Raw genomic sequence first — 288,358 nt, forward strand, 5'->3', positions numbered from 1 at the left:
AAAAGAAGGGTGAAAACCAGAGCACCCAAGAATACTAGAGAGTGCAAGATGGTAGAATAGGACGATCACAAACGGCTGAGGGGATGTGGTCATTGGAAAGCATGAGAGAGAAGGAACCAGTGAAATGACGCTGACAGTGTAAATACAGTGGGCCAGATTCACCAAGACATTTCACGAGGAAAGGGCTTGCTTCAACGTAAAATCTGAATTTGCACTTGTAATTGATTTATAAATATTAAACATTACCCCATGATGGTGTAATGTTACACCTGTGTAATTGCTACTCGTGGTGGTGGGGGCGGGGGCTAGGGTTGGCAGGAGGAAGGGTGTTCTAGGGTCGGAATGTGGGTGAGTTTCTGGATATTCACAACCTTGTTTCTGACCGATTCTCATCTTGGAAATAGTTCGAAGTTTAAAACGTCACCTGTTAAGGCCAGGAAAGTATTGTCACTTCTATACCCATGAGACTGACTATCCAGATTACACAGATGGCCAAATTATCTGATCGTAGGAAAATCTCAAGATATTTTAGTACTCCAGATTTCTTATCAACATAATTGGAGGATCATATAGCCATCTTCCTATATAAGGGATTATGGACCCACTGCACGTTTATAAATTTTATGTGTGATTTTAAGATATCGTTTACAGCTTGTTCCGTGGAGTGTTTCAATAACTAGACAGAAATTAAATTGACTAACATACATAGCTCTAGTGGTCCTTAGCTTCTATGAAAATTAAATTATCAATGCACTTGGATTGCTCAATGGCGTCAATAGTTTTTTAAGAATCAACAAGCAGAGAGGTTAGAGGAAACTCAGAGATACAGAAAGGTAAAGAAATATGGACTACCCAAGGTGGATCATGCCCCAAATAGGGGAGAATTTAAAATGAGCTAACAGAAGCATACTGAGAACAAGTTGTGGAAACGGGCAGATGCAAAAAAAAATCTTACAGAGGAATTGATTCTGATTCGGGAGTGAATAGACAATGCATCATTGATTGTAAAAACGTTTAGCTTATTAGAAGATTCCACAACCTAAGGATACTAATGCGTAGAGAAATTCACCATTGGATTTAGCACTTTGCAGCATGCTCTTCACCATACGGACAGCTGACTGTTTTCCAGACGTAAGTGCAACAATTGAAGCAGTGTACATTAGAAGAAATACTAAAACAAATAACAACTACAACTTTTTGCTCACCATCACAATACAAACTTATTAACTAATTATAGGTACAGTTCTGACTGGCATATAAAATTCTCCACAGTAATTAGTGCTTGGTACAAGATGTTAAAAGCGTAAGTCATATCAGTTTTTAATTTTGTTCTTTCAAACATTCAAATAAACAAAACAAACAGTCCAACTGAAAATGTTTTTTAAAAACAATTTTACTTCTTTGCATATTTTCACTGTATCCAGTAAAAGAAAAGAGTTGAAATCTATTTCCGTAGTTCTTATACAGGCTTCATTAAAAAGTGGTTTAAAAAAGGTTTTCTGTTTGTCCAATACAGTGGGTCAAATCAAGAGTGGATATATGAATTTATCTCGGCCTTTCATGTAAAAATCTCAATGAAGACGTACCAACTGCAATTTGGAAATGTGTATTGTAAATGAGGGGCCTGCTTGAATTAAACATTGATTTCTTCTTAATTCTAGACAATGCACATGTCAGATATTTTGGGGTCTTTGTGTGTGTTCTTATGTTTATATATACACTGCAAGAACGTTTTTGAGCCATGTAAGGAGATGTACCAATTAAGGAGCTCACAAAAGCTTGTGCCTTCAGGTATCTTTATCTATTTCTTTTTCTTAGTAATTCAATGTCTATGTCTTTATTGTTTTTAACTACATTAATAATGCTAAGCCTTTGACTTCTAACAATGAATTTCTCACTATTAAAAACACATTTATTCAGCTACACAGCTGCACCAGAAGGAACCCTATCAATCAAAGGTTTACTCTGGAAATTAATTTCATGAATATCAGCATCTACTTTTATATCCTCGTTTTTATTTTAGCAGCAGCTCTAACATAGCTGGGCAACCAGAAAGTTTTCCTTCATAGAGTTTTTCTTCAGGTTTCTTGTAGTCAGGTGCTTTTTCCAGCGCTAAGCCATCCACTTCATAAGCATAACTTGGTACAATCAGTTACTTACCTGCCTGCAACTTCGGCATACCCGACAAATCTCCATATTTGCCTTTAAACAGGTTAAGCCACTCATCACCCTCAGTGCATACGTATGTACTGAACTGTTATATACCCCATTGTTATACTCACCATAAGTCTGATTGTTGCCAACCACCACTCCGAAATACTTGCATTTTGCCCCAATTACTAACTCATGCATAGTTAGAATTATTTTTACTAAATAGAATCGTTTGGTTGTTTTAAGGAGGTTGATGATTACAAGATTTTGCTGCAGTAGTCACCCAAAGCTTCAAGTTGTCTCTGCAAGCCTATGTGTTTGGTGCACATACCGATAAGATCATGTGCATGAAGCAAAACATTGCTTTTTTGGTCAACTATTTTTCAGGATAGGTCATTGTCTTGTTCAAAGACACAGGCCAATTATGCAAAAAAGAGAAACCAAAATTGGTGCAAGGACACATTCTTGATTGAGACCAAATATTGATAGGTGTTTGTTTTTGTAAGATCTCCATTTATCCCAAAGTTTCTGTTCTCTCAATTATTAGTCCCAGAATAGCCCTGGGAAGTGAGCCTGAATTTAAGGTCATCTAGACAAACTATAATAGATCTCTGTGCACCAATTGGCTCAAAGAGGAGAGCGGAGTGGGACCTCAACCTCGTTCTAGCTCAGGTGAGAAACCACCAGACTAATTAGATGTTACTATTCTGCTCTGGATTGCACCATGAGCTCTTGGGGAAGAAGTTGAACTGTGATCCTCCTGGATCACGGCGAAACATGCACGGTGAAGCTGCCTTTGGAATCCTAGTTGTATTAATGAAGAACACCCATAAGAGGTTCATCGATCAGTTTTCAGAGTCTGTCTTCCAGTACAATCGGACAAGTGCTTGTACATCTTATAGTCCGGTAGCCACTAAACAAAAACAACATCTCTGTAAATGCTAGGTCCTGGGCGAGAATCTGCAAGAACTACCTACACCATGGAGAAAATGAAGGTGGGTTTCACTTTGGGGAAGTAGGATGCATGTATTCATATTTTCATAGCTACATTGGTGCACTTCAATGCTGATTACAAAGCGAACCTGTTACGCTACAGGTAAGTGAATGTAAAGTTTGCACATTCAGGCCATACAGACACAAATTTGTGGGGAAAAAAGGAAATCTACTCGTTCAAGTGTCCTTACTTGGTATTCCTTTTTTGGTTTGCACATTTCTGTAGTTACTTATCAGGCCATTTTAAAGTAAGAATATTCACAATGGCTCTTCTGTCGCTACCTTATTGGTGCCAGCCAATTTGTGCACCTTTAGGATGGTGGAAGAAGAGATACGAGGCAGAAGAGAAAGACGAGGCAGAAAAGAGAAGAGGCAGAAGAGAGAAACAAGACAGAAGAGAGAGACTAGGAGAGAGACGAGGCAGAAGAGAGAGATGAGCCAAAAGAGGGGGCTAGAGCAGCAGCAGCAGATGTCAGCAGAAGAGGAAAGAGAAAGCAGGGCCTGGACCTCCTATCACCTGTGAGCTGCCATTCCATATGGCTCACTTGGCAGCATGCCATCCTTCTGGAGATAGTGACAGCCTTAATACTTGCAGATTGCAGTGACCACATTTAGCCAGAAGACTGCAGCACCGAGACTTGTGCTGCAGGGCTTTCACAATTCAATGACAGGCATTTCTGAAGGCCTCTTTCTGATAGCACTAGCCACATGAGTGATTGGAAGGGAGGGGTAGGGATGGAGAGGAGAGAGAGAGGGTGTAGTGTCGTGGTCGTGAAGCACGACAGGAGTCGGTTGCTTTATTCAGGTATCTTTATTTCCTTCATGCGAATACCAGTATGCCTCCTGCCCCGTTCCTGGTCTTCCCTTGTCTGCCCGTCCCCCACCCCTTAGCCGGATGTGGTGTCCGGTTCCTTGTCCCCCTCCCCACACAGTCGGGTCCAGGGTCCTAGTGCCCTGTGCCCAGGTCACGACATCTCCCCCTTTGTTGCAGAAATGATAGAGATATAGTAGAGAGAGAGAGAGAGAGAGAGAGAGAGAGAGAGAGAGAGAGAGAGAGAGAGAGAGAGAGAGAGAGAGAGAGAGAGAGAAAGGAGAGCCCTCCTTATATTTCTTCAATCAGTCTCTTTGGTCTTTTGCCCTCTCTTCTTTGGCGTGTTTCTCCTTTGTCCATCTGCTCGTGCTCATCCTGTCTCGTGCCTGCGTCTCCTGTTGCAACATCTTTCCCGTCTTCGTCCATGATCTTTAGTTCCTTGAAGTGTGAGCTGTTTCGTGTGATATGGTAACGTCCTGCTGATGCTGTTACCATGGGCCCTTTTACCTCTGTCACCGTCAACGGCTCCTTTGAGAACGCGCTGTCCGATTTTCTTAACTGTCGCTGGCGCACCACCACGGTATCGCCCTGCTTGAGATGCGCAGGAGTGGCATGTCTCCTGGCGTCGGCCTATCTCTTCATTTTATACTTGGCCTCTTTGTCTTTGATGGCAATGCTGCTGTGCTCTGGCATTGTTGTTGCTTCCATCTGCGGTAGCCTCGTCCTGCTTGATCTGCCAAGAACTAGCTCGGCAGGACACCGTCATGTGGAGCTGTGAGGAGTGTTCCGATAGTCCCTTAGTACTTGACACAGAGCCTGTCCTATTGATATCTGCGTCAGCTTTGCTCTTTGGACAGCCTTCTTTATGTTCCCCATAAATCTTTCCACCATGCCATTTGCTTGTGGCCACAGCGGCGTTATTTTCCTGTGGTGGATCCCTAAATAGTCCATACATTTTCGAAATTCTTCCCCTGAGAACGGTGGACCATTGTCTGTCTTTAATGTTTGTGGTGATCCCCATGCCACAAATATGTCATCCAGAGTGGGCAGCGTTGCGCTTGCTGATGTTGACGATACTTGTCGCACGATGGGGAACCTGGAGAATTCATCAATTATCACGAGCAGGTAGTTTCCCGTTTCCAGAGGCCCATAGAAGTCTGCTGCCAGTTCGGTCCACACTGCCTGCGGGAGTTTTGACATTTGTAATGGTTCTGGTTTCGCTGGCTGCCCCGTCGTTTGGCAGATGTGGCAGTTTGTGATGGTGGCCTCCACCATATCGTCCAAACCCGGGAACCACACTTTCTCCCGTAGTAGTTTCTTTGTTGCTACCATGCCTCTGTGTGATTCGTGCGCCAAGTTTACAGTCTGTCTCCGCAGAGCTCTTGGCATCACTATTCTTGTTCCTCGCATTATTATGCCATTTTTCGTCTCTGATAGCTCTTCATTAATCTTTTTGAACACCAGCATTTCTTCTTTCATCACTCCGTTTTCCATGATGCTGTTGTTGTTGACATGCCTCCATCTCTGTTGTCTAGTTACCATTTTGACCGCCTGCATTGTGGTGTCTCTCCCTGTTTCGAGCTCCAGCTCTGCCATCATTATTGATGCTGGAGTGTTTTGTTTAAGTACAAAGTTCAGGTATTCTTCTGCTATTGATGTTGTTTCAGTTGTCTGTGGCACCGGGCGCCGCGACATGTAGTCTGCCGGGTTATGTTCTTTCCCTGGTTTGTGCACAATCTTGAAGTTGTAGTCTATTAGCCTTATGCCCCATCTTTCTATTCTGGGTGGTATTTTCGCGTTGGGATTTCCATAGATCGTTACTAGGGCCTGATGATCCATTATGATGGTGAATGGTTTCCCATATATGAACATGTGATAGTGTTCACATGCCCATACTACTGCGAGGCTTTCTTTTTCTGGCTGTGAAAATGCCTTCTCGATTTCGGACAGGCTTTTGCTTGCGTATGCCACTATGTTTCTTGGGGACTCTTTACCTGGCCTATGTTGTGCCAGGATCGCTCCTAGCCCCACCGGGCTGGCGTCCACCGTCAATTCTGTGCACAGCAGGGAGTCGAAGTATGCAAGATGGTCCACTGCTACCACTGCATGTCTGATGGCCTCAAATGCTTTGTTGCAGTCTTCGGTCCACATGAATGTCTGGCCTTGTTTCGTTAATTCTCTCAGCGGTGTGCTTACTGTGGCAAAGTCTTTTATGTACCTCGCACAGTAACTGGCAAGCCCCAGAAATGACCTCACTTCTGCAACATCGCTCGGACGTTTTGCTTTTTCCAGCGTCTCCACTTTGCTGCGATCTGGTCGCATCCCTTTTTTTGAGAATATGTGTCCGAAGAACACCAGTTCATTTCTCCCTATTTCGCACTTGTCTTCGTTCAGCGTTAGACCTGACTGTTGCAGTTGGCAGCATACCTCCCGCAATGCTTTGTCATGCTCGTCATCTGTTTGACCGAATACCAAAATGTCATCACTGTAGTTGAGGCTGTTTTTTACCGGCCTTATGACTTGCCGTATTGTTTCTTGAAAGATTTCCGCCGCCGATGAGATGCCGAAACTCAGCCGCTTGTACCGAAATAGACCCATGTGTGTGGAGAATGTCGTAATGTATCTTGACTGTGGGTCAAGCTCTAGCTGATGATACCCTTTGCACAGGTCCAGCTTTGAGAATCGGCATGTGCCAGTTAGGCAGCTGATCATGTCATTTAGGTGTGGTCCAGGGTGTCTTTCTCGTTCAATTGCTGTGTTTGGTATCCTCATGTCTACACAGATGTGAATTTTTGATGTGTTCTTTTTTTGGGACTGCCACTATCGGGGACACCCATGGCGTTGGTCCGTCTGCCGGCTCTATGATGTCCTGACTTAGCAATGCTTGTATTTCCTCCTCGACTTGCGGTTGCAAGTGTATCGGCACTCGCCTGTGATGTTGAGCTACTGGTTTTACTGCTTCAGTGATGTGCAGTGTTATTTGCCGTCCTTTCAACTTTCCTAGTCCCTGTAGGATACTTGGATAATCCCTCAGGATGTTTTTCTTCTCTGACATGTGGTATGTCATTGCGAGGAGGCCCATCATCTGTGCTGTGACGTTACTTAGTAAGCATGGTGCTGGTATGTCACCTTTCAGTACATGTATGTCTTCTTTTCTTGATCTGTCTTTGTATATGAGTGTCTCTGTAAATTTCCCCATGTTGATCACTGGTTTTTTTTATCCCCACGTGAATACGTCAACCGTGGATGGCACTAGCGCCGGCCTTATCTCCATCTTTTCATATTCTGATACACACATGATGTTGCATGTGGCGCCACTGTCTAACACGAAGCATGTTTTGTGTTGTCCCACATTTATGTTCACCGTTGCTGTCTTTTGTACTTGATGTTTCTCTATTAGGTGGATGCTTTCTCGCCCTTTGTCTTCTTCAGCATAGGCACCTTCGGACATCAAGTATAGTTGTCCTACGTTTTCTTGCACCACCTCTCCATCAGATTCAGTTGATGAGCTGCGGTTTGCCGTCTCCATGTGCCTGGCATATCTGTTCGTCGTCATCCGTTGTCTTCCAGGTCGTCCTCTCTCACTTCTGAACTCACTTCTGAATTGTGTACCCAGACACGCGCTGGCAAAATGATTGCTCCTGTTGCATTTTCTGCATGTCTGACCCATTGCTGGGCACACGCCGGTGTGTGGGAACTCAAGTCCGCATCTGTAGCATGTTTTTTCATGTTGTTTCCTTGGCGGTTGCTCATTGTTCTCTTTCTTCCAATTATTCGTGCGGCTGCTTCTGACCATGCGGTTTGCTCGCTCCATTCGCCTCTCTTTGCCCAGCTCCATCTGCTTTGCTTGCGCCGTCGCCCTTGCTTCCGCCCTGGCCATAATTAGAATTTTCTCCAGCGAAGTCGGCTCTTTCAGAATTCGTGTGCGGAATTCCATTGACCGACATCCCTCAATGATGCGCAACCGAATTGCTTGTTCGTTGTCGAACTTGTCGAATTCGCAGTGTGTGACCAATTTGCGCAGTCTTGTCGCGAAGTCATCAAGGGACTCGTCTGTGTGCTGAAATGCAATTGCGAAGGTGTATCTTTCGAAATCAATGTTTCTTTGTGGATCAAATCTGTCTGAGAGGCACTTTATTAGCCCTTTATATGTTGCCGTTTGGTCATCAGGGAATGTGACTAGTAGGTCATCTACTTCGTCCCCTACGAGGTTTAAGAATAGATCCAACTGCTTGGCGTCTGTTACGTCCGTGGCGCGCATGTATCGTTCGAACTTGCGAACCCATCGCTCCCATCTTATGCCTACTTATTGTTCTGAAAGGTTGAATGGAAGCGGTCTACGGTATTGAGCGCTAGGTTTGTCACTCGCTTGTTCAGTCATCGTTGTCTCTTTGTTTTTCACAGCTTCTCTTCTTCTTTATGCTTTCTTTCTGCGGTTGCCGCACTTTTACTTCTTTTCTGTATTTTGTTTTACTCTAAATTGCTTTATTTCCCTTTTTCTTTATCTATTTCTTTTGTTGATGCACTTTTTCTTCTTCTTTTCGTCCTTACGGTCTCTTTTCCCACTTTATTTTCTGTTTTTCATTTATTTCCTGACCTTAAAATGGCTGCCAGGCCTTTCTCGCTCCTTATTGGTTTATTTTGCCTGTTTTCAAGATGGCCACCAAGTCTCGCGAGATCACGGGGACCTTGTGAGTTCCCGCCTGACTCTAAGATGGCCGCCGGGCCTTCCGCGGCGCTGATTGGCCGCTTTCCCCTGACTCTACAATGGCCGCCTTCCTCTCGCGAGATCTCGCGCGAGATTTTCTTTTGTTTGCTCACGCGCGCGCGCGCTTCTTCTTCTTGTTGTCCTTACCAGCTTGCAGTCACGGCCGGGTCACTTTTTCCTTTCCTCTGTTCACGGTAGTTGTTACGGCCGGGGTGGGCTCAGCGCCGTTTCTCCGCTCCGTTGATTATGGCATTAGACCCAGGGTGGGCTCCTGGCGTCTTTCGTCGCTCCTGGGTGCAACGGACACACGCGTGGATGATCCCACCTTCGTCGCCAGTTGTAGTGTCGTGGTCGTGAAGCAGGACAGGAGTTGGTTGCTTTATTCAGGTATCTTTATTTCCTTCATGCGAATACCAGTATGCCTCCTGCCCCGTCCCTGGTCTTCCCTTGTCTGCCCGTCCCCCACCCCTTGACCCTTGTCTGCCCGTCCCCCACCCCTTGACCAGAAGTGGTGTCCGGTTCCTTGTCCCCTCCCCACACAGTCGGGTCCAGGGTCCTAGTGCCCTGTGCCCAGGTCACGACAGAGGGGTGGAGGAGCGGAATGAAAATACAGGCCAGTGAAAGCAGTTGATCAACAGATCTCATAATAAGAGCTCCTATCTGCAGTTCTCCTCGGAGACCAGAGCAAGTCCATAGGCAGGGCAGCTGCGAGGAGCAGACACAGCAGTGTCCCCTGCTCTGAGGCAGGCTGCAGCATTACCCCCCATCTCCATTCCCCTGGCTCCGCTGCTCTGCTGGAGCCCCATGACGGATTGGGAGGGGAGGGAGGAGCTTGGAAAACAAAGAAAGTGAAACCAGCCACGGCATCGCTGCTGGATGATGTTTGGGAGGTGGAAGGGGAGTTCTTTCCAGGCAAGCATTACGGGCACTCTAATGAATAAATAAAAACACTGTGATTGCTGCTCGATGGTGTTTGGGGGTGAGAGGGAAGCCACAGCAACTGCTGCTTGATGCAGTTTGGGAAGGGTGTTCTTTCCAGGCAAGCATTACGGGCGCTCTATTAAATAAATAAATAAAAAGTCACGGGGATTGCTGCTCGATGCTGTTTGGGAGGTAGGACGGGTGTTCTTTGCAGGCAAGAATTACAGGTGCTGTAATGGGGCGCTTATAAAAAAAAAATAGTCCCTAAACAAACAAAGAAAAACCTGCAGTTTAAGGAAACTGTAGTTGGCTGGTGCTCCTCGCTTACAAACGGAAGTGATGTATCAGGAACACCGGCTAATAAGGAGCCAGAAAACATGAACATTAGGATTTTTAACCAATGGCAAGCAGCATATGTAATTACACTCAGTAGAGTGATTACAGCAGGTCTTGCAGGCATCGCATGCGCGCTGATGCTCGACCTAAAAACAGAAATATAATCATCCAGAAACAAATTTCAATCCAACCATGATCAGAAACTCAATACATCATCAAAAGTATACTCTGGCACTCATCCTTGTACTCGTGTATTACTTAATTCACCCACTGACTCATTTTTCCATTAATTTAGTTACTCATGCACAATAAAACACACACAAGCTCATCACAGACATGGCTGGACTGCGAACAGAAACCAGCCCTGGCACAGAAACCAGCCCTGGCAATTCCGCTTGACCCACCAGGAGGCCCACCGGGTAAACGCCTGGGGCCTGCTAAGGCCAGTCCGGCCCTGAGCATAGGCAAGATAAATTAGAAGAATAAAAGTAGAAAAAATAATACATGCTGCTGCCTAAACAGAGAGACCATATTAGGGGATGGCCACTCCAGGTATTTGCATCCCCATATCCACATACCTACATTGCCTGCACACCCCACTTTAGAAAGGGAAAGCATGGGGAAAGGAAGCCACTGATGGAGGGGGGCCAAAAGGGGAAGGTATGGAGAGTAGGAATTACTGAAAGAAAGTGATACAGCAGGGTGAGCACGAACTGCTGAGAGGGAATAGCAAGCCAGCAAAAGAAGAGATAGGAGGGGAGGAAATCAAATATGCATACACTGCTAAAAAAAGAAGGGTGAAAACCAGAGCACCCAAGAATACTAGAGAGTGCAAGATGGTAGAATAGGACGATCACAAACGGCTGAGGGGATGTGGTCATTGGAAAGCATGAGAGAGAAGGAACCAGTGAAATGACGCTGACAGTGTAAATACAGGGGGCCAGATTCACCAAGACATTTCACGAGGAAAGGGCTTGCTTCAACGTAAAATCTGAATTTGCACTTGTAAGTGATTTATCAATATTAAACAATACCCCATGATGGTGTAATGTTACACCTGTGTAATTGCTACTCGTGGTGGTGGGGGGGGCTAGGGGAGGCAGGAGGAAGGGTGTTCTCGGGTTGGAATGTGGGTGAGTTTCTGGATATTCACAACCTTGTTTCTGACCGATTCTCATCTTGGAAATAGTTCGAAGTTTAAAACGTCACCTGTTAAGGCCAGGAAAGTATTGTCACTTCTATACCCATGAGACTGACTATCCAGATTACACAGATGGCCAAATTATCTGATCGTAGGAAAATCACAAGATATTTTAGTACTCCAGATTTCTTAGCAACATAATTGGAGGACCATATAGCCATCTTCCTATATAAGGGATTATGGACCCACTGCACATTTATACATTTTATGTGTGATTTTAAGATATCGTTTACAGCTTGTTCCGTGGAGTGTTTCAATAACTAGACAGAAATTAAATTGACTAACATACATAGCTCTAGTGGTCCAAAGTTTCTGTTCTCCCAATTATTTCTCTGCAGGGGATGACTATTGCAAGGAGGCTACACGGAATGCCAAGTGCATCTAGTTTTTTCCAAAGAGTATTCCCATCCACATTATCGAATGCAGACAAAATCTACATAATACACCAATAGTTTGCCATCTATAGTAGTCTTTCGTACAATAAAAGTTATACTAAATATTTGATGTTTTGTACTCATTCCTGGTCTGAAGCCTGCCTAATCAATGGAATTCAAGTATTTTCAGCTGCCAAATCTTTAATAAAATAACGAACTAGTTTGGTAAAAATACATTTGAAGATGCATCTAGGACTGATATTAATCTATAAGAAGAAGGATCTTCAAGGTTCTTTCCTTAAAATATAGGCCTAATAATTGAACACAAGCAAATATTATCACAACTCTCATTTTTTAAAAAGCTAATGTAAATACCAATGATAAATATGTGACACTAAATGTGGATTTTGTTTAAAGACCAGGTTTGGTAAATCATACAGTCCTGGGGCTCAGCTATTGCTTATACCCTTGATTATTCCAATAATTTCTGATGCAGATAATTTGCTTGATAACCACTGATACAGTTCACCATGAGCATTAATGCCTTAGTGTGTCTTTGTGGATCATATAATGTACCTAGGTGATTAATCAAATGCCCCCTCTTCTTCAAAAACAAAGTTAAAAATGTTCTAAACTCATTACATATCAGACAACATTAAATGGTCAAAACAAATATTACAGATGGTAATCCTATTCACCATGATTATGGTTAAAAGTCCCAAGGCAGTGAGGAAACTATTCGATGTCATTATGTGTATTATGTCCCAGACTTCACAAAATCCCTGCTGCTTGCTTTGTTTGCTTACACTGTCCCACCGTCTCTGCAGAGTATTGAATTGTACTACTTCAACTTACAATGTCTGGATCATTCTCATGTTCGTTTCTCAGGACCTTTATTTGTGTTATAATACAAAATGCAATTAATATAGATAGGTGATCACTCCCTAATCCTCACCCATCAGTCCTCGTATGCATAATAAATATGGTACAACAAATCCCCTTTTAAACAAGTATACCTAGCTGGTTGATCTTTCGCAATTGCCATTTATCATATTTAGCTCTTGTAAAGTTAAGAGGTGCTTTCAGACGGCTTCCATATGGTTGAATAACTGGGACACTGATCTCTGCTGTTAACTCACCATTATCGGAATTAATGAATTTGCGCCTTAAGAGTAACAATTTCTATAGGATCATCATTAGGAACAGTGTCATATCCTACAGATAATGATAATAAATTGTTAGTGGTTGTCAGAATACCATCACAAGAGCATGTCAATTTACAAATAACACAGTTTGCAAAACCTTAGTTAGGTCTACCTTTCATCCCCAGGGTAGAAGGTTTTTGGCATGTGAGGACACCATGTATTGCTGGGGAAGTTGGCAACCATGTCTCATGAACCAATAACATTGAAAAATTCCTCAGTTCCTTGTTTTCTGCCACCTCACTTAGCCATTGTTTAAATCAAAAAAGTATTCCAAGAGGTTGCCACTATTCCTTTTATTTGAGGCCTGAACCACCAGATATCCAAACTCTTGTGATACTTTCAATTTTCCAAAGCAGTCAGGCTTTCTTATATCTTGATTATGAATAATGAGAATAATGTTTGTTAACTGGGGAGAGGAGTTGGCCTAATGGCTAGTGTGGTCCTTTTTGAATCTGGGGAACTGGGTTCGAGTCTCCGCAATGACGCTGAACATTCTGTGATTCTGGACAAATCACTTAATCTCCCGTGCCTTGCAAAAAATTAATGTGTCCTGGTGTAAGCAACTGGTGCTATGTAAAGCACTCTGATACCCGATTCGGGTCAAGTTGGCACTGTATAAAACTCTGTAAAAAAAAGAAAAACTATAGATTTATTGTTTTTTTTTTTTACATTGATGTTATTCTCTCCAGAGTGACAGTTCTTACAGTGTTAGTTTTAAGCATTGCCACCCCTTCATGCATGAAGTCAGTGACCCTAAATACTTGTAATCTGCATTCTAAAGAACACAGCCGGAGACCAGAGTGTGCACTGTATGGCGGTGGCAATCCGTCTGCCATTCTCCACCGCCCGCCTAACATTTCTTTCCCGCCATATTACGATGGCGGTGGGGACCCAGGCGGACGGAAAGACCGTCCGCCGGTTTTCCGACGGTAGGCAATCCGCCCGATTGCCTACCGGGCGGAAAAGGCCAGCAATATGAGGATGATGGTGGTGAATTGTCTTTCCATGGCGGAGACTCCGCCATGGAAAGGCATGCGATCTTTTCTTTGGAGGCCCGTTGCGGGCCCCCAGGGGTTTGGGGGGGTGGGTGGGTGGCTGCACTTGGGGGGTACCCATGGTACCCCCCGACATTTGCATGCACAAGGTGGCAAGCACCGCACGGTGTCTGTCATGTTGTGCATGCAAATGCACCACATGCAGTTTTTACATTGCGGCGGGTGCTGCTTGCAGCACCACCCGCCGCAATGTATATATGCATGATGCGCCCGCCAGTGTGGCAGGCGCATAGTAATCAGCACAGCAGGACTGCCGCACTCCTGGTGGACGGCCCTGCAGCCCGTTACTGTGGGGGGCAGACAGTCCACCTGCCATCGTAATGGTGCCCTTAGTGTTTTAAAATTTTCAATTTTGTTTTTTATGTATATATACTTTATTAATCTGCTAATACTTAATTTTCTAAACAGTCACGCACCCACTGCTTAGGAGTTGTGGACCCCTGAGAATGACTGATCTAGAGGAAAATGGTTGAGCATCTACAGCACCATCTTCTTCTACACAAGTTTGATCCTAAAATGTATTCCATAAAGAGCCTTTTATGGTGTGTCTTGATATGATGAGCCAAAGTGGTCCTCCTGTAGCAGTACAGCTGGCCATTTTTCTTCATTAAAATCTATATATTGAATATTTGTCATTTTATGACTCCCTTGGTCGGGCTGACAAAGAACCTTCCTTATAGGAGATTTTTCGAACGACAGAGCTTATTCAACAATTTGGACATTACTGTCTTCGGAATTTAGCTTAGGATGTAGTTGTTACTGGTCCCATATAGATTGGGGGAAAGAAGTTGATTGAACCCTACTACCTAACACTTGAGAATCCATTGCTTTGTTGTTGTTTCTGAAAATATGAGCCAGCACCACAGAGTACATCCAAAGTAGGGGTGGGCGTAACTCTTGTAATTTGCTGTAGCTTAATTACACAAAATGACATGCAAATTATGCAGAATTACAAAAGGAACATAACCCTGCATTTAGGGCTCTTTTCTTAGCACAAAATGCGGCAGAATACAAACAGCATCAGCCAGCAGCTGCTCGCGCTTTGTTCCTGTCCTCTTGGGTAGGAATTTTGGCCCTAAATTACTCGGAATTACAAGAGTTGCGTACTTGCATAATTGTTGGCAAATGCGCATCACAAGAGTTATGCAAAATGACTCTGGTGTAAATAACATTTTGCCAGTGGCGGCTCGCCGCAGCACGCCCTATGTGAGCCGCCACTGCATTTTGCCCAGGTCCCATCTAATCCAAATAGCTGTTCATGCTACAAAAGACTGATGAATGACAAACTCTTCCCATGGCTTAATACACATACTTTGACAGTAAGTTACACTTTTTGTCTTATTTTCTTTTCCTATTGTTATTTGTGTTGACTATTATAACATTATTTTTAATTTTGGTTGCCCCAAAATGTTAAATCATTTTTATGTAATTTTTTATTGCACAGGGGCGTTCGTGAACTTTAATTGAAATATGCTTGCCTACTCGAGGATCACGTGGCATCTATGAAAATACACATTAGTTGGCAATACTTCTTGAACAGGCATCTGAATTTGAGAAACAGCCTTGAGAAACATGTCTCTGTCTCTACCTTCAATGATCAATTTGTTCTAGACGTTTCATGCATGCACATTAGTAAGTAACACAGATGAATTTAAGAACCAACGATTTGCATTCGTGCATGTGAATTCAAGACTGCATCCCACATTTGAAGCTGTACTTGTGCTTGGGCGACAAATCATTGTCCACCATGATTGTGCATTGATAACCGGGCTTTGCAGTTACACATGCATGTTTGACAATTATGTGTTGCTTTTGAGCATGTGAGTGTGTTTGGGAATGGCATGGCACAATCAAGGGCACGCATGTGCCTTGGTGACAAATGGTTCCCAAATGCAAGAACTGGGCGTTTGCAATCACGGATGCACTTTCAAGAATTATAGGTGTGTAATTCAGCATGCACATTTGAGGATACAATGCATGTTCAATGAGGCACATGTATCTTGATAAGCAATGGTTTTCAAAAACGACTGTGTTTGTTGAAAACTGAAGGTTTGCATACATCCATGTGTGTTCAGAAATAGTGGTGCACAGTTGGGAACTTGCATGCACATCGATGATACGTGCTTCTCTAATTTGCATGGGCATTCGAGAGCCAGTGTGTTGAAGTTTCCAGTGTTTGGTAACCACGAGAATACGTTGTTTCAATCTGAAAGCTCGTTTCACAATTTCTGTACCAAGATTTGCTGATCAGCATCTCTGAGCTCCAGCTTTTATTTCTGCGGTCTTGTGGCCAATGCGGGTGCCCGTACTAATTTGGCAAAGCTACCTTGGACAGCAAGGGCTGGTTTTGGCACCCATGACTCCATGTTCCAACCACAAGCTCCAGAGGAATTGTACTTCTCAGAAAATACTTTTTGCTGAATGAGGGGACCTTCCATCTACCACTCAGGAATTGACTGTGCTTAGCAGAGTCCGCTATTAAATGTAGCAAAGCATAGAGAAAGTCAGCTCGCCTGCCTACCAGCAGTTTTTACTTTGTGCCACAAGACAATCTCTGTTAGACGGTGCAAATTAACAATTTTCACATTTTATTGGGCTAGTATTTGTACACTTTCCAGGTTTGTATAATGTTTCAATTTTTTCGAATTATCCATGTTTAGCATACATTTGCATCTTGCGCGTGTGAATATGTTTTCCTTAATTTATCATAAAACAAACTCAAATTACTATTGTAAAGTTACTACTAGAAACTTTGCGAGTGTAGTTTAGGCCTAAATCGTCCAAATGCACATCTATACAGCTTAGCTGGAGATTCCAGCCTAAGGCAGGTAGAAAGAAGTACGACAAGAAAAATAGGGAAGCAGGCATCACCTGAAGGAAAATAAGGTAAATGTTGCAGTCACCCCAACTGAAAGCTCACACATGCAGCTGAACCCCTCGCCCCCTTGTACTTCAAAGTAGCCAGGCATGAAAGAGAGCGAGAGAGAGAGAGAGTTTTTTTTGGGGACATTCAAGGTGGCATAATGTCTCTTTGATAGTAGTGTTAGATGTGATACGTCATATATTATTTAATTCATTAACAAATTATTTTTTTCTAATTTTTTAAGTGTGTACTGCTTGTTTGCTTACATTTCTGAAGTGTAATTTGTAAAGGAGTCTACAGTGTCTAAAGTTATATGACAATCTTTGTAACCTTTAATTTATTGCAATTCTTTATGTGTACAGCACCAATTGAGGTTTATAGCACGGCGGCGTTCTGGTCCCCCTGCTGTTTAATCTATATACTGCCGATTTAGGGACATCCATGGAGTCAGGTTTCCTCCCAAGTTAGGGAGCACCAAGTTGTGCATCATTCAGTACGTGGACGACATTGTGATTATGGGTCACACCAAAACAGGTATCTAATGTGCATTGAATGCTCTGAATATATACAGCTCGACCAATCACCTCCAGGGATCTCAAGACCAAACAAATCCCTTATCTTTTGAAGATCCCTGAACAAAAAAAGAACTTAACCTGGCAGCTGGGTTGCACAACAATTTATTCAGCAAGGAAATACAACCATCTGGTGGTTTGGTACAGTGAAAACAGCAAACCAGAGGCACATATGAGGTCTCTCAAAAAGAAAGGAGCTGCCATCCCCTACAGCATTTGCCAACTGAACCTGCTACTAAGTAGCGCGTCTGCAGACCCCACACGCAGGGTAATGAATGCGACACTCCTCCCAGCCTCGCAGTGTGGCCACCACGCTCACCCAGGTGCACTAGAGTCAGTCTTAGAGCAATCTCATTGCATCTCCTATAGAAAAGTATTTCAACAGCCAAGAAATACACACTGCTCAAGATTAAGATTAGAGTTTAGATTTGTGAATCAATCATTAGATTGCAAAGCCTCATTGTTGAAACTTGACATCAGGACAACGAAGGCTGTGATCAGTTCTCTAAAGGCCCACCTGAAATGTGTCTTTCAGACTCCAGGCAATCCATGGTTCAATCAAGTAACGAGCCCCATTGCGTCCTCCCAGATAGAAGAAGCCGCCCTCCAGTAGGGGGCATTGCATAGTCATCATGAAAAAAGGATTAAATCAACAACCAAAGGAGCCTTCAAGGGAGCAGGATATACTACCACTAGGTTACTCGGCGTAAGTACAGCCCCCCCTGAATGACACTTACAGGTATGGAAAGCCGCAACCTTATCTTCTGGAAGACATAAAGGCGCAAACACACTGGCAGATCCTGTACATGAGACCATTAGTGCTTTCAATAAAATAATGTAATCCAGTCTGGGTGGGCCGAGGAGGCACAGGGGAATGCAGGCTATGCAAATATAGCCAAGAAGCATTGCTACACTTGTTATGCTGCTGCCCCACTCTAGACTTCCTACCGAGATTACTGCTCAAGCCGCTATACCTTGTTCTAGGGGTTCGCGCATGCCAGGAAGCATCTTCAACTTGCTTCACGAGTACCACACCATGGGCTCTGGCTGGATGCACCAAATATGTTAATGAACGTAGACAACAGCTCTCCCCGATAACAATGGCCACACCCAGCCATATCTATTAACAAATGATGTCATCTGTGCTGGGCAGGACAGCTGGCCTGGGGCTGAGAAAGGGAACTAAACGGAGATTCTTGATTCGGGGGGAGGTGGGAGTAAAAGGCAAGGGGCATTTTAAATATGTTCAAGTAGTCGGCCAGTGATTAAGGGCAGGACTTACCCACGCAAACTTGGTCACTGGCTGCTGGGCCGCTACTTTTAGCATTTCATTGTCTCAATAATGCACTGAATGTCTGTTGTAAGTTCACACTGGTATTCTGCACATTGCACTTTGAATATTTAACTGCGTTTTATTGGTTTTAAATCCAGTTGTTGTGGTTTTTATTAACTAAACAATCAAGTTTACTACTACTACTTACTCGCGGTCGAAGCCATTATCACCACCTTCACCTTTTGCAATGTGAGAGGAGCGTCGAGGTCCCCGTGTTTGATAGGGGCGAGTCTGCGGAGGTGTGCCGGTCCTGGGAAGGCAGTGGGGGGCTGAAGAGAGTTGTGTAGTAGGTGATAAAGGTGAGTGATCTAAGACACCCTCAGGGCTGCAGACCATAACAACAGGTGGTTGCTTAGTGTTCCTATTGGCCAGTAAATCCTGGAAATGGCCGGATTTATTCACCTCCAAGTGTGCTCAAGCAAAGCATGAAGCACAATCTAGGTAAGGAAATTGCTCCAGGAGTTGAGTCTCTGTGTTGCTGAATCAGGGAGGGGATGAGCTGGGGTTCTGTGACTGCTCAGTGATTTGCATCTATATACTCTTGCTCTGCAGTGTCTACGTTGGGGAGGATGGTGGATCTCACCTCGGACTCTGTATGAATGCATTCTCCATGGATTACAACTCTGAAGGCCTCTTATTTAACGGCAGATGCAGATGTTTAGCCTTCAGACAGCTCAAAATATTCAATTACTTTATCAAACTAGATTGCGTTAAAATGTAGATCTTCACGTGTGGAGGGTTGTAACCTCCAGCGGTTGGGATTTTTTTGATGTGGGGCGCTGCTCGGTGCCAGGACCAGGAGCAGTGGGCTGTGGCCGGATAACTCCCTGCTTAGATAGTCATGGGAGGAAATAGAAGGGACCTGAAGAATTAACAAAGTATCTGATGAAGGCATGGGTAGGCATCATGTACCGGGGAGTAAAAATTAGTACAGCTTAGTTCTAGGATTGTGACAGCATCATGTGTTGGTATTTGCCCATTGTTGCAGCCATACTGCAAGCTCTCAGCATTAGTTATGTTGGCGTATTAGGAAACGGAGTGTGTGAACGGTCCAGGGAAGGGATCAGGATGCAGTTAAAGTCCCCCCCCCCCCAACAACCATGGGATGTGCGAACATTTGGCAAGACTGTTGGGGAGTCAGTGTAAAAATGTGGGTTGATCTGTGTTGGGGGTATATATGCTGCCAATGAGAAGGGAAGTGTCATTCAGTTGAGCTTCAAGGAGGATGAATCTGCCTTCAGAATCGATCTCCTATGATAGGACCTGAAAGGGAGTTCCAGCTTTCACCTAAATGAGTGTACCCCTAGCGTACGCTGAGTAATTGCTGACATAGATCTGGCCCCTCATCCTCATTTGGAGTCTGATCCCTTCAGCCTGTGTGATGTGAGATTCTTTTGGCACTGTGAGTAGAGGCAGGAGAGCATCCCGCTTCAGATGTGTCTGAGCCTATAGATTTTTCATGTTTTTATTTGGGTGGATGAATGCTTGAGAGTGAGTATGTTCAGATATGCAGTGCTTTGGTATTGTAACTAATCATGTAAACTGCCACAGAGGGCAAATCCTGTGTTGTCAGAATAGAATGTTCAGGCTGTATCAAATTGATTCTCTCAGGAGAGTGGTGAGATAAGGTTGAGGAGGGAATTGAGCAGGGTGACAGGGAGAGCTGTCCTGTCACAAATTGATGAAAATACCTTCCCTCAAGAGACAAATTCTGGGTAGGTCTTGTATTCAGTGGCTGGCAGGGGACAAGAGTGGCAGGGCGGTGAGGAGGGTGGAGGAAGCGTTGTGATTGGTCTGAGCACTGGGACGCCCTGCATGTTCCTCACCAGGCTGTGCAATGCAGCCTAGTGGGGAAGATGCAATGTGTGCATGACTGTTTGGTCCCAACAGGGCTGGCCAAGCAGTCATGCCCACCTGGAGTGTGTCGTACTTTAATCTCTGGGACCGCGTAGGGAACAGGGCCCTACCCCTGTCTATCTTGGTATTAGCAAACCGCAAATGGTAAATGCGGCATGTACGAGTGCTTTATATATCGTTCTAGCTATGAATGCACTGTGTACACGTTATTCTGCTTCAACTACGCGGGTTCCATTTTGGAAGCAGTGGCCATCTTGTCATTGCCCTCACATAGGCTATAATGGAGTAAATACGGGCCTCACAGTACATGGGCTTCTCCTCTGACTTTTCTGTGACCTGGGCAGCTGGCTCTGCTGCCCCAGGTCAAACCGGTCTCACGAGCTCCCCTTCCTCCGTCCACCTGTGATTAGCATCAGGGCTTGACCCATCATAAAACCCTTTCATTCTACACAATCCTCCGGCTAATCTCTTTCACACCTGCTTGTTCCTGCTTTATGACTTGTTTCCCAAAACAGGAGATGCTCATGTTTATTGGGGGGTCTATTGACATCCGATGTGGGATCTGAACCTTACTGTGTAAATCATTGTGGGCTGGCCGAACTGGAATGTGGGATGGTCATCATGACTCTGCTTTTTCGTTTGTAATGTATACTTGTAATGGCCATATCATAAACCTAGGAATGTATGCTTGAGGCAAGAAAAAGGGTATTTAAGATGAAGTCCATTCCTATGATTTTCAGCAGTCTCCTGAGAACATACACGCTGTTGTACTTCTAGGATACCTGTAATTGGTCTGCAGCCAATAAACGAATCTTTGACTTCACCCAGAAGACTCTGTGTTTCTGTAGGTCTGGAACAGGGTGAACCCAGAAGTCATAGGGTGTGTGCCCCTGCACCGCTGGGTCTAAAATACCCAGTACTTCAGTTTGGCGCCCAACGTGGGGCGATTTCAGCGGTACCAGTCCAAGCCAGAGGTTCGTGAGGAGCTTCGTGTGGAAATTCCGGAGGAAGGCCGCCACTTCATCGACCCCTGCATGTCGACGTGGTCCGAAAGTCTTTTCTGCGAGGTTCTCCGCGTCCCGACGGCTACGAAGGACTGCTGCCCTGATTAATCGACCTGTTTTGGACCCTTGACGAATCTGAGAGAGCGAAACAATCGAGAGAGTCTTCTGGTGACGCCATCGATCAGCAATATTCAATTAAGTATAAGTGGAGCGTCTCCCATTTGTTTTGGTATCCTTCGGGATCATTTGAATAAGTAATTTGGAGTTTGCAAACGCCAAAGCCAGAGGATTCGTGTATTCACGAGACTATCGTAATCGATAATCCTTTGACGTTTGGATCTAGACTAGTGAGCAAAGATGCCTGGTTCTAGAATATTTGGTACATTATTCTGTTTGGGTTGTGGAAAAGATTTCCAGCTAGAGGAATCATGTCCGGTTCCTCCGGTTGGAACTCCAACTTATGAGCTCTATGTAAAACATGGCGTAGGCCCCATTGCATATAACGAAGTATGGATCCACTACACCAGGAAAGACGGTGTTTTAAAATGGCCCCAAAATGGTAGTTTTGATACCGATATTTTAGATAATTTGGAAATTAAATTGTTTAAGAAGAAAGCCCGGCCGGCGATGTTTGACTCTTTCCGCTTATGGCGAAAGGAAGCCAAACAGAAGGAAATTAAGCTAGCGAAAAAGAATAAAAGAGAGAGAGGTATGACAGTAATGCAAGCAGCTGTACAATTTAAAGACAATGAGGAGGAGCAGATGAGTGAGCAATTGCACAGGCAGCGCAAGTTAGGGATTGACAAATGTTACCCAGCTTTACCACATTCTAAGCAGAATGAGTTAGAAGAAAAGGAGAAAGATCCCCTGATGTCACATTTGTTGAGTTCGCCACCCCCGTATGCTCAAAATGCCACGGCACCTCCCCAGCTTGTGAATATGCCACCTCCAGTCAATATACTGCAAGCCTTGCCGCAACCGCCAGCTGCTTTGCAGCCGGCTCTTATCCATGTAGCGCAGCCCTCTCAAGGACCGCCAGTTGTGCTTCCAACTGCCCCCGCACTTCCTGCGACTTTGCCTAATATAGCAGCTGCCTCTTCTGACACTCTTCCTTGCACCACTCCAGTACCTGTTTCTACATCCTCTTTTCTCCCCTCTGTTTATCCCCCTGTTTTCGCCTCAGCTTCTCCTTCAGCGCGACAGCGCTTAGCTAATGTGGTTACTACATTAATGTCTCCTCTCTTTGAGTCATCTGGTGCGACTCCTGGTTTACAGCGTAAGCAACTGCGCAGTCAATTGCCTAACCCCGATGAGAAAAAGGTAATAGATAACATGGCGCGTAGATGGATTGTTTTCCCTTCACTGTATGATGTGGAATCAGTTGTCAACGTTTTCCATCAATGGGATGCCCCAAAACAGAGATATGTGTTCGAGAAAATGTGCGAAATTCTCTGTGAGGAATTGGAGGATAGTGGTAAAAATCCGAGCCCGCAGGAATTGTGTAGAGTGAGGTTTGATTTTGGAACTGGTATAATTGTGGACCGCGAAGTAGATAAAGCAGTTGCGGTTGTATTGTCCTTCAGGAATGATGATTGTCAACAGTCATTGTTTGAACAAGATGTCCTTGTGGGGAAAAAGGTAAAAGCGCGACAATACCCCATGAGAGAAGTTCCCCCGGTATGGAAGGAAGCAGTTGCAGCTGGTGCCGGTAATCCCGCTGTGCCAGCGCATTTCCAGCGTGTTTGGGTGCATGTTCCATGGAAGCGCTCAGAGGTGTTAGCACTTAAGCAGTCCTTACCTGATCCCCGTAAAAACCCAGCAGGTTATTATAAAGAGTTGTCACAGACGGCAGGGTCATGCGTTATGAATCTGGCCGACATAGACATGTTGTTTGGTAATGTTGTTCCACAGCCTCTATGGGGATCAATTCGTAATGCAGATCACGATGCAGAACTAGGGGATACATGGGCTAACATAGTTGCTGCTGATGCTAGACAAACTGGTGGCGCGAAACCAGAACCTTTAGTAGCTGAACTGCCTGGTAGAATCATCACGTATATGAAGACAATAATGCCTGCGATGCGCGTCAATTGGGACAAGTTATCTGCATGCAAGCAGAAGAAAGATGAGACAGTGTCAGACTTCTTTACTAGGTTTCAAGAAACGTTTATTGATCACAGTGGGCAGGATATGAGTACTGAGGGTGGCCAACGGTTATTTGTGGATAAGTTTGTGCAGAATCTACTTCCTGACCTGTGTAAAAAGTTAAAAGATTCAGAAAGTTCTTGGGCTGTTTCTTCTTCAGCGCAAATACTGGCTACTGCACAGTATTATGAAAATAGAGATAAAGACGAGAAAGATAGGACAGAAAAGAAAACGAAGGAATTAAAGACAAAGGTCCTTTTACAGCAGGCCTATCCGCCACGTGGAGGTCAGAATAATTATAGGCAACCCCAAGGTGTCTATCACCAACCCCAACAGTTTCAGAACAATCAGCAAATGAACGGGTATTATCAACCACGTGTCCCTGTAGGTCCCAACCAATGTTCATACTGCAAAGAGGAAGGTCATTATAAATATAGTTGCCCTAAATTAATGCAGCGGAACGGTAATGCGTATGGCGCAAGAGGTAGGGGTGGTCAGCAAGCTCCTAGAGGCCGAGGGCGTGGAAATGCTCCCCAGAACGCGCGTCCTCTGCCGCCTCAAAATACCATCAATAGCTTTGATCAGCAAGCTAACGCGACTAGTAATACGGCCCAGTATTATAATAATGATTATTATGCAGAGGATGGTGATGCAGAAAATAATGATTACTAGGACAGCCATAGACAGAGAGAGGGAGTTGTTTCAGTGCCAGTGGATCAGAGTGGACCGTATGTTGAGGTAACTACAGCAAATGTAACGGAGCCTTTTCTGCTAGACACTGGTGCTGCAAAGAGTTCAATCATGCATTCAAAACTCCCTGGCGCACCTTTGTCTGGCGATATAAATGTTTCAGTAGGTTTTTCTGGCGCCCCGGTTAGGAACCCGATTTCTAGTCCCATGTCACTTTCTGTTGGACCTTGCGAGCTGAAAGCACCCCTGATCCTAACAACAGGTTGTGGTGAGAATTTACTGGGATTAGATTTGTTGAAAAGATTGCACGCTACACTGTATTGTTCTCCTTCAGGAGTACAACTTACATTAGGCAAGAAAGTGATTTCCCCAATGTATTTGTCTAAAAATACAATGCCACCTGAATTATCATCCCTTCCGGATGCCCTTTGGGCTACTGGTCCCAATGATGTGGGCCTCTTGGAGATACCGCCATATGTGGTGACTTTAAAGGCGAATGTCAGACTGCCACGTATTCCCCAGTACAAGATCTCTAATGAAGGCCAGAAAGCATTGTTAGCCATTGTCAGCGACTTAATTAATAAGGGTGTGATTGAAGAGACAAGAGGCAACGTTTGCAATAGTCCGATTTTACCTGTCTTAAAACGAACGGATCCTTCACAGCCACCTGTTTACAGATTTGTGATTGATCTCAGAGAGGTTAATAAGATTGTTGTGCCACAGTTTCCGGTTGTCCCTGATATAACTGCCTTGTTAACGATGATTCCAGCCTCTGCTGCATGGTTTTCAGTGATCGATTTAAAGAATGCTTTCTTTAGTATCCCAATTGCAGAAGAGAGCAGAGACATTTTTGGTTTTAGTCTGGGAGGCCGAAGCTTCCGCTTCAAACGCGCTCCCCAGGGCTACTGTGAAAGTCCATCCATATACAGTCAAGCTTTGAAAGCGCAGCTTGATGCACTTGTTTTACCTAGTGGCGCTATCCTGATTCAGTACGTGGACGATTTACTAATTGCCGCGGATACTGAAAAGATCTGTAAAGAAGCCACATTGTCACTGTTGCGCCATTTATCCGCTTTCCATCACAAGGTGTCTCTCTCTAAGCTGCAATATTGTCGACAAGAAGTGACCTACTTAGGTCATCTCTTATCGAAGGAGGGAAGGAAACTGACCCCAGAAAGAATTCAAGCCATTGCACATTTGAGTGTGCCGAAAACACAGAGAGAAGTACGTGCTTTCTTGGGCATCACTTCATACTGTAGGCATTGGATCCCTAGTTTTTCTTTGTTGGCAAAACCTTTAGTAGTCTTAACATGCAAAGACACACCGAATCCTATCCCATGGTCTGAAGAGTGCCAGAAAAGTTTTGTGGAATTGCGTAATGCATTATGTTCAGCACCTGTGTTGGGTACCCCTGACTACAGTAAGCCATTTACATTGTATGTTCACGAGAAAGATGGTTGTGCGTTGTCAATGTTAACACAGCCTTTTGGCGACAGACCGCGCCCATGCGCATATTTTTCATCAACCTTGGACCCTGTAGCGAGGGCATTGCCAAGCTGTCTGAGAGCGACAGCTGCTGCAGCAATGTCTATCCGACAATCTGCTGGTTTGGTAATGGACAATACATTGATTGTTATGGTTCCACACGCTGTAGACACATTATTAAATAGAACCAAGAAACAACACTTGACTAGTGCGCGATTATCAGGTTATGAGCTTACACTGTTAGCAAATCACATACACATAAAAAGATGCAATACGCTTACCAATTCCAGCAGACTCAGACGAGATTGAGCAACATGACTGTCTGTTCAGAACAGAAGAAGAGACGAAAGGGAGAGTAGATCTAAAAGATACTCCCCTGACTGAGTGTGATGGCACTTTATGGGTGGATGGTTCATGTTTCAAACTCCCTAATGGTGACACGACTGCTGCATATGCTATCACGACTTTACACACGGTCGTGGAAACTGCACGAGTGCCACATAATTCGGCCCAAGCAGCGGAATTAATCGCCCTCACGAGAGCGTGCGTGTTATCTGAAGGAATGAGAGTGAATATATACACAGATAGCCAGTACGCCTTTGGCGTGGCTTATAAGTTTGGGCGTTTGTGGAAGGAGCGCGGGTTCCTGACGTCGCATGGAGCTAAAATTCAGAATGGCAAGTTGGTGAATGATCTCCTTGAGTCACTGACCCTACCGTTGCAAGTTGCGATCATGAAATGCAGTGCGCACAGGAAAGTCACAGATGATGTTGGACGTGGGAATGCGTTTGCTGATGAGACCGCGAAAGAAACAGCACAGAATGTGAAGACTAGAATGTATGTTGCAGGCCCCGCAAGATGGGTTAATGATGTGGGAATGTGTGAGAACACAATAGAGAGTGTGAAGTCGCTTCAAGCTGAAGCCACAGAGGAAGAGTTAAGCAAGTGGAGAGAAAGTATGGGTAAGTTGGATGAGAATGGTTGTTGGATTGATCTGACAGAACATAGGCGATGGTTGTTGCCTGACGCATATGTGCTTCCAGTGGTTACTATGGCACATGGAATGGCACATATCAGTACGAAAGGTATATGCAAGTTGTTGGCTCCAGTATGGCAGAATGCTGGGATTCCCAAGTGTGCAGAGAATGTGGTCAAGAATTGCATGGTATGCTTGAAGTACAACCCTGGTAGGGGAACCCCAACTCCAGCTGGTCACTTTGCACCCCCATCATGTCCATTTGAAGTTTTGCAGCTGGACTTTATTCACATGGAAAGATGCAACAACCTGAAATATGTACTGGTGGTTGTTTGTGCTTTCTCAAAATGGATAGAGGCTTATCCTCTGAAAGATAACACTGCCCTATCCACAGCCAAAGCCCTTGTGAAGGAATTTTTCCCTAGGTTTGGGATGCCAAGAATGGTGTGGTGTGATAATGGAAGTGAGTTTGTGGGTAAAGTGATGAAGAATGTATGTGAAGGGCTAGGGATAAAGCAGAAGTTCCATGCTGCAAATCACCCCCAATCAGCTGGATTAGTAGAACGCTACAATGGAGCCTTAAAGCTCAAGCTGGCCAAAATTCAGGCGAGCACCGGTCTTAAATGGCCTGACGCTCTGCCTTTAGCACTCCTGTCCACCAGAATGACCATACACTCACGAGTGGGACTAAGCCCTTACGAGGTCGTCTTTGGCCGCCCGGCCAACGTATGGGGTGTACCGAGGCCTACGAAGTTTAGTGAGATTGAGCATCCAGTACTACTCGATTACCTGTATGATTTGACTGTTAAACTGCGTGTTTTGCACCAACAGGTACATGATACTCTTCCCCAAGCTTCTGAACCTCCTGGACACCCTATCAACCCTGGCTCGTGGGTCCTGGTCCGAAATTTCCAGCGTAAGAGCAACGACGAGCCTCGCTGGATCGGCCCTCACCTTGTGCTCCTGTCGACAAGATCAGCGGTGCGAGTAAAAGGGAAGAAGCACTGGATCCATGGTACCCACTGCAAAGTAGTCCCCTTGCCTCTGCCATATGACCAGTGGGTCAAGGAGGGTATCGCCGACTCTGAGACAGACACTGTACCTCGTTTTGTACCATTCAGTGACGCACGCCTAAAAGACACAGTTTCAGACCAAGAGAGTGACAATATTCTGCAGGAAGCTGTGCCACCATCAAATCGACTGGACACCACTGAGCCTGAACTTTTGTTTCAAGACCAAACAGCACCTGGCCGTCTCCGCTATAATTTGAGACCAAGGCCCATGGACAAATAAAGATTTTCTCACTATTTCCTTTTTAACATTTTTGCTCTCCCATCTGAAGGACTTTCTTGATTTTTGTTTTTCGAACCACCATCCGGGTTCTGCCGCAGGGTCGCGGTGCCAAGACTTTGGGGTACAGGCCGAAGACGTTAGGTCAACGGTTCTGGTTTGTCTAGGGCATTTCCCTGGACTGACAGGCGTGCCCCTTAGCAGAAGACACTCATCCGCCGCGAGCGGCCCGAGTAGAGGATGGAGTTTTTTAAGATGGAGAGACCGATTGAGGAAATGAACTTTAACGCAAGGATGTGTAGAATTGTAAAAAGTAAATGTTTTGTATTTTTGTGCCTTTTTACACTGTGTAGTATCACAATGTTTATCGTAGGATTTGTGTTTTTCTCCGCTCAAAAGCCCATTGCACCCACTGAACAGCCTATACCTCTTTCTACTGCCTCCTCTCACTCTTTTCACCCTTTGCCTGAGCACGAACAGACCAGACGATCAGAGTTTGTAAATAACTCGTTTATCCAGCTCTTGCACCAGCACCAATTGGTAATGAATACGACCAATTGCTGGGTGTGTGGGTTAATGCCACATACCATTAACAAGGGTATTCCCTACCTGGTGCTTCCGTATAGTTACAATGGATCGTCATGGGCATTCCAAACCATGTTTCTCTATGCTCTAGATACATACTCCCCTCGCCAACCGCGTTCCATCAGACCTATCACCAATAATAAGGCTTTGATAAAAGGAGTTGCCGATATGAGTAGGGATATCGATGCATACTCATCCATTCCCAAAGAAGAGTTGAGACCTTATGTAGGATGGAACGCGACAGGGTATAGTATTAGTCTGGGTGAAAGGCAGCGAAAAATCTCATCTCCAATCTGGGTCGTACCCCACATGGGTCGGTTCTGCTTACAGGGTAATGGTCAGAATCCTAGAGCTCAACTGGGAAGAAGTGACTGTACTGAAACGTACACTTTCCCGTCACAGTTTTCCCCTGCGTTTTTGGCTGCCAAGGGCACATATTTCATCTGTAATGACCGAGCATATACATGGCTGCCCCCTGATTTCTCGGGCACATGTTATATTGCGAACTTGCTACCACCGACATTTACTGCTGCCTCTGACTATCACAAGACCAGAGTTGTGAGAGGCGTGATTAGTAAGGAAGACACTGCGGGTCAGGAAGCGGGAGACTTCTTCTTGGGTTTCCTGCCGTTTTGGGGACCTATGGTCAATAGTAGGAACCTAAGACAGCTGACTTGTGTGGTTGAATCCACTGTCAATGTAACGGCTGGTGCCCTTGGTAATCTGACGGCTGAGCTCCAAGCGGATCGCCTTATGACTTTGCAGAACCGCATGGTTCTAGACGTTATTCTTGCAGACCGCGGTGGGGTATGCAAGGTCATCCAATCCAGTTGCTGCATTTTCATACAAGATAATGCTCCAACAGTGTATCAAGACATCTCCAAACTCCATAAAATATCTGAATCCATACACGTGGATAAAGGAGATTGGTCACTGGTGGGGTGGTTCTGGGAATTAATATCTGCCTGGGGTTGGAAAGTTCTGATGGTCATTGGAATGATCTTAGCCATTCTTTTCCTGTTCTGTCTGTGCATACAGTGTGCTCCTGCGATATGTGGCCTCTGTGCTACCTTATGTGTAAGGAAACCTGTATCGAGGGACGAGCTAAGTAATAGGATGATGCTACAGCAACATCTCCATGACTTTGTGAACATTGACCTAGACTCGGATTAAGATGAGTATAGTGATTGCCTATGTAAGGGCAAAAGGAGGGTCTGTCGTACTTTAATCTCTGGGACCGCGTAGGGAACAGGGCCCTACCCCTGTCTATCTTGGTATTAGCAAACCGCAAATGGTAAATGCGGCATGTACGAGTGCTTTATATATCGTTCTAGCTATGAATGCACTGTGTACACGTTATTCTGCTTCAACTACGCGGGTTCCATTTTGGAAGCAGTGGCCATCTTGTCATTGCCCTCACATAGGCTATAATGGAGTAAATACGGGCCTCACAGTACATGGGCTTCTCCTCTGACTTTTCTGTGACCTGGGCAGCTGGCTCTGCTGCCCCAGGTCAAACCGGTCTCACGAGCTCCCCTTCCTCCGTCCACCTGTGATTAGCATCAGGGCTTGACCCATCATAAAACCCTTTCATTCTACACAATCCTCCGGCTAATCTCTTTCACACCTGCTTGTTCCTGCTTTATGACTTGTTTCCCAAAACAGGAGATGCTCATGTTTATTGGGGGGTCTATTGACATCCGATGTGGGATCTGAACCTTACTGTGTAAATCATTGTGGGCTGGCCGAACTGGAATGTGGGATGGTCATCATGACTCTGCTTTTTCGTTTGTAATGTATACTTGTAATGGCCATATCATAAACCTAGGAATGTATGCTTGAGGCAAGAAAAAGGGTATTTAAGATGAAGTCCATTCCTATGATTTTCAGCAGTCTCCTGAGAACATACACGCTGTTGTACTTCTAGGATACCTGTAATTGGTCTGCAGCCAATAAACGAATCTTTGACTTCACCCAGAAGACTCTGTGTTTCTGTAGGTCTGGAACAGGGTGAACCCAGAAGTCATAGGGTGTGTGCCCCTGCACCGCTGGGTCTAAAATACCCAGTACTTCAAGTGGTCAAACCACTCCTCCCCCGTAACTCCAGCCCCGCTCTAACTCAGCCCGTAGTGAAAGATAAATGATAATAACATATGTTATTAACATTTTATCTTCCCGCTACACTGCTCTTAACGCAGTGGGGCGACGCCACTGCCTGTATTAGAGCGCTATGAGGTGCTCCTTTCTTGATTATGATGGATGGCGTCCTAGGTTCCTGGGATCATGCTTGAACCAGCAGAGCTGCAGTGAATCAAAGAGATTCTCAAGTGAATCTCTGCTGATAAGAGGTGAAATGCAGTAACGTAGACGTATGGGTGGATCACAAGGATTGTAGCAGGTATCCCCATCTAAAGTGTCCCCCTATTCGTCACCTTTGACTTGCAGTAGACATGATGAATGGCTGAGAAAATGTTTCAGGTTGAATAGTGGAGTGGATGAATGGATTGATGACTGTCCGCTGGAAGATTTCAGGGTACCCGTGTACAAAATATAGTGTAGGTTAAAGACTGCAAACAGTCCCACTTGTGGAAAGGTCTCTCACAATTGTTATGTGCATTTTTTGTAAGAAATACACCAAAGCAGAGCTGCAGTGAATCAAAGAGATTCTCAAGTGAATCTCTGCTGATAAGAGGTGAAATTCAGTAACGTAGACTTTTGGGTGGATCACAAGGATTGTAGCAGGTATCCCCATCTAAAGTGTCCCCCTATTCTTCACCTTTGACTTGCAGTAGACATGATGAATGGCTGAGAAAACGTTTCAGGTTGAATAGTGGTGTGGATGAATGGATTGATGACTGTCCGCTGGAAGATTTCAGGGTACCCTTGTACAAAATATAGTGTAGGTTAAAGACTGCAAACAGTCCCACTTGTGGAAAGGTCTCTCACAATTGTTATGTGCATTTTTTGTAAGAAATACACCAAATAAATGTTATTTTTATTTGTGAAAATTAACATGAAAACAGATACAGAATAGCAAAAATTATTTCACAATAAATAGCAGTAAGACATAATTGGCATAAATAACAAATATATCCTTTAAAAATCAATTACAGATGGTACAACAATTCATCAACAGTCCATATACGTTTCATGGGTCAGCAACGATTAAGGAAAAGTTAAAGGATACTATATTTCATCAAGCTCCTTCACTCCCAAAGGACTTTTTATTTGCAAAATAGTAACTTTTAATTCAAAATAATGCCTCAGCTTGCCTCGCCACATTTCAGTAGAGGGGGCTTTCTGCTCAAGCCCTTGTTATTGATGATGGGCCATTGACCTTGCCTGGTCTAGAAAGCTGTAGTAGATTCAAACAGAAGACAGTTTGCTTATGTATCCTTGACTGTGGCACCTGGAACAAAAGATGTCCTGGGTAGGATGGTACATAATGATGGTTTGCTGAGCCTGTATGGCCATGTCTGTCTGTGGCATGGAAGAATATGACCAACCATCGTCACCCAAATGTAAAGAGTTCTGGAGACTGTATGAGATATATTGAGGGTCTCACTTGAGTTCTCAATAGGCAGATCTCTTCTTATATGAAACCACCATCACCATTCACAGCAGGATAAAATTGGCACTAATGTGGGCAAGAGAGGGGGACTGATTCTTGGTGGTGAAGAGTGTGGAAGTATGCACTGCTATACAGGTGTTTATTACAGGGTTGTATTTTCCACTATATAGAGATTAAAATCAATATACAAATTATTAGTGCGTAATAGGTCATTATAACCAGTGCTTCAACAAAGTCAAAAAAGTGTTACCATTTATTTGCATCATAAGAAGGGTTGCAACAGAAAAGGGCATATTACTTTACTTGTCCATGTTTCTACTATTCAAACTCAGCATGTCCACTCATGTCTTTGCATGGATCCTGGTGACACTGTCAAATGTGCTTGTGTCTTGAATTTTGATTTTCCTCAACCTAATGAGTGTGTGCGCGTGGGTGTGTGTATGTGTGTGTTGGCATGTGCATGCAGGCATGTTATGTTATGTTAAGTGAATTTATAAAGCGCATGGATGCCCCAACATCAGGGCATCCCAGCGCTAGCGGACCACGGAGAAGTGAACATGAAGAACTAAATGGAGGAGAAAAGCCAAGTTTTAGTTAATTTCCTGAAGGCCCAATGATCTTGTGTGCTCCGCACAGCAAGAGGGGCGGGATTCCACAAGGCAGGGGCCAATGCTTTATAAGAGCGTCCACCTGCCCTTTTTTTCTGTGCACTCTTGGAATACTGGCCAGATGCATATCGGCCGAGCGCAGAGCCCGCCCTGGGACATATAAAGAGCAACACCCTTGCAGAATTTGAGGGGCTTGGCCATGCAGGATCTTATGCATAATACAGAGAGTCTTAAACTGAACATTCTGTTCAATCGGCAGCAAGTGCAAGCGGCGGAGGAGGTGGGAGATATGGCAGTTCTTCGGAAGGGAAAAAGAATGCGAGCTGCCACATTCTAAACCCATTGGAGTTTTTTGGTGACAGTTCTATTGACTCCAAGTAGGAGCCCATTACAATAATCCGGCGAAACAGCACCAATTGCTTGATGTTAGAAGGTGGTTCTGACACTATGGGCCGCCCGGATTTTTTGATTTTTGAGCACCTAATTGTTGAGCTTTTACTGTGGGGGAGCCTCATAAGTTGGGACTCACCCACAGTGAACTCAGGATGTAAGAGACAGCATGGGGATTTTAATGGTGTTCCCCTGGCTTGACCAGGCCACTGCGCAGCAGCTGGAGTAAGGGACACCGGGCTGGTTACATGCAGACACATGTGTACATACGTGTGCACACGTGTACGGGCAGCTCAGGGGAGATTCCTAGCGTGTGCAGTCTAGGAGCAGCTACAAAGTGAATGGTGTGGCAGGACTTATGCAGTATTGGGTGGAATAGGCTTTATACACTGGAAACATGCCAGGGAAAGTCAGTGTGTTTTACTGTGTTTTCACCTCATTATTTCCCTAAGGGAATGTGGGGCCCATGGCTAAATTAACTTCCACAAGGCCTACAGTTTCCAGACATGCACGAAAGTCCATTGTATTGGAGGTGAAAAGAAGTATTCTGCAGAGTCCAAAGTCATATTTGTACTGCTTTTGGGTCATCCAGAACTGTCATATTTCTGTGAGCCAGCCAGGACCAGACCCAGGCTGAGGGCTGACCTCAGCTGGATGGATTGATAACCTTTCTTCCACAAGCGGGGCCTCCTCTCCACGAAGGGAAGATGGTAGGGTCTGCAGGCCAATCCATCAACTGCTGTCGCTGGGTGCCAGGCACGGGCTGCACCAAGGAGGGAAGGCAGCAGCCCAAGGAGGGAAGGCAGCGTGGAAGGAGTTGGGTTTCAGAGGCCATGTGGCCAGAGACACTGGACGAGGCCATTTTGCACAAACACAGAGGCTGGACAAGAAGGAGGGAGCAGGGGCAGGAAAAGTGATGTGTCGCTGTTTGATAGGACCAGCAGGCACTTCCTGTCAGCCCCCTACTCAACTTTTAAAAAGTGCTTGCACAGGAAGAGAAGCTCTCTCTGGGGTGTGGTCGGCAGAGGCAGAAGGTGCTGGAGCCTGGCGCAATGGGCAGTTGGAAGGAGAGACCCCCTGACTGCCCCCAGGACCCTACCAGCACCAGAAGGAAAGCCCAGGACCGGTGCGCAGGAGCAGTGGCCCCAGCGCAGGGAGAAGAGGGGCCCAGAGCCAGGCGAACGGCTGGCGAAGGGAGCCAGCGAAGACAGCACCCTGCTGAATCAGAGACCCTGAGGGAAGAGGAGAGTGTTCCCAGTGGCAGGGGCTGGTGAGTTCCAGAAGGAGAGCCTGGCGAGAGGCTGGCGCAGGGAGCCAGCGAAGACAGCACCCTGCTGAATCAGAGACCCTGAGGGAAGAGGAGAGTGTTCCCAGTGGCGGGGGCTGGTAAAGAGGAGCATGAAGTGCCCCATAATGCCTCGCCAGGAATTTGGAAATCTGCTGTTTTGGTGCTTTGTGGCCCCCAGAGGAGAGGGGCCGCCCTCACTTGTGAAAAGGTGCTGGGGGAGCGGCTGGGGGAGCACAGTCTTTCCCCCCCCCAGCACGAAGAAATCTGCCATTTTTGTGCCTGGTGGCCTCCAGAGGAGGGGGTCAACCTCATCTGTGAAAAGGGGTGCAGGGGGGCGGCAGGAGCACCGCAGTCTCCCCCAGCATAAAGAAGAACAGTCCACCCCTAAGTTTCACGGGGCATCTGGAAGAATAACCCCTCAAGGGCTCAGCAGAAGGGCTGAGTTGGGGATGTCTGGAGAAGGGCATCCCCGGGAGGTGAAGTGGTGTAATTGCACCGAAATGCATTTACTATTGGTTATTTCTTTTTAGGTGGACTGAAAGTCACATGTGTAAAGTGAAGTACCTGTGTAAGGTGATGTTAAGCTAAATGGAGTTATGTTGCTGGACCTTCCTGCTAGGGGGTCTGGCTGTATTTACGTAATCTCATGCTTTTACCTGGGATTCCTTTTAAAGTGAAGAGGCACACTGCAGGAGAAGTGTAGTTGCCAGGAGTACTTCTTTTGAAGGGACTGTAAGTCAAATGTGTAAGGAGATGTCATAAGCCAAGTGGGGTTATGTTGCCAGACAGTCCTGCTAGGGTGTCTGGCTGTTTATGCGCACTCCTGTGATTTCATCTGTGATGCCCTTAGGGGCTGTAATTGCAATGCATTCAAATGATCAACCAAGGTGATGAGTTCTGTCATTCTAAAGTGTGCGTAAACATGGATTCTTGCTGCTGCGCTTAGGTGAAGACCCCAGACTGCTAGCCCTTAAGATATAGAGGTGCATACTTTATGGTCAGTAGGAGATGCTCAGTCAGGGTCATGTGTCACCAAGGCAGGTTTACCCCTTTTTAATGCTTGTTGAGGTAATGGGGTGGGTCGCCACTGGGATGGTGCCAGTGCGCAGGGCCCTCGCTCCAGGGTATGTTCAACTAACTGCATTGGGGGCAAGTTGATGTGCATACATGGGAGTGGTGGTACTAGACCCCACCCCCCTGCGGGAGGGGTGGAGATGTTATGCAATGTCACAAAGTAATTCCAACAGCTTATGTATATTTGTAAATTGGTGCATAGTATTGAGTGGTGTGTGTGTTTAATAAATGTACTCTTACTTTTATAAAGCAAAGTACAGACTGGACAATCAATTATTGAGTGTTATTTTTGTGCACCTGCAAATGGCGATTACTAGCCCACACCACCTCCCTTGAGTAAGCCTCAGACTGCTCTGCAACGCTGCCCTCTGAGAGTCAGGCGCTACAATTGGGTGTTTGGTTCCCAGTGAAGGACAAATGTAGTCATGTTATTTGTGCAGGCCTCACAGATGCTGCCTCGTTTTCCAACATTGGTGTCTAGCGGCGGGAAACATAGTATCCCATTCTGGTGTGCATTTATAGCATTTGATAAGTCCAGTTTTGCCACACATTACCTATGCAGCAATGAGCAAATGGAAGAGCGCAAGGCTCGGAGAAAGGTTCAAAGTTTTGGTTATGTGAACTAAAGGTATGGGAAAGGAAAGCCCAGCGCCCATATGTGTCATGTGAAGTTATTATGGTTTAAATGTAAGCTGTATTGATATGACCGCGCTATGTTGATTATAATGTGCTAGCGGGATGGTGCTTTCCAGGAAGTGATTGCATACAAATGTTCTAAGCCATATTGTACATCTTTGAACCCTAACACTACATACACTACACCTGCATGAGGAGGGCGTCTCCTCAAGAGATAGGGACAGCAACTGATACCTACATCACAGGTGGGGGTGTAGGGGTGGATTGACCTTCAAGGGGGACAGGAGAAGTAGGGGTCCTGGGAGGTTCCCGCGCTTTTTAAGGGCAGGGAGGGTTTCCACAGGAGGGGCCCCAGATATCCTTCCCCCACTGGAAGTTTCTTGCTAATGGCGCAGGCCAAAACCACTGGAAGGGTGGGGCAGGAGGTTTCTTTACCCCAGGTAGTAGCGCCCCAGGGGTTCCCATGGTGGGGGACCCCAAGAACCTTTTCCCACAGTGGGAGGAGGGTGTGGTAGAGTTGAGTGTCCGGCAGGTCCCCCCAGGTTAACTGGTGGGGAGGTGAGCAACCCAGGGGTGGCCCCTGGTAGTGGGTGGCCCCCAAGGAGGGTAGTTCTGGAGTGATGGTGTGTAGTGGTAGCCCCTAGGTACCCTAGGTAACTGACCCAGTGGAGATCTGAGTGGGGGCGATGTGCACCCTAGTTTCCAGGGAAAGGGTTAGCAGTGGACCCTGAGGTGTCAGGGTCGGGTGGCCGGTGACCAGTCCGGTAGGTCCGGTGGGACTTGAACTCCAGGACCAGGAGCTGGTGGAGGGAACCTGAAGTGGCGGCTGGGGCGATGCCTAGCCGGTAACCAGTCAGGTAGGTCCTGTGGGACTTGGACCCAAGGACCAAGAGCATGGGGGTGTTCCCCCAGCTGGAGGCAGGAGGTGGACTTCTGTCAGGTAGTACCACCCTGGACACAGGTGGGGCCCAGCTTAAGTGATGGGACCCTGTGTTTCCCCAAAGGGATGGTGCAGGCCTAGCCGGGATCTTTAGGGTCCCTGGTTGATGAAGGTAGTACCGCCCTGAAGCCAGGTGGGGCCTATCTTAAGTGAAGGGACCCTGTGTTTCGTGAAGGGGTGGTGCAGGCCTAGCCGGGATCTTTAGGGTCCCTGGCTGAGAGTGGTAGTACTACCCTGAAGGCAGGTGGGGCCTATCTTAAGTGAAGGGACCCTGCTCTTCATAAGGGGTGGTGCAGGCCATCTAGGGACCATGTAGGTCCCTGGGCGGTCTCCCAAGGCGCTGCAGGGAGACCGGGGAGAGCCATGAGAGGTGGGCCTGGGTCTAGCTAACTCGGGGCCCACAGGCTCTCTAAGGGTACTCCGGGAGGAGAGCGCACCTCTCGGAGGGAAGGGTACATAGGCCCTGTTCTCGCAGCGGAGAACAAGGAAGGGGTCTAGGTTCCCGGGGTAGTTTCCGGGTGGAGCTACTGACGGGGGGAATGAGCTGTAGGATGTCTGATGAGGCACCCTCAGTGTTCCTCCCTGGCACTGCCAGTGTGGTGGTGAGGCCGGTCTGAGGTCCTAACAGGGAGCCAGGCCAGTGGCCAAAGGGTGCTTTTCTGTGTGGGGAAGCACAAGTGGCTGTGCTTTCTTTAGGGAAGACAGTCATCCCGAAAGGGTGGTGGCAGCAGAATGACCTCAGCGGCAGGCTGAGGGTGAGGGTCCAGAGAGATTGCATCTTTGGGGTGCAAGGACCAAAACGGAGAGAGGGTACTGGTTGGAACAAACTCTGGAAGGGAGACCAGCTAGTGACCCAGGGGATGGGATTTAGACCTATCCCAGAAGACCGCATCGGTGCTGAGGCACTGGACCCTTGTCCGGAGAAGTGGTAGGCATAGTGTTGCATGCCCAAGGGCAAAGGTGAGCATAGTTAGGCTGAGTCCATGTAGACCATGAGTGACCTAGAGGTATCTAACCTAGAGCCCGGAGGGTTCTTAGGGTAGTCTGGGATCCCTGTCATGGGTGGAGATTTCATGGATGGGAGGAGTAGGTGGTCTAAGCGGATGACTGGTCAGTAAGGGGGGTCTGGTCAGAACCCCTTATAACTAGTTATCGCTGACTACGGGAAGTGTACCCATGTAGAGTGGCTACTTCTTCCCTGTAGGAATCAGCTGGGCGCGGCGTGTGTTAGAAGGTGGTTCTGACACTATGGGCCGCCCGGATTTTTTGATTTTTGAGCACCTAATTGTTGAGCTTTTACTGTGGGGGAGCCTCATAAGTTGGGACTCACCCACAGTGAACTCAGGATGTAAGAGACAGCATGGGGATTTTAATGGTGTTCCCCTGGCTTGACCAGGCCACTGCGCAGCAGCTGGAGTAAGGGACACCGGGCTGGTTACATGCAGACACATGTGTACATACGTGTGCACACGTGTACGGGCAGCTCAGGGGAGATTCCTAGCGTGTGCAGTCTAGGAGCAGCTACAAAGTGAATGGTGTGGCAGGACTTATGCAGTATTGGGTGGAATAGGCTTTATACACTGGAAACATGCCAGGGAAAGTCAGTGTGTTTTACTGTGTTTTCACCTCATTATTTCCCTAAGGGAATGTGGGGCCCATGGCTAAATTAACTTCCACAAGGCCTACAGTTTCCAGACATGCACGAAAGTCCATTGTATTGGAGGTGAAAAGAAGTATTCTGCAGAGTCCAAAGTCATATTTGTACTGCTTTTGGGTCATCCAGAACTGTCATATTTCTGTGAGCCAGCCAGGACCAGACCCAGGCTGAGGGCTGACCTCAGCTGGATGGATTGATAACCTTTCTTCCACAAGCGGGGCCTCCTCTCCACGAAGGGAAGATGGTAGGGTCTGCAGGCCAATCCATCAACTGCTGTCGCTGGGTGCCAGGCACGGGCTGCACCAAGGAGGGAAGGCAGCAGCCCAAGGAGGGAAGGCAGCGTGGAAGGAGTTGGGTTTCAGAGGCCATGTGGCCAGAGACACTGGACGAGGCCATTTTGCACAAACACAGAGGCTGGACAAGAAGGAGGGAGCAGGGGCAGGAAAAGTGATGTGTCGCTGTTTGATAGGACCAGCAGGCACTTCCTGTCAGCCCCCTACTCAACTTTTAAAAAGTGCTTGCACAGGAAGAGAAGCTCTCTCTGGGGTGTGGTCGGCAGAGGCAGAAGGTGCTGGAGCCTGGCGCAATGGGCAGTTGGAAGGAGAGACCCCCTGACTGCCCCCAGGACCCTACCAGCACCAGAAGGAAAGCCCAGGACCGGTGCGCAGGAGCAGTGGCCCCAGCGCAGGGAGAAGAGGGGCCCAGAGCCAGGCGAACGGCTGGCGAAGGGAGCCAGCGAAGACAGCACCCTGCTGAATCAGAGACCCTGAGGGAAGAGGAGAGTGTTCCCAGTGGCAGGGGCTGGTGAGTCCCAGAAGGAGAGCCTGGCGAGAGGCTGGCGCAGGGAGCCAGCGAAGACAGCACCCTGCTGAATCAGAGACCCTGAGGGAAGAGGAGAGTGTTCCCAGTGGCGGGGGCTGGTAAAGAGGAGCATGAAGTGCCCCATAATGCCTCGCCAGGAATTTGGAAATCTGCTGTTTTGGTGCTTTGTGGCCCCCAGAGGAGAGGGGCCACCCTCACTTGTGAAAAGGTGCTGGGGGAGCGGCTGGGGGAGCACAGTCTTTCCCCCCCCCAGCACGAAGAAATCTGCCATTTTTGTGCCTGGTGGCCTCCAGAGGAGGGGGTCAACCTCATCTGTGAAAAGGGGTGCAGGGGGGCGGCAGGAGCACCGCAGTCTCCCCCAGCATAAAGAAGAACAGTCCACCCCTAAGTTTCACGGGGCATCTGGAAGAATAACCCCTCAAGGGCTCAGCAGAAGGGCTGAGTTGGGGATGTCTGGAGAAGGGCATCCCCGGGAGGTGAAGTGGTGTAATTGCACCGAAATGCATTTACTATTGGTTATTTCTTTTTAGGTGGACTGAAAGTCACATGTGTAAAGTGAAGTACCTGTGTAAGGTGATGTTAAGCTAAATGGAGTTATGTTGCTGGACCTTCCTGCTAGGGGGTCTGGCTGTATTTACGTAATCTCATGCTTTTACCTGGGATTCCTTTTAAAGTGAAGAGGCACACTGCAGGAGAAGTGTAGTTGCCAGGAGTACTTCTTTTGAAGGGACTGTAAGTCAAATGTGTAAGGAGATGTCATAAGCCAAGTGGGGTTATGTTGCCAGACAGTCCTGCTAGGGTGTCTGGCTGTTTATGCGCACTCCTGTGATTTCATCTGTGATGCCCTTAGGGGCTGTAATTGCAATGCATTCAAATGATCAACCAAGGTGATGAGTTCTGTCATTCTAAAGTGTGCGTAAACATGGATTCTTGCTGCTGCGCTTAGGTGAAGACCCCAGACTGCTAGCCCTTAAGATATAGAGGTGCATACTTTATGGTCAGTAGGAGATGCTCAGTCAGGGTCATGTGTCACCAAGGCAGGTTTACCCCTTTTTAATGCTTGTTGAGGTAATGGGGTGGGTCGCCACTGGGATGGTGCCAGTGCGCAGGGCCCTCGCTCCAGGGTATGTTCAACTAACTGCATTGGGGGCAAGTTGATGTGCATACATGGGAGTGGTGGTACTAGACCCCACCCCCCTGCGGGAGGGGTGGAGATGTTATGCAATGTCACAAAGTAATTCCAACAGCTTATGTATATTTGTAAATTGGTGCATAGTATTGAGTGGTGTGTGTGTTTAATAAATGTACTCTTACTTTTATAAAGCAAAGTACAGACTGGACAATCAATTATTGAGTGTTATTTTTGTGCACCTGCAAATGGCGATTACTAGCCCACACCACCTCCCTTGAGTAAGCCTCAGACTGCTCTGCAACGCTGCCCTCTGAGAGTCAGGCGCTACAATTGGGTGTTTGGTTCCCAGTGAAGGACAAATGTAGTCATGTTATTTGTGCAGGCCTCACAGATGCTGCCTCGTTTTCCAACACTTGAACAATCATTTGGCAAATAGGTGCATCTAAGAAGCCCAGAATGGGTTTCACACCGCGTAGGAGGCCGAAACAGGTTCCTGCCACTTTTTTGGCATGGTTCTTAAGTGAAAGGGCATTGTCCATCAAGACCCCTAGATTCTTAACTACCAATTTAGGTTGTGGAGAGGCGCCTAAGGCCTTCGGCCACCATTGGTTATCCCATTGGTGGGTATCCTGACCTACCAAGAGCACCTCAGACTTGGTGGAGTTCAATACAGACAGTTGTCTGCCATCCTGTCTGCAATGGCCAGAAGGTCCTCTTGGAATTGTGCTTGGTCCTGATTAATGTTGTTAAAAAAGGTGAATAGCAGCTGGGTATCATCAGCATATGATACCAACTTGATGTTCCGTGCTTTTGCTAAAAGGGCCAGTGGTCGGACATAAACGTTAAACAGCGTGGGGCTCAGGGCAGAGCCCTGCGGAACACCACAGCTGAGGGGACAGATGCTGGAACAATAGGGAGGGTCATGGATTTGAAAAGTGTGTTCGGCCAGAAAAGATGCAAACCAGGCTAGAGACTTGCCCTTGACACCAATCTCCCCCAGCCGTTGAAGTAATATTCTGTGGGAGACAGTGTCAAAGGCTGCACTGGGGTCAAGCAACATCAATGCCGCGGTATTACCTTCATCCAGCACCGTCCGCAACTGTTCTGTAACAGCCAGGAGGGCAGATTCCGTGCTATGTCTGGATCGGAACCCATTCTGTGATCCATCCAAAATCTCATTCACCTCCAGATATTGATTCAAGACAGTGTTTACATGGGACTCCATAATTTTAGCAAAGTATAGGAGTAAGGAGATTGGACGGAAGTTCTCCGGCATGGTCGTGTCTAGTGAAGGCTTCTTAAGCAGGGGAACCACCTTAGCGTGTTTCCATGATTTTGGAATCTCCGCAGTTTGAAGTGACCTATTAATCAATTCCCGTCCCTCCATCAGAAGGCAGTCATAGAATTTTTTTAAGAGGTCGTGTTTAAGTGGGTCATCCGGGGAACCAGATTTGATCTTGGCGGTAAGCAACTCCAAATATTTGAGGGACATAGGAGATAGATAGTGTAGGGAATAGGGTATGATTGTCATAGCAGGGTTCTCTAGAGGTTTGGGGGCTCTTACCCTCATTTCAAGGGCACTGCAGATACCTTCCACCTTATTAATGAAATATTTGGCCAGCGACTCACAATGTGTATTATCAGATATAATATTTTTGTCCTCCCCTGGGAGTTTCACCATCTCTTTCAAAAGGGACAAAAATGGTTTTGGGAGGGTTGAGGCTTGTTGAAATCAAATTAGAATAAAATGAAGCTTTGGTTTTTTGGACTAATTTGTGGTAGACTTTAATAGCTTTCCAATAAGTGATTTTTCCAATACCATTGTTGTCAGATCTCCAAGCCCTTTCTAAGACTTTACATTTTTTCTTTTCCTTGGTCAAGGTCTCGTTGTACCATGCACCGGTTTGGGTATGCTTGGCACTACTCATTTTCTTTGGGATGCATTGATCCTGCGAATTGTTGATCCAGCCCCTGAACGCACTATCTGCTGCCTCTAAATCACTGGGCCAGTCTGGGCGAGACTGATTTAATAAAGATAGAAAAGTAGAGGCGTCCAATTTGTGCCATGGGCGCTTCCAGGAAGAGTGGCATGGGGTGTGCAAAGGGGTGGCTGCAATACTCAGGCGTAGGGAAATAAGAGTGTGTTTGTGTATGTGTGTGTTTGTGTTTTTCAAAATCAGATGTAAGGTGATATGTGCATTATTGAGAGGAGCTTGAGAGCTTTGTGGCTGTGTTGGTATATGCTTGCTATAAAGGTCTGGTTCCCCAAATAAAAGGATAAGACATTTTTGGGGAATATTCTGGGAATTGAAATGGAGCGAGTCTTAGTTTAATGCCTCTTCCGAGAACTGTCGGAATTTTGTACTTGGATTGTGTTTATTTTTCATTTTACTTGGTGTTCCTTTAATGTAAGAAAATGTGCAGTGTTTGTGTGTTGTTGTAGATTGATAATCACAGGTAGATTTAATCGGAATACAGTGTGTGACTAATACTGTACAATATGAATAGTTTTTTAATTTATATTATGATTATGGGTCTGGCTTGACAGTGCATCTGTTACCAGACCTGAAAAATAGAAAATTAGATTTCAGAAATACTTCTTAAAGGGGCTTGGTCTCCTCCCAAATGTTAGCTACATAGCATACATCTCTGAAGGGGCAGTATGTGTGTGCTTCCACTGAAATTGAGTGTTTGAATTGCATGTTTGCCTAATGGCAAAGTGCATGCCCAATACAGTAGGCCTGAGTTGGATATGGTGGCTATACGCCTGATCTGTTGATTCTGTTTATTTATTTTGAAAAGGGTGTGATAGAGTCAAAAGACATATATGGTTGGATTGTTATTACTCTATACTAAAGGATTCAGAGAGGTGTTTTGGTACATGGAATCTCGCAGACAAGGGTTTTGATACTGGTTACCCCCTCTGGGAAACTGTGGGGATACCTTTGCACTGTGAGCATCTTTGTCAGGCCCTCTTAGGTAAAATCCTATTTTGCTTTGCTAACTGCAATTCTGTATACATCTGTATTTGTTTGACTGTATGCCTGATATTGCCTTATGGACAGTGGTTTAAATGGGAAAAAATAACTGCAGGTACTCATTAAAATGAGCTAGAGGGGTAGTGAGTGGGCGGGGCTAAGGGCAAGACATGATGATCTTTAACGACTTCTATAATAGTTGCAGCACCTACTAAAACACAAGAGAAATGTGTTTATATGAACACAGCAGATTAACTCATTACACAAAATGAAAGACAAACACGATAATATATTACCATTTCCTTTGTTTGCAATAGATTCACCTTCTGAATGCCATACTGTTCATTTCTGTTGTTTGGCACAATACTATATATTTTTGATAATGTGGGTAGGAGGAAACTGAAAATACCCCCACTTCGAACCAAAGGTCTTATGGCACCAAGCAAATGAAGCAGCTCATCATGACCCTCTCCAGAAGATATCTCGGGTCTCTTCCATCGATCTATACGTTCATCCTTTCATCCTACCATTTACCTGCTGTTGTCCGCCATTTAACCTTTACATTCTATCATTTATTCAGTCTTTCATCCATCATTCAGTTTTTCACCATTCTGTCTGTCCACCCTTCCATATCCAAACCCATCCATCCATCTCCAAACCTATCCATTCATCATGTCACTGATCCATCTCTTTATCCACCCTCTCACTCATCCATCAATCCTTTCACTCATCTATCCATCGACCTTTTCACTCCTTTATTCCATCCACCCTTTCATTCCATCCTCCCTTTCACTCCATCCCTCCTTTCACTTGCCCATCCATCCACCCTTTCACTCACTCACCCACCCACCAACACCAACCCTCCATTTTACATTAGTTAATAACCTTTGCCGAGCAAACATGTACACACAACGTGCCACGCATTTTGGTTAAAATACCTCCTGAGAGTGTCTTGATTCTCTCTCTGTCTCCCGCTTTTTTTCTTACAAAAACAGGCATACAATTGCAGGCAAACACACAAACATAGGCAGACACACAAAAGACTCAGGTATGATAAAATCCATTTTATACTCTTCACCTACCATGGATGGTTTTTTTATTTGTCCCTGCCAGGGGACTGTCATGATGACTGTGTTTGCACAAGTGCACACGATAGTGTGAATGTGATTGACAGCACAGGGCCTGAACGGATCCTACTCTGTCAAACACAGCGTGATGGTGAGCACCCGGACATTACTCAAACGAGCCCTGCTGAACAGCTCAGCCGGGGCTCAGATCGGGGCTACAGAAGCAGCGCCTTGGCTGCCAGAGAGTTCCACTCCTGCTCACCAGCACTCACAACCAATGAGCCTTCTCTTTCATGAGTATTAGTACCCTCCTCGGCAGTAGAGAAGTGCTGGTGCTCAGAGTGATAAATCTAAGAAGTGCTTGTACTCAGTACCGTTGAGTACCGTCCCATTTAAAGCACTGCTTATGGGTAAGCTTACCATTAATACAATAGGCCTGAATTGGACTTGGTGACATAACATAAGGTAACATAAGATAACCTTGCTTGTTTCTCTTGTCTCTTTTTGTTTATTATGTATCAAAAGTATGTCGACAATTTTACTGCATTTATCTTTGCAAAACATAAAAAATATATTTTACAAAAAGTGACAGGGATAACTAGCCATGCATGTGCCCTCACTCCAATAGTTAAACTCTTCTTTTTTGCTGTTGCAAGAAGAGAGCCCCCTGTCGGCTGCCCGAGGGTGGGTTGGGGCCTTGGTGGGTCGAGGCTTATGGTCATGCCTGTGACTGAGGGTACAGGGGTCCGCAGACAGACATCTCAGGCTGCCTTCAGCTCGACTTCACATGTTAACAGACGAACAGCTTCAACTATCTCTCTGTCGCTGCCCCCTCATCCCTCTGGCTCGGGTGGTCTGAGTATAGAGAAGCCTCAAATGCAATTGAAAATCACTCTCTTGACGGCCCAAGGGGTCACATTCCTCCCGGTCTCTGTTGCTTCGGTCGCCCTTCCATCGTCCAGTCTATACTTACCCCCTGAACGGAGTGCAGCCTGGCCCCAGCGCCTAACCACTGGGCCTTTTTTGTCTGCGGTGTAAAGGGGGGAAAACGCCGCAGCCCCTGCAGCCTTTTTCGTGAGAGGTTCTTCGGGGCTCAATCCTGTCAGTTCGTTCATCCTCAGAGGGCAAGGTCTCTGTTTACCTTCGGAGATCCCCAGCAAACGCTCTGAGTGGGGCCTACCCTAATGTCACTAATCCCAGAGCCCCGGAAACAAACTCTTGTCCAGGGATGCAACGCAGGCCCCTGCACACCCCGTGGCACAGAGGACCCCGAACCCTTCAGGCCCCTCCCGCCCCACAATACTTCAGATGCCCCCTACTGAGCCCAAGGCCAGTGAATGTCTGTGAGATATGGAAGAGTCGGGGGGCATCCATTCTGCAGGCGGGCCCCACCACTCATCGTTACACCGTTGCTCTTGTCAGCACACTGTGCCCGCACTTGGCTCTGCCATCACAGCGCACCGGGGAGCTATTAGTTACCACCCGATGTGCCAGGGGCATCGCGCGTCCATCGAAGCTCTGCTGCCCGTTCCTGGCTCCATCGTCCCTACCAGCCCTCCTCTTTCCCTTACTAGCCGCACGCGCAGCTGGTATCTGACGCTTGGCATTGCATCACTGCTATCATATGTTGGGGGCACCCAGCCTCCATTCGAGCCCTTTGCCTCTTCGCCCGGAGCGCAGCTGAGCTCGGCTTGTGAGTTCAGATACGCGCAGTGAGCCCTCGGGGTACCCTGCCAAGTTCCAGTTTATTGTTATAACTGTTTCGGCCCCCCCCCCCCCCCCCATCCCGCGTAAGCTCTCCCTGCCTCTCGTTTCCATAAATCTACTGGCAGCTCGACGTTTCCTCTTCCCTCCTGATTGGGACCAGAAAGCATCTCGTTTTAGGAAATGCCCTCCGCGGATCCCCACGGAGGCGGTCTGGCTGCTCGCGAGCTGCTTTTACTATTGGTATTAAATTGTCAGCCGAGAACAACGCGAGGAGGATGAAAAAAACGCGCTGGCGGCCGCCCAGCGGGCCTCTCTCTGGTCCCCACGCGGGCCCGGCGCTGCTCGGTTTCCAGGTCTCTGCTGCTGCCTTGTGTTCAAAAGAAAAGCTGAACGAGCGACCGTAGGAGCTCGGAGGACCGTCCGCGGCTCCCGCAGGCCTAGTGGCATTTCTCTGAGATGGACGGGTGCGCGGGTGTATGGCGCCCCTAAAATGTCACCCAACCAATCGAGGGCTTTATCTGTGTTTTTATTGAGATGAAGACAGCCCTAAACTATCGGTCAGCGACCAGCATCCTAAGTGACCATGCAACCCGTGTCATGGCAATTTTAATTATTTCAGGGTTTTTTTACTTCGATTTTTTCCCCTCTAACTTGGCACCCACGATGATGACTTATGAAGGGCCGCCCTTGGACACAAGATGCACTATAATAAGAGGGCAAGTAGTCAGTAATCCGAATAGCGTGACATGCTTGCAAAGATGCCTTAATGGGCGCCAAGTCACTGGCAGTCGGTGGCAGCACATGCAGGGTAAGCCTGTGGCTTCGAGGTCTGGGACAAGTCGGGATTGTCTCAGCACTGTCCTGTCCTGTTGTTTCCCCTGAGGCGCGCGCCCTGGACGTCCATCCGTCCTGCGGTGTTGAGCTCAGGTGAGAGCGAGGCCCCCCTATACCAGCCCCGGCCTCAGTGAGAATTTGGTATTTTTGAGATTCCAGGGTTCAGACGAAAGACCAGGTATAGTAGAGGAGAGGGTGGGGGGGGGGGGGGCACCCTTCTGTCTGTAACTAAGGCAAGTGACCAGGGCTGTAACCGCGGAGCAGCCATGATATCTAAACTACAGTCATCTTGGCCGGCTGTTAGCCGCATTTCAAGGTTGTGCTTTTTACCTGGGCAGTGTGGGGACTGCTCAAGCGGAACTAATTCCTCTCAATGATGCAGACCTTTGGGGGTTTTGTTTGCACGTATCCCGTGACAGTCTACACGTACATGTCGCCATTTTGCAGAAAGGCAGTCTGTTCCCATAGCAGCTGCCAGTCCCCGAGGCAGATAGGAAACGATGTAGAACTCGGCTCTTAAGTCATTGCTACACGGGCGAGGTAACGCTAGCCACTGAACAGTATGTATCTTTGCTTACATATTCATACATGAAGACCAGCGAGCGTCTGCCCTGCTGCTACCTGGGGTAGACGCATCAAACCATCAACACACGACAGCGGGGCAATCCTCGTCGCCAGTTGTTTTAACCTCTTTTTAATCTTTGGGCGTAATAAAAAGTCACACAAACCTAGCAGCTTTGTCTGTTCTTTCTTTTCTGAGAGGCCCTCTCTATTTCAAATCTACCAGGTGGTCGGCATTTCCATGTTTTTCGTGCGTACACACAATGGTGTCACACAAGAGTCAGTCAATGAGACGATGGCTCTCATCGACTTTCGTGCTAAGGAGATGTCTGTATCCAGCCTTCATATTGTTCCGAACAGGGCCTTAAGTGGGATGAAACAACTGGGAGCGGGACTCTCAAATGGGCGTGGACGATGAAATTGGGGCGTGGCTTAAAAAACGGAGCTAAAAGTGTGTGCTTTGAATAGTGTGCCTCCCGAGAGGTAATTTGCTGCTTCTGTCATTGAATCTAGATATATATTACAACAAGTAACATTACACCTACAACAAGCCAGAACTATTGACTTTGTTAATGGTTGTTAGTTCCATTACATAAATAAGCAACTACCACAGCTTCATAGTATTGCATATTAAAATTGTTTCAGTTCTGAAATGATGAGACTGTGAAAGAACTACAACGAGTTTCTTCGAAGTGACATCAAAGACTTTAGGCAGTGGTACTGCTGCAGAGTTGAGTTTGTATTTTTCATCCAGAGGGTGAGGGCAAAAATGGGGAGCCTCATAGAGACCCCTCTCAGCACCTGCTGTTTGAACTGCCGGTGAGCCCCTGCAGGAACCGGCCCACTCAAAGCCCTGGTTCCGAAGGTACTCAGCAGACGCAGAACACTTCCAAGAGTCGTTACGAGGCACACCACTTTTTGTTATAGGGCAGTATGTGATGTTTCTACTGCCTCTGGGTGTTTTGAGGTTCTTGGGCTCATGATTCACTGTAGGATGGCCCAATGGAGGTCGCTCCTACAACACAGTGCAGCCTTTTTTATTGTGCGCAGATTTATGTAGCGCGAACTCGACCCGAAGGTATTGGAGAGCTTTACATGAGCACAAGTTACGTCCCACAAGCACACATTCATTTTTTTGGTAGGCTCGGGGAGATTAAGTGATTTGACCAAAATCACTGGATGTGGAGGCGACCCGAGGCTCGAACCTTGGTTTCCCAGCTCCAAAGTTGGAAGTCTAGCCCTGAGACCAGATCCTCTCCCCAACCTCTAACATAAAATTCCCTCCCTCCATGTCAGTTTATTTCTCTTCACATTATGAGTGATTCTATGCATCTATTTTGCAATTTTATATTGCCCAGTCTGTGATCCCTTGGTGGTAAGCGCCTGCAATTGAGTGCACATTCTTTCTAAGTGGAGAGCTGCAGTGTGAGTTCAGAGGGGTACCTTGGGGTAGGAAATGTGTATACTGGCCCTCCCTGCCTGGGACTCCCCTTAGCCTTCCCACACCAAGCCTTGTTCATTATTGCAGCCCAATCACGGGTGATTCTACATGCAACACAAAATTAGACCACACTGTTGTTTGTTGGGAGAAACTTTGCACGTTTCTAAACCTTACTGTGCCATGTGACACATGCAGGAGGAAAAAGGGCGATCAGCAGCTGTAAGCCTTCCGAAATAGCTGCTATCCCAAATCTAGTGTAGGCACCCAGGTGTGACTTGTGCGCTGTTTCTCGGGGCAGAAAGATTACACATGGCAGGCTTTCTCTGTGGTGGCCAATGAAGACATACTTTACTTTCACCGGCTGATGGAAAACACTAGGGCCTAATTAACCCCTTGCATGCTCCTGACGGAACCACTCCGTCAAGAGCCACGGGCGCCGTGTGCTCATGACGGAGTGTTTCCGTCATGCTGCGGCCGTTGGCGGCCGCTCCGCCCACGCGGCGCTGTTTCCCCGCCTGTGCGGGCGATCAGCGCAAGTGGGTGGTCATGACGGAACCACGCCGTCATGAGCACAGCTCGCCCGTGACTCATGACGGCGTGGTTCCGTCATGAGCATGGCGGCGCTGCGCTCACCCCAAACCCCCCCAGCGCTGCGTCGGAATTCACGCCGCAGCGAAGGGGTTAAGGGTCTGGCAGTCAATGGACCGCCAGACTTGTGGGGGTGTAGTCTTCCTGTTACAATTAGGGTGGTCAGACCGCCATTGCACCCCCATAGCCACCAGGGAACCACCATTCCCTGCTAATTGTGGCGGTCAGGAGGCTGCAATACGCTTGGAAGGGACTGCTGTGGTCCCGCCACGCATATTATGAGTTTCCTCTCCACCACAGTTTTTATGGCGGTTCCTCCTCCACGAAAACCATGGCAGAAAGGAAACGGCTTCCTTGTGCCTGTGCACCGCCACCGGGAGCATGCAGGGAGGCACAATATGTGCCCCCCTGTGCGCGTACACCCCAGTTCTAGCACGGCGTGGACTTACCAGTCTATGTAATGCAGGAACTGTTTTTGGCATTCCCATTGCAGTGGCCATTTTCAGGGCAAGCGTGGGAACGTCAAAAAAGCCTGCCAGAAATACTTGTAATCTGGGAGGCGGCCCGACCATGGGTTTGCGTGGGAAGAACCTGGTGCCACACCACCAAACTAGTAATCAGGCCCTAAGAGGGTGTCCACTCCATTGTCACCCTGCTGGCGGCGGGGCCAGCCACCTTCACAGTGACCTGGGTTGATATAAGGTAGCCAGGACATGCAACCTCCTAATAACACAGGTGGCAGTGAACAGCGGATCCTGTGTTTCGTTTATGCTGCGTTAGAGTCAGTGTCACGTGGTCCAGTGAGTGGATGACGTTTTACGTGCCAGAGCATTCAGCACTGCTTGGTCATCGTCATCAAATTGTTGCTATTTATTCAGTGCTAAGACCAATACAGCAGCTCCTTCACAAACACGTAGTACACTCGGGCTAGTCTCAAGAGGATGGGCATAAGGTTGTTTTCACGTCTTTTTGCCAAGTCTCTGAAGAGGGGCCATACTCTCCCATGGCTTGGGTACTGGCCGAGCTGCTGAGAAGTCACTGGCCAGCACTCGTCATTTTCAGTAAGCACATCCCCTGGTGTCGCCCCTTCTGACGCAGTCTGCCTCTGGTTTTCCTGGGCAGGAACATGACTGCACGCCTTGCCTTGACACAGCCTTGAAAGCGCGCTCTGCGGTCCCCTCACATAGGGCTGCAAAATTCACTCTCTCTGATCAATGTCTCTTATGTCACGTGCTCACGGTGCAAGCCGCCCCGCGATTATCTAGCCAGGAAAAGAAAGAAGGCACGGGAATCTCAAAGACGGGCCTAACCCGGGCTAAAAACTGGATTTCCTGCAAGGAAACACATTAGAGCCACACAGTATGTTTGAACAGGGATTGCCGGGACTGTAAACTGCCAGAAGAGCTCCCCTGCCGCACACTCAGTCAGGGGCATTGGTGTGGCAGCTGGAAGCAATCTATACGTTGTCAGATAAACTAAGGCATGCGAGGCAATCTCGACCCTCCGCTGGGAGGCATGAATTGCAGTTTCCAGTCAGCTCCCGCCTCAGTTGAGCTGCGTCACAAGTGCGCTGTCGACCGTTCTTCCGTGGAGTTTTCCACCCGTTTGCCGTATCGCAGATACAGAAATAATACACGCAGAAGCCCTGTTCCAAGACTTTATTAAGGGAAGCCCCTCGCTAATCCCTGGGCGTGGGCCGTCTGCAGAGTGCGCTCTTGTAATGAGAGGGCGAGTGACGGAACGGCCTGGCTCGGTGTGTTTCTTCCATTACCGGCACTGTGAGAAGGTGACTTGGGTTGCGGCGCCTCTGCGCGTCACAGCGCACACCAGGGACTCTCCCTTTCCGGATGATTATGTAATTACAGTCGCAAACCACATGAAACTTTGAGCCCTGTGCGGCAGTCCTTGTAGACCTGTGCGCGGGGAATGGGTGGCACGCACGTGTGCCCCCTGCACGTGTATGTTTTTTTGCTGAGGGGAGGGGTGTGTGATTTGAGTGAGTTCCAAGTAGGTGAGGCAGTGTGCGTGCATGTGCCACTGTGTGTGTGCGTGTCTCAGTGCGGATCCTCGGTGTTTAATTGACAGTCACTATGTCATTCTGTGCGTGTGTGGCTAAATGTGCGTGTCTGGTGTAGGGTGGTTCGTGTGTGAGGGTATGTGTGTGTATCTGTAGTTCGTGTGCGTGTTTGAGTGAGTAACCGTGTAGGTTTACTCGGTTGGTTTACAGTAAACGACGTGCCATTGAGACAATGAAAGTGCATTGAAAAAAAACTCGTTGTCGCAATATATCTCCAGTTCCCCATTTTCCCAGACATGGTGATGTGTGTGGTTTTCTGTAACCAGCCGGCACTGAGGAAAAACGAAACTCTAGGACAGGGCGTGTTGCTATGTTGTGAAAACCGTTAACTTTCGCAAACCACCATCAATGACTAGATTTCAGGTGCCCCTGGAGTGCCCGAACTTGTGATGTTGGGCGTAATATCTTAAAGTGCGCCCATCACTCGCAGCCACTTTTCATATGACGTTTACACACCAGTGGTGCACTGCACACCACCCTCACACAAGTGCTAGTTTCAGGGTGCTGAAGCTGAGAGTGTGAGGTGCCCAGGGAAGTTTTCGTTCTGTGGGGTACACCCCCTCGGAGTGCATCTGCTGAAAGAAGCAGCTGGGAGAAGGCGGGAGCCAGGGGGAGGGCGCTAATCTCAGTGACTCACTTGGTGCTGGACCCCGGGCTCCTTCTTTTTTCGTTAACTTGGAGAAAAGGGGGTGTGCGAGGCTGAGCCCTCCTCTCCTCCGTGCCAGCGCCCCTCCCCCGCCAGCACCGTCGACAGATTGATATATCCACGAGGGCTGTCAGAGCTCGCATTTGAACTTGCAGCCAAAAGTGGCTGGGTGGCTCTCCCTTCACTGCCCGGGCTCGGACCAGACGCACAGTACCCACACTCACCCGGGAAGGAGGGCTGCTACCAGGCGCCCCTCTCCGACTGGAACCCTCTGAAGCCGAGGCACCCCACGCACTGGACTCGCAGCCACCGCAAGCACCGGGCACAGGATTACAAGACTGGCCACCCCGCGACAGAGCCCCGCAATTGATGCACCCCGTGGACTGACCGCTGCCTTCTTCAGGTAACGCTCGGCTCACTCCGCACACGTCCGTCTGGCATATGCGGTGAGACCGCACTTGCCGCATGCATGCAAGCCTGCCCCAAGGCAGGATCCCGCTTTTCAGACAAAGCGTGGCAGTAATTCGTTCTGTTTTTACTTTCCTCCATCTGCATTGGCGATGACTTCTCAGACAGGGGACATCGCCCTCTCTCCGGACATTCACATGTGGCACACAGTTCTTGTCTTCTTGTTTCGTCTGCGCACGGCAGCTAAACGATGGCTGCATTTGGGGGGTAAAGTTGCAGGTTTCGCCTTGAGGGGGCTGATAACCGGGAGCGGGGGCACACCAAAGTAAGCCGTAGTGAAGTGTTGGAGTGATGGGGGCGCACTGGGTTTCACGTCTCGCCGAGCAGCTCTCTGGTGGCTGTTGTACGGGCGGCAGGGTACAGTGGGGCGCGGGGAGTGCGCATGCTGGGTGAGTGGCACAACGATGCGTCTTGCTCCGGCGGGTTTTGTTCGAGGAGTGCAGTGTGCCTGGAAAGCTCTTGCCTTCTTTCTAAAGCCTCTCTGCATTCAGTGCAAAGCGCTATTGTCTCGGGCTGGGAACCTCACAGGCAGCTTCTCAAGTGGGCAGATAAAACTGAAAGCACCCAGCGGAAGGGGGGGGGGGGGGGTCTATTGGCATCGGAGGGGGCACGGGAATCATTCGTTCACTGGAGCACAACCCGCTTTTGCTATCCCTGGAGGCACCGAACTACCGCTGGGGCTTAGAAGAGAATGTCTTTTTAAACAAGAAATGTCCTGCTTGCGGGTTTGGAGTTTTTTGGTGCCTGCTAGCCACGGCAGCGGCTGGACATTTTAAGAACCACAGAAAACAAGCAGCAGAGGCGGGAAAGTGCCAGTTGCAGCTGCAAGTTGATCTGAAGGGTCCACTCCGCGAGAAACCGCCCACGTAAACCTCAGTGTCTACATGGAAAGGTTCAAGATGTCACAAGCCCTCACGATAGCGCCGCTGTCCATGTGTATTGCGACCCCCTTGGTGTCAGTGGGGTGGCTTCCTTGAAGTGCCCCTTACTGCCCCCATCCAGTCACGCCGGGCAGAGAGTGAGGCTGTGGACTGCCCTGTTAGCACTTAAGGGGGGGGTTCTCGTGGGACCTGCGCTGGGGTTTGTGGTCGCCAGTTAAATATTGACTTAGCGCTGGCAGTGTAAACGCCGCAGGTCTACCAGGCAGCCCAAGAGGTTAGCCATTAATCTGCCCCACAACCCCTGCATGAACCCAGCGCGGGTCGGGAGCTCCCTTTGAAGAGCATCGAAGGGGGTGCAAGTGTGAGGGGCCACGGTGTTTACTCTCCATCGTCCAGAAGGTGCTGCGAGAGGAGGTCTGTGGAAGTGGAGCGGGTGGAGAGGGCTAAACTGAGGAGGGCGCTGCGGTTGCTGCAGACGGGAGGCACGCTCTGTCTGTCTGACCGCACAAGGGTAACACACGGGTTACAGGCGGGCGGGAGAGAGAGCCGGAGCTGGAGGGCGGATGCTGAGATCAGGAGCGAGGGACGCAGAGTGTGAAATCAGGCGATAGTAGGGCAGAGCCAGGACGGGGGGTAGGAGGGATGACTCCGGACACAGGAGCTAGGACGGGAGAGCAAGAGATGGGGCCACAGGTGGGTTGGAATTGGGCAACCGCGGTCAGCAGCGGAGACTGCATGAGGTCGGGCCTAAACAAACGGGTAGAACTAGAGGGTACAAACGGAGAAGGACAGGACCGTGACGAAAAGGAGCTACGCGGCCCGGTGGTGGGGTGCAGGAGCTGGGAGGGCGGGGTCTGGGAGGACCAGAGACCAGGAGCTAAGAGGGCAGACGCTGGGAGGGCAGGAGCCGAGGGACACAACTTGGGGTAGGGGTTTGAGGGCTAGAACCTGGGCGGACAACCCTGAGCGAGCAGGGCCTGATGGGCAGAAGCTAGAGGTGACGTCCAGAGGGGCTGGGGGGTTGAGGGCAGATGTTGGGGAGGCAGGAGTGCGGATGGTAGCAGCTGGGAGGGTAGATGCTCGGGGTGGCATCTGGGTGGACAAGGCCTGGGATGATAGAACTGCGAGCGAAGGACCCGGGAAGTGAGGGTCTGGGGTCAGATCCCTGGAGAGCGCAGCTTGTGACTAGAAGCAGGGAGAGGGTCGGGAGGAAAGCCTGGCAAGCGAGGGGCCTGAAGAGATGAAGCTCCTGGTTTAGTGCAGGGGCGGGGCGGGGCGCTGGAGCGTCTGCGAAAACAATGCACTCTCTGCAACACGTTAAAATAGCACCCTTTCCATTTAACATAAATTACGTTGATGTTGGCGGATAGTGTGAAACATCGTTACAAATGTGTTTTATTGTCATGACTGAAAATGCAAGTATTGTCAGTGCGCCAGCTATAGGGGAAACAGCTGTCATTTCAGACATGGTAAAGTCCAACACGTTGCAAGGGGTTATGCTTTCCAGGCAACCGCCTCAGCTAGAATTGCGATGTCTAGGAATCAAGGACGCGCTGCGGTCTGCGCACTGAGAGGTGCGTGGGCGCCCCCTGCTGGAGGCGGCCGGGGATGGCAGGGACCCCGCGCGGGTGTGAGGGGCATGGAAGCTCGCGCAGGCCGGCCTGAGGTAAACGAACACCCATCCTCTGGCACGGTTCCGAGAAGGGGCTCCCGCCCACTGTCTTCGAGGTGGGAAGGAATGACACACACCAGTATCCCACATCAAAATGCTGCCTGCGCACAATGCCTGGGGCAGCAGTTAGCAGACATTAAAGGCTCAGCCTCAAAGTCTTCTGCTGAAGGCGGGTTTTGTTCTCCAGCGGAGCGGTGAGGAGAGACGCTCTGGGTGCCACTCGGAGAGAAGGGGGCCTGAGGGGGGCCACACAAGGGGAAGAACTGCACGGGAGATACATTGATTGCAAACGGTGCCATGCCCCCGTCAGCGCCCGCTAATACGTGAGGAGGGGGTACATCCATTCTGAATGGCACACAGTTGAGTCCTCAGTTCGATGTTCTCTTACCCTGGGCCCTCCTATGATCTTTAGCCCTCCCCACCCCCAGCGTGTGCTAAACTTTTCACATTAGCACGGCGTGGGGCAGCTGGCCACGACTGTGCTGCAAGCGCCTGACGAGGTGCAGCACTGTCTCCAGGAGCTTTTGGGGGGAGGGTGGGGGGAGGGAGGCGCACAGTCAGGGGAGGTGGGCAGGGGGGAGTGGAAACAAGACTTGCGAGGAACCCGAGGAAGTACTTTTTCGAGGAACAATAGCTTCTGGGGTAATGTAGCTTTGATGAGCGGTGAAGCTAAATTGTTAAGACTCTTGCCAGCTGTGTCCACGCCCTCCTTGTGTACAGCTCTTTGGACATCCTTTAGGTGAAGTTGGCGCTATATAAAACAGCACATAAGTACTGCAGACAAGCAGAAGGAGGAAGTCGTGTTCTGGGGAACAAGGGAGAAGGGTCAGCAAAAAGATAGGGGGGCATAATGGAGCGAGCAGTACTGAGAAGCGTAGTGGGCGGGGCTAGATCTGCACTAGTGGACAGAGAGAAGGGGCAGGGATGTGTTTGGAAACAATAAAAGGAAGCTCTTTTGGGAAACTGTTTTATTGGCCAAAACACACACATTCCCCACGCCTTAGTAAACCCGCGGCCTTGTTGTAAAGTCCGCGGAGTTCGTGGCAGACTGCTCCCACAGTTGCCCTCCTTGGATCGGTCCAAGTCTTATTCTACTTCAATCGGGGGGGGGGGGGGGGTGTTCTGATTGTCACTTCACAGTCTTCCAACCCCTTTCACAGTATTGCCAGTTATGGTCGTCCATGTCCGAAATCAAATGACAGGGGATACATCTTCCCAAAATGTAACGAAAATACAAAGTAAGAGGGCGTTTGAAGTACATCAGAGGCGGGGGCGACTCTCGAAGCTGCTGGCCGCTGCCAACCCCCCTAATGGAGAGCGACGGGGCATGTCTGTCTGTCAGGGAGGCCCATGGGAGAGGTCCGAGGCAGAGTCTAACATGGAGCCTACACGCAGCTCGGCTTCAGGAGAGCGGCGGGCCTGCGGGGATGAAGGGGGTGTCTCTGATAACAATAGACAGCTCTACTGGTGGCTGCTGCCCCTTAGGAGAGTGCGTGGGGTAACCACACACCTGTGACTAGCGCCGCAGACGGGACAGAGCGCGGAAGAAGGGGTATGCTTACCCGTCCCCCTCTAACAACAGGTTCGACAGGGGATCGAGAGATAAATGACGGAGAGCGGCGGAGGGGCGGTCAGAAGGACCCACAAGCTTCAGGAGGGACCACGGGCGTCAATAGGGACCGGCAGATGATCCACGGGGTAGAGGGACGGGTGGTTGCAGGAGGAAATAAGGGCTGCAGGGAGCATGGCTTGCAGAAGAGGCCGAATGTTGCAGAAGGGACAAGGGGCTCGCGAGAGAAAAGGTCGCTCGCACCCGAATAGGCAGAGGAGAGAAAGCGATGGAGCCAGTGATGGAGGAGGATATAAAGGCTACAGGAGAGACCGACATTTGAGTGGAGGAATCAGAGAGCTCGAGGTCTAGGGGATGGAGAGGGGAGGAGTTTCTGGAAGGAACGGGCCGTCCACAGTGACCGAGCGCTGTCTGAGGGACAGCGATGGAACGATGGGTTTCGGGGAGGGGCGAGGAGGGGGTGGTGGCGGATGTGAGAATGCATTGGGTATGCTTCTGTGGAGGGGGGCGAGTGAGGCGTACGTTTCTTGAGGGGTCTAGGCTGCCAACGGCGAGGTATGAAATCGAGCACTGTAGGAGGGGTAGAGAGCTACATGAGGCAGTAGGGTGGGCTGTGGCTATCTGAGGGAGATACGGGGTACTCGAGTGTGTGGCAGGGACTGAGGGTGGGCGAATGGGCCGATGGGTTTATGAGGGAGCACGAGTTACGTGAGGGATGGACTTATTTGTGGCTGCTTGAAGTAGGGGGAGGGGGTGCCCTCGGTCTACCAGAGTGACAGGCTCCAGAAAGTGCCCAGTGCTTCGTGGGGGAGCACGGGCTGTCGAGGGCTGTAATCCAAAGCAGGGCCAGCAGGAGGCGATAGGAGGGACTTGTGAGGGAGGGAGGTGTGACTTAGCGTGGCCGCGTGCTGCAGAAGCGCTCGAGGCCTGCATTTGAGGGAGGGGCGAAGGCTGCTCAAGGAGTCACCGCTGCATGCGGTACGAGTCCCCGTCTCCATCGAGAGGAGTGAACCAGAGCACGGGTTGGGGGTATTGTCGGCATAGGGGTTGAGAAGGGGCCATTAGCTGCAGAAGTGAAAGAGTGCTGAAGGGATAAGAGGGACCAAGAGCTGCAGGAACGACAGGGAATGTTTCAGGGAACACGAGTGAGGGAGGGGCACGGGAGAACAAAGAACTGCAGGAGAGGGTGTGGGTTATTTGCAGGGACGTCTAGAGCTCGAGGATGCTGCGGATAATGCAGGCTGGGACAAGAGGGACATTGGGGAGGGTCGAATGGTTGCGGAAGGGGGAGCGTGGGTGATGTTCCGAAAGCTGCAGGAAGGGTCTTGTATGGAGGAGAGACCACAGAGGGAGCCGAAGGGCACTGTAGGAGAGGCGCTGGGAAGAAAACTACACACAGACACCCGCTGCTTCCGGAGAGGTAGCTGGGGCCGCTAGAGGGCGAGGTAGAGCGCTGCTGGATGAACTGAGGGCAGCTAGAGGACGCTGAGGTGGGACGGGGAAGCCAGCAGGATGAGCGCTGCAGGGGGCCACGCTAGGACAAGGGATTCTTAGAAGACACAGGGAGAGAGTGAGGGGTGCAGCGGAAGGCTGCTGGAGCGGACCAGTGCGCCGTGCCCAGATCCCCGGCCGCCACGTGGCCTGGCTCGCACTCACGGGCACACCACAAACCTGACACGGCTCTGTCATGTTTCATCACTTCTCGGGCACGTGCCTCGAGAAAGGCCACGCGAGTGTCTGACATGGCAAAAGGCACAGAGCGCGTTGATCTCTCAGATGCATGTCGAAAACCACACAGTGCAAAGAGAGCCCAGCTATTTGCATGTCTTCGGCGGCTGATACTTGTGTTGAATATCTGATCTAAATTGGAATCAATTGAGTTTGCCTACCCCCTGTCTATTTAGTGCTAAGATGCCTGTGGCTCTTTAGCGCTATATAGATGATTATGAGGATGACAGTAGCTGAGCGTGGCCAATCACACCCATAGAGGAGGTACCCTCACACCTAGGCAGCACCCTACGAAGAAGGAGCTCTGCAGAGCCCCTCCCCCCAAACCAATAGGTTGAACCAACTGGCCGAACGGATTCTTTACTGCTTCAAAGGACAGCCGGCATCAAAGATAGCAAGGGTTGGGGTCAGCTGATTGATGGCTCATTGAAAAGCCATTTGGACGAGCTTGACTGACCAGAGTTTGCTGTTCAACACACGCAAGGAGGAAACCAACCGGATGTGCATGTCTTCAAGGCTGAGGAGCATTTAGAGACAAGCATTGACAATGGCAAAAGCTCTTGCATATGAATGAAAGGGCCTTTTGTATCATTGATGGTGTTATGCACTCAATAAATAATCATTCATACACTCTGTCACTCGTCTTTGCAGATATTCATCCATTCACCCATCCATTGACTCATTCTTTCATTGATCCTCTGACACAAGCACACAAAAACACACACAAACACAACATATGCAAGATCAATGAAAAGAATATATGTAGAAAAAAGCAAATATGAGGCAGTCCAAGCATGGCGGGCATGTAGTTAGAATAAGAAAGTGAACATGGTAGCGGGTATCAGTTTTGCAGAAGTATTGTAGATAGTCTATCTTTATTTTAAAGTTCCAGCATAGTTGCCACAGTTGGCCATCTTGGAATGGTAAAGTAATCATACACTATGGACAGCAGGATTCCATAATGGCCTCCTGATGTAGACGAAGTGTCATATGGGATGCAGCAAACTGCAAATCAAATTAGCCGTAAACAATCAACCTGTTATCACTGCCTTGAGAGCTGCTGTATCCTCTTAAGAAACATTTCAATATTAAGAGAAGAAGCAAAGAAATGAATGGGGAACTTTAAATGGGGAACATTGAAAACTAAAGGACTGGCCAACCAATCCTGACGCTGAAACACAAATTATCAGGTGCATGCATGCATGTGATCAGAAAATGCTCTCATTCGCAGGGTAGGAGAGCCAGTGGCTGATGTGGACTGTACCATCACCCCGTACAGTATTCTGTCTTGGATGGAAGCAAATGTAAATGATAAGCAGATAGACCAATAGCAGAAAAGAGCACAGCAGAGATGACCCAAAGACCCTCTATTCATCCAGATGGAAATCTATTTATACATTTGGATGAACACATTATTTAAATATTTGTTTATGATATGATCCTGGTAGACAGCTAAGAAGAGATTTTAGCAAGGATTATTACAGTGCAAATATTTTCACTCTAGGATTTGTCAGAGGCAGCGAAGAACACCAAAATCCTTCATTGCAAAGGTAATCTAGGGCAATTCATGCAACAAAATGCCTATTTGTAGACTTTAATACAGAGAAATATTAATCCACCCTAAAGGCCTATTGACTTTAAGATATGCTTTTCACAATTAATATCAATATGTCAGGCCTACTGCCTAAATCATAACTTTCAATAATAGACAGATCCGACCTATAAAATCACAAATATTTATTCCCAGTGAACCAATCAGGCCTCTTGCTGTTGTCAGTGGCTTGTCACCATAACCAACTGAGGTCTCAAGTACTGAGTTTAAGCTTTTCCACAAGGCAACCATCAGGCATAGGGCCATACAATTACATAATATACAAAATTACAGTTGCCAAGTGAAAATACTATCTCTCCTAAGACAGCTGAACGAGGATTATTGTGGTGGCTACCTTCTATCCCCAAAGTGTGTTAGTGTTAGGAAAAATAGAGCTGGTCTTCGTAGTGTGTGCTTCACCTCCTACAGTATGAGAATAAAGTGCAGGGCTTTCTTTATATAACCCCCCCCCCCACCAGGGCTGCCCCCTGGTGGCATGCTTCATCATAGGGTTCCTCCTGTTCCGTTATGGAACCGGGCATGCTGCTACCTGTGCAATACATGGGAGCACCTGAGTGGTATGCCCCAAATGGTGGTAGAATAGGAGTTGGAGGGGTTTTCTAAGTGAAATTAAAAATACCTGCCTGGTCGGAGATCTATGCTTTATTGTGTCCTCCAGACGGTATGGTTAAAAAAGGTGGAGGAAGAGCAGAAAGTGTGGGTTTGATGACCCTTCTTTCTACAGGTCTACATGTTTCAAGCCACCCTTTCCAGTGGCTATCCTCAGGACCATGGAACTCACTCCCTGGGCCCACTCCTGATCAGATAGTATAATTATCGCAGAGTGACTTCACACACTCTGCAGGCTCCAAAAACACTTTTCACCTACTTGGTGTTATTGTCTGTCATACCTGCACTATACAAGGAAAGAATAAGCCTGCCATGGTGCACTAGCTTGACAAGATTTCTGTTGTGGTAACTACAGTGCTTAATTTGAGCCAGTGGTTTCTGGTGCTCGACTTGGTACATAATTGTCAACTCCCGCTCTTGTGAGAGCCCACCATAAGTAGAGCTGTCTCGAGAATTTAGAGATGACCACAACATCAGTTAATTATAAATTCAACAAACATTAAAAATGACTGTTACTTGCTGCCAAGCCATTCTTATAGCTTGGGTGGCCTGAAATAGTCTGAATTGGCACACTTGGAGGAGTGTGATGGTTACTATTTGTGTTGGTACTGTCATTGGCAGCGCTGGCAAATGCAATGCATAATGCAAATTGCAGTGGCCTCCTGGCGAGACACTGGAACTTATGTGTTTATACAAATTTAGCACTCACTGGGGGGGGGGGGCAGATTTACAAGCCCCTTGCGTCATTTTTGCGCCGCCGTTGCATCACTTTCTGTAAGGCAGCGGCGGCGTAAAAATGCAGCCCATTTACAACATGACGCATCTAGGGAGATGCATCATGTTGTAAAGCCCTGCATCACATTCCAACTGCGTCAGGTATAATGTATGCAGGGTGGGCGTTCCCACGCAAAAAAGCCTAGTAGAAGTGACGCAGTGAAATCTACAAGGACGCCACTGCATCAAAACCATACACCTGCTTGCAGCAGGCATAAGGAGTGACGCAGCACAATGAGGATAGGCCTGCCCATGCATTGCTGGAGTTGCGTCGTGCTTGCGACACGACTCCACCAATGCGTGACTTTTGCACCAACAGATGCGTCAGAATTTCTGACTCATCTGTCAATCCTTGACCATGGTGCGCCGTATGGTAAATACGGAGCACCGATGGTGGCGCAAGGGTTTCTCAGGTTGGTGCAGGAAAAGTGACGCATCTCTACAGATGTGTCACTTTCTTGTAAATCTGCCCCTAGGTAACGAGGCACCGACTGCTCAAATCACTTTACTAAGACTTACTGGCCGGCTTTGTATAGTGGCAGAGGGCCTTCTCCTTTGCAGTAGAAAGAGAAGACATACTGCTGGCTGGTCTGGAATGTGAAGATAGAACCCCCTTTGCCCACTTGGCACAATCTACCATCTGCCCCAGGGCTCACTTTCAGACAGCTCTCACCCTGCCATGGCATGGCTTTGGCTCCCAGCCCCACGCACACAAGGTATCCTCGAACACTTGGAGCCTGGGGCTCGCAGCCCATTATTCCGCCACCCACTTAGAGGAAATGGCTTTGAAAGCGGACAAATGTTGCTTGTCCGAGGCTCTCCAGCGGCGGCCCTCGGGAGCGGAAGGGACGTGCCAAAAGTAGTGTAGGAGAAGGTGCAGCCCGCAGCCCCCTCCCCTGTCGCTGTCTGCGAGATTTAATGCAGGCCCAGGGCTGCTTGGTCAAACAAAATACAGCGGGCATTAGCAAGATCAAGAGGTGCTCGCAGGTATCACAAAAAAACCAGTAAAGCTAAGAAAAATGTAAAAACGGTAAAAGCATTGTATTTTGACTAGGTTACATGTGACAATATAATGGATTGCACCACTCGCTAGACGTTTATGGATATGCAAAATTGGGCCTGCATTTTGGAGCCATTGTTATGAAGTCCCACCGAGCGACATTAACATGAATCTGGGATCATTTTAGGGGAGGGGGAATATTAATTAGACCTACTCTGCCTGGCAGGGCATGTTTTATTCCCCAGATTCAAAAGATATACTTGAAGGGAATTGTGATTGGCACTTTCATTTAAAAGCGTGATTATTGTCAATTTCTCTGAATCACTTTAGACAAACATTACTTATTGATTATTCAGCGAAATGTAAACGCGAGGCCACCAGGTGATTAGGACCGTTCTCAGGTGCAACAGGGTAAACCATTGAAAGGCCAAAGCAGGTCGTCTCAGTGCCTTTCCCGAGCCTGCCATAACCACCATCCCACGCGTGAATTCACGATGACATGTCTGCAGTTCTCATGGCGACCACAAGAGGTCGTAACATTCCCCAGTTTACTATCCTAAAACAATATTTTGACATCAATGTTTAAATTGCTTGAGATTAACATGTAATCCCCTGCTTCTGTGCCAAAACTATTGATTAACTGGAATATGCAATCCGTGACAATTTTACAGCAATAGAGAAGTCTGGAAAGGTGCCTGCCACCAATGACCAACCAGTCGCACACTGTGGCCCCAATTGGTCGCCCCAGTCTTGGACATTGGTGTTAATGAGCGAATTGAACTATTGCATATCACAAATGTATGGTCTAAATATGGACTTGGAAACATATCGCATACACAATGTCGATCAATACTATTTTTAACTAGAAATTAATATGATGACTCAATGGTAGTCCATAATGTAGGTGTGATATTGTTTCTGGTAGTTATTTTGAAACGATGTAGAGACGACCACCACCAAACTGAATTTACTGGTATTTAAACCTATTAAAATGAATGGCGTCACCATAGCCACATTCACCCGTCTTAAAAAGTCTGGAAATGCTACAGCAAAATTGCAATTTGAAAAGTTTATATAGGACTTCAACTCTTAGCTACTTCCGAGCACCACATTACTGTGTTACATATTCAATAAGGTAAGCATCTTATGACTATCAAGCTCTTCTTATGTAAATTCTTCGCTTCCATTTGAGTGGGTTTTTGGATAACCAAAACACGACATATTTCAATGAAGGAATGACCAAAGATTCTCGATAGCCCTGCATAGAGAATGGGGTCTCCCCAGATACTGCTTTCAGACTGGGCATAGAGAGAGTTCAGAAATGCTAAGCGGAGGCTTACGTTTGAAGAAGATGGCTGACCTAAGTGTGGATGTGCAGGAAGTGCAGGGTGGTCCATTGTCACTATCGCATTGTTGTGACCTGCATACTGCGTTTACAGAAGCTGAGCCATAAAAGGAAAGGGCGAAAGAGAATGGATGAGTTCTCAGAATACTTTTAGATCGAGGACACAGTCTAACACCAAGGCCACAGGCCAAGGTTGTGATGTCCACTTGAATGTGAACTCTTTAGCAGAGTCAATCTGTGCCCGAGCTCCACGGTTACTTACACCTGGAACCAGTTTATACAATTGTATTCACCTTCAGTGTGGACTCACAAAGAATCCCTAACCCCACTCAATCCATCCATGTTACCTGTGGGAAGGGCACAAGAGGGGGCGCCATTGAAGCTCACAAGTGTCTGCATAGTGGTCTGATGGTTATTGGTCTTTTGAGTGCTGTATGTGAGGTTAGATGTGTCACCAGCATCAGCGTGTAACGTCTGCTACTGGGTGGTTGATATTGGGCAGAGGAAGACGACTGTGTGCGTTGATGAAACATAAAGCAACAACAAAAGCATCACACTTTCCTTAGGCAAGGAATGAATCACTGTTGTTTCTTTAGCAGTGTTGTAGAGTGTTGTGCATCTCCTTTGAGTCACTTCGAAACACTAGGTAATCCAGACGTCTGCATGCTGTGAAGAGGGGAGACTGGACTCTAATTGGTGATCGAAGGGCCCAATTCCATATTCTTCAATAGCTGCATTATGGTGGTGACATTTAATTGCAGCCAAGTCACAAAAATCTGGTCTTAAAGAGGCTCTCTGGTGTAGACTAAAACAGTTCTTTGCCCAGTCCTGCAGTCCTAACAGTGGCCAAAAATAGACACTCTAACATGTGTTTAACCTCTTCTGAGCCCATGACGAGATAGTCTCGTCATGGAGCACGGTCGCGCTGTGCCCATGATGAGACTATCTCGTCATGAAACCCGCCCACTAATGAAACGCCCGGCACAGGAGGGGGAAAGGGCGTGGCACAGAAGGGGTTAATGATGGCAGCGGGAGATTAAGGCCTCTGCTGAAGGAGAGGTGCACGGAATTTTCCCTCAAGCTTAGATTCACTTGATTCCACAACAAGGTGCCTGAACCACACAGCCCCTTCTTCAAGCTAGAGCTGTTGAAAGTGAGGATGGGTGATGAGGTGTTCCATTGCTGAGTGAAGGCTCCCGTTGGACGTGCAGGAGGGAGATTGTTGTGTCTAGTAGGGTTAGTGTTCTCCACAGAGGGATTTAACATGATCATCGTGTCCACTGGGAGACAATGGGTTTCTTTCAGAGCGGGGTTAAGGTGGTCACACATCCGCAGCTTCAGTACACTTCCGCCTGATTGTAAAGCCTTGGCATGGGTTCTTTGGTACCCTGAAGGAAATATTGCTGTTGTCTAATCATGACATCATGACATCATGCCATCACTGTACCCCACCCAGGTGGATTTTCTTAAGAAAGTGCATTTGTAAGTTGGTGCTCTTGGTCAGATCATTGCCTTGGGAAACGAAGAAGGTTTCCGAGTCAAACAGAAGTCCAAGGTTGCTTGTGTTCTGCGCAGTGGACACTGATGCTTCTAGGGTGGAATGCTGTTCCGAAGATGGTGAGCTGGATTAAGTTGCTCCCAATACTAGGATCTCAATCTTGAACTCATTCATGCAAATAATCTTTTCTTTCTGCCTGTGGTCCAGGCATGTGGTCATGCATGATTGGTTTATAATCCGAGTTAATTTCGAGGTACACTTGATTCTGCTCTAGGAGAAGTGACATCTGGCACATTCTACAGTCTACAGCAATAATGGAGTAATAATGAAAAACACATTATATGGCATGCTGTGCTTGGTTGTACATGTATGTTGGGTGTTTATATCAGTTGCATTTGTGGTGATCCGTTTGGTATTTGTGCAGATTAAGCAGAGTGAGTTCACGGTTGTAGAGCGCTTTTTTATGTCTTGCCTTCAGACAGCTTTCAGTCATCTCCTGTCAAAGATCTCTTGCGCAACATACCGATACTAAGCGTAGCCTATGAGTTTGCCCATTGCTTTCTATTGGTTGACTATCTTGTCAATCTTAGTTACTTGCTTATCATTCTGAGGCTTTCCTTCCTTTTCTTGTGTTTGTCCGTTCCTGGAGAGTAGCTACTTTACCATCGTTTTGATTGAATGAATTGTATTCTTTCGTACCTCCACATTAGGGAACAACTTTTTTTCTTTTTCTTTCAACACCCTTTTGGGGGGGGCATGTTTTCTTTCTTTCTCCTTTGAGTGGTGCTACCCACTTACATCCTACCCCTCTTCATGTACCTACGCACCCTTCAGGTTCATGCATTGCTTTCTCCACCCCTCGCTGTCCCTCTCAGCTTGTTTAAGAACCTCCCCACCCTTCACCTTTGTTGCTCCCCACCACTCCCTCCTTGAAGTTGCTCCATTGCTCCTCTGCCCCTCACCAATCCAAGTTGCCCCTGCCACTAGGCAGTGCTTAGTTGCTCTCCTCCACCCTTTAGCCTGCTCCTCCTTTGTTCCCCTCCCTCCATGTTGAGTTTTCTTTTTATTTTTTTTCCTTGGTAGGAGGGCCCATCAGCTGCAAGTTGCTGCTCGACTGCCCATTTATAAAGTATGCACTTTTGCACGTTTAATGTATTCTGCCATGTTTCAACTGAAAATTAAAAAGGAAAAAAAATCTGTGCAGCGTCATAATATGTGATTATGCATGCACATTTCCATTTCATTGCCGTGGTAGGGACATCTTATTGCCAATGCTGTTAAGCACCATTGTGTTTCTTAATTCTTTTTGGATCATGAACAATATTGGCAAAGCCAAACGGCGAGGCTCATTGACTTTGCCAATGTCTCCTAGTGCCAACCTCTCTGCACTCTTTTAAGGCAATTGATAATGGGTGATTTGATGTTATGGCTGTTGTAGGTTGTATGTAATTTTGGCAAAAGTGGCAGAATGAGGAAAGGTGTCAGAGTAGGCAAAAGCAGTGGTATTCTGTCCTTGCCTATACTCCCGTTTGGAATTCGAGTATTATTTTGCGTCAATGATGACTTTTAATGGTTGCCATTGGTGCTGGCGGTGCTAGAGTTTCCATCGATGAAAGGAATATGTTGGTCAATGGGGACGTTGTTGGTGTGCACAACTGTGCTTTAAAATGTTTCTTATTTACGGTAAATCCTGATTCAGTGGAACACAGGGAGGTGTCTATGACCTTGGATCGCTTTTGCTTCTTGGTAATGGGTAAGTATAATTTTATGTCATTAGTGGCATAGTGGTTCAGGAGGCTATGGTCAAAAATCACCTCAGTGAAGGGATGATCTTTGTTAGAACCGGCAGTTGCCGGCTGGCAGGGGCGCATCAAAGCCAGTCAAATCCACCCCTTGAGGTAGGATGAATACAATACACGTGTCTGATAACCTGTGCTCACCCTTGCATAGCTTGGCACAGAGCCGTCAGGCTTATCCTCAGGGTCAATGTGTAAAGTATTGACACAACCCCACCCTCACAACACACTCTAGTCGCCAAAAGACTCCACTCCGTGTGTATAAAACACTTGTCTTTGTATTACACACACACATATTGAAATCATCACCATATATACATTGAAATCAACACAATCTGCACATTGAGTATACACTTTACAGTTATATGCAATTGTCCAACTTTCCCATTAGCAGCAGAATGGACTAACTATATATGCCCTATTCAAAGGTAATCAACAAACAGGACATTGCCAATAGCACATACCCCAACATTTTCAGTGGTCAAGAAATCACAGGACTTTGACTACACCTTGTGACCCAGCCCCTCAATCACATAACAACACCAGTCAATGATAAATGTTTCCCCTGCTGGAGCCACACTAATTAGATTGACAGAATCACCTAAAACGGAAAGAAACAGTTTTGTCCATCTGGATTAGACCTCCAGGCACCCAGCGGCACCTGCACGAGTGCGGGATCCCTACCCCCTGCCGTAAATAAAAGACTGTGACCCAGGAAGCTGGCGTGCTTCCAAGTCTGCAGAAGAGTTTCCCCTCAGAGCTGCGGTAACTCCCGACAGCCAGCTGTAGGTGCCCACAAGGCACAATGAAACCCCTCTGGTCCCATCACAATTTTCTCCACAACAAAGTACCTTGCGGCATGGGTCCAGGGAGAGGGAGCCAGCAACCTCGGACAGAGGACGTGATATCATTCACTGTCGTCCTCCCGATCTGGAGGTCGAAGACAGTCTCAACTCCCGGCTCAGGTCCCCAAGAAACCTCTAACACTGCAAGCTCCGGCGTACAAGCTAGCATAGGTCCCCTTGGTTGCAAGCACGGGCCCCTCAAACTCTACAAGTTTCCCCTGTGCTCCTCGAACTCCTCACATCCTGGCACCTTAGGGGGGCTGCTGATCTTTACGAGCACACCCCCTCTGCACAGTGTTATGGCGGTGTCTGTCAGGACGATCCTTGTCTCAACTGAGATCACTTCCACCCATTTCCTCCGCACCCTGAGTGGTCCATACAGTCTTGTGGAAACGGGGAAATCCTTTGTGCCTCATGGAACTTGTAGACAGGAGGCCAGCCAACCGGCCTTTGGAGAGTACTTAGGGACCCAGGCCATGACAGTTGGCTCTTAGCTGCAGGCCAGCAATGTCCAGGCAAAATCCACCGAGTGATAGTCCCCTTCATGGAGCACAACAAGATTCAGGCCACCACAAGTCAGCGGATAATCCAGTTGCAGTCTCTCCTGTCCTAAGGATTCCTCTTGTCATTGTCCCAGCATCGAACCAGCATAGTATTGGTCTAAGTCCAAAAGTGTCTCTACTTTTGAAGGTCAAAGCCCCAGTAGTTTTACCCCCAATAACCTGTGAAGGTGCGATCAGTTCAAAAGACCACCTTTGAAATGCACAGGACCTACCTAATTTTGTCTTGTCTGCCATCCTACCCTAGGAGGTTTGATCACTATCCTTAGTGCAGCCAAGACAATGCCCCTTAGAATGTAGATGCCAATTCCACCCCATACACAATCGTCCCAGAGAGGCCCATCAGAGTCAGGGGTCCGCAGAGAGCCATGAACACCAAAATGCCCACTTTGCCAAAGTGACACTTCCAATCACATAATGTCGGATACACTCACACTACCGGAGAGGATTCACCATTACAAACTCATCGATACCAGACACTACACTCCTACTATTCTGCACATAGGAAATACTGCTTTTCCCTACATTCCCCCATGCTAATCCAATGCCAGAAGCAAGCCTAGTCATACCGAACACACCATCCGGTGCCATTCACGACCCTTGAATGTTGCACACCCACACACATGCCCTGCTTCTACCCAACACTGCACCCTGTCCCCGGGGAGAACTCCAATATATCAAGAGACATGCAGAACCTTAACCATAGTATTTTAAATGCCAAGCCGAGTAGCAGTAACCTGCGCACACAGCCGCCCCAGGGCAGATCTGTGGCACGATCATTGAGCTACCTCCATGGGTGGCACAATCAGTGCTGCAGGCCTCTGGCGGAGCATTCGAGGTACATGCCCTGGGTTTATGTCTTACCCGTAGACAAGCTACTTACAGCTAACTTGAATCAGCCAATGATGTATACACCAATCACCAGTATGTATATGACGAGCTCAGCACTTTGGCACTGAACGGCAGTGTCAAACGCGCTCAAAGTCCTAAGGCTAGCACCCAGATCAGCATCCTAGAAAGGGCCATTTCCAAAAATCACGATGCTGGAATCCAGGTATGAAATGCCCTAATGTGTCAATGTTTGGTCAGGAAGAGGCTGAACCAGATGAAGGAGGGGTAGTCCAGAAACATTAAAGATGTAGTGATGCTGGCTCACTATATTGGCCTAGTTTATATTGTGCTGGCCAGTATTCCACTTAGCCACAGATATGTGAGAAATGTATCGGAAAGGTACATTTTCAGAAAATACTTGTTTTATATTTTTGTAGCAGTTTTATATTTTACAGAAACTAAAATGTAAAAAGTAGTGACACCATGTAATGCCGGCCGTCGTTCCTCTGACCTAGCAGTCATCCTCAGTGACCATTCATGTATGACTGTGACCTCAGCTCAGCATGAGAGAGGCGTTAGAGCCAGGGCAGACTTTAGTGCTGGTGGCGCCCAGTACATCATTTTTGGAGCCACCATCCCCACATGACCTCCTTCTCGGATTCTCTCACTACCACCTGGCAAAAGGCCCATCATCGCTCCAATCTTAAGTTATTGCTAAACACAGTGCCCCTGCTTGAGGTCAGCAAACCCCTCCACAGGTCAGCGCCCAGTGCGGCCGCAACGGTCGCACTACCCTAAAGCAGGCCCTGGTTAGAGCTTTGAAGAAGGTCAGGCTTTGGTGACCACTACAAATCCTGATATGAAACTTAAGCCACAGCTAAATGTTGCATGCATGTATGTGGTACTTGTACAGCGTGCAGACCTAGGCAAAAGTCAGCAGAGTGCCCAGAAGTCAAAGGTGAGAATCCAGTGAAGCGGTGATTGGCCAGGCAGCTGGTGTGTGCATTGTTCCTGCATGATGAAGTAGTATTCTGTAAGGAGTTGCAAGCTTGTGATGGCCCTGATGGATTCATGGGTATGAGGAGGCTGTTCCAGGAGCTGTTTGCAAGGATGGAGAGCACCCGCTGCCTTGCTGTTTTCTGTTTCTGCCGCCTTGCTGTTTTCTGTCTCTGCTGCCTTGCTGTTTTCTGTCTCTGCTGCCTTGCTGTTTTCTGTCTCTGCTGCCTTGCTGTTTTCTGTCTCTGCTGCCTTGCTGTGCTGTTTTCTGTCTCTGCTGCCTTGCTGTTTTCTGTCTCTGCTGCCTTGCTGTTTTCTGTCTCTGCTGCCTTGCTGTGCTGTTTTCTGTCTCTGCTGCCTTGCTGTTTTCTGTTTCTGCTGCCTTGCTGTTTTCTGTTTCTGCTGCCTTGCTGTTTTCTGTCTCTGCTGCCTTGCTGTTTTCTGTTTCTGCTGCCTTGCTGTTTTCTGTTTCTGCTGCCTTGCTGTTTTCTGTTTCTGCTGCCTTGCTGTTTTCTGTTTTACACTTCTTAATTTCCAGTCGGAGGGTCCTGGTATGCCGAGAGTCACCAGAGATGATGTGTTTGTTAGCCAGATAGTAGCCGGGGGTTGGTGGGGGGCTCACCACACCTATGTAAATGATGCAGCTTTGTAAATATTTAAACATTGTTAAAGCTGCTATAGTAAAATGACAGCGACAGGAAGGCAAGCAATCAGCAGTTCATCGTCAGAATGTACTTTTGATGCCAGACTATGTAACCATGGCTAATATTTACCCACGTTATTTGCATTGTGTTTACATTTTTAATAGTATGAGATCATTTTCTCTGGCTATACCTTCTCGCTATTAGTACTACTTCTTGTCACAGTTGACTATTTTGTATTTTTTATCCTCCGCATACTTTGTAGTAACTACTCTTTTTTTTTCAATTGTAACATATTGCCAGCCATGTGCAAAGCACTCTGTTATCTGCTAGGTCTAATCTGTGCTATAGAAAAGTGGCAATAAATAAATAAAAATGCCAATACACATCATATTGCACACTGCTACCTTTTTGCCCGTCTGAGCTCAGCCACTAGATCACAGACCAGAGGTCATGGCGAGGACATCTAATAAGCTGTCAACAGTGATGCATGGCTGCCTGAAATGTGCAGTCCACACTCTTCTGAAGCTACATCACAAACACTGATAAATATATGGTGCACGCAGCTTGACTAGGATGTTTTTTCTTCAAATTTAGATCCTTTTTATGGCTTTGGAAAATACTTTTGCTATGGGTTCTTTTTTATATCCTATTTTCTGTTAAATTGCACAGATTCTCAAATGTTTGTTTTCAGGTGTCAATCTGCTCTGGCCATCATTACATGATGTCCCATGCTGTGTTCTGGTGCAAATGTGACAATGTGTAGCCAGCGTCAGTGGACTCCCCTCATGGCTGGCCTCCTTTCTGCCGGGCAGCGATACAATGATTGTAGGAGAACACAGCGAATAATGGATAGAGAATTATGAACTCACAACTCAGCTGTAATAAAGTATAACACATGAGCAGCCACATTGTATTATAATAATAATAAGGAAATTACATGCAGGTTTCACAAAGCTATAATAATAATTTTAAATCTGCGCTTGTTAAAAAACCTTTAAAAAATGTGCAAATACTATGAACAGTTAATAGAGCAATGAGTGCCTAACAGCTGTTGCCAAAGGATAAGTGCTAATAGCCCAGATCCGGTTGCCGGGATGTGCAGTCAATGCATTATGGAATAGTGGTATATCTGCTGGCGATCCAAGTTCTGAAAGCCGATGATGTCGGCTCAAGCACGTTGTCTCCGAATGTCAAGCAAGTGGCAATGCTCACGTTGTGAATTTTGTAATTAATTGTTGCTCTTCTGTACAGCCAATTGGATTTGAGTGACAAAACTGCTGCCTGAGTCTACTGACAAATTCGGCACAGCTTGCCAAAGCCCATGGGGCAATGCTCTTGAAACAGATGAATGATGCGACCTGGCAGGTTTGCGCCCCAAGAGCCAGGAAGACTGGTCTTGACTCTTGTTCTAATACAGGACACAGCCTAGCAGATGTATCCAAGATTCTTGTTGGTAGGAACATAACCTGCATTCCCTTTTGTCGCCCCCCCCCACCCCAGGCTGGATTGAAGTCTCTTATAAGTCAATACCAATAGTCTCATATATAATATCTGGAGGCAGGTAGCCACATTTATGGCTTCATGATAATAGATTTGTGGTTTCCCTGGGAGACAAGAGTTATTCAGGGGCTGGACCAACGGTGACTTGTCTACAGATAGTAAGTCTTGCTCCCCTGAGGACTCGACTAGTTGTTGGTAAATGTCCATCCTGCAGATATTGACTGGGACGCCCCCAGTTTGGGGGGCTGTTTCTTCAATCTTGAAGGTCTTTATTGCATCTCATATTTGGGAATATCAAGGTCTGCCTGGAGTTTCATAGATACATTTTAGGTGACCTTTTAATGATTAAGACTGTGCCCTCATGGTCCTGATGTAATAATTCAACATGGAAGTTTGACAATCCAATGGTCGGACCGCCAGCCCCAGTTCCAGCCTCAGCTTGGGCCGACAAGCATATCGCGGTTGTTTGAAGACTTTCCTGTATGCTCTACAGTGGATTTGTTCCAATATTGAATCGAGGGCACCCGGGCAGGCATGATGGCTGTATGGTAAGGCTGGCAAAAGGGTGCCTTCATTACCCTTAATATTGGCTCTGCTGAGACTCTGTTCAGCTTCCGGTACAATTGGCCGATCCAGTGATGATGACAGCCCCCTTTTCGATTAAAGCATTAGCCTGTGCCACTGAGGTGCTATTTTCACTGAACCAGACTCCCAGGTAATTGTACTTCCTGGCTGTGCTGACTGTGCTGCTGCCGTGTCCTAGGTCTCACCCAATCTCCTAATAAAATCATCGACAACTTAGGGTTCCGGAACGGCCTTTTGTTTGATGATTTCTGGTTAGGTTGTAAAATCTATTGTGACATCATTCACTGGCGGCCCCCTTTAACTAATGTGTGTAGTTATTAGGCACCAAGTGCATGAAGCTGGGAATGGGGTGGGTGAGAAGGCATGGGCCAATCGGTGGCCACTGATGCTCTGCCCTATTTGTAGGCTCCATTTAGAGTTTCCTAGATAGACTATTGTATAATGCATTTCACATGTCTCATCCTGATTCCCCTGGTGTAATATGGTACACCCTACATTGCTGATGATGCAGCGGGCACATCATTTTTTTTTAGTTTGGGGGGAGTATCACAAACTATTGGTGACATTACTCCTGCCTAGATGGAGGTGAGGATGAGGTGTAAACACTCTGCATTTGCAAAAGCAACAAAAGTGCACACAGAAATAACTTTTGTTATATTTTATTTTTTGTGCAAATATTAAGATACTTGGTAAGAACCGTTGTACGCTAGCAGTCGTGAAAAACTACACCAATGTACCTCAGTAACTAACAGTTACTGTACGCATGCATCGGTGGCATAACTCTGTGTAATGGGTTCTGTCAAGTAATGCATGAAACTTCCCGGAATCCATGTTAATGTAACAGCCCCTCACCAGGGGCCCCTGGGAACTTGCACTTCAGCGTTACTCATTCAAACGCCTGTTACTGGCTCCATTAAGTGACCGTAAAACTGCCCCAGATTAGCGGCGCGCGGGTGGAGGGGACCTGTCTGCACGGGCTTGATGGGGTGTGAAATTAAAAGGCCGGTGGCCAAAACACACAAGCGTTGCTTTCACAGACAAGTCACCTCACTGTCTGCACATGTGCACTAATGCCACGGAAAGCGTCGGTTACCAATCCAGTGCGTTCACGTTTGGCGCCAACTGCAAGATTCGAAGGGCACCTGCTTTTAATTTGTCATCTTCTGAGAATGATTTTTGCCTTGTCAGGAGTAGAAAGCACTATATTGATGCATTTCAATTCATAACTAAATATGTTCCTTGGGAGCCAACGTATTTATACATCAGTCTTATAATATAATCAGGAATTTTATACATCAGTCTTATACTATAAAAATGAATACGCAAAAACAGTAAGACTATTTTTTCAAAATTTAAATGTATCTTTCTTCAATGATTTATCAAATATAACACATATTTTCTGAATAAAATGTATACAAAACATTCATATAGGAAATTATCCAAAACAATGTCCTCCTTGATATACATTCGATTCACATTAGCATATGAGGTATTTCCATATCCTCCGAGATTGCTTTGACTAAGACAACTCACCCAATTGGGAACTGAGGCTTTTCACATCGGAATTGAATCATGCCGTGTTTTTAACCTGTGCACAAAGAGAGGGCGTTGAGCTTTCCCCTGTGCTGCTCCAATATTTGTCAGAAAAAGTCAATTAGGAATACAGTTGTTATCAAAAAATCATTGTGGAAAAAGGCTAACCCCTGCGTGAGTGATTGATTTTTAATGCATATGACTGCATGTCTCAAGAAATTGCTCCAGCCGGTTCACAACGTTCCATATAACCAACCAATGGTATAAAGTTCAGATCTCATCGCGTGTGGAGAGGACATTGGAAGAGATCCCTGAGGTCACCGTCTAGGTATCCTAAGAGGGACAATTGAGGGTTATTCCACAACCTCTCTGGTACCCTTGCACCTCACTTAAGTCCGCTGTTTCTAGATAAAATGGTGACTATACCTGGCCACATGTGGTTTCTCCTTGCTCTGACAATATGAAACTGTGCTTGGGCATTTCAGACACCACAGCTGGTATGAGGTCGCAGTTGCCCACATTGATACAGCTGATTGGCGTGTGATAGCTTTAATCGGGAACAGGGATGTGGTACCTAGCTTCTGATGACCGAGTCTCTGCATTTGATAATTGCACCCCTTATGTCTATTGCTTGTATCTCTGGCCCAATATTTTTGCAATACTAACATGTCAGTGTCACAGCTGCACTCCTGGATCTCACACGATAGTGTGGCCCTGGCCAAAGTCACCAAAAAACCAAATGCATTCCCCACCGTAACGGTCAGACATCATAGTGGCCACAAAGGGCACAGCCATCTTCCCCGAGCATCTGACACCTGAAGTCTGAAAGGTATGGGTCCTCTCCACAAGTTGGAGGTAAGGCACTCTAGTGGCAAAACCCATGGGAGTGTTAACACAGATCCTGGAATGTTTTTTTAGGACCTGCCATTGCTGGGACAATGGGAAAGGGTACCTGCAACAGCTTCAATCATACTTTGGGATGGCCCTAGGCAACCGAGGTGCAATTCACACTCAGGCAGGCATGACACAGGGAGGAAACTCTGGCATAGGATATCCGTACCTAGATATTATATGGGCAGCATTACATTTGCTTGGCTTGTCACCTCCTTTGTTAAAACTTTTTTAGGTATGTTATTAAATGTCTTTTCAATGTAGAGCTCCTCTTAAATTAACTTGAATTACTTAATTTAGTGCATTGTTATCTTGTCCAACATTAATTCGACATGGCTTCATGAAAAGTTATCAAGTTCAAATTTGTGATGTCATTTCTTATGGCGTCATCAGTGACTAAAGGCCACAAGAAGCAAATTCCATCACCGCTATGATTTTTATGAATTGATGCAACTGTGTCCACAGTCCAATTCCCTTAGAATATTAGTCAGAACAGAGCAAATTCAATCCTGCTGTATTCTATATTTTTCTATTCTGTTTTATACTTTTTTATTCTATTTATGGTTTTATAAATTGCCTGTTACAATTGCAGGCATCCTCGTGCACGCCGAGTTTCTCGTTGTAAACTAAGTTGTCAAATAGCCATGTCTAGAGCTTTTTCTGAAAAGGAAAATGCTCTTCAATAAGGTATATTGATTGCTACCATGTGTTCCAGTTATTTTTGATACTGCTATGCAGGGCCGGACTTGCCGTAGCAGGCACTGGGCATTTCCCCGGTGGGCCGGAGGGGTGGAGGCTGGATTTGTGCCCGAGGGGGCCGGTTTTGCAGCAGTGCTGCAATATCGGCCCCCTGTAACAAAAGCGGGAGCGGTGCTGCCTGCTAGCATCCCCCTCCCCCCGCTCCCAGGGCCGGTCGAGCAGCAATCTGCCAGGGCTGCTTGCTGTTCCCAGTTCGGCCCTGAGAAGGTCCTGCCCCACATCTAGTTTTGTTGATTTTAGGAATAGCCAGAAGCTCTGGGGCAGTGGATAATAACTTACACAAGGGCTTATATGAGGATGATCCTGTTGGAGAAATCATGACTACCACCATATATGACACTATGACAAATGCACAGACTTTGAACTAATTGTATTTTCTGTTGCTTGTATTTGGGTAAAATGTGATACAGAGCATTGTAATAGTCTTAACAACGTGAACAAGTTTTGGCACATTACTCAAAAATCTAGCTGTAGCCATGGAAGAATTGTCCTTTGTACAAATAAAGAAGACATCATTTATATCATAAGACTTTTGAAAATGGCAAGGGTGCAGGTCCCCAGTAGTGTAAATGGATTACTATAGTAGAGCTGAGGCGATCCCATTTGCATCCATTGGATTTAGGCAAATAGCACCATGCCCACAGCATTCTAAGTGATGCAACATGGGCATGCGCAGTGTCAGACACTGTGGTTCATGTTGAATGTAGCTCTAATACAGGTCCTTAAGACATAGGAACATCCAATTATCTCCCTATTGCAACCACTGTTCTGGTGAGTAGCACATTGTAGGGCAAAATGTTCTCATATAAAGAATAATTGCTTATGTTTGCTGCTGTTCTGTGTGACACAGCGTGGAAACTACATATGCTGCATTTATTTATCTTTACATGATCTACAGACTCTTCATCATCCCCATCTTTGAAAATATCGGGCCCTCCACCCTCCAACCTTTGCCACCCATGAGCTGCGATCTTATCACTGTCAGGCAAAGGCCTTGCCACCCCAGCATCAAAAACAGTCTCATCTGGAAACATTAATTTAATCTACCAGCATCACAATACATGCCCTTACCTAGCAATTTACTTGTGCCTGATGAGATGGGCAAGAGAAATGTCAAAAGAAACATCAAGCGAGACATTGGCGATCACCTAGCGAATTTATCAAGTAACACTGACGATAGTACTGTATGTTGCACAACAATAAGGAGCATGGCAGTAGGGGTTAGCAGCTAATCCTACAGCTTCAAAATCAGTGAAAACCTTAAAAATATTAAATAAAGAAATAGCTGGCAGTCCAAACAACTGTAACACACTACGAATTCTATCGGTTCTTCCCTTCATAGGTCTTTAGATTATAGGCTGACGCCAACGGAGCACATTGCATGATGCCATTTCAGAGAATAACACTTGAACACTATATTGCTTTACTATACAGAAGACATATATATGTAAGCCTAAATGAAGTTATTGCTATTACTTTTACCTTAACTAAACACATGTTGGCTGGTTGGACTTTGGTGACTTGAAGATTGGCTAGGTAAACTTCTTTGAACTGAACATCAATACATTTAAGAATTGATTGGATTCTAAGTGTGTCACTGTTGTTTGGAGTGCCGGCTGTCTCTTTTTCCTAATAAGATTATACATTTCTTCTATAAAACTAATTTTTGTAAATAACCAGTGCACATTAGTTGAAGACATCTTCCTAACACTGAGTTCCTTTACTTGAAAAAATGATCAACTTCCAGCCCCCTCTCTTTTAATCACTTCGAGGCCACATTCCAACACAATGATTTCTGTCCACTTACCATCTAAAAAATGTACCCTCCTCTTAGTTCTTCTTCACCTTACATAGATCAATTTGATATCTCCATCCATTACCTTCTGGCAACCTCTAAAATAATCGGAATAATTGAACACTCCAAGATCTTGTACAACACTCCACCATCCATTTGCAGAGGCATTCATATTTCTGATTAACAACCTCGGCTCCTCCAATCTAGTCTGCGCCCACACATTCTTGAATCTCGAAGTCCTTTAAACCAATATCTTCTAGAACAGTCATGCTATTTTGGCAAAATGGCCCTTCATTATCCATTTTATAACTGTGCACTGCCAGGATATTGATATATTGAACTTTTCTATCCCCTTCTCCACATCTCTGCTAAAAAGTATCCTCAAAGCCTTTTTCATCCAGGCAACTTCGTCTTCACTTTTAAAGCATCCTGTAACCAGCTCATTCATACAAAAGGCATACTACTATAATCCAATTCCACCACAGACCCATAGCGATCATTCTTGTTTAGCAAAGCTAACGAAGCTTTTAGTCTCCTGGAAAATAGAATTATTCATTGAAAACATGTCCACTTCCTAATGTGAGATGGGCCAGCTGATACTCTGTCACTTCACTCACATTTTAGCTGCCATTAATACAGTGGATCTCTATTTGCTGCTGAAAATGTTCAGGCTATGCTTGCATGTGTGTTGGCTTTAAATGTGTGATGCTGTTTCTCCAAAATTGCCTCAAGTAGGTTAAATTACATTATTTCCACCCTCCTTCTAAGAGTTGTAATGGCAGTAGCTGAGTATGCGTTCCATTCCGATTCATTTTTAGCAGTCGTTTTTGACTGGTATTGAACATAATCTCGGGTCACTAGTTGTTTTTCGAGCAATACTCCAGTGATACAGAACTTCATTTACATTTGGCTAGCCAAACATCCCACGTATTGAGTCTGTTTGAGACAACCACAGGACCTTACTTGCTTGTCCATTATGTGGTCTACCGTGCCCCCAAAATTAAAATTATCAAAATTCCATCCTTGCCTAACAGCTCTGCTTGTGGACTGGTCCTCATCTCTGCAACTGGCTCTCTGTGAATCTTGGATTTCCCTTTGAGGAAGAGTTTTCCTTCATTAGCAAAATCAACAAAGTTGCCAGTAAATCAACTTAAAAATCAAAATAACTGCAAGCTTTACTTCTGTCTTAATGCATAATAAAGGCATTTGCCCATCTTTCTGCCAGTGACAGCCTGACTCATTTATTTTAATTCAAACTAGATTAACATCTACAACATTGATTAAAAGTAAGACTGCCCATATTTGAGCAGTAGCCTAATCTTCATTCTTAAACACACAGATCATATGCAATATTTAATATTGACTATAAAATGTAAATACTCACTTCGGTCCATTTTGAACTCTACTGTTCTGCCCTACTAAGCTGGAAGATGTTATGTATTATGGTATGTTAAGGGTATTTCTATAGCGCACAAACAACAAAGCGTCTTAGCGTTAGTGAGAAACCCAGAAAAACAGCTGAGAAGATCAGTATAGTTTAAAAACTGTTTTAAAAAGTAGTGTTTATAATTAATGTTGCTGTAGCTCAATTAGTATCAAATGCCATGCCTTGGAAGCTGCATAAGATAATTAAATTTTGCCAAAGGAGGAAGTGTGGATTTTGTAAACATTTAAGAGGAATTTACCACCACAGTGAAGATTACGGGATGTGGAGAAAATAGAAAGTTTGTTAGACAGAAAGCAAGGAGCTTGATAGTTCAGAATCTAGTGTAAAATTAGCAAAGTTTTACATTCAATTCTTTGGGACATTGGAAGCCAATGAAGTTGAATCAAGGAAGGCGAAATGTTGTTCTTAATATAATTTTTAACAATAGTACAGACTGCTGCACTTTGGACTAATGGAAGCCTTCTAATCAGTTTATTATGGAGCACCAGATACGAGGAATAGTTGTAGCCCAGCCTTGACTGGATGAATGAGCGACTGTCTGCTTGCAATAGCAAATAGGAATAAATGGTAACATTTTCTTCTATTTCTTGATCTGCCAAAAGCAAGAACCAGTTTCCTTGGCAATTTGGGGTTCGGGGGCTAATCTGGCATAAAAATAATGCAGAGGTTTTTTATCATACCTGCACGTGCTGGCATGGCTCCTATTATGTTCAGCCAAAAGGAGGGTGGACAGATCACTAGACTGTTCTCAGTGATTATCAAAGAGTTGAATTTAAACATCACTTGTATGTCATCAGCGTACATATGAAAAAAGATGCATATATCTTAAGAAATTAGGCTATATAAAGAATAAATTGTAAGGAGTCCAAAATAGATCCTTATGGCCCTCCCATTTCACTGAGTTGGACAAGAATTGAGCAGAGTGGAAAATAACAGCTTGCTGATGACCGGTTAAGAAAGATTTAAGGAACCCGATGGAGTTATTGTGAAGACCAAAGAGTTTGACAATGTTTAGGGGTATGGAATGATCTAAGGTATTGAATGCTGAGTACAGAGCAAGCAGCACTAATGCCCTAACCTCTCAATAATCCACTCACAAGCATCCATAGATCATTGAGAACAAGAGATGACAAGGTAGGTGTTCTCACCAGGCCTAAAGCCCCTTAGAATAAGGCTCAGGAAATTGATTCTATATCTATAAAAGGTTGCTTTTGCTGAAAGAGACATCTGCCTATTTTGGCTAAAATAAGGAGAAGAGATATTGTAGAATCGTTTTTGACTTTGCCAGGAGATAAAGAGGGCTTTTTAATGGAGGTTTCACAATTGCTGATTTCCAGACGTCTGAGACTTTGCATTAAGTAAAGGACTGATTAAATACAACAACTAGGTCCAGAATTAGGAAGTTTGATAGCCTTTTCATGTTCTTTAAAGGGCAAATATCTTTCAGAAAGCCTGAAATGTCTGCCGAAAGGTTCTGTCATGGGACAGAAAGAAAAAAATATCTTCATCCTGCAAGGACATCATTGTAGAACTAGAAAGGGTCAATTAAAAATCGAGTTTGCAATCAGAGCCAGATCTAATGTTACTGATTTTGGCATGAAATTAGATGCGCTCTTCTGAAATAAGAAATAGTTAGTCATCCATGACCTGTATCAGGATCCCTTATTTAATTCAAGAAGCTCAAAAATGGCACAAATGTTTCACAGCAAAAGGCCCCATATTTTGGAATATCATGACTCCTCAGCCACTGACCTGAACAAGCAATTGCAATACAATAGATCTTGCATTACTGACAGTTTTAGCTATTGGCATTGCTAATAAGAATGCAACGTCAATAGCTCAAACTTTCAGTAATGTGAGTGCTACTGCATTATAAATCAGTTGTGGCACTCGCGCTTTAGCTTTAAACATCTTAAGCTAAAGCGCGGGTGTCACGATTGCTTCAAAAGTAAAGAAATATTTTTTAAATTGCGGCCCACCCTTTTTTCTATTTATTGTCTTTTGTTACAATCATGGGACTCGCGCTTTAGCTTTAAACATCTTAAGCTAAAACGCTGGTGCTGCGATTGCTTCATAAGTAAAGTAATAGACAAAAACATATTTTTCCTACTTCTTTTATTTTGAAGTAATGGCAGTACCCACACTTTAGCTTTAGATATTTAAAGCTAAAGCGTGGGTGCCGAGATTAAAACTAAAGTAAATAAACTGAAAAAAAGGCATGCAATCGCAACGAACAAAAGAAAGGCGCAGTCACCATTATTCCAGCTGAGGCGTGCCACGCTGCTTAAATTTTAAAAAGCGCTGTGGGAGAGTGTGTCCTGCCTGCTGAGTCAGCAGGCAGGAGAAAGCCATTTAAGAAAATAGTGCTCCGAGGCTGTAATTTAGATGTACCAAGTAACAACACATGTAATAAGGGGTGTCCTTGTTGGAGGTTACAAGAAAAGAAAAGGGGTACTAAGGAGGGACTACTAAGCCTATTGACCAATGAAAAGCCACCATTTTCAAATGAATGGGACAGAGCCAATTAAAAAGATGGGCGGAAAGTATCCGGAGCTTCATGCCTATATCCTGAATAAAGCATGTCTCGAAGAGACAGCGCAAGTGCTGCCTAGGCAAGACCTAAAAACTAACTTTTTTGACATCAGAAGCACAATGAAGGACACGCTCTCCTGAATTTAGCCTTTTTATCATCACTGTGTAAGCTCGCATGGTGTCTTGAGGCACAGTCAATTTTGTTTATCTTGGCAGAAGATGCCAAATTGTAATATCCTTTCTATATGTTGTTTTGTGGTTGAGAAGGAAGTGTGGTGCTATGTTGAGTAGAGACAGTCAGGTACACATTTTGAATGGACATTATTTACAATGTAGAGTGGCTTTGATTCTTGAACTACTGTTACATTATAGACCATCTTCTGCCGTTCCAGAAAATGTTGAACTGATTGCAGAGGCTATCCCATCAACGGTGTAGATTGCAAGGAACCTACTGTATCACTTGTGAAATATTACTAGAGTTTGCTTTTGTGGACGCAACCAACATCAATAATATGTCTCCTTTATCCCCAGGTCAAAATGTTAAGACACTTACACCACATCATCTGGGTCCTGTACTTCTTCGTGGTAACCAATGCACAACAAATAGGTAAGCATATGTTACATTCACACCTTCAACACTGTGCTTTAAGATTAATGTGTGTATGGGGATCATTTGTTTCTATGATAATTGTTTGTTTTATGATAATTTTGTGAAACTGATTATTGATAATTGTCGATAATGTGTCGTTCTGTGTTTAGTAGGTATGGGTAGTGTTTACTTTAAAAACAATCTGGATTCTATGTAGTTGTAGATGGAAATCTGTTAATAAAGCTGTTTTTTCCTCCGATGGTCTCCGTTATATCAGTTAACCAAAAAGAGCAAACACTGAATTGTCTATTATTTCACTTGGTGCCACTAGGTGAAAAATATTACTACACTAAAAACAGCTTTCCATCTTCAATTGTATGTTGTAGAATTATCTTCCCTGCCATATCCAGAGTGCAGAGGTTGACAAACCACTGGGGGAAGAGGGCACATGCACAACTTGGCCCCACCTCACCTATTCCTCCTAGTACCCCTTTGAAGTAGCTGGTGTGCTACCATTCACCACATCACCCTTTGGTAAACTCTCCCCTCCATTCCATGTGAAAGTATAAAAATAACAAGTGTGCTTCCAAGCTTTCCACCCAAGCTCAGCAGTACCAGCCCTCCCAGGCCCACATTCCATCAAAAATATGTCGCATCCTCCCACCCTCCCTAATGAACCTCAGCAATACCCTCACCTTACCCCCAACACATAAAATATATCGATGCTTCCACCCTTCTTATCCACCCTCTGCAGGACACTCCCTTTACCCCGATACAGAAATAGCTGCCATGTTTTTTCACCCTCTCTCCCTTCATTCCCGTCTGCCCCCCTCATTGTGAGTGTGGCTAGCCAGCACTGTGTGGACGGCGGCTCTGTGAATGCTGCTCATCGGAGAAGCATAAAATGTCCTGCCAGCCATGGGGGTCTGTACCCCTGAGGCTGACAAGGAAGACAGCCGTCATTGGCTCAAGTGTGCCATCCACATACCCAGCCTTCCCTGTACGCCAGCAGAGGAGAGAGATCAGTGTTCACAAGAGAAACTGACTTTGGAACCTGTTTTTTCATTGATCTGACGTCAATGTGGTGATTAAATGGGTTTAAAAACCTATCTTTTCTTACAGAACAATATTTGTTTGTAGCACATTTATAAGGTCACATTGAACTATATACAGATCACTGACACATCTGTCTAATATCTAGAGTAGTCACACCAACAGACCAACATTTTTACAGCAATGCTCTGTTGCCTCCCGCCCTCAATCCTTTCACCTTATTGTCCAGGTTAATGAAAGAAAGCTGGGAAGTGACCTAACCAATTTCCACCAGCTGCAGTCACGAATTCCACATATTCACATAAAATACATTTTTCATATTTCTACATATCAGAAATTCCACATGATAGTACCCATTGCGTGTTCCTCACTCCTGTATTTAATGAGTTCCAGACATCGCTGTTCATCATGGCTTTAAATAATTTGGAGTTCACGTCTCCCTTACCCCCACATTCGGCAACCATCTTACACCGCCATTATTGTGGTGGGGAAGAGTGACCATTATTTCCAAGAGCAGCTGTTTTCTCGTTGTCTCCATCTTTTACTAATCCTTCTATGCGTTGCTGCAGTGACCCCCTCAATGCATAGAACTGATCACGTGGTGCTAGAGGAAGAAAGACCACGTGGGGTTAACATGCCCTTTCTTAAAGTTTCTAAACTTCTTTTCTCTTAGTCTCCATCTCCACTGCGGGTCATTGTCTGATTCTCCAATGGGCACTTTTATACACCAATATAGATTCAAAATGTATGGGGAACCCAGTTGACACCCAAAGGGCGGACTCTCTATCTCTATAACGGAGACTTATATTCAATTATCATCTGTCAAGCATTCCAAATCCAAGATACACTATATGTTGCACAGGGCTTCAGTCCCTATGCCATCTTCTTGATTCTTTGAATGCTTCCACTCAAGACTGACGAATCCCTGGTGGCTTTGTGAAGTCACAGCCACCCAAAACCCGGTGGGTCACACACTGGCAGTATTTGTGAAATACATTATTGAGAGAGGGGATGAATAACACATAGCGTGACATGTCACAACTTCCTTTTCAATGAACCATGTCTTTTTCATTGAGCCAATGTTGCTTCTCAGCAACTCATTTTCAATCTCCAATATACCTATTTTGTAACCTCACCATAGAGTACAGCCATCACATATCCGCTACTATCTCAAAATAGACAGATACAACTTCACATCCATTTATCCTGTCTTGAAAGCCCTGGTACATTCTCATGTCCTCATGTATGTTCAGATTAAACAAAGAAACGCCTCTTGCGGCCTGCTGCCGCCCCTTATCTATGAGCAGCCAGCAACACCAGGAACAATCCCATATAATCAGATACACCCCTATATAGCTTGGTGCAGCTGCAAATGACCATGATCAGACTCGTGCACAGAGACCACTACTAAATGACAAGTACAGCCTCAGATGGCCAAGTACAGCCTGCTGTATTTTCTAACACCCTTATACATAAACGAATATACTTACATTTCTGGCTGTCCTGAATTGTGCAACTCACTCTGTGGCTCAGAAAGCTTGGAACTGACATAGACATTAGAAGCACAAAACAAATGACTCACATATTGCAACTTTTTAAATGCACATGGAATAGTTCATCTAATCTATTATGTTTTGCAGCCCTAAATCAGTAATGATTATAATTTGTGGCTCCTATATGACTAAATACAGAATAATATATTGTGATTTGTGTCCCTTGGTGGATTTAGCTGAACAGAAACTGAAACACATTTCCTGATATTTGATAGAGCAGATCATGCCAGGCCCCCACCTTCCAATTACGCCATTAGAATCAATTACATTAAATGTGGTGTTATTAGGGCAGGCTGGGATTGGAAGCAGATGGAAGACTAAATATTTAACAAACTTAAAGTAGTTGAAAAAAGGTGAATGATAGGTTTAGAGGTCAGGAAAGTGGATTGAATGCAGATTCAGACGATGGTATATTTCTACTGATGTATGCACTACAGACATCAACACGCTGCAGAATTACTGGTAATATTTTATGATTTATGGGTCCGGAATCTGTTGATGATACATTACCGACTTGTTTGCCATTATTTGCCAAGATGTGATGGACTGCGGGGGTTGGAACTTCTCTTAGAGAAGTGGTCCCACTGGCCTATTAAGACGGGAGTCATGTTTATTAATCTGCGTCCCACAGAAATCCATTCTTTAAAGACTCCTGCTTATGGAAACAGCAACATGACGTATTAACCCTTCTGAAGTCACCCGAGGAGTTGTCAAAACCATGGTGATGCCACTAGGATGAAAACATATTTTGTCTTTGTTGTGGAAAATAGAAATAACCCTTTCAGCCCAGCTTCCCGTGGACTAGCCAAACGGATGCTCAGGGTACAAACTGTATACCTGCTAAGACCATGCCTGCAAATAGAGAAAAGAACATAGAAAGTGTCCATACATTATTCGAAGGACAGCCTTAGGTTTCATGAAAAGGTACAGAGGTCTGGAAAACGGGCTGCTGTTTCTCTGGGCCGAGTATTTTAATATATTTCCCAGTACCTTCTTTAGCTCCAGACAATGGCTGCCCTGTACTCTTGCAATGACGTGCATATTCCAGCACAAGAGGTATAACTCATAAACATCCTGGAAAATATGTTCAGAAAAAAGCAATTAAAAATCTCCGAACATCCGTCAATGAATTATAACAACAAATATCCGACTGAGCAAAACCCACAGATACCAGTACTGACAGTATCGCTGCTAGAAGACTGGGGCCCTGCTAAAGAGACTTTTGAACCCATAATACTTTGGTATGCTGTTTCAGGCTTGGCCGGTTATTATTATTGTTACAAATCCCTTCAGGGTCGGTGAAGATTAGACTTCTCTTGGGACCACTAGTTTATACTCACTGGAAATGTCCCAAGATCATCTTCTGAACTTCGGACCAGATTATGACAATGTGCCATTGCACTACTTAAGAGTCTATCCGTCTGTGGGCTGCATAATTTAAAGTAAATGTGAAATATAGCCTCTTCAGAGGTGCTTTGTCTGCCTCAAAAGATGCCACAAGAACCACCTCTCTCTAACTCCGATACAGCGTCTGGTTCTTCTAATGACAATACATTATACTCAGGGCCACTGGAATTATGCGGCAGGGGAGGGCCAAATTATGTGGCAGGGTTAACTAAACTATCCGGTAAGAAAAGTGAAATTATGCAGTGGCATGTGGCACCTTTCGTGATAGTATTGCTTAATTATTTGGTCATTTTTACACTGACTGGGCATAGGTTGCACCTCATAAGTGCCAGGTTAATACTCAACTATAGCAATAAATAACAGTACGGTGACAAGTCACCTGTTTAAAGGTCCTTCAACTGTGCGGCAACAATTGCTGCTATGTTTATAACTTTTGAACCGTTACCGCCAGAATTTTTTTTTTGTTTAAATCTACAAATGATCGGCAGATGACCGATTAAGTAGCAAATGCTGCAAATCCATTATTATGCAGCGCCGTTAACACACAATCGCATAATTCCAGTTGCCGTGGTTATACGTGAAACATATTCAGTGAATGAATGATATTCTGACACTGCTGGTGATCACCTACCATGGACTCAGTGGATGAAGTTCCAAACAAGGGAAGCTTTCACCTTCAAAAGAAGAACCACTGTGGAATGGATCAGGCATATGATAATCGTATTAAAATAATATGAAGCTCTGGCGCACATTATTCGTGATTGGTGGAAGTTTGGGACATAGTATTGGGTCTGCCTGTAAACTGCGAAACTACTATGATTGCCTCTTTAGTTGATGCCACAGCGAGAAAACTGCAGGCAATTACCCAAACGACCAACTCGAATCTGGTGCTAATTGGACGCTGCTGGTCACTGCTTTCCGGAGATGGCTGTTGACATATGACACCCACTACTTGATGAAAGAATTAGGGGTTTTGCTCCACGAGCTGCCACTGAAAAGGCAGACTCGATGACGCGTTATCTTTCAGCAGTTTATAAACTGGAGTTTGCACCACAAAATGTGGGACTTGCGCTCGCGCGAATGCTTCGCACGTTAACAGCAGCGTGGAGCGATAGTTTGCTCTCGTTTCATTAGAATTTTTCTAGGATCACGAGTTTTGAAATCTTGTTTAGTGCCGAAGTGCTGAAGCTCACACATAATTCGCCACAGCGTCTGAAGACATGCTGCCTGCTCTCAAACAGCAGGCCTTTACACTTTAGAGTCACTCCATTATGTCAGCTCGGGATTGAGCCATGGGGAAACTATGAAAAATATGACACTAACTCTGTCAGGGCGCCCCAAGATGAGCTTAGAAAGGAAATTGGACCAGTAAGGAGCATACCGGGAGAATATGAGTTGGGAGCAATCAGTAACCTTGTAATTGGGCAGTGGGGCATTTTTACAAATAAATGTTGGAGCTCGCTTTTGCTCCAAATTTGGCAACGCCGCGCTCCAACATTTTTGAAACGCAGGGATGCGTTGGATTCACAAGAATATGGCACACCCCTGTGTTTCCCCCAACGCTCGCGCTAAAAAGCTGCCTAGAGGCCAGAGCAGGCACCCTGCTGCCATGTTGCAAGGGTTCCTGTCCTGCAGGGGCAATTGCTTATGTGCGGTAAGGGACACCTTTTTTCACATAAACAATCAATATTGGGGATCTGCTCTTTTTATTTGTGCTGCTGAATGCAGCACACATACAAAGAGCAAAATAAGAGGAGTAATTAATATTTTTCCTCGTACCGCCATTCTAAGACAGGGTATTCCCTGGCCTTAGTTTTTGGCGATGTCCCAGCCTTGTAAATCTCATGCCCCTTTGCCGCAGAGCAGCAGAAACGGGCATATTTACCAAGGTTGCATTAAGCCAGTGATAGTTATCTCAAGTAACTATAACTTGTACCCAAGGTAACTATAACTTGTGCCCCACCTTGCACAGTGTTGTCATCAATGATGTAATTTCAGATGTTGCAGTGATGATAGAAACAGTGTCAGAAGATGCAGTGTACAGTGAAGGCCAGAGTTATATTTACTTTAGGGTACGAGTTATAGTTACTGCTCCCCCTTCAGCTGAAGTTGCTAACAACCACGAATAGAGTCCTGGGAGGGCAACCACATGCCCCCCTCCCTTTAATTTTAAATATGGCCCTGGGGAATGGGGTTCCTGGGTTCTCATAGAGGCTCGGGGAGGAACGGCTGCACAACCCCCTCCCCTAAATTTTAAACAAACCGCCCTGGGGATGGGGTGCCTGGGGCCTCTAAAAGGCGACCACCATTTTTTTTATCAGTGCTGCTAATCCGTGGATCCTCCTTGGATCCAATTAAAAAAATTACCATTTTCGGACCAAGGGGAATATTTCTAGGGCTAACTTAGCAGGCCTAGGGGAGCAGGGTATCTCTACCCTGCCTCCCATATGTTTTTAAATCAGCCAATCAGATCTTATCTAGAGATCAGCCGGCTCAATTGATCTTTCAAAGGGTGATATTTCTAAATGTTTTAAACCATAATTTCTCAAAAAATACTGAACCTATTTACACTAAATCACACAAAGCATGCTTTCTGGACCAAGATCTAACTCTCTGCAAAATTTGGTGTAATTCTGTTCAGCCGTTTTGGTTGTAGCAGTGTCTAATTTGTTTTTGGAAAAAATTATAGGAAAAATGCATTTTTCTCTATCCTGCTCGATGAATCACCCCAAATCTTTTTAGGAAGCATCTGAAGTGGATCAGACTTTTGTTTGCAAAGTTTTGTGAAGATTTGTCAAATTGATATAAAGGTATTAGCAAAACAAAAAATACTTTTCCTGCAGAAACGTGGTTCTATCTACAACTACCCACTGGTAAATGCCACTTGAAGATTTAGGATCACAGGAAAACAACAGCCAGCCAGGGCAAAAATCCAGATACAAAAAGGATACAATGAGACAATGAGTCACTAAGTGTTAGCGGTCGAGCCACAGATTAATTAATCTTGTACTTCTTGATGAAGGCAAAAGCCAAGACGTAGTGGAAATATATTTTTTATCTTTGGTGAATCCATCTGTTATGAGTCACTTCTGTCTTGGACATCTATCTATCTATCTATCTATCTATCTATCTATCTATCTATCTATCTATCTATCTATCTATCTATCTATCTATCTATCTATCTATCTATCTATCTATCTATCTATCTATACATACATAGATATATATATATATATATATATATATATTTGAAATGCATTGGCATTATCTGAACGTTACATGTCATTGAATAAAAATTAATTTTGTAGAACTTTTCGGAGTGCCGTTCATAATTTGAATTATATACGTGGAGAAGATTAGGCTGTCCTTGAGTGTGCAAGGATAATGCATTGGTTAAAAATATTTTTTTCAATTCCGATGCATTGCACATCAATCATCTTTCCATAAGTTATCTTTTGTCTATACATTTTTCCATATACTTTAGGCAACTGTGATCAAAAATATTATCCTGCAGTGAATATATCATTTTATGATGTCTCATGAATGAAGAGTGGGAGGGCTGGCAGTGAAGTATGTGGTAGCCCACTCGTGGGAAGCGGTAGCCTTCAAGCCACTTCTCAAGGCTTGACATGACAGGATGGCAGCCCTTGTAACAGCAATTACAAAACCCTTGACCCTCGCTCATTTACTTGGACTCGCTCCCTACTGTGTTTATACAGCTGGCATTAAAAGACCTTGGTGACGACCTTGGCGGAGAGAGTCTGGTTCCTGGCACGCCATTGGTGGCACTGACAATCCGTTGATAGTTTCACTCAGAGCTGCTCCCTGCCTGTTTTGAAAGCAATTATCACTGTCTCCAAACCTGAGAAGAAACTGTCACACTGAGCAGAGCGCCATGAGTTCTATATCGTGTAAAATGGTGCCACATGTAAACACGTTAACACGCCTGGTTCACGATTCGTTGTTTATCCACCAAGAAACCACGGCCAAAGCTGAACCATGATCTCCAGTCTCAGAATCACAGTCTAGTTGGAGAAAGCGTAGGTGACTTTTCCCCTGGGGGAGGCTAGCTGGGGAAGCATTATATAGTATAGTGCTAAGGGAAGCAAATGCTTGACTGGGTCCCCATGGACACAGCTGGTGGCGCGAGGGTCTAGAAACCTTGTATTCTTAGGCACTGAGAGATGTTCGAACCCGCGGCCATGCCCTTGGGAAAGGAAGTAAGCCATTAAAAAAAAAAATGTGAGAGGAGGGGAATCGGGAAGGATTTGTATTTGTCTGTTGTACACAGCCAAGCATCCAGCTCACACTGGCTTCAATGGATTCATTTTCTTTGAGAATAAGGATGAAGTGTGATGGGACGATAGGATTGCAACTCTGCATCAGAAAGCCACCGCCAGAAAAGTATAGCACACCCTATAAATCCTTGTCAGGAGTGAGATGCTCTATATAAGTGCAGTCAGTGTGATGAAACTGGAGCCTTAGCATTTACAGAGAGATCTGTGCATTTGTTGTTTTATTCAGAAGTGTAAAGCAAAATGATGAGGTCCCCCCGCAGAATGGGTTCAATGGGGGCTCCCAGGACGGTTAGGGACTACTCGGTAAAGCTTTCCAAAGCGTTTAACTACTTCTCATTCCATGACATTGCATGCCTGGTACGCATTCTGCAAGGCTTAGAGGGTGAGGGGGCCCCTCCAAAACAAGAAACCCTGGGGCCAACCCACACCGCGGGGGCTGAGGGGGCCTCCGTTACACCCCTGCTTTTTCTTAGCAATGTAGAAGCTCTTAAGGCATCTGATTTAGTTGGACATGTTTATGTTTACTGTATCTTCGCTGTATTGCTGCTATGTACTCTAAATTGCATATCTAACTTTAAGACATATATAGCCTACAGATGCAAATGATAAGATGAATAAAAATGTTCTGTTCTGTTTTTTTTCAGTCAAAGTGGAGAAAAGTCCCCCAGTGCAAGGGTCGCTAGCTGGCAGAGTAACGCTTCCGTGCTATTTCTCCACATTGCCCACGCTGGCCCCATCGGAAAACAGGACTAAAGAATTCCTTAGAATAAAATGGTCCAAGATTGAGATGGATAAAGACCTAAAGGATGTGAGGGAAATGACTGTCTTGGTGTCACAGAGTGGAGGCATCAAGATTGGTCCCATCTACAGAGGCCGCGTGTCAGTCCCCAGCCACCCTGAGGATATTGGCGATGCCTCCCTCACCATGGTCAAGCTACGGGCAAGTGATGCCGGCGTTTACCGCTGCGAGGTCATGTATGGCATTGAGGATACTCAGGAAACCATCTCCTTGGATGTGTCTGGTAAGCTCCTGTTGCTCTATCTTCATCACTTACCTCCACTTTGGGTTTGCATAGTGAAGCAGGGTGGCGGCTTGCAGCTTTCTTTAACAAGCTGAGATGCTTCTGTGCATTCTTTTATTTTCATCAGTATTGTTTGATTGTGTCTACTGAGAAGCAATCACATATTTCACTTAAAGTTTGGATGTCCGAGAAGAATGAATCATCCTACAAGAATATTGTAGCAAAAATCTTAAACAAAATATAGTGAAGCCATATTTATATGCATACATGACAACATTATGGTACCTATAAGTGAAGCTAGATGTAGTGAGCCTGGATTTAACTATTTGTACTTACTTTGTCGATACTGTGGTTGTCCTGACTTTTGCTTCAGTAGTTTTGTAGCACAAGATATAAAAACGTGGGGCCATTTATTTGGCCATGGCATGCAGTGCAGCACAGCAAGTCACCTTGATGCGCTGCATTGTGTGACAGGGAAAGGGCAGGAATGTGCTATATTTAAATGAATATGGTGTATTCCTGCCTTTTCCCCTGCGCTGGTGCTGTTTTGGCTGGCTAGCGCCAACGCAGGCACCCTTGCACCACGGTGCAAGGGCCTGCTTTGCAAGGAGGATCGCTTCAGTTCAAGAAGGAGCACCTTCCTGCACATGAACAATCCCCTGAAGCATTTTCCTCTTTCTATGTGTTCTGCAGCATGCAGCAGACATAAAAAGAAGGAACAACGAGGAGAAACAAGCATACTTCTCCTCGTTATTCCTCACCTAGGGAGGCGTAGGTTTTTGGCACTTTCCCAGGTCTACCAGTTCTGGCAAATCTGGGAATGTGTGTGTCAAAATCCATTAATATTGTGTGGGAACACGCAAGCAACGCCCATGGAAATGCCTCCCGGGTGCAGAGTAAGCCAATGCAGCAATTTGCACTGCGTTGCGTTACTCGAGGTTTATGAAGCCACTCAGGGACACGCAAGGTGGCCTCGCCTGGCTTCATAAATCTAATTTTAAATTTGCGTTGTTCTTGCACCACATAACGTGTCATGCAAGAGCGACGCAAAGGGGCTCATAAATATGCTCCTCGATGTTTTGGTACAACATTCACAAAACATAAGCTGGAGATTTCAAGCACTGCCCAAATCAATGCACTTTCTTTAAAAAGGAAGTTCTCTCTTTGTGGTACGTCACATACTGAACTTACCCAATGCTATGATCTTAGGGTAAATTGGCTCAGCTGACAAAAATGACTAGGATCGGCCATTCTTGGTTATACAGATTTCTGAACTAGATTCCGCTTGAACCAAAGCACTGGAGTTCCCTCGTTACTATCACAAGAATATGGATCATTGATTCATCAGAGTCAACAAACTGAACTGTGTCCTTAAACATACATATTCAGTATTATAGAAGCTCATTCAATAATATTCATTTTACGAACCACAGAAGGATGACATACTTAGTCAACCCTACCTATATCCAATTCTAAAGACGAATGCTGAATTTGTGCAGCAGCCTTTCAACTCATTGAGCTGTCTTGTCAGCTTTGAATAAACACCTTGAGGCTTGGCAGTTGTTTTCCATCAGGTTTGGAAGTAGTTGGTGTTAGACATTGTTTAACTGCCATTACTCTTATTCCTTCATTATGACCCGCTCTTGACCAGAAATGCATTAAGAGTTTGTAGGTCTTCACACCACACAGTGGTTGAGTAATGATCCACATAGGAAGGAACAGAGGTGCACACATTAACTTAAATTGGTCTTTGCATACTATTGGTGACCCCCAATTTATCATTAATCTAGAGTGACACTGATTATTGTCTCCTCAACTATATGTTTTCTGACTTACTCCCAGGCACATTAATGTGTACAGTTATTTTCATTGCACATCAGGCCGTGACTTGAGCAAATGCCTTTCGAAAAATGGATGGTTCTGCATGTGGCCTGGTACATCTTCCATGTATACCTCTAGTAGAGGAGCTTCTGACACATGTTTTCCTCCTGTTGGAGGTGGTCCAGAGTTTAGACCAGCCATGAGGTTAGAATCCTGCAGAGTCACACCAGCTCCTTGCAAGCTTAGAGTCCTGTGTATATTATGCAAAACATCAAAAGGAACTGTGGGCTGCTCCTACTTTAGGCAGATTCATCCATAATGAAATATAAATAATCCTCTTTTGGCACACTAAGGGCTAATTTACTAAATTCTCTTGCAGTGCAGCAGCCAAAATTGCTGTGCTGCTTTGCATGAGAAGGCGAGAGCAGAAGAGCGCAATGTCTACAGAGGTATGTCTCTCTCCTCCCTTCTCCCTAGTGCTGGCACAGAATTTGGCTGCTGAGCGTCACACACTCACCTTAGCACCATACTGCATGGGTGTGTGCTTAAGTCTAGCATAGATTTTGTTCTGGAAGGGTTCCTTTCCAGTGCAAAATGCTCTGCCTAGACAACTTTTAAAACTTTCCCTACCTTGCATGCATGCCGTACAGTGCGGCACACATGCAAAATTGGAAAAGAAAGGAGAAATGAAAACATTTCTCATTTTAAAGCCTGCTTTCAAGTGGTGCAAATTTTTGATGGAAAACCTGTCTTACATTTTTGGTAGATAGGGTATGTATCAAAAAGCATTGGTGATTGCATGGGAAATCCCATGCACCACCCATGTAAGGCCCCCTTGACGTTAAGTAATGCAAAGCAGTGCATCGCTCTACTTTCAGTTACTTTTAGGCAACTTTCCAGTACAAAAAGAGTTTTGAGCTGGAAAGTAAATAACAAACAAAAAAACATTTTGTGTCATTTTTGTGATGCAAACAGTGTAAAATGTTTGTAAATCTGGCCCTGAATTGCTTATTCTAATGGCCGGTTATGAATGTATGGAATCACCAATCCGAAAGATGTTTCTTGGAATGAGAGATAATGACCTAATCACCGTGAAACTTGCACTCATTTCTGTGAAACCAGTGTTCATATTTATCAAGGTTTTGCATCAGCCTTCTGCCACGCAAGGGGGCACAAGGGTGACACAAAACATAAATGAGATTTATCAAACCACGCAAGGCCACCTTGCTTGACTCGGCATGGCTTGATAAATCTAGAGTAACGCAAGGCAGTGCAAATCGGGAGACTTGCCATGGGTGGAGCGTGGATGTTGTCACGGGTCCCCAGTGCATTCTGACACATTCCCAGATTTACCAACACTGATAGACCTGGGAATGCTTCAGAATTGTACTCCTCCCCACCAGAGGTACAATGAGGAGAAATATCTCACTTCTCCTCATTGTTACCTCTTTCCATTTGGAAAGAGGAAAATGCCTCTGCAGATTGATTTTGTGTAGGACGGCGCCCCTTCCAGCAGAAAACAATCCTGCCTACTATAGGCACCCTTGCAGCATGTTGCAAGGGCGCCTGCGTTGTTGCTAGGCAGCAGCATGTGCGCGAGCACAGGCAGAGAGCAGGAATGCGCTTTATTATGTTAAATACGGCACATGCCTGCTGTCCTCCCTTCACGCAGCACAGTGCAGCAAGGTGGCTTGCTGCATTGTACTGCATGAACTATCGATAAATATAGGCCTAGGTGAGGTTGAACTTGGATCCATGATACAGAACCAGTGAAGGCTGCTGTTTGGAGCAGCGTGCAGTGAATTTCATTTTAGGGAAGAGGAAGTCAATATCTGGCCTTTCAGCAGCAATAAAGGGGCATCAAGCAGTTGTAAATGAAAGAAGAGTGCGCCTAAAGCAGCTACAAAGGGTACACCACGCAGAGCACGTGGAGGGAATGGAGTGAGCTGGTGGGCGTGGCGCTGCTAATCCGCCATTACGCGCCGTGTTTCTGTCCGCCTTGGCTGTATTGTGTGACAGGCAGTGAACGCAAATGTGCTGTAAAACTAACTCCGCTGCAGACGTGGGGAGTAAGAAAACCGAGCTGTCGTGTCGTCATCCAGTGCGTTTTTGCGAGTCCCTGTTATAGCCGCGTCTGCAATCGAAATATTCAGTTTCCCTTTTTTGCATGTTCGATGCAACATAATAGCCGTCTGCCGCTCCTGGCACGTTCCTCCTGTAATTATATGGGCCGCCTTCGCCAACATTTCAAGGAAGACGGTCCGCCGGGCCGCGAGCCTACTCTACTGTCGATACTTGCTCTCCTTCCGAGCAGACCTTCTGTTCTCGAAAACAAATGTAAGTGCGTAGGAGGAGAGGGCTGAAGCAAGGACCAGGCCGCGCACCCCCATTCTCCTATGCGCTCAGTGGCTGGCACCCCAAACAAAGGGTTTAATCTCCCGAGCCCGCCGGGGCTGCTAATTATTGTAGCCTGGCGCACAGTTAGTTCCTCTAGCTCGTGTCTCGTCTTCATTCACCTAATAGGCCCTTTCAAGTCCCTCGCACGTCCCTGGGAAATGAAGAGATGTCGGCACTGAGCAGAAAGGTCAAACTGGAGGTCAAATCAAAGGAAGGTGGACAAAGGGATGTCCAAAGCGCCCTGAGGGCGGCGGATGCTCTGCCGATGTACCAAGGCACCCTTTTGACCTTAGTGCATTACTTGCTTCAAAGTAATGGTGCTTAAAACCAGCACTTTTGTTATGTTCAGAATAATGCATTTCTGTCAGGCTCCACAAAAGGGCAGGTCGCAGTAGGAGAAAAAGTGTTCTGAAAGCGAGCTTAGTGGCTGTTACTGAAGGTTACAGGGGTTTGCTGGAGGAATGCTTGCTAATACCTTATAGCGCTTCATTCTACACTTTCCAAGCGCTTCAATGTTGTTATTACCCAGTTTAACTGCACTGAATTTAAAGTCCTCAGAAGGGTGCAAGTCAGCATGGCAGTGATTCGGACTTGTGACTGGGAACAGTGAACACTTAGATCGCTGAGCCATCCTGCCCCACAGCCTTCAATGTGCCCTGTCCTTCCACTTCACAATAATTTAGAAATACATTTAAATAATTCGATTTTACCATTAGACGTACTGGGCGTGGTCTTCAGATCTTGAAACTTCTAATACTGGATCATCCTGGAAAGAAAATTCGTTTTCACACACAACTGCTATGCACAATAGTTGTGTTTGTTTGTACACGTGTTCATCAATAGCCAGATATGTGCACAGCAATATATGCTGTATAATTTAGAAATTGCATATTTTGGAGATGAATAGACCCGAGGCAGCTCCTAATTGGCTGTCTGTTAACATGACATAATAAGCAAAAAATGGCGGCAGACATTTGTCAAAGCCGTTTAATGTGAGTGAGAAAAACATGTTATAGTATTCAAATGTACTGTCTCTAATACCAAAGGACCCAGGTTGGATTATTTCTGATTGCCACAATCCAGCCCTGATTGAGAAATTACATGCGCAATTTCAGAGAATGCTTTGCAGGCACACACTCTGTGTGCCTGTGCAGTTCTGCCCACACTGAAAAAGTGTCAGACTGTCCAAATACTTTGACTGGATGTGCAGGCCCACCTCCTTTGAGTGTTTGGTGGGGTCACCTGAAATCTTTTCATCCCTTTTATTTTAACCAGAAGGTTTATGGTTCCTGGGACAGAGGCAGGTTGCACAATCCTAACAATGCCCCCTGGCTCTGCTCCAGGGATCACGATCCAAGTGTAAGAAGGGGTCCAGGAGACACCTCAGTGGCAAGTATGCTTAAAGAATTTCTGGATTTCTCATTCCCTCTTCACTAAGCCCCCAAATTGTAGGGGGTGCAAATGCCAATTGCATTACCGGTGGTTTACATTCTGTCCCGCTTGTGTGTGGCAAGGGATTGCAGGGCAATTGTCTAATGTGAACATACATCAGCAGGTCCAACCCTCTTATCAAATCAGAAAATGACCTTTTCAAAATGGAAAGTCGCTTAAACAGCAGCAAATCTCAAACTTGCTGCCATTTCTGTAATGCTGAATTATTGCCCTGCTAAACAAATTGTATTGTGTTCTTATTTGCTGTCACTCTGTTTTGTGTAAGAGATTGCTGCAATGACACAGTGCCGCTCAATAACTATACGAGAGTATCGCGAATGTCTAGAAAGAACAGTGATTGACTGATAAGATTGAGACGTGGGGTAGTTAACGTGTTGCCTGGATTTCATTTGTAATCCGATGGTCAGCAGTCTGAGCTCCTCGTGACATCTCGTCAGACCTCTCCATATTAGTACTATTATCTTTGAGATTTTAATACCAAGTGTTTGTGCAAAGGTAAAATCAAGACCCAGATTTATTTAAAGTTTGTGGTGGCCGTTTGCCTGATGCAAAGCAACACAAAGTGGTGCAATGCAGTGCAAAGAGCAGTGACAATCTACTTCTGCTCGCAACAGTTATTTTGTGCAAAGAGTGAAGCTTTATACAGCAGGACAAGCACCTTTGCGCCAACCCCATTTAATGTAAGGAACAGGCATGTGTATTCGCAGAACAGAGCAAAAACCCCAGGTTTTAGCATAAAGTGAAGATCTACTAAAGTAGCATGAGCTGACTTTGTCCTCATCCCAATGCCACGTTAAACCAGGTGCAGGCAGGAGGGCAAGCATTACATTGCATGATAAGCCTATGTGCAACATGTGATTTACATTCAAGCACACATCTTACACACCCGACCCATTTGTGGTTCTGTACACTTACTGATGTGTACCATGGGTACAAACCCTATGCACTGCTGGCTCACCTTTGCTCATAGCTCAAGACTGAGCACCATGCCGAGCAGACATTTTTAGATCAAGGACCGCTGATGATTTCATCACTGGCTGACTCTTGCTTAAGGCCTGATTACAAGTTTGGCGGACCTGGAGCGGGCTGCCATGCCAACGCCCTCCTCCATGACTGCCATATTTTCCCACCGGTCACCCACCAGATTATGAGCAATCTTGTTGTCTGGTGGAGCGGTCCTGTGCCGCTCCCACGGCGGTGACTTTTAAAAAGGCACTGCAATAGGAAAGCCAAAGCCCATTCCTGCATGGCATGGACTGTAAAGTCCATGCCGTGCAGGAAAAGGGGTGACTTCACCCAGGGGGGGCTCAACATGTGCCCCCCGCATGCACCTTTTGGCCCTGAAGCAACAGGGAGCACACTAGGACCCCCTTTGTTTCCTCAGCGCCACAGTTTTCATGGTGGCCTCATCGCCATGAAAACTGTGGCGGTGAGGAAACTTGTGGCAATTGGCCCACTGGTGCAGCAGTCCCCGACTGCCATCGCACCTCCACCGTGAGTTTCGGGGTCCGATGGACCGCCAAACTCATAATTAGGCCCTAAATCTGCTGCTCTGCTATGTTTTTGCACTTCGCGCTATGCAGCGCTGCAATTTTCCACATAGCGGTCTGTTGCACCATTATTAATAAATTCTTACCTACTATTTTTCTCCATGCTTAGCTTAGCGCTAATCATGATAGTTTTGAAAACTTTTAATACTACTGAACAGTAATACTTATTGGTCACCATATAATGTGCATTACAAGGAATTCTTCAGTGTCTATAGAAACGTTTTTTGATTCAGTCCTTCACAATTATTTATGCTTTTTTACAGGTGTTGTGTTCCACTATCGTGCATCCACCGACAGGTACACACTGGATTTTGAGCATGCTAAGCAGGCCTGCAAGGACAATGGAGCAGCCATAGCCACACCGGAACAGATGAGGGCAGCGTTCGAGGACGGCTTCGAGCAGTGTGACGCAGGATGGCTCGCGGACCAAAGCGTCAGGTGAGACATATAGATTGCATCATCATAGTTTGTTTCACTGGTAGAGCAAAAATATGGTTAGTTGGTGCGTTGCACCTATAACCTAAGTATTTTATATTGCTCTATTTTAATATATATTTTTATTTGTACTCGTTTATTTGTTAGTGCTTGCATTTTTGGAGGGTAAATCCCACACATTCGTCAAAGGAAAGAATAGCCAGGAGCATAATTTATATCTCATAATCAGTCTTTCAAAGAGGGAAGGTAAACAAGTATATAGTTCAACGTCTTCAAAAGTTTTACTTGTAATCAGCAGTGACTTGTATTGCTAGGAAATGTTTAAGTGAAGGCATGTTTGCAGTTTTGCACTCATGTTCGGATTTGGAAAATTACAGCGCATACAATGCCAGTTTAAGAAACCTAATTTACAAGATGGGAAAGGGAAGATGGAACTTTGGGGTCCCGCCATTATTCGGCTCTCACCTTTCGAGGAGAGGCAGTGGGGCAGGAGGAAGGAGCATGGTTCCTAGAGAAACACTGTAAATGGCTTAGAAAAAGAGGGTCAGTTTCATTTACTCTATAAATAGGATATTGTTCCAGTAGATATACAGATGGAAAGTTGTTGCTCTGGAACACTTTATATTTATAATAGAGTTGAGACTTTTAGTCATTTCAGTATGGTGCCTGTGTTTCTGAGGGCGTTATAACTAAGGATGCCCAGCTACAAAGGACATGGGTTGAATGGCAGATGGTAAGGCAGTATATCTCCCTGTCAGAGCTTTATAGGCTTTTAACTGGCCATGTATGGGATGTGTTTCACCCACCCTTGTTGCACATATTAAGTGCCATGCAATGGTATTAGGGGACATATGTACATAAGGTAAACTGGGCATTATTTCAGAGATGGGGGTAAAGAGAAAGCCACGAAACATTAGCAGCTTCCCGGCTCTCTCTCGTCTTATGGCTTACTTAGACTTCGGAAATGCCAGTTTTACTGTGTGCTGCCCATGCCAGCTCCGCCATCAGGTCAATGAATTGCTGGTTTACATGGCAATAGAAGAGCCATACCTAGAGGCACTTCTGGTGTCATGTCCATCAGCATGCTAACGCTTCAGGACAGCTGTGTGAACGCAGGGATACCAGCCAGGATACAAGTTGAAATATTCCCCCTGACAACAGGAATATTACTGTTTTTCAAACAGAAATCTCTTCTTTGAAGATTTCAATTTGCAAAATAAAAAATGCTTGCAGGAGGGCCGTGCCACCGCAGTATGGTGAACCTGTCATCAATTATGTGTGGGAGCGGCTTGATTAAAAAAAATAATAAAAAGCCTGCCAACCTCGCAGGAATTTTTAGCTCCAATAGGCTGAGCGCGGCAAGGATGGCCTTTTGGGGATGGCAGAGGTAATACCGTCACAGCCCTCGCTAATTGACGGCCTTCCCACCACAGGCTGACTAACCCACCTAGTTCTTGGTCTAACTTACTGACGGCTTCAGCTGTGGTTGAGAGCTCATGCCTTCACATATCACACAACACAAACCATACCACTCACTTCACACAATATGTGTGTAACATACTCACACATGCAGGTACAGAAAGGGGCTTTAGGACCGCCACTTCCACCTGTTGATTGCCTACTATGCTTCAGGTGACTTTAGGCACCAGTTTTAAGGGCTGTTCATCAGCAATGGTATGAGCCCTTAACATTTTGTCTATGTGGACTTCTTAAAAAAATGGGTTTACATAGTGTTTATACTGTTAGATTCCTTTTATTGGGACGGTTAAAAAGGATGTTTTATGCAGACGGCCCAATCATGCCATCAGCACTCTTAATCCCGCCAGACCCCCTTCTCATCCACTGCTCCTGAGTGGCCACCTCCACAGTCCAGGCTGGTTTTTATTGTTTTCGTTGTTGTTATTTTTGTTTTCAAGGGCTCAGCAACTGCTAAGTGCTACCAGGACCCCTGCTTTCTTTTTTGCTACTGTGCACGTTAATTTTGTGTTTATATTTTACCGATCCAAAATGGCTTTCTGCCCTGTTTTAAAGGTGGATGGACACAGTGGCCGTCTCGGAATGAAACCCTCCCAAATCACAGTTTTGTGTTCCCAAGTGTACCCATGCCTCACAACACTAGTGCAGAATATGTGCTTTGTGACCCACCTGCATCCATTTTATTTGTTTTTTATTTTACCATTTAAACATGGCTAATAGCCATTTTAGAATCATAAAGTGGAAAGCCTTGGTAAAGGTAATAGCCTGGCACTAGCATGTTAATAGCGAGACCGATATGCTTTGCCAGTTCTTGTTATGAAGTTAGGAGGAGTGTGAAGATTGTTCAAAAGGGTACAAGATCGGATTTACCTCACATTAGTGTCCTTATGGCTAAGTGTATCACTGCTTATGTTTGGCGGCACAGCTCTTCCTTGCTATCCCATGATCGTCATCTTTGAGGTCACAAATATCACATCTAGATGCAGTTGAGGTGGAAGCATATTTTGTGGTGACAACTGCAGGAGACAAGATTTTTAGGGAGTATTTCAAGGTCACAAAAGCGAATATAACTAATAAATATCGCATTCTTGAAGTTTCCAGTTTAAAAGGGTTTTCCTACGTATGGATGTGTTTTAAATAATGCAATGTGCTTGTGAGCTCATGGTATATTATAGTACATTATTCTAAAACATGGAATTGACAATCTTTTACAGATATCCAATCAAAAACCCTCGGGCAAGATGCTGGGGTGATAAAATGGGAAAGGAAGGAATTAGGACATATGGAATACGCTACCCCAATGAAACATATGATGTGTACTGCTTTGTGGATAACCTGCAAGGTAAGCCGAGCGAGGTGTTGCTAAGCTCTACTCAAGATGGCACACTGTGAGAGTCCGGAAGGATGAGGATTTAAAATAGGCACGTTTTGCATAGGATGTAGCCTGATAAAGCTGCATAAAAAACAGCAGTGGTTTCAGCTGAACCCATGGTTATGTGGTATGGCAGGCTTTCATTAGAGCCCAGGATGGAGGTGGCAGGGTTTGCAAACAGCCAATCATTTGAGTAGACTCTATAGTTAGACTCAGCGACCATCAGTGGAGAGCAACTTGGAAATAGACGTACAACTTTTCGATTGTCAGAAAAAAGAGACCAAGGGTTTGCTCAACACAATTGTTAGAAAACAACATTTGTGCTTCACTTTTTGCTTTCGACTGCACAAGGTTATTTTGAATGTTATTCCTAGCTTTATTTAGTATAAACCACGACGCAAATACATGCACTTTCTAACATTCCCGGGCACTGCATACCAGCCTGCATAAAAACATTCCTTAATCAAATGAGATAGAGTTATAATGTCAAATTAGCCTTCCAGAGATTTCAGAGAGCCTATGAAACAGCCTTAACTTAAAAACTCCACAGGAAAAATCTTTAAATGCCTCTAAAAGGGCAACAAGCATGGCTAAATGCATGTCTGTTCAGGCACTTTGTGCCATTATTTATCTGTACTGCATGTATAAACTAACCATTCACAAAAACAGCAGCATACCAAAGGCCGCATTACTTGACTCTTGTTGAGAGCTTTACTCATTAGTTTCTTACTACAGGGGCAGACTATACCTGGTGCAGAACTTTCACTCTTAGTTTTAAAAGTATCTAAGATGTATGAGCTGTCACACAGTTTACCAGGCATGGACTTATGTAGGCATAGCCCACCTACCTTGTATTAGATTTTGTTACACTGATAAACAGAGTTCAACTCATAAACCTATAAGAGAAAAAATATTTAGCATATTGTGCAATAGTCAGCGGGAATACTGGTCACGTTACACCCTACTGGGATTGGGAAAACAATATACCAGGAGGCAACTCCATGTATACCTATGTACCCGGGGTGATACTGGAAAAACATAGAAGCAATGGTTCGGATTTACTGAAAACACTTTTCTAAGTCTGGGGGAGGCAAGAAATAAAACCCAGAATTTGAATAAAACAAGGAACAAATTTACACGTAAGAACATGTATTTTAGGAGGATAAAATGTCATTATAAATGTGAAAGCATTCCAACAATGGTGCTTCTGGCATTAAGCAGTGCAAACAGTCAGATGATATTGTGAAAAGAAGTGCAATGTGGGAAATGCAATGGTCCCAAATATAATGTTATATTCCAAAACATGCTCTGGTGTTCAAGGTAAATAAGCCACTGATTTAAATATGGCCAAGCACGAGAGAATGTCAATGTTTGGACATGTAGGACAATTTGACATAGGTCTTCTTCAGGACAAGAAAAAAACAAGTAGCAATCATTGAAATTCAAGTTCACACTTCATTGCTCTTTATGTAGAAGTCACTAACCACTGAGCAGTACTAAAGACAGAAAGGGGGTGTGCTGCAGTTCCTACAAAAGAGGAATAACTTTTGTTGGGATGAATGTAGATACTTAATGTTTCAGTTGATACTTTTCCTTAGAAATTTGTGGAGTTTGAACGAGTTTGAACTTGAACTTGATCTTGAGAGGTTGCTACCTGTCTTTTCTTGTCCTGAAGAAGACCTGTGTCAAACTGTCCTGTGGGTCAAAACGTCGACATTCTTGTGCGTCGACATTCTTGTGCGCATGCCTACAATTAAGTCATGGATTTATTACCCTTGTACAACAGCGAATGTCTCAAAATATAAAAATATATATTTGTGACCTTTGCATTTCAAACATGTGCACTTCTGTTCACAATATCACCTGATCACTTGCACTGCTGCGACCCAATGAGCAATATTGTTGGGAATTAATTTGCGTTTGTGATTGCACTTTGCCCCTGTAAAATGCATGTACTTACAAATGAGTTTGTTGCTTGTTTTATTCTAATTGTATTGTGAGTTTTTTTGTTGTCCCCTCTCTTCCTCTCCGCCCCAGATTCAGCGAAGTGTTTTTAGTAAATCCGAAGGAACCATTGTTTCTTTGTTTTACTAGATTGGGTAAAGGCAAACTTATCCATACAATTATGGACGATTTTAGACTTCAGCATGAAGGCTGTTGCAGCAGTGGATGGTACTTTTTATTGACTAATGAAATGATAATTGTGGTTTGTGTGTTGATGGCATTGTTCAATCTGTGGAAGTGCTGCACTGGTTTGATGATTACTTTTCTGTGGCATGGTTTTTGTGTTGATGGCACTGTTCACTCTTTAACAGTGCTGCACTAGTTTGATGGTTACTCTTCTGTGTCACAGATTATCTTCTTTTCAGCTTGCCACTGGCACTACTCCAGCACTCAAACTGTACTTGCAACATGGGTTCTTTTCAATATTCGTTTTAATTTAATGCTGGTGGTTTTTGGGTCATGGCCACCCTGTGCTTACAGACATGAGATCAGTCATTATTCTCCCAGCCACGAGCAGTTCTGTGCACCGGGAACCAGAAGCCCAGAAATTAAATATTGACAGATCCCTCAATCAGCCCACCAGAGTTTTTCTTCCCACCGCAGTATTTTTTTATGTTTTATGACAGTCTTGTGTCTCAAAGATAATTAGTTTCAGCCTTTCGCACATAAAAAACGATAAACCTTTTCTAATTTGCTTGATGAGAAAATAGGCAACAAGCTTTAGCTGTGTGACTTTATAAGGAAATTTCATAAGAAAAATCCTGGCAACGGAATGAATCCATAAAGGTTCCAAATTTGTGTTTCGCTGCCCAGTATTTCCTTGGCAGCTTTATGACAACAACTGATTTATGTTGGGAATTATTGTTTTCCCATTCTTTTAACATCATCACATGTATTTTCTCCATCCTTTATTATTAATGTGAGTCAATGAAACTACACAAACTGCACTTTGTTATTGTCTATTTTGGATTTCATAAATTAAACCAGTCATAAAAAATGTCAACTAACATGTATTTCACTGACATTTCATAACAGACATGCTTGCTGAATGTGAGTAGCAAAACTCCACCCAGTGTGGTTAAAGGTAGGCAAATTAGAAAAGGCAGATTATGGCGTGGGTTGCTAATATTTTCCACAGACTCCAGGCAAAATGCCGAAAACATCTTGAGGTGGCAAAAATGTACACCCTTGTCACGCAGTAAATCAGTGGTCAACATGGAGGAGGGAGAATGAAGCATAACCTTAAATGCCTCAACAATCGAAAGGTGTTCCAGTGTTTGCATTTTTGTTCAAAGTAAAGGCGTTTTGAAAGAAAAAGTGGTGATTTTGTGTGATATTTAGTTTAAGGACAGGGTATTGTTGTTTCTTCCTCAATGTTACAAGAACTGTGTAGTACTTTTTACAATGGGAGGCATGGTATCTGGTGATAATAATGGTGTTTTTTGTACCCCCTATTTACAATGCATGACCGTCTGAATCAGTATCAGCCTCCGCATTCTTCCGCTTCCTAGCAAATAAAGGCACCACATCATCTTATGTAAACATAGGGAGGGCTGCAGGCCTTTTCTGAGACTTCACCCAGCGCTTGTGGGTGGTTTTATTCTTGGTTATGCTTCTCATCTAGAATTTGAACTTCGCACTTCTTCTCCAAGGGCCCAAGGCGATTCCCTCAACAGCATGGCAGTGCTTGTTGAAATGGATGGCACTTCCGTAGAAGTGAGATCTAGCACCCTGTGATCTCTGATGACAACATAGGGTTGACCCCTTGCCCACTCATAGGCATTCAGTAGCCTCCTACAGGTTCTGAGAGGGTATGAGACTGGCAAGGATTGGAAACTACAAAGAGTACATAGGGCTCCTAGGTACAGTTTCTTTCTGCAGATTCTGCTGCATTCCTGTCCCTTGAGACGTATCAAGGTGACTGCCCTTGTTAACAAACACAGGCAGTGGCGACCCGTGCAGGTAAGCGTGGTGGGGGGTGGAAGTGACAAACGACAGAATAGGGGAAATAAAATAAATTAATAAAACCACTTACCGTGCGCTCGCCACATCAGCGATGCAGCAAGCGTAGCGCAAGGTTAGTGGGTTTATTTATTTAATTTTCCCTATTTCTGTCGTTTGTCACTTACACCCTCCCGCCGCACCGCGCTTACCTGCACGGGCCGCGACTGAACACAGGCCAGGGACTGCAGCTACTAAACCTAATTCTCCACCGCCGAGTAGTGAAATCCATCGGGGTTTTCAGAATAACTAACATAGGTGTAAATGGTCTTCACTGAAATCCATCATATGTAAATTTGCCTCATGAACATTTTTTGTCCCTATTCTGAAACACTGACTGGATGTTTCTCTTTGGTGGGCCTCTGTACGAAGCCCTAGTCAGCAGCTCCAGCCTGCTCTCTCCTGCTGCCATGGGAATGCAGCTGTGATCCTGTGCACATTCTTTTGGTCACTTCACCATGGTTAAATAGAATATGAGCTTTTATGTCTCTTGGGCTTCATGAGGGAAATAGTATATTCCTCTGTGGAGTGTGTCCGAGACAGGATAAGCATGCTGAAGATGGCATGCTCAACAAAAGAACATTCTGTCACATCATCAGATAGCATTCACAGAGAATATTTTAGTTGTTGAAATATTAATGGACTGATTAACGTAGGGAGGCATGGTCATTATTCCACAAGTACAGCTGCTATCCTAAGATATTCCACGAATATAGCATATTCACCTTATTTTCATTAAACGTACTGTGACAATGACGAATCACTAAAGGAATGATTGCAACTCCTGAAGCCTCAATGAGTGGTTTCACTAGGCACCCTAGTATCCAGACCTGGTCGCCATTACGCCCCCTCGAGCTAGCTCGCGCCCGTGGTGACTGGTTCCGTGAACTCTGACGTGCACCGCAACGCACGTGGCAGCCGAGAACGCATCGATGGCCGCCAAGAAGGCCGCGCTTGTGCTTGGCCTCGTTTCCGCGCTGCGTGCCCAGCCGCTGAGGCCTATCTCTTGACTCATGATAGACGCGGTCAAGATTATATTGTCCAGGAGGAGTGTTACCGACAAGGAAACGCAAGCAAGGCTCACAGACGAGTGAGGCTGAACAGGCTCTGGGAAGTCCGCTGATAAGCCTCGGGGCGCAGAGCTTGCAGGGCGGCACTTTTCAATCGCCCTTTGTCTGAGAGGAAAGAGCCCGGTGTCTCAGACTCGTCTGCGGTTTTTGGCTGTAATAAAAAAACGAACATTTAAATGGCCAGGTGTTGCATTGTTTTTCTCCTTGGCAATGCATGCCACACACATGGGGAACACCTCACCAGTTCTCAGAGCACCGGACAGACTAGGGCCAGGGACCACTCTGACGGAGAAAGCAGAGGCGTCGCCAAGAATAACACCCAGTGGATTATTGTCGGTAACCGGAGCAGGGTCATGTTTTCCACGCTCGCCCTTTCTGGTCAGGCCGTCTCCTGCAAGCCCCCAGGCCTCAGGGTTTGGCTGGCCGCTTTTGCTGACTTACACCTCGCGCTGGAGGCTCCAGCTGACAAAACACACGAACGTGTAGCGCGCAACCTGCCAACTCCCCCCACACCCCCAATTGAATCTGTTCTTCATTCTTTCGGCATCTACAGATACGTCACTCGTCAAAATACCTCCCGGGGCCATGGTTTCTCTTTGGTGTGTGAAGGTGCAAAGACTTACGATGCTCTACTAGGAAACCTTGGACGTTTCGGAAACTGTAATTAATTAAAGCGCACGCCGCCCTTGCCTTCTGCGGGACACTCTCCCCGTGACTGCTGGTGATGCTATTAATAGCTCACCCTTGTCATGATGGGCTTCGCATACCTATTGTTTAAACTACGAGAGCATTTATTAAGATGATTTGGACAGCTTACGGTAGAGCTACATACACCATCTTCTTTTTGGGACCACCCACAAAAGGAGATTTAAACTACTACGATTGAGACAAAGTTTAACTCTTGGCATCCCTCTACAGACGAACGCTGCAATAATAAACAGCAATAAAGAGAGGGTGGAAAAGCGCAAACGTTTGACTGTGGGCACCTACTTGCAAAGCAGATGCCAGCACAGTTTGAGTAAAAGCTTCAAGATGTACTATCTGTCCCGGGCAGCTTTGAGTAACTCACCCTCTCTCTCTCCCTCTCTCTGTGGCTTATTATCAAGAAACGGCGTTAAAATTATCGCCGCTTTAGCGGCAGAAAACTGCCGCCAAAGCGGCGATAATGGGCTTGATAATATGCCCTTGAGAATTCCCATAGAAGCCCATGTTCTGGTGTCAACATGGGCTTCTATTGGGATTCTCTGTGGCATATTATCAAGCCCATTATCGTCGCTTTAGCGGCAGTTTTCTGCCGCTAAAGCGGCGATAATTTTAACGCTGTGCTTGATAATATGCCCCTCTCTTCTCATTCTCTCTTTTCTCTCGCTCTCCCTTGCTTACAGTTTTTATCCCTCTTGCACTCTCGCTAAATCCTCCTTCCTCTTCCTCATTTTCATTCTCTTTATCTGTCTATGTTTCCCTTCCCCCTTCCGTTTCCCTTTTACTTTCCCTTACCTTTCCCTCACCCTTTTACTTTCCCTTTCCCATTCCCTTTCCATTTCCCTCTTTCTCCTTCTCTTCTCCTTTCTCTTTCTCCTCTCCTCCCCTTTCTCCCCATCCCACTTTCGTTTGTGAGTTTTCACACTGTCACCCGTTCCTTTTTTCCTTCTCTTCTGGTCTTTTGCTTGTTCTCTCTTTTTGCCCACCATTCTATCTGTTCCCTGTCGACTGGCTGGTGCAATAATAAGAGTGTGTGGGGACCTGCCCAGGACATGTACATGCAGCAGCTGCCACTAGGAGCCGCTGCAGGTAAGAGCGGTGGGCGGTTGGGGGGGATTTTGAGAGACGACCACGAGGGAAAATGAATTATTTATTTAATTTTCCCTTGTGGTCGTCTCTCGAAACCCCCCACCCCTAAGTATGCCCCACCGCCTCACCGCTCATACCTGCAGCAGCTGCAGCTGTCCACTAGTACCACCTATTAGCTCTTTACACCTCCTCAGCCTGTGGCATTTCCTCTCTTCCGCTTCTATTTAGCAATGTCTACCAGTGCCAACTCCCCTGGAAGCAGCTCTCAGTTCCTTGTGCCCATTGGTCCTAACGTCTTCTCTGATCTGCTTATTCCCAGTCATTTCTCTTTGGCATGCCACCTAGCACTAGCTTCCTCTGGCAGACACCCTCAACTCTTCTGTTGGTTCCTTGGGGTGTCTCCTTTCTTCTGCTTCTATCAAGATTTGTCTACCATATCTGATCTCTTCGGCGACAACTTCCAATTCTTCTCTCCCCTGTTCATAGAGTTTTCTCTCATCTGCCTCTCCTCAGCCACTCCTCTCTTTCTCGTCTGTCTGGCACTGGGTCTCACCCCCAGAAGATCCAACCTTTTCTAGTGCTTTCTGTGGTGTCTCCTCTCTTCATCTTTGCCCTGGAACTCTCTCATGTGCTTTTAACCTAGATGTGCATTACATTCTTCTGTTTTCTGTTTCACCTATGGTTTCCTGTTTATGTGCAGATGGCGTAACACAAGCAGCGCGATATATGTGATTGGGTTGTCAGGAGCACTGCTGTGCTAACTTATCGGATATCATCTAATCTTCAATTCACATAGACACTTGGCACTGAATCAAAAGGCACAGACAGTGTTATTCTCGTCAGCGATTGCTTGTTCTGCCCTCTCCCGGAACCCCATACTAAAGACAGGAACCAAACAAACATTCTAGGCAGATTAATTTCAAGCTAGCAGATGGCTGAAAAACTCGCTATTTCACAATTCATAGTTTATCAGATCACCAGAACCACTCAATGACACTGGAGGGCCTTAATGCATGATTATGTATTTAAATTAATTTGCTCACTTTTGAGTTCATCTTCACAGGCACATGTTAAGCTTTGGGGACACCCAACAAGCCCGTTGTGGGTGGAGAAATTAAATGTGTCAGACTGAAGGATTAAGAGCATGTCAGCATGATATGCAGACACTAAAATCACATATTGAAACAAAACCATCCTGTACGACGGTGTGTCTTACATTTTCTGAAACTGATGGAGATTCAAGATCTGTTTGACGTGTGTATTCAGGTTTTGCCAATGCAATTTCAAAACTAGTGTTGAGTGATAAACTCAAACCAAGAGACGTGATAGTGACCTGAGGACTGGAGGTCATAGTGGCAATTGAAATAGGGGCGGGCATGTGATATCAATCCAAGCCTTGAATCTAAGCGTGGCTTGTGCTGGGAATATCACAAGTTGTACAGCCAGACAAGAATGGGTTTCATTGCACACAGAGAGACACACCTAACATTTAATCTGAATAAATTGAGGTTTCTCACTATTCCATGGAGGGCTTCTGAACCCATAACTTCCCTGCACCCTGGACATGCAATCACAAAGCTGTGCTTCCATGAGGTCCACGATGCAAAGTTCTGAGGTGACATGAGAGTTCCAAACTCGCAGATCCCTTCAAGGTGGTATAACTTGATGTAATAGTCAAAAATATTAAACTATGTCACTAAATTGTGAACCTTAGATGCTGGAAGAATCTTAATCTTGCACTTTGCACGTGTTTTTGCTGCTAGCTCATTTGCACATTGCTTTTTAAAATCGTCATTTTAAACGCAATACAGCAGCGCTTGGTCGCTCTCTCTTACCTGGCTTCCACTGCCTTTCCGGCGTTCACCAGATCCGAGCAGGCTCCACCTACGTATCGGGCTGGTGGAAACGGCGGCCATCTTAGAGAGGCAGGGGCGGTTTAGGCGTTCTAGTTGTTTTTACATTACCTATATCAGGGGCACTGGCGCGACCGCGCACTGTCCACACACTCCTGAGGCTTGAGCCGGGAGTAGGAGACTTAGCGCTTTCTTCACTTGGCAATCTGAAGTAATTTTCGCTGCAGAAGGCGAGTTTTAGCATATTGTTTTAACTGTCCCTAATCTTGCACTTTGCATGTGTTTTTGTTGCTAGCTCATTTGCACATTGCTTTTTAAAATCGTCATTTTAAACGCAATACAGCAGCGCTTGGTCACTCTCTCTTACCTGGCTTCCACTGCCTTTCCGGCGTTCACCAGATCCGAGCAGGCTCCACCTACGGATCGGGCTGGTGGAAACAGCGGCCATCTTAGAGAGGCAGGGGCGGTTTAGGCGTTCTAGTTGTTTTTACATTACCTATATCAGGGGCACTGGCGCGACCGCGCACTGTCCACACACTCCTGAGGCTTGAGCCGGAAGTAGGAGACTTAGCGCTTTCTTCACTTGGCAATCTGAAGTAATTTTCACTGCAGAAGGCGAGTTTTAGCATATTGTTTTAACTGTCCCTAGTCTTGCACTTTGCATGTGTTTTTGCTGCTAGCTCATTTGCACATTGCTTTTTAAAATCGTTATTTTAAACGCAATACAGCAGCGCTTGGTCGCTCTCTCTTACCTGGCTTCCACTGCCTTTCTGGCGTTCACCAGATCCGAGCAGGCTCCACCTACGGATCGGGCTGGTGGAAACGGCGGCCATCTTAGAGAGGCAGGGGCGGTTTAGGCGGTCTAGTTGTTTTTACATTACCTATATCAGGGGCACTGGCGCGACCGCGCCGCTGGCGCGCCAAAGGCATGCCCGTCTGCGCCCGTCCGGGCCGCGCTCAGCGCACTACCCCCTGTCCATTTTTCTTCAGGCCTCCGGGAACGCCTCGTCTACTCGAGAGCCTCCTTGATGGAGTTAAATTTGAGGGAGTGTAATGCCAAGTGCTCGCGGATATCGGCAGAGTCCAAGCCGGCTTGGTCCCTCGGCCCCTGCTTCAACTGCTCTTGGCCTTTACCCCTGGTTCGCCCGGAATACATTAAGTCCAGGGCTACTGAGGGCCCCTCCACTAATATGGCCACAGAGGCTTTTCCCTGTATCCTCATTAATGCCAGATCTCTGATAAAACACAGCATGGAATGTTCTCAGTTGCTGCTGGAGTTAGACATTAAAATTGCATTTATCACTGAGACTTGGACGGACGAGGCATCCGGGCCAGACCTAGTTCAAGCAACCCCCCCGGGTTACTATTGTGAGGTTATTCATAGAGCCAACAAGAGGGGGGGTGGCATTGCCATTTTATATCATAGTTCAATACAGGGTACTTTTAAAGCACGATCACTGCCAGCGTGCGAAGCACTTGCCTTCAACTTGAGGCTTACGTGTCATTTCTCCTTTAAAGGCACCCTCATTTATAGACCCCCGGGCACTAAATTACCGTTTTTCTCTTCCTTGGGTACCCTTTTTGAGGAGGCATTGTTGGAGAATTCGTATACCATATTAGGGGATTTTAATTTTTATCTTGAACGGCCTGAGGATCAAGATACAGCACGACTCCTTAATATTATGGAAACCGCGGAGCTGATGCAACATGTAACGGGTCCATCCCCTCAAGCGGGTCACACACTCGATGGGATCTTTTTCAATATATCGGAATTAGCGTTCACAGCTTTGTTACCGCTGGTCTGGTCAGACCACGCGGGAGTTAGGTTTAATATTACACCCACTCCCCACCTATCCAAGGGGCGTCCCCAAACAGTGGCCAAAGTAGTCAGAGCCTGGAACAGGGTAGAAGCGGAGACCTTATCTAGGGTACTCTCCACTTCACTTACTCCCATTCCCAGGAATACGGAGGAGGCGGCTCTGTCCGATACAAACTGGCTTACCCAGGCCTGCGTAAAGCTGGCGCCGCCCAAACTAGCGGTTTTTAACAGAACTACGCCCTCAGCCCCATGGTACACGACCGAATTGAAATCTCAAAAATGCGTATGCAAGAGATCAGAACGCAATTGGAGGAAGACAATATATGAATGGAGAAAAACAGGTATATCTGGCAAACGTGGCCAAATACAAACGTATGCTAAGGGAAGCCAAACAAAAGCACTTTGCCGCTCAGTTTACAGCAGCGAAAAATCCTACGAAAGAGATTTTCGCCACTATTAATAAAATGTCTCTAGTAGAACCAGCCTCAGTACCGGCCAGCACCGAGTTATGTGAAAAGCTAGCTCTGTTCTTTCAGAACAAAGTGAATACCATCTTCACCAGTCTCAGTGGCCCGATTCAGAGGAACCAGGAGGGCGGGACTAAGCCCAGTGAAACTCCACCACCAATTGTCCTTAAGGAGTTTAAACATCTCACCTTCCAGGACACCTTGGAGTTGATAGTTAAAGTCAAATCCGGATCCCCTCTCGACCCCTGCCCGCTTAAATCATCAAACTGGCACCAGTACCGATTGCCAATCATCTTACAGCAATTTTCAACGGTATGTTTGATGAAGGGGTATTTCCAGGAGTCTGGAAAAAGGCGTCTATCCTCCCCTTGTTGAAAAAACCTAGTTTGGACCCTTCCGATCCAAATCATTTCCGACCCATTTCGCGCCTCCCATTTCCGGCTAAACTAGTTGAAAGGGCGCTAAACCATCAACTCACAATCTTTGTGAGGAACACTTCACTTCTGGATCCTTCGCAGCACGGATTTCGGGAGGGACATAGCACCGAATCCACGCTGATCGCGGCTACGGATCAGATCAGGTTCACGGTGGATCGGGGTGGAAAAGCAGCTTTGATCCTTTTGGACCTATCCACTGCTTTCGACACGGTCCATCATGGCCTGTTAATGGACCAACTCAGGAAAAGTGGAATTCAGCAAAAGGCATGGAACCTATTAAACTCCTTTCTTTCCGATCGGAGCCAAATAGTTGCTTTGGAAAACTTTGCTTCTCAACCTTTTTCACTGCCCTGTGGGGTCCCACAGGGATCCTCGCTGAGTCCCACATTGTTCAATATTTATGTTTCCTCCCTAGCGCCCATTATCAGAAACCACGGCTTTAGCGTAACCTCCTATGCGGATGATACGCAAATTGTTGTGTCTCTTTTACCCTGCCATGAACTTGGGGTGGACCAGAATTTTCAGTCCTGTATGTCAGAAGTGGCTCGATGGATGGCAAACAATTGCCTCAGGTTAAATTCTAACAAAACCGAGGTGATGCTATTTGGGAATAACCCTAATTTTTGGACCCCAGCATGGTGGCCGCAGGAACTGGGGGCACTTCCCACTGCGGTAAGTCAAGTTAGGAACCTTGGAATGGTATTGGATGCCAAACTATCCATGACATTACAGGTAAAGACGGTAGCCTCCAAAACTAGTTACATTCTGAGAATGTTGAGGAAGATTTTGTTCCTTCTTTCTCAGGAGCATCGACAGACTGTTGTAGTGGCCCTGATAACATCAAGATTGGATTACTGCAACAGTCTATACCTCAACATTCAGGAAGGTCTGCTGCACAGACTACAGCTGCTGCAGAATGCCGCTGCCAGACTCCTAACTGGCCTCCCTAAATCTGCTCATATATCTAAGGCCATTCAAGACCTACACTGGCTTCCTATTAAGTGTAGGGTCCAGTTTAAGTCACTTTGTTTGGTCTTTAAGGCCCTACACGGAGAAGGCTCAGACTTCCTGATTAACAGGTTTAGAAGGTATAACCCTGCCCGACACCTCCGATCGTCTGAGGCTAATCTGATCAAGGTCCCCCTCACAAAGAAAGTTAACTGGGGCGGCCGTAGTTTCTCATACGGTGCGGCAAGATTGTGGAACGGTCTGCCTTCTCACATGCGTTGCATGGAAAATGTATTTCATTTTAGGAAAGCACTGAAGACTTGGCTGTTTGTCAAATAATTCTGGAGCTAGGTTTATGGAGTAATGGACAGCGCCAGGACACCTCTTGTGGTTATCGCGCGCTATACAAATTACGTTAACATAACATAACATAACAAATATCAAGCAATGTGTGATTATTCTTATTTCAGTTACAGGCATTTACATCCTCACACTCTAGCATGATTTCCATCTTGTCATAAGTATGTGAGAGAGAGAGACTTCTAAATATACTGAACAAAGTACAGAGCAATGGGCAATTGACTGAGCAAGGGGAATGCCGGTACCAACTCAACGGGTACCAAGAATAGAGCTGAACTCTTCATAGCCAGAGAGTTTTCTGGCTATGGAACTAGTGAGGTAGGATATGGATGAGATTAGCCACCGAGGTTTACTGTGCTGCCATCTTTACTCTCCAAGGGGCATTTTTTACATTATTTCTAAAGTCCTGAGCGATGCAACCAGTGAACAGAAGTGTTCCTCGTTGAGATTCTGTGATACATTTTAGGTAGCATTTCCTAGCTGTTTTGAAGATTGAGACGTTGTGGCAGCCCTAACATTACCTTCGTTTTATTTCTATTGTATGATTTTGTGTTTGTAACTGTCTGCTAACAATTTAATATAAACAGGCGGCATGGACCTATGATCAGAAGTTTCCAATTTAAATCAGCCCAAAAGTCTGAAAAACTAAAAAGCCTCCTCAAACAGTCAGAGACAGACAGTCCCAAAACCTATGGGAATGTTTAATTGTAGCATAAATCATACCTGTAAAGTTTTATTGCCTGCTGAGTGGCTTGGAAAATGTTAGCTTTTTCTCTGGGAGATGAAGGAAAGGGCCTGCGTCTGTGGAAAAACGTGATATAATTGTAAGGTTAAAATAGCCGGTCATCCGAAGTATTTATAGATTCTGCTTTCATTAGGAGGAGTATTTATATACATTCCTTATATGGGTACAAAACGGTTACAATGTATAAAACTGCTTTTGGCTTGACTGTTTCTACCCACATCCACAAGCCAGTCTGCTGATGCACAAGTGTGAATTTTAATCTTGGTGACTGCAAACCTGCCTGTGTTAATATACTAATTATTCATGCTTTCAAATGCATTGGCCGCTGGAATTAAGTTCAGTTTCAGTTTCAGTTTTTTTAATGAGAGATTTAGATCTAAAAATCACATCTACAATAAAATATTCATAAAAACATCCATTTATACAACTGCAAAAAAGCACAGAATGTTAAAAATGTATTACACATTAATTCATTAACTAGACAGATTATCATCTCCATTGCACCTGTTGCCATTGTACTACCATATGTTTTAAAAAGTGATTTTAAAAATCTCTGTAAGTTTTTAAGGCCTGGCATGAAAGTACAACATGTTCAATGGTCTGTGCACCACAATTACATAAGGTGCATATTTTCTCCGCCCATCTTACACTCTGTCATGCATCCATCAGTTTTTAATGGCAAACATTTCAATCTACTTATTATTATACAACTTCGCACCCTATGCTCCAAATTCAAGATTAATTATACTTGGGAAATGGCTGTTTGACTGGATTGTATGTTCCATGGAGACGTTTTTAAAGTATCTTTCTAGTCAAGTCATCTCAAATAAAACTATTCAGTCAAAAGGTCATAAAAGTATAACACAGACAAAAAAAACATACAATATGGATAGTTAAAAATAACAGACATAGGTCATGAAAATACAAAAGATTTAAAAATCATCCAATGAAGAGTATTGCATTAGGATTGATATATTTTCCGGATGTAAAAGGCTATTTTGATAAAAGTTAATAATGAATAACACAAATCCAGCGAGCTCTGGGATTGCAGAAATATCAGCCTTCGCTATGGAGTCTCAGGTTTAATTTGCGTAAATTTGGAACCAGGAAAAGAGCGTCTCGGCTACAAATGTAAAGTGCAAAATTACATAAAATAGCTAGTACTTTTTATTGAGGTGCTATCACACCAGCAAGGCGGCAGAGCCGTTTTCCAGACCCCTGCTATGGGAAAGGCAAATTTGAAATGTAACGTTCCAAGCCTGAAAGTAGTTAGCCAATATCGATAAGTGGGATTTTCAATCCACCCTAAGTACAGCTCAGTGCTACATTTTGTGGACACACCAGCGTACCTGACAATTGATTTCTTGACCAGTGTGCTTTCCAGGCGAGTATTTATACAATGGTCCAGCTGGTGTTTGAGCCCAGTCATAGAGGGTTTGTCATACAGATCCGTTAAGCCTAGCGCCTTAAAAGTGTCTTTCACGTAAGATAACCAAAGTATTTGGTTGGCCTTGTCTAATGACAGTAATTGGCGATAGAGGTTCTGGTCACAGCGACCTCAGGTGTGCCCTAGGTTTTAACCCCAAAAAATAAAGGGGCCAGGCCAATTAGGCCCTCCCGTTATCTCAGTCCCAGTTCTTCTTGACATACTAGAGGGGCTGTGCTTCCCGGGACTGACAACAGTCTGCGGGAAAGCTGTTTTCTGCTCTTTGGAGGATCCTGGAGTTATTATAACCCACAGCCGTATTTTCCTGTCGAGATGCACTAGCTCAAATATTGGCTCAACATTTCTATTATTGGTTTATTTTGCAGCTTTCGGTCAAATCTAAATGTGGCTTCAGTATTCCTAGTAAAAGACTGAAGTATTAAAGTTGAAAGAGAAGCCCAGTTAAGTGATTGCTTAAAATGAATTCCTAAATAGTTAAAATTCTTTAGCTTTGCTAGGTTGTGGTCCCCCATTTTAAAAACACTTGGACTTTGTATTTGGTCGACCGCACAACAATATGAAAGACTTTGAATAGTTAACGTGGAGATCTAGGTCTTTCATAAACACCAGTAATAAATCAAGGAGAGTCTGGAGCCCATTTGCTGTGTGAGCAATCAGCACCTCATCGTCCATATGTAATAAAATGGGGATAGACTTATTCCCCAAACGTGATGTGTCCTACCCGTTTTCCTTCAAAAGGTATTTATCCCATTAATGTATAGCAGGAAGAGAAAGGGGGCCAGAATGCACCCCTGCCTGACATTCCTTTTGGACTTAATATGGGGGGAGTATTCACCCGAATGGCCATAAAGCACCCCCTGCAGTCAGGTCTTGGTGTAGGCGACATGTAATTGTTAAAAGTCCCACCTCTACACCCATCCCACCCATTAGGTCCCACAGCTGGTCCCGGTTTACGAGGTCGAATGGATTTGATAGATCATTAAAAGCCAAGTGCACTAATTTATTTTTAGCCTTTGTGTACTTCCCCATGATTAGGTAGAGATTTAGGAGTTGTTCGATTGTCCCTATACTGGTCTAAAACTACATTGGGCGTTGGATAGAAAATTATTTGCTGAGGACCATTCATCTAGGTGGGATAGTAGAACATGTTCCAGCATTTTTGCACTAGAATCAATGAGCGAGACCATCTATAGCAGGGGTACTCACAAACTTTCTGTCGGGGGCCGCACTAGTAGGGGTGGAGTCAGTGGGGGTGGGGTCAGTTGGGGGCGGAGCTAGAGTAAAAAAAAAACTTTCAAAACATCTGTCTCCCTCTCTCTCTGTCTCCCTCCCTCTCTGTCCCCCTCTCCCTCTCTCCCTCTCCCTCCCTCTCTCCCTCTCTCTCCGTCTTCCTTCGTCCTCCGTCTCCCTCCCTCTCCCTCTGTCCTCCGTCTCCCTCTGTCCTCCGTCTCCCTCCCTCCTCTGTCTCCCTCCCTCCTCCGTCTCCCTCCCTCCCTCCTCCATCTCCCTCCCTCCCTCTCTCTCTCCCTCCCTCCCTCCCTGTCTCCCTCCCTCCTCCATCTCCCTCCCTCCCTTTTCCGTCTCCCTCCCTCCCTCTCTCCCTCCCTCTCCTTCCCTCTCTGTCTCTCTCCGTCCTCCGTCTCTCCGTCTCCCTCCCTCTCCCTCTGTCCTTCGTCTCCCTCCCTCTCTGTCCCCCTCCCCCTCTCTCCCTCTCCCTCCCTCTCTCCCTCTCTCTCCGTCTCTCTCTGTCTTCCTCCGTCCTCCGTCTCCCTCCCTCTCCCTCTGTCCTCTGTCTCCCTCCCTCCTCCGTCTCCCTCCCTCCTCCATCTCCCTCCCTCCTCCGTCTCCCTCCCTCCCTCCTCCGTCTCCCTCCCTCCCTCTCTCTCTCCCTCCCTCTCTCTCCTTCCCTCTCAGTCTCTCTCCGTCTCCGTCCGTCCTCCGTCTCCCTCCGTCTCCCTCCCTCCTCCGTCACCCTCCCTCCCTCTCTCTCCCTCCCTCTCTCCCTGTCTCCCTCCCTGTCTCCCCCCTCCCTCCCTCCCTCCCCCGTCTCCCTCCCTCCCCGTCTCCCTCCCTCCTCCGTCTCCCTCCCTCCCTCCTCCGTCTCCCTCCCTCCCTCCCTCTCCTTCCCTCTCCGTCTCCCTCCGTCTCCCTCCGTCCTCCGTCTCCCTCCCTCTCCCTTTGTCCTCCATCTCCCTCCCTCTCTGTCTCCCTCCCTGTCTCCCTCCCTCTCTGTCTCCCTCCCTCTCTCTCCCACTCTCTCTCTCCCTCTCTCTCCCCCTCTCTCCCTCCTCCGTCTCCCTCCCTACTCCGTCTCCCTCCCTTCCTCCTCCGTCTCCCTCCCTCCCTCTCTCTCTCCCTCCCTCTCTCCCTCTCCTTCCCTCTCCGTCTCTCTCCGTCTCCCTCCGTCCTCCGTCTCCCTCCGTCTCCCTCCCTCTCCCTCTGTCCTCCGTCTCCCTCCCTCCTCCGTCTCCCTCGCTCCTCCGTCTCCCTCCCTCCCTCTCTCTCTCCCTCCCTCCCTCCCTCTCTCTACCTCCCTCTCTGAAAAACAAATCGGGAGAATGGGGCCTTGAGTCGGATTACTGTCATGTATGGGCGTTGGAGGTGTGCTGCTGCAGAAACCGATATTTGAAACGCAAAATGCACGTTTTTTTCCCTTACCTTTCAGAAGCATTGAGCGCAGTGGCAGGCAGAGAGAGGGTGATGCAAGTGTTGTCCACTGGCCTGGCAGGTTGCTGGCAGTGCATACAACCCCCCTCCCCAAGCCCCCCCCCCAGGTGGCAGCCCGGCGGGCTGAAACAGCTTCCAGGTACACACACAGCCGCCCCGAGTACTTCACAGGTCTTTAAAAGACCATTCGCTTATTGACGAGGCTTTGTTTTGCTTTTTCACCCTTTCTAGAGCCTCTGCATCGCCACTCTTATTATTGCTGGAATAATTAGCACTCCACACAATACAAGCCCTGTCAGCTGAAACCCCCAGAGGAATCGTGTTTTTGCTTGCAGGAATCGGGAGGCGGGAGACTAGCCTTGAAATCGGTAGTCTCCCGCCTGAATGGGGAGGGTTGGCATGTCTGGGTACGATGTCTGCAAGGTCCGCGGGCCGCCAAGAAAGGCTTGCCGGGCCGCTGGCGGCCCGCGGGCCGTACTATGAGTATCCCTGGTCTATAGTATGTCAGTTGGGACCTATACCCTTTTTTAAATAATAGGAATAATGAAGTAGTCTTGCAAGAATCAAGGATAGAGCCCTGGGTTACCGATCTGAATACATTTGTTAGTGATGGAGCCCACAAGAGAGTGTTAGACTTGAAGATGTCTGTAGGAACACTATCTGGTCCCTGCACCTTTTCTGGGATACATTTATTTATAGCTGTGATTCCCTCATAAATATTATTGGATTTTGGAAATCCCTAATGTCCGCTGTGGCCAAGGATTCAAAATATACATGGTGGCAGTGGTATTTTCCCCAGAGAAAAGATTTTGGTGTAGTGAGACACCCAGCCATCTACCTGAATGATAGTGTCAATATTTGGAGCGTCAGATTCCTTAAATAAGGATATTGATCACTTACCAAAATCTGGCGCTAGCCTTCATTTCCCCTGCCATTTAGAGATCTTCCCAGGCTTTAGACCTATTTTCTCTTTTTCTTTCCTCAAGGAGCTTGTTATATTTATTTCTAGTCAACTTATCATTGCAAACGTTTCGCATGCGGCTCTCCAATCTAACCCCTAATTTCTTATGAGCCTCTGAGCATGCTGCATTAAACCAGCAGCTTAATAACAGCTCTCTGGGGGCAGCTGCGAGTGTGAGAATTTTTGAGATAGATCTGCAGATGTTTATAAAAGCAGATTAAATCTCCCCAGGGTCCGGGCTATTGGTTAAGAAGGTTGCAACAGCAGCTGTGTAATCATTACTACAGCTTGATTAAAAGTGGCTGCGGCAACATTATTCCATCTTAATTTTAGACCCTTATTCGGAGAGAAATCCAAGTTATCAATTCGTTTGAGCTTTGGGATTTGGATAAGGAAATCCATGGTGACGTGAAGTTGGTTGTTCTCTTATCTCATGATAGCAGAATATGGTCTGTGGTACCACCAGCATGATTCCCTGTAAAGGTGAGGACTAGAGCGTTACTGGGGCTCACTCGAAAAGACTAGGCCATACATACTTTGAGAATTCATTCAGTGCTTCCCCATAAACAACATGGGAAAGATGTGTTACATTTTCATTTCGATCATTGCTCAAACCCCCACTCATGTGTAAGATAAAGTACAAGTGCTAATGTTGAAATCCTCAACCCGAATAATATGAACAATACGTTTGTTTATTTGGAAGAAATCCAAAAGAAATTCTTCTAATTGCTTGATGATATCCTTTGTCAACTGGTTAAAGGTGTTATAGTAGAAAAGAGAGATCAAAAAGTGAGGGGAGGACCAACAATTCTGTGTTTTTAAGTCTGTGGCTTTTACAGAAAAAGAGCTGGCAAGGCCTCCTGGTGCTCTGCCTGCTTTAGATGTGTGTGCAGGTTGGATGAAAGTGGGAAACCCATCAATTTGTAAGTTTGTTGCTAGCCAGGTTTCTTGGCAGCATATGATTCATATTGATTTATATATCTTATCCAGTACGGGTTGTAAATGTTTGTGCGGGCACCTCCAATATTCCAGGAGGCAAAGCTGAAAGTATCCTTTGCACACGTCTGGGTGTAAATTTCCAGGGGGCCTTCTGCAGAGGATGACCAAAGTCAGAGGGTCCAGGATCATTGTCATGTTGATGTTTTTAAAGGGCACAGGGTCTTCTAATGACTGGTGTGTGCAAGAGTTCCTGGGTGAAATGCAAAGGCTCCGATTCCTCAGTTGGCATTATCGTTTTTATGTGGTGTTAATGTCTCTTATGTGGCCAAAGCTTCAAAGGCATTTCTCAAGGGGATGCTATAACTTGGGATATTTGTGGGGGGAAGGGCAGTTGGCTCAGCACTGTTGGCCTTGGACAATGTGATGGTCTGTAGAAGTAGCCCAGGGGTACCACCTGGATACAGCCTGAAGGCTGGAATTGGTTTTCAATAAAGTGTAGATGTCTCTTTACCACCACTGGTGTTCTGAAATTTACTATCAGACAGTCTCTCTTGGACTCCTTATTGATAAGGCCCAACCACGGGGTACATCTGACCGTCAAGATTTCAGACGCTAAGTCATACCACCAACCTGCCTTTTTTTTTTGCCAAAAAGTCATTTTATATTTCAGGCCTTGAAATTCTGCATAACTCGTGCCAGAAACAGGGGGATTTTTTTAAAAAAACCTTGACAAGAGGGATACATTCAGGGGGGAGTTGGAGGAAGGAGTGAGGAGTTTCACCAACTTTTGATGGCTCTCCTTTCAAGCCATTTTGTACAGGTCCTGGGTATCTAGCTGTACTTGATGCCCGGTTCCTGAGTGATTTGCCCTTAAAGCCCTTACAGAAGTATTCAGAGTGATCGGTTGCACAGAGCTTGATCCACCTTCTTTCATGGTGTGGCCAATTGCAGCCGTAGGAGGGGGCATGCCTGCCCTTGGCGCCTGGGGCTCAAGGGGCTCAAGGTTAGAAGGCATCTCTTTGTGCTGAGATAAATGGCGAGAAATAGCCAGGTTACTTCGATTTCCCACAACTGGGCATAGATAACCTTGGGGCAAGGGGGATAATGAGTCATTTATGGGAACAGCTCTGTTGGTTTGGACCTATGGGATTCATCAAGGGGCTTGACGTCATTTTTTGCATCACAACTCAGTATGGCTGGCAATGTTAATGTGGGGCTAAGATGGGCATATAATGGTGAAGAGAGTGATAAATCATTCTGCCACCTCAATTTTTTCGAGATGGCCCTGACTGCTCATTTTAAGAACCCATCCAGGGTGTTTCCTGTGTTCCACGGGGGGCATTGTGGTCTTGCATTTCCCCATATTTACTGAAGGGGATGGATCTAATTAAGGCAGGCTCCTCTTCCTCAGACTTTAATAAGACAAAGAAAGTAAAATAGATCCTCTTATATCCCAGGCGAAAAATATGAAACTCTTACTGGAGTCTAGGGCCAGGGGGGGTGGGGTGGTGGCCCTGCCCTGCCTTTTCATGTCACAGATGGGTGCAGGACGGGCCAGCCATTGGTCTGAGCTTTGCTCGGGCGTGTCTTGCACGTACCTCAAAGCGGGAATGCCGCTTGCGCTATAAGCGTGTTGGGAGGCCCGCCCTCTGGAGTTACCACATGCACACGCGACTCCTGCCGCTTTGTTCACGGGGGATGAGTCCCCAGGCTTGCTGCTGCATGTTGGGGGCCAAGTACCCCTTTAATATTTGCCAAAGTGTCCTGTGAGGCGGGAATGCTGCTAGCGCTATACGCACATTAGAAGGCCTGCCCCATGCGGTCACCACACTGAACATGTGCCTCCTTTTAAATCATTTATAAGATGACCATAACTCATATTATGAATATCTGTTATGGTCAAAGAAAAGTGCTGTAGTTCCATCATAATGTTAGTTCAAAAAGTTCCAGCCTCACTTGGAGCAAAGCATTCCAAAGCCATAAGTCTCCTCAAAGTCTTTTCTTCTTCAGCATGAAGAAGGCAGTGGAGATATAGCTGTGATATAGCTACCAATTCTCTTATCAAAGTTCTCAACAACCCTAATTCCAATCTAAGAGGTTCTATTGACACCACGGTATTTAAAGTGGTCATAGTGCCAAGAATCGTCCGCTCCACTTTATGAATAAAGTGCCACTGATCAATTGTTATTATCTCTACAGCATATAAAGTGTTGAAGGGCTCTTAATTCGGTATCAACAAATCCTACTGAAACAGAAAAATGAGAGCAATAATACCTCAGCCACAGCACCTTCAAGTGTGATTGAGTGAATGATAAGGTACATTTAGAGAGGCTGACTGCAAGTTATTCAGATGGAATTTTAATCCGATTTGCCTTTCCGTGTCACCCCTCTGGAGTTTGATTACACCCTGTGCTTTCTGGTATAAATAGTATTCCCCCTTCCTGACAGTCTCAATCACATTAGTAAGATACCCTGGGGATAGCTCGTAGATTCAACAAGAAAGAGCTGAACTTGAAGGTGCTGGAGGAATAGTGTGTGTTGCAGTGTGGTGAGAGCTCATGTGTATGTGTGTGTATATATACACTCACTCTACAAATATAGCACCACTTTTAAGTCTTATGGATTCTAGGGTGTACCTGAGATGGTGGAGGGGAAGTGGAGCAAGTGAGCTTGTCGGTCTGTGTGCATATATATATATTTTATCACTGTGGAACCTTTTGTGAACTTTGTGCACTCTGTTCTGCACAAGAGGTGCTGAAAGGGAGGATGGTGTGTGTGTGTGTCCTTGTGTATTCATGCACCGTGTCAATGTAGCATAGCCCAGTAGTATGGGTGGTAGAGAGAGTACTGGAATGAGAATGCTCTGCATGTGTTTATCTGTGTGAGGTGGGGCCTTGTACATAAATGTACATTGTCAATGAATCACAATTTTTGAGTTTTGAGCTGGCTGTCTGTGGTGAAAGTCTTAAAGTCTGCAAAGAACTCTATCACTACATTACTTGAGATGAGTACTTTTTTTAAGCCATGTTGCATTGTGGACTAAGAGGCAACACAAATTTAGTCTTTCATCAAAATTAAATGCATCCCTTGGGTTTTGCTATGAAGCGTGTGATCATCACCTGTCACAGAGAAGAGGAAACCACAAAGTGTAGTATGCCATTGCCTTACTGCAGAAGGTGTTTGCCAGAGAGGAAACTATATTGACTTGCTTAATTATCTTACTATAAAGCTATTTACTACTATAGGATGAACATCCATGTCAAAGAGAAGCTAGGAATAAAACCATGGCATGCTATGGAAAGGAGATATGTTAATCCAGGAACCCAACACCCAGGGACCATATCATGAACAAGTGCAAAGGTACACACCATAGCTGTGCCCTGTTTGTAAGATATTGCCCCGTCCACAGTGCATGCACTTAACTCTAAAATGCTCCTCTTTGGTGCATGATGTGCAGACAACCCTGTTTATGAGCTGTGCTCAATGAAACTCAAGCAATAACTTAGAACATTTCTGAGATACGGTTATGTATTTTAGACAGAATAATGTCTTTAAAACAGGAGCACAGCTTTTCTCTGAGCCGGCAGGCACATGTAATGCCTCCTGGATTTTCTTAGATATTCACCGAGAACCAACAATAGCAATTTACATCAGTAATAAAAATGCACCTGAAGCTGCACTTCAAACACCTGAACATAAATGTTTTTCTATGATAAGTTGTATCTCACTCTGGCATAGATATCAATTATAACAGTTTTCATAGGCCTTGTTTACAAAGAAATGCTGATTCATTGAAAATTGAGGCTCTAGATTGGACGGAGAATAACACACGTTCAATATCCAAGGTTAGATGAGGACATATTGGTTTCCCTGTAGAGAGATTAGGAATAGGTGGAATTTAGCTGATGTTGTTGAGGGTTATTTGGACAAATCCAAATAGAAAAGAAGAATGGCTAATCAGGCAATACTAAAACGTCACATTAGTAAGGAATGTGAATCACTAGTAACAACATTTATCATGATGAGCCAGGATTTTGTGGAGTAATATTATTCCACATTGACATCAAGCTGGGTAATTTTGTTAGTTTATTTTTATGGCATTGAGATCCAAAGTCATGCGATATAATGTGTGTATGAGCTTTCATCAACTGAATAGTTTAAGATTTTGCCGTTTACTTTTTTTTCTGGAGATGTTCTTGTCCGATTTTTAAAGTTGTATATTCTGTATGTATAACAAGCTATATAATTCACAGAAAAGTGTAGTAAATGCATGTACAGACATATATATATTTCCCAGAAAAGAAAAGTAATTGATGAATGAAACCAATTTGTTTAGAAAAGAATTCAGTTGGTGATGCACAACCTAATTATACCTGGATTGATTTTTCTATGTTATCAGCATTTGTCTTGGGTTTTCTACTGTTAGCATGGTACCAAAGCGCTTTCTTAAACTGGGCGCCTTTTTCATAAGGTTCTGGGATCTCCATTGATCATTTCTGAATGGTTGCTTGGTTGTGTATGGTTAGTACAAATTTGTAAATATCTAGTTTAGTATTGCTTTATTTTGGGGAAAATGAGTTTAATACTGCTCAAGATCTTTGTAGTGCATAATGGATGTGCTGCTGGACTTTACAGTTTTTCATTGATTTATGTGGTTGGTGGGAATTTGCTTTGTTATCAAGGTAATATAATATTAGGTGGTGCATGAAAGAGACGACTCAGCTCTTCTTTGCTGTAACACACTCAGGACAAAGGAAAAAGGCGATGTCGGCAATCACTCTATAGAAAGGTGGAGAGATCCTCCTGCTTTGCGACAGAGAGATCATGCAGATACTCTTGTTCTCCCTGTCAGAACTGGCAGAGGTTTTTTTGTGCAAATCTCAGTTGTATTACAGTTCTTCTTCACTATAAGACTGTATTACTTTATGTCTGGTAAAGGATTACTATTGACTAACAAGTGATAGATTTCTTCATTCTGCCACACTATGGAGACAACATATTCTTTCTTATAGCACAATCGAGATACAGAACTTTCCGGGGAGACTTGAGTGTTATCCCTTTGGCGTCTCAAGAAAGAAGCAGGTTACTCTATTACCCCTTTTCAGCTTTACTGCTGTATACCTTAATTAGACATTAGATATCTGGTCTACTTGGCCTTTGTGTTGATGACGCTTCAATTGAGAATTGTTGGTTGGTCATCATCAGTGCTTAATTTGTAAAAAAATTAAAAAATAAAAATGAAGAAGAAGTGCCAGGGATCTAGTCAGCAGGCCACTTCCGCTTGCACTGCCCATTGCCTCTGTCACTTACAATAACAGCATAACTAATAAGTCACACTCCTACAAGTGTGACAATTCTGACCAAAATTAAAGGAATGGCTTTGGCTGCAGGTATTAGTCATTCTTAAGGTATATTGAATTAATATTCAACAGTTGTTGTGCTCATCTCTTAATTTAAAAAAGTGCCCCATGTAGCAGGCTGTAATAGGCACTGGTGCTAACAATTAGGTGTCATAGTATTTTAAGAGAACAATGGTTCTAATTTAGCCTAAAGGTCCAAAATGCAAACAAACAATTACGTTTGTAAAGGGTGTAGTTAAAATGCCTATACCAAGTAGGGATGCTGAGGCAATAAATACCAGATGGCGCAACAGTGAAAAGTTATTTAACAGGCACACAGAAGATCTTTTTTTATAAACGTACAGTATTTTAATTTTTCAAAAATATGAGAATATTGTTCAAAAGCTCACCAAAAAAGTGACAGCAAGCGTGATGTGATGAGTGAGAGTGACTTAAAATATATACATCGCATTGCCAACAGAGAAGAAACTCCTAGGTGTCATTTAAACAGTAAAAGGAGTTTCTGTTGTATAAGGGTCTTAGTCATGATTAAGGTATATTGAACTAATATTCAACAGTTGTTGTGCTAATCTCTGAATTTAAAAAAACAGTGACGCCATGTGGCAGACTATCATAGGCACTGGTGCTAACAATTAAGTGCCAGCACCGAGCACCAGAAACCACCAGCTCAAATTAAGCACTGGTCATCATCAGGACTAAATAATTTAGAACAAATGGAAGCAATAAGCATAGCCTGGGAGCTAGTAACCACACAATGAACAGGGCTGATAGGATCTCTATGTCTGAATGGGAAACATAAATGTACAAAAATACATTAAATTGTAAGAGAGGCAAGTTTGGGATACGTTGGCGCAACGGGAGCTGACACAGAAGCCAACAGAGCAGATCTTAAGATGCGGGCACCCTTAGACAGAGCAGCAATGCGACTGTCCGTGTCCATGTCCAAAACTGATTGGAAAATTCTCGATCAATAATCATCCAGTGAAAGATCATGTTTTCGTCCTGCCAGTCAGATGCCTAAGACCAATTGTGCCTTCACCATTCCTGGCACCTATAGACACTGTTGGCTCCATATTCCAGCATAAGTGTACAAGTGTTCTTACCAGAACTCTCCCCCCTTCTGCTGGCTCATTGTCTGGTCCATGTACCTCCACGTTTATTACCTATTCTTCCTCATATCTATATTTTTATCCCAAGCTCCCTAAAGCAACCACAATGTGCTATGTAGCAATTTCCAAAAACTCAAAACCAAGAGACATAATAGGACATATTATGAATAGTTTTCTTATGATTATGTCAAGCCTTTAACTGTAAACTGCTCCCAGATTTCCAGGAATTCCCCTTTTGAAATAGGACACTCATACCTGGGCATGTCGGTGTGCAGTGCTTCTGTCTGTAATATGAGGGGATGTGGTAACAGCTAGAACTGCCGACTTTGGCACTGGGGAAAGGGCTTCGAGTCTCGACGTCGATTCAACATCCTGTGATTCTGGTCAAATCACTTAATCTGCCCGTACCTACAAAAAATGAATGTGTCCTTGTGTAATGTAACTGATGCTCATGTAAAGCACTTCAATGCCTTCGGGTCGAGTTCCTGCTATATAAAAACGTCAAAAACAAAAAAAGTCTGCTTGTTAACTTAGATACTCTCTTAAAGGCTTTAAATATACATCAAATAGAGTAGGCGTCATAACAATATTATTGACTGTTCGTACAGCACCACCACAAACGTACGTGACACCTAAATATCGGTAGTTAGTATCACTTCTTCAACTTTGTAAGGATGAAAGGCAATATCAGCCCTCACAGGGATGAAACGTGTGCATTGCAGGATTTCCTTAGACATCAATAGAGGGTAAATCTGGTCAGAGTTGCAATGTTTTGTAAGCATTGTTGGCCCTGTTAGCAGGGTATTCTACAGATGCCATTCATGAATAGGGGCTTAGTCCTCTGGCATGTTCAGTAATCATCTCAAGTATAATAACATCCTAACCTAAAGGTTGGCATCTTGAGGATTTGTCCAATCTCAGCAGCCCTCAAATTTAAGCAAGAATAGAAAATGCTGACATGACTAAAAACAGAATAAATGCCAGTTTAAAATCGCAGATCTTTTTTGTTTCAAAAGGTCAAGAGGTTGGTCATGCAGTGAACTCTGGCTTCATGTGAATTAGTGGGGCTTATGCACTTCTGCACTCACCAAACCACCTACTGTTTCCGAAAGCAGGTTATTAACATGAAAGGATGTGAGTTAATAAAATGAGAAATTCATCCTACTATAAGCCTCACCTACCCTCCCCCGTGAGCTTAACTCCAGTCAAATAATATGTAGGCAGTGGAAGGGGGCACTTTTGAAGGTTTTGGTACTGGGTGGCCTAATTCTCCTATATCTACCTAAATGAAAGCATTCCCCAAAAACCTTCCTCTAGCTGCCTCTGGATGCTGGAGAATTCATCTCAGGACGGGGAGGGGGCAGGGAAGGGGTATTGAGAGATAGGGCTAGGCTAGGGTGGTGGGAGCCGGGGTAGGAATTATAGCGTGCAGGTATGACAATGCAAATTGTCGGTCCTCCAGTTTGTGCTTGGGCAGGGCCAGCAGAATTCTTTTAGATTAAAAATCAGCAAAGCTCTGTAAACTACATGTGCCATTTTCTTTCAAGCTATGTAACTTAGGGAAAGCCTTTGAAGACACATGTACATGTTCTAGTGGGGCCATCTACAACAATGTTGTGGTAGTTAGAGATAAAAAATGTTAATGCAACAATGCCTTATCTCTAATAAAATTGAAATAGTAAAGGATATTGTAGCCTTTAATGACAGAAGGGTACCCTATCTCTGTGTACATATGCGCTCTAAAACTCAAATGGCCTTGTAACCTACAACAGGAATTCAAAACACCGCCCACTTTGAGAGGCGTGCTACATATCGTTGTCTGCTCTTCACTATGCCAGGATGCTGGAATCTTAGGAGATGTGTGACCAACACACACGTCTCACACATAAACACATGGTTACTGCTCCTACTCTGTCAGTGTAGTTCATGGGTTGTACAGAATTTTCTAAAGTAAAAGTCACATAATGGGTCCAGAGGAATTAAATTGTGTATGTGTGTGTGTGGGGGGGGGGTAACCCCTAAGTGTACTAGTAGCCCCTTTTCACAAAGGTAAGAAAAAGAGGTTATAGTAAGTCTCTTCATTTCTAAATTGTCATCAATTGTGAGCCTCTGATGGATCTGCAGCATTTATCAGGACAGTGGTCTGCCTTGGTCTACCCACGGAGTGTGTGGCGTGAGCGGTCTGAGTAGAAATAACATTATGATACAACACAATAAAAGGATAACAGGTGTAACAATGGCCAAGAACCAGGAAGGAAGACCGACCTTGCTAGACACGCCTGCCTCTCTCTGAGTGTGGCACTAGGTTTAAAGTCCTCCCAGGGGCTCTGGGGGGCTGCAGTATTTTGCAAACATTTAAAATGTGAAGAAGACATCAAGGCGTGCAGACACCTCAACGTCATTGTTTTGTGTGTGTCTGGCATCCTGGCACTCTCACAGTATCAGCCCGTGGAATGTGGTAAGAACTGTTTTCAAACTTGTGAACTTAAGGAACTGAGAACTGCACTCCATTTTGGGGCCTCAAACGCATCCTACCAGGTAGAAGCAGCTTCCAAATTAACCAGGAAATACACAGCAAGAGAGGACTGGAACAGAGCAATCAGGGGAAGGGATTTTAATACAGAGGTGACTTGACACTGCTGGGAACCGACTTTATAAAACAAATCACTACATATATATACTCGTGTTATGACTGTTGAGAAACACATGCTTTCTGCATAACAAAATAGCTCTTACACACTGCATTACCTTTGCTACATTCTAACTTGTTTTAAATAAATAATTAGACACAATTTGTTCGAGTGAGTTATACAAATTACTGCCTGAAGCCGATCTGGCAGCTGTAATAATATATCATCCCTCTGTATGAGAAAATAATTAATTGGCCCGCTCCCCACTTCACACGCCCTCTACTTTTACACTTCACGCTGCGAAACTTTACTAATGATAGAATGCGTGCTGTATACATAAATCTACTACAACATAACATACTATATGAAACATGCACGATGATTGGGAGAAATATTCTCGTTTGTGCCTCCTTTCAAACAGTTGTAGCACAGAAAAGAAAGACACAGCAATGGCACTGTTTACCAATGAATAACACCTGCTGAACATGCGCTGCATTTCCACACAAGAATGTGAGCCCTGAAGAAGGATTGGGCCTTCTTCAGGTTGTCTGTGTTAGGTTTGGCTGTCTTTGGTTCTTGTTGTAGAACAGGGAGTGGATAGTCTTGCCTATGGTTCAGGGTTGATGTATCCCACATGCGGACTGATAGCCACACATAGCGTGGTCTCCGTGCTGGTTAGCAGCTTTAGTCCCACTTCCTCAAGTTGCTGCTCTTCAGAGCTTTGAGAGACCGCTTCGATGTTTACCCACTGGTGGACAGTCCAATGAGTCCCACATACTTTGCACCTTACTGTGCTTTGGAGACCGGCCGAATCTGAGGGATTCCCCAGATCTTTTTTTCTTTCAGGTTTGCCATATTTCCAATAGCACCTGGATGAAGCCATGCCCAGTCCTCCCTGCACTTCCTAATTTCCCTCCACCGTACATTGTATTGTATTTCTTTATAATGGGCAGGAAGCCAATGAATGAGACGGGTGCATTTCACCAACGACCACAGAAGAAAGAGGCCATTAGGCATGTTGCAGTTGAAACCTTCATTAGCCTGGCTTTGGTTAATGTTTCTTCAGGCAAGCCCAGGACCATGCTCTCCCATTGTACCTGGATGCCCTTTCGCCAGGCCTTTCGGCGGATTTAATGGAGTTCGTTTTTTATTGCGATTCTCTTATGTGTGTGCCCACACACACTGACTCACACACATAGTCACACACACTCATGAACACATGCCCAGAGACACACAAACACAGAAACTATAAAGTTAGATGTAAGCATGCACACACTCATACACCCAACGGCACACACGTTGAAACTCACAAAGACAGGTACACATGGACATATGTAAATAAATAAACATACACTCACACACGATGAGTTAAAGGTAAATAAAACTATCCTAAATGATGCTGGTATAAATGGATTGCCTGCTGCTCTTGACATTATCTTCTGCAAATAACATGGAGGCTTAATTTGAGCGGATGGTTTCTGGTTCTCGGCATCGGCTCTTAATTGTCAACACCTGCACTTGTGGCAGTCTCCCACAAGATGGCGCTGTCTGAGATGACCACACCAAAAGTCAATTATTAACTCAGTATATATTAAAAATGACTATTGCCTGCGGCCCAAGCCATTCTTATAGCTTCGGGGGCCTGGAATAGTCCGAATTGTCACACTTGTAGTAGTAGTGTGATGGTTAGTAGTTGTATTGTTATTACCATTGGCAGCATGGCAGGGGCAATGTGTGGTGCAAGCTGCAGTGGCCTCCTGAGGGGAGCCCCGGCACTTCTTTTTTTTTTACAAATCAAGCACTGCTTGGAGGTGACACAGACACAAACCTGCGCTATGAAGCCGACCAGGAACAGGTGGAGGTGAGTCCACAAGGCCATTCTTAGTCTTTCTTAGTGAGTCATTTGTAGGCCTGGCTATTACAAAGGTCGGAACACAACATAGGCTTTGTCACCAGATGCCTTGGGTTTTCCATCCCATGAAGCCTGAGCTCATGAATATTTATAAACCCAAGTGTAACTTGGTGGCGCTTGAGTCGTGAATGGAGGAAAGGCGCTGGGAAGATGAGCATGAGGCGAGGAGGGTATTGCCCCTGCAATGCGAACCTTTTTTGGAACACAAGAGATCCATGTAACCACAGCCGTGCCGAGGCCATGGAGATGTTACCCTAGGGGCCTGGCTCTGCCACTGAGTCAGTCACATTTTTTTGTTGTTGCATATTTATATAGCGTGAACTCGACCCGAAGGTATTGGAGCGCTTTATACGAGCACCGTATTTACATTACACATTCAGGCACGGGGAAATTAAGTGATTTGCCCAGAATCCAGGGCCGGACTGGCCGTAGCGGGCACCGGGCAATCCCCCGGTGCGCCGAAAGGGTGGGGGCCGGTTTTGGGCCTCTGGAGGCCGCATTTGTTACAGGGCCGCTTTTGCAGCATAGCTGCAAAATCGGCCCTGTAACAAAATCGACCAAAAACCGGCCTTGGCAAAGAGCTCGGCCGCACCCCCAACCCCAGGGGAGGGGAGGGGGCGGCCGAGCACTTTGCCAGGGCCGGTTTTGGTTCCCAGTCCGGCCCTGCCAGAATCACAGGATGTGGACGCTACCCCGAGGCTCAAACCCTGGTTTCCAGCACCAAAGTCGGCAGTCTAGCCGACGGACCACATCCTCTCCCCTCTCTTCCCAGTGAGGACAGCACTGTAAAGAGAAGGGCAAGCAGCGCGATCTTTGAGCTCTTTACAGAAACTTGGAATGCTGTTGGCAAGAGCGAATACATGGAAACTACATAGACACCGAAGGGGTGAACCCCTTTCATACATCAGCAGAGGAAGCCCAGGCGAGAGCCCAACGGCAGCCGGATGGCCATGAACCGAGCCTTTTATTTTTTTACTTTAAAGTTTTCTCTTTTTGTCTTCCTTTTTTTCATTTTGTCCATTCAATCTTTTGTGTTTCTATGTTTAATGCGGTCAAAGTGAATGTGTTTCAACACACATAAGTGATGAGTGATGGACCGACAGCTTGCACAGCATATGAATGCTTCCTGCTGAATGAGTGATTACGCTCTCTCGAGGTCTAGCGGACAAATTCTCTGTTATGTTTGCTGATCTGTGTGGAGAGGAGAGTGATAACGCTATTAGTGCTCAATTGCTCTTGTGCTGGTTTAAGTAGCTAATGATTTACTTCCGGGTCGTCTCCATTTCCTCTGGAATTCAAGGCGGAGATGCAGTCTAGTGGCTAATCTGTTGACTTGATTGTAATCCCAGCATCCCACTTCACGTCACTGTGTGCTCACAGGCAAATCCTTTACCTGACTCGGGCTCGGTTCGCCAATTTGCCAAATTGAGACTCTTTCGAAGTTTGCTAATCCTCAGCATCTTCAAAGATACAACAGACACGTTCCTCTCTTCTGGGCCCTAAAGTTTTGTAAACTGAAGGGCTAATTTAGTATTCATGCCGACAAGTACGCACTCTCGCCATACTTGTCTCAAATATTCACTTGTGGTGCCGCAATGCAATAATTCTTTAAAATCAACGTTATTTCCCTGCGTTGCCAAGAAACACTCACTTCTTACAGCCAATCTATTCTGTGTCTCGAAGAGAAAACCACCGTGTTACCCGGAGTAAGGTCGCACCTCCTCCTTTCTAAAACGCCAACCTTTGAATGTCTGCGAATCCTCTTGAAGACCTCACAATATCTTTCTTTTCTTTGCTGCTCAGCCGGACTGAATCATAGCTGTCTTCTGGCATACATTGGTTTATAGCCCTAGGACAGTGACGTTCCCTGGCTACTGCCGCTGGTCACTGCATCACTTCCATTGTGAAGCCTGATTTGCACATCTTTCTTCCCACGGAGGGTGCGTAATTACGCAGCGTGGCCCAATAGTGTAATCTCTAGTAAATCCGCAACGCAAACCTGCTGAAGTTACGCGACACTACGCTGGCGTAAAGGGATTTCAACATAGATTTACTGAGAATCCTGTCCACTACCACAGCTCATGGAGAATCCATGCAGCGATTTAGCACTATCAACATCTGCATCTTTTAAAGTCAGAGTTCGGTTCGCTAACGAGCAACAAAAAAAAAATAGCAGGGTTCCATGATCACAGTGCTGATCTCATGCATCAACACTGCCATCATGTGGCCAAGCACGGAACTCCTTTTATTTACATTTTTCTGATCTCACTCTAGCTCGCCTCCTTATCGGCATTAGGCCCAGCACTCATTACCCTCATTTGAGTGCTTAATTAAATCAAAGTTTCTGATTCTTAGCATCAGCTTGGCTGACTTTCAAAATCCTCATTACCCTCATTTGAGTGCTAAATTAAATCAAAGTTTCTGCTTCTTAGCATCAGCTTGGCTGACTTTCAAAATTAACACTCTAGATAGCATTAAATGAAATAGCTAACGATTTACATACTAATAATGTAGCGGGAGGAGTGGTGGTCAGTGCCCGTCAATATTAAATATTTCGAATTGGTTGTAATCCCACCCTAAAGTAAATTGAGGCGTACAGGCATATTAACAGTAGAGGCTCCTGGAGGGAGTGCTGTGGGGCGGGGGGCAGTAAACTCCGGAACGAATTACATTGTACGCTGAATCACCAGCTTGGTGTTGCAGCGCACGCAATGTAATTCGTTTTATTTATTTATTTAGTTACTGAACTCCGTTCGGCCTTAATCGGGAGTTACTACCCCCCACCCTACCCCTCCCCGCCTGCCCCACCACCCCACTGCACTCCCTCTAGGAGCCACTACTGCATATTAGAAACCAAATATGAAATATAAGTAGCATCCTTTAAATGCTACAAAATTACGTGCTATTTCCTGTAAAAAAAATGGAATGAAACAAGTAAAACCCCGCGAACGCTCGTGTGGTTGCAACTGCTCTGCGCTGATGTCTGGAGCTCAGTTTCACTGAACTGATGGTAGGCAGTGATATTGATAAGAGAAATGTATGCACGTTTGCTAACATTTGCGCTAGTTGCTTGGCGAAGGACCGGAGTATGACGATGTAGCGTCTGTTTCGCTTCCATTGTTAACTGAGGCCCTCATTTACGCATAATTGACACAGGGCAATGCTGCAAGGCTTCTTGCTGCGCTGACCTACATCAATGTGAATGCCAGGAATGCACCATATTTGTGAAAGACGGTGCATTCCTGTCCTTTACATCTGTGCTGGAGCACAATTTGCTGTCTAGCGTCAACGCAGGCACCCTTGCACCAAGGTTGTCTGCGTTGCATGCAGGATTGTGTTTGTGCAGGAAGGGAGACCTTCCTGCACAAAAACAATCCAAAGAGGCATTTTCCTCATTCTATGTATGTTGCAAAATGCAGCACACATGGAAAGAAGAAAAAAGAAAGTGAAATACAAATATTTCTCCTTGTTATGCCTGCTCTGGGAAGGTGGAAGGTTTTGGCGGTGCCCAAGGTTTACGAGAGTAAGTAATTCTGGGGCAGCATCAAAATCCATGGGTCCTGCGTGGGAAAACCCACCGCAGCACCCATGGAATGCCTCCCTTGTGCAGAGTAAGGCAACTGAGTGACTTGCGCTGCTTTGTCCTTCTCCATATCTATGTGGCCATGCAAAGCCACGCAAAGTGGCTTTGCATGGCCTCGTAGATATGATTGAGAGGGTTGGGACGCCAGAGCATAAAAAATAGTGATGCTCCGGCGGCGCAAGCCTCTCATAAATAAGATTCCCAATCTGCTGAATCCACTGCTTGTTTTGTAAGCAAATGCAAAAACAACAATTGATGGACAGAATGCAGAACAATGTCATGCATTCACCCCAGTACAGAGATCTGGGCCTAAATCCATCGTTTTTTTGCTCACCATGCCATTCCAGTTTGAACCCAGCCATATGGAAATCAGTCTTGACCCTGCGTCCAATGGGAACAGTCCAGCCTGAACTGCCAGGCCAGGTCCTCCCTGGACTGGAAACAAGCATCCTAGAACCGGTTTTGCTTTGTTCATCCTAAATTGGCGGGGTATGCCCAGACGTGGGACCTTGGTAATTTCGCCACTGTATTCAAGGTAGCCTGGCTGATGAGGAGTGTTACCACGAAACTTGTCCCAGGATGCTTGTTTACAGTCCAGAGAATTCATGGCTTGGCAGTTCGGTCTGGACTTTTCCCATGAGGCACAGGGTCAAGACTGATTTGCATATAGCTATCTCTGAACGGGGGTGGCAAAGTTAGCTAACTAATGATGATAGATGCAACCCAGATCTGTGACTGGGGGTGAGTGTCAGAAAGTTTCAGCACTCCATCCATCATCTCCTTGTGTTTGCTTTGTTAGCCCTAAGTTGGCAGGGCATGGCCAGACATGGGTCCCTTGCCCACTTTGCCACTGGATTCAATCTAGCCTGGCTGATGAGGGGTGTTACCCCAAAACCGGTCCTAGGATGCCTGTTTCTGGTCCAGGGAAAACATGGCTAGGCAGTTTGGTCTTGACTGTTCCCATGAGGCACTGGGTCAAGACTGATTTGCATATAGCTAAGTCTGAACCGGGGTCGCGGGGGTGAGTATCTGAAAAGTTTCAGAACTCTGTCCATCATCTCCTTGTGTATGCTTTGTTTTGTAGGCAAAAGCATTTGATTTTACAATTTGTAGAAGTTAATGCAATGATGGTGCCTGGAGTCTGTAGAAGGTAAAAATGTAAACCATTGTATCTCGTTACAATAAGAAATCGTGCAGTCTGGATCACATGTTTGTGACTCCTACCACTGCTACTGCCATCATTACTGCCAACACTGTTACTGCTACTACATCTGCTCCCATAGTATGACTACTACTGCTACTATCATTACTGCCAACACATTTACTGCTACTACTACATCTGCTCCTAGACTTCTACCACTATTACTACTAATACTATGACTGCCCCATAATACCACTAATACTGCTGCTACTACTACTACTATCATTACTACCAACACACTTACTTCTACTCCCACATCTGCTCCTATACCTCTACTACTACTGGTACTACTACTAATGCTACTGCTGCCCCATAATACTACTGCGACTACTGCTATCTTTACTACCAAAACATTTACTGCTATAACTGCACCTGCTCCTATACTTCTACTAATACTAATACTACTACTGCCACATAATACTACTGCTACTACTGCTACTACTACTACTACTACTACCACTACTTCTACTATCCTTCTTACCAACACACTTACTGCTACTTCTACATCTGCTCCTACTACTAATACTACTATTGTCTCACCACAATACTACTGCTACTGCTACTACTACCAATACTTCTACTATCCTTCTTACCAACACATCTACTACTACTACATCTTCTCTTATAAAGCTACTACTACTAATAACTCTTACAATCACCTCATATTTTTCTACCTGGAATACTTTACAGCCTACAGCATTTAACTCCAGACAGACACAGCACGTTTCTTTCATTTACTTGGTCGTGGTCGGTTCCGTAAGGACTGAACATATGGAGGTTTAGACGGGGGGCTGTCAAGGAAGGGGTTGTTCTTCCCATAAGGGTCAGACATAGAGAGAGCCGGTACTGTACGTCCGGGCTCTACGTGACAACAGAGTTTTCCCAGAGGAATGGGGAAATTACTGCGCCATTCAGCATTTCTGCATAGAGTTTGCAATCAGTTCTGACTCTTTCTTGATTTTTTTGTGAATTTTAAGGAGTAAGTCACACCTACAGGGTACCAATTAGACCCTGTGTGCTTTAGAATCCTCTAGTTGGTTGTTGTCTTTAGTGGAATAGATGCTCTCAATCCGGCTACCTAGACATGTGAATATAAGTTATGATGCAACTTTATTTTCCTTTACACAGGTGAGGTGTTCCACATCAGTTCTCCAACCAAGCTGACATTCGAGGAAGCAAAGAAGGCCTGTGCGAAGAAGCAGTCTATCCTGGCATCTGTTGGAGAACTCCATGCTGCCTGGAGGAAAGGTTTCGACCGCTGTGACTATGGTTGGCTGTCTGACGGCAGTGTCCGGTACCCCATCTCGGTGGCTAGACCTCAATGTGGAGGTGGGCTTTTGGGGGTACGCACCAAGTACCGCTACAGGAACCAAACCTACTTCCCTGACCCTCAGACCAAGTACGATGCCTACTGTATCCAAGGTAAGTGTGTGTCTCCCTTTTATTTCTGGTTGATTCAATTACAATGTCTCTGTGGGAGTCTCTAAGGAGGGGACACATTTCTTTATGTGTTGACATTATTCACTCTGAGTGGACATTTTATGATGCTTCGAGGATGCCTGCACACATTGGACCTAAGCCGCTCTGTTATTTCTGTGAGCAACTGTGTCTTGCTCATGATTTTTGTGTGATTTACCTAACAATGTCTTGGAGTAAGCACACTTATCAATAACATACAGATTTAAGAACTTAGTTTAGCGTAGCCCAGATGAGCTGAGATATGATAGACATGTTTCACACCGCAGAGGATTGAATAGAGTAGATTAAGAATTAACATTTGCATTATATATGTTTTCTAGAAATGATTTGTGTAGTGTTATCCATGCATTTTTAGGCGATAAGTAAATGCACAGAATTTTCTTTCAGGTGTGATTTTGAAGCATCGGCCCCCATTTACAAGAGGTCCGGTGGTGCAGGTCTCTCAATCATATCTATGAGGCGACGCAAGGCCGCCTTGCGTGGTTTTGCATGGACTCATAGATATGGAGTAAGGAAAGGCAGCACAAAGCACTGCGTTGTCTTACTCTGCGTAAAGGAGACGTTACATGCCTGTTGAGGTGTGTGTTCTCACGCAACACCCATGGATTTTAGCACTGCCCCAGATTTACAAAATCACATAACACTGGGGCAGCACCAAAAACGTACGCCTCCCAGAGCAGGCGTAACAAGGAGAAATGATTACATTTTTCCTTGTATTTTCTCTTTCTGTGTGCTGCATTCTGTAGCACACATAGAATGAGGAAAATGCCACTCGTGATTGTTTTTGTGCAGGAAGGTGCCCCTTCCTGCACAAAAACAATCTTGTCAATAATACAGATACCCTTGCACCATGGTGCAAGGATGCCTGCATTTGTGCTCGGCTGCAAAAGGTATTCCTGCACGGACTGAAAGGACAGGAATGCACCATATCTTGTTAATATGGTGCATTCCTGCCATTTAGGATTGGCGTAGGGCAGCACAGCAAACAGACTTGTGGTGCTTTCCTATGCCAATTCTTTGTAAATGAGGCCTTTTGTTTGCAAAATGTTGGGACTAGTTTACAAATCCATTTGTGGATAAAAACCTATGGTTAAGGACCAAAATGAATCTATTGTCGCCTGTCAGCTAGCAACAAAAATGAAACCTGGCTGGTTTGAATACTTATACTGCAGTCTTAATGTACCCCGCAACTGTGTACACGTACACAGGAGTAAACTCAATGTAAGAAGTTGGAAGTGAAACGACCAAGGCATGGTTATCTTTAAGATATTGCAGATGTACCCTAACTTGTGATCTTATTGGTCTTCAAAAACTCTTTTCCTACCCATTTCCATGCTGGCCATGGCCAGGGTTTACTCTATTTCTTGGGCGGAAAGGGAAGCTGAACATCCTCAGACCTTAAGGTGGAGCAGCAGAAGTGACTTTTCTTTGGAGACAAGGTTTCCCAGTGAAGAAGAAAAGAGAAAGGACATGCATTTGCACAGCAGGCTGTCTCTCCACAAAGCAGAGTTGGAACCCGAGTACCACTCACAATGGGGAAATAGCAGTTACCACATGAAATCCCAGCAGTACACATGGAAAGCTGCCACGGGTGCAGCATTCTAGTCATACAACTGGGATTTTATGAATTCTCAAAGGTTATACATTTGCACCTGTGCGTAGCACTGCATGTAAAGATCCAACAAGGTCTAAATATTCAGTAACCTCTTCCAATGCTTGTTTAAGTAGGTCGCTATTATGAAGTGCTGAATATTGCGAGGTAGCACTTTAGTGCAGAATTACAAATATGTCATTTCATGCAGCAACCAAGTCTTCTGTGCAGCATTGCATGAGAAGGGGGGAGCAGGACAGCACCACATCTTACTTATTTATTTATTTATTTATTTATAAAGTTTAATATAGCGCATCTGAAGAGATATAGTGCTGTTTCTCTTCCCCCCTGCACTGGTGCTCTTTGAACCTGTCTTGTACCACCCAGTGGTGTAACAAAAGCCCCCACAGCCCCCGCAGTGCAGGGGGGGCCGAGCTCCGGGGGGCCCTTCTGTCACTGGCAGGTCCATGGGTCCAGAGCATGGGGGGCCTCCTGTATGTACTTTGCAGGGAGGGCCCTAAAGTCTCATTAAGCCACTAGTACCACCCCCACACCATTACATCATAGTGTCTGGAAGAGGCTTTGTATTGGAAGGGAATCCTTCCAGTACAAAATTGAAAGTTACCCTTCCAGTAAAAACTCCTAGGCTTAGACCAACGTTAAAACATTTCCCACACTGGATGTGTGTGGTTCAGTACAGCATGCATGCAACGTTGGTAAAGTTAGGAGAAATACAAACATTTTTGCTGCAAAGCCCTGTCTACCATTGTTGGTAGATAGAGCTTTGTGTCAGAGCCATTGGCGGTTTCATGAGAATGCTATTGTATCAACCACAAAACAGCCCCTTAACGCAAAGCAATTCAAAGTAGCGTGAAGAGGTATTTGCATTATTTTTTGGCAACTTTCCAATGCAAAACAAATTTTACACTCAAAAGTAAATAGTATATCAAACTTTAAAGCAATTTAGGTCAATTTTTGTTACTTTGCACCCGTGCAAAGGCTCGATAAATCTGCACCGCTGTCTTCCGAGCTTTTTGATGATGGATAAAAACGGTAAGGGGCCATTGCCAGTGAAATAAAACTAGGTTATTGTTACCTTTGTTCTGAACAGCTGAATCAGTGGTGACTAATTGGAAACATGGAACTCCACTGTGAGCGAAATAAAATCAAGCAGGGAACTGTAGGTAGCTGGAGCAAAAAGGTCTGCAGTCCAGATGCTCAGGGAGGGAAGAAGGAGTGATGTCATGCTACAGAGTGCCTCGGTGAAGTTTCCTCTGCCTCCTACTGCTAGCCTGGTTCTGTTCTCACTGACTCAACTCTCCAAGTGCCAAAGACACATGTTATACATTTAGTTTGAAACAAAATGGCTCGAGCTGTCCACAGGACAAAAATTTTCTCATACACCCCAGAGAGTTTCTGTCTTAATCATTATCAAAACAAATCTTTCTCCCAATGAAGGAGACATTTCTCAAGTGCCGTCACCATTAGTTTATTGCCAAAGACATCGTAGTATCCCCTTTTATGGAAAAATGTATTTCGATGTCCAATTTGTACAGTTAGAAATTGATCCCCAACTTCCTGAGCCAGAAGACTCCAGTCTGGATTTCTGCTTTGTTTTGGATACACAAATCCACAATCTCTTTTCATTCGCTACTATTAAACGAGTTAAAGGAAAGACTCAGACTGCAGCATCAGCACAGACTGCAGCATCAGCACAGACTGCAGTTTTTCAATAAAGATTGTCGCCCAGTGCATAAGTAGCCACATCAGCACAGACATGGATAATTCTGCCTGTGACACATGTATTGCAGGTTTGAAATGTTTTGTGGTAGAATGGTTTAGTAAAATTATCTTTAGTCCTTTAACTAAATAGGGACATACGAATATCATATAATTGGTAACAAAGAAGACCTACATAAAGATATATATGAAAGAATACTTTTCTAGAAATATTCTTCTTTATTAGAGAATTACGGAGAATTACAAATATCATTTTAGTATAACACTAGTGAGATAGAAAACATGTCTGCATAGGCCAGTGACATTCAGGAAATGGAACTTTGTTGAATCATTTGTAAGTGAGGAATACTAATGCACAGACATCAAGGACCCTTTGATGATTAACACTTGTTTCTGTCTATTCAAAGTCATTTTTAAAGGTATATTTGATCCAAGATCCAGCAGTGGCCTCTCCATGTTAGATGAATAGGTATGGAATAATAGCATTAAATAGCTTCAGCCCAAGGACGTGTGTATACAGCACATAGAAGAGATGTGCTGTATACTTTCCTGACTAAACTGAAACCAGTGATGTGAGCATTACCGTAAACACAAATCAATGAGAGGTCTTCTCTGAACCCAATAACAACAATGTGGTAAAAGAAGTGTCCTAAACTATAGAACATACTGATTACTAAATGGGATATTAGGGATCATTCTATGCTCTTTAGCTCCTGGGAGATCTTTCTGGATGGATGCTGAGTAAGCTAGGGATGTTCTTGAGGATACTGTTTCCCAAGAATGCTTAATACATTCCAGTCAATCCTACATCAGCGAATTGGGGAGATCTGTTGGAAGATAAATCAGTGCAATCATCTGGGTGCTGAGTATGGCCTAAACTATTATCCCAACAAAAGGACTTAATGTGAACTCATCTAGGGAGATACCAGTCACTCAACCCAGACTGCCAAAGATTGTAGCTGGATTGGAGGAATCATGTTAGGGAAGCTTGCGGTGTTCTTTGCAAATAGTCGGGTCTAAGCCGTGAAAATAGTTTAACAGAACTGTCTGGAAACTTCCAAAATGTTTACTTTAGAAAGCACTATACTAGATATTTCTCCAGACTTAGACTTCCCTCGCTGCTCATCAAAATGATGAATGAAATGATCCTACATATTAAGCCACAATAAAATATTTATCATAGACTTTGATTACATTTAATGGAGAGTCTTTGCTTAAAAGCATTTCATTTTGCAATTCATACTCAAGTGATTAGGAGCCACCATTACATTTCTTAAAACGACATGCCTAAATGAATGTCTTATTATAGGCCACTCTGACCTGTTGATAACTTTCAACATCACATCTTGTCTAGGTGTGGGCGTAATTCAATGTAGTATAATCTCGTGGAATTACCTAAAAATTCGACAAGATTATGTTTGAATTACGCAAGAGGAGTAATTCTGCATTCAGCGCGGTTTCTTGAAGCAAAAATGCCTCCTCGCGCCCAAAATGGACATGAGAATGTATTTTGAGCTATGAAATAGCATTAAATGCAGCAGAACACAAATAGCGAAAGCGAGCGCCCACTCACACTCGCTAAATGTGCTCTCTCTTTAGTATTTTCCCCCAAATTACTCTTAATTATGTAAGGAGTAATCGTGTGATTATCGGTAATTTCGCGTCACATGCGGAATTACCAACATTACTCCAAATCATCTGGCGTAACTGAAATTCCATCAGGTGTAATCTTGTCTTTAATGGCTGTACCAACATAATGTGCCTGCAATACGTCATCCAACACTTTACTCAAATCATTTAATTTGGAAAAGTCACTAATAACCTACCTTATAAGCTCTTCCACTTCAGCATTACTCACAAAAGGAAAATCTGTACATATTTTTCTTTCTTCTTTTGTAATGAGTGAATAATTAGAACTTATAATGAGGTTTGAATGAGGCAGAGATGAGTTTACAGATCGTTGATGTCTCCCAGTATCAGACGAGTGGAGTTAAGTAATAATATTGCACGAGGTGACGTGAATAAAGAAAAAAGAGTGTCTCTTCTACTGTCATTCTAGTCTTACTCTCGTGCCATCATCAGGCTAGGATAATTGGTGCAAGTCCGATCGAAGGTATGGCCACAAATGTGAGTTGTGGCATCTAGCAATTGGCAAAGACCTAATATTTTTAGAGTTTCTTGAAGGGACTTGGCCTCAACGTTGTCTGAGTTATCAAGGTGGAGGTTAAAGTCTCCTAGCAAAGTAAAATTCGCATAGCGAACTACTACAGAGTAAGTGCCTCCACTATCATTGACAAAAAGCGAGTGCTAGGACCTGGAGGGAGATACAGTAGACAACCAGTGAAAGATTCTGATGCACTGACCCTAAGACAGAAGCCTAGGCTTTCTGCACCTTTGAGGGTGTCCATGTCAAAGGTGGGACATTGAAAACTCTCACAGAAGATAATGGATCATCCGTTACCCGATCCACATTGTCCTGCACTTGGACACAATTGTATAACTAGACAGTATTGCTGCGGCAATATCAGGATTACACCAAGGTTTCAACCAGGTTTCAGTGATGAACAGAAAATCCAATGTATTTGCGGTATTTAAACCAGTTATGGCTTGTGCATGTCTTCATAAAGAAGAAGCATTGATGAGCCCCCCAGCAAGAGCAGTTTTGGGTGAGTTGAGGGCCCGAAGGCCATCAAAGACGGCTCTAGAGGACAGCCAGCCTTGTTTCTGCAGGCAATGCATGCAACAGGGCCCATTAAACTTGCTGGGTCGTATATGTGAGAGTTAGTTGAGGGCTGGCTCCTAAGGCTGTGGAGGAACTGAGAGGATAGGAGTATACCCGGCTCCGGCTGGGCATGGTGGCCAGTAAGCCAGTTTGGAAGAGCTGAGCTCGGGCATAGCTAAGCTATTGTTGGCGCAGAGGGAGCAGTGTTACCCTTCAATCCCGGACTGTAAAGGGCTCACTGCAACCCAATTATGGCTGTCTTTTACTACCCAACCATTCGCCTTATATACTTAGGTCTCCATGACACCCTTACCATGCCTTGTTTCAATAAATGATCATTGGACAGATGTTAGCCCCTAGTAGTGAAGGCAACTGTTCTGTAACATTAGTCACTTCATTTTATTTTCCAGTGGCCACTTTTGGTTGCCTTAGTGAAATATTTTTGGCTCTAATATATGCAGCAGCATTTCGAAGCTAACATTTTGTTCTTTCCTGAAGAAAGACTCTACACTACATACTTGCCTGTTGGGGCACAATTAATGTATATTCATTTGATGAATTAGGAAGGTTATATCACAGTATAGCTGTGTTCACACAAATCTGAATTTAGAATATCCAAACCTGTGCTTTGGCTAAGTTACAGCCACACTGAAATACTGCAAGACAATGCAAAATATTTATCCATAGAATTAATAAAGTAAATATTTGTATTTACATCCATTTGTTCTACAGTTAAGATATGCTGGAAATACGTTAAAAGCAAACATGTAAAGTGAAACGTTCCACTCTGCTTAAATGGGTCAGCCCACTTCAGCCATTACCCCCCTTGCACTGTGAGTGAGGTCATTACCTGGTAGCTTGCATACATCTGCCTAAAAAAGAAGTGCTCTTCAGTGCTAGGGCTGGTACATTAATACTTTACTTTGCCAACGCTTTTTCTCTTTCCATTCATTATCCCTATTTTATTTCCGTTCAGTCATTTTTGGTTGTTTTTAACAGTGTCTTCAGTAGTTCAAAGCATACAGTAACTTTTCTTAGCTTCAATAAAAATCATACTGACCTCTGAGGGTTTCTACACCTGTTCTAAGTTCACCTGCCAGCCAGGTAGCACTCTTACTGTTTCATTACAATTATTTGCAATAGTTAATTGTTTAGTAATTGTTTATTTCATACAGCCAGCACATTTGGGTGGCTACATGTTTCCTTGTTTTTTTTAAATCTTCGTTGTGTGGCATATGCTTGCAATATAAATCGTAACAATAGAATTAGCTTGGCCAAGGACAGCTCTATTTGCTCTGCCAATGCTTTTTTCCTATTGTAATCAACCACTCTTTGCCCACACACACTCATAGAAGAGTCACTTTGTGTGGGTTTGGTCTTCGGGCTGTGTTATGCCAATTTATTCATGGCATTCTCCACTGAAACATCAATTGTATATGTATTTCTGTAATGATAAGCAGAAACAATTGATAGCAAGCCTTCGCTTGTACCTTGGGGTAAAAAAATGCTTACACCGCGAGCCCAGACTCCACATGCATTAGAAGGCACTTCAAGTTTCCTTGGTAATTTTTGATATGACATAGGCAGTCTCATTGACTTTGAATTTTTTCATCCTGAGTTTAAGCCCAGGTTTCCCAAATATAAGCTGTGTGATCTGAGATACATCATGCACATCTGTGATTCTGAACTCTAAACAGGGCCCACTTAGAAGCTGTCTTCTTCTGGGTTTAAGAGATACATAAACATGTGTAGCCACTTTCCAATTCTAGCCAAAGGAGCCCCTTCCTTCTCTCTGAAACGGCAGCCAATATTTACTTTTTTGTGGAGTATCTCAGTGTTATAATGAAGGCTTGTAATATTGCACTACGAAATGCAAACATTAGAAGCTAATTAGCAACAAAAACGTCTAGACTGGGGTGCGGGGGATAATCCAAAAAACATTGTGAATAAAGGACTGTGGCTCCAGGCATCCTATTAAAGTAATATCCATTTAACTCACTCCAGGAATAATATACTTTAATTTAATTATCCGAACTTAATTTCCTTACTTAAACAATTTTGAGAAGAACAGACGTGAGCTGTTCTACAATGATAAAAACCGCCCTAGCCATATAAACAGTGATACAGTCAATCTAACATCAGCCCTTCCTTCCTAGCATGAAAGGCCCCATTAAATGCGCCCGATAGCCTTTGATCAGTGCAAGAGTGGGCCGGATCATTTCCGTCCCTTCTGTAGTGAAGAGACTCCCGCATTCGTGAGGAAGTGCTACTTCATTATGAACACAAAAATCACCCTCTCTACTTAAGTGCTTGTGTGGCAGGAGCTGCCTTCATGCAATAAAGGCATTCTGAGAACAATACAGAGCAAGCGGCAGCATGTCTTCATGCATTAAAGTGAGCACAGGAAGTAATGGCGGGAAACAGCTGAGACACCTCCAGCCGCACCTGCAATGTTTCACCTCTGCGCGACCTCCCTTACTCTAGACTGAATCTTGCTGAACTGACATCTCAGCAGCATCCACCCATCTGTGGGGGTCCCCAGCGTAAGTCTTAGATCTATGCTTTCTGCCAACTCTGCCTTCCCTGTGACTTCCTCCTTGTACAATGGTTTCGGCATTCCATCCCCTGCATTGAGGCTTCTGCTTATGGCTACCCTTGTAGATGCGGCTTCTGGTGTTTGAGAGCTGCATTTTTATCATGTTTGTGCATTTCCCTCAGGACAACAAGTTTTCATCCTGTGCCTCTTGGCAATCTATATGCCCTCTTCTGGGAACTGTAGTCGTGAGTTCCTTCCTTTAAGATAAATAGTCTAGCCTACTTGATAATAAGGATTTGTAAGAGTAAACCAAGAAACAGTAAGGTACAGACATCATTTCACATGGAAGAAATAGAGGAACCATTGTGCTAATCTCTTCTCCTGGCCTGTGCCTTGACCACTCCACTTGTTACTTTTGTCTTATGTTGTGTTTTTCACCCCCCCCCACCCCCCATTCACCCCCCCCACCCCCCATTCACCCCCTCCTTCTCCCTCTTGTGGCAATTTTGACGATTTCATGGTAAAGGCATAAGCCCCCTTTCCCTTCCTACCAGTGTTCTTTAGCACAAGAACATCCGCTTTGTTTTTCTCCTGCTAAATGTCCGCACCATTTTCACGAACACTCCTTACTATGATGCCAAGCAAAGTTTTACAGGGTATTTTTTCAAGGAAATGTTTGATGTTACTCCCAACAAAGTAGAGGTCCCTGACAATGCCTGCTTCCGTACAGTCAACGGAAATGGAGAGGCGTCAGTGGTATCAGTTATTCCAGTTTGCATACCTGCATTCAGTGTTCGAATGGTGAGTTTTCTCTTCATGGTGCCACCAACAGTGTAAGTTACCCACGCATTACAATGGCTATGAACAGCCTGATGCAATCCCATCCAGTGCCCAATAAGAGTTCATTGGAAGAAGAAAGGATAAGACATTTATAATATATAAGAAACAGCTCGAGTTGAAAGCTTGTTGTCTACTGACTTCACTGCTGGGTTAGGCAGGGAAAAGGGTGAACATGTACCTTTGATGAAGAGAGATTTAGAGATACATTTTTCAAAGCCTAAATAAACGCCTGCATGCTGGCGAGGTGCTATGTGTTTAGCTGCAGTTGTTATAGCAACCCTTTCTCATTTCCCTACTGACCATAACAAAGCGAGCTGAAAGACATGCCTGGTGCTCGGAGCACATTTGAAGTAGACGATTCATGCGCTGATGGCGCTGATCGCTAGTTTTCGCTACCGCTGGCCATCATTTTTATCACACCAGTGCACTTTTGCGTAAACCATGACTATTTGTTTAAGGGCATCACACGTAATTTCTCTTTTCCTTACATTAATGTCAACCATAGGCTTTCTCTAGTGTGAGATTTGGGTCGAGGACAAAATGACTTGCTAGGGATTGTGTGTATCAGTTGCATGTGTTGCCCTAGCAACGTTCATTGCACAACTTACAGAAGCAGGGTTGAAATATCTTAGAGAGAGGGGAAATTATGAGAGGCTATTGTTACTTGTTCCTAGATTGCGAAAATGGGGATCATGTGATAAAAAGCATCACAAAATTTCAGATTGCCACTCAGATGGCCTCTCTTAGGTAATATGTATAAAAGCCATAATGTTTCCAAGAATTATGCGTGTCACACGAATAAAAAATGACAACATTTTGCTGACTTTTAGTTTTAATCAACTATGTTCACCAGTCATACTGACTTCCTATGTAGCATAGAGCCACCCAATTATGTCCACCCCAGGAGGCCATCATCTTTGGTTAGGGTAGGCCCTTGTGCAACAAGAGGGAATGAGTATTGTGTGCTCCCGCCATGGTGTTGCAGGGGGTCTGTAGGGGCCTGCCCCATTCATGAGAGGTTTTACCTGGTGGAAAACCACACCCCATAAACCTGGGCCAGGTGTTCCCACTCCAAGTAATCCACGGTGTGAGAAGACCAGTAAACTCGTAGCCCAGCAGAGCGGTATTACTCCACAGTGAAGTGGTCTGAGCCTCCATCAGAATGAGAACGGGGGAAGCGTTCTAGTATACTTCGTTTTCACAAAATGTGTAGGAAAGTAAGGCTATTTGTGCAATAACATAGCGTATGGCCAACAAGAAGTTTCCAATACATTTTTTGTTGTAGTTTATTTCCCAAAATTAGATTCTCTACTGATAAAACTTTAGGGACAAATTGCTTGTGCCGAGTATCTTACACAAATCAAACATTGCCCTGGAGCATGCCTAGAAGAGTTTTTAGTTATTATAAACCTCCTTAATGTATAATCATAGACCAGGCAGCCTGGTGTTTAAAAGTCTATTTCGAGAACGATGCCCATCTTTTAAAAATCCTTCAGTGTGTTTTGAGATGACTCCTAAGTAGTTGAAATGTCCCTGGGAAAGAAGCAAGGTCATGCTTTAAAATAGAACATCCCAAGCATGAAGTAGGTCATTTCATTCATATTATGAATTATTCACCAGAACTCTATTTTCAACAATGTCATCAACATAAAACTTAATTCAACAATATAAACTTAATTTCTCCGTCTCTCTAGACATTGTTCACATTTTTGATCGTATGCTACACGCCCACTGCTTGTTGCCCCCTCTTAAAATTGTCCCTTGTTGCCCTCTAGATGATGTAGTCCTGCATCTGCTTAATTTGTACTTGCAAATGACTCTTCATTGAAGATCTCCCATTCCGTATTTGCTAAAGAAGAGTGGTCGCTCAAGAACCAGAGGCTAACCAATTGTGCACAGTGCAGATCTCCCCCATTTGCAGTGTTGCCAGGCCTGGTCTAGTTACCATGTGTTCTTTCAAATTATGACTCAGGTGAAGGCTCATGGACACCCAGTTTAGGGCAAGAGCCCACTGCTTGTAAACCTGTCCATTAGTTAATATGAAAGGAGAGAATTCTCTTTTCAGCGGTCACCATTTTGGTTTTAAATTTAAAATCTGGCTTGATATGAAGTGAGCTAGTGTCCTTCTTAGTAAAATGTGTTGTTGTAATGTAAGATGGATATGTAGAGCGCTGCTTGTTACCTGTGATGGTATCTCGGTGACAAATCTTTTATGATGGTTTCAGGCAAAATCGTGTAGCCTGGGACAATCGGTGTTTACAAGGCAATATGCTTGTTAGGTCTTTTTCTTAACACAAGTGATTCAGGGATGCGTGTGCTATTGCACAATGGTGCCTCCCAATTACTCCCTTAATTGACTCCCCAGAGTCCCCAGAGGAAGGTAGGGCGTGCAGCTTTGAATTACTCCAGGATTTGGTAGGTTTATAAGTCAGATACCATCTAAGATCGTTTTCTTACACAGTAAAATCAATTCACAGTCATCCCTTGGTACAATCTTTTGGCATAACCATGAAACATCTCAAATCTCTAAGTCGCATTCACTAGACAGAAGCTTACTACTTAACCTACTGACCCCACATCTCCACAATCGTGGCTGTATGAGTGCCAGTAACAATAAAAAGTAAGCAGAGTTAAGCAGAGTATTAAAAAATATGCCCAATGAAAAAATAGATTAGGTCATAGCATGGCCATAGAAATGGCTCAGAAATTGACCCTAAACTGTCTTAGAGCAGGCATAGTGAAGCACAGTTATAAAAAATAACATTGAAATCTATAGATAGTGTTATCCTATGGATATAAGTTCGGGATTTCTGTGTTTAGAAATTGAAGAAAAAGCAATGTGTGCATGACTACATGTTTACACAAAGAAGTTGTGGCACCACATATCCATCGGCATCTTCGTGCCTGAGGTCACCCAAGCAAAATTCACATTGATTGCCTGGCTGAGGCGAGTGGCAGGCAGGCACATATGAAATGTATACACGGCCTGGGTAAAAAATGTAATGACTTTGGCACCGCAAGCACCTTTTCCTAAATTAAATAAATGTCTTCATGGAAAGAGAAACATGGCAGCTCCAGTCCAAACAGCCATCTTGGGATTTTAGCTGTGAAAACTGCCATAAATAAACAGGGCATGCTTGATTCAGATTCTGTAAGTAGCGCGGGGCCCTGACAAAGGGCAGAGCCTGGGAATAATGACCCCTCTGGCCCTTGTTTCTCGTGGCACAGTTGGCACAGACAGAGAAAGGTGCATCGTCGCTCACAAAGAGATGGGCTCTCTGCCCTTCCCCTGTGTGTGCCACAAGCTGTACAGAGGACAGACAGACCTTCAGCCCCGAGTAGTCCCCGAGCTGTGACTCCTGGGTGTCAAAGAACACTCTTGAAGCTGGCATGCACCCTCCGGTTTAGCATGTAAGAAGAAAGACACACACGGTATGTGTGTCACCAACTCGGCACTGGTAGTGAGAAAATTATCCTATGCGTTGAAGTGTTTTCAGTTTGCAAAAAGTAAATAAGCTGTGAATGTATTTCAGCCATGAATATTCAGCTTATTATTATGATTATATTTATTTTCATGCTCTATTCTCCACGCTAGCTACAGTAACGAAATATATTTTGCTTTCAATTTAAAATACGATACAGACTACAATGTTATTAACTTTTTCACACTGATTGTGCTTTTTGTTTTTGCAGAAAAAAAGAAAATATCCGGCTCGGCGCCTGTTATTTTGCTATTGCCTGTAGACACTGTGTCTGCGAGTGCGATCCGCAAAGTTGAAGCACTACCGGTACAAACGACTCTAAAGCCACGCGAGTCAATAACCCAGGAAGTTAAAAAAGAAGCCACAGAGGTGAGCAGCACACCTGGAGAAGTAGCGAAAGCAGAAGAGATTCAAACAGAGAAGCCTTTGCCAACAACACCCTCTGATCAGTCTGTCACTGATGACTCTGCAACAGCAGCGCCTGCACTCTTGATACAAGCAGAAAGCACTTCCTCTACAGAAAATGAGGTTGCCACAGAGGATCAGACTGAGAAAATGGCGGACGCTACACCAGTGCCAACAACAGGCACGGTTAAAACAGAAATGCTCGAAGAGACCCATGCAGTCGACGAATTGTCAGCAGAACCAGCCGCAAGTCGCATTACACCCACAATTGTGCCAACACTAAGAACTAGTGCGGATATTACAGACATTGTCAGCAGTTCACAGAAACCCATCACTGATCAATCACAACTTGGAGAAGGCAAAGAGGACAGCCAACAATTTTCAACTCAACAGACTGAGACAAGCACACAAATTGCTTTTCTGGATGCCTCTCTGCAGACCACCTTGCAAGAAAATGCCACAATTGAAACATTGGAAACAGAGAGCTCAGTTACGCTGACAAAGGAAGACGTGCAGTTAAGTGCTGAATCCACCGATGTGTCAGTTGAAGCAAAAAGTCCTCAAAACTTTACAACCATAATAATTTCCCAAGGAGCATACACCGATCAATATGGCCCTATAACAGACTTGGGTGCTGAAACTGTAACACTGCAGCAGAGTATTGCAACTTCTGCAGCATTTACAGACGTGGACATCATCACAGTATCTAAGACATTCCCAGATGGAAGCAGTGTGACTATGCAGGAATCCTCAGTGCAGGATGTGGTATCATCCACAGATGAAACACCCCTCTTTGTAGCCTCGTCTAGCAGGCAGCCCTTTCGAGAAGTTATCACTGTTTCAAAGACATCACCAGATGAGGCAGATGTGACGAGCAGTGAGGCTCCTACAACTGTGGCAACATTGCCTCACAAGGCACAGACATCTCTACCCACGCTGGACGAAGAGGAAGTATCTTCAGGAGACCAAGAAGAGCCTCTTGTGAATGTAAGGGCTACTGAAGCAGAAGGACTGACATCTACTGGTGTCACTGCAGAAACTCTTCCACCCACAACCACGCCATCGGTGATAGAGTGTGACACAGTTCCCGGATCAACAAAAACTACCACTCAGTATGAAGATTTAACAGAAAGTGCATCTCAGTTGGTTGCTGAAGGAACACCAGCTGCTGTTTTTGTCTCTGAAAAAACAGAAGGGTCAGGTATGCTTGAGAGCAAAGAGGAAACGCAATACACTGAAAAAGTCGAGTACACTACTTCTCTTGTTACTGACAGTTATAGACATGAGAGTGCTGACCTGTCTACTGAAGTTACGTCACTCTCAAAAGTGTCAGAGGACCAGTCTGATGTTGGAACCCTTCCACCAAAACCTGAAAAGCCTTCTGAAGAAGGGGTATCACCTACCCCCTTGCTAATGGAAATAAGCAGCAAAGGAGAACTGGAAGAAGCTGTCTCTGAATCTGAAAGAAGCAAAGCACCTTCTGCAACTGAGAGGCCTGAGCACAAAGATGAAGACAGCACACAGTCTACAGTGACGGAAAGTAGTCATCAGAAAATGTCAACAGCGACAGCATTTGTCGCTTCTAGAGAGCCTGAGGAAATTACAGATGTCACTTTAGCGGCAGAAATTCAGTTGGAAACAAATGTTGAAGGCAGTGCTATGGGAGAGGAAGGGACAGACATTGCAAGGAGAGTGACAACACAACAGGCACAAACCCAAGGTGGTGATGAAACAACATCTATTGCTATTAAGACAGATGAACTTACTTTGCATGTCGATCTAACAACTGTGTCGCCTGATGCATTATCTTCCGAGAAAGATGCAAGTCAAATAATCGAAGCAACACCCACAGGTCCAGTGCCAGAATTAACCTATACAGAGAGCACCATTTCGGAGCAGTCGGTTTCTGGCTCAGATTTAGCTCTGGATGTGACATCTTCACTAATACATGAACAAGAGGTGACATTGAAGCCAGATCTCCCAGTAGATACAGAAGGCTCAGCAGATTTTGGTAAAGATGACACTACTGGAGGAGAGCTTACCCCTGGAAAGATAATTATCGCTACACCTGAAGCTCCAATAGGCAGCACAGTCGCTGTGATATCTGATGAAGTCGACACCACAAGAGAACAGGAAATGAAACCTGCAGACATTACAACAGAAGCACCAAGAACTAAAATTGAAATGGTGACCCAGGCTAAACATGAGGAAGAAACTGAGAAAGTGAGTCCTCTGAAAGCAGTGTCTGAGGAGCCTTTCCTACCTGAACATGTGACCCATGTACCAACAAGATCCGAAAAAGAGGAAACATTTACTGAGGAAAGCCTGGAGGGTTCAGGTATGAGTGTCGAAAGCACAACCATTGAACAAGATATTGTTTCCGATAAAGAAAAAAGCATGTTGCCTGTCACAGAACCTCCAGGTACAACTTCACCCTCTGGGACAGGTGATTTTGTAGTGACCGTATCGTCAATACCTGAAAGATTGATCTTGCCGCCAGAGAGCACAGCTGAAGTGGGTATAGAAGAGGCAATAACACAGGACAGTCCTAAGCTAACAGAAACAATTCAAGCAAGTAAGGCACCAGAAGCAGAAACTGTTGCAAGTGATGTGACAGTCCATGCAATGTTGCCAAGTTCTAAAGATATAGGCACGCCTTCCCATGGCGGTATGTTAGAAAGTCATACCCCTTCGACTACCCATCAATTCATATCCACACAGCGACCACTTCTTATTGATGCGGAACCCGGCGAAGAGACGAGCAAAGACATGCTGGTCATTGAAGAATCTGTTTCTCCCTTTAAAGCTACTACTGAAGTGGATTTGCCAGGCAAGAAGACGGAGACAGAAATAGATTCTGAATATTTCACAACCGCAAGTGATACAGTGATTTCACAGCCAACAACGACTCCAGCGTGTGACGAGGCTACTGAGGGCTTGGAGCCAACCCAAGAAGCCGCCTCACTCTCAGAAGATGGATCTGGTGTACAAATATCACATCCTCTTGGAATCATTCATGTGATTATGGTTAATATCACTGATAATGAAACAGGTATGCAGACTGTTGTCCTAGTCATAAGATATCTCCCTTTTTAAATATAATTTATCATTTACGAATATGAACATCACTATAGTCAACTCTGTTTTAAAGACCCAAACAAACATTATTTATGAATCGGTACAATTTATACATGCAAAAAGTATGAAGATTAATGTCTTGACATTTATCAATGCAGAGACTGCAATTTAATGAATATGTTGCCGTGTCTGTGCATTTTGCATTATCTGAAGCTATTAATGTATATATGTATTGAAATATTTGTCATTTGTAAATGGATAAAAAGTTAGAAACGTCCACTTTAAAGTGTAAGGCCGAGTCAAATCGGGTGGGTAAGCAAAAGGATTTGAAGCAGGTAAAGACATAGGTGGTTAAAATACCAGATCAGTCTGAGATGGTCACATGCATCTTGCAGAGCTAAAGGGTGGTCGACAAATGATACTTTTGAGAGTTCCAGAGGGTGGAGTTTGATGAGCCGAGTTCCCTAGACTGTGTGTGTATGGTGATCCCAGGCTTGAAGCATGATGGGCCTTTGCCATGTTGGCTCTGTCGGGGGGCAGAGGGGTCTGTAGTCTATGAGGGCTGTCACAAGCGGCCAATGTAGGTCTTTCACTGCTTCACTAAGAGGATTATTTGGGTTCAGTTGGAAAATGAGCCGTTCTGCGTATATGGACTGGTTTGAAGATTTCTGATTAGGACAATCGACAGACCATGATGAAGGCAGCTGGCAGTGAAAATAATGTTTGGTGGTCCTAATAAGGCTTTCAAATGAAAAGGCAGAAATGTTGTGAGGTTTGCCAGCATTAGGAGTTTATATGTATTATTATATAGGCCTTAAAGGAGTGATTGTCATTACAGAGACTCCTTGCTTTAGCGGTCAGAAACTAGTGAAAGTTAAAGCCAAAAAGAGCAATGTTAATGGGAAATGAGCTGTCCAAAGGAAACCAAAAGCTAGGATTTTATTTTGAGCCAATCACACGTCTTGTGACTAATTCTTGTGGCCTATGGAGAAATGTTCCTACACTGAGGCAAGGTTTGAAATGGGAAACCAGTCTCAGAGGTGGCCAGCAATATTGGATGCTAACAACATGTACAGAAGTAAGAGAAGGATAGATCGAGACATTTCTTCAAAGTTGTATTTCGGGATGTAGAGCAAGACAGATTCAAGGCTGTCTTCTGGTCTAAAAGCAGATTGTCTTTTACATTAAAATGAGATTTCCAAATCCAGTTCTAGATTGGTTTGCATGCTAGGTAATCAATCACTGGCTGATCACTGGAAGGTGAGCGATTGAAAACCATACATGTTTAAGTGAAGCTGAGGGTTCAGTTTGACAGAATGGTTTGTCTGTGGTGAATGAGGGAAGTCTGAACAAGAACATTGGTCACAAAGTCAAATACTGATGATGGAATGCAGTCAAGAATTTCTAAGAAAAGGCCTGCTGGTTCTGTAGCATGTTAAATCCTATTCCTAGCGAGCGACCTGGCGGGACACAAGCAATGGTGTATACTACAGGGTTTCTGGCCTTGTGGGGTTTGATAATTTTGCTTTGATGGCACTGATTTAATACATGGTGCACATTTTTACAGGATTCTTAGGCATAAGAGAAGTATTTCTAAGTGCACTTGGTTCTGGTGAGGCGTCTGTAAATTTGGAAATGTTACCTGGTACATTTTCCCATGTTTTAATTGTACCACTGTAGTGGGGTCATTTTGCACTTATGTTGTTGCTCTAGTGCCCAAAGGGTTTTGAGGTACCATTCCATTTTAAACATACATGGTAAGGGTGGTTTATAATTTACTCATGTGTTCACCTTGTACACCCAGGACCAAAGTGATAAAAGGGAAGCTTAAGGAATCCTAGATGGTTCTTTTGCATGTTATGACATGGCACACACAGGTAGCTTGCAGTTAAAATTGGCTCATGGCTCAGGTAAGGTGAACTATGAAACTTGCATGGAGGTGGTTGGAATGTAACATCTTCAGGGATCAGGACATAAGTCTAAGGACATTTATGTGAGTGGAGAAAATACATAATCATGCAGGTTTATGCTGTAAATATGAGTGTAAAACAATGAGGCCCAGATTTACTTACATTTTTCATAGAGTTGCATCACTTTTGTGGCACAGCTCCAATGCAAAATCAATTAAAACAGTTACTAAGCCACACAAATTCTATTTGTGTGGCTGGCATTGTTTAGTAAATACAAGGCAACACAATGCAGTTCATAGTGCTACTTCGCCTTACTTTGCATCATGTATGTGGTACATGTGTGTAGCATTGGTGTTCCCATGCATCCACTGAAGTATTTTGACGAGAACCCATATTTAAAAAGACTTGTAAACCTTGGTTTACACCAAAATGGTGCACCTACCTGGCAGAGATTTAATGAAGAAAAATAACGTTGTTCCTCATTACATCCTCTTTCCATGTGTGCTGCAAACTGAAGCACACATAGAAAGAGGAATATTTCTCTAAGGATTATTTTTGTGCAGGAGGCTATACATTACTGCACAAAAACAATCCTGCCCATAACACGGGCACCCTTGCACTATGGCGCAAGGGTGTCTACGTTTGTGCTAGGCTGCCACAAATGTGCCAGTGCATAAAAGGAGCTGAAAAGTGCAATTTCTCTGTAAATATGGAGCTGTTCAGCTCTCTCCCGTCCACACAGTGCAGCTCAGCAATTTGTCTCGCTGTGCTGAGTTGCATGAACTATTTTTAAAATGCTCCTGAGTTTTTTTAAAAATACGAGTAGATAATGATACATCTACTAGCATCAATGCAGCATACACTACATTCCATTTACCTTCAGCCAGAAAAATTGGCAAGCAGTTCTTTGAAAAAGTAATTTCAAAATTATAGAAAATGCATAATTTACCCCTTATAGCAAAACTGTGACTAAAACAATGAGCGGTACTAATACTGAACCCCATATTCGATGTAGTCAAAATCAGAGATACATAATGGTATTCAGTGTATTCGGGGGGGTTTCAAACTTTTTTTGGTCATATTCACGTACGTATTGGGAAAAACAAATCATAGAACTGGAAATCATTAAGACAGTAATAGGCTGAGCAAATTGGAAACAAGACAGAAGGGAGTGGTTTACTGGCAAATGATTTGTAGTCAGATCAGTTAGGATGATTTGTTTCATTGTGCATATTATATGATTATTATCCCAAGGACTAGGTTGATTTATTGTTACCAAAGCACTAAGTAGTTTTAGATGTGTTTTGGGAATGTTTGAAGATGTTAATTTGCTGAAACCTTACAGGTTTAGATAATAACATTGCCTACACTTATGCAATCCAAAGATATATTAGAAAGTAACCATGGAGCCATGTTTTGCCTTATAGTTGTCAGTGTTAGAGGATATTTACCCACTGTTACATGTGCATTTTAGTTTTCCAAAAACCTGATCCCCCAACACTTGGGTCTTTTCAGTCATGTTGCCAAATTGAAGTCTGATTTTCAGTTTGTGGAAAACGCAAGCTGAGTTTTAAACTCATGAAATGAGTATCTGCAGTTTCTAAGTTTACATGCCATTTCATCCCAAAAATAATATGGCAAGAAATTAATAGAACTTAAGCAGGAACCTTGATTATCAGCTTACCTCAACAATTGCATCTGCTTTCACAAACCTTTCAAACAACTCACTCGTCAGACTCCGACTTGCACATACAGAAAACCAGATCTGATGGTAGAGCCTTCTACATCACTCCCAAACAATGGAACAACCTGCCTCTACACATATGAGCCTCCTTTTCATTTCTTGAATTCCACAAGAAGTTGAACATCTGACTTTTCGAGTAGTCCCAGAATTCCCTAGGTGTGGTTAAACTCACAAATACTCAGCATCGGGATACCCTCCCTGGTGATAGTTTGCTCTACAAATTTGCATAATATAACATAACATAACATCCTAAAAAAGCCCAGTTCCAATTTTCCTTTTCTCATTTTTGTTTTTGGCCACTATATTCTCTTCTTCTCATCTCCTGCATGACTCTACTTATTGTTTCTGGGCTCTCTGCCACATGTCTCAGGATCAAAGAAGTGCAAGTTATGAGGGAAAGTGCTCAACTCAGCTGGATCATAGAGGAATTATTGAGTTTCAATACACACTGGGCTTCCAAGCACTTTATACACAATGAAGAGACTCTCCGCTGTGCATTATACCTGTGCAGTGACCTTAGGAATCAGATTATGTGGTTTAAACCTAGGCAGAGTGAGATGGACTGGATTTATATTCTCTGAAGTTAATAGATCTCATTTTTTTGAGCGTACCTTCTCTGCAGCAGTAGTCTAGTCAGAACTGAACCAGCAATCCTGAAATTCTGACTAAGGGGTCAATTTGGAGGAAAGAGAACCTCTAAGCACTAATAGTTTTATGTTATTCTGTTTGACTGCTGAGGCAGTTTAGAGGACAACTAAGAGATCCATGCAAAATGTTATAGTAAGTTGTTTTTACTCAGTGTGGTAGGGTCGGGGGAGTTTTCAGTTCTAAGGGCAATTGTGTTTCCAACTATATCTTCACACATTAGGGTTTTTGGTTTTGTTACATCAGGAAGGGGTTATTCTCCTTCATAAAAGCCTGAAGGCTTTAAAGAAATATAAAGGTGTTTCAGAACTTGATTGACATCTCGCTACCTCAAGAAGCATTTCTGTTTCATCTGCTTATATATGTTCTGGTGATAAGTTATCCCATCTGTCAAGGGACATATATAAGCTTTGAAAAGGAGCAGTGAAAATAGGTATCCTTCATGTTCTCTATGTGAAGCTTATTTGGTGAGGACATTGAAAAAGGTCCAGGGACCCCACTGTAATATATGAATTTGTTGTGGTTCATAGTGATGTCTGGTAGCATTGTGGTGATGCAGCCATTAATGTAGGATAGCCTCCTATGGCTAGAAGTCCATATTTAGTCCTTTCTTGAATATGTATTTCTTGTAGCAAAAGTGACAATGGTAAATTAGAACAATATGTATTTAAGGGATATTCGAAATTATGTCCTCAAGAACTTTCATCAGTAAACGTCTAAAATATTTTTTATACTCAATAGTCTGTTTGAAAGTATATTTCATGCTTATATTTGGTTCCATAATCTTCAAACATTGACATCCTGTCTCAAGCCAGTTATTAAGTCTCCACATGTGCAGAGCAGGCAGTCTGGCAGTCCAATCATTGAAACACTGAAACCCAGAGCTTGAAAGGAACAACATACCTTCAGATTCAACCCCACACTATGCCATGAACAATTTGTATATTGCAGTTTATGTAACTTTATAAGCATATGTTTGAGACCTAAGTCAGATTTAATTACACAATGCATTCTGTGAATCATGCCCTCCTTATCCATTGAGATTAATAGTGTTTTCCCTGATAAACTGGTTTTTACCTAACTCACAAGGCACTTAGAATAAGACCAGCTGTGCAAATACTGAGAACAGTTTATGTGCATGAGGGAAACACTACTTTCAGTACCAGCAAGGACGCTATTCATGTGTTCGGCTTGCATAAACCTTTTACCCAGAGGGGCAGGCTGCTGCCTTTTACTTCCAGACACCGTCAGCGACAGTCTCGTTTCACTAGGAGTGTCCTGCCGTGTTGTATGCCAGAACCTCTGCACTGCATCTGGGCCGGACTTGGGGACCTCAAGCAGCTCTGGCAAAAATGCTCACACCAGCCCAGCTCCCTTCATCGCCTGGCGCACTCTCTTTCTTTCCATCCATCCTTTCCCTTTCCTTCTCTCCTCTCGCTTCTCCCTCTTTGATTGCTTTTTCTATACCTTCCCCCTTTCTCCCTCACTTTCTCTTTCTTTGAATCATCCCTGTGTCTGCTTCAGTTAATCTTGTAGAGCTGGGAAAAGTGATAGAGGCACCTGGATTGGCACTGGGCTTTCAAGGGCTCCAGCCCACTGGGGAAATGCCAGGTGGAATAAAAGCCTGTCCGGCCCTGCACTGCATTGACTAAAGGAAAGCATGTTTGCTGTCACTAGAATGATTACTCATAACGTTATTCAGTGCACTCTTCCTTTCCGCCTTTGCACTTAATTACAATCTTAAACATCTGCAGTTTCAGTTAGCAGTGCAGCCCGCTCTTGGAGAATATGTTCTGCTCACTAACAGTTTATGAGCTGACACAGTCCAAGTTCACAATGGCTTGGAGCGCGCTGAAAGCACAGCACACGTGTGTTTTTTCCATAAAGGTGTACACCTGTTTTTCAGGAGTCATTGTTCGACGTGTGAATGCTCATTTTGCTCAAATATATTGCTTGACTCAGCAAACATTAAAAAACAAAAGGGCTCACTAAGACTTGTCTGGCTTTCATCATCAGTTATTAGAGTCAAGTTTCATTTATGATTCAAAATGATTAAAATATGCTGTTTGTGGTCAAACAGCATTTGCCAGAAAGATCATGGCGTGTTTTAGTTTCCACTGTAAATGATTGAGTGCGTAAGCAGTGTTTTAAGTGCATCTTTTCATTACTGTGTTGCCATTTGCAGTCACCATTTTGGTACCCTGTGGTATGCCAGCCCTGTTCTCTATATCTGGTTTTCATTCCGATTTCAGACAATTGAAACATAATCCTTTTTGACTTTTTGTCTGCAGCTGTTGCCTTTGTCTTTAAGTATCTCGATGACATCACTAGGCATTATCAGCCATTTTGGTAGTTAGCAGGGCAAGCTATTGGTAGTTAGACTCAGTGGCCCACCACCATGAGTTCAGTCTCATGCTGTGGAGCGAGGGAGGGAGTTTGGAGCCTCGAAGGGGTGTCTGAACAAAATATCATTGAAAAAATATTGTGTGGACAAAATATTGTGTCAAAAATATAGAGGACAGAACTATTGGGCAGGTAAGCAAAGTTGTATTATACTTAATTCCGCATATATGGTCAAGGTACATAGATGTAGAGTTAAGAACAGTTAATCTTTACATACCAATTTGCACTTACCTTCTCAATATTTTGGTTCTCCATATTTTTGACACAATATTCTGTCCACACAATCTTTTGACATGGATATTCTACCAGACAACCAAAACTGCAGTACGTTGCAACTCTTTTGCGGTGCTTTGGCTAAGATTCTGCATCTAATCCACCAATGGCAGCCTTGTTAATTCGAGGTAACCTATGGTGCTGCTTGCATTGATGCACATCAGCCTCTGCTGGTCTAAAAAGTCACTTCCTCTTCATCCTCCATCTAAATTGATTCTGCCTGATCAAAGCTGCTGGTGTTTTACGAAAACAACACCAACATTTGGTAATATACATGCACAAATACACTCTTCCTGGTCAGCTACTTCTATCAGTAGCTACATAATACTCAGATAAGAAAATGGCTCTGAAGCTTTTAAAGGTATCTTTGGATTTATAATAGCAATGAGAACTTCCTTAAGTGTCTTTTGCTGTTTTGTAAACTATCACCACATTTTGCAACTAGAGGGGCCACACTGTTGGACAATATTACATAGGTACATCCAAGTGCAATATTTAAAATGATTACTTTAAAGATTTGCTTTCTCTGTGCTCCTTATTAAATTACATATAGTTTAGCTTCCTTGGGGTAGGAAGCACAATGCAATACAATACATTACGAAACAGTACAATAGAATAACATACATATTTACTAGTTTTAGTTTGGTATAACATCCATGGTTTAAAAAAGTTCAGTTGAACATGAAACTGTTATAAGAATCGCATATGGTTCTTTTAAAATATCCATAACTACATAAAATAATGTGGTGAACCTCTCTAAAAGTTTCCAACGTCACCAGGCTTGAACGCTGACTTCATCATTGGTCAAGCTTTCTTTCTAGCTTCATTATTCTTTCTAACTTTCCTTCTCTGTCATTGAGTTAGAGCGTCCATCTTGTCTCAGATTGGGTCCACTCTAGGCGTTTACTGTTTCCACTTTCCTTGACTCATTTATAGTGTCTCTTTCGCAGACTTTCTGTTGTTCAATGATAGCTCTGTGGTTATAAACTAAATTCTATGTTGAACTAACAAAAAATGTCCTGCTAAAAAATGACAAATGTTTCGACCAATAGTCAGCAATGCCGCACAGCTTCTGGACTATGTATCTTGAACAAAATGATGGGGCAAAGTCTCATATGTTCATAGTCTTCCTCTGGGTGATTTTATTGGAGTTCTTGAAGTAATATCAGAATGTTGAGAACAATGCATGAAGTCACTCAGCTCGTGGGTATAATATGTGACAGTGCTACCACTACTGCTTACTACTATTTACCACATTTATGTAGGTCTCCCACACAAGGGTCTCATGGTTCATTATAGACACAGACCCTATGGCATTGGGCTACATCAGCCATCACATGTCTGCTCCTGACTTAGGACCCTGAGCCAATAGGATGGTTTTAGGGCAAAGATGGTGAGCTGAAAAGCTTTTTGGACAAATTGTCCCGAGTGCAGAATTCTTTCATTCAATATACCCCTAATCTGTGAGTTCATGGTGTGTAATACTGCCATGTATATTATATGCGACATATCAGTTTATTCAGTGGGGGCGCCAGCTGGATACAACATCGATTGGCAAGGCAACCATGCACAGCTCTTTCCTACAGTTGTCAGTTATTAGTGTACCTTAATGGCGTAGCTATCTATCTGGCAGGAAGTCCCAGGGCACAGGGACCTAGTGGTATGGGAGAGAACTGCACCTCAAATTCAACTTTAGCAATACAACTAGAGGATATCGTCCATTTTACTTCTTCCATTAAGTGCCTTGGCAACCTTTCTACACCAAAGGTGGCTACCACTGAGAGAAGCAGGTAGATCCCGCTTGTCCTTCATGCAGTACATAGGGAAGGAAGAGCAGGGATTAAATATATTTCCACCACCACAGATACGTCCTCTTCATGCAAAGTGATACTATATTTACACTAGGTATGTTTTCACCATCAGGTGCGACAATTAAAGAAAAGCAACTGAGGTTACCTTAGTAAACATCTATGGGTATTTGCACACATAAATATTCTTTTCTGTGGCATGTTTCTTCCGTTTTAGAGTTTGCGTACCGGGTTGTTACACTACATTATTAAGCCTGTGTAGTTGGAAACTTTAATTTTAATGCAAAACATATTTCTTATCATTTAATTTTAATCCTGCTTGGATAAACGTAGAGTACAATCTGCTGTTTAATTAAATATAGCAACAGAACTCGTGCATTTTTCACAGAATGTTTTTTGATTCCCAAGCACTGATTGGAACAAATTATTAATTATTTTAGAGCGAAGTACATTATTTTGCAGCCCTATCATATTTGTGTGGAGATAAAACATATGATGTCCAAGGATTCTTTAAGAGTTATGATAGAGTAAACCCATTAATTAATAACCCATAACATCTAAACTTCACAAATACCTCACAAGGGAGTAGGGGGACACTTGACTATTGTTGTTCTTTTTTCATTTTTTTAAACTTCCAACATTAGCTTCATGTGTCCTTTACAGATCAATTGCTTTCTTTGTAAACATAGATTGTGACAAGGAAGAGGGAGCTACTGTATGTGAAGGGCTCTTATTGTACACTAGCATCTGTTGCATGGCATTCTCTGCCATTGATTCGAAATACTAGCTAATTTTAGGAGGAAGGCAAATCCCCTTGGAAACTTGCACACAATGTCATCATGGTGCCTATGACATGTATAGGGCATTCACATTTCCGGCAGTCTCTGTCTTGTCACCAAGGAAACATCCCAGTTTTGAGGCAGGGTCTCGCATTCCCATCTACCTCTTGTTCTTTGTACATTCATTGCAGAAATGAAAGACTATTTATGCTAAAGAAAGTGACATTTTTTAGCATTTACATTGGTGAGTTCATAGTCTTCATTTCCTTTCCTTGTCAGTGCAGGGTGCTGCTTGGATAGTTGTGCAGACAGAGAGGTACTGTGCTATTTTTGTAAATCCGTTTAGAGCATGACATAGTCTCATTGATAGAAATGTTGGAATTTGGCATAAGGCCATTGAGTTCCTTTTATCGAGATATATAATAAATCTATCTACCTAGTTGTGACAAAATTGAACTAAATAACTCAGAAGAAGCAGAAGAAGCATAGATTGTATTATCTAAGAACGAAATTAAAAATATCTATTCCTGTTATATGGGGATTTGAACAATTATGTCTAACATAAAATTTTACTGGAGTATTGAGAACCACTAGTGTCATGCAGCTGTGACTTTTTATATATTTATGTATGTGGTATTACATAGCGCAAACCTTGCCAAGAGGCAGCGGAGCACTATACAGGGTAAGAATTTACCACATTGGAATATCAGAACTTTCCTGCCATTCTTCAGTTCTTTGGCGCACGGTTAACCGTGACTATGCCATAGGACAATTCCTCTACTTGCTGTGGTTTGAGCATGACAGGGGCTTGCATCTATCAACTCCAAGGCAGAGGATAATTATATAAGTAAATGTAGGCCAGTTGGTGTATGTAATCAATCTGGGGTTCAGATTTGAGTAATTCGTACTAGCCTGTAGAATGCACTCCCAATGTCAAGAGGAAGAGGTACACCTTAAGACTCTTAGCGATTTCAGGAAATCTTATGCAAGTCTCAGGGCAAGAGAAAGGGTGCTCCAGCGGGCGGGTCCCTTGTCACAGAAAGGTATGGTAACAAATCTTTGAGCATTAGTGGATAGGTGGATACTCATACAACTTATACAAGTTAACATCAAGCTTAATTTACTTTTTTTAATGTGGTTGTCGAAAATGTACACCCAGGCTGCCTGTTCCTTAGGCTAAGGCGGTTGCGTTGCCATATATAATGTCCGTGGACAACTATCCTATTCCTGATAGGTCTATGGAGTGACCATGAGTTCTCTCTTACATCATCGATATTACATTTTTTTTCTATGCCCACTTATTTGAGTCATAGAGTGTTCCTATACCTTACTACATTTTCACCTTATATTGTAAGACTGCAATCCACTTAAAATATTGTGTTAATGATGTGGTTCTTGATCTATCTAATGCTCAATTATTTGTGTTGTGTTATTTCCATGCCTGCGTATTCAATATCTGCACTTGCTATTGTTTTGTCTCCTTATGCATCATTTGGAGTTTTGCTACTAGTCTTTAGAATATGGTGACAACACCTACATATAAGGTCTGTGGTGGTGTCCCATGTATTAGTAAAATCCAGTCAGATTTACAGCCCTTAAGGTCAAACGAGTGCGGACCACTGCAACAAACTGCTCCTGAATGCAATTAAAAACAGCTTATATTCACAGTGACTGCTGTAACTCCCTATGCACGGCTCTGACAGAAAAAGATACCACAGGCAGGATAGGGGCTTATCTAAAACATGGCTTCTTAACATGCCGACCCCTGCACTTTCAACTGACTCCAAAGGAACACTTGCAAAGTGACTCTGTGAGAAAAAAAAAAGGATTACACTCATTTCAGTAGAGACCTTTTGTAGGTCTTTGAGCCATTCTAGAGAATTGACTACAGCATCTGTGAGTAGTGGAACAAGTCCATTAATTCTTACACCATGAATAATGGCCCGTGTTAAAGGACACTTTCCATGACTACCGAAGGCCTTGCAATCTGCTTCCAAATGTTCAAGCATACAATGGCCATTTGAGCACTTTCGTCACCCCCAGACCCATCACTCAAGGACCCCGCCCATAACTGGCAGATCAATATCCTCTCATTGTCTAAATCGATGAAACTGAGATATGGGAAGCAAGGTCAAGGAGTCTTTTCCTTGGTACCTTGTCTCATTTGCATTAACTGGAATTAGAGCATGAAACTGAATCAGAATTCTGGGATTAATAACATGACATATATTTGTAAAGGACTCTTTCACCCCTGGGTCTCGGAGCTGAAATGACAGACATTTATTGTTAACCAACTCAATGGTACCTATTGGATTAATATTGGAAGGGATTACTGAACCCGCCAGGCCTGAAACTTGTGACCATGAGGTCAAACACAGATTACTTGAATGAATGCATAAGGCCACTAAGCCACTGAGGTAATGCAATCGTAGTGGCGTATTCCTGCAATCCATATGGTCCAGAGTGTTAGGTAGGTGTAATGGTGGGCAAACCAGGATTTCAGAAAGAAATGTCAACAGGGAATTACTTTACTCCACTGTGGCCTGACCAGCAGATACTCTAGAAACATCTCTGCAACCCCTCCTGGTTCAGCATGGAACTACCAAGACTACCAAGATAGATAGGGTTTATTAAAGAATAAATAAGGTGACTATCAAACACCTTTCATGTGTCAGTCAGAGCAAGTGTGCCAACACTGGGGAGATGTGAAACCAGTGTTGGAAGTTGGTCCCAAGCCTTCATAGCCTTACACTGTCCTGAACATGAGGGGCATGGTATGGAACTGCAAGAGTTCTCACCCCTGCTAAAAAGGACACATCCAAAAGGGAATGTCGGCATTCCTACGTTGTTCACCTAAAGGCTCAGTACATGAATACATCTATTGCAGTGATTTGTTTTTGACTTCCACAGTGAATGTCGTGATAGGTCTACTCAGCCTTATATCTTTCCAAGGAGGATAAAAGGAGTAGCTTTGTATGATGTAACAATAAATTACAGTTTTTTTGTGTCAGAATGCCATGAGGTCACATTACAAATGCATGTTATGCATTCAAGCAACAGCAACAAGGCTGAAATTGTTGACAAGGAATAAGATTAAGGGCATGGTTTCCAGTGAGAGTGTCTACATTTGATCTAAAAATCAGAAAACAGTCTTCTTGTGGGTGTCTTTGAGAAAACACTATTTAAAACACCCTTAATTAACTGTTCAATTGGACAAGAGGTTAGGACAATTGCTGTCCTTCAGAGTACCCTTCAAGATATTTTCATGGTCATAAGCAAACCACATGAATAGAAAACCAATGCAGGCAGTGAGGCCAGTTGAAGGCACGTTCATTGCAATCAATGGAGACATGATGAAGTCCACGGAGAGCTGCAATCACAATAGTCAGAACCCTTACACGGCCTTGCCTCTGCCTAGGCAAGATCAGCAGTGGCTGGCACAGGTAAACGCGGTCGGGCACGTCAGGGTGGGAGGGGAGGAAGTGGACAGACGTCGGAATAGGTATAAATAATTGAATAAATAATACCTATTCCGTCGTCTGTCGACTCCCCCCGCCCCGTCACACCCTGCTCCACCACCCCGCTGTGCTTACCTGTGCCGGCCGCCACTGGGTCAGATAGATTCTAAACGTCACGGTGGACCATAACACACATATCAGTTAACTTTACCTTGTGCATACTGTTAAATGTGAGCAAAGCTGTTGTCATATTCAACTATCCCTCTCTTCCCAAGCCTGGGACCGCGCATTGGCCTGCCAAGCAGCTGTCTAATATGAAGTCATTGCCTGGCAGGCTTTCTAATAAGACCCTTAGATGTGCCTAGACGTAAAAGCGCTCAACGTGCTCCATGTCTCTGTATCATAGTGACACCTGTTCTCATCAATGCACTGGCAAGCTGAGTGAGGAGAACCAGCATAGACATTCAGGAACTAGCAATTTCCACCATGCATGGCCATTTAACGAAGGCATCATATGATAGTCTGATAGCGTAATAGAGAGAGCGAGAGTGTGAGAAATAGTGAAAGAGATTGAAGCAATGAGAAAACAAAGAGATGTTAAAAGTGACAGAAGAGATTGAGGCAGATAGAGAGAGAGAAGAAGGAATGCAAATAGAGTGCTAGAAAGAAAGAGTGAGAGATAAATGAAAGAGTTTGGAAAAGAGCGTATGGGGTAGGAAGACAGACATAAAGGGAGAGAGACAGAGAGAGGTGAGAAGGACAGACGTAAAGGATGTAGGCTACAGAGAGAGGTAAGAGGGAGAGGATCCTACAGAAAAGACAGGGAGGAGGAGACTTTTTTGAAGCGAGAGGATTGAGAGAAAAGCGAAAGAGGGTGAGAATTAGGAAGCGGGAGAAATAACATATAAGACAGAGGTCTTTTCTCGCATGAGGGACGAATAGAGTCTTCAGAGTGTCTGATAATCCCACAGGGCAGTCTGTCCCTGACATGCTTGAAGGTGAATGGAATTGCAGCTCTCTCTTTCAGAGTGTATATTTCAAAGAAATAATCTGGATCCTAAAATATCCCCACAGACGCCGAATAAATGTCCATTCCTTCATGAGTAATGGCGCTGTGGATTAATGCAGCTCAGACGACATGGAGAGCGGCCAGTCACCCAGTATGTGAGCCGCAGAGTCCTGCCCACCCGCTGCAAGAACCCTGGCCTCACACACGCTGCTGTGACTCGCTTCAGTGCCCATATATCGCGAGGGAGCCAGTGAGGGAAAAGGCGTAGACAGGATACATTTATTTTTAACTGTAGCAAAGTGCTTACTTCGGGGCGCCTGTTGTAAGTTTTATTTCATTATTTATTTTTTGCTAGTGATTTCTCTTTTGAAATGACCTTAGCTTGACTTGATGACTCTGCAAATCAATCTCCTACAAAAACGTCTCTTCGGAGTAGTTAAACATCAGTGTACTACGGTGTTAAATCACAATATGTCATCAGCCAATCAGAAAACGAGCACTGCACCAACCTCAGAACACACAAATGCTGTAAATTGGTGAGAAGACAAACAAAGACGTTTTTTTCATTAAATGGGGCAAATTCTTAGAAACATTCTAGTGCCTGCCAGGCTCTGACACACCCTCAGACTAAAATGATGCAACCCTAAAAGTTTGTATCTATGAATTCGAACTGAAGCATTACACAAAATTCTAAACATAAATTGCGAAGTGTGTTTTTTAAAAGATTGACTCCCTTCATGGTTCATTCCTTTAACATTCCGGGGCCTCAATGGCTGAGTAGCCTATTTGTCTTGGATGTCCTTTCATTGTTGGGTGCTTCTTTCAGCCGCCGCATTACTATTCTCAGCTGGAGACTTGGCAATGTTTGAACACCAAGGAAGGTAAGCGGGGCAGTCTGTGCAGGCGGCATCAGCTATGTCAACACCTGCAGCGACAGAGTCAGATAATGCTCCTCTTAAGGAAATCAGGATAGAAAGGGAATGCGTGGAGGGGCCGACGGAAGGAAGGGGTGAGTGAGCGTGTATAGTGTTAGGCGCCGCTGCTCTCAAGTGGTGTTGCAAGTGTGGGCCATCGGAAGGAGGGAGATAGCTGGTACGGGAAGATACATGTTCAGAAATGGATTCCAGTAATGGCTGATTAGGAACTATTTTCTACAACAAGGTGTTAAACTCAACTAACACAGTATGGGAATGATCGAACCCCGATCGTGTAACCCCACCAATCCCCACCACACAGAAAATCTGCAACTACCTAAGTAATTTTTTCATTGAAAAAATTAAGAAAATTCAGGAATCCATAGATACCAAACATAAGGAGGTAGAAATTGGTCTGTAAATACCAACAATGACACCATGACCACCCTCCCAGGGATAGGCCAAGATCAATTCTTGGAGTACCTAAACCAAATAAAATCAGGCTCCCCAAACGATGTATGTCCACTGGAAATCCAAAAATCCATCTTTTAAGCATTTCCAGAGACCATTCTCTCGCTTCTGAATCTTTCTTTAACCCAAGGGACAGTTCCACACGTCTTTAAAGAAGCAGTGATTATTCCACTTCAGACAAAACAAGGATTGACCCCCAGAGGTTGGACAACTATAGGCCATATCCCTCCTCCCCTTCTCGGCCAAAGTATTTGGAGACACATGTAGCAAAAACTCTCAGCACCTTTATTGAAAACACCAATTTCTTAGACTCACATCAAGCAGGTTTCCGCGCAGCCCTCTCCACTGAGTCCCTTATTCTATCTGTTGTGGATGACCTAAAGGGGAAGGCTGATCTAGACAGCACTCAAGCCCTGATTCTCCTGGACCTGTCTGCAGCTTTTGATACCGTCAACCATGATATCTTAGTGGACCGTACGGCTGCAGCAGGTCTCAGCGGTACTGCCCTGAATTGGTTTCAATCATTTCTTGCGGATAGAAAATAGTCAGTTTGGCTCTCTATCTGTACAAATCTGGTATAGTAAACTTGGAATGTGGAGTACCACAGGGCTCATCCTTATCCTCCCATCTCTTTAATATTTATATCCACCCTCTCATTGGCGCGCTTCGTCAGATGGGAGTTCAAATCTACAACTATGCTGACGATATGCAGCTGGTCTTCCCCATCACCAAATCTTCAGATTCCAAGGAATTTCTCAAAAACTCTATGTTGTTCATTATGAACTGGATGAACAAAAAACAACTAAAACTCAACGCAGAAGAAACGGAAATCATCATTCCCAACAATAAACATCAGCATTGGTCCCCCGCCCACTGGCCCACTGAGCTAGGCCCCCCTGCACTAAAAAACTCGATAAAAAGCCTAGGCATACACATTGATTCAGATCTTAACACGAACACACAGATTGGAGCGGTCACCTCCGCCTGCTTCTTTCAACTGCGGAAACTGAGGAAAATCAGAAGATTTTTCAGCAGAGAGGCGTGTATCCAAATCATCATCTCCATGATCCTATCAAGAATCGATTATGCCAACTCAATATACCTAGGCCTTCAGCGCAACCAGATACACCAACTGCAGCTAATACAAAATCAGGCAGCCAGAATTATACAACAATGCAGACGATGTCACATTAAGCTGCTGTTACAAGAGCTGCACTGGCTCCCAGTGGAGCAGCGCTCCATGTTTAAAACCGGCTGTATCCTGTTTAAAGTCTTACACAGGACTGACCCAAAGTACATTTCCTCAACAATTCATAAGTACACCCCCCACCGTACCTTAAGATCCATGCAAATGAACTTATTAGAGGTACCAGACTTCAGACACAAAAGAACAGGAGGGTCGCGCCTCTCAGTACTAGGACCTAAATTTTGGAATGCTCTGCCACCCCCATTGAGACTCGAGTCAGAACTCTTTCGCTTTAGGAAGATGCTGAAGACCTGGCTCTTCACCCAAGCTTATAGCTAGACCTGGACCTTTCTAACTATTAACTCCTAATAGAAAGTAAAATTTCCAGCGCCAAGAAACCTGTTGGTGAAAGAGCGCTTTACAAGTTCTAATTAACATAACATAACATAACATAACTGGGGTGGCTACAAGGTGTGAGACTGAAGGCAGCAGAAGGGGGTGGGGGGCAAGAGCTTGCACCAAAGAGTATCCACGCAAGGGCCAATTTGAGGATTGGATAGTGGCCGCACTGTAGGCCAGAGAGAGAGGATTACATAGGTCCCTTGCCACCAGGCCTCAGACCACTTGGTAGGAGCATGATATGTTCTTTGTCATGGAATTTGGATCTAGAAGTGCATAGGTACATAACTGTAAATGCCAATAGGTTTACTATGAATAAGAGAAAAACTATTAAAGTAAGTACGATTTGGTTGGCTATCAACAATACACACATAAATGGCTTGTTCAGGGCCGGCTTTAGGGTGGTGCAACTGATGTTGCAGCACCGGGTGCCAACCTTAGGGGGTACCATTTGCTTTCTGACCAAAATAGGAACGAGGTCTGTCTTTCATTTCAGTGGTCTTCAGAGCATTACGTACTTTCAGTTTTGTTTCTTGTTTCTGTGAAACTTTAGCGTGCAGTTCAAATAATAATGGCACACTAATGTTGTCAGCTTGAACGCTGAGTTGCCCTTGCATGCTTACTGCTCCCTGTGGCTGTGGGACCTCTTCATTTTACTGGATGCAACAGGCCACACACCCAAAGCACAAGCAGAAGAGAAAGGTGCAAGAATCCTAGATTTTCTAAGAATCTTTGTTCATTAATTGTAATACCTGACAACGAAAGCATGCACTAGGTTAAAACAATTCAAACAGGATGCAAGTTCAAATAATTGAGAAACTGTTTTTACCTGACTGTGCGATGCGTTTCCTATGCGTTTGCGTAGGATCACACAATTTGTTTAAATAGGGAAACTTGGTATAGTAGGTCTTCGAGTAAAGTGACCAAGCACTTGCACATCTGTATTGGTGTGACTTGCTATATAGAAAGGCAGCGCATTATATTCAGCTTTGGAATGATGGGTTCCAGGTGAAAACTGTCATGGGCAGCAGAAGTGAAAACAGTGTTGGAATCGGTCCAAAACATGCACCTCTGAGCAGATGGAAGCGAGGGAATCCATGAAGGAGAGTATAGGGGTGCGGGTGGTGGGGACGCCAACAAACACTGTCACCCCAACACTAAAGCCAGTCCTGGGCTCGTCTGCTGATTATATAATTAACTTCATACTGAAAATGAGAAGTTTGGCTCAACTTAATATACGTGAGAGCTCTGGATAAAGACACAATGCTTATATGGGAGGAGGCCTTGCATGTGCCATGCCAATGTCCTTTGTTATTTTATAAAAGTAGCCTCGGCTTCCATCCACTTCTTAGCCCAGGCTCTTGTTGAGTCACTCTTTCTCTGAAAGTGCACCATAGGTGTGTGTTGTCCACTACTAACTACCCCCATACACGCCTCTGTATTATTGGACATTGTTATTTTCTATAGGTCTTATGTTAGATAGGCACGCCATGCTCCTGACTACGAGTGGCCTTAAAAGTCCGACACAGATGTGTTTGAAACTTATCAGATGCAATAATGATCTAAAATCACATATTCTGAGTTTCTGGGGAAGGGCTTGCAGATTTTGGTACGCATAAACCGGCAGGCTACAGTAAATACTGTACGCTTTTCCTCTTCAAAATTCGGGCAGCTTTGATCTGCCGAAATTTTAAGAAAGATGTGCTCTTTAACACACCTGGTAATTGTAGGGTGGGTAAATGCCATACAGCTCAGAATGCCAACCCCTGCGCCAACAGGAAAACTCTGAACCATTTAAAATCAGGCTCCAGGTGTGTTGCACAATATTATTTTAAACATTGAATATCTGTATGTACACTTTGCCAAGAAGCTTTACTAGGCTGGGTACACACGTTATTGATCATTATTAGTTGTTGCAAATAATAAACTATAGTTTCTTGGTGACAAATGGCATAAGTAATGAATTTCTGGGGATTAGACAGCACGCTCCGGAGGTGGTCACTGGGTGGCGGATCAGTGAACCAATAGAATAAGTGCTCCTGGTGGAGCACTAAGACAAATCGGGTGCAAACTATGATCCGCGCCTTGCTCAGTGTAACAACCATTGGTGGCTGGTATCAGGGCAGACTGGCAGAGTGGGAGAATTTTTAAATAAATAAATAAAAATAAAACCAATTACCTTCCTCTCGCCGCTTGCGGCATCGCCAAATTGCTGCTCTTTTGCTGCTGCACTGCACAGTCTCCCAGACTGCCCAGCGACCAATCCTGACGCTGCTCTCATGTTTGAAAGCAGCATCAGGATTGGTGTGAGTTTGCACTCCCAGAGACACTGGAAGCCTGTGCGTTGCTGTCTCCAACCCGGCAACGCAGCCGGGTTGGAGACAGCTTCAATGCGCATGTCGGTTTGGCCGTCCTGAGATGGCGGGCCAAACCGACATGCGCACTGACAGCAGTGCTGCCCACCACCCCTCCTCCAGCCTGTCATCACCTACCCCACCTCCAAGACTCGTTCGTGCTAAAAAAACGGGGGGGGGGGACGCTCCTCCACCATAGCAGAGGAGCCGCCGCTGGTAACAACTTGGATGCAAAATCTGGTGGCCAAATAAAGGACACGTGGTCTTAAAGCGCCCCTGAATCAGCAATAACACGCACACAGTGAGACACCCCCGTTTCATGGTGCACATATTGAATGGGCCGCAAACTGCTCATTTATAAAATGGTAAACTCCGTAAAATGGTTGACAAGATAAGCTAAATGCATCCATTATAAACTTGTAAAAAAAAGAACATGTTCCTCTCATGTGCGTTAAGCAATGTGTCTTTGAACATGTGTACTTATTTCAGAGAGAAGGAAAATGTAGTGAGTGGCTTCCTAAGGGTCCGGAGTAGTCCTTCCGCTGATCACCGCCTGAGCTGCACGGCCCTTGCAATGTGTGGGTTATTGCCTGAAACCCTGCAGATGCTGGTAACAGAAGCGTTCCCAGACCCGCTACCCCCCGCCCGTCACGGCCCTCCACCCCCTCGCGTGGGAACCAGTTGTCCACATTTCCAAGCCTCATTTTCCAGGTGTTTTTGGTCATCGCCTGCGAACGTGCCAAGTTAGGGCTTGTCGAGAGAATGGCAGGTCTGCAGGGACCGACACTTCCAAATATTTCAGTAATGAATGGCCAGGGTTCGGGGACCCTGCATCTTTCATGCACTACAGAAACACCGGCCTGGGAGCGCAGGAAACCCAGCACTTCAGAGGCCGACGTCATCTGCTGCCCGGGTCCATTCATTAACCGGCAAGAACGTGCTTTCCGGCATCTCCACACGATGATCCTTTTCTCGGCTTCAACGTACAAAGGATTGTCCGAGTAATTATAAGGCCGCAAAAGATACTTTAATTACAGGGTTGCAGAACACGCAGGTAGTTTGAACCCCCAGAGTGTCCCTGGTGTACACTGCAGTGTTTCTACGCACATGCATTCGAGGGACACATTTCTAAATGTTTGTTTTCTAAATGAATAACAGGCAGTGTGGGACTTTTCTTCTGATTGCCTCTTACACCAAGTTCTTGACATGATATTAATGCTGTGCATAGAGTGCCCGACAACCCGGACTGCCTGTTAGGGCAGAATTAATATCTCTTATCATTGCCCAAGCAATACATGGCCTTATAACGAGGTATAAAGGATTAAGCGACAGTTATCCTAATCTATATTCCACGCCTTGATCTGAAGGTTCAACAAACCTCTCTGCTGGGCGTTCAGCTCACCGCCCTGAATAATGCTGTTGCTACAACTTGCAATTCATTTGTATACATTAGATAAAACTATGGATTCTTTTAAAACTATTGGAAATCTCAATATTCCAAAAGTAAAGCTGCTTTAGACATTTGCGATTACCTACTGTGTTGTATAGACCTCAGGCAGTAACTTGGGCACTACACACTTTGATGTGCGGTGTCGGGGCGGGTAATCGTCTTGCTTCTGAACCTATAAGAAAGGGGAATCTGGCGACTGATGGATGCTGGATAAACACAATAAGCCGATAAATACTTCTGACACCTGGTGTGAGGAACACGTATACCTTTGAGACAAGGCGCGGTTGTGGCTTTGTATGGATGATGGTGTCAGAAGAATAGTATTTGTTCATGTGTGGAAGTAAATCATGCTATTGAATGGAGTTTGTCAGGCATTAATGCAAATGTGGCTTCCGCAGAGCACTGCAAGCATTGATGTTAGATAGGATATAAATATATATTTGGGTCTGATACCGTCCCCTGTATGCACAACCAATCTCCTGGCGCGCGCGCCTGTTCTATGCGTGCCTATTGCAGATGGGCCGCTCTACTGGTCTTGGGTCAGTTCAGAGACCTGCACAATACACTTTGGATTGAAAAGAAACTTGTCAATTAATGGAATTTTCACAAAGCACAACTTTGGCGCTGACTCTAGACAGTGTCAAATGTACAACTTTTTACATATTCTTGTCTATGGAGTTCAACTCTTGTCTAAAGTGCGCATTGTATAAATAACGTACATAATTGTTTGGTAGTCAAGTACATTGCTGACCGACCCCTGTTTCCTTAAACCCAGTGTCACATAAAAATATAGATATAGACATCACACTTTCGTCTTCCTTACTCCTAATGAAATGACTTTTCTTTTATTAACAACACTTTGGATCGGAGCACTTTAAAGCAGCCGCTAAATAACTAATACCAGCCCCACTTATTTGCAAGTTAGATGAATGAGTCTGATGCACAACTAACCGGAATCCACAAAGGTCTTACTTTTCCAATGCACTAAACATGAACATATTTCCCAACGATTGAGCCTCCTTGGCCAATGAGATTCAGGGTTTTGGAGGGTGATACCGTTGAACTCACTGGAGATGACATATTTTTGGGAGCGAGAGGATTGTTTTGATGGCGAGCGATGACACTTTGGTATCTGGGAGGCAACTTGTCTCTCTGTAGAGTGGATATGAGTCCAGGGAGGGGGACTGCCCTCCAGATGGAAGTGATCTGAGACCTGTGACTCCAGCTTCAGGCAAGCAGAGGGCCTAGATCTATGGGATTCTTTTGACAAGCAGCAGCATACATCACACCTGTGTTTAAATCCCCACGTCTGCTATGATATATGCGCGTCTTTTAAGAGAGCTTAGCTCGCAAGTCTTAACACGTCTCATGGCATTTGATCCCAACAGTAGTGTGAAATTGGTCATGGGAAGCGTGCAGCAGATAAAGCGTGTGTGAAAAGCTGTTGCAGAAGCTGAGGTAGCAGCCAGCGGGGTCAGCCAGACTTTCAGGTTCCATAAGCTATGGTGGAGTCACATGCACCAGAGGCGACAACATTCTCCCGGTCATGTAGGCTGAGGACGGACATCTAGCGCACCCACATACCTGCCTTCCAACAATTTCAGTTCACCATGAAGTCAGACTCATCTTTATTAAAATGTGCTTGGAAAACCAGAAGATCTCTCATCAGCTTCTCCCTTAAATATCCTTACTCCCTGATATAAATAGGGTGTGAGCAGTATTGTGTCGCACATACTCGAGCACAGATGAAAAGCAGAGGCTCATTTAAACCTATAGGCCAGGCTTGTAGACAGGCATGCCCACGCCCGCTGTCCACGCCTGCATTGACAGTCTAGTCAGTGAGATAACTATCAGGCATCCGGGCCAAGTCATGGTATCAACAGCTCTTTTTTCTTTAAGAAGGGCATTGTGTCCAAATAGGTGGCAGATTTTGGAGGTGATTAATAGTGGATAAAGAACAGGGTACAATTAAAAAACGTTGCCTTTCCGATTTAATTATGTTATGTTTGGATCAATGAATGAATGATAAATATCCAATAAACCTTGAAATTCTTTTAATACTTTTACAACTTTGGCAAAGAGTTGAGTCATATGATCATCAATCAACCCAAAGCATTATTGATAGATGTATATTATAGAGTCTAACCCTTCAATTTGCATTTTGCCTAACATATCCTCGGAGATTGATTTGTATTTCACTGTAAAGGGTCACGTACGTTTACAGTTGAGCACATCTGAACAATAATGCCTGTTTGCTGGCAGTTCCTTGCAAAGGGTACTATTGTTTAAAAAGGACATCCAGGGGAAAGGGAAAAAGATGCTGTTTATCCAGTCCTGCATCCCTAACAACATCCAACAATAGACATTCTAGATTGTTGGCTTGTTTGATAATGTCTGATTGGGTTTTGAGATGTATAGTGACATCATACACCGAGCAGGCCCCTTTCATTCCAGTAAATTAAAACATCACCAGTCATAGGCTGTATTTCAGTTTTCAATGAACTTAAAGTCACTTCAAACAGCATTCCAAACAGCAGAGGGCAGTACAAGGAACTCAGGGACTGCAAGCAGTGGCACCGCGATGGCCCAATTTAAAGTCCATAATGTACTCTCTAGGATAATGTCACTTGCAGGGACCACTTTGAAAAAGCAATATCTGTGTATGTTGAACACTGCTCCAAAGCAGGAAAGAATGCAGAAAAATATTCGAACCTGGTGCACTAGATAAAATATGAGTAAAATTAGCACAATGGTATAAAAGTATATATGAAAACGTCATTGATAATTACATGATTAGCATACTATGCAAGTGTGTATTTACTAAAAATAGCTTCTATTTTAACTTTTCACAGGTCCAGTGAACCCAATTTTGGAACTCTTGAACCAGAGAGGTCATCTGCAGCTTCCTGAGTATGAAGACCATCTTATAGTTGACGTGTTGCCCATCTATACACCAGAGGAGCAAGAGGCCGACTGTGAGAACTCTACCATTGAATCAACCTCTCCTACTGTAAAATTCATAAATGGAAAACAGGAAATCACGAGTGCACCTAAAGGCAGAGAAGCCGTAGAGGCAAAAAGTGACCTCATTGAAAGTGTGGCACCGTCAAAACACATTAAGACATCTGAAGTTAGTGAAGTAGATGCTACTGTAACATACGTGGATGAGGCAACAGGTACAAGTCTACCTGATTTGTCCAGACTAACTGACCAATCAGCAGAGGCAGAAGATGTTGGGCCTACAACAAGTGCTTCAGTTTCAGAATCTATCTACAGTGGAGATTCAGATTCATTTACAGAAGGCCTCTCTCACAGTGTCATCTTAGCAACAGGAGAGACCCCATTAGAAGCAGTGACAAACGAGGATATTATGATTCCTCAAACCCCATCTGAAGCCACAAAACCAGTAACTTTCACCGCACTGGAATATTCTGGAGATGACTCTAGTGATGTGCAATCTTCTGGTACAGTGGTTACAGAGATTGTGAAGTTAACATCAGATGAAGATCTTGAGAAGAGCACTAGCCCGCCATCTCCTTCCAGCACCATTGAAGACTCTAATACTTTGGACACAACTGAGGAAGATTCAATGTCCAAAACCTCAATTCATACTGATGTGCTTTCTACATCACCGAGTCTTGCGGAAACTGCAACATCTCAAATAGTAAAGACTGAGTTAGAACCCACTTCATTTTTTATTCAAGAAGGCTCTGGAGACATAGACGAAACCACAATGGCACAGGTGACAGATTTAACACAGACTGATGAGATTATAACACCAGGCCATACCTTGATTAAAGAGCTGGATGTCAGTACTTTTCCACCTACAGAAATGATTTCTCGTGAATTAGAACACATTTCTGAAACATCTGCGCCTCCACTGGAAAAAGTTTCACCAGAAGTTGGAGAAAGCCTGACAGATACTGTTCCAACTGGAAGTGATACTGGAATAGTGACGGAAGAAAGTGTTTCTTTGACACCTTTAGAAGATAAAACAGATACCATGAGCCCTACAACTTCACCTGCACCTGATTCAACTGATACAGACGCTCAAAAGATCATAATTGAGAAAGAACCAGAGGGCTCAGCGTTTGAAGAGCTGCCTTCAGGTCAGGTAGCAACATCAGAACCAGCAATAGAACACGAGGGTTCTGTGTTGTACATTCCCTCAACTAAGAAAGCCCCTTTTGAAGAAATGGGCTCTGGGTCAGTATTGACAGAAATAAGCACCCCCAGTCTAATTTCAGAGGCTCCAATGCATCCAAAAGATAGCACTGTGTTGACATTTATGGAGGAAGGCTCTGGAGACATCGACTCAGTCACGGAAACTGTCGCCAGTGTGTCTGTAGCACATGCCATACCTCATTCTGAGGTAAAGGAGATCATTATTGGTAGCACCGTTTCTGCACAAGAACAGCATGTCACTACTGAGCCAACATCATTCTTGATCTCAACAGAAGTGCCTGTCACAACTTCTGAGGATATGCAGGCTGTCAGTACAGGGAAAGAAGTTGAGCAAAAGCAAGAGACCGAAGAACCTACAGAGCTCATATATACCTCTAGCACAGACAAAGCATTGGAACAACAACTGGAGACAGAAGCAACTGTTGTTTCTACTGCCTTCTTGTTATCTGTAGATGACACAACAGTATCTCCTTCTCAGACTGAAGCAGGAGTACAATCTGTTGATGGTTCAGGGGATGAACTTTTCCCAGATTTTCCTGTAACAGGCATTGCTAGTACAAAGACTCCAGGAACGGTTCCTACTCCAACTGAAAGTGAAAACGCTCGCTCTTCGGCGTCTTCCACAGAGGAAAATGCATTTGCCCCACTTCCTATTGAAACACCATCATTAGCAGAGCCAACAAGCATCACACAAGTAGCTGAGGAAAGTTCAATACAGACATTAATCAGTACTGAAACTTTATTACAAGAGCAGGGATCGGGATCTGGAGATATCGAGGGAGCCACTGAGTCTGTCTCTAAAGCATTGAATGAAGATCTGGAATCAGGGAGTGGTGAAGAACAAAGTGGAAGTGGAAGTGGAGACGAAGAGACTTCGCCTGGACAGATTTCAACAAGCACAGAGAGTGATGAATCCTTACCAGAAAGACAAGATGGGCCAACAACCAGCCATCCACAAGTAGAACTTGTTTCAGTAGCCCACCCTCTGGAGGGAACTATTGCCACCAAAGGAGCATTAGAAGAAACTCCTGTTTCAGGAAGTGAAATCCCTCCAAGTGTAGCAGTAAGCTCTGAATTTCTGTTTTTTGGGGAAGGCCCTGGAGACGGTATTATGTCTACCCCATCTCAAATCAAAGAATCAGATTCCATCAGTTCCTCTGATGAGCAAAAACTCTTTAGATCCACAAGCCCTGCACCATATGCACCTGAAAGTGGAGAGCCAACTGATTCCACAAGCACACCAAGACTACTTGAGACTAGCCGTACTGATGAACTTTCTTCGGGAGCTAGTGAAGATGTTAGAGCACCAACATTTGCAACTGAATTAGCCCCAGAAACAGTTGTCAGCATTGTTCCTTCTGCATCAATTCCACTTGAAGCAAGTTCTCAGGTTATCCCTTCCGTAGAGCATAGCACACAATTTGACCACATTTCATCAGAAAGTGATGGTGTAATACAAACAGAACAAGTCAGACAAGAGCTTGGAAGTGTGACTGAAAGTTTAGTGACGCATACTTTTTCTGCGCATGAGGAGGTATCATCGGATAATACCATTCCAACGGACTCAGCTTTAGTTAGTGTAGCAATCAGTACAGAAATCACAGACAAAATAACTGATCCAAACCTATTTGAAAGTTCTGCAGAAGGATCGGGCATGCAGATTTCCTTAGAAACGGAAACAGTTAAAGATATTGGAAGTCCTAGTAGTTGGGAAGGACTGAGTAAAGAAACCACTAGCTCACATGTCTCACAGACTGTTTCTGCTTTGCCTGTTGATTTAAAAGAGGCAACTCAAACAAGCCCAACTAGCTCTCACATAAGTACCTTTATAGATATCAGTTCATCAGAAGACACAATCACATCAGTGGATATTACTACAGGACATGTTGACAAGGAACCAGATGAGATAATTGAAATGACTGAAAGGACAGTTGTTGAAGTACCCCAGAAACATGGTAGCATCCCTGCTGAAACAACTATTATAGATATGGACATTTTAGAATCTAAGGGCACAGATGTGCAAGACCTACATGTACCAACGGAAGCATCTTTCCTTTCTGCTGGCAAATATCAAACTTCGCCAGGTCTACTTTTACCAGAAGACACAACAGAAGGATCTGGTCTGAATATCATATCCAGCTCTGATCCATCAATGACACAAACACATTTAGCAACAGAATCCGCTGCCGCAGTAGAACAAACAAGTTCCGAAGTGATTGATGATTTTCATCACACAACAAAATCCTCAATTTCTGTGCCAGAAATGATAGAATCCATTTCAACAGTATCCTCACTTGCTAGTCATACTTCCACCCCTGAAATTGGCATTGATGCTACAACATCCCCATTGGATTCAGGACTTTTAATTGCAGAGACAACACTGGAGGAGCGATTGGAATTAAGCACACAGACTGGAATCCAGTCTGTTTTTACCCAAAGTCAAATAGAATCTACAGTTGAATACTTAGAAAGCGAGTCTGTTGAAAGTAAAAAAGAGACACCCGGGATTGCTTTACAACCAGAAGTGACCGATGAAGAGGTGCCTGATGTGCCAACATCTTCCACAGAGCTAGTTTCACAGAGCATTGGACACTTGCCCAGTGGGGCTGGAGAACAGAGTCAGTCAGAAGTCACAGATACACACTCTGCTCCTGAGGAACAAACTCAAAAGCCATCCTTCACAGTCATTTTAATTAATGGGGCATCTGAGTACCCACATCAAATTATCCCAAGTACTTTGCCATCATCTGATTCAGTTATAGGTAAACTTGCATCAGAACAAGAAGTCATTTCTGAAGTTGCAGCAACGTACAAGCCTTCGCTTAATGAACAATATAATGAAACTGAGACAACTTCAAAATCCTCATCTGAAAGTGAAGCTGAAATTGATGAACAGACAACTGAGAGCACACAAGAGACAGTTCACGTTGATTCTACAACAGAGATACCTGACAATGACGATGTTTCTGCTGAAACATTCACGGATGTGACCCACACTGACTCCCTTGTGTCTTCCAAGCAAGTAACAGAGGACTATACAGAGGGTGCACCAGCATCTGGGTCTGAGGAGGCTAAAACCCCAAAGGAGGATGTAGAAGTGTCAACTACTCCTCCAGATTCACTGCCTGATAAACAGAAGGAAAGCACACCATCCATACTCGTTTCACCTGAAAAGACAGCAACATCATCCCCCCTTGACATGACTGTAGAAACACAAACCGCACTTGTGGTACAGAAAGATGCATCAACCATTTCGCCCATCATTGCTACTGAACAAACAGCAGTAGCAGAAAGCGTTTCTGAGCCTGATCAACATCTGCCAGTAACTGGTGACGAGAGACCGCTGTCCAATCTTTCAGATGTGACAAATGAAACAGAGTTCCTCATTGGCACCAGTGACCCATACGATGAAGCTGAAGTAAATATACCAGGTAAAGGAGAGTTTAAAAAAAAAGAATCCGTTTTTATTTGTCAAAATGTTAGGGTTTATGTTTTTTTAGTACCTTTTAGCAATTCATGTTACATGTAAATGTGTCTTCAGAGAGAAAAGGAGAAAGAGGAAAATACTAATCGTGTCTTCCATTTCGTATATCGTTGTTTTTATTTGTGTCTCAAAATTGGAGCTTCCATTATTTTTCACTTTGTCCTAGACCCTAAAGAAGTTTATTAATTTGAGATCCTCAATCATAGGTATTGATTGTTAACATCATTGGCCATCTCAATATTTCAGTGTTTCTGCTCGTCCAGGCAAGCAGTACTCAAGCCATCCGTGCTGAAAGACATTGTCTAGAACTGTGTCATCAGTATTAAAGCATATCGATTTGGTTCTTTCCAAAGACGGTCAAGTCATAGCAAATTTGATGCGGAACCTTTGTAAATGCCAATCTCCCCCAAAGAGTACATAGGCTGCCTGGTTGAAGACAGAGAGAATGAGGAGTTGCAGTAATGAGTCCACGACCAACATGATTCACAGATTTTTTATTTTATTTTATACTTAGTAGATATTCTTGAGGGTAGTCTAGAGAAATATCATGTTTAATTTCTAAAAAAAAAAATGCTTCCATATATTACCAGAACATCAATATTCTTGTCAGTAAATTGTCAATATAAATATGAATTCTTCATGGTATCTGAAATACTAGATAGCTGCTCAATGTGAAATGGGATTTATCTTGGTCAGACTTGCTGCACTCAGCTGTAAAATCTGCTATGTTATTGGAAGCTGGGAAACATCCAATGCCTTACACTAGCTGGAATGGGACGAGAGAAGAAGAGGAACAGCCTGAGCGGGGCACCTTTGCTCCATGGGGTTTTCAAGGATACCTGTGGTCCCATGGTTGGGGGTACGTGGTGTTATCTGCTTGCCACCGTCAGTGCAGCCATTAACCGTACACAGCGTCAATACACAGATGTGAGAAGCACCGCAAGCACGAGGCCCAGTGGGGTTGGCTCTTTGGCCCGGGCTGCAGAAGTTAGAAGTAGTTGCGCTTCTTATCACTGATTCCATGAGAAGACTGCAACAAATGGATCCGATTCACGAAGGTAAACTGAGGCGAAAGTATAACTTTACGACTTTTGGTATTCACAAAAGGCATCTACTGCTCGTAAATGCCCTTTGTAGAAACCAAAAGTTGAGCTTTACAACTTTCGGTATTCACAAAGGGCATTTACGAGTAGTAAATGCACTTTGTGAGTACTGAAAGTCGTAAAGTAAGACTTTTGTCTTATTTTACCTTTGTGAACTGGGCCCCCAGTTGTGAAAGATAGACTCCAAAGCACGGACTGCTGAAACTTCGATTCCGCAGAACATATGATCTGTATTTAACTCCTAAATCCAGTCAAACTCACTCCCCAGATACTAGGGCTGGGTTGCTATACTACCTTTGCATCAGCATATTTGGAAGCAAGTGCTAGATAGCGGGGTCGGTGCAGGTCAGAGTTTGAGAAGAGATATTTATGTGAGGTGAAGATGCTGGTAGAGTGTGTTTTGGCATCTGTGTTTTCACATCTTAGCATGTTCTTACATTAGATCGACGTTTGTTCCAATCATCAAATTCATAAGAAACTGGTCCCATCGTAATGGGACGGAACATGATCGAGGGAATAATTTGCTCTGCGTGGATCCTGAGTCCATTTCAAGTATGTGTGGGGTAAACATGTTCTGTGCAGTACTCTCCGAGTTACTAGCGTTCTTCCCACCACATCCCAATTTCTGCTAAGCGTTCTCAACCAGACCCCAGCTTCAAATTACTGTTTCTCCTAAACCTCGAGATGTTAAAGATGTTCCTGCTAAGAAAAGGAAATCCAAGCAGTGCTGCCCTGCTGGCTGCAGCTGGTTGCTCAATTTCAGATAACTACAACCCGCCCAAAGGAGTGACCTCAAAACCACAGTCCAGATGAAGCCCACAGGGCACAAAACCACGCCTGTGTCCACAGAAGGTTGAAAAGAACTGAGCGGGGTCCTACCTGCTCTGCAAAATGCTGAGCTAGCACTAGGGGCGAAGCGTAGCTCGCACTTGCGCACCTAAAACCAATGAAAACTGCAGAGCGTAGCGTTCCTGTGCAAATGTGGTTTGTAGCTGGGTCTTTGTGCGGATGGGGTTTGGAGTAAAGAAATGCCAATCATTTTCACAGCCGTGGTCCATTCTGTTCATACAAATAAAACTTCGTTCTTGGGGAAAAAAAGTATGAAATGAAGAAGGAGCAAGGGATGTAAGGGTTTCGCAAATTGCATATCATAAGATTAACTGTTGTCTTCATCTTCTGCTACAGGCCAGGATCCCTGCAAAAGCAATCCTTGCCGGCATGGAGGTACCTGTTACACAAGAGGTTCTTTCTATATCTGCACATGCATGCCGGGATACATCGGAGAACAGTGTGAATTAGGTGAGCCTCCATCATGCACATATTCTAGAACCTGGCAGTGGACCAAAAGTAACAGCAAGACTGTGCCTTAGCTCAGGGATAAATATAGCCTGCCTTGTGTGAAGGCCTCCAATCCAACCAGATGGTGAGACAGAGGTCACAGCATAATGTATAGAATATAATGTGCGGGCTGTCATGTACTACATGCTTACGTTTTACGAAGAGAAGGAAGGGAGACTGCAACAAACCACAAACCCCAAAGGTTGGAGTGTTTTTTGAGTGAGCAGAAACCACAGAGGGAAAATATAACTTTGCAGTAGAACTGAACATATGTTTTATATTGTTTGACAATTGTATATTTCTGAAGCATTAGGTCAGGATACAGAATTAAGAGAAACTGTTAGTTTATTTTAATGATGCTGTCAAGTAGTTTGGTTAGAAGATAAATATTTGAAGGCAGAGTACAAGAAAACAACTTTTCTATTCTTATGTTTGCAAATACATAGATGTGTGTATTCATATGAACGTGTGACCGCACATGTTTAAAAGTGACAAAGAATCAGCGTATTTCGTACAATCATTCCCTGGACTGTATCAGATGAGATAACAAACACAAGTAGTTTATGCGGTTTAATTTAATTGAGTAATGTAAAATATTAGCAATATAATTACATTTTGCAATCCATCGACCTTCGATTTGATTTCCATGTTGGTAGAAACACATGATGGTTGTGGGTCTGGGTACCATGGCAGATGAGCCGGTACAACAGAAGTAGAGAGGTTCTCAAAAATCTACAATACATACGATGACCTGAAATGAATCAATATTTTATATTCTATATTTGAGGACTAAAATAGGTCCTCCATAATAAATATGTGTACAACCTAGACTAAATTTATGAATTTGTCTTCAAATCACTTAGGGCCTAATTACGACCTTTCAGAAGAGCGGTGCCACCTCTCTGCGGATTGTCGCCATCCAGTGCCTACCAGATTACTGCTTTACAGTGGTCTGGTGGGCGGGCAGTGTGGTGGTTCCCCCTGTGATGCCCTTTCAAAGGGGGAGGTACCCTTATAAAAGGCCCTGCTATGGGAACGCCTCACAAGGCTTTTGCACGGCATGGACTCAAAAGTCCACGTCCTGCAGGAACCTATGTGCATGCACACAGGGGGGGGGGCACATGTTATGCCCCCCTGTGTGCATCCACATATGTCGGAGGCACAGGGGCCCTATAGGGACCCCTTTGTTTCCTCTTCGCTAGGCTTTTCATGGCTGTGGAACCTGCATGAAAATCCTGGTGGAGAGGAAACTCATAATAAGCTTGGCAGGACTGTGGAGGTCCCGCCAAGCATATTGCAGCCTCTGACCACCACACCTAGGCCAGGTCGTAAATGGGCGGTCTGACCGCCAGTGCGGCAGTGGCTAGATCCACCACTACCACGCCACCAGAAGCGTGGTGGTCCTCGAACCACCAGACTCGTGATATTGCCCTAAGTGTTTGTTTTCTCTCCTGCCTTGTTGAAATGTGAGCATGACTTTCTCATGTCAGTTCATCTATTACTTTTACTTATTATAGTGCATTTTTGTCAGTGAGGGCATTTTCATCGCACCTTCAATCTCCAGAGCTATCGTAGTATCTGTTTCCCCAGTGGCAGACACCATCCAAAGGTTCTTTAAAGAAACACCAAAGACAGCAGGCCACATGTATCTGCTGTCCCCTTACACTCAAATATTTGAGTAGGTCTAAGGTGGACCAATAATAACAATTACAACCAAATGTACTTTGGCAAAAGATGAAGCTGTTTTAAGCCAGTTGAAGGCGAAAAGGGCAAGTAAGACTTTACAAGGGAAAGGGCTGGGAAGACCTACAGTCCTTTGAATGAAAAGAGAGACCCTCACCATGAGGGCATTATAGTAATCCTCGGGTCACTGCTATGGTGCCTTTATCAGAATGAAGGGAGGAAACAATGGGCGCAGAATTGAATCTTTGATTTTTTGTAACTCTCATTTTGCTCTTAAATTATGTACATTGTAAAATGTATGCCGTGTACAACTAAACTGTCTGTTTTAAACGTACACACTGTAAAGTCATCTACCATTTGGGTGCAGATATTGATGAATGTCAGTCCAGTCCCTGCCAGAATGGAGCCACGTGTATTGACGGGATCAATGGATTTTCATGTGTGTGTCTACCAAGCTATGTAGGGGTTTTATGTGAGCAAGGTAAGGCAAGCCCATTGTTTTCTTTCATCTTATAATTTACCATTTCTCATTTCCATGTCTTTCCATGCTCTAATTTTGGTACTGTTGTTCTGTTTGCATTAATGTCCATGCATTTTATAATGTTTGACCATTGATTTACAACTGTATATATGTTGCATTCTGGGCAGCAGCTAATTCATCAATCATCACAGGGTTTGTGACTGTCAGAAATGGTCACAAAGCATTTATGAATTCCTTTGCAAATGACAAGTCAGGCGGGAGAGGGGAATAATCCTCAGCCGTCCACTTTCAGCTGCATCTCTGGAAGGATCCCAGTGCTTTGAGCATCAGACCCCATCTTTAACTGCTGTTACTTGTCTATTGATTCGGGTCATTTATTTAATAATGCTCTTGCAAGTAAGACATTGTGTGTGATATGCACCTGCTCTTGCTGGCACAGCATGAAATAGACTTTAAATGATGTGGTATCATTTAGAACGCATCATGACACGTTCTACCTTACTGGCTTGTGGCGCTACCAAGGTGGAGTGCCAGGGTAGTAACATTGGCGTTCTTTTCGGTAAAAAAAGCAGAGAGAAGATGTCCTAGGTGTCCCTAGGGGTCACTAAAAGTGCATTTTGGGTCACTACGGATAGCCATTGGTCTTATTTAGAGTTTAGCAGATGGTATATATTGTCAAAACCTTGCTGTTATCCCATCAGCCATATTACAAGTGCCATGAGCCGGAAAAAGTGTAATACAGTGGACAGAATATCCACCATGTTTCAGACTGCGTATCCCATCAAATAATCTCTAAATAAGGCCATTAATGATTTTTTCATGCATTTTTCTTGTAAGGAAATGTGATCTCAGAGAAATTAAATTGGAGGATTTAATTTCTCCGAGATCACATTTCCTCTATAGGTAGGGTGCAGAGACCCTACTTACAGATAAGCTTTTTAGGCAGGGGACATAGCTTTGATGGCTAAAAAGTGACTTTGTAAAGTTAAATGACAGAACAGAATGACGTAGAGGGAGGCAGCTGTACAATTATTTGGGCCCTGTGGTTAAAGGGATGCTCCATAGTCGGAAAGGTGTCTAGATGGGGCTTCCAGAGGTATTGAGGGGATCTGCTTTATGCTTGTTGAAGATTCAGTAAGCACAAGATCCGACCGTCTTTCCACTCCCAACTGTGGCCCTTTTAATATCAGTTTCTGCTATATTTTTTTAGAATCCAATCTGCATTCAGACATTTCAAGTTTCAAGCAGGATAGTTATCAACTCGATCAAAGGTTTTGTGACGCAATTTGAGGAAGACCGTATCCAGACTAATGACTGATGTTCCAAGCATTAGGAATGTTCACCCGTTTTTTTCATTGTTTTTGTGTGTTACTTTTTTCTTGGTGTTGTTGGAAAGGCTTTCACACTTGAGTGATGTTTATCAAGTACAAGTCGGAGCAAATGTACATTAATAGGGTTTTCATATTGAAGTATCAAAAAATTAGGATTAGGATATTTTCCCATAGTGTTGAACTTGGAGTGGGAGTGTGACCAGTGCTTAATTTCTGAAACAAATAGTGCCGGGTCTGCGTCAAGAGGCCACTGTAGCTTCAACCACCCTTTGCCCCCTGCCAGTGCTACCAGTGACTAAAGCACAACTACTAATCATCACACTCATATAAGTGTGAAAATTCAGACTATTCCAGGCCCTCACATCTATAAGAGGGGCTTGGGTGGTAGGTATTAGTCTTTTTTAATGTATATTGCACTAATCAACAACTGTTGTTGTGCTTTTCTCTAAATTAGACAAGCAGCGCCACCATATGGCAGACTGTCATGAGAGCCAGTGTTGACAATTAAATGCCAGTTCCGAGCTCTGGAAACCACCGGCTCAAATTTAGTGTTACAAGTGAGTAGAAGGAGGTAGTAGATTAAAGAAAAAAGGAGCATACCATTTTTCTTAGTTTTTTAAAATTTTAATTGAGGTTTTCGTAAAGTACTATAGACCACTTTACCTCACAGAATTCTAGGCTGTTGTTTCTTGAGGGCATATGGATCAGACATCCATTTGAGTCCCTCATTCTAGGATCCCTCAAATCTGGGTGTTTGCACTCAAACCAGGATTAAAATCGGTACAATAATTGTACACTATGCAGGAGTTCGTAGCACAATTTTTGACAGGGGAAAAGTGCATATAGAGCAGCAAACTAAACACATTCTGAGTTTTTGGACCTCAAAACAGGGGCATGGGGACATGAGCTTTACTCTGTTACCCATCAAGCTGATGGAGCAATGTGGTAATTTTTCATCCAATACATCACGCACCCAGTGGTATCTGTATTTACCTGGTGGGTATTCCAGGAGTGGCCCATGCAGGTAAGAGCGGTGGGGCCGGGTTGGGGGGAGAATTCCACAGTCGACCACAAGGGGAAATTCAAAAAACAATTAATTTTCCCTTGTCGTCATCTGTCGAAATCCTGCCCCCATACCACAACAGATTTCACTTGAGTTAGAATGACCGCCCTAATGTGAAAGAATTATCGATACAATACATGGAATGTTAATTCTGCTCTTGGAGGGGTCCGAGGTTTTCAGCTGCTGCCTTGTATGATAAGAAAACGAATAAAGAGGTGCACACAGGTAGACAGGCTGGAAACGTCTTGTGTGTCAGGACAGTCTACAATTACTAGCCATCTGCATACAGCAGAAACATCATCCTGTGTTTCTGGATGGCAAAGAGGGCTTAAAGGAAATGCATTGGAAGGAGTTAACAGGAGTGTTTCCTGGCCTGTCAGTCAGAAAGAGCCTTAAAAGTTTCTGTGGTTGAAATCCAACGTCCCCGGGCTTTCAAGTGCTGGTAGGGCTTGTGACCTGGAGGGACCATCGTGAGCCAATTCTTGGACTCTGCCAAAGTAAATAAAACTAGATTAGACATACAGACACGGTTGTCTGGCAGGAGACTGGACTTGGGAGCGTTTGCCTTGATTCACATGAGTTTAATGTAACCAAGGAGACCAAACACTGCGGTGCCTGGGAGAGGCTTGGGGTGTAGAGAGGGGCTTCTTGGTTCGTGTTACGCGGCCTGAATTCCGTCATGTCATTTCACCTTGTCTTGTAAAACGTGCACTGGCTCCAAAACCTGTTTTTGACACTCGTCCAATAAGCCCTTAGATTCTGTCTCATGCAGTCACCCCCCTCCCCCCCCCCACATCGTTTAGCTTCACCTTTGTGAATGTGCGATAATATTCAGCCTAGATACTGCTTATTGATAAAAAAAATTCAACAGGTAACCCATCGTCATCTGCCCCATATGACTCGGGCTATCTCTCTCTTTGTATCTACTTGAGTGTACACATGTGAACATATGTGCTCACCTCAGTTCGGAAACTATTCATGTGCTATGCCATGCATTTGTACAGCGCACCGTCTCCCATTGCTAGCACGTTGCTTTCAGAAGTCCCAGATACCTTTCTGTTGGGGACCTGACCCTAATCTGTGCCTGAGAGTGTGGCCCATCAAACTACACAACCTCTCATAATGATGCATAGTGTAGCCTTGAAAGGCATGTTCAACCATATAACCCCGCTTATCAGCACCGAGCCCCAAGGCAAATGCTGCTCCCCTCCAGGTTTCCCTCGTCAGTCAGTGTATTCCTTGTGTATTCCTAGCCCCTGTGTGTACTGGTGCTGCTTTCACTCATGCAGCTGGGCTCACAGGGTTTGTGGGCCCAGCACCAGGGCGATTGTTTCCAAGACTTTACTCATCCAGACGAGTGGTAGGTCGAATGCAGAAAACAGATGCTCTGCTCATTGGGCGACACACATGATTTCCAATGCGGTCTCCTCCCGGCTGCTTTTGATCAGTGTGGCCTCAGATGACCCTCTGTATTTCCCATTGGAAAGCATTGATACCAGCGGTCTGGCTGAGCAGGGTAACACGAACCTCCCTCTGGAAAAGGACAGAATAGACGCGGGAAATGGCTTTTCTCACCAATGTGTGGTCCTTCTCAGATGCTTCTCATTTTGAAACACCCGGTGCTTGGTCATGACATTTGATTCTGTTCGCACACTCTAGTAATGTTCCTCTTCTGTGTTCGCTTGCTTGGGCAGCACAAAGGGGGTCTTCATTGTGGAGAAACATCGTGAGGAAAACTGATATTTTCTAAGCTTGTCATCATTCGTGCGGCATTGCTAATGTTCACACTTCTTACTCGCCCTGTCTGTTAAATCCCTCCCATGCTCTAGAGAATCAGGCAGGCTGGTCAGGAGTCATTTCAAAGCATTGAGCCAGAGGAGGGCCTGGCCCTCTGAATGTTGCCTCCATTTTTAGGTCTGTCGTACCAGAGAGCTAAAGTGGTCTGGGTGGGAAAGACCTATTGTGAACTTAAAATGAGCTTCCCACCTGCCTATTGCTTGACGTTGGTTGGCTTCATTGTACCTCTCGTTTGCTTGCTTCTTATTCAATGCCCTGCTTTACTCTCCTGGTGTTTGTCCCTCTCCTGGAGCACAGCCTCTTTAGCATCCTTTTTTTTCTTTTAGGTTAAGCATTCCATTAAGGTGGATGTATTTTACAGCTATCTCCCTCAAATGCACATCCGCACTCCATGGTTCTCTCTCTCTTCCTTGTGTGCTGCTCTCTTTCTTGCTCTCGTATGCTTCTTCCCTGAAACTCACCTCCGCCTCTGTGCTTTGTTTTGCTCTCTCACTCGTGCACGCATCCCTGCCCCGGTGTGGCTCTCTCTTGTATGCTGTGTTCCCCTCCTCTCCGCATGCACTCGACCCACCTATTCCTTCATGGCCCCATCACGCCGTGGTCCTTTTTGATGTTGGATCACTAAATAAAAACAAAGAAAAAGGCACCTGCATCAGCAAAGGTGGTCTCCACATTGCACCTTTTTACTCTTTTTTGCCAGTGCATTTTTCTTTTTACCGATGCCGCTCAACGTCAGCAAACTGCATTGGCAAATTCCAAAAGACGAGACATGTTAGCTTGGCAGTTTTGCTATGCTTTCCAGCTGTCTGTTTGTTTTTAGCTACACCCTCTAGCATACATGCTGTATTTGCCTTTCCTTTCTCTTTGCTGGCTCACACTATATGAGAATACACCACAACGCCATGTAAAAGTGTCACACTAATACTTGTGCAAGTTTCCTTCTATGTTTGCCATAGATTTGAACTTTTGTGCAGTTCACAAATGTCCCAGTAGTGCTTTTGGAACTCTATGGCAGCAGATGCTTTCAGAATTACTCCTATATGTTTACTTTGATGGACTGTCTACTAAGCAGGCAAGCCCCCTTTCTAATTGACATGGAACTATGCCTTAGCACATATATCCTTTTTAATGTTTTGTAATCACAATGCAAAATACATTTCCTTGTGGAGAAGCCACTTACTTTACACACCTATTCTCGCCCATTCCCACTTTGGAAACAACGTTTTATCCACCTTTTTTGAAGTACCTTCATAAACAATCAACAGCTGGAAAACAGCGGCGGCCCGTGCAGGTATGAACGGTGGGCCGGGTTTGGGGGAGGATTTGACAGACGACCACGTGGAAAAATTAAATAAATAGGTAATTTCTCCTCGTTGTCATCTGTTGAAATCCCCCCCCCCCCAACCGGCCCCACCGCTCTTACCTGCACGGGCCGCGGCTGGTGGAAAAGGCAGTGAAAAATACTTGTGACTGCCCACAAAAATTCAAGATTCGAAATGCTCCATGCACCGAGCATGACACTCTCCACCTATGCTGCCTATTTCCTGCACAGTGCTCATAAATGCAATGGCATAAGAGGTGCCATGCTAGTGCATTTCTGCTGACCTAAGTGTAATCTACAATAATAAAACTCCACTTAGCCTCTGTCTGCAAATCAGATGAGTGGGATTGAGAAAGGTAATTACATTTTGAAACAATTAAGTACAATTTCGGGGCAGTAAAAGTTGTGAATCAGGCTCTTTGTGTTAAGCAAGTGGCAGAGAAATGTGCGGAAGTGGTTACCTGGCGCTGCTACAGTAAGTGACGTATTGCGTTTCTCCCTGTGGAGTAATTCTTCTTGAAATTGTTTGCCTATAACGGTAAACTGTAGATTTTCCAAGTGGAATGTGATCTGCCGTTCACTCAGACCTGCTCCGTGTGTTTATTCTTGAGGGGCCATTAGGCCTATGGCTGCAGCCTGAATTGGCAGGGGTGTTACTTGAATCCCTGCATTACCTTGTCATAATAAGCGCGTGGACACAGACATCTGGAAAAGGCTTTCACATCTTAAACCATCTCATGCTCAAAGTATAAAAGTGCAGTGTTCTGATGGCAGGCTCCAGTTTCAGCTCAATCAATCAATCCATTTTCTTATAAAGTGCGACTACTCACCCGTGAGGCGCTGAGTGGGGGGAGGGGGGCTCTGCGGTTCAGCCGAAGAGCCAGCTGATCCCCTGAAGCAGCCCTCCTGCTGTATAGGGTGGATATCTGGGTACTCATATGCATGCGGGTTCGCCACATGTCCCATTCTGCTTTGCTGCATTCCAAGTCCTTTAGTTTGCAACATCTAAACCCCATTGCGTCAACTCTTACCTCTTCCATTTATTATTTTTGCTTCCCTTCTCCGCAAATATGATCGCCCATGGTTTACTGAAGTCAGTCTGCGTGCTTCGCCCACTCACATGCATGAACGTGCATAAAAATGCATAACAATAAAACTTTCCATTACTTAGATTTAGTCCATCACATACATTTACAAATCGCTGGGACTTTCCATGCACATCTTTACACAAGCACGATGATGCAGCTCTTGAGGCAAAGAAATGTACACTGCTGTACATAACATCACCACCTATTGGTATTTCTGTTGCACTCTTTGTTGAAAGTGAAAGTAGAATTGGAAATCCCACACCCTCAACATGGTGAAATTTGTCATCATTGAGCTGTACAAACATACATGACTTTAACATTGGAGAAATTATGCAACATGACATAAAATACTTTAGAAATGTTACTTCCATGGAATCTATTTTATTAAGTGTACGCAAGAGGGAAAAAACAGCTAGAAATGTGAACATGAAAACACACCCATGAAAAATGTAAAGCAACACGTTTTCTTCAGCAGCTTTATAATGGATGTCAGTGCAAGCAACGTGAGGCCCTGTAATATCAATGTGCTGCCTAGCTCTGCTAACATAAACACAGCTCAATAAAGCTGGTTTCTAATTGACAAAAACGCTTTATCAGTGCCAAGGAATAGAAAGAAAATATAATGTGCACAGCTCAAACATTCCCCAAGTGAATCAGGAACTAAGCCCTCAGCTCAAGACCCTTTTCTGCGTCCCTGCGTCTTGTCATCTAGCCTGCACGTTGCCACGTCTTAAACAGCACTTATTCTCTGCAGACTTTTCATCTCCCTGCTGAATCTTGGTCGAGAAAGCTGTGCTCCTTCAGAAAGGTTCTTTCTCTTTTCTTTGGCAGGCCAGAGTCTCCCTGGAGGTAGCAGTGGAGCTCTGCACCTGTCAGCTGAACAGTGATCAGCATTTTCCTTCTTGGTCATTCCAGTTGCTAGTTTCCATGGTTAGAGTCATGGTTTGTTGGGGCTGAAGCAGTATGTCATGAAATTCGGCAAGATGAAGTAAGACAAACGACATAGAAAAAGAAAGAATAAGAGAATATCAGTGAGAGAGGAGAGAAAACAGTGTGTGAGAGTCAGAGAGAAAAGCAGAGAGAAAGAACGACAGATAGATGGAGGGAGACAGACAGGCAGACAACAGCGGCTCACATAGGGCGTGCTGCGGGGCGGTGGGGCGGGGTAGGGCCAGGGTGGGGTGGGTAGCAAACACGAACATACGACGGAACAGATGAAAGCAATTATTACGTTCCTTCGTTCGTCGTAAGTCTGTGTTTGCTACCCCCTACCCTACCCCCGCACCACCGCCCAGCAGCACGCGCAATGCAAACCGCTACTGCAGGCAGACTAAAGGAGAGCTAGACATGATGACAGGCAGAGATAAGGAGAGAGGAGACAAAGACATAAAAGTAAGAAAGAAGGGGAAAGAGGAAGAATGATAGAGTAAAAAGTGAAGAGAAAGGGGAAGAGATAAAAGCAAAAGAGAAAGAAAGACAGAGAGGGACAGTTGGACACTAGCTCAGATTTGAACTTGCATTCTGGGAACTTTAGAGGTCATTATTAATCTGCCACAATCTCAAGAATGGTTGTCATTGTGAAACATTAAAAATGAATTCTCAAATACTTCATATATACATCGGTAAGAAAGTAAGATCACTGCTGACTGACATATATAAAAAGGAGCAACTACTAAAAGCCCGAACAGGACTGGCTTTTCCTTGATGTCACAGTTCTTCGTCTTTCGTTGCTGCGGTAGCAGATGGGATCATGGAATTATACATTTTTTGACCCAGCATCTTTTGGAGAGTAAAAGGTTCAAAACAATAACTTTCTTGATTAACAAGGCTCTGTATTCTATGTGAAAAGAGATGTAGAAGCAAAGGTGATTCCTGTTCTGCTACCCTCGTTCTGAGTGTGACCCTTTGCCTTGCAGACACGGAGACCTGTGACTACGGCTGGCACAAGTTCCAGGGCCAGTGCTACAAGTACTTCGCGCATCGGCGTACCTGGGAGGCCGCGGAGAGAGAGTGTCGCGTGCAGGGCGCGCACCTGACCAGCATCCTGTCTCAGGAAGAGCAGCTCTTTGTCAACCGTACGTGCACTTTTTCGGTTTGTTTGTAGCTCATGAATGAGTCGACAGCAACAACGTAATATTGAACTGGGATATTATGGTCAGACAGACTGTACCTGGCCTGACTCAATCTTTCTGCACTAGTCATACATCAGGCCAGGTATTCGCACATGACCCTCAGTAGAAGCCTCAGATCTGTTCCTATCTGTTGTGAATGCCAAGTTGAAATGATGTTCTACAATATAAAAACAAACAGATGGGAAATAATGATTTTGAAATTGAGACAGAGGGGGATTTGTTCCTATCGTGTTTTTCTGAATATTTGCCCGAGAACTAGTTGTTAGCATCAAACCTCAGTTAAAAAAATTAAAACAAAACATCGTACCTTCCTTTCAGTTAGATTAAAAAATGATATGAATAAAGAGGAGTTTAATTAATGATATCACTGCTTTATTTGCAAACATGTTCAGCTGCCCTGATGCCCTTAAATGCCCCTAGCAGTGTTGCTGTACTGATAGAGTGGGGTTCACTTTAGCAAGCATTTCTTCAACAGGTTACTAATTTTGTGAGCCTGAAAAGAGGAATGCGGTGACGAGAGATCTCGAAGAGGACAATAATTGCGTCCCTGGGTAGAATTCTATAAAAGTGTAAAATGCCAAAAGCAACTCTGGGGCTATGAGTGTGATTCATTCTTCAAAAAGCCTGTGTTTTCCTATGATGATGCTGCTCCCTTTTATGGTCAAATTGTCAAACCTGCCTCCTCGGCTCTTATCCCACAGGGCTGGGCCATGATTACCAGTGGATTGGCTTGAATGACAAGATGTTTGAACAGGACTTCCGCTGGACCGATGGCAGCATCATGGTAAGACGCCAATAGACGGTGCACCTCACTGCAGAGCTGGGGGGAAATGTACAATCACGAATTCAGGAATCTGGTCTCTGAATTGAGGTGAAACTGTTGTCCTTCATTCCTGCTGGTGTGGGGCGGTAAAAGGGAAAGGCGCTTGTATGTATATATGTATGTATGTATGCATGTTGCATTAGATTCAGACAATTTCAGAGAGGGGTGCAGATATCCTGTGATTTTCGGCTTGTTAGGGCACAGTGGTCCCCATAGGTTGGCGTTTCAACAGTATAGCAGTGATCTGCACACTTTTTTTTATTGTAGCTCTGTTTGATGTTCTTTTAATAATTCTGGACCTATAACCACAGCAGTAATTGCACAGGTGCAGGTCCTTAAGTTGTTTATGCGTCTTGCTTTGCCAGAGCGTCACACAAAATCAGGATATGTTGTCCCTAAGTACAGTGTGTACCTCCCGTCCTGTGTGCAAAAGGACTCCATGGCTACAAGTCAGCCTCACAACAGAGCTCCTTCACATGGACCAAAGTGCTCGACAAGGCTAGTTAGTGCTTGTGGCTTGTCATGCGCCATAAACCGCCTCAGCTAGAACACGTCGCCGGGGCCAACACAGATACCGCTGTGAGGTCATTGAATCTGCGCGAGGCACTTCTTGTCCTTCCAAGCCCAGGTGCCGCTTTTCCATAAACAAATTACACTGTAACAGTTTGCGTAATTACACTAAGTAATGCACAGAGACCTCATCATATAAAACAGCCCAGCTGCGAGCACGGCTTGGTACACCGTGCATGCGTTAACAACAGCACACACTTGGAGCCAAGATTTCATCTGGAGCAGGGCCTTTCCCCAGTGCTGAGCTGATAGCTTCAAGACTTTCCTGCCTGTTCAGAAGCAAGCATGTTCCATATTAGGCACAGGCTGACAGCAGAACATGTCAGGCCGGGGGAAGCAGCATAATGGTTTCCTCAGATTTCATGGAATCGGAATGTATATAAGATATACAAATGATGGATGGAATGCGGAACAAATCAAAACATTCACCACCAGTCACAGATGTGAGTCAAATCCATCATTCTTTTGCTCACCATTCCACCCCAGTTTACACTCGGCCATATCGAAATCATGTCTTGACCCTGCTGCTCATCGGGACAGTCCAGTCCAAACGGCCAAGCCAGGTTCTTCCTGGACCAGAATCAAACATCCTGGGACCGGTTTCCGGGCATCAGCCCTCATCAGCCAGGCTAGCTTGAATCCAGTGGCACAGTGAGCCTGGGACCCACATCTGGGCATACCCAGCGCACTTAGGGCAAGAAAGCAAAAGACACACAAATGTTGTACGGAATGTGGAACAAATGAAACATTCACCCCCCCCAACCCCCCCCCCCGCCCCGTCAAGAGATCTGGGTTCAATCCACTCTGCTTTTGTTCACCATGCGACCCCCAGTTTAGACCCAGCCAGGTGCCACTTTTCCATAAGCAAATTACATTGTAATATTTTGCGTAATTTCACTAAGTAATGCACAGAGACCTCATCATATACAACAATGCAGCTGTGAGCACGCCCTGGTACACCGTGCATTCGTTAACAGCACACACTTGGAGCCAAGATTTCATCTGGAGCAGGGCCTTTCCCCAGTGCTGAGCTGATAACTTCAAGACGTTCCTGCCTGTTCAGAAGCAAGCATGTTCCATATTAGGGACGGGCTGACAGCAGAACATGTCAGGCCGGGGGAAGCGGCATAATGGTTTCCTCAGATTTCATGGAGTCGGAATGTACATAACCTTAGCAAGCAAGCAATGCTGGGCAGAGGCAGATCTGAAGATGCAGTGAGTTGAAGACAGCTGGGAATGGCGCTGAAAGGCGGTGTGGTGCCTGGAAGGAAGTCAGATGCTTTACATTACGAGTTGCTTAGTCGTGCTGTATATGCCACAAAAATATGGCAGTAAAGAAAGATGGCATTTTGCAGAAGCAGTGTCCCTCAAACAGCTGGCATGTGATCCTAACATCTGGATGACAGAGAATGCTGTTGTAAGTGCCACTTTATTAAGTGAGGATTCTGAACTGGCAGCCAAGACACCATTTATAATGGACTGGTATGTGCTCCCAAGACACGCTAGATAATGAAGAGTTCCTAAACATTCAAAAGTAAAGTAAAGATTTTTCTGGCAGTCAAAAGTGCTATATGTGCTTATATTTTACAAACAAGATCTGCACATCCTTCTTCACTGCACACATTACAGAAAATGTTGTGGTACATTAAAAAATCCCTTGTTTACATAGTGGGTTGTGCAAAGATGCAATCAACCAATGCACACTATCGTACAGGTAAATGTTGGAGGGTGACAAAATCAAGAGGTCATTTGTAGAGGATATTTGACATCGGGGAGCTTGGTGGGGAGGATGAGTCAGAGGCGCAAAGCATTTGGGCTCTGAATAAAAGGGCACACATTGCCAAGGCGCAAAACTCATACAGATTTTGTGACCTTTGTCCTCCTTGTGACATGGAAAGGTGTTTTTAATCTTTGGACGGATTATAAGGCGTCCTCTTGACTAATATCAGCACCAATTTATCCAAGACGCAACCTCTGATTTTTAAAACCCCATTCATGGGGCTACAAAGCAGACAGGGTTACGGGCCGCAGCTGCGGTGGCGGATGTCGTTTGCCACTAGAGTCCTGGGGTCCGTCCTACTTTGGCTTTGCAACTGAGCCAAGCCCACCCCTTACAGCACTTGACGGTCTGGGCAGGGAGACTGAGCACTCACAGGCTTCTCAGGCAGGTGATGTGCATGTGTGTGTGTGTGTTTGTGTGTGTGTGTGTGTGTAAAAGCTCAGAATTCAACCAAACAATACAATAACTTAATGTCTAGCCCAGTGCTTGTCCTTTGATAAAGCAAGAATTGTAATCATTCAACAGAAATAAATACTGCACTGTTCAATTTATGGGAAGTCGATAGATGGCTGTTTGGTATTTGGTATTTGGTGTTGAATTTATAGGGCGCGCAGCTACCCGCAAGGGGTCTCCCGGCGCCAGTAGATTCATGAAGAACATCAATGAAGTTGTGCGGAGAAGAGCCAGGTTTTTAAGTCCTTGCGGAATTTGATGAGAGATGGTTCCAATTTCAGTGTGGACGGGAGAGAGTTCCATAGTTTGGGGGCAATACAGGAAAAAGAACAGCCGCCCATTCTGGCCAGTTTGAAACGAGGGGTCCTAAAATTGCCCTGAGTGGACGATCTGAGAGTGCGAGAGGGGGAATAAGGTTGAGCAAGGGCCATGAGATAGCCAGGGGCGCACCCTTGCTTGATTTTATGCAGAAAGCAGAGGGCCTTAAATTTGATTCGGTGAGTGATGCGAAGCCAATGAAGGTCATTGAGAAAAGGGGAGATTGAAGATTTCCACGGAACCTTACAGAGGAGGCGAGCTGCAGAGTTCTGTACCAGCTGAAGTTTTCGCTGCAGCTCCTGAGTGATGCCAAGATAAAGTACATTGCCATAGTCCAGGCGAGAGGTGACCAAGGCCTGGACCACCTGGCGTCTGGAACCCTCTGGGAGCACCCCTAAGATTTTGCGTAGCCAACCTAAGATGGAAAAACAGGTGGCCGCTACCGTCACCACCTGCTGACGCATGGAGAGAGAGTCATCCACTATAAAACCGAGATTGCGGGCATGAGTCACTGGAACAGGTACGGGACCCATTTCAGCCGGCCAATGTAAAGGACCCCAGAGATGTTTTTGCTTACCTAGGATGAGCACTTCAGTTTTGTCTCCGTTTAATTTCAGGAGATTGGTCTGCATCCAATCAGCGACTCGCCCAAGTCCAAGTTTGAGAATGGAAGGAGAGTTAGCAGCAGCAGAGGAGAGGGAGAAAATAATCTGGGTATCATCAGCGTATGAATATAAGGAGAGACCAGAGTCTTCAACGATGGAAGCGAGGGGCTTCACATAGAGGTTAAAAAGCAGTGGGCTCAACGAGGACCCCTGCGGGACCCCGTGAGCTGATGAGCGAACCGAGGAAGAGGAACCAGACGAGACCACCTGAAAGGTGCGATGGTCTAAAAACGAGGACAGCCAGTCGAGGGCCGAGCCCGACACCCCTGCTTGAGATCTCAAAACTTTCAGCAGAATAGAATGTGAGACCGTATCGAAAGCGGCGCTTAAATCCAGAAGAATAAGCGCCGTAGTCTGGCCGTGATCGAGATGTAAACGAAGGTTCTCAGTGACCCCCAGCAGAGTGGTCTCAGTGGAAAATTGGGCGCGGAAGCCAGATTGGGAAGGATGTAAAAACCCAGTGGATTCCACGTGTGAAGTAAGGTGCAGGTTGACATGACGCTCAAGGATCTTAGAGAACGTGGGCAGTAAGGAAATAGGCCGAAAGTTGGCAAGAATTTTAGGGCTGTTCGCCCCCACCAGGGTAATCTTCGGCATTTCATTTCCCTGTATGTGGTGGCAGCTGTATGATTTAGACCCCTGTGCACATTATCACTAATCCCATGGAACTTAGAGCTCCACTCAGGCCCTTATTACGACTTTAGGTGATCTTTATTGCACCTGAAAAATAACAATACCACGGGTTGCGTTATTTATCAGGTGTGATTAATAATACCGAATATTAGTTGGTGGAGAATAACGTGCAGATTTTGGTGTTTAATGCACTGAAATCCAAATGATATGGTAAATTTCATATGCTTTTCCCCCCGGCTATTTTTGAGCGGGTTTGACCTGCGAAATGTAACAAATGTTGAGGTTTGTAATGCATTCGATAATTATCAGATGTGTTAAATACCTGCCCACTCGTAATTCCTGCTTGTCGTAATCAGGCCTAAGTTACTCATTGCTACCCCTGATTTACTTTGGGAAGAACGTTTCAAGCCTTGATTGGAGCGTGTTTCAGGCCTTTTGCTACAGCTATTGGGAAGCCTTGCAATGCCTGTGTGTTGGCTCCCGCAGGTTGGATGGTGAGTCGGAGCAGCCCTCACCTTTAATCTTCACAGCAGCCTCTCTTTGCGGCTGACTCGATGGATGAAGGGAGCACCGCTGGTCCCAGATCCTCAAGCAGTGGTGGCTTCCAAGTCAATCAGGCTCACAGTGGTGAGGTGCAGTATGGCCTCACAGGTTTATTGGGCCCACAGCTGTGAGGCGCCTTCTTATCTTCTGGGATTGGTGGCAGAAGCACTACCTCATGGCACAAGAGGCGTCAGGAGAGCAAAATTCACGGACACAGATAAAAATACTCTAGTCATACTAGGGATCCCAGAAAACACAGTGCGGTGTCACACCAAGGCTGTCCTTTTATGTGCTATATCCAGGCCAGGGTCAGTAGTCCTCTCTGCACTATGAGGGAATTGCAGTTTGGGGTGATGGAGTAACCCTGCCTGCCGGACTCCTCATCAGGCCCAGGGCTTGCTTCAGAAGTTCCATTTCATCTCTTAAATTGACTTTTTTTGCCCTTACCATGAAATGCAGGTTCTGTCTGCTTGAAGACAGACACGAGTGTACTATTTGAAGTTTCCTTAGTAGGAGGCCAGAAAATCAGTTTTAGGAAACACATTAGAAGGTTCTCTCACAAAGTTGTATCTAGTTGGTTTGGTTTTTAACAACCTCTGTTTTCTAGAAAGCCCGGAAGTTAGTGTGAGTCCTGGTCTCACCACTTCAAGAATTTCAGGATGCACGGTTTGTGGAAAAGGCAAACGTGTTTTTTAATCAGCCTCCTTTCACTGGACTATTTTTGTAGGTAAATTAATCCTGTGATTGCTGATTTTTAAAAAAACTTGTGTCATATCCATAGGGAATTGTCAAATAATATTGATGTACCTATAGCATAGAGAAACTGATCATAATACTCAGTAAAATGCACTGCTAGTATTTGCAGGTGACAATCCCAAACGTGGAAGACATTGGGTTACCTACCTGTATTATTTTCGAAGGGTTAAGATTTCCCTGGACGTGCACAAGATCACACTGCACAGAGCTGCATTATGTTTACATCTGACAGAATCAGTCATCAGCCAGCAAGGGGCGAAGGTGAGACTCCAAATCAGGGGGCCATCAGCGACGAGTGAAACGATGTGTGGGACCTTATGAATTCTCTCTGCAGGCATCTCATTAGAGTGGGGAGCCCATCCCACATTTCAGTGGCTGTGGAGAGCAGTGTCACAAAAGGATTTGTTGAGCATTTTCGCAAAGAAGAATTCTGCCAAATGGGCAAAAATGTTACTGTGAACAGAAACAACTTTCGGAATTCACACACCAATGACATTTGCCATGCTTTCTTCCTGTTTTTTTTCGGGTCTACTTTGCATTTGCTTGTTTTTTGCTGTCAGACCCCCCTATTCCCTGTAGATTCCCTTGTAGCAAACGCTTGTTTCATATAAATTCATGTGGGTGACATTTGGTTGCTCTTGTTACAACATCTCTTCTTTTGTATTTGAAAAGGTTACTATTAGATGTAAAGACTTTACATCACTTTAAGCCCTAAAAAAGCATTTTAATAAACCCACCGGAATCAATAAATCATACTTATATTGAAAACAAGTTTTTAGAAGTTTACCATGGGCGAAAGAAATTCATATTTTGGGAACCTGCTAGCCTGCATGACGTACCTCACCATGCAAGACTCCCACGAGGTTTTTGGATAACATAATCTTAAATCGAACTGCATATGCACTAAGAAGATATAGAAGCTCCGCTTTATGTGCCCCATTGAAGCTAATTTGAAAGAAAAGAAACTCTTCCATTAAAGACAGGTTTCTAAAACAAATTAGAACACTGTATTGTTGAGAGCTCCATTGAATACAATGGAGTGCTGAGGGCTTCTAATGGCAGGTAGAAGCCCAGAGCCTCAACATTCCAATGTTTGGTCACAGCAACAGCTGTGAACAGAGGCCTCACATAGGCTCGTGAGGCCCTCTAGGGGTAGAATGTTATAATAGCTTTAGAGCCCTTTAGAGCTTTAGAGCCCTCCAAAGCGGGCTCTACCTGTCATCAAAGGCCCGAGCCGAACTGGAGTGGCCTTTAATGGCTGGTAGAGCTGCTCTAAAGGGCTATAATAGAATGTTGTTTTTTTAGAACTGATTTTACACTGACCAAAGAAATTCCCTCACAAAGAAACAGCATTTCATTTTAAATGTAGCAGATTTAGTACCGGATTCAGTAAAATAAACAATAGATGTTTTGTTTCTACCAATTTTTCAGTCCCAAAAATTATTTTCATTGTTGTTTCTGACTTTAGTCGCCTTTAAATTTGCATTCAAAGATGAAAACATACAAATGTTCAGCTCTATAAGTCAAAGTTGCACTAGAAGGCTTTCATTTTAGTGCGGAATATTATCAGATATAAATATAAGGACATAATCAGTAAAAATAAGCCGTGAAAGTGCTAATTAGTTATTGCTGTTTCTTTGTCTCTATTGGTCTTGTGGATCCCTGTTAAATTATGTGCTCTAAGAACTTCGAGCCATTGGTTTCTTGGCTCAGTTATGGCTAAACTGCACCACCCAGTGGGCGAATTGTGCCATTACAGCTCACACAATAAACGAATGAGGAGTGAATTCAAGGCATGACATACATACACGTTTTTTATTTATTATTTTGTTTTTTGGTTGTTTTTGTTTGAATTAGATGGATGTTGATGAATCTTCTCAATTTACATTACAAATTAGCAAATATAAGAACGTATACGAGGATTGTCATAGATCAACCAACTGAATAACGTAACTTTTTTCTGTTCGACGAAACATTAAACTTTTTAATATGTTAGTTTATTTGTGGTTAGCAAATTACACTATTCAAAATGCATCCCGCTTACATTAATGAACTGTTGCTTTGATGCGTGCATGACTGTGCCGGCTCCATATAGCAGAGGCCCGGTACTGCCCAAAACATGAGGTAACTTGCTGGGATTTAACAAGCATTTTCAACGCCATTAGGATTTTGGCTCTAAATGGTCACAACATTGGCTTTGTCAATGGGTTTTTCATGGGCATTTACATGCCAAATTAGCCATGGGAGTAGGAAAGCATTAGTGGCCATCTTGGAAAGTGCTTTCCCATTGCAAGATTCCTGCTGATGCATTTGTATGTGCCATGATGCATACATGCGTGTATGTCTTGATGCAGGTATGCTCATTGTACATTGACACACAAGTGGAGATTTTAACATTTCTAATTTAACGTTCTAACATGACAAAAGGCCATTGGAAAACAGTGAGCTAAAAGCAAAAAAGAAATGGTACACCAGCACAACAAAGAAAGAAAGCAGTTCAGATTACTTTTGCGAACGGGAAAAAGCCTTTTGGGATGTATCATCCCAAATGGCCCTCCCGAAAAAGGGAATCGCAAAATTTGCGATTCCTTAATTTGCGAAAGCATTTAAGGAATCGCAAATTGCGATTCCTTAAATGCGATGTAAAAAGCACCCAAGTTGTGCGATTTCTCCGTAAGAAATCGCAAATTACCACCAACTTCAAGTTGGTGGTAATTTACGATTTCTTTGAAAAATGCACTTTTATGCATTTTTCAAAGTGCCATGTGGCGCACATACATGCCCTTAGGGCATGTATGTTCGCACATGTGCACACATGCACATTTCAGGGGTGCAACAGGGTGTCCATTAGACACCCTTGCACCCTTGAAATTGCATTCTCAATTTGTGATTCTCTAATTGAGAATCACAAATTGAGAATGTCTTCCTATTCATTCCTATGGGCCTCTAGGCCCATAGGTATGAATAGGGAAGTATTCCTTAATTGCGAATCGCAATTTGCGATTCGCAATTAAGGAGTATGTAGGATTCGCAAAATTATTTGCAAATCCTACATACATAGTGTTTTGCGATTCTCAAATAGCGATTCTCTAAAAATCGCTATTTGAGAATCGCAAATGTATCCTTTGATACATATGCCCCTAAGTAGCTCGAAAGCTCTGGTAAAAATAAATAAATAAATACAAAAATGTGAGCCAGGTAGTGGGACATGAAGCAGCACAGGGAGGAGGACATGGAGTTTCAGGGAGAGGTAAGACGAGTAAATACAGAGAGTGGGTGGGGGCAGAGAGGAGGTTCGAGTGGGGGAGAGGCTGAGTAAAACACTGGCCCTCAAATGGATTGTGGGAACCAATGAAATAATGGAGTGCCTCCAGGGCAGCAAAGGAGGGATACTGCTCATCCAGTCAGAACAGAGTGAGACTCAACTGCTCTCGTGTGGGACAAACATAGGGATTGGGAAGAAAGCCATAAAACCAAGAGCATACGCTCGAGATAGACTACATCCCATATCATTATGAGCAAGGCTGACCCAGAGCCCATTCTGAGTATGTTTTATATATTGGTAAAAATAAGTCCGCCTAAAAATGGCCGACTTGTCACAGCCAGGTGATTGCACATAAAGTAAAGGTTTTCCACCAAAACATTGACTACAAAACATCGTATGGCCAAAGTATCCTGGCTTAAATATCAAGTACCAAAATATCCTGAAGTTTAGAATGTATAGGTAGGTATAGGGAGGTTTATATAGATAGATACAAGTTTGCTGTGCTAAACTTCATGTAAACTGGTACCTAAAGGCTGAAAAGTCCCCGAGATGTTCAACCATCCTCAATGTCTATCTCCCTGGGTCACTCATTTGAACTTTTACACTAAATACTTTTTGATTGGTAAAGGCAATGTTTATCAGAAGCTTTTATGGGGTCAGGAACCAAAACCTTTGAGAAGCCTGTCTTTGGTTTCAGATGAAAGGAGCAGTTCCTAATTAAGAAGACATTTACTCTGGTGAAAAATAAAGGCACAGTATTTGCACCACCCAGTGGTAATGCCTTGTTAACTGCATCAAGAAGGAACAGGTCATCCCTTCTGTATCATTATTTAGAAACATCTTGTAACAGGAGAGCAGCAGAGGTGTAACCAGGAGCGGTCACTAGGGATATGTAGTGCTGGGGCGGGGGGGATGATTACAAAAAACTAAAAAATAAAGAAAAGTAAAGCTCACTTACCTGCCAGTCGCCGCCTCTCCTCCGTCCTCTTCTGTAGTCTAGTGGATGCAGGAAGCACAAAGGGCCCCCAGACTCTGCTAGCCAACTACGACGCTGTTGTCACCAGTAAGACAGCAGTGTTGTGATTGGTCTGAGCGCCCTGGTTCGGAACTCAGACAGGGAGTGAGAGCTTGTGCATGTTTTTCACCCAGCCTTGCTAAGCGTGCATGACGGTTTTGCCTGCCCAAGACGGCTGGCCAAACCGTCATGCGCACTTATGGTGCAGCAACCACTACTCCTCCCTGTGAGGACAGCCATGCCCCGCCTTACCCTAACCTGGCTCGGCTCCGTACAAAAATTAAAATGATAATAACATAACGTTATTAATGTTGCGTTATTATCATTCTATTTTTCCTCTGAACTCAGGGGGGAGAGGCTCCACCGCTTTAGAGGAGGAGCCATCACCGCGTGTAATGCAGACCCCTGCAGTGAAGGGGGTAACCGACCCTTCATGGGTCCCCAAGTCTTCAGAGGGCCCCGTTTCCCACAAGACCAATGAATATCTGTGTGATATAGGAGACTAAAGGGCCTCTCTTCAAATTCTGCTGGGGGCCCCATCATTTTGCGATACGCCACTGGAGAACAGGGTCTCAAAATACACAGGACCGTTGGCGACGGGTCCCGGGTGCCATTCCCTTGTGTCAGCCCTATTAACCGTAGCACATGTAAGCATTTTGTCAAGTGGTTCTAGGCACAGCGCGGTCCCAACAAGGCAAAGCAGCTTTGGAGGGGAATATGTGTGTCAGGCCTGTGAAACCTGCGTATGCGTGGTTTTGTTCTCACTGCCACAGTATATAAACCGACGTCCGACTTATTTGTTCTACATTCAGAAGTGATAATTGGCTACAACCTCTGCAGGAGGCAAAGAAAAGACTCTTTGACAAGTGTTCTAAATCGACCCCTCGCCTCTCATAAAACATTTCCGCCCACGTCAGCGCCAGGCGCGTCGTTACTGAAGCACACATGCCTGGCAATACTTTGCTAACTGGAGTCTGTTCAAAATTGTATATTACAGAGATTTCTTTTGTTGAGAAGCTTGGCCTGGGGACACAAATCGTCAGCAGGGTCTGCTCAAGACGTGTTTTAGAGAGAGGCAGGATGCACTGTAAAAGTTTCTGCAAAAAGAAGACGCGCGCATGTGCTGGCGTGCTTAGTGGTATCGGCTTCAAGTGGAAAGATTGGCCCTCACCCATGTACTTTTATCAGAGCATAATGGAAGCCTCCTCATTTCCGACATGTCATTTGTGGCCACTTCATGGTGGGGCAGCCGTTTTCAGCCCACAGTCCTCTATGTTTAAAGATTTGGCCAGGCTAGTGACACGGGTGCCTTGTGACGTCAGCTGTAAACACAACACATTCCCTGGGTCCCTACAAAAATACTAACAGATGTTTAATGAAGTTCAATCTTACAGAACTGAGGGCAAAGTGCAAGGAACCAGGAATGGGGTGACAAATCGGAAATATCTTTAAGAAAGAATAATATATAGAATTATAGCTAGGTAACTCTCAGGTACGGGGATGTTGTTAACGGAGGGGTTCTGAGTGACATCAAGTAAGACAACAAGAGCAAAGCTCGATTTGTCTATGATGTGACTCAGAACTATGAGGTGAAAAACATTCCCATAACTCACAGTCACCCATCTATAATTTAACCCCTTGCATGCCCGCCCCTTTCCCCGCCCAGTGCCGCGCTTTGTATTAGCGGGCGGAGTTCATGACGAGCTGGACTCGTCATGGGCACAGCGCCACCGCAGCCCATGACGAGTCCAGCTCGTCATGGGCACTGAAGGGGTTAATGTTGCGTATGGTCCCCATGCTTAGGACTGCTACACTTAGGCAAAGAAGGGGAGGCGGGAGCCATACATAATATGGCCTCTCCTCCCTGGCCCAAATGTGAAAAATATACTTTACCTGCCATCCTTCACCAGCCCCCGCCACCTTCCCTGCCTTTCTTTCCTCTCCTGCAACTGTGCTTCCTGCTTACAGGCAAAGCAGACAAGCAGTGCTGTGCTGACAGGCTTTCCGGGAGGCCTGGCCACGTGGCCACCGGGCCAGTTAGGCTTTTACAGTGGGGTAACAATGGGTAGCACGTTTTAATCAATTGTTGCTATGTCATAGCAGTAACTTACCAGATCTGGTCTACACAATAGAGGCTTCTTGTGGAAGCCATGCATTACAATAGCGATGCTAGTTGTAATAATAATAGTTTTATTTAAAACTTCGCGTGGGACTTGTGTGTTTCTAAGCACTGTAAATCACTGGTGATGCTATCACTGAATTTCAGGTTACTCTATTTGCCCACCTCTGGAAGATGTGGCAGAATTAGAACTCACAGACCAATGGTCATGCCATGCTTCAGTGGCAGTAGCTTGTGGTGTTGAATATCATATATTTACAGAGGCAGCAAAGCCTGCTGTTGCCCTCTCTCGAAAACGTACACTCCAGCACGGGCCTGGGGCATACAGAGTATCTAGTTTAGCATAGCATTGTACTGGGCTGGACTGAGACTCGGAAGCAGCAGTGGCATAAATGTTCAGACCAGCCCCACTGCCTGCCAGCAATCCATCCACTCATCCTTCCATCCAGCCATCCATCCATTAATCCATCCATCCACCCATCCATCCATTAATCCATCCATCCATTAATCCGTCCATTCATCCATCCATCCATTCATTCTTTGGCCCTCTCCTTCTCTCTCCTACCTCTCTGATCTCTCTCCATCACTATCACACTCTCTCTCTCTGCCGGTATCTCTGCCTCCTGAAGTCCTTATGGTGCCATCCAGTATTACCCTCTTGGAGATAGAGAAAGTGACAGAGGTACTAGCAGCGGCCCTTGGCCCTCAAAAACCTGCTAATGATTCCATCCACCCAGGAAATGCTTGATAGGTAAAAGGATCAGTCTGACACTGGACTCAGAAGTGGTGGAAGGATATGTTAAGTGCATTACAATAGTTTGATAAAAACAAGAAGTGGGTGCAGTCCACCACAAACCACCAAAAACAGAAGGGGCTTGCACGAAGACATTCTTCAAAATACAAAATGTGGTTGGAAAGTTTCCACAAGTTGTTGGATCCCTACACATCATATGAAGAGTAATAATCTCCAACTCCAGAAAAGTGAAATATAAATTTTTCTTTGTAATACTATTTTTCCCTTTAAAAAGTCCTTTAATCTAGCTCTAAATAAAGACGCTCAAGTGACATGGAGTCTAGCATTAGGGCTGCTCAGTCAGTGCATTTTCTGTGTTGTTTCTGCACAATTATAATGAAGAGAACCAAGGGCCATATTTATGTCGAAGTGACGCAGCGCAGCACAGCAAGTAGCAACATGCAGCACACATAGAAAAAGGAAACGAGGAAAAATAAAGATCTTTCTCCTCGTCACCCCTCCCCTGGGAAGACGTAGCATTTTGACGCATTCCTAGGTTTACCAGTTCTAGTAAATCTAGGAAAGCGTCAACATCGATGGGAGTTGCGTGAAGTCAGTCAGGGCCACGCAAAGTGGCTTCATAAATCTAATTTTTGAGTTGCGTCATGCAATCACCATGCTGCATTGTGCTAGTACGATGCAACTGGCCTCATAAATATTACCTTAAATTTGATTGGTAGTGAAAGAAACGACTTGCGCAGAAGATGTGGGACGCGCACAATGACCGAGCTTCAAACCGCTTGTTAGGCTTGTGAACCGATATAATAGGGAGAAGTACCTGAGAGAACAGATCTGTAGATGGCGCGGCCCTGCTCTTGGCTCCAGTGCTGCAATGCCTGTCCACCTACGCCATTTGAAAGCTACAGAGGAGCCGGGTGGAGGAGACCGAGGAGGTCATAGGTCTGGAACTTCCTATGCTAAGCTGTTCTGGCACTGGACTCAAGAAAAAACACAGATCCACAGCCAAAACAAATGTGTGCAGCGACTCTATCAGATATGAGGTAACAGCATGTCATGGCGACGGGAAAAAGGAGCGTCTGGTTTTGATTCCGAATCAGTAGACTTGTTCCAGGCCAAATGTTTTGAAATCAGTTTTGAACACAAAACAGACGTTCACAAGTTCCCACAAAGTAATCCCATTTATTTAAACTAATTATGGGACTCTTCACTGGCCCAAAAAATAAAAATGCTTAACGTGCTCGTAAAATAAAGTTCCTCAGTTCTAGAACTTCGCAGTGGTCTGCGGCCCATATCATTTCCTAAAATTGCTCTGAACAGAAGGGCAGAAACCGTAGTTACTGCAGCGTGCACTCGGAACCTGAATTTATTACCCAACTCTTTCATTTGAGAGCACGACAAAATGGCAGATCTCAACAATGTCAATTTCTTCATGGTAGCATGACAAAATAGCAGAAGAAACTGAGATATGGGTTTTGCTTCCCTTGCCCAGTCACATTTTCCATTTGATAACGAAAGCCTCTGGGCTCGTAGGTTGTATTTGAGATGGGGGTTCTGGTTCTGCCGGGCAGACCTTTCCAGATTGACTGCACTTTGTTATTTTTGGAAGGGGTTTTGGGCATCATATAAAATTTCGGCCATTAATGAGCAGTAAAAAGTTCAAGCACATGCTATTGTTCTAACTAGTGGCTGGAAGGGTTGACTTCTATTTGATTTCTCCAACCCTTAAGGCTCTCTCCTAAGAGAAATGGAGGCAGGGATTGTGACCAGATATCTTGTGTACTAGTAGACATTATAGCACAGTCAACTGAGCTGTGCATCTTGCTTCCCAAGATGGAGTCACGGTGCAGATATTAAGTCAGCCCCTGGATAGCATAATAATATATGTATTGAATAGTAATGTGCCTTAGTGAATTTAGATCTAGAAGGTCCTTGAACACTGGCCTAATATTTGAAATGGAGCTGGTTTGTGATGGTGAGAACGCCTATTTGGCTTTCCTAAAGTCTGGGCAACTGGAGACAAAAGGACAACCTCGCTGCACAATATGAACCACGTTATACAAGCAGTTTCCATCACCTCTTCTTCATATATTTTGTCATGTGGCATTGTATTGTCTGGTGGGAACACATAAAGAGATACAGTAAACTTACTACAAAAGTCATATGGGGTCAGGGGGCTGATTTAAAGTACATGTCGCAAACATTCACAAACAACAGAGTGTCCTTTTCCATCCCACATCCTCTAGTTATGTGATCACCGGTTCATGTTCTGCATCCCGCCCACCAGAAAGTCATTCTCCTTGTCTCTGTTATCCCAAGTTTTCATCAGATGATGCTGCCCCCCACTTCTCGCTAACCAGAACTTGGATATCTGAAATCACTAACCTAGCTATCTACCAAACTATATTTTAGGGCTGCACATTGTATTGTATTGCAATTATGTTTATATAGCACTTCCTACCTCGGACAAGGCGTTGAAGTACTTTACATGAATCATGAAAATACTATCCATATATAACCTTGGAATAAAACCTTTCAGATGGCGAACCCTTCCCTGATGCCCTTATTGACTGATACACCAGCACAGTCATGTTTTAAATCAATGTACTGTCATGGTGTGCTACACATGTTTAGTATGTTTACAAGGGACATTCCGTTGCTGCACATTGCACAGTGGCCGCCAGTCTACAGACCATGTTTTTATCTTTGCAGCAATATGAGAACTGGAGACCCAACCAACCAGACAGCTTCTTTTCTGCCGGAGAAGACTGCGTGGTGATCATCTGGCATGAAAATGGCCAATGGAATGATGTGCCTTGCAACTACCATCTCACCTACACATGCAAAAAGGGGACAGGTAGGCACGAGTGTTCCACCAGCTGCTTGTGACTATGAGGAGAACAACATGTAGACAAAAGAGTTCATTAAGCTATGTAAAGGAAAAAACATTTATTCCTAGTCACGTTAACTCAATTTATTGTTTTAAAAATGTGAAAAACTGATGATAGTACCTCATGTTTGAGTTCGAATTTAAGGTAAATTATAACTGTAGTTCCTTGTGTCTATTCATCCCTGTCATGGCCGATAGCATGCAGAGCTTAAAGAAATATAAATAACAATGGCAAAAGCATGTGTTCATCAGTTGGAGTTTTAAATTTTTCGTTTATACAAGTAGTCTTGTGCTTTAATTCTACACTTGGAGGCACACATTGAATATTTCTTCATCTACCATTTGCACAGACTGGGATACAGGACTGTAACTTAGTAGCATAGAGGTTACTGTTGCTGAATGGCGAGACTTTGGTGGTTGTCAGTGATTGGCATTTCTGGGAAGAGGTTCTGATTCGTGGCTTGCAGCTTTATTTATCATGAAGGGAGAAGTGTGACAAAAACATGGGAGTGACATTGACACTGTGTGCCATTTTGAAAGGATTCCGGAATTCCGGATAGGAAAAATAGAGAGAGAGCGAGTAAGTATGTGTGGACCTTGTAAGTAAACAATGAATGATAAGAGTGCATGCAGTCATTACTAAATTACCTTAAACTAAAGATATGCTTAATTTTTTAGCGTCTGTATTCGGATAGTTAAATCATAGGGCCAACGAACAGCATGTCTATTGTTAATGGCAACTCTATAAAGTATGGCTTTAATTCTGAGTTCAAGCTACGTTTGGGTGATATAAATTCATGCAGTATGGTTCAATTGACTCAGAAAGCAAGCCCTAGAAAACCATATCTTACCACCTGAACCAATGCAATTTTTTTAAATTTCTTCCAGTGGCCTGTGGCCAACCCCCCATTGTGGAAAATGCCAAAACGTTTGGAAGAATGAAGCCCCGTTATGAGGTTAACTCTATGATCAGATACCACTGCAGGGAAGGATTCATCCAACGACACATGCCCACCATCCGCTGCAGAGGAGATGGACGATGGGACTTCCCAAAAGTTACCTGCCTGAACAGTGAGTGCTCAAGCATTGTGGCATATTTATTGGAACCAGCATTAAATATGATTCACAGAATTAAATTTCTTCTTTTCTCACTTTTCAGCATCCACCTTCCAAAGGAGTATGTCTAAGAACTATTACTATAAATTTTCTCCGCCAGAGAAGAAGATCCCGCTCAACACTCAGAAACACTATCACCGCTGGATCAAGACGTGGCAAGACTCACCACGCTGAGCGCGCCAAGCGCCACGTGGAGAACGTTCGTTGTCATCATTCCTGCCAAAGTCCTGACTAACTGTGCCTTTCCTGTCAGTTATAGAAGTATTATCAGACGGTTAAGAAAGTACGGACTTCAGTGTTTTTAACACAAGTTAGCGAGCCTATTGACGGTCAAAATGAAAGTAAAAGAAAAAAAATATTAGCAAAATGCACAGCAAGCAAACTGAACTTCTTCCAGTCGACCTGAATTTTGTGTCTCATTTCATTTATGCCACCAGCTGGGACCATTTTCTAAGATATGAACCTTTCGCCTGTAATATTTAATGCACCCAATGTTAGCACAGATGAAAATGTAAATAAGATGATTTAATGATATTTCAATGTTTTGTTTTTATCCTGTATATAAAATGAAGAGTCACATGAAGTTCGGGCATATTTAATGATGGTCACATGACCTAGTCTGAATTTGATCATTAAGTAAGCAGTGATCAGGCTGGAATTGAATTCGGTGACCATAGCGAACTGTGCATGGCTCAGGCAAATCTTTCCAGATGGAAATAATCATTTGTGTCAATTCTTCCTGTAACATGCATACCAAGCTAGATGGCCCAATTTCTTTTTTTTGGGGGGTGGGGGGAGGTCCAGTGCTTAGACACACAGTGATATCCAGTCTCTCGGGACAGATCTGTGCAACCTTTCTTCTGTTCATTCCAGCTGCCTCGTCTGCCAGAGGCGATCAACAGATGTTTTTTTCTTCCATGAGTAGTGTACTCTTTAGAAAGTATAATGCTTACACAGTTCATAACTGGGCCTTGCAACCATTTTTGGAAATTGGCGCCATGTGGGACGCTCAGTGCCAATCACTTTCTCATGTGCTATGCACATGGATCTATGTTTGCTGCCTTGCCTCATGCATATTGCAATGGGGCAGTGCCATCCCACCCAGTGGTGGGAACATCCATAATGTGTTGGCCTGTTGACGGTGCCAGGCTTCTATATTGCAGCTTTGTGGTGCATTGCGTGTGTTTGGGGCTGTAAACCCTAAAAAGTGAGCTTGCTTCATTTGTTGTCCAATGAACACAGCATATTCGTTTTGTTTTTCACATTGCATTGAGGGTTTTTGTGTGAAATGTGCTTTTCCTTGCCTCCCTTGCAATCATTACAAACTAAACCATGACGCAACACACAGGAGCAATATCTGTGCACTTACTGGCACAGTATGAGGCAAACAGTGCCCCATTTTCTGGTTGTTCAGAAGTCCCTTTATGGGGGTGCATTGTTGTGGTGCTCAGTGAAATGCATCACTGTAATACCGCCTTTCTGTACATAAAGTCACTTTTATAGTATTTCTTATTTCAAGCAAAACAAGTTTCAGCCTAAAATTTCAGTCCTGTCTCTTAGTACATAAAACACTCTATTTTCAACCCAAAGCAGCATTGTCTTTTTAACCGGCTTCCAAAACACTAACCATAGTTTGCTTCAGATATTTGCTTTTCAAAAAGGGAAAGACCTCGTTTTTTGTAAAAAAAAAAAAAAAGAAAGATAAGAAAAGGTAAACAATTTTGTACATATAATCATTTCTAATTCGTTTTTTAAATAAAATAATGAATGTTGGTGTGTGAATGTTGCAGTAGTAAAACATAGATAAATAATTAAAGTAAGCCATAGTGATTTAATTTATTGGAATGTATTTTGATGTAAAAATAAAAAATAGGTCAATTGTTTTGGCAGCTACTTTTCAGTATTAGGCCCTAGACCAAGGCTCATTTATTTGAAAAATGGCCCCGGCCGCTCACTGACTGCAGTCACCACTGGTAAACGACAGTGAATGTACCTCGGAAAATCGCTGCAGTGTGGGCGATTGAGAACCTGTCATACCAGACCTTGCTTGCTCATTCGTAGTGCTTTTCGCTCGCGCTAAATCAAATTTTACCCCTAAAAGCAGAGACCGTCCAATACGGTCCAATTTGTTAACACTGTTAAGGGAGTCTGTGCGACAGTCAACCAACCGCTAAGTATATTTGTTATTGCCTCGTGAACCCCTGCTGCTTTTTGGCCGCACACTTGGTGCTCTGTGATTGGTTGCTAAGTTGCTAACATCGAATAGCTGCCTACCGTCTCCTCTAAATAGTCCTATCCAATCTCACCTTTCACTTTTCCTGCACCAATCTTATTTAGCCATGCCCAGTGGCATTTTCTCCCAATATTCGAATGTGTGGGCGAGTCCATACGATGTAGGCTCCTGTTCCTCAACGACACGCACCAGTGCAGTCCCGCAAGGTGCCCCCCTATTCTAAATAAATCCCCCTATGGCTTTCTTTGTCTAATTCGATTGTGTGGTTTGAACGCGTGTTTTTGTATTTCTACTCATGTCTATACTTGATGCGGTACTATCATATTTTGTTTAAATATTTCTGATATGTCAGCATTAGTCGTACTGTGAGGGTGTGAAGAGTGTTGCAATTTGTGTGTATTTAATTGAGGGGCACAATAATGAGAATACTGATTTTACGCTGTTGCGTGCCATGGTGTAGAGCCTCTGTTTTACCCTGTACCAAAGCATGACAAAAAACAGCTCAAATTAACTGCCCTTCGGAATGCAGGTTTTTAATAAACAAAATGACATGTTAACCGTATTAATAAAAAGTATCAATGGGGTCTCTGCAGCTGACGAATGCACTTTTGCCACGATGTATTGATATGAGCGTCATTGTTACGTGCAACTGTTGCGCTCACATCACAGTAGGGCACAATACATGTTACCATGTCGGCCAGGGGCATGTGACACCGCACAGGACATTATTTATGGAGCAGTATCATAACGTGCTAAAGAATAGCACGGTCCTCAGCTTTCCATTCTATTGTCCCCAATGGGACTAACAAAGTAAATTTACATCTCAGCACTTTCCAGAGTGCAACTGACATCCACTGGGGCTTCCAGGCGCTTGCAAAATAATCATCAAAATACATAATTGTGATAAAAGTTAGGAGACAAGTTTAATCAAATACACTGCTCAAGTTTATTTTACTAGAAAGCTCCCCAGATGAGTTTGCTTGGTACTTAGCAAAACGTATGCAAAGCCTTCGCCACATAGCACCATATAACCAGATATGACAGTCCACAATAAAAAGCATGAACTTTGTGCTTAAGCGTTAGTGTGTGCCCACAGGAACACAAGCAGAAACCATGCATTGAGCAAACCAGGGACACATGCAAGCACATGCTTGGAAGGGCTGCCAATGTTTGTAAATTGTGCACTGGGTGCCGTGTATGTTATACATGAACTTTGCACATATGGTGTTATCATGCTAACTGCCTGGTTTTGGTATGAATCCACTGCGGATGGCAGGCGCCCTTCAAATGCTTTTTAAGACTCACAGTCAAATGAGCAGCAGCTATTGAAGTCAAGGCTTGCACATGTAGTTGTTTGCCATATTGGTATCCACAGTGAGTTTGCGGCACCGTCAAATTGTACACAAGCGCTTTGATGTCAGAAATTCCAGGCATGTTTCCTCCAAGAGAGGCCATCCCAGGAAGGAGCAAGCCTGACTACCACTAATGAGCTTATTTCACCGGTGCAAGTGTTAAAATAAAGATGCTAAATATGCAAAATGTGGGCTACTTTAGCACTATTAATATTGGCCTTAAGTTAGCAGATAATGTGTTTATATTCTTTTTCTACTCCACCACTAAGTTAATAGGTACCTCAGCGTATTTCCAATTCTTGTCTGTCTGTCTCCGTCATTTTGTTTTTATTCCTCTCTCTATCTCTCGCCCAGCCTCCATTTTGAGTTATGCCGCAGTGAGAATACATGTTCTTCTTTCCTGAACTCTTTAAACCTCAAACTTTTTAAACATGCCCACGTTGTACATAAACACAAGCATATTTACGCTCTTCTTATTATTAGAAGGGTTTAGAATATTTACTTATTTATTATTTTTTTTAGAATGATGGTTAGGAAGACATTCAGAAAAATAAATATCTAGTGATATTTCGAAAGGGCAGGGGCAAAGAGCTAATCCAAAAGGTGTGAACAAGTCCAAATTTGAGAGCCTATTGCCTGTGGTACTTTCAACTGGAACTTTATATTCGGTCATGTGGCTTCAGAGTCACAACATTTATTATGAATGCCTCATTAATGCCCTGTGAAATAAACAAGATGGCCGACCAGCATGCATGGGCGTACAGTATGATTTCCCTAGTAAATGTGTCAATGCAGATATGGTTTCTCAGAAAACATTGTAGCAATTGTCAAGTCATGCGAGAGCTCCAGTAAGTGCGCCCCAAGAGGTGTTTCAGGAGACCTGTATTTGTTTACGACGGTAATACTTCTTGTGTTGGCCGGTATGTTTTTCTACAATTACAATGCACATAATAACTTTTGCTGTATTTATATTATAAAGTGTATAGTGTATAATGTGAATGTCTGGGTTTTTGTGAATGAAAGTTGTACAACTTTGTAACTTTTATACATGCTTCTGTTCACCAAAGAAACCTAAAAAATCTTGTTTTGCTATATTGTGACTGGTCTCATTTTTTCAAAAATGTCTCTTGATGCACAGCGAATGTTGCGTGATGTTAAAACAAGCTAAGGGAGGACTAGGATTAGTGTAATCCTTTTGGTTTTCACTGAGATCAAATTGGGTGCTCCCTAGCGCAGCAAAGGTGCCAATCCTTGCTCGTACAGTATACCTATTGCATGGAATCACTCATTTTCTGATTTAAATGCCTCACTCACTTAGGGTGAAACTTTAATGAGAATTGATGGTCTTGAAGGCAGTGCTTAACCCCTTCAGTGCCCATGACGAGCTGGACTCGTCATGGGCTGCGGTGGCGCTGTGCCCATGACGAGTCCAGCTCGTCATGAACTCCGCCCGCTAATGGAAGGCGCGGCACTGGGCGGGGAAAGGGGCGGGCATGCAAGGGGTTAATGTGAGCTGATGTTTATATGTGGGCCTACCGGCATTTCTTTTTTGGATATCAGCACTTATTTCTTCTCCTCAGACTTTCACCCAGAGCAAAAGAGAGAAAAACACAGGGGGAAGAAGGAGGGAGAGAAAGACTCAAAATAGTGATAAATGGAGAAAGCAAGAATTAAAAGGAACCTGAAAGAGTGAGATAAAGAGGCAGGGAGTGCCTAGTGATGGATTAAAAAGGTATAAGGTGAAATCAAGACCATTTAACCTTGGTATTCGGCACCCCAATATTCGTAGAACTGGCTGTGGGCTTTGAACAAAACTTTGGACACCAGCACATATTATTTTACAAATTAACCACTGCTGTAGTTTCTGTGACCACGATGTGTATCTGTGGATTAAGTTATATCTTTGGGCAGCTCACTTACATATTAAGGACATTAGTTTTTGTACCTCCAAGATGTTAATAATAATATAAGAAATCCGAGCTCATTAAAACAGATCGTTATTTACTCCCTTGTAGCAATATGATTTTACTTTCTAGATTTCCTTTAGAAGACAATGTGTAAAAGTTTCGTAAAGAGTCATAAGAATGAATTAAGGTTGACACTTAAAGCAGTTTGCAATGTTTTACGGCTACGTTTTTGTAACTTTTAAACCAGGAGCCATTGAAGAACTGTCTGAGAACTAAATCCATCTGGAAAAGTAACACTACTGGCAAATTAGAGTTCCTCACACGACCACCTACATATATTCCAACCAGGCGTGAAGCACATAACTCCAGCTATAGTCATTATTGTGAGGGTGCCTTCTAATCCCCATTACATTTGGGTCTCGATGTACTCTTCCAAGAAAACACCTGGGGAATGACTGTGCTATTTTCCATCATTGGGTCAAGATTAACCTTGAAGCATCCTTCCTTGATGCGATAAAAGTCTATCAAGAATCTTTCCACACCCAGGACTTATTCACAAAGATCAGAATATCAGTAACATATTTACTCCCATAAGCTTACTCATGTGACAGGAGTAGATTTATCACTTTTTTGAAAACTTCATAATGGCTTTCAAATGTACCCACCTGCAATCCTAGGACATTCCACATATCTACATTCCAAGGTTTCCTTTCATGACAGCTCAGCGTAGCTACGCTATTTAAGGTATTACCTCCTTTCTTTATCTACTTGCATACAGAATAGCAGATCTCTATTTTGAAACTAAATGCAGTTGCCTGGGGATATGAAGCATGGAATCCAACCCATCCATGATAGGTGTACTAGAAAGTGCTGAGTATTAACTACCCCAGATAAGATTTGCACATTACATCAGGCCTTCAGGATGTGCTCCTGGAAACTTCACAAACTTTATTTCACATCAGCATCATAGGGATATCCTCTGTCTTAATTGTCGCCAGGGGATGTGAGCCGGCAGGGTTTGAGAACTATGCAAAGATGGACCACACACCATGCCTCTCCCATAAAGAGCCAAGAGAATATCTACACATTTACTAAAACTGTTAATGTTTACTGACACACACCCCATCAGAGACAACAAGTGATTGTCGGACCACAATCCCGCTACCATAAACAGGTTGAAAGTATGCACAGAGTTACTTTCTTCAAAATGTTCCAGACGATAACAATTTCACTGGCATAAATTGAATAGAATTGGTAAGTAAAATGGCCGCATTCATGAAACTCTAGTATACTTAAATAAAAGGTGTGTAAGATGTTGATTTTGCTGTTGCAAATCCTAAGCCATATTCACAGAAGGTATATTTAAACTAAGTTGAGCACACCTTAAATAATATCTGCTTGAGAGCCCATCACTTTGAGATGTCAAAAGGATTTCTGACATCAGCGGAAAGCGCAGAAAATAACTTCCTCCACGGTTCCTCTTTCTTAATTACACACGCCTCATAAGCCCGTTACTGTTGCTTACACAGAGGAAAGACAAATGTCGATATGCCCAAATGTGCATATACAACAGAAGAACCCATCTCCCCCTGACATTGAATTATATTATCAGAGAGCTTCCAAAGAAAATAAAAACCCTACATCTCTGAAGACCTCAATCTCCAGGTAAATCCTACGTTGGTATATTATAGTGCCATTGGACATAAGACCCACAAGCATAACTGGCAATAGAGAAAAATAAAGCACTACAAATCCTCTGGAAATGATGCCATCATAAGATCTTCTGGTCATTGTCTCCTACAAGTGATAAACCTAAAATATGACATACATCAGCATCATTATTGCTGACCACTGGTCCATGACACACTTGGAAGTACAATTCATTACTTATGAAGGTTATCACTAAATCTTTAAGGACGAGAGGCAATGTCCTTTCTTGCTACAAGTACCATCTCTAAGACAGGAAACAATTGTCTTTGCACAAAGCACTTTATCTTAGTTATGCTGAGGAAACACAGTTGGCCTAATTTTGAGCTGCTGTTATTTAAAGTTGTAATACCTCGCCCAGCAAATACTGATACAGAAGCTTCTGATTAATAGGAAGCTTCCATTGACACTTTCCCCACCCGTTGTTGGTCCGAGCCATGGTCTGATTCATCAAAACCTGATAAAAGCCAATTACCTGTCTTCAGTTTCACCAAAGCATTCAAACAAGAGGGACGACTTAAGAGGCCTGGAATGGTGGCTCTTCCATGCACCCTCTATTGTGGCCTGTGCATTGGCAAATGGTAGCATTTTGTACCCCTACATAGAACCACTCAACAAAATAGAACTAGCAAGTGATGTAGTAACAGATGCTGGCCCATGATTTTCTAACATCTGCTCTACACTAACCACACTACCTGCGCAATTCTAGAGGTGTACGCAACAAGACAACACATGGTATCACATCTTTTTTCTGCACAATCGTCAACTTCCAAGGTTTGGTGACTGCTCAACAATTAGAATAGCAGCAATTCCCTAAGAACTCTAGGCCTCCCTTGTTAGTGTATTTTTCTTGCCCATTGCACCTGAGAATACCAAAGCTGGACACCTTCCTTGGTGCACCACATATCTGAGATCCTCTCAGATGCTACTTGACTGAAGCGCTCTGAGGTAGACACTGAAATCGAAAGCAACCTGGAGGGAAGTTTATTTGTACACACAGGAGTGCCATGAATGCCTGAAGAAAAAATAGTGTTCTGTTGGTGTTTCAGAGCTTCAACCCAATATTCTCCTATATCCAAAGCTATGCAATGGTATTGGATTAAAGATTGACCACTTTCTTCTGGCTGGATCAAATGTAAAACATATGAGCATTATTAGTTTATTTCTGCTGCTGTTTTCCTTTGGAAGCCCCATGAGTACTTGGGGCATGCTCTGAAAGGTGGAGGGGACACAATTGGATAAGTGTGGAACACAAGGTTTTCAAAAGGACCACATTTTACATAGTTGTTAGGTGTTATTCAGATCTTGATGCATGCCTTTTCATAGCACAGCAGCTCCAGGATCTCAGCTGAGGTTAGCTGCCATTATCAGAGGCTGTCTGACTTCCGCCTGCAGGCAGGTATGGATCGGTGATCTCCTGCTGACACTGCACTAAATATGACCTACAACCTATGTGTAATGTAGACACATCAAGCAGTGAAAGCCAAGGCGGTCCCATCATGGGGGTGTAACTTGGACTGATGGTTCATGCTACATGCTGCTGTCTTCGTACAGTGTAGTCAAGGTTATGAAACAGGAAGTCTTGTAGTATTAGAAATGAAAGATCTTCTCAGTCAAAAATTGATCAATATGAATGCACCATAAAACTGTGGGCATAAGTAAAAAGCAACGACCTGGTCAGGCTGCACGCAGAGATAGTGATCAAATTCTGGTGTTACACTAGGTTGTCTAACTACAAAGAAACTATTTTCCATTCAAGCAATGGCATGCATAATTGCCTATAGTTCAGCAAATTTAAAGGAGTCAATTATTGTAATAACACTTCTCATAAGTCCTTTTGTTTCATTACGTCTGTTTTTATTTTGATTCCTACTGTGGGAGTTACCAGTAACAAAGCCAGAAAGTAAGCCAATGGATGCACGATACTGCCTCTTTCTCCCATCATTTCAAGCCACCCAGCTTGAAAGAGCATGACAACATAGATCTTGCACTATATGTCTTAGCAACAGCTATTACCCAGATTCTAGAGACAATTGCACTGAGATCAATAGACAGTAACAAAATACATGGCAGGGCTAAAAACTCACCTTGGTTCCCTGACTCACTAAAAATAGACAAGCAGAAAAACAGAAGAGCAGAACGAAAATGGGGGAACCAAAACCAAAGAGGACAAAATAGCCTATAAACTCTTGCAGAGACAATATCTAAATAACATCAAGGAGGTTACTAAATCTTACATCGTACATAAAATCAATAGAGCAGCCAACTCCCAAAAAGAACTTCATAGAATAATAAAGACATTTACTAATCTCAAGTCCTGCCAGAACTCCAGTCCCCCTCTCAAACATGGGTCGAGGAACTCTCTTTCTTCTTTAGAGATAAAATTGACAAAATGTATAACTCCTCTCGAAACCCAAGATAGAAATACCTATTATGAAGGAGGAAGTTATCTCTTCACGCAAGATTGCAAGTCTGGAGGTGTTTATCGAACTAACCCAGGAGGAGGTAGGAACCGCACTTAACAAAATTAAACAGGTTCCCGAAGGATCTTGCCCCTCCTCATATCTTATCTACCTTGTCTCCCTCATTACTCATCAGTCTCACCGAGCTCCTCAACTTGGCTCTAAACCTGGCAAAAGTCCCCATTCAATGGAAATCAGCAAGGTTTAAACCAATCCTGGAGGCGGAGCTAGCCACAAAGCGAGATGGCCGCAACCTTAGCAAGTTCCTCTCGGACGCCAAAATATCCTACAGTATCCTGCACAACTGAAGTTGCAAAACACCGCAAGTAGTGGGAAACGCCATTACCGTGACGGCAGGCACCCGTGAGATCCCGAATATATCACTCTACGGTATCCAGTTTCTCTGTGTCGGAGTGCGACGCCACTAAGGCCTGGCCTGGAGAAACTGAAACTGCAGCAGCGGGTTTGCGTGCGTGAGGAGTCCGAGACGCAGAGCACGCAACCCGGTCGCGACGTGGAGGAACAGACGATATGACCGGATCTCCAACACTGAAGCTCAGACAACGGCTGGTTGGTGACGATCTGCTCCATGGAGCACGGGTGCGATGTGAGTAGCGAAGGCAGCGCTAAACACTGGAGGAGACGGGAACGAGCCGTTTAACCAGTGAGCGGCGAGGGAACACCATAAGAAAGGGGAAAAGCGCCCGTGCCAAGTAGGGTCCGCTCAGCCGTAGATACTATACCAGGCACAATACAAAGCGGAGAAAATACTATGCATTCAGCTACGGACAGTGAGTGGTACTAGCGGACAATCTTGTGAGGGGGGAGCGCTGCTGTACAGATTTGTGGTACATACAGGTGCGCATATTAGACCACGTCGAAGAGCTCGGGTGGAAGTGCTGCATATTGCGGAGCTCCGGTCTGGGAACCTCAGCAACCAGCGAACGTCTTAATAGGCGCTTCGTCATCTCCCCTGTGCTGTTTCTGATCACCCCGCACCTACCTACACCCTAGTTTTGATAGGGACTGCAGATTTGTGGGCCTGCCTCTACCGGAATCATGTATTGCATATAGACTGCCGTGCTGCACTCAAATGGTACTGTGTTGCTGACATTGAACACCCAAGGCCCGAATAGGGACAAACTTCGGAAGCACAGTAGTGCTGCTGCTCCATATGAAATCAGCTGAAGTAAGGAAATAAGGCGTTGAGGCAAAACCGAGGGTGGCGCTGGGGCACTCATAGGCAGAGGGGTGAAAAAGCGCACATCACAACCTGTGATAGTAGCTGCGTTGCTGCTGGTGCGAAAGTGGGCAATGAACTGCATGGGAGTGTAAGCCGGTGTATCACAGCGCGCTGGATGTGCAGATTTACACGGAGCGACCCGCTTTGCTCGGAGTTTAGCCCAACCAGTCAGTTGTACTCATCTGCCCATATGCTCAAGATAGATCTAACCATTTCTAAGAGTGGTGTGTACATCTCGATGCCACATCTGCACCACCTGCGCTGTGCTGCTCATAATCCGCTCCTCACCTGCCTGGAAGCGTTTTGAAGTACTCAGCACAGAGGAACAATCACTACGAAGACCATGGGTAAGACGGACAGAAATCAGCCCAAAATCACCTTCGAACAGGCTAAAAAACATCCAGATCAGGGGGCGGAAGACCAATCATCAACGCAAATGGCATCTAGTGCAACTGGTGGAGTCACAAATGATGATGTGCAAGCCATGTTCACCACGATCCAAGCAGCCTTAACCAACATTGACGGTAAAATAGACACTCTAACATACCGAGTTGACCGGATGTCTGAACGCTTGGACAAACACACGGAAAGACTTGATATGGCTGAGCGCCGTATATCTGAGGCTGAAGACACACAAATGTAGTTTGACACCAAGCAAGGTAAAATGGATAAACAACTGGCGGCGAAAACCGGAGATTTAGAAGCGAGGTCCCGCAGAAATAATATCCGCCTAACAGGCATATCGGAAACTACGAACACAGGGCCCATAGAGCGATATGTTGAGCAGCTGCTCATTTCATTGATGGGAAGGGAGACGTTCTCTGAAGTTTTTATCATTGAGAGAGCCGATAGATCGTTGGCGCCAAAACCACCGACTGGCTCAAGACCAAGACCGATAATAGCAAGAATATTAAATTACAGAGACTGTGATGCAGCACTTCGGAAAGCTAGAGAGCTGGGTAAGCTAAGCCACGAAGGTATGGATATCTCCCTATGCCCTGACTTTACAGTGACTGTTCAGGAAGCAAGGAAGAAATTTGGCCCGGCAAAACAAAAACTACGGGACTTAAATATACCATACGCTATGTTATACCCTGCCAAACTTCGAGTTACGGATGGCGAGAAGACAAAGGTTTATAATGAACCCAAAGACGTACTGAAGTTCCTCCAACAGAAAGGTCAACGGAGCATGCGCAGGAAATCTCCACGAGGAGAGCTGGAAGAACAATCAAATACATCAGACGTTGAATAAAAAAGACTCAAAAATGTCTGCAGACGCTTTTCACGCGTACAACCTGCTGAATGGAAGCACAGAGCGAGACTGGTACAGGTAGAAGGTTGCTGCACAAAAAGACGTTGCAGCTACTGTTGCATGGTAGTCACATGAACGCTATGGATGTTAAAGTAGGGTGCGCATAGTCTGGAAAAGGCAGCGGTGCGCCCATCCTGATGAACAGTCACGAGACATACACGCTGTGGGAAGCAGATAAGTTAAAATGTTTACACTTGGGAGTACCCTACTAAAGCAATTAACAATCAGTGTAATAGCTGATTATTTGGTTCTAGGTTTTCATGAATACATGCTAACATTGGGGAATATCTTACTAGTAGCAAGTTGCAGTTATGATGTGCTATGTTGTGTTTTAAGATACTGTTGACATGGCGTCCACCCCTGTGGGAAATCCACAAGAAATGGGGTGGCAGCTCTCGCCCGCTCGTGTGCACCACACAAGTTATTTCTTTTGGTTACTAAGGGTGGGAGGGAGAGTTGGGCATTATGTTAAATTTGTTTGGGAATGTCTCCGCTACAGGGGGAAGGGCGGAGTGGGAGGGAGGAAGGAAAGGGATAAGAGAAAAAATTCTGGTCAGCGTTGGGGAAATGTACATTCCGTTCTATGACTACAATTTGAGTAAGCGGCGGAAGTGGTTTCATGATGTAGAGGATGATAAGCATGGCTAATACTGATTTGCATACCCGAAAACTGACGTTCATAACATGGAATCTCCGAGGACTTCAAAATCCGCAGAAAATACGTAAAGTAATGGCATACTTAGACACGGTATAGATGCTGCATGCATAAAGGAAACACATCTCACATCCCTCAATGAAGGACAGGTGGGCACACGGTGGGCAACGTATCGCATGGCATCTGCATTCTCTACGTATGCTAGAGGGGTGTTGTTGTTGATTAGACGCAGCACCCCGTTCCGGCCTTTTCGTGCCATTAAAGACGACCAAGGTCGTTATATTATAGTACAGGGTAACTTTGGGAGTACAATATTGACAATAGTCACGTCATATGGCCCGAACACCGACGACCCCAATTTTTATGCAAGCATATGGACTAAACTAAGGGAGTTACCGAGCACAACAATAATATGGGGAGGTGATTTTAATACATGTCAGGACCCAGCCCTTAATATGTCCACCGGGAATGAAAGATATGGTAAACAAGCTGCCAAAGTACTTAAAGAGGGAATGGAGACATGGGCGATGTCTGATATCTGGAGGTTGAGACACTGAAGGCGCAAAGAGGGAACATGTACATCAACGACACACAATACATGGTCAAGAACAGACTATTGGTTGATTACACAAGATGCTTGTACATGGACAAAGAGGGTAGAACACCTGCCCAAGACGTTGTCACCTGTGTGCCTCTCGCTGGAGGTCCCCACATACATACCAAGACAGTCCACATGGAGACTTCAGGGAGGTACCCTCTTAGATCCAGTATTTTGCAGTGAACTACACCAGGCAATAGTGGACTCTTTTGATTTTAACTCTGGGTTGGTGGATAGCGCACGGTCACTGTGGGAAGCTTTTAAAGTCACCATTACGGGTCACTGTATTAGCAAGCATTCTGGGATTCTGAAGGACATCCAGCAACAATTAACTATGATAGAAAGAGATATTAAACAACTTGAAGGAGAATATACACAAACGCAAAGTCCCGCGTTATTGGCGGCAATTAGGGGGAGAATGGATGAATATCAGAAATATGCTGCTGATGAGATAAAATACAAATCAAGCAGATACACAGCACGCAACTATGGAGAGGGGGTAGACCAGGGCGAGCATTATCGAACAAAATTAGACCGGCACCAACAGCGTCCTATATAACGCAGATAGAGAACACGCAAAATCAAATACTATATGATACCTCGTCTATCTTAGATTGCTTTACAGGCTACTATCTCAAACTATACACGACGAGAACTAATGCAACCCCATTAGACGTTGATCAATATTTAAATGATGTAGCTCTTGCATGGCTATCGGATACTCAGCGCAAATATTTATGCCATCATATCACAAAAGACGAAATTATAGAGGCGATAAATTCCTTACCAAATAATAAAGCTCCAGGCCTGGACAGGTTACCCGGAGAATTCTACAAAGAATACCGGGACCTATTGATACCGTACTTAGCCGAAATGTACGAAGAAGCATATGAGGAAGGTAAGCTTTCGACCTCGCTAAGAGAAGCCCTTTTAATAGCGCTCCCCAAACCGGATAAGGACTTGACTAAATGTGACTCTTACCGTCCCTTTTCCTTAATCAATATTGATGTAAAGATATTAGCAAAGATTATAGCAACAAGAATTCAGCTCCTACAGGAGAAGCTGATTTTGCCTGCTCAAGCCGGATTTGTACCAACACGATCCACCACTCAAAATATACGCACCATCTTTGCACTGTACCACCATTTAGACCCAGAGCTACCGGCAGCTGCAGTCTTATTAGATGCGGCGAAAGCCTTTGATTCAGTGGAATGGGTGTTTATGTTCACAGTATTACGTAGAAAGGGCTTTCCAGAGCCATTTCTGAGATGGATTGAACTTTTATACTCAGAAGAACCCAGTGCTAGTGTTGAAAATTGAAACAGCGATATGATTAAGCATTCACTAAAGACATGAATCTCCCTTCCTTAGACAAAAGTTTCTCTTCTTATGTTGCCTAATGTCCGGACTCCATTTTGTATTGTCATGTCTCCACGTGCTCTGCACGAGAAGAGTCCTATCTTCGTGTTAGTTGCTCTTGTAATCTGCCCAGTAACAGTCTATAAATAGCTCCTTTGTCCGTCTGGCGCATGCCCAGACTTGACCACATCTGTTATCAGTTAGTCCTTGCTTGACCATGTTTTCGCGGGTTCAGGATATTATTAACTCCGCCCACATATTGGTTCTGTATCGAAAATGTCCATAAAAGGTAATGCTCTTTGCTTCATGTTGTATCCACCCACTTATGAGCCCCTCTGTTGTGTATAAAAGGGGACTGTGTACGCAAGTTCTTTGTGCTACTCTATGCAATACTGAAGAGTGTTGTATAGGTTTTAGGACCACCCTTAAGGGTCAATAAACTTTGTCTTTGTATTTGCAGTTTCCGTGCCAACTTCCTTCTAGCTTTTGTTACAGGAGAGCGAACCCTTGTATTCTGCGGGCCTAGCTGGGGCCTGTATTCATCAATTGGCGCCCGTCAAGTGGGGCTCATCGGCGACTCGGATGCTCGAAGGATTGGTCGTGACGAAGGTGAGGAATTTGGCCGGGGATGTGATCACTGCCAGTGGCGGTTTTAGTCCTGGCATCCCGAGGTTTTCTTCCTTCCCTTCCGAACTGACCTTCTGGGTGGCGCCGGTCCTCGACTGAGACCTCTTCTGTCGGTTTGCCGCGACAGCCGTTTGGGCGAATTTTGGAACTTGGCAGTTGGAATCTGGACACTCTTGATTGGTAAGAACCGTTGTACGGTACTTGCTCCGAGTTTTGAAGCCTGGGTTGGCTATTTGAGTTTGATTTGTGATGACCGGTCATATTTTGTATTGATCACTGTGAGAATATATGCGTTGCAACACATATAGGCAGGTAATGTGGAGATATTTCTCCGGAGCTGTGTAAATTTGAACGGCGCAAAGTTTAAGTGCCATTTTTGATAATACTGCATATTTTGCATTATTTTTGAGCATGCCTGCTTTTAGCGCACTCCGTAAGTGGTGCTGCTGCTTTGGAAACCGGTTAAACCTCGAGGAATCTGCTCCAGCCCCGCCAGAGGGGACTCCTAATAGGGATATGTATGTGAAGCATGGTCTTTCTTCTATAATGTACAGCACAGTGTGGAGGAAATACACCAAAAAGGATCCTGAGTTGCGATGGCCTTTGTATGGATCGTTTGACATGCGTAAGATTGAGTATGTGGAACAGTGTATGTGTAAACGGCGTGCTCGTCAAGACATGTTTGAATGTGTACGTTTATGGGTGAAGGAAGTGCGTGAACGAGAGAAACGTGAGAAAGCGCTGTTTGATAAAGAGCAACGGAAAAATGATCATGTGAGAGCGCAGGAAGCGAAGAGTCGGGAAGAAAGAGAACTGGCGGAGAGACAAGAGAAAGAGCGTAGGTTGCAAGTCTCGGGTCAATATGCTGTCCGCCAGCCACTTTATCCTGTCCTTACTAATCTTGAAGATGATTTTTATTTATTAGATCGTTCTCCGCCCCCTTATGTTGGCGCGTCTGCCCCGAGATCTCAGGATTCTGGATCGGTTTCGGATAAGGTAGACACGCGGTCCATGTTATCAACTGAGCGTATGGGTGAGCTTCGGAAAATTTCTCTTCGTGCGCTTAAGAACAAGCTATCTCTTTCTGAATTATTGGAATCTTTGGAACATTGGCGGGATAAAGAGCAGCTGTATTTTCTTGAAACTTTTTCTCATGACGTGATTGCTGCCTTTCGGAAATATTCAGATGTTTTTGAGCCTGATGATGTAGTATCAGATTCTAAAGCATTACGTAACGGTGTTTTTTCTCCCTCTAAGGTACCCGATGCGGTCCGACGGCTGTTTGCATTGCGGGACGCGGCGTTTGAACTTAAAGAGAGAGCGCGCCTGCAGGCAGGGGAAAAGGAGCAATTGGATTCACATATCGGCGGCGACCAATCATCTACCTCCCATTCAGATAAGAGTGAACTAGTGCATGCTAAACCGATGCGAGAGGCGGCACCTTTGTATGTTCCTCCTAAAGGAGCGGGAAATAATTCAGATATCTCTTCCCCCGATGCTAAGGGATATTTTGTGTATAATTGGGTTTATACTCCCTGGCATAGGGCTGATGTTATGGCATTAAAGAATGCATTGCCTGACCCCCGCAAGAATCCAGCGGCCTTTTATGAAGAGGTCGAGGGGGCCTTGAATTCTTGTACTATGACTTTAGCGGATATAGATTTGTTCTTTGGGCTCATTTTACCACCGGATATGTGGCGATCTGTGCGGAAGGTGGATGATCGAGCCGTTTTCAAGGCCACGTGGTCTGAGATTGAGGATGAGGATAGGGAGAGAAAACCCGCGCAAAAGCCGCCCCAGCTTATTTTAGATCTTCCTGCTGCTATCTTGACTAAGTTGAAAACAATTATCCCCCCTAAAAAGATTGACTGGAATATGTTAGCCTCATGTAAACAGAAGGTCGATGAATCAGTTTCAGATTTCTTTACACGCTTTGAGGAGATATTCCATGATTTCAGCGGTCAGTCGCTTACGGATGATACGGGTCGACATCTTTTTGTTGATAAATATGTGGCGAATTTATTACCGGGAATAGCAACTCGATTGAAAGCGAGTGAAAGTTCTTGGTCCACCTCGTCTCCGGCATCCCTCCTGACTATGGCTCAGTATTATGAGCGTCAGGAACAAGAAGTGAAGGGAAATGAGGAGAAGAAATCGAAAGATTTGAAAACTATGGTGATGTTAGCACAAGTATATGGTCCGCCTCGTCGGGGTGTAGAAAGAGGTAGAGGAGGATTCTATGGTCCCCCTTCGGGTCGGTCAGATGTTAATAGGAATCAATGTGCGTATTGTAAACAGTCGGGTCATTGGGCTAGAGATTGTCCGGTATTATATGCATCTCGTCAGGGACGTGGTCAGGGACCACCGAGAGGTAGAGGGGGCTTTTCGAATTTCAGGGGGAATTCTAATGATCGTGCTCGCTTTGAACCTAACGTGCAGCAACGAGATAGACCTAATGTATTTGATCGGCAAAATCAGTATCAGATGTCTGGGAATGACCGCTCTGGGTACCATGATTCGCAGCATGCATAGGATTGCGTTGGATGGGGGTTGGAATCAGTTGAAGTACCGGTTGATCAGAAGGGTCCTTACGTTTCAGCAAATGTCTTGGGTTCTACTGATCGGTTTCTAGTTGATACAGGAGCCACTCGCAGTGCACTGTCCAAACAACTGGTTCCGAGGGCTCCCCCATCTGGCTTAATGGTTACATCGGTAGGGTTTGATGGTACACTCTCTCGAAGCCCTCTTTCCCGACCCCTTGCATTCCATGTTGACCACTTTTCTGCACCCTGTCCGTTTTTGCTTGCCCCGAACACGCCCGACAACATTATGGGTCTTGATATGCTCAAGTACTTCAGAGCAACGATCCGCTGCTCCCCTACTGGAGTGCGTGTGATCTTAAACGATAATCACCCTATGACAGAACGCATGTGTGTGGTTGCAGAGGATACTGTCTTAGCTTCCCTCCCTCGTACTTTGTGGGCTACTTCGGATACTGATGTGGGACAGATGGTGATTCCGCCTGTCCACATTAGTGTCCAGGAGGGTGCGGTGTTACCACGCCTCCCTCAGTATCGTATTTCCCAGGAGGGGGAGGAGGCACTCATACAGATTGTGCAGGATTTGATTAAGGTGGGAGTAGTGGAAGAAGTTCCCTATAATGTCTGCATCAGTCCTATTTTACCCATTTTGAAGAAAGATACTGATACCAGAGTTTATCGTTTTATCATTGACTTAAGGGAAGTTAATAAGATAGTGATACCTCAGTATCCAGTGGTTTCTGATATCACGACGTTACTTACTCTGGTCCCGCCAACGGCGACCACGTTTTCAGTTATTGATTTGAAAAATGCCTTCTTTTCGATCCCTATTCACCCTGATAGCCGATACCTTTTCGTTTTTACTCTGAATAATAGGTCTTATCGATTTTGTAGAGTCCCTCAGGGCTATACAGAAAGCCCTAGCATTTACAGTCAAGCATTGAAAAGGCAATTGGATTCCTTTAAACAGTGGGAGTCCCTGGTTGTCAGCGCTAACATGAAGAGCAGTGGGCCATTTTGGACCGCAGTTAGGAAAATGCGCGACACGGGTAAACATCTATCCCCAATTGGCTGCAATATAACCAGTAGCACTTGGGAAGCCCACTTTTCCAATATATATGCTGCCCCCTTTGAAGAAACAATCACCTCAGATCTGGGACAGTTGCGAGACCTGCGGATTGATCATTCCGAGGTGGTGATAGCCGTCAGAGAGAGCCTTGGCAACAAGGCCCCTGGACCAGACGGTCTTCCCATAGACATTATAAAGCATAGTCCAGACCTATGGGCACCAATTTTACATAACGTTTTTAACAGTTTGACAAGAGCGCCTATCCCTAAGACGTGGTCTTCTAGTATTATTGTTCCAATTTATAAAAAGGGCGATAGGTCAGATCCAGCTAACTATCGTCCAATCTCGCTTTTGGACAACACTTTAAAAATACTTGGACGAGTCATTTATAACAGGGTGGTAGAGTGGGCGGAAGATTCTGACCTACTGGATCCATGTCAGATGGGATTTAGGAGCGGGGTGGGCACAGTCGAGCAATGTCTGAATTTAAAACTAATAATTGATAAGTATACCGTCGCTCGATCGTCCCCTATATACCTCGCCTTCATGGATCTTTCATCTGCGTTTGATCTGGTAAACAGATCAAAACTGTGGCCCATGCTTCTCAATTATGGACTGGACGAGCCTTTAGTGCATTTCCTGGCGTATCTCCATACTGACCTTAGGGCTCAAGTTAGAATTGGGTCGGGGGGCGAAGTTTCCGGAGCCATAAAAATTGGTAGGGGGGTTAGACAGGGGTGCGTTTTAGCACCCCTACTGTTTATTATTTACATCAATGGCATAGCAAAGGTTTTAAAACAAGTAACTAGAGATGTCCCAATTGTCCAGGGGCATCCTTTGCCAGTTCTGTTATACGCAGATGATGCGGTCCTTATGGCCCGCACCCCTAATGCCCTCCGTTTGCTTGTGGAAAATTTTGTACATCATATGGAGGGATTAGACCTGCGTGTGAATTTTAAAAAATCTTTTGTTATGTCATGCGGACCTGGAAAACGGAAACTTAATACCATCCATATCGGGTCTGATAAACTTGATTATGTAAATTCTTTTATATACCTTGGGGTGGCCTTCGCTGCGAACAACTCATGGAGTGGGCACTTCGCCCACGCCACGAGTAAGTTCTCGAAGGCCATCAACTCAATATTGAGTCTTCCACGCCCTAAAAAATTAGGTGCAACCAGTGCTATTTTAAAATTTTTTTAGATTGCAGTGTATTCCTGTTGCCACTTACGGGGCTGAAGTTTGGGGCCCTGCTAAAAATCCCGGTATCCAACGAGAAGATACACGTTTCTGTAGGAAAGTATTGGGTGCCCCAATTTCGTCCTCCGAATTTATTTGTCACAAAGAGTTGAACCTCCCTTATATCAGCGACTTTATCAGATGTAGACCAGCCCTATTCTGGCTGAGAATCTGGAGGAATAACGCAGCCTCCTTAACACAAGATATAATTAAAGATTGTCTTAAATATGACCCCGGTTTCTTAATTCCATGGCTTGCTGGAGTCCTAAAATTATTAAGTGCCGTGAACAAAGGAGATCTCTTCTCAGATCCCTCCAGAATCGGATGTCAAGATAAGGTAGAGGTTAAACAAGCACTATATGCACTCTTTGAAACTGAAAGGATGGAAAGGGAAATATCCAAATCAACTGTTGTCAGATACATGGAGGATGACCTGCCCAGGCAACCCCTCCCACTTTATCTTACTCTTCCTATGTCTAGTTGGGAGAGGTCTCTGTTATTTTGATTAAGGGCAGGCTCCATAACATTTTTGTTGGGCTTTTCTTTGGGTTATAATCACACTACAGAACGTAACCCTTGCCCCTGTGACGGTACCAGCAAACAGAATGATCTGCACTTTTTATTTTTCTGTAAATTTTATCTAAAATATATTAACTGGTTCTTAACACCTTATTTTAGAAAACAAAGACCCCTCTCCTTGGAGGAGTCCCGCTTGATGTTACTCTCCCTGGATACAGAGGAACTGACCTTTCGTACTAGTACCTTTTTAAGATTAATAATTCGTGTACGCAATATGATGGAAAACCCCTGAAAGATTGCTGTCTTAGTTCCCTTTTTTAAATTTTTAAAAAATATTGTATTTTGTATATTGTATCAATGAATTGTTGTTATGTCTGTACTTTTATGAATTCAAGTAATTCGAATAAAGGTCTTTTGATTGATTGATTGATTGATTGATTCCTTTGTTCCGCCCGAGGGTGTCGCCCTTAAACAATATGTCGATGACATCTTGTTGGCGGCCGACACTCCTGAGTTGTGTGAAAAGTGTACGTTATCCTTGCTTTCCTTTTTGGCATCTCACAATCACAAAGTGTCGAAGAAGAAATTGCAATTCTGTAGACCAAAGGTGACTTATTTGGGTCACCTTTTGTCTAAGGAGGGGCGTGCACTCACACCAGATCGTATTCAAGCAATTTTGGACACGCCAGTACCTTCCACACAGAAGGATGTGCGTGCATTTTTGGGTCTTGCTTCTTTCTGTAGGCAATGGATATTGGGATTTGCACATATAGCTAAGCCGTTGTTAGCACTTTTGACAAAAGACACACCGATCCCTCTTCCCTGGTCAAATGAGTGTGAAATTGCCTTTCAGCAATTGCGACAAGCCCTTTGTTCAGCACCAGTGTTAGGGACCCCTGATTATACGAAGCCCTTTTCACTGTATGTGCATGAGAAAGATGGATGTGCATTATCAGTTTTAGTGCAGATGCACGGCGACAAGCAGCGCCCTTGAGCATATTTTTCGGCTGTACTTGATCCTGTTGCCCGAGCATTACCAGGGTGTTTTCGCTCGGTTGCGGCGACAGCTGTGTCAATACGCCAAAGTGAGGGAATTGTGTTATCTCATAAGCTGTTGGTATTAGTCCCCCATGCTGTTGATGCCCTGCTTAATCAGACAAAGACGCAGCATTTGACCAGTGCTCGTTTAACGGGATATGAGTTGACGCTTTTGGCTCCTCATATTACGTTAAAGAGGTGTGCAACGTTAAATCCAGCCACATTGTTGCCGTTCCCGGAAACTCAGTCTGAAGCACGAAAAGCACATGACTGTATTCTTGTGACTGAGGAACAGACAAAGGGTCGTATTGATCTCCAGGATACGCCCTTTACAGATGTAGATGGAGAACTGTGGGTGGACGGATCATGCCTGAAGCTACCAGATGGTACGACTTCAGCAGCGTATGCAATTACCACATTACAAACAATAGTGGAGACAGCACGCATACCGCAGAAATCAGCTCAGGCAGCGGAACTGATAGCATTACCACGAGCATGTGAGCTCAGTGCAGGATTGTGTGTGAATGTTTATACAGATAGCCGCTATGCCTTCGGAGTAGCGCACGACTTCGGCCTACTCTGGAAGGAGAGAGGGTTTCTAACGTCACATGGAGCACAGATAATGTATGGAGAGTTAGTTCACAACCTTTTGACTGCATTAACATATCCAAAGAAGATTGCTATAGTTAAATGTAGTGCCCATAAGAAAGTGGTTGATAAAGTTGGAGAAGGGAATGCTTTAGCAGACCGGGTGGCACGAGGGACTGCGATGCAGCCTGGTGCTACTGCAATGTATGTTGTGAAGTCGCAGACAGAAAGATGGCATGATGCCAGGAGAGAGGTGCTGGAGATACAGAGGACCGCTTCCGATAAGGAACGGGAGCAATGGTCCAATGATGGAGAATTAGATGATGAAGGGTGTTGGAGAAGTAAGCAGATGGATAAATGGAAGTTACCCACAGCCTTCGTACAACCTATGGTTCAGATGGCACATGGACTAGCGCATGTCGGAGCTTCCGCAATTGTTAAATTACTCACACGAGTTTGGGAGCATCCGGAGATCGCTAGTACGGCAAAGAGGGTAGTGCAGACTTGCATGATTTGCCTGAGGTATAACCCAGGAAAGGGTACGCGAACTCCAGCAGGAGGATTTGCGACACCTACTGCACCCTTTGTAGTTTTGCAGATGGATTACATTCAGCTTGAGCGCTGTAACAATCTGAAGTATGTTCTAGTAGTGGTTTGTGCCTTCAGCAAATGGGTTGAGGCATACCCTACGAAAGACAATACTGCAATGACTACAGCCAAGATGCTATTGAAGGAGTTCTTCCCTCGATATGGTGTTTGCAGATTGTTGTGGAGTGATAACGGACCTCATTTTATAGCAGACGTTATTAAGTATGTCCTGAAAGGCCTAGGCATTACTCAGAAGTTCCATGCAGTGTTTCACCCTCAGTCTGCAGGATTGGTTGAGAAATATAACGGTACTTTGAAGCTTAAGATCGCTAAGATCCAAGCTTCGACTTCTTTAACTTGGCCAGACGCTTTACCGCTGGCATTATTGTCAATTAGATCGATACCGCATTCTCGGACCGGTCTCACACCCTACGAGATCAATGAATATTTGGGGTCCACCAAAACCCAAGTCAGTGTATGATGTACCTTGTGTAATGATGAATGATTATCTGGCACAGTTAACGGATAATTTGGTTTCTATTCATCAACAGGTTCGAGAGGCGCTCCCTGATCGGTCCACCGGTGAAGGCCATAATCTCCGACCTGGGGATCAGGTTATGATAAAGGTGTTCGAAAGGACGAACAGTCTGGAGCCGAGATGGGTTGGTCCTGAGCAAGTCTTGCTCGCAACGAGGACAGCTGTGCGGGTTTCCAATCGGAAGAACTGGATCCACTCCTTGCACTGTCGTAAAGTGCCGCCTGGATTGGTGGAGCCTGCTGTGTTGACCGACCATCGAGAAATTCTGACTGCGGAGAAAGGCCGTGCTGTGGAACCGAACGACACTAAGGAGCTCTACCCGGACCAAGTGATTCCTGGAGGAGGAAGATATCATCTTCGACCGAGGAAGTGATTTTTTTCTGTATCCAGAGATGTTGTCAGAACGGCCCTTAGGTTAGTGAAACGGAGAGCCAATGAGGCAAGGGGGGGGGATCAGCCCTGCATTAGTGTAGTGACACCCGTCTTGGCCCGCTGGTGAAGAAATCAACGACTGCCTAAGGGGAAGAGTTCTGACAACCTTTTAGTTTCAGGAAGATATTGACTCTTTATTACAAGATGGAAAAGAAGAAGATTCTTTGTGCGACGAGTTTTATTATCATTGTAGCTATTGTTGGTATAACCACATGGTTTGTTGAAGACGTGACTCCTGCCCGTGAGTTGCTTGTTTTAACCACTCCAGTGCCTGAGGAGCACCACTTTTATACCCTTTTGAATCAAGAATTGAAGCATCGTCAGTCTTATTTGAATAACACTTTCATCCAGATGTTGCATCATACCCATGTTGCTACGAATGCTACGAACTGTTGGATATGTGGTATGATGCCAGCTCATCAGAAGAAAGGAGGAACGCCGTTCATACCTCTTCCTTTCTCTCATAATGGCTCTTGTAGAGCATGGTATACTTTGCTTTTTGCCACACGGAAACCTACAGTGGGACGATTACTTTTCAGACTTAATAGGGAATGTCATCAAGATAAAGATGGTTATCCACAAGCGAATGGGACAATATGGGAATGGGAAAAATATCGACCAGACAATGAATCGATCCCCTACATTTTCACGAACACTAGAGACACTGTAGGGAAGGAACAATTTGTGATTCAAGTGGCACAAGCTCAAGCGGACCTGTGTGTCCAGAGTGTGGGTTATATTCCTGTTGGTGTTAGCGACTGTATTATTGTTCTGAATATCGACGGACTAAATAATAGTACTTTCTTAGCCTCCCATAATACATACTTCGTATGTGGGAATAAGGGCTACTATCGTTTGCCAGCCGGCTGGTCCAGAGTATGTTATGTAGCGTTCTTATTACCCCCTGTATTTTTAGCACCTGCATCTTATCATAAAGATTTGAAGTTGTTGAATAATGTGACTGTAAATACAGATAAACGTACTCTATCTATTGATGATGTTGATCAAACTGATACTAGCTTACAGCAGTATGTTGATTTTAACTTAGGATTGTTTTTCTTTGTTGGAGCTGCCCTAAATAGTAGGAAGGTTCGAAGATTAACGAGAGTTGTAGAGGCTGTGACGAATCAAACCGCTGCTGCTCTTGGGAATCTTACAGAAGAATTACAAATTACTAGAATTGTTGCATTACAGAATCGTATGGTATTAGATGTTATGTTAGCTGACCGAGGTGGAGCATGTAAGATTATCGGAAGTAGTTGTTGTGTGTTTATTCCTGACCATACGCCATCAGTTTATAATGCTATTAATAAATTGCATAAAATCGCAGCTGAGATTCATACAGAAAATGGCACTTGGACCTTTTCTGGATGGTTTTGGGCATTGATCACTGCATGGGGATGGAAGATTTTAACTGGTCTCTGCATTATTGTGGCAGTTCTGTTTTCCTGTTGCATCTGTGTCCAATGTGGTCCTTTACTCTGTTCTCTATGTGTGTCATTCTGTATTCCTGATAAGAAAGCTATTGCCAATGTCACCTATCAGAAACATTTAACCAAAGAGGTGGAAGAGATGATGAAAATTGACATATATGATGATTATCCTAATAAGCCGAATGTCTTCAGTAAATGCAGAAAGGGTCATCTGTTGAAAATTGAAACAGCGATATGATTAAGCATCCACTAAAGACATGAATCTCCCTTCCTTAGACAAAAGTTTCTCTTCTTATGTTGCCTAATGTCCGGACTCCATTTTGTATTGTCATGTCTCCACGTGCTCTGCACGAGAAGAGTCCTATCTTCGTGTTACTTGCTCTTGTAATCTGCCCAGTAACAGTCTATAAATAGCTCCTTTGTCCGTCTGGCGCATGCCCAGACTTGACCACATCTGTTATCAGTTAGTCCTTGCTTGACCATGTTTTCGCGCGTTCAGGATATTATTAACTCCACCCACATATTGGTTCTGTATCGAAAATGTCCATAAAAGGTAATGCTCTTTGCTTCATGTTGTATCCACCCACTTATGAGCCCCTCTGTTGTGTATAAAAGGGGACTGTGTACGCAAGTTCTTTGTGCTACTCTATGCAATACTGAAGAGTGTTGTATAGGTTGTAGGACCACCCTTAAGGGTTAATAAACTTTGTCTTTGTATTTGCAGTTTCCGTGCCAACTTCCTTCTAGCTTTTGTTACAGGAGAGCGAACCCTTGTATTCTGCGGGCCTAGCTGGGGCCTGTATTCATCACTAGAGTCAGAATTAATGAGCACACATCCACACCCATCAATATAAGTAGAGGTACGAAACAAGGTAGCCCGCTCTCACCCATCCTGTTCACGTTGATTCTTGAGCCATTAGCTTGTAATATTCGCACATTCAGAAGCTGCATTGCAGTTTCATCTTCGCCCCCTCAGCATTTCACTATACGCTGACGATATGGTGTTATTTACTCGCTATCCCAACATTCATTTAAATGAACTTATAAGAGAATACGTACGCTTCGAACAATACTCAGGACTTCGGATAAACTGGGACAAGTCGGTGGTTATACCTCTCACGCTAGCCACAACGCAACCCGATTTAGATTATCCATTGAAATGGCAAACTGACCCAGTAAAGTATCTGGGCATACGGATAGATCGGGTTCCGGAACTGGTGATACAAGAAAATTACGGCAGAGCACTGACTAAACTTGAAGAACAGATAGACCGCTGGATAAAGATGCCCCTTTCGCTAGCTGATAGAATAGCTCTGCAAAAGATGATTGTCTTGCCTAAATTTTTATATTTATTTTTCAATATTCCTATCTGGCTCATGCAGACAATGTTCTCTAAATTGAGATCGGCCATGCAGAGGCTAACATGGGCGGGAAAGCAGGCCAGAATAAGCTGGAAAATATTGACAAAACCGTACCACAAAGGGGGTTTCGGTGCACCGGATTTACAATTATACTTTTATTGAGCACAGGCACAGCACGCTCATTACTGGCTTCAACTGCACGCATACATACCACAGATAGCAGTGGAAAGAGATAGTGTACAAGCAAACCCACTGATAGCTTATGTGTCAGATCCAAAGTCTTTTACTCACAAAGACATGATCCAAACTGTGCACTGCACTTCAGGAGCATGGCATACGCTAGCACACCGCGCGCAGAAACTCCCCATTTACGCTTCATCTCTCCCTATAACACACCATCCGAAACTATCAGTTACGCAGGAGAATTTTTTTTTACAACTTTTGGAGGAAATGAAGCTGGCCACTATGAAGGATATTTTCCCACACAGCAGATTTATTCAAAGGGAGGACCCATCATTAAGTGCACACCACACACCTATGAAGTTGTTTGCACATTTGCGGCTGCAGGTGGCGCTAAGGGAGCAATATGCATCATTTCCGGAGGAATCGCCGCAATTACAAGCACTACAGATTCTACTGACAGCCCCTACTCGTAAATTAGTTACACGCTTATATAACGCGTCACAGGCAGAACAGGGTAAGGTCACGACCAAATCGCTTAAACTGTGGGAAGTACTAATAGGTGACGACATAGATGAACGGGATTGGGAATATAGTTGCACGCAGCTACAACTGATGACATCAAACTGCAATTTACGTATCATCCACTTTAAATTTTGTACATCAATTTTATTATACCCCGACTCAGTTACACAAATATGGCCTTAGATCACATGACAAATGTCACAGATGCGAGACATTAAATGCAGACTTCTTGCACATGGACTGGGCATGTCCACAGATCAATAGGTTCTGGTAGGAAATTATGGGAGCACTCACGGCTATGCTGACTGAACTAATACCGAATGCTCCACTTGTTTGTCTACTGGGAATATACAAACTTAAGCCTGCCAAAAGGCGGAAGTTCTTGGCTGTAGCACTTCTGTTGGCCAAACGTCGTGTTGAATCCGATGGGGCAGCAAACGTCCCCCTAGGTTTAAAGACTGGCTTACTGATATTTCATACTGTAGAGAGACGTTGGAAGTTTACGCGGAGGAACTACCGTAGGCATCGAGACCTAGGGATTTTTGGGAACCCCTAACGCAGTATCTTCAGGATACACAAGTAGACGGTTGATTCATATTATTGGTAAGATTGCATAGAACATGTTATTCTTGTCCGTTTATTGGTGAGCAGTGACCAGATATAACAATTAATCTTGTGTTCAGGAATGTATCAACTGTATTATACGCTGCTAACTTAAGGATCCCTATGGATGTCGGATGTTCGGGTTGTGATAAAACTTATATTAGCTTCTTTATGTACAGAAAAAAGCGAATATTACTTTATAGAGATATGTAAGAAGATGCAACTGCAAAGCTGCTTATCTGTAACATGTGTGTTTTGTCAATGCTGACTGGAATAATAAACAAATAAAAAAAAAAAAGGTTTAAACCAATCCTAAAAAAACAATTGGCAGATCCAAAAGACTTTAACAACTATCCCCCCATTTCCTTACTGCCATTCTATGGTAAATTAATGGAAATCCTGGTTAACAAACAAGTACTGGCCTATTTAGAAAGTCACCAACTACTGGACCCCTCCCAATCAGGTTTCAGTGCAGGTTTCAGTACTGAAACTGCCCTGGTAGAGGTAGTAGACAATATAAAACTCTCCTTGGACAATGGGCAGTCAGCACTGCTGGTCCTGCTGGACCTGTCGGCAGCCTTCAACACTATCTCTCATGCTATCTTAATACAAAGGCTTGGAGAGATTGGAGTAGGAGGTAAAGCCCTAGGCTGGCTAACAAACTTTCTAAAAGATTGTACCAGCATTGTCCAACTGGACTCTATAGTCTCCAGCAGCTCAGAGGCTTATGAAAGAGTCCCGCTGTTAAATGGTAGCGGCAGTTTCAGTCGATAACCTTTCAAGTATTGCCCGGCGTAATCGCCTCTTATACCATTCGATGATTAACCAACAAAAGAGGCAGGCGCCGGAGACTGGAAGGCAGGAAACAAAGTTTTATTCCGTCGGAGCAGAACACATCAGATCGGACAGCAAGGTATCGTCTCGAGGTGCTCTAACCACATCTCTGAGGCCTGGCCTCTTATACACAGGTTTATTGCTTTATTACACGTGACACATTCTTGTTGAGACTTTGATGTACGGAAAGACATCCTTGGAATCCCCGGCTCGGATCCGCTCCCACACATAACTACAGTGGAAGTCCCCACCCCACCCACAGTAGGAGATGGCTATCACACAGCTGGACATTCCGCCAATTCCCGGGGGTGTGTGCGACTGGTCGGGTCTCAGGGGGTGGGGGCCTTGATCTGCTGCAATCCCTTTGATGTGAGGTGTCTCCCTTACAGTAGGGGCAATAAACTGCATCCGCAGGGCTAGGTGATGGCCTGGGATCGGTTCGGACAATCGGGCGCAGAGGAAGGGGGTTATCAAAAGGATGTATGACCATGTATGGGATGAAAGGAGGTGTTGGTCAGGCGCGGGATGTGGTTCCATGGCAGGGTCGCGCAGAAGGAGAGGGTTTATGGCCCATGTATGAGAGAGCGGGGGGGGTGGCCGGCGCGCGGGGGGGGATGTTTGCAGCGCCTGAGGGACGCGCTGGCGATCGGCAATGAGACCATGGTGCCTAAAATGGCCGTCGCGCGTTTTCTGCGTGTGGCGCTTGGGGAGAGACAAGATGGCGCAGATAATGTTCAGATACGAACTAAATTTCCACAGTCCTCCCTTTTAACATATCTCGCCAGCTTGTTTAGTTCGGATCTATCCCCAGAATACCACGTGCTTCTACTTCGTACAGGGCTTTCATTCGTTCTGCTTCAAAGTTCAGAGTCTTAGGACAGACAGGAATAATCTGACACAATTGTACATAATTACATGTAGTTGATGTGATAGGCGAGGAGGTAGCGCATACAGAATTACATCAGCTGCGTCATATGTCAGACCCGGAGATAGGAGGAGGGAAGCTCGCTTGAACACAAACATGATACCGTAAAAAAAAATGTTCTGGCAAAACAAGGAATATTACGTACATTACTTAAGGCCTAGACTTCGTGTGGATCAAACTAGACAGCATAGTCATGTGCACGGCTGATGTTATACAATTGTCATTATGCAAAGTTAATGTTTCTTAACTATCAGTGTACAGTTGGAAGTGACCGATGTAATATCTTGAAAACTCGATTGGAAGATAGTCAATACGAAAGTGGTTGGGAGAGGAATTCAACTCAACATGAGTTACAGTCAGAGGGGGGGGGCAATGTCCAAAAGGGAGTTCTTCTTTCCAGTGTCCTATTACAGCGAGCCATCACTGGTAAGCTCTCATTGTTCTTCTTCTTTCGTTGGCACTGTTGAGCACCGGCGGTGGAGCTAAGGTCCAGCTCAAATCCAGGTTTTCACGTTGCAGGGTGTGACCATTCTTTGCTCTCGGATCACAGTCCTGTTTTGTCCTGTTCCCTAACTGATCTTATCATAGGTACCTTGAGACGGGGTACCCGCATTTCGTTCTTCTTTTGTCAAGTCAAGTTCAAAATCCCATATGAAAAAGGGGGGGGATAGGGGCGTGCTTTGGGAGGCCGAGGGAAGAGGGGGTGGATTGGGATCGGATCAAAAAGCGGACCAAGGAGAGCAGAATCTTTTTGCACTGAGCCCATCAATCGGGCTCGACGGGCTGGGACTTCAGGCACGAGCTGATCAGTGAGCAGGGGGGCTTCGGGATAGCCCTTCTTTCTATCGCTTTCCATGCTGAGAATGGTGCCTCGTCCCGCATCTTTTTGCCCCCTTGGTCCCCCTTGGTCGAGGCCATAGATGTTCCATGATCCGCAGCCAGGCTGTGCGTCACGTCCGACCCCTCCCTTCCGATGACCGCATGTTATCTTTGAATGAGTACAAGAAACAAAATCTTAGAGAACTGGTAGGGAAGACGTTTACACACTTCATTCTCTCTCCCAACCCCAAGTAGTCGGGGAAACGTATATCGGTCACTCTATGGTGGATGTCTATTAACTCTTATGTCGGTGTATGCTACTAACTCATTAATCATTGCTGTGGTGCAGATTTTGCGAGTGTTCCTGCAAATTTTCATCATCGGGTCTGCTAGGTGTTGATTCCTGTACCTTATACACGTGGCAAGAAGTCTGACATCTATCAACTTCCTGGTCTTATCAAAATTCGAACCGGCTTCTCCGGTAGAGACTCGTCTTTCTAACACAAGCCCTGTTGATTCATATTTTTCTCCAGGGACTGCTAAGTTTATGAAAAAGTGCGAGGTGCTACTGTCATGGGCTCACAAATATCTGTTTCGGGGAGGAACACAAGCTAAACATTTTTCTTGCTGGAGACAATAGTTAACCTTTATCAGTTTTAGGCGATGTATCTTTAAAAACAAGGTCATCAGCTGTAATGCTTAAAATATCCAGGGACGGCTAGTACAGAACTGGGACTATTCTGGAAGGACGGGGTGCTTAGACGCTCTATTTCTGTGCAATGGGTGGGGCGATTTTGAGCGATGGAGGTGGAGTCGTTAGAGCCCTAAAACAACAAAAACCACTGACATATAGTTCCCGTTATAAGGGCCAGATTGGGAGACATCAGTCGTCTTACCTGTCTTTCTTTCTCAGCCAATTAAGTTCCATCATTTTACAGAAAGGAGATGTAGTAGTGTGGCAAAATACGGTCGTTTTGCTTCTGTCAATTTGTTCGAACACTGTCGTGTTTAGGCCAATTATACACATACTGAGGAGGTACAGTGTCGTCATCTATTCAAAAAGAGGGCAAGGGAGCCTTCAGCGAGGGAGAGAGAGAGAGAGGGAGCGAGAGAGAGAGAGAGAGAGAGAGAGAGAGAGAGAGAGAGAGAGAGAGAGAGAGACGTGCGCATCAAGTAGGCTATTTGGTACACGTACGACATAAAACGAGAGAGAGAGAGAGAGACAAAAGTGTACGATAATAGGCTACTTGGTGTACACACAACATAGAGCAGCACGGGTCAGTTTTACGTACAAAAACACAAGCTGGGGGAAAACATCAATTCAACGTTCACGTACACACAAATACCGGATAGGGTGTAACAGTACATACATCAAGCACAGAAACCTAAGACGAAGACACAGAGCTATTTTGGGTAAGGGGACCTTTCCTTTCCTGTCCTTTTTCTATGCGTGCTGCGTATTTTCAGTATTTTCCGTAATTCATTTTGGGGGGGGGGGGGGGGGGTCGGACTTTTTACTCCCCTCCCTTTCTGGGCAATTTTGTTGGAGGCCTCATTTTTAATAAATACTTACTCCTCTTTTTCCGGTCGGACATTAGTCCAGTCGTGTTTATACTCACGGTGGAGCCTTCCAACCCCTGGGCAGGCGGTGATCCAAACTGAGGCAGAGGAGGGGTATCGGTCGGACGTTCAATGGTACAACTCTTATTTTCTAAGTGGATGGAAGAAGAAGTGGTGAATCTAAAACATGCCAGTATCCCTAACTTCTGGGCTGAGGGGGGGGTTTTGGATGAACCCCGACCTGGGGTATTCTTAACTTCTCTTATTTAGTCAGCACACGAATCGACTCACTGGTGGTACATTTGGGTTATCAGTTGGAGTCGGGTTCGTCGTACAGAAATGACCCTGCAAGTTTCTGGTGTAAGTCACCCTCCAATTTACTAGCTTCCGGGAGAGGGAGAGTCGTTTCTTCAAATGAGGAGTTACCATATTCAGGCTTATTTTCCCATCCCCTTGATCGATAGACAAGCATTTCAGTCGTACAAAGACGTTCTCTCCAGCGACCCATGCATATGCAATACATACACATTCATACCGTACAATCAGGACACGTACGCACAGTCATATCATACAGTTTTTCACGTTCCCAGTGATGGTCTGCACTCCACGCACCATCTCACAGCGCTTGTCTATGTCTTTCCCTACATGGAGCACGGTGCGGTCTATGTCCACTCCATTCTTCAGTCGGAACTCCGATGTAACCTACAGAGAAGAAAAGAAGGGGGGGGGCAGCATTCAAAGCACATCAGCGCGCATAAACACGAAAAAGTTCTACTTACCACGTACCAGACTAGCTGCAGGAACGTATAATACCACAGATCTTGACTATCCTTTCGCATTTTTTTTTTCTGTGTACTATATCCTTCCTTTCTACTATACCAAAAATGCTTCATTTTATTTGTCCCTAAATTCGAGTTCCCTCTTCGTGCATTTGTTTCTCAATTAGTCGTATATTATGGGACAAAATACCATACCTTACATTCGGCAGATACCTTAAGCTACAGTCAACCATTTTCTAACAACTCTGGAAAAAGACAGGTGTGATGGATACAAATTTTCATCAATCCAAAATTCAGGCAAAGGGTCTGCATTATCTGTCTTCTATTGTTTGGGAATGACAGCCATTATTCAAAACCTTACCAACCTAGGCGATTGTTATGACGCTGATTCCATAATTCCTTCGAAAACCCTTTATTGTGAAAATGTGAGTATACAAATACGGGCCTACAACCGTATAGGCCGGCCACGGTGCAAGAGGCGTCGAGTATCATGAGCAACACTACCTTAACGCGAAAATAAAAATAATCAATAATGAGAAGACCCGCATCAATAAGGTTGTTTGCATGCCCAGTCAGTACCTTCCCCGTCCCCCGCCCGCCATGTGCAAAAAGACCGTATACATATCCCTTAACATCAATGCCAAGTAACCGGAACGCCATAAGGAGTTGTAGGTCCCTCCTACATCGGCGCCATTTTGGAGCGAGGTCGGGTGGGTCCAGGGTACAGTCTAAATGTTTCCACTAACTAGTGGCCGGACCAGAATCCCTTTCGGCAGTTCAAAAAATTTTCAATAACGCCAACAGAAAGAACAGACAGCATGAACCGTGACTCGAAGGTGGGGAAAGCAAAGTTTTTTCCTACCGGGTCATGCTGAGGTTCCACCAGAACTGATTCGAGTTGGTAGTCTACAGTGTCTCCTGGTAATTCAAACAGAAGCTGGCGTCAGCATGAGGGCACCACCATCTCGCAGCAACGCCGTGTTCCTTTCGGAGAGCGGGACAGCAGGCGTGTCTCTCTGCCAACGCCCTGAATCAGTCTCTCTCACGGCACCAAATGGGGACAAAATGGCTGCCGCCCGGGGCAAAGACAAGTTGATGTGGAATGATCGAGCAATAGTGGCGGTTGCCCCCACCGGAAGTCCGCGGGAGTCGAGGGCCAATGACTCCCGTAGAATCTGCAAAGCTGAGAGGACGTCTTCAAGGGTGGGGCCCATGCCCGAGCAGGCAAGCTTCCGATTTCCAAGGTAGCCCAGAGCCATCTTAGTGGACCAGGCCCGAATCCGAGGAGCCGGCCGCCATTTTGAGAGTCCTGTGGCAGCAGCAGTTCTCCACCACAGCCACCGGAGTGGGTCCCCCGACCAACCAACTGCGGGTGGCCCACTTCTTGGGTGGAACGCTAATGGAAACTTGGTGCAGAAAGGAACCTCCGCCTGGGTGGTCGTCCGGCAGGTGAAACGTTAATGGCTGTCCTGCTGCAGCTGGCCGGCGAGTGAAACGCTAAGGGTTGCTCTCTCAGCTGGTCGGCGAGTGAAACGCTAAGGGGTGCTCTCTCAGCTGGTCGGCGAGTGAAACGCTAAAGGGTGCCCTACTGCAACTGAGGAGCCTCCACCTGGGGAGGCGGGGGAGGCCCGTTCGCATCGCCTCCCCCCAGGGCACCCCACGCCGTCTTTCGGCGCAGCATTGTAGGATGGCCAGACCATCCTACAATGGACTTGCTGGACACCACCTCGGTGCCGTCCGGATCTCGGCGCGCCGTGTTGCCTCCGGCCTATTCGCACAACAGTCCTCCACTGATGCCGCCTCACAGGCCGATGGATTTTGTAGGCGTGTTTATAGCCCAAAGCCGACTAAAAGACAGACCAAAGCAGCTCAATGTTGCTACTCTGAGGAAGGAGGGGCATGGACTGTGTCAAGCGGACGGTGAATGCTTTGGGATGGATGTTGCAGCAGGCTGCCATGTAAATAGTTGTTTAAAAAGAGTGTTTTAACGTGTTTTCCCTGTTGGAGTGTTGCATATACCTACAAGTTTTTAAAGCGTTTTAATCATACTACTTTGTTGGAGTGTTGTACATATAGGTTGGGAGGGAGCATATGGAGGGGGCATGTAGATGATCGGAGGACCTAATAGCAATTCATCGTTCGCCCGTTGCTTGGAAGGCAACTCAGGGTAGAGCGTAGAGGGGATCCTAACAGGGCACTGGCCTGACGTTTCAGATTCTTGTTTTTATTTAGCTTCCTTTCTCTCCTTTATTTCTTCCTCTAACTTTCTAGCGACAAGGTGAGCTGCCTTTCGTAGTTCTTTTTCTGCCTTTACTTCTTCTCTCTTTTTCCATTGCGTTGTTTCTTTGCGCCACATGCCGATACTGTCGAGCATAGTGGGTGTCGTTTTATTGCTACGTAGAGCTATTTCTAGCGTTTCTATTTTATGGTCATCAAAGGATCCCATCAGTGGCCACTGACTTTCGGAGTCCTTCTTTGTATATTTATGCCATAGTTTGCTATAAGCTACAGCGACTAGTCCATATTTAGTAAACATGTCCTTATTAGGGGTGCCTTCCAGTGGAGCCGGATGGTTCATTTCTAATAAGCGGTCCGGGCAGAACCAACTACCAATTAGTGGGGAGAAGATAGGCATGACGGGTTACAACGGGGACAAAAGTCTGCACTACCTATCTTTTCACTGCTTGCAAAGACTAGACAGAATATCTCTATTCCACGTTATTTGTAAGCAGAGAATACCTCCAAAGAACCAATATCGAACAACCAGTGTTCGGACAATCAAACAATCAAATGGTGAGAAAGAGATAGGCACGACGGGTTACAACGGGGGACAAAAGTCCGCGTTACCTATCCTTCACTATCTGCAAAGACTAGACAGAATATTTCTATTCTACGTTATTTGCAAACAGAGAATATCTCAAAAAGCACTATTCGTCAAAAACAATCAATGTTCGGACAATCAATCAGTGGGGAGAAAAATAGGCACAACAGGTTACAAAGGGGGACAAAAGTCCGCGTTACCTACCCTTCACTATCTGCAAAGGGAAAGAGAGTATTTCTATTCTTCCCCGTTTGTAGGCAGCGAATATCTCAAAAAGAACAATCAAATAAGCAATACTAGTATTTTCAATCAATCAATCATTCGTTTCGCAATTTGTCGTGTTACACGACCTTACCCTGACCGCATGGACAGTTTCTCATCTTCCGCCTCCAGCGCCCGATCGTCCTCTACTCTCCGTATTTGCCGCGGCACTCCTGATGGTTCCCAGTCAGGACCGTAGATCACTCGAGAGAGGTCTGCTCGGAACCAGTGAAGTTCGGATGATCGGCTGCCAGACGAGGGTCTATCGGGCAGGAGCTCTTCCCGATCGTTGCAGTCGTTCACTCTGTCGTCGGGACCTCTCCCGTTGGATCCACGTGTCGCTGATGGGCCCCACGTTTGGGACGCCAATTGTTAAATGGTAGCGGCAGTTTCAGTCGATAACCTTTCAAGTATTGCCCGGCGTAATCGCCTCTTATACCATTCGATGATTAACCAACAAAAGAGGCAGGCGCCGGAGACTGGAAGGCAGGAAACAAAGTTTTATTCCGTCGGAGCAGAACACATCAGGTCGGACAGCAAGGTATCGTCTCGAGGTGCTCTAACCACATCTCTGAGGCCTGGCCTCTTATACACAGGTTTATTGCTTTATTACACGTGACACATTCTTGTTGAGACTTTGATGTACGGAAAGACATCCTTGGAATCCCCGGCTCGGATCCGCTCCCACACATAACTACAGTGGAAGTCCCCACCCCACCCACAGTAGGAGATGGCTATCACACAGCTGGACATTCCGCCAATTCCCGGGGGTGTGTGCGACTGGTCGGGTCTCAGGGGGTGGGGGCCTTGATCTGCTGCAATCCCTTTGATGTGAGGTGTCTCCCTTACAGTAGGGGCAATAAACTGCATCCGCAGGGCTAGGTGATGGCCTGAGATCGGTTCGGACAATCGGGCGCAGAGGAAGGGGGTTATCAAAAGGATGTATAACCATGTATGGGATGAAAGGAGGTGTTGGTCAGGCGCGGGATGTGGTTCCATGGCAGGGTCGCGCAGAAGGAGAGGGTTTATGGCCCATGTATGAGAGAGCGGGGGGGGGGTGGCCGGCGTGCGGGGGGGGATGTTTGCAGCGCCTGGGGGACGCGCTGGCGATCGGCAATGAGACCATGGTGCCTAAAATGGCCGTCGCGCGTTTTCAGCGTGTGGCGCTTGGGGAGAGACAAGATGGCGCAGATAATGTTCAGATACGAACTAAATTTCCACACCGCAGGGATCAGTACTGAATCCCATTCTGTTTAACATCTATGAAGCACCTTTGGTGTAGATCATCCGATCATATGGGTTTGAAGCTATGTCATATGTGGACGACACCCAGCTAATCGTCACTTTGGGTCCTAACCTACTAGACACAAGAACCAGTGCATTTCTCATCTATCCAACTGGATGCATGACAATTCTCTACAACTAAATGCCTGCAAGACTGAAGTGATTCTATTTTGCAAATCACAATCATTCTGGTCGACAGCATGGTGGCCTTCCAGTATAGGGTCCTGCCCCATGCCAAAATCTACGGTGCAAATCTTGGAATTATGATAGATGACAAGCTATCAATGAAAGACCACGTAAAGCAGATATTGGCCACATGCTATGGCACCCTGAGAACACTATGAAAGATCTTCCAATGGATCCCGCTGGAATCCGGGAAAACCCTGGTGTAGGGTCTAATAATTAGCCGACTAGACTAAGGCAGTTCCCTCCATTAATGAAGACCAATATACGAGGCTCCAGGTAATGCAGGATTCGGCCGCCAAACTAGTCCAGAATCTTCCTTCCCGATCACCATCTGCACCCACCCTGAGAGCACTGCACTGGATCCCATTCAGGAAACGTACATGCTGCAAACTTATGTGCATTGCACATAAAGCACTGCATTAAGCAGGGCCAGGCTATGTAACCAAGAAACTCTGCTGGTGCTCACCAAGGAGAAACCTGACATCTGAAGAAAAACATCTTCTCACCCCACTCAAAGTGCACACCGCCAGAAACTGCGGTAGGTCTTTCTCTCACCTGACCCCCCAACAATAGAATAAGCTCCCGAAACATATTAGTGGCATCTCAGAACAAAAACAGTTTAAAAAGCAGCTAAAAACATGGCTATTCTAAATCCAGCTTTTCCATGTTGTAGAACCCCTCCTTTATGGCCCGCTACAGCGCCATGAGACCCCTCGGTGATATGTGAGCTTTACAAATGATGATAACATAACATAACATTTGTTCATGACTTAATTTGCACATGATGGCTCATTAAAGCTAAACCTATTGATTGGACTGAGGATTGTTTTAGATTGTTCCTGATGTGCAGCAGGGATACCATGGGCAGATTTAATAAAAACTTTTTCCAAGGTTTGCCTCAGAATAGTGACTGGAACTTGCGCAAAATATTTACTTTGGATTTACTTTCATGCGCAAAACTTGTTTTGAACTGGAATGTTGTCTCAAAATAAAGTAAGCAAAAGGACCAAATGATGGACAGAAACAAGAACAATGCAGACATTTGCTCCTAGTCTCAAGGATCTGGGTTTAATCTATTGTTCTTTTGCTCAAAAAGCCACCCCAGTTTGGACCCAGCCATATTCGAATGAGTCTTGACCCTGTTCCTTATAGGAACAGTCCAGTCCGAACTGCCAAGTCAGGTCCTCCCTGGACCAGAAACAAGCATCCTACGACCAGTTTTGGGGCATCAGCCAAGCTAGCTTGAATCCAGTAGCACTGTGAGCACAGGGCCCACGTCTTGGCCTACCTTTCCCACTTAGGGTGGCAAAAGCAAAAGAAACAAATGATGGACGGAAGGCTGAAAAATGCAAACATTCACCCCTAGTCACAAGGATATGGGTTTAATCCATCGTTCTTTTGCTACCATGCCACCCTAGTTTGGACCAAGCCATATGCAAATCAGTCTTGAGCCTGTTCCTCATGGGAACAGTACAGCCTGAACAGCCAATCAGGCCTTCCCTGGAACAGAAACAAGCATCCTGGGACTGGTTCAAGTGAAGTGAGCCAAGACGCCAACTAACAGAGTGCACTTATTAGGTATATGAAAGCCCCAGACTGGAATGGGGGTGACCTTCCATCTTGAAATGATTTGGCAAGCCCTAAGCATTTTTTAATGTAGAAAGTTGCTAGATAATAAAGGCAAAAAGGAGGAGAAGTACATGATTGTCCCAGGTGAAAAAGGGTTAGAAGGAAAACTACCAGATCATGGCCATGATAATGCAATGAGGACACATCCTCAAACTCCTTTTGGTTAGGGGGGCATTTGGAGAAACCAGATACTAAAACTTTACATGTAGCACAAATAACTACATAGAGGTGGGAGGAGTACCATTTTTGATTACTTGCCCGCTACACCCCTTTTTCACCCCAACCCATTGCTGAGGGAATCGTGAATGAAGTTCTGCATTGTTCTCACAAATCATGTTCCACTGACTGAGGGTAGATTGTTACAAGGCTAGGATCTTTAGCTATCTTCACTCTCCACAACATACTTTCTACTATTTTCATTCCTTATTGAGTTCTGCATACTGTTGCTGTAGGCTGTAAACCCTCTGCAACCCATTACTGGGCTATACAAAATAATTCCTGTATTCGACTGTGAGCAATCAGCAAACCCTTTCCTGTGTGCCTAATCTGCACAGAAAAGCTGCATGCCATCTGCAGGCCTCCGAGGATTGTGACAAATCATTTGCGACAATATTGCCCTAACCAACCCTGCTTCGAACATAGATGAACAGCTACAGAAGTGGTTGATTGCAGCCACTTCTGTGCCAATAACTCCTTTCAGCTACTGGCAGCAGCAGCTGGTATCACGCTAGCCCCATATAATACCTCAGACCATCCTGGGGTTATAATAAACTCTATTTACAGAATCTCAAGTAAGTCCAGCCCTCACTCACAGCACTGCATCTTTGGATAAACACCAACCCTCACCAGGTGCTGTGGACTGGGAGGCCTAAATCTGTTTCAGAGTTCCAGCATTTAAATTGCAATTTGACTCCAATTGCCTTTTGAGTATTACATACATTTGAACTGTTATGCAGTTGATTAGCAGAAGAAAGGTAAATGGCTGCTATTATTTAAACACATTTTTTAAAATAATGTTTCCCCACACAGAGTCTATTGCTTTGTTAGAAACACAAACCTTTAAACATGGCCAACCACGCCTATGATTCTCCAAGATCTGGACATGACAGACATTGTCAAATGTTGCTCATAATAACGATTGAAATAACCCAAAAGAAGCCTGTTCATGCTGGGGGCTCGAAGGAGGTGAAGGAAGTGGGCTGCTATGTGTTCAAATAAATTGTAGCAGTTTCAAGTGCACATGGTTAAAGAATAGCCAGCCCAGCCACAGGCAGAGCTGAAAGTCAAAGGATCCCCTTTTATTCACTACATTTTTAAGTAAGTAGGACACTTGCAGAGCGCCAAGAATGGCGAGGTGTCTTAGCGTTATGAGTGGGCAGTGAGTTTGTGATTAAAGGAGCCTGGGGTCGCCTGGACAGTGTCAAGAGTTGCAAGTGACAAGCCAGAGGTTGCTGTTGCAATGCCCGATGACCCCAAATGACATCCATGCCCCTACCCCAAAAAGTAATAAAAAAATATTAAGCACCCCTGTTACCGCTGCACCAAATACCTGGTACCTTGTTACCCAGCACATTCTCACTGTGGTACTGTTGTACCACCAGTTTGGTACGGTGCTACCGTGAATATTATGAAAGAATAGGAAGCATGAGAACCAAACATATTGCCAAAAATACATATACACAGAATCAATAGAGACATTACCATGTGGGCTATCATGTAGCTATCACCTAGAATATGCACTAGAAATTCACCCGACTAGGTAGCACTTACTAATCAACCAGTATAAATAGATGCATTTGGGAGGACATTCATGGATTGTTCTTGGATAAATATAGAGGCAAGTTTCCAGTCTAGCACAGATGCTCTGAACTGCATGCAACCCACTGACCACATTAAAGAGTTTGGCCAGTTCTAAACACCATTTGTCCTCCAGATATATAGTTGAAAAGAAGAGCAGGGCTGAGTTGAGTTTATGACAGCAGCTGTTATTTACAACGTTTCAAAGTTAAGAAGCTGTGGTAAAAATCTACTTATATAATAAATATGATTTTACTTGTATTTTTCTGTGCGCTCATAAGAATAAATATTGTCCTTATTTGTCCTCACGAACATGGGTTACACCCAGAGTAGTGAAGTATCAAAAGGCAAAGTAACTTTGCGGCATTTGAAACAGTTGTTATATCTGTTCAGCAATCACTTGCTTGTTAACTTTGTGTTTATGAAAGAAACAGCCTCATTAAAGACTCACACTATTGAAGGTAGAACCTTGAATACCTAGGTAAGAAACATATTTTGTCAAAATCACTTTGGGCCTGATTCACAAAGGTAAACATACACTTTTGTGTAAGTTTACACTTGCTGTAACAACTTTTCAACTTTTTGGTATTCCTAGAGTACGAGTGTAATTTTACTCCTAGTTAAATGGCAAGTGGTAAAATTACACTCAGCGGGCCTGAGTCACAAAGGTAAACTTAGACCAAAAGTCTAAGGGGTCCATTAGGATGGCGGTCGGAAAACCACCCCTACCGCCATGGTAGCAGAATTTAACCACCTGCCGTTGCTGCGGAAAAACCAGCGGTACAATTGGGATAAACCGGCAAAAAAATCCGACCACGGCAGAACGGGGCAACGAAAAACCACCCATAGCGGGCAGAGAAGGCAAAAATCTGTCAGCGGTGGTCGGATTCACGGCGGAAAATCACCAAACCTCCGCCAGGACAGTGGAGAGACTGGACGGAAAATTAGGATATCACCGATGTGACCGCGGTACGTTCCGCTGTTTTCGACCGCCGCGGTCGCAAACAGTGATGAATGGGAGAGCCAGCGGAAGAGCTGTAGCATAGCTACCACTGGGGACGCTCCGTGACAAATATGGCGTTCAACAAAAAAAACTCACAACAAGGCCACAAAGTCCACAGCCCTGCCCCCAAGAACACCTAACACACCCCAATGACACACACACATGGCAACTACAAAAATACAAATCCCGGGACAACCCACACAACACACCTGTCAGCAATACCCCATTTTGACACACCCACATAGCTGAGTATAAAACCAGCCCCTTCCCTGACCACAATCCTTGCAATACTCCAGAAGTGAAGGGACAAACACCACAGCTGAAAGGAGAGGCAAATCAACACTCCATCACTACTCACACCACACACAGCACCACCACCCCTTCCACACCAGCACCTCTAACCCCTCTGCACATCACACACCATACACATCACCCCCACCACTTATACCCCTGCACCTCTAACCCCTTTGCACATCACACACCATGGCACCACAGAAAATACCAAATTCACAGAGAGTGAGTTGACAGTCATGGTAGATGAGATCATCAGAGTAGACCCACAGGTGTTTGGTAGCCTGGTCCAACAGACAGGCTACCCACAAATGTGGGCAAGGATAGTCGATAAGGTCAATGCAGTAGGGACATCCCTGCGCTCAAAAAATGAAATCATGAAGCGGTGGCTTGACTTGAAGAGGGTTGTGAAAGGAATGAGGAACAAGCCATGAGCTGGCTCAGAGGACTGGCGGTGGCCCTCCCATTCCACCAAGAACATTCACTGCATGGGAGGAGAAGGTGCTTGCCATACTGCATCCAGAGATTCTCACAGGAATAGCCGAGGGAGTGCAGGCTGGTAAGTACAAACAAATGTAGACCATTACACTGCTATGTACTGTCCAGCACAACTACAAAGCTACATCTCAGAGGTCCAAGTATATTCAAATGCACCACAATATCCAACACATGTCCCACAGATGTAACATTCACTCCATCTGAATCACCCCAAAGGTAGCCAACATTTACAGGGTTGTACGTGTCCAGGTAACCAGCACTACAACTCCCAACAGGCCCCCCGTACCACCCCTGAGCAGGATGTAGCACTCCCCCCACCCAGAAGCATGTGCCAGCCATTGTATGGTTTCCACTCACCAAATAGATAGGTAGCCATCTTCCCTGGAGGGTTGTTTGGGGCTGGGAGGCCTGCACAAGAACTCCCACCAGGCCCCCTATCACACACCTGAGCAGGACGGAGCACTCCCCCCCACCCAGAAGCAGCTGGAAGCCATTGTAAGGTTCACCCTAACCTTTCAGGTAGGTAGCCATCTTCACAGGGAGGGCTGTTTGGGGGTGGGAGGCCTGCACTACAACTCCCACCATGCCCCCTGTCCCACACCTGAGCAGGATTTAGCACTCCTCCCCACCCAGAAGCATGTGCCAGCCATTGTATGGCTCCCTCTCACCTAACACATAGGTAGCCATCTTCCCTGGGAGGGCTGTTTGGGGGTGGGAGGCCTGCACAACAACTCCCACCAGGCCCCCTGTCACACACCTGAGCAGGATGGAGCACCCCCCCCCCCAAAGCAGTTGGAAGCCAATGTATCACTACAAACAAACTAAGAGGTGGGTAGCCATCTTCACAGGTTGGGGTGTTTGGGGATGGAAGGCCTGCACTACAACTCCCACCAAGACCCCTGTTCCACACCTGAGCAGGATGGAACGCTGCCCACCCCCCAGAAGCATGTTGCAGCCATTGCATTGTTCACCTTCATCTAAAGATAGGTAACCATCTTCCCAGGGAGGGCTGTTTGGTGTGGGAGGCCTACACCACAACTCCCACCAGGCACCCCGGTCCCACCCCTGAGCAGGGTGGGGAACTCCCCCCAGAAGCATGTGGCAGCAATTGTAGTACAACAACCAAACCTACAGGTAGGTAGCCATCCTCGCAGGGAGGGCTGTTTGGGGTGGGGAGGCCTGCACTACTACTCCCACCATGCCTCCTTGTTCCCAAGCTTAGCAAGATGAACACTCCCCACCCACCCAGAAGCATGTTGCAGCCATTGTAGTACAACAACCAAACTTACAGGTAGGTGGCCATCTTCACAGGGAGGTCTGTTTGGGGCTGGGAGGCCTGCACTATAACTCCCACCAGACACCCTTGTCCCACACCTGAGCAGGATGTGGCACTCACCACCCACCATGGAGCATGTGGCTGAAATCTTAGTACACCACAAAAACCTACATGTATGTAGCCAGTTACCAAGGTTGTCCTGTTTGTGGGTGTAAGGCCTGAAATACTACTACCACCATGCCCCCTTGTACCACAAATCATCAAGATGGAGAACTCCCTCCAAACCAGATGCATATGTCAGACATTGCACTGTCCACTTCAAACTAACAGGTAGGTAGACATATTATGCTCTCTTGTCCCACCCCTGAGCAGGATGAAAGCCTCCACCACACACACACACACACAGATGTGTCCCAAATTCAACACAAATGTGAAAACAGAACAGGTAAGTAGCCAGTACATGCATGCAGCCATTCCTCTAAAAAATCATGGTGCCATATGACAACACCAGCCCTCTCATCACACAAAGATACACACAGATCCTATTGCCACTCACAGTGTGCAGGCAGCTAAGCGAATGTAAACGTCACAGCAACCAAAGTGTGACACACCAATTCACATGTAGAAGAACGTCTGTGCACAATCATGCACAGCACTGAATGCCATGTGTAAGTGCCATGTGGGCAGAGCAGCATGGACCATATGAAAACAAAGAAAGCATGGTTGTTGGTACAAATTTAGATTTGCACATGACATGACAACGATATGCATGAGATGACAATGGCTAGTTCATGCTCAGATGTAACGTCTGCCAGGCAGAGTAATCAACAAAGAGGCTTCATATAAATTCTTTGTTGCGCTAGTCGCTAGATGGCAACATGTCCCTGTAATCACAAAATATGCACGTGGCGCATGGTATGTTTCAACACGTCACACCATGGACAAGCAATGCATGTACCTCATCATCATGTCAGGAGGCACAGTAGTATGCATACAAATAATGTGATGATTTTTCAACTGTGTGGTGTGCAAACAGTGAATAATATACATATAACACAAAGCTTGTGTGGTGCACTATGATGACCATTTCCCATCTGTCCCACAGGTGACCAAGAACTGACTCCAAAGGACAACAACAGAAACCTGCAGAGCAAGTCTCCCCCCCCCCCCAGAACATGGACTCTCGGATGTTGTCTCCCAAGATTCAGAGGACGAGGAGCTCGAAGCCGGCCCATCTGGCGTGCCAGGGCGCAACAGGTCCCAGGACTCTATCGTCCCCCCCACCACATCTGCAGCAACACCAACCTATCTGCAGACCCCTGCTGTTACGGCCTGTGCGTCCTCCACCACCACCAGTGCTGCCTGCAACACTCTCCCTGTCCCAGAGGATGACCAGGCCACACCACCAACTGAGGATGGCAGGGAGAGGATGCGGGGGCCCACAGTGGTGAGGCAACAGGTCCATGGCAGTAGGGCAGGTGGGAGGGCAAGGGTCAGTCACAGACAACCAGACCAGGGACCAAAGCCCTGGACAACATCAACAGATTCCTTGGGGCCTCTGAACGGGCCCAGGGACAAACAGGCCAGTCAGAAGAAGATTCATGCGAGCTCCTCCTGCTGATGAGGTCCATGTATACCTGCATGGGCCAAATTGTGGACCTCTTGGGCCAGCTATTGGTGGTACTAAGGGACAGGCCTGCGTCACAACCAACACCTCCACCTCCCTCTGGTGGGCCGCAGGATGACAGTTCAACATTCCTCCCTGTGGCCACAGAGAGGGGTGAGTCCTCAGACCCCACTGGCCCTACAGCAGAGGCCCCCCCTGCCAAGCGACAAAGGGGCCGTCCCAAGAAATCCCTGGGAGTATCCCATGGCAAAGCACCTGCCAAATGTCAGTCACGGAGCCAGCCATGATGGCAACCCTCTTCACTACTGCATTGACTTTTTGGACTGTCCTTACCCGCACTGCCTTGTGAATGGCATCTGTCTGTTGGACTGGGTCACCACATCAATGTGGTGACTACTCGATTCTCGCATTTACCATAACTGTCAACTCACTGCTTCACTAATCACCTCAATGTAAATGTTCACCCCCTCACATGTCACCATTGTAAATAAATACTCCTTGCACACATGTCGTTGTTTCTGCTCCATGTTTATTCCAGGATGTGCAGTCTTCACCATGATTACAATGTACCAGGAGTATGGAATGTATGTAGGCAAGGAGAGGCTGAAGGGGCCTAGGAGAACACAACAAAACAAGATCCACTAGTCAGGGGTTGGCATCACAGACATCATACAACACTTACCATCAAGCTACTCCATCATGCACACATCATAATGAGCAACAGTGCCAACATACGCATCCTGAAGATGTGCCATACTACCCTGTTGCAGAAACATTGTCCCCCACCACTAAGTCAACAACTGGCTGCAGTCACAAAGCTCACATACACCTTGCCAACAACAGCGACATCATCTGACAATGGGTCCGTTGTACATCGTCACTCACCTTCAAGTGAAGTAGCGGTTGATGAGCTGTTGACGCAGGCCTTCCTCCTCTCCACTATCCTCGTCACTGGACACGGGTTGATTTGCAAGCGGGGGCCTTGACTGCTCATCAGCATCCAGGAGCAGGGGGATCTCCTTGCGAATGGCCAGGTTGTGGAGCATGCAGCATGCAGCTACAATCTGACACACCTTCCTGGGCGAGTACATCAGTGCACCTCTGGTCTTGTCCAGGCAGTGAATTCATGACTTCAGGAGACCAAAAATTCGCTCCACCATACGACGTGTCTTCCCATGGGCATCATTGTAGCGGACTTCAGCAGGCGCAGTGGGCTCAGCAACAAGGACAGTTGGGCTATGCAGAGTCACCTAGTTGTGGGAAACACAGAGAAACCTTGTAATGTTACTGTGGCAGAGGAAAGCATGTCACACACACAGCACGCTAATTGACTCTGCATACTCACCCACAATCCATGCACGCTCAGGTAGCATATTAGCCATCAGTCTTGGTACAATGCTGTTGCACATGATGTATGAGTCATGGGATGAGCCTGGAAATTTGGCACACACGTGCGAGATGATCCTATCTGCCTGGCACACCACTTGCACATTTATGGAGTGGAAATGTTTACGATCCCTGTAGATGTGCTCACGTGCCTGTTGTGGAACCAGCCCAACATGTGTGCAATCAATGGCACCAACAACATGGGGGATGTGTCCAAGGGCATAAAAATCACCTTTAACTCCCACCAAATCACGCCCTCTGGGGAAATGGATATATCTGTCCTTGTAGATCATCATAGCGGACAGGACATCACGTAGCATCATGCTGAACATAGCTCAAGATGGAGCTCCCGAGGCTGAGATCGCTCTAATGAGCTGAAATCTCTGCTAGCCCCGAACCATAAGAACTAAAAACTTTCTTTCTCCTTCCGCACCACTTCCCAACGAACTTACCACAGCACCGCAACTCCGGAGCTTGTTGCTCGTCTCAGACCGAGCCCGCTGCATCAATCAAACACCCAGGCCCCCGACTTCTGGGCTTGGACGCAAGCCATCTATCCAAGACAGGGCTCGCCACACCGCTGGCGCTTGCTGCTCCCCTCTCGGCGAAGAGGGCTCTACCTGGGCCATACAAAGTGAAGGCTGGAAAGACATGGATGGGTTGTGGGGACTGCCGGGATCTGCGCTGAGTCCTACTCTCCTCGCAACCCTGAGCAGCCTGGTGACCGCACATGCCAACACTGAGCTGGGAGGGTTCTTTGTACCACGAGCTATGATGCCAGACGGAGCGAGTGTGCAGCCTTAGGGACGAGGATAGGATGTAGGGATCGCCTGGTGTCTGTGGTGAGTCCACTCTTCTCCTCACTGTCCTGAACAGTCTCCTCCCCTCGAAGTCCTCGCAGTCTCCCTTCCACACATTCCCGAATGGCCTGGCGTCCGACCGCACACGCAGCCATATAGAGAGGCATATCTAGCTGTGCCGTCCATGCACGCAGCTGCCGAGTCGGGATGGCTCATGTCGGTTCATCTGTGTGACTGACCACCCCCTCCCCCCAGGAGCTAACAGACTGGGCAAAATGGGTCTCTCAACCGGTGGTTTCTCGCTGTGCTGTGTGTAACTGCCCGCGCTGTATGTGACTGCCTGCCCCCTACCCCCAAGACCAAACAGCACTCACTGGATCCAAGTGCTAAACTGCCTCATCACAAGCATATTCTCTGGATATATAAAGCTGCTGGTAGCAGAAACAACATGAATTTTAAATGTGCTAAGCCTAAAAAAGAAGGGCTTTCAAATAACAACAATGTTTTAAAGGAATGATTGATGGCTCTAATCCCCTCCAGAGGTTCGCCTACAATCAGGCAGCCATTTCTCAACTTGGGCCATTTTGCTCCTTCCTAGGGCACAAGAGCCCAGCCCATAACAACAACAAAAAGAAACAGAGGACTTCCTCCCTTTAAATACAAAGGCCTGCAATACCTCCATCAGCCACAATGTGCAACACAGCAGCCATCTTGTAACGCCCATGCCATACTAGCATCCTTGCCACTCTTGGACCAGCTAGGCTCTCTGCAACCTCCCTCGTCTCCCGCTTCTCAAATCATTACAAAATACATGTCGAACTACTCAGCACTACCCCTGCTGCGGAGGTGAGGAGCTGTAGACGTGGGGGAGCATTCATCCCGCCAACAGCTAAAAAACACAGCAGGAGGCCTGTGGGACCAATGAGGAGCAGTGTGAAGACTAGACACGAGGAGTGTAGCGAGTTGTACCCAATACCTGACCCTAAGATGGCCGCCTGTGGGGATATCTTACACACCCTTTTTTTAAATATTGGCCACCATGAGTGGGCCCCTTTCTACAGCACTCCTTCTCCCCTTGTTGGGGAGGGATCCAGCATTTATGCCCTGGAGTCTCAGAGACCCCTCTGAGAGAAGCCACAGCGACAAGGGAGTCTCACACAGTGGAGACCTGGGTTATTATCCCATTACTGCTGGGAGCACAGCACTGTACACTGTGACCGGCGCGCTCGATGGAGCTTTTGGACTATGCCCCCCTAGGCGGAAACTATAACCTTTCTTTATGCACTGCGGTGCCCGTGCAACCTTTGGCCGATGACCAGTGGAGCTGTTCCACGAAGCTATAGAGGAGTTTGGCTCTGGTTCACCCCTTGGCTGTCACCTACCCAGCCGGACGTCGGACACTGTTTTTCCTCGTCTCCCCATTGTGCCTTCTACATCCTCCCCCTCCTCTTCCCTCCATTATTCTCCGTCTACCTCCCCTATTCCTTCCCACTCTCCCCTAATCTTCTCTCCCCTTGCCTATTTTTTTTCGTCATATTTATGCTATGCTTTTGCATTCATGTAATTCCTGTAACTACGCTCTAGTAACTGATGTAACTTTGTAATCATGTTCTGAAACAATGTTTCTTTCTCATGTAAAGCGCTCTGATACCTTCGGGTCTAGCCAGCGCTATATAAAACTCAATAAATAAATCCCACCTGCGCTGGACACTGTGTACTGGAAAGATCCAGAAGCAAAAAAATGCAGGGCCGCCATCACATCAGATGTTGGTGTGAAAGCACCCGATATGTCCTGCGAGGCTGCAGGTGGGGCTCCAACATAGCACATAGGTTTTTGAGGGTGTCTCTATCCAGACGGAATTTCCGTATCACATCCTCATCCTCCATGTCTGCCAGCACTATGGAGGGACGATGCACATTTGGTCTCCTCCTAGGTGAGATGAGAGAGGACCCATGTCAATGCAATCCACCAGGAGATGTGTCTGACATTTATGTTTTAACTGCGGCAACAAGGACTACCATCACAGTTGAGCTTTCAGCACACATTACATGTAGGGACACCTTCAGCTACACTACTCATACACCTGTCCACCTTTCACACAGCAAGTACCCCCAAAACAATATCTGACTATGTGAATGCCCAAAGGGATATGGCCACATCTTGCATGAGCAGCCCTGAGAGTATCTCAAACAGCAGATGTGTGAAAAAGCAACACGACTGTCTCATACCTAGCTGCAGTACCTGCCACCCACCCAGGCGTAAATCAAACAGGGCACACATCAACAACACAATGAGCACAGTCTGTGCGAGAAAAACAGGTATGTGCATGAGCCAGGAAAAGTAGACACTCAAATCAGCACATTGTTCAGTAAGACAATCATCACTGTGAGTTGCTCAGCACTTACACACATTGCCATGTGTACCCATTGGAGGGTCCATCACAACACTGTTCTGAGGGCATGCCCAGCAATATCACAAGTAACATGTGAGGGAGTACATGCCAATGTTCCAAAGCATAAACACAAACATGGCATGTGTAGTCAGCTGTGAGGTAAATGTGACATTGGCATTGTGTGCACAATCATGTGCCATTGATCATGTGTCCACTGTGCACTTTTGAGAACTGCACATTGGCCTTTCACATGTATCCATAGGTGCTGTCAAAGTGCTCCGCCACCCAAATCACGGTCATAAATTGTAATGTATGGCACACATATCGCAGTAGCTACCGCCTGGCCCCTGCAGTGTGTCACCGCCAATGCCCAAGACACAATTGCGGTACTGATAGGCATATACACATGGTCAAATTGCGGTTGGCATGCTCTGCCACCCAAATCACGGTCATACATTGTAATGTATGGCACACATATCGCGGTAGCTACCACCTGGCACCTGCTGTGTGTCACTGCCATGGACCATGCCCTTACAGCCAATGTGAACCGCAATCGCAGTAGCACAATGCAAGTTTTGAAAATCGCGTTAGGCATGCTCCGCCACCGCGGGGCCGGTTATTGGCTACAATTGAAAGATGCACCACAGCGGTAGCGCCCGCCTGGCCCCTGCGGTGTGTCACCGCCATGAGCCATGCCCTTACAGCCAATGGGAACCACTATCACGGTAGCACAATGCAAGTTTTGAAAATCACGGTAGGTGTGCTCCACCACCGCGGGGCCGGTCATTGGCTGCAATTGAAAGATGCACCACCACGGTAGCACCCGCCTGGCCCCTGCGGTGTGTCACCGCCATGGACCATGCCCTTACAGCCAATGGGAACCACAATCGCGGTTGCACAAAGCAAGTTTTGAAAATCGCGGTGGGCGTGCTCCGCCACCACGGAGCCGATCATTAGATGCATTTGAAAAAGGCTGAACTGGAACACCAATTGCAGCAGCTTAGAACCACAGATAGGACCCCAGGGACAGAACCTCACATTTCCACAGCTCACAGAGCCTGCTGCCTGCCACCCCTCACCACCAACTGCTGCTGCAGCTATATCCAGGGCCTGCTGCCTACCACCCCTCACCACCAACTGCTGCTGCTGCTGACTCCAGTGCCTGCTGCCTGCTGCCTGCCACCCCTCACCACTAACTGCTGCTGCTGCTGCTGTCTCCAGGGCCAGCTGCCTGCCACCCCTCACCACCAATTGCTGCTTCTGACTCCAGGGCCTGCTGCCTGCCACCCCTCACCACCAACTGCTGCTGCTGCTGTCTCCAGGGCCTGCTGCCTGCCACCCCTCAACACCAACTGCTGCTGCTGACTCCAGGGCCTGCTGCCTGCCAGCCCTCACCACCAACTGCTGCTGCTGCTGTCTCCAGGGCCTGCTGCCTGCCACCCCTCAACACCAACTGCTGCTGCTGCTGACTCCAGGGCCTGCTGCCTGCCAGCCCTCACCACCAACTGCTGCTGCTGCTGTCTCCAGGGCCTGCTGCCTGCCACCCCTCACCACCAACTGCTGCTGCTGCTGTCTCCTCGCCACAGTGATGGCTAGGACTGGGGAGATCCGTGCCAGTTCCTTCACCACCAAGGAGCTGGAGGTCCTTGTGGTCGAGGTGCTCACACAGTATCCAAGGCTATATGGTGCTCCAAATGTCACGGTAAGTCTTTCAGAGTGGGAGTGAGAGTGCATGGGGGGCACACATGAAGTTGATCTGCTGCAGTATGTGCCTTACAGTGTGGGGTTGTGTCATGCACTGCCTAGCATGCAGTCTCCATGGGAAAGGGGTGTGTAGCCTATTTCACACGTTTCCCTGCCTGCACATCAGGAGTGGAGGGACATGTATTGTCTTGTCAGCCATACAGTGATGCAGCAAGTTGGTAATGCAGGAGTCAGGGCAGTGATTGCTTGTGTTATGTTATGTTATGTTAATAATTTATAAAGCGCAACGGTTACCCTAGGGTGTCCTGGCGCTGTTACCAACAACTTAAGTAGCCACGATTACCAGCGAGCGGAGTGAAGCACGAGCAATTAGAGGGTAAATAACCATGTTTTTAATGCCCTTCTAAAGGACAGCAGATCTGACAGGTTTCTAAGTTGTGCCGGAAGGGCATTCCAGGCTTTTGCAGCCCCTACTACAAATCTTCTGCCTCCCCAAGACTGTTTTTTTACCTTGAGGATAGAGGCAAATTTCGCTCCCCGAGACCGGAGGTCTCTAGATGGTATATACCATTTTAGGTGTTCTTGCAAGTAGGCCGGTCCGGTCGCATGGAGAGCCTTAAAAGCCGTGCATAATGTTTTAAAAAGAATCCTTTTCCTTACTGGAAGCCAGTGCAGTTTCTGAATTTCCTTCGATACAGGAGCAAATTTAGGGATCCCGGACAATAATCTGGCTGCTGCATTCTGCAGTCTCTGCAATTTCTTCAGAAAACGCTCCTGGATGTTAAGATAGAGACCATTACAATGGTCTAATTTAGACATCACCAAGGCAGAGACCACAGTTTTCTGGCTATCTGTAGGCAAGAAAGGCAAGATTTGTCTCACTGTCCGCAGAACGAAGGATGTCGATGAAGAGACTGAATTGATTTGGGCCCCCAAGTTCAGCTTGTCATCCATCATTACTCCCAGGTTTTTTACTTTTGGAACTGGGGCTGGGAAGTTACCCATACTGACCGGCCACCATTTAGAGTTCCAAAAGGTTGGAGAATTTCCAAACACCATGACCTCAGTTTTGTCAGAATTCAGCTTCAGGCAGTTTTCCGCCATCCAGAGACTCACTGCCATCATGCAGTCATGGAATCTGATTGCCAAGCTGTCCTCCTGTCCTTGCTGCACGGATACCACAATTTGCGTATCATCAGCATAGGATGTTAAGTGAAAACCCAGGGTCTTAATAATGGGGGCCAATGATGACACATAGATATTAAACAAGGTAGGGCTCAAGGATGAGCCCTGTGGAACTCCGCAGGGTAGGACAAATGGATTAGAGCAAAACTCACCCATGGAAACTACCTGAGATCTGTCAGTGAGAAAAGATTTAATGAGGCTCCAGGCCTTGCCCTGAATCCCGCATGCCCATGTGAATGGCTGTGTGGGTCCCTGATGTCCTTCACAGGCCCATCTGTGGCCTTAGCTGGGGTTGTCGTCCAGAGGGTTGCGATGGAATTGTCTGGCTCAAAATTGTACATCATCTCCAGTTCGGCACTATGCTCAGGACTTCATTACCCAAGGGTGACACTTTTAGTGGTCATTCACCTATGGCACAGCAGATTGCCGTACTATCTTGCGCAGCACCCTCCATTTCCATCAGCATGTCTACAGACTCGCATGTGTAGGCACTGTTTCCGCTCTCAAATTGTCCCTTCATGTGACATTTCTGATGCCTCACGTTGTACCTCAGTGTGAGCCCACCTGGCCTGCACAGTCACCGCCCAATCTGACAAGGACACATCACTGAATGTACAGAGTATTACATGTGTGTTTTTTGCGGGACTCTCCATCAATGAGCCATCTAAGCCCTGTAGATTGCACACGACAGGCCTTGTGAGAAGGGTGTGGGTTTGTAAGATCATGTCCCTCAATATGACATCCATGACACAGTGAGCCATTCACAGGGCAAGGACATTGAGGGTTGCGCAGTGTTGGACACAGTGAGTCTACCCCCAAACATATATTGATATGTTATATATGTCTTGCTCAACCTAAAAATGGACAGTAGATGTGGGCAGACTACACATAGCTTTCTGTGCTGGCATCCTGCATGTGTATGAGATGGGCAGGTACTGTGTCCACCCTCATACCTGCATGCATTTACGTGCAATTCTCCCATGCTGATGTTCCATGTGAGATGCATTCTTGTCTCTGTTAGACAGATCTGTGAATTTGGGATGAGTTAGTATCATGCTCCTGTACTGTGAGATATTGGTACATAACACTGTGTCACTGATTTTCCCCCCACTTATTTCCCATGCCTGCAGCTCAAAGTCCACCAGCGTAAGGCCGTGTGGAGGACCATTGCATGCAAGTTGCAGGCTCTGGGTGTCTCAAACCGACGGCGCACATACTGTCACAAGAGGTGGGATGACATCTGCTGACTGAGCAAGAACGTGGCAGAGATGACGCTGGGGCTGCTCCCTCATACTGGCAGGTTGGCACGGCGGAGCAGGACACCACTAATGGCCCGCATCTTGGCCGTGACACAGCCTGAGCTGGATGCACGTTTGAAGGAGCATCAGCAGCAAGCTAGGGGTGAGTATTCTTTGAAGGGTGACTTTAGCTGTGAGTGGCTGCATGTGTTCACAGCCTGGGCCAGCGCTGGGCTATGTGATGTTGGTAGTGTGATGCAGTGACTTTTAAGTGGCCTCTGTGTTGGGTGCAGCTGTCATGCATTTGCCCTACTTGTACTTCCTAATGTAATTTGAGTAATGGGCATTGACATTGCATTGTGAGTCGTGGGCTTCAGGTATCATCTGCATTGGGGTAGTCTGGGAAATCCCATGGAAGGGAAAGGCAGTGTGCATAATCTGAGTGTGCTTTTATCAATGCGTGCTTTGCCTTACCTCAGAATTGTGAGGCTTAGACATCTGAAACCAATGTGCAACAGTAGTTGTGCCCCAAAGTACAACATGGTGGATGGCATGAGCTCATGGCCATTGTGGACTGTTATGTTGTAGTCTGTATCTGTGTTGTCCCTTTCTGCTCCATCCAGATATGACAGTGGCCACATGTCGTGGGGTACATCTTTGCCCCCATAAGGGCCCTATGTGTGCTCAGATCTATTTTTGTGTCTGGTTGAATGGAGCCACCGGCAGGATATTGTGCTGTGTGGTCATCACATGGCTCACTTATGCCCCGTTTGCTTGTTGACATGCAAAATTCGAGTTAAAAATTGAGGTCGCACAATGTTATTGCACAGGGTGGTGTGCAACATGGAGATTTTATCATCTTTAGTGATGCTTTGCTTGCATATGATTGTTCTATTGATGCCAATGAACTGACCCTACATCTCTCTCTCTCATGCAGCATCACCCGTGGGCACGGAAGGACAGGGGACGGATACCAGTGTCAAGTCATCAAGCACAACTGCTGCACACGAGCACAGTGACACAGATGTGACCAGCTCCTCGGAGGGGGACAGCAGTCTGTTTGAGGAATCACAGCCAGAGACGCAAACCTCAACGTCATCTGATGCCTGCAGTGATGCATCTATGTTGGCGGGCACAGGGATCGGGGACTCTGCCTCCTCTTCCACCACACAGTGTACAGTGCCCACCCTCCCAGCTACTTCCACTGTTAGTGCCCGTGTTCGCACCAGTAAGAAGGGAAGAGTGTCCTTCATCCCAGGCACCGCTGCCCCTGTCCCTGTCCCCCCTGCTGCCATCAGTGCTGAGTCTGTGGACCTTTTGCGCCAGCTGTGTGTGGGCCAGACAGCTCTCCTCAATGCCTTCCTAGACCACGACAAAAAGTTGGCACAGGTGGTTGCTTTTATGGAGGGTATTCATTCAGACGTGGGTGGGCTACACCGGACTGTCCAGTCTTTGTCCTCCGCAGTGATGGCAGCCATTCAACTGGCACAATCTCGGAGTCCAGCTCCAGTCCCTTTGTCACCCCCCATGCCAGTGGCCACATCTGACGATAGTGACCACACACCATAGACCTCAAGGGCAAGATACAGCACATGCAGCCCACAGCAGCAGCAGCCCAAGCAGTCCAGGGTGCAGACACCATCCCCACAGAAAACTAAAGCCACCCCAGAGCGCTAAGACAAAAGCCTGTCAGGCGACACCAAGGGCCACAAACACAAGAAGCAGGCCTCAGGGTCACATACCTCAGAGGCATCCCCAGCCACGGACTCTCCTGTCCCAAAGCGTCTCGCAAAGACAAGCTGACAGTTTCCATGCCCCCTGAGAAGGTGGTGCCTGCTAAGAGTACACATAAGAAGAGCTCCAAGGCAGATTCACCCACAACCTCAACTCCCATCCAAAGCCCTGTGAAGCAGGGAAAGGAGGGCTCTGTAGGGAGTACACCTGGTAAACAGGTGATAGAGGGGCGAAGTCAAGGCCAATCCAAGCGTACCGCTGGATCCAGCATGTCCCCAGAGGGAGGGCCACCGTTTGCACCTGATGCAGCTTTGGTGGTGAGTGTGCCTGTTGTTTCCACAGCAATTCCATTAATCCCAAGACAGGGAAGCCATTTAGAGTCCCTAAGAAGTGGAAAGGCACCCCTCTACAATCTCCCACCCACACTGTGATTCACAGCAGCATGACTCTACCTCTACGTGCCACTACACCACCTGTTCCAAGCAGCCCTCCGGCTTCCAAAGCCACTGATGCCTCTACCACAGCTGGGCCTCTCTCTCCCTGGTCCAGTCCTCCAACTCTCCCTGAACACACAGCCACCTCCCAGTCCGACTGACAGCCAAGTCTGAGTGGACGTCCCCCTCACACACCTGTCTCGCCCACAGCGGTGCCTGTATTGCCCATTGTTACCCCCCTGACTGTGTTGCTGACCATGGCAGGGTACAGTCACACACATTCCCTGGCCTTGTTGTTCACTGCTGTTTGCCACTTGCCTGTGCAGCTTCTCATGTAACTACTCTGCACATTTGGACTAACCACTGGCCTTGTTGTTCACTGATGTTTGCCCCTTGCCTGTGTAGCTTCTCATGTACTTACTCTGCACATTGGACTGGCCACTGACCTTGTTGTTCACTGATGTTTGCCCCTTGCCTGTGCAGCTTCTCATTGTAGTTACTCTGCACATTGGACTGGCCGCTGGCCTTGTTGTTCACTTCTGTGTGCCACTTGCCTGTGCAGGATCTCATTTAACTACTCTGCACTTTGTGCTGGTCACTGGCCTTGTGGTTCCCTGCTGTTTGCCCCTTGCCTGTGCAGCTTCTCATGTACTTACTCTGCACATTGGACTGGCCACTGGCCGTGTTGTTCACTGATGTTTGCCCCTTGCCTGTGCAGCTTCTTATATACTTACTCTGCACATTGGACTGGCCACTGGCCTTGTTGTTCCCTGCTGTTTACCCCTTGCCTGTGCAGCTTCCCATGTACTTACTCTGCACATTGGACTGGCCACTGGCCCTGTTGTTCACTGCTATTTGCCACTTGCTTCTGCAGGATCTCATGTAACTACTCTGCACTTTGTGCTGGCCACTGGCCTTGCTCTAGTCTAATATTGGTGCCTATCTGTGCAATATTTATTTTATTTATTTAGGCGATTTATATCGCGCACGAATCATCCCCAAGGGGATCTCTCGGCGCTAGAGAAAAAGACAGGCAGTCAGTGAGGAGTGGCTTAAAAGAGCCATGTTTTGAGCAGTTTTTTAAATTGGGACAGATTCGGACATTCCCGGATTTGTTCAGGGAGGCCGTTCCATAGTTTGGGAGCCAGATGGGAAAAGGAACGACCCCCCAATTTTTACCTTCCCGATTCTTTGGCAGCACAGCAGCTTATGATTACTAGATCTGAGCTGACGTGTAGGTTGATACCATTTAAGTTTGTTGGTCAGATAGGCCGGACCCAGTCCGTGCAGGGCCCTAAAGACCAAACACAACATTTTAAAGGTGGCCTGTTTCTTGACTGGAAGCCAGTGTAATTGGCGTAGGAGAGGCAGCGAAGGGGTTCGGGCTGGTTTGTCAAGGGTGAGGCGAGCAGCTGTATTTTGCACGACCTGTAATTTGGATAAAAGGTCCTCCCTAATTCCTACCAATAAGGAATTTCCATAATCAAGGTGGCTTATTAACAGCGCCTGAATGAGAGTCTTTCTGGCGCTGAGCGGGATCCATGGGAAGATCTTTATCAACATCCGCATGGTCCCAAAACAGGAGGCTGCGAACATCTTCACCTGTTTCTCCATTGAGAGCTGGTTATCTATCTTTATCTCCAGGTTCTTCGCCTAGCTTCTGGGGAGGGGGCCTCTCCCAGTTCTGATGGCCACCAGTCTGGGGACCACAGATCAACAGCCTTGCCAAACAAGAGTATCTCAGTTTTAGAGGAATTTAGTTGTAAAAAATGTCTTATCATCCAATCTGCTATGTCATGCACTTTGAAAACTTAGTTTTAATTTCGGCAGGATCCTTATATATATGTACAATCAGCTGCGTATCATCAGCGTAAGATATAGTTTCAAACCCACAGTTCCTGATGATTGAGGCCAGGGGAGCAACATATAGATTAAATAATGTGGGACTCAATATGGAGCCCTGCGGTACCCCCTTGTCCACTGCTAATGAAGATGAAACATGGGACACTAATTGGACAGATTGGGTTCTATCAGAGAGATAACTTTGAAACCATTTAAGGGCTGAGCCTCCGACACCAGTCTCCCGCAGCCTGTTTAACAAGATATTGTGGGAGATGGTGTCGAAAGCTGCCGACAGGTCCAGCAGCACCAACATAGCTGGAGAGTCCCTATCGAGCGACATCCTAAGGATATCCGTGACTTCAAGCAAGGCGGCCTCCGTGCTATATGATGCACGAAAACCTGACTGAGAGGGGTCCAATATCTTATTCTCTTCTAAATAATTAGAAAGGTGTTGATTTATTATAGTTTCCATGATTTTGGACCAACATGGGAGAAGAGAAATAGGTCTATAGTTTTGCGTGTCTGTAGGGTCTGCTAGTGCCTTTTTCAGCAGAGGTTTAACGAGCGATACTTTCCAATTGCGAGGAAAGGTAGCTGTAGCTAGGGAGATATTACATATGTCTGCCAAAGTATCTACCAGGATAGGGGAAAGCTTGTTCATAGCCCGAGGTGGCAGGTGGGCAGGTGGGTGCCTTACTTGGCCAGTAAGGCACCCACCTGTTCTCCCGTGATAATGGGAAAGTCATTTAGGCTGGGTGAGCCGGGGATTGCCTTAGGAGCTTGACTGTCGTAGATATCCTCTGTTGTCCCGAAGGAGCGATATATGGTGTCAATCTTATTGGTAAAATGGGACGCTAGATGATTACAGAACTCCTGTGTTGCTGGCAGGAGCGGGTTATTGGCCTGCGGGCAAGTAAATTCTCTTAGAATAGTGAAAAGCTCCCGTGATTAATCTTTAGCCTCCATAATCCGGGTACCTAGATGAACTCTCCTGGCTGTATTGCAGCTGTTTAGATACCTTCTATGGGCTTCACAATAACAGCGTTCGTCTGCTGCTGACTTGGACTTTCTCCACCTTCTTTCTAATGATCTACATACAGCCTTCTCCTTTTTAGGTCTCGCCTGAGATAGCGCTTTAGCACTGCTCTCGCGAGAGCTTTTGTTAAAGGGGGATCTGGAAGTGCAAACAAGTGCTTTTCAGGCCTCCAAATACAGTGCATGTGCGCCGGGCGCGCGCACCATTTGGCAGCCTGAAAAGCACTGCCTGATCACTTTCACGGCCGCTTTGATGTCCTCAGTGAGCCGCGCGGCCACTGAGGACATCAAAGCGGCCGCAAACGTGCACACCATTTGCCACCCCTTCCTGCTTGTTGCCTTTGCTTCCTGTCACGCTACACTCTCTTATTCTCCCACCCAGACCTCTTACACAAACTAACGGGGTGTCTTACACTTTTTTTTTGTCATTTATCATCGTGATGCCCTTTTCCCCCTACTTTTCATCTGGTATAACTCAACCCCCCCCTCCTCTCTCTGATATAGCTTTCAATAGTAGCGATTTTTTTTTTCCTTCAACCGCATTTCAAAGGTAGTTCCAAGGGGCCCATTTGAGGCCGAAAAGCGATCTATAAATGACTCACTTTTCTCTGGGGTTTGTTCAAATTCTGTAGGATTTCTTTCACCTCCTTCGTCCACGTCCCGTCTCTATGTCCCATAACTCCTTCATTCATTTACACCTCACACCCTCTACTCCCTGACTCGTCTTCACTCCCTCACATTTTCTGTCTCCCTTTCTCCCTTCATCTCTACACTTTTCTCTCTATTTATCAGCAAGTCTTTTTGTGTGTGGCTTTTTTGCAGTTTTATTTACTGCTGACTCGACCCGAAGGTATTGGAGTGCTTTACAACTCCCCCACTTCTTTCCTCTTTAATGAACTTTCACCTGCCACTGCCTCCTCTATGATGTGCCTCCCAACTTCTCTGCTACCACCCTTGCGCCTTCTCCTGACTAGACACCCTTACTGTCATTTCCTATGTTTCTCTCCCCATCCTTTCATCTCCTGTACCCAGCACTTCTACTTCCTTTCCCCCTTCCCTTCTCGTGACCTCCACCAGGTCAGTTCCCTCTCCCGGCACTCCTCTTTCTTGTTAACTTTTTCCTACCTCACTTACCATCCCGCCTTCTTCTCCTCCACTACTCTCCCCCTGCATTAGTCCATCCCCTCGCTACCCATCAATGCTCCCTCCTTCCCCTGCTGTCCCCTTTTCGGAGAGTTCCAATGTTTTCATCTCTCCTTTTATCACCTCTACCCTCAGCCCCCCTCTTCATCTCGTCCCTCTTCATCTCCTTCCCCCCATAAGCCTCACTGATCTGCACTCTCCCTCGTCCTGATGATTGAGGCCAGGGGAGCAACATATAGATTAAATAATGTGGGACTCAATGTGGAGCCCTGCGGTACCCCCTTGTCCACTGCTAATGAAGATGACACATGGGACACTAATTGGACAGATTGGGTTCTATCAGAGAGATAACTTTGAAACCATTTAAGGGCTGAGCCTCCGACACCAGTCTCCCGCAGCCTGTTTAACAAGATATTGTGGGAGATGGTGTCGAAAGCTGCCGACAGGTCCAGCAGCACCAACATAGCTGGAGAGTCCCTATCGAGCGACATCCTAAGGGTATCCGTGACTTCAAGCAAGGCGGCCTCCGTGCTATATGATGCACGAAAACCTGACTGAGAGGGGTCCAATATCTTATTCTCTTCTAAATAATTAGAAAGGTGTTGATTTATTATAGTTTCCATGATTTTGGACCAACATGGGAGAAGAGAAATAGGTCTATAGTTTTGCGTGTCTGTAGGGTCTGCTAGTGCCTTTTTCAGCAGAGGTTTAACGAGTGATACTTTCCAATTGCGAGGAAAGGTAGCTGTAGCTAGGGAGATATTACATATGTCTGCCAAAGTATCTACCAGGATAGGGGAAAGCTCGTTCATAGCCCTAGGTGGCAGGTGGGCAGGTGGGTGCCTTACTTTGCCAGTAAGGCACCCACCTGTTCTCCCGTGATAATGGGAAAGTCATTTAGGCTGGGTGAGCCGGGGATTGCCTTAGGAGCTTGACTGTCGTAGATATCCTCTGTTGTCCCGAAGGAGCGATATATGGTGTCAATATTATTGGTAAAATGGGACGCTAGATGATTACAGAACTCCTGTGTTGCTGGCAGGAGCGGGTTATTGGCCTGCGGGCAAGTAAATTCTCTTAGAATAGTGAAAAGCTCCCGTGATTAATCTTTAGCCTCCATAATCCGGGTACCTAGATGAACTCTCCTGGCTGTATTGCAGGTGTTTAGATACCTTCTATGGGCTTCACAATAACAGCGTTCATCTGCTGCTGACTTGGTCTTTCTCCACCTTCTTTCTAATGATCTACATACAGCTTTCTCCTTTTTAGGTCTCGCCTGAGATAGCGCTTTAGCACTGCTCTCGCGAGAGCTTTTGTTAAAGGGGGATCTGGAAGTGCAAACATGTTTTCATCTCTCCTTTTATCACCTCTACTCTCAGCCCCCCTCTTCATCTCCTTCCCCCCATAAGCCTCACTGATCTGCACTCTCCCTCATCAGCATACTTCCCTCCTTTACTCTGATTTTATTTATGCTTTTTGCATTGTCTTTATTGCGATTAAAGTCTAAACTCTTTAAATCTGGGGTGATGAAAGACGGCTTGTCGGACTACTTCAAAGCGGCGAACTCCCTGCACGCATGAGCGGCTTCACAAAGGAAACAGGCAGCCTCCCCGGTAGATAATGGGGGGGGGCTCTTGTACTGTTGATGAGGACTTTGTTGGGGGAGGGAGCAGATCACCGACAGTTCGTTTTACCAACGCAGGTCCTTAATACACATTTTTTTGCCCAGCCATATTTCAATATAGCCTTTCCCCTGCGCCTGCTATGGCACTCTTATGAAGGGCACAGTACTACCCCAGCAGTCCATAGGGAATACATTCGACACTTGTATGCACCTGGAATCGCTTTTAGGCGCTTCTCCTCGGGACAAGCTCTTTGTTTTTCTTTTTACGTACATTGCATACTTACTAATTTTGCATTCTAAATCCTCCGATGTTGGCAAGTTGTATAATTGGGGCAGACGGAGTCAAAAACACACGCTTCTCGGCGCTATTCGGGGGTATGTAGCGCTATATCATTTAAATCTCGCAGCGCTTCGAACAAGCATTTGCACTGCAATAGGTCTCGCAGTTATACGAGTTTGAGCTATTGGCATTATAAATGACAGTGCCTTTTAGTTATGTTTTAAAAAAAAAAACTTACATAAAAAGCATTGTCATTTACAATGCCAATAGCTCAAACTCCTATAAATGCGAGACCTATTGCATTGCAAATGCTTGTTTAGTGTGGCGGTGTTCCATGGCGCAGGGGCTACTCTGGCCTGAATTCTTACCCTCTTCACAGGTGCAATCACATCAAGAACCTCTATAATAGAGGCTTCAAATAGCTCTAAGGCTAAATCAAAGTCATTTTCGCTAAGTGATACGGGGGGGGGGTATAGAGCCTGCTGAACACTGAGGCTGTTACTCCTTTCCAGGCTCTACGTGGTTCTGTGCGAGGTTTCGGATGTTCAGATGACCTCAGCGGGGTCCAATAGAAACGTAGTGCTGAGTGATCTGTCCAGTCCACCTCTAACGGAGGGTCTACTCTTAGGTCTGGCATATTAGAAAAATAGTGTCCAGTACATGGCCTGCCCGATGGGTTGGGCTAGTTACTCTGGAAAAAAGCTCAAAAGATTCCATAGTTGCAAGCAGACTTGCTGAATCACTGTTTGTATGAACCTCCAGATGGTGGTTAAAATCCCCTACTAATAAGAATTTAGTTGCTTGCAGTGTGAAAGGGGCCAGTCTTTATGAAAGAGATGTGCTGAATTCTCTTTTCTCACTACCCGGAGGATGGTACACTAGACCTCCTGTCAATTCAGTGATATTTGCTTGCTGCATTCTGAAAATCAGTAGCTCTAGATTGGGGGAAGAGACCTTGTCCAAGGTTGTAACATGGTACGGAGGGCATATTGCAATTGCCAGACCACCACCTCTCTTCCCTACTCTGTCTAAACGCACGACAGAGTAGTAGAGTAGTCTGCCGGAAAAGCCATTGCTAGTGTAGGAATATTCTCATTATTTAGCCAGGTTTCCGTAAATAGACATATATCTGGTTTGATGTCATCCAATAACTCCCAAATTTCAGCCACATGTTTGGGAAGAGATCGCACATTGGGGTAGAGTCCTTGCAGGGGGGCTGATAATTCCCATCCCAACTGCTTCCCCAACTCCTCAGCCTGGGCGTGTCCCACCTGGTGACCAAACTGGTTGGACCTCTGAGTACCTGCGGTGTGGGTCATGACAGTTGATGGGCAGCTACAGTAAGGCAAATTCCTCTCTAAGAAGGACTCTACTGTGTAAGGCGCCTGTCTCCTCCCTAAATATTTGGGGACCGTCTGTCCCAATTGCATCAGACTCTCCCATGAATATACTCGCCTGCAGGCAGGACGGGCCAGATCGAAAATGGGCAGCATCTCCAGGCAGCCGGCAACGTTCAGGCGCGGACGAGCGCAGACGGGCTTGCCTTAGGCACACCATTGGTGCGCGGGCGGCGTGCCAGCTGCGCGCGTCTGCTGCACGGCCGCAAACGCAGTAGATTTATACCCCGGAAGCCTTTCAAGCTGGAACACTATCCGCTGCAATGGCGCTCAGTGCCCAGCCGGAAATAAGGCAGGCAGACTCTCTCCACTCAAACAGCCTGCCAACTGGCTGTGGTGGACCGGAGAGCTGCCTGGTGTCAGTGTGCAGAACAGGTAAGAAACAATTTCCCCAATCCTGACTGTGCAAGTTCTAAAAAACACACAACAGTTAGAAATAATTAAAATGCAGGAAGTTGCAGTGAAGTGCTCTGCCTCACTGAAACGTGCTAATCAATTTCTCAAGTGCACGGCCGCAAACGCGGTAGATTTATACCCCCGGAAGCCTATCAAGCTGGAACGTTAACCGCTGCAATGGCGGTCAGTGCCCAGCTGGAAATGAGTAGGGATGGGCGGAATTGGCGGAAGGCACTTCCGCCAATTCTCGCGAGAATGCCCACAATTTCCGCGATCACGCGATATTTCCGTGATCGCGGAAATTGGTGCTTCCGGCCTGCCGCTGCCGTTACAGTGACCATGTGTGTCTGTAACGTTGACACGGCGCCGACGTTCCTGGGGTCCCTCGAGTCAGCTGTCCATCAGTGGGGGAAAGGGCGGAAGACGTTGCCCACCGCTGGTGTGTGGGGCGGGGCTTCCATGCAGTTCACATGCCTTCTGTTTATGGGCCAGAGACCGAGCAGAGCAGCAGATGAGGAGACTGAACCTCCTGGAGACTACGCGGGGATTGCGCTCGAGTCGGAATCACGGATCGGGTAAGTGACGACGACCTGGGGGAAAAGCACACCTGCCCAGCCTCGACCTAGCTCCCTAATGTTTTGTGCTGATAAAGCGTTACTGAATTTGAGCTTCCACTCGGGCCCCTGCTTTATTTATATCTGTAAGTGCTTCCTGTTGTGGTTGGCCAGGCAACAATTTCCGTTCCCTCCCGGAAATTGCGACAATTCGGCATTTCTGCGTTCCGGCCGGAACGCGGAAATGTCGAATTGTCGCAATTTCCGGGAGCGGAACGGAAATTGTCGCCCACCCCTAGAAATGAGGCAGGCAGACTCTCTCCACTCAAACAGCCTGCCAACTGGCTGCGGTGGACCGGAGAGCTGCCTGGTGTCAGTGTGCAGAACAGGTAAGAAACAGTTTCCCCAATCCTGACTGTGCAAGTTCTAAAAAACACAAAAGTTAAAAATAATTAAAATGCAGGAAGTTGCAGTGAAGTGCTCTGCCTCACTGAAACGTGGTAATCAATTTGTGAATAAAGACAGTTGCTCTTGTTGTATTTTTTGTCAGTGTCCTTACTAATTAAAGTCTTTTCTGTGAGGGTATGGTTTACTGTGACATATGCTCTGTATGCCACTTCAACATTGCCAATGGCTTGTCTCACTTTTTCTAGTTTTTACAGGGGTGACAGGGACTTCAGTTCTTCCTGACTCTGAAGCTTGTGGGTGCAATTATGGTAGTTTTAGATGAAATACTGTTATCATCATCATTCTTTATTCATGTTAGCTATATTATACACATGTCAGGTTTGGAGGCACTGCCAGCACAGAGTGGGATTCTATCCAAAGGATTGCAGGCAGGCTGGTGTAAGAGCAGCTTCTTCAAGGAAACAGGAGGCCGTAGTAAAGTTAAGGGGTTTATTAGGTTAGAAATCACGAAGATCCCATCCAGCACCGGAGGCAGGCAACTGTCAACCGACAGCTCCACAACCATCCATGGCAACCAGGGGTTCCACATTCCATGTCATGTCATAAAAGAACATTCCTTAACAAAACAAGACACTACATCACCTCCCTCCGAATATACAACGAAATATGAAGACATAAGCAAAACCATGTACAATGGTGCAGAATGGCATAAGAACAACAGAGTTGAGAAACACAGAAACCCAATAGCATAAAACCTTAGACAAAGTCATACAATCTGGCAGGTCGTCTGATTACCCTTTGGGGTCTCAAGCTCCTTTCTGCAGAGCTCAACCCAGAGGTGGTGCGGATGAATTTGGTACATTCAAGGGAACACATTTGCACACCCTGTTAAGATTCCAGACCCTGTGGTCACTGGTCTTAATAGCAATCTTAAACAGCTTGATGACATTAAAGGGCTTGCTAAATTTGAAGCAACCTGTGCCTAAGCGAGGACACTTAATTTTAACCCAGTCCCCAATGGAAACTGCCGTTTCTTTCACAGCTCTACGGTCATCAAACCAAACCTTCCTCTTTTCCACAACCCACTTCTCTCTCTCTTTCCATCATTCCACACTTCCAATATTATTATCAACCATTGACCTATTAGACAGTACCCATGAGGGACAAACCTCGGTATTAGCTACTCTTCCTTTGAATAAAGGTGAAACTCTTGTGGAAGAGTGCGGAGTAAACCTATATTCCCTAGCCTTCTTTCTCATAACTACCTCCCAGTCGAAAACTGATGCACAGCCCTGCTGCAAAGACTCTTTCAAGACTTTCATAAACCTCTCAACCACTCCATTACTCTCCGGATGATAGAGGGCTGCCTTCTTATGTAAGATCTCTCTTGAAGATAAGAACTCCTCAAATACGTTGGAGGTAAATTGGACACCGTTATCAGGCAATAAAGAGGAAGGGAAACCCTCCCTCTCAAACTGTTCATCCAAAAAATCAATAACTACAGTCGACTCTGTAGAGTTCACTATCTTTATTTCAGGCCACTGTGAGTACATGTCCATACAAACCAGAACATACCGCTCGCTCGCATTCCTCTTAACCGGACCTAGAATGTCTATGGCTATATCGGACCAAGGCCCTTCAGACGACTTTCTTGTTACCATAGGTTGAGTCCTGCACTTCAAAATCTTGCCTCTACATGCACACCTGGCACAATTTCTAACTGCTCTCTCAACATGAACATCCACGCCAGGCCACCAATACACTTCTCTAATCCTTTCTTTGGTTTTTACAATTCCCATGTGACTGGCATGGGCACTCGCCAGCTGCATTTCCCGGAGAATACTAGGGGGAACTAATTTACTACCTCTTAAGAGAATGCCGTCAACAACAGATAATTCCTCTTTGACCGGCTAGAACCCCTTGAGATCTTCCCCACAATTCTTTTTGTCGCACCACTCACCCAAAACCATGGTCACCACCTTCTGCAGCAACTCGTCCTTGGCCAAGGAATCCTTCCATTAGTTCTCGGAGACGATGCCTTCACTGATGAGACAAACGTCAACCTCTTCCTCGAGTTCCTCACCTCCAAACCAATCAACTTCACTAGCGGCTGTCACACAGTCATCATGGACATCTCCTAACCTGGCTAGGCAGTCAGCCAACAAGTTACAAGCTCCAGGGAGGTAGGAGACTATGAAATCAAACTCCTGTAGAGCTACAACCCATTTCCGAATGCAGTGAGACACTAAATCAATGCCCTTTCTCAAAAACACTTCCCTAAATGGTTTATGGTCAGTCCCTATAGTAAAGTTAGAACCCCACAGGAACTTTCGCAGCTTACGGACGGCCCAAAATATGGCAAGGGCCTCCCTTTCGATTGTACTCCACATCTCTCAAGGGTCTGGACAAGAACAAGATCGGCTTCTCCTCACCACCAGAACTCTGAAGGAGCACAGCTCCCAGACCCTTCGAACTGGCATCAGTCATTAAAAGAGACGTTTTCTTTGGGTCAAAACTACTTAGGTTAGGGGCTTTGCTCAGACACACTTTCACATTTTCAAACTCATCGTCACAAGACTCGCTCCATGTAAACTCACACCCTTTTTTTTTAGACGACTTCTCAAATGTTCCGTTACACCACCTAGAAAGTTTACCAGCTCCACTTTGTCCTGAGGGACTTTAAGATTGCTGATAGTATTGACCAGGGCCGGTTTGGGCTTGATGCCATCAGCAGACAACAAATGTCCTAGGTACTCAATTTCTGACATGTCAGATCCGCATTTATCCGCCATCAAGGTTAGACCAGTATCACACAACCTTCTTAGGATGACTCGCATTCTGCTATCATGCTCTGTGGTGTCTAACTGTCTACACCAAATACCAGGACGAAAAACAAAGGCGGCGGAGTACAGGCCGAAAGGCATCCTCAAAAATTTGAAAGTGCCAAACGGCGTTTCGAAGACCGTAAGATCTTGAGATTTTGGGTGTTGTCAGACCTGGTGGTATGCGGATGTTAAATCCAGGGACGAGAAATGCTTCGCTCTACGTAGTGAGCACAACATGGCTCTAATATTGGGGAGAGGGTAATGATCTACTACTACAGCCTTATTGAGTTCCTTCAAATCAGCACATAATCTGGCCTTTCCAATGGCCTTGCGAGCCATTATGATCGGAGACAGCCACTCAATAGCCTCAACCTCTTGTATGATACCATTGGCAATCAACTTATCAAGTTCTGCTTTCATACTTTCTTTTGCCAAAAGAGGGACACCCCGAACTTTGGCTACCTTTGGTGTAGAGCCACGTTTAACCTTGATGTAGTGTACATAGTTTGTGAGACACCCAAGTTTGCTGTGGAACACCTCAGGAAACTCTTTCACCCAAGTTTTCCACCCGTCAGCAACTTGACTGACAGATGTGATCTCCTTCAGGCACACAGGGGGATTCTCATTACGGGCTAAGAACACATGTAAATCCCATTGGTGAAACCAACTGATAAGTGAATCACCCTTCATAGATACATACACCTTTTCTGGGATGATCCTACCTTTAAAACAATAGTGCCCCAAAAGTAACCCAGAAAATCAATTATTTCTTCACCGTAACCCTTTGGCTATATGTCAGGTTTGCATAACTAGACTTTTTTCATTAGATGTTGTTCAAAGAAGATTTTGGGTATTAAAGTGACTTTGGCTCCTGAGTCAAACAAGATCTTCACCGGGCCATCATTGATTAGCACAATTTCCATGGGACCCTTGCAATTAGATCCCTTGACTTGACATATGTTTATGTCCTCGAGATCTAAGTCATCATTATAGAGATCAACTTCCCTGATCTTCTTTTGACCCTTACTCGATCTGCAATATTTGGTAAAGTGGCCCTTGCGTCCACACACACTACAAGTGGCCTTCCAACCTGGACAAGCTTTAAAATCAGCCATATGACCGGTATTGCCACATCTGACACATTTGCCAGAGAAAAACAAGGCCTGGGAATCCTTCGGTCTGGAACGTTTGACTTCAGACCTAACATAAACAGGAATTTTGGGTCTAGATGCTTTTTCCTTCTCAACAACCAAAACTCCATTCGCATCACACTTGCTTGGGGAATCATTTTGCTGAATAGTGTCAATACAGGCTCTGGAGTGCTCATGGGTCTTAGCTATGGTAAGCATTTCATGTAAGGATGGGTTATCTTTCTGCCACAAGTTATCCCTGGCTTTATCGCTGCTACTGCGCAAATGCACGTGGAAGCAAGTTTGCGTAACTCAGTGATGATCCCACCCTCATCGCCAAATGTAAGATCAGCTTCTTCAAGGAAACAGGAGGCCATAGTAAAGTTAAGGGGTTTATTAGGTTACTTTCATGGGTTTCTTTCAATGCGTGCACTTGGGTGGTCAAGAAGTGTGCAGTGTGAAGGGGTTGACTTTGTCGGGAGTGTTGATGTGTGTGTACCCCTGCAATGACAACTACACACTTGTGTCACCCAGGAGTTGAATGCCTGTTTGTCTGATTGTTCAGCCCTGTGATTGTGATTGTGTACACATGTGTGAGTTGTATGTTGTGCACTGGGCAGTGTGTTGGTGTGTCCTTGCAGTTTTGGCTGACTCCTACTTGTTGTTGGTGGCAATTGTGAATATGCAAAATGTGTGACTGGCAAGTCAGTGTTGTGTTTTGTTGATCAGCCATGTGTCTTGATACGGGGTGTGGTCACTGTGCAGACCTGCTCAGCCACACTGACATTTTGGGTGTGTTTTCTCATGCATTGCTGTCACATGGGCTTTATTGCCTCCAGTATGGCATGTGGTGTGTGGTGTCATACCATCCCCTATCTGTGCTTCAGATGCCTACCCATTGTAAGTCTGCAATCCATCTTTTTGTGTATGGTACACTCCTGCCATGTACACTACTGACATACACAACACTTCACTTTCATGTCGGCTGTCACCTTGGGTTGCCTGTGTGTGTGCCTCCCCATCACTTTATTTGTAACACTGTGCTTTCTGGTGCAGATTTGTGCACAGGAGCAATGTGCCACTCAGGACATTTCCCCAATTGGTTATATGTGATTTTCATGTACTGTTTGCAGTCATGGTTGCTCATATGCAGTTCAGCTGTTTGTGCTGCACAGTCCTCTGGTCATGTTGTTTCCACTTTGGGGTCCCAGACTTGAGCATCTGTGGGTGTTGGGTTAGCCGTATGTGTGTTTGCTGAGGTGCTGCTTAACTTCCTGAGTGTGGTGTTGTCTGTGTGCTGTTTTGATTGTTGTTGTGGGTGTTCATGGTGTGTCACTCATATCTGTGTGGAACTGGTGTGTTTGGTGTGCACACACTGCTTGGTGTGCATGCAGTGCTGTGAGTGTATGTTGCCTTGTCCTTGCCTGATGTGCATCCCCTGATGTCCTGCTGTGTTTGCAATGTGATTTATTGGCATGTGCATCTGTTGTGTGTTTGATGTGGCTGTGTGCAGTGTTTGGGCTGTGTTGTCTCTTGCAGATGACAGGTGCTCTGTGTGTGGTGTTTTATTTGCATGTCAGCGTGTGTTTTGTTGGTATGGTGTGTTTCATTCAGATATGTGTTGCCAGTGTGGTGTGCCTTACCTGTGTGTCTGTCACATGAACTTAGGTCTATTCTAGTTCCTGTGCTTGTTCTCGGTGCATCCTTGGTGTTTTCTCCTCTCATATTTGTCATTCTTGTGCACGTGCAGGCATGTGGTACACTATGACACCATGTTGACTTGACGGGTAGTGTGGTATGTCTGTCTGTGTGTCACTGTAGGCCCATTTCTCCCAGTTTGTGTCCATGATTGTTTTGTGATGATGCACTTCTTGTCTGTGTTGTGGTATGTTGTCTGTGCATTGTTCCTGACTAATGAGGTTGTGTACTCCTATTCTGTCTGTGCTGCCATTGCATTTCCACAGTTTTGCTGCACAGGTCATGTCTGGTCTTGTTGCAGTTCTGTGTGTGTTTTTTTGAGTTATGTGTTTGGCTGTTGTTTTTGTGCAAACATTGGTTCAGGCATCCCTGTGTGTGTGATGTTTGTGGATACCTCCCAGGGAGTGTGATTGTTTGTCAGTGTATTGATTGGACATTATTGGCACCCTTCTGTGTGTTTGACACTGGTGTTGTGTGCTGCAGGTGTGATGGTGGGGGGTGGGGTATGTGTGAAGGTTCCTACTTGTGTTTGACATTCATGGAGTGTTGCAATGGGCCCTGTGTGTTGTGCTGCTGACATACTACTGTCAAGTAGTTGGATACAGATGTGTGGCTGTTCACTATTTGACTTCATACCCTTCCTTTCATCACTGTGCATATACATGGGTTGCCTTGCTGTCTCTCTGAGTTGTTGCTCTGAGGTGACTGTGGTTTGACTTCACTCACTGTGCCAGCCATGTGTGATTTGATGGGCTGAGGGTGTTGTTATATGTTCCTTCTCTTGCCTGTGATGTACACATGCTTGGTTGTTCGCTCCTTGACCTTCCATTTGTGTGCACCTCACTTTAGGTTTCCTATTTGTTGTCCTCCATTGCTGCTGGCATGTGGTCTGTGTATGTGGCTGTGTGTCAGTGTGGGGTATGTCTGTGTAACTTGGCAGGCTGTGTGTCCAGTTGAGTGATTGTTCCTTATCTGTGTGTGTGTTCATTTTGTGCTTGGACTCAGTTTTCTTGCCATGAGTGTGGTGTTGTTGTGGAGTGTGGGATGCCCTGGCCCTGTGCTTCTGTGCTGTGTGTTCCTCTGAAGCCACACCTACTGAGGCTGTCTCCCTAGTTGTTTGGTGTGTGGTGCATGGTGTGGGTTCACCTGGCTGGTTATTGTGCATGGGGGAGAACAGGAAGGGCACATGACATGTCTCTTCATGTTGGGGGGCCTAGTGTGTGGAGGGTGGAGGTGTGGCCCTGTGATCTTTGTGGACTGCCCATGCCGGGCGCTGGCCCTGCCTTCTGCATTGCGCACATGTTTTCACGTGTCTTCACCGCTGCAGTGACGTGGCCGGGACATTACTTCAAGATTGCGGTAGATGGGTGACCTGGGTGCGGAGGGATGATTTGGTGACAGGTAGGACATGTGTGAGTACACTTGTGGATGTGTCCGCACCAGGGTGTCTGAGGTGGACAGGAACCCTATATCTGCACATGGATAATGTGTTGTTGTTGTGTACAGAGTTGTGTTATAGCGTACCTGCTGCAGCGTTTGCGATGGTGCATGAGTTACTGGAAGTATATCAGGTACAGCACCGGGAAGACGTGTATAGCTGGATCCATTGCGGTCGAGACTCCTCCGTCTCTAGTTAGGCGGTTTCCCCGCTGCAGTCCGACTGGCTGTTTGGGGCATCCTGATTTGTACGGCGGTCGGGACATCATTCCACACGGTGGTGGGTCTCTATTGGCCCCCACCGCCGTCGTGGCGGGCACATTTTTACGACGGTTCGCGTCGCACCGCGGCGGACGGGAAATGAGCTATGTTTGACCATACTAATATGGCGGGCGTGAGGACTGCTGCTGGCGTGCAGAAAAAGGCATTTTCCGCCAGCAACGCGGTGGTGCCTCCGCCCGCCATCAAA

The 288,358-nt window shown here is 45.2% G+C and overlaps 1 protein-coding gene across 1 annotated transcript; it reads left to right on the plus strand.

Annotated features, from left to right (window-relative positions):
- Window positions 1-52,394: 52,394 nt before the first annotated feature.
- Window positions 52,395-217,261, plus strand: VCAN (versican). The gene is made up of 15 exons (XM_085632423.1): window positions 52,395-52,975; window positions 82,975-83,050; window positions 91,988-92,365; window positions 99,849-100,023; window positions 102,711-102,838; window positions 139,301-139,594; window positions 152,774-156,019; window positions 179,701-184,464; window positions 186,806-186,919; window positions 189,009-189,122; window positions 197,639-197,797; window positions 198,556-198,638; window positions 214,258-214,402; window positions 215,324-215,506; window positions 215,595-217,261. Exons 2-15 carry the CDS (start codon window positions 82,981-82,983, stop codon window positions 215,723-215,725), a joined length of 9,984 nt encoding a protein of 3,327 aa, XP_085488549.1. The 5' UTR covers window positions 52,395-52,975; window positions 82,975-82,980; the 3' UTR covers window positions 215,726-217,261.
- The last annotated feature ends 71,097 nt before the right edge of the window (window positions 217,262-288,358 follow it).

This window comes from Triturus cristatus, chromosome 2_1 (assembly GCF_964204655.1).
Source record: "Triturus cristatus chromosome 2_1, aTriCri1.1, whole genome shotgun sequence".
NCBI lineage: Eukaryota > Metazoa > Chordata > Amphibia > Caudata > Salamandridae > Triturus > Triturus cristatus.

Excerpts from the sequence above, each read along its gene's own strand:
- VCAN (XM_085632423.1), top strand. The coding sequence starts at position 82,981 with ATGTTAAGACACTTACACCACATCATCTGGGTCCTGTACTTCTTCGTG. Across the intron at positions 100,024-102,710 it reads CTCGCGGACCAAAGCGTCAG|ATATCCAATCAAAAACCCTC; the intron begins GTGAGACATATA and ends AATCTTTTACAG. Across the intron at positions 214,403-215,323 it reads CACATGCAAAAAGGGGACAG|TGGCCTGTGGCCAACCCCCC; the intron begins GTAGGCACGAGT and ends AATTTCTTCCAG.